The following is a 276,617-nucleotide window of genomic DNA, read 5'->3' as shown; positions in this document are numbered from 1 at the left end:
TCTCAGTGTACTTGTGATTTCTCTCTGTCAAATAAATAAATAAAATCTTTAAAAAAAAAAAAAATCTTCCCAAACTGAAACTCTCGTCCTGATGAAACAATGCCTTGTTCTCTCCTCCTTCTGGTCCCCGGTAAGCCCCATACTACTTTCTGTCTCTATTATCTAGATTACTGTAGGCATGTCATAAATGGAATCAGACACTATTTGCTCTTTTCTAATTGGCTTATCTCACTTTATGTAACATCCTCAAGGTCCATCCATGTGGTACCATGGGTCAGAATTTCCTTCCCTTTTAAGACTATAGAATTCTCCATAACAGAAATATGCTACCTCAGTTTATCCATTCATCCCCTGATGGACACACAGGGCACTTCCACCTTTTGTCTATTGAGAATAATGCCACTATGAACATGGGTATTCAAGCCACCATTTTGTTAGTTTGTGGCCAAACTTCTTGTAGTTTTTTTCTTTTAAGGTTTTATCTATTTCTTTACAGAGAGCAAGCACAAACACGGGAAAAGGCAGAGGAGAGGGAGAGAAAGGGAATCCCAAGCAGAGTCTCCACTGCACATAGGGCCAACATGGAGCTCTATCCCATGACCCCGAGATCATGACCTGAGCCAAAGTCAAGAGTTGGATACTTCGGGGCACCTGGGTGGCTCAGTGGGTTAAGTCGCTGCCTTCGGCTCAGGTCATGATCTCAGGGTTCTGGGATCGAGTCCCACATCAGCCTCTCTGCTCAGCAGGGGGCCTGCTTCCCTTCCTCTCTCTCTGCCTGCCTCTCTGCCTATTTGTGATTTCTCTCTGTCAAATAAATAAATAAAATCTTAAAAAAAAAAAAAAAACGAATTGGATACTTCACCCACTGGGCCAGCCAGGCGCTCCTCCAAACTTCAAACTGATTAAGAAACTATGGTACCCATCAAAAGAGAAATGGACAAACAAATGGGGCACATCCATAAAATGGAACCCCAGCTGAGTACTGATGGTGTCACCACATGGATGAATTGGGAAAACACTACACTAGGTGAAAGAAACCAGTCACAAAAAGGTCACATATCAAATGATTTCAGTTATTTGAAATATCCCAAATAGGTCATCCACAGAGACAGAAAGTAGACGATGGGTTGGCGGGGACTGGAGGGACGGGGCACAGGGAGAAAACTGCTTAATGAGCACAGGGTTTCTTGTCAAAAATGTTCTGGAGCTAGTTAGAGGTGATAGTCACACAACCCTGTACTAAATGCCACTGAATCAGTCACTTTATTTTTCATTAACTACCTTTCATTCCAGTATAGTGAACATGCAGCCCTCTATTAGTTCCAGGTGTACAGCACAGTGATTCAACAGTTCTGTACATCACTCGCTGCTGCCCACGGTAAGTGTCCTCTTAATCCCCTTCAGCTGTTTCTCCCATCCTCCCAGCCACATTTTGCTGCTGCTGTATTGTACTAAGATCGCACGGTCCAGTGTGGCAGCCACTAGCACATGGGGCTGCCGAGCGCTCCACATGTGGTTCGTCCAAGCCACAGATATGGCGTCAGTGTAAAACACACACTGGAGTTTAATGGCGTAGTATGACCAACCGATGTAAAATATCTCATTAATCCATTCATACTCATTACATGCTCAAATGACAATATTGTGAATAAACTGAGTGGGTAGGAGAAGAATAAATGAAACAAGATGGGATTGGGAGGGAGACAAACCATAAGTGACTCTTAATCTCAAACTGAAAATTGAAGGTTGCTGGGGGGAGGGGGATTAGGAGAAGGGGGTGGTGTTATGGACATTGGGGAGGGTATGTGCTTTGGTGAGTGCTGTGAAGTGTGTAAACCTGGTGATTCACAGACCTGTATCCCTGGGGATAAAAATATATGTTTATAAAATATAAAAAAAAAGAAAAGAGAACAATAATAAAAATAAATAAATAGGGGTGCCTGGGTGGCTCAGATGGTTAAGCCTCTGCCTTTGGCTGAGGTCATAATCTCAGTGTCCTGGGATTGAGCCTCACATTGGGCTCTCCCCTAGGGCTTCTCCCTCTCTCTCTCTGCCTGCCTGTCTACTTGTGATCTCTCTGTCAAATAAATAAATAAAATCTTTTAAAATAAATAAATAAATAATAAATTTCATCCATTTCATTATACTGTTTTCAGTTGGTACAGGAAAATTTTAAATTACACATGAGGCTCAAATCCTATTTCTCCGGGCTGGGTCAGGTGAAGGTCTAAGCCAGTCTTGGGGTGGAGGGAAGGGAATGGTCAGAGCTTCTCTGACTTCCAGGAGTCCCTCCTGTCCATAGGGGGCAGGTCAGACTGAGCACAGAATTAAGTGGGGGTCACTGCAGAGGAACAAGGAGAAAAGAGCAGGTGGGTGAATGGAGGACAGGAGAGTACCCTGGCAAAGAACTGGAGTTCCCAGGACCAAGAGGATGCAGCAAGCCACACCTGCAGTGCTGGAGACCTGTGCTCTTCTCCCTTACAGTGTCCCAAAGGAGACACCCCTTGGATGGGGTGACACTTGAATCCTAGGGGTCATGACCAAGAATGAAACTTTCAAGGCCACCGGGAGGTCCTGATCTGATCCACAGCTCCACTGAACCACTGCACACAGCACTTCCCACAATGGACAACTGAGGACCACACCCCTGCTGACACCCACAGAAGCTCTAGGATTTGATGCCGTCTCATTGTGGGGCAGGCAGCCCAATGATGACAGACAGTGCCCATCCCACCAGTCATGGGAGTGGGGGCTCCAAATTTCATTTCATTTAGGAAAATGAAGAAATGTGAGTTTTCTGTACCCTAACACTGTGAAGCAAATTCATGCCTGTGTCACACATAACCTGTGGCCAAAGCAGTGGGACAGCCCAAGTCCTCAAACATTCAGAGCTTCTAAAGCACAAGGTTTGTGGGCTTTTCTGCATCTGGCTGCCTCCAGGTCTTCACTCCATAGCCTCCACCTTGAAGCACCAGGACCCAGAGGCTTCTCAGATGCATACATCTTCTTGAGAACATACTCAGAATTTATAGGGGCCAGAAGCCAAGAGAACTAATGATGTAAAAGCCACCAACTCCAAAGCTCTGAACTGGAAAGGATCTATAGGGATAATAGTCCAACTGCCTGTTCTAGTGGGAAGAAAGTACAACCGAGGTGGGAAGTGGGCAGGGAGGACTTGGTCAAGGTCATACACTGGAGGTCAGGTCTCTAACTAGAAGGCACCCCTTTTCCCTCTCCTGGACATCTCAGATGTCACGGCAGCTGGCTCCTCAACATTGTCAACCTCACATCTTTCCCTTTCCAAATAAACCAGACACTTTGCAACATGCCAGGTGGAGTCTTTCGAGCTGGATAACATGCAGATATTAAATTGGAGACATTCCAACTCCACAGTGAGGAAATTGCCTTTACCAGAATTGTGCGCAGATATGCATGCATTGTATTGAGCGAAGATAGTAAGGCATACGGCTTCTATATCCGAGACTCGGGTCAGTGGCTTAAATAAGAACCTTGATGCCTCATGAAACAATCTGCAACAAGCAAGTAAGGGCCAGTAAAGAAGCTCCAGAGTGTGTGTGGCCCAGGGTCCTCCTGTCATGTTGCTGTTCGTCCACACATGGGGTTTGCCCTTGATGGTGTGGTCCAAGATGGCTCACTCCCCTGCCTGCATTCCAGCCCATGTCAGTGAGGACCCAGGGGGCATGGGGAGAGCACATCCTGCCCTTCAGAGGCATGCCCTAGAGGTTCTTCACAGCATTTCTGCTCACATCCTATTGATCAGAAGTTACTCACTTGGCCAAACCAAGCTGCAAGGGAGACTACAAAGCAAATCTTGATTCTGAGAAGCCACATAACTAGCAAAAAGTCTATACCATACAAGAGTAGAATAATGGATATGGGGGATAACTAGCAGTACGGTTTTCATATTCATGGACACAGCTGCTTGTGTGTCCACACTCACCCATAAACCTGCAAGCTCAAACAGAAACACAGACATACATATCAATGCAGGCACACAGTACCTATGCTCTAAATCACACATTCCACTCCTGTGCACACGGGCTTATTCATTCATAGTGGGAAGAAAGTACAGCTTAGGTGGGAAGTCGGCAAGGAGGACTTGGTCAAGGTCATACACTGGAGATCAGGTCTCTAACTAGAAGGCACCCCTTTTCCCTCTCCTGGACATCTCAGATGTCACGGCAGCTGGCTCCTCAACATTGTCAACTTCACATCTTTCCTTTTCCAAATAAACCAGACACTTTGCAACATGCCAGGCAGAGTCTTTCGAGCTGGATAATATGCAGACATCAAATTGGAGACATTCCAACTCTGCAGAGAAGAAATTGCCTTTACCAGAATTATGTGCATATGTGTGATACATGTAGATACCAAGCCCACATAGCAGTGTGGCTGTGTCACTAAGATACATATACACACGCATATCCACATGGAGAGATGGAGGCCACAAAACCTGTCATTCTGTCATTCTATTCTGCCATGTCTGGGGATCACATCTCAGTCTTCCTATGTCCCCACTCATTGGAGAGGCCCCTTGTTCTGTGTTTACAGCACACTCTTTTCTGTATTCAGAAAGACACATAGAACAAGATCAGGGGTTGTACAATGCAACAAAGTTAACAACATAGAACAAGATCAGGGGTTGTACAATGCAACAAAGTTAACAAAATGAGATATCATGCAAGGGCCTATGAAGGGGACCACAGCATACTCCACATCCATAAGCACTGAGGGCGCTGACATCGCACGCCATCTCTCAGCAGTCTGCCTGCTGCACACTGGGGCTGCACAGCCCTCTAGGATGACATCTAAGGTGATAGAGCCAGGATTAAGAAGACCTCTAAGCCGAGTGGTATGGGAAAGGTGGAAATTTGGAAGCCAGTCTGAGATACGGTCAATTACCCAGGCAGGTCACTAAACATTGCCTGACACACAGGTACTCGGTGTATACTTGCTGGATGGATGGAGAAATGGATGAAGAGATGCAGGGGCAGATACCATAGAAAATTCTGTCCCCTGTCCGCACTGTCACTCCTGGAACCGAACCCCTGGCACAGCAGTTGGCAAAGTATAATAAAGCCAGTTAGATGGCTGACTGGATAGAGTAAATAATTCTGAATCTTCCCCTTCCTTTTCAAAAGTGAGTGTTTCCTCCAAGCAACATTTGGGGTTAAGTAAAGTAAGGCCTGGGGAGGGAGAGGAACTGGCATTTATTGGTATTTATTCCACGCTGAAAGTGTGTGTGTGCCATCACACTGACCTGTACCCCTGGGGATAAAAATATATGTTTAAAAAAAAATTTTAAAAAAAAGAGGTCAGCACTTTCTCTCCCTGTCAACAGCCAAGTAACATTGAACGGACACGTGACAATCAGCCACTCAGAGCAGCAGGACTTGGGTGAATTGAATCTCAGCAGCATCAAGAGAAGATGGACTGGGGCGCCTGGGTGGCTCAGTGGGTTAAGCCGCTGCCTTCGGCTCAGGTCATGATCTCAGGGTCCTGGGATTGAGTCCCACATCGGGCTCTCTGCTTGGCGGGGAGCCTGCTTCCCTTCCTCTCTCTCTGCCTGCCTCTCGGTCTACTTGTGATCTATCTCTGTCAAATAAATAAATAAATCTTTAAAAAAAAAAAAAAAAAAAGAGGGTGCCTGGGTGGCTCAGTGGGTTAAGCCGCTGCCTTCGGCTCAGGTCATGATCTCAGGGTCCTGGGATCGAGTCCCGCATCGGGCTCTCTGCTCGGCAGGGAGTCTGCTTCCTCCTCTCTCTCTCTCTGCCTGCCTCTCTGCCTACTTGTGATCTCTCTCTGTCAAATAAATAAATAAAAATCTTTAAAAAAAAAAAAAAAAAAAAAAAAAAAAGAGAGAGAAGATGGACTGACGCGTCCATCTTAGAGGAACAGATGGCCTGGCCTCATCCTGCTTCAGCCTCACTCAGGGACACTTCTGTGACTTTGTGCTACACCCACTGGTACTATTCTTGACTAGCCCCATACAGGGGTCCTGGTCCTTTGCAAGTGGGGCTAGGAGCCTCCACACTAATACTTCTATCAAGAGGTTTTTTTCACTTGTCACCAGATAGTTCCTAACATGGTTGAAGCTTAAAGGTCTTCCTTTATTTGCAAGTTATTTTAATCATATGATGCTTGAGGGGAGATACCAGTTGTATGTTGAAATGTAAGAGGGTGCTTGCCTTTCAGAATTATGTAATGTTCAGGATTGCTCTTTTTTAAAGATTTTTACTTTTATTATTTATTTGAGAGAGAGAGAGAGGAAGAGAGACAGAGAGAGAAAGCATGAGAGGGGGGAGGTTCAGAGGGAGAAGCAGACTTCCCGCTGAGCAGGGAGCCCAGTGAGGGACTGCAGCCAGGGACTCCAGGATCATGACCTGAGCTGGAAGCAGTCTTTCAACCAACTGAGCCACCCAGGCACCACGAAGATTCCTCTTTTTCTAAGCCCGGCCAGCCCCCCTCTGGTAAGGATAGCCCCCATTAATTAAGGTTAGGTACACTCTGATGACCAGTACTCCAGGGCAGCCAGAAACACTGGGATGCCCACCAATTCCTTCCATTACTACATAGTGTTCTCTCTCACTGAGGCCCACTGACAGAAAGTCTGATCTTCACTGACTGGACACAGAGAAATCACAAGCTTCCTAGGGGACTCAAAGAGTTAGAATGATCAGTCTGAAAATCAAAAAATTATAGCTCTTATTGACAGGGATCTTCTTCCTCACTGGGTTTAGGGAAGTTGGGATATCATTAAAAGTCACATGTATTTAATCTACGCCTTACACATCTGCAGTCACTTCACAAACCCATTTGCTTGGTAAAAGAGAACCTGCTTCCAACTCCTCTGTGGGTACTAGAAAGGTTGTCCTTAATCAAAATGATGGACTGACATGACCTTTTAAAGGTCAACTCACTTGGATATTACTTGAATACTTATTTTTTTAAATAAAACCTTATCCCTCTAATCTAAAATTATTTCACAGCTTTAAGTAATTAGAAGTCTGTATCACTTGCCAGAAAAAGAAGGCCAAAAAATACAAATGAGATAACACCCTTAAACTCTAAAGAGATGGTGTTGTTTGCTCAAGGCACTGAAACTGAAATCTACTACCTCATTATAAAAAAAAATTAAAAATTATTTAGTGTTAGACATTAAAAAGATTATCCACCATGACCAGGTGGGATTCATTCCTGGGCTACAAGGATGGTTCAACATTCACAACTCAATCAATGTGTTAGAACAAATTAATAAGAGAAGAGAGAAGAACCACATGCTCCTCTCAATTGATGCAGAAAAAGCATTTAACAAAATGCAGCATCCATTCCTGATTAAAACACTTCAAAGTATAGGGATAGAGGAAACATTCCTGAACTTCATAAAATCTATCTTTGAAAGACCTACAGAAAATATCATCCTCAATGAGAAAAATCTTGAAGCCTTCCCATTGAGATCAGGAACATGACAAGGATGCCCACTCTCACCACTCTTGTTCAACATAGTATTAGAAGTCCTAGCAACAGCAATCAGACAACAAAGAGAAATAAAAGGTATCCAAATTGGCAATGAAGAAGTCAAACTTTCTCTCTTCGCAGATGACATGATTCTTTATATGGAAAACCCAAAAGACTCCACCCCCAAACTACTAGAACTCATACAGCAATTCAACAACGTGGCAGGATACCAAGTCAATGTACAGAAATCAGTGGCTTTCTTATACACTAACAATGAAAATACAGAAAGGGAAATTAGAGAATCGATTCCATTTACTATAGCACCAAGAACCATAAGATACCTGGGAATAAACCTAACCAAAGAGGTAAAAGAACTGTACTTGAGGAACTACAGAACACTCATGAAAGAAATTGAAGAAGACACAAAAAGATGGAAGACCATTCCATGATCTTGGATCGGAGGAATAAACATTGTTAAAATGGCTATACTGCCTAGAGCGATCTGTACTTTTAATGCCATTCTGATCAAAATTCCACTGGTATTTTTCAAAGAGCTGGAGCAAATAATCCAAAAATTTGTATGGAACCAGAAGAGACCCCAAATCGGTACGGAAATGCTGAAAAACAAAAATAAAACTGGGGGCATCATGTTACCTGATTTCAAGCTTTACTACAAAGCTGTGATCACCAAGACAGCATGGTACTGGCATAAAAACAGACACATAGACCAGTGGAACAGAGTAGACAGCCCAGATATGGACCCTCAACTCTATGGTCAATTAATCTTCGACAAAACAGGAAAAAATATACAGTGGAAAAAAGGCTCTTCAGTAAGTGGTGCTGGGAAAACTGGAAAGCTATATGTAGAAGAATGAAACTCAACCATTCTCTTACACCGTACACAAAGATAAATTCAAAAGATAAAAGACCTCAAAGTGAGACAGGAATCCATCAGAATCCTAGAGGAGAACATAGGCAGTAATCTCTTCAATATCAGCCACAGCAACTTCTTTCAAGATATGTCTCCAAAGGCAAAGGAAACAAAAGCGAAAATAAAGTTTTGGGACTTCATCAAAATCAAAAGCTTCTGCACAGCAAAGGAAACAGTCAAGAAAACAAAGAGGCAACCCATGGAATGGGGGAAGATATTTGCAAATGACAGTACAGGCAAAAGGTTGATATCCAGGATCTATAAAGAACTTCTCAAACTCAACACACACAAAACAGACAATCATATTAAAAAATGGGCAGAAGATATAAACAGACATTTCTCCAATGAAGACATACAAATGTCTATCAGACACATGAAAAAATGTTCATTGTCACTAGCCATCAGGGAGATTCAAATTAAAACCAAATTGAGATACCACCTTACACCACTTACAATGGCCAAAATTAGCAAGACAGGAAACAACATGTGTTGGAGAGGATGTGGAGAAAGGGGAACCATCTTACACTGTTGGTGGGAATGCTAGTTGGTGCAGCCACTTTGGAGAACAGTGTGGTGATTCCTCAAGAAATTAAAAATAGAGCTTCCCTATGACCCTGCCATTGCACTACTGGGTATTTACCCCAAAGATACAGATGTAGTGAAAAGAAGGGCCATCTGTACCCCAATGTTTATAGCAGCAATGGCCACGGTCACCAAACTGTGGAAAGAACCAAGATGCCCTTTAACAGACGAATGGATATGGAAGATGTGGTCCATATACACTATGGAGTATTATGCCTCCATCAGAAAGGATGAATACCCAAATGTTATAGCAACATGGATGTGACTGGAAGAGATTATGCTGAGTGAAATAAGTCAAGCAGAGAGAGTCAATTATCATATGGTTTCACTTATTTGTGGAGATAAATAGCATGGAGGACATGGGGAGTTAGAGAGGAGATGGGAGTTGAGGGAAATTGGAAGGGGAGGTGAACCATGAGAGACTATGAACTCTGAAAAACAATCTTAAGGTTGTTTTTTTTTTTTTAAGATTTTTTATTTATTTATTTGACAGACAGAGATCGTAAGTAGGCAGAGAGGCAGGCAGAGAGAGAGAAGGAAGCAGGCTCCCTGCTGAGCAGAGAGCCCGATGCGGGGCTCGATCCCAGGACCCTGGGATCATGACCCGAGCCAAAGGCAGCGGCTTAACCACTGAGCCATCCAGGCGCCCCAATCTTAAGGTTTTGAAGGGGCAGGGGTGGGAGGTTGGGGGAACCAGGTGGTGGGTATTAGAGAGGGCACAGATTGCATGGAACACTGGGTGTGGTGCAAAAACAATGAATACTGTTACACTGAAAAGAAATTTAAAAAAAAAAGAGGAAAAAAATCACTTAGTGTTAGAGAAGTGTTAAAAATGCAGTAGCACAGACCTAGATGCCGTTGATGCTATCAAATCATCAGAAGAACTGGAAAAGAATTTTGTGTGAGAAATAAAATCCTGCCCATGGAACAGGGGGACTTGGTGTTCTTTAAATCCTACTACAATGCACCCCCTAAAATTATCTCAAATACCATGGATGGACATGCCCCACCTTCTAGGAATTTTTTTTATGCCAATGAAAACAAAATATTCAAGCAGAACTAGCTATAAGTCTCTATGTCCAACGCAACCTTAGAGATGGTCATAGCAATACAAAATCTACTGGTTACCTCAACAGGATAAAAGCCATCTTTGAGAAAGTGATGATTAACATAATACTCAGTGATAAAAGTCAAAATGCTTTTTCCCTAAGATCAGAAACAGGTCAAAGATCCCCACTTTTACCACCTCTACTCAACACAGGATTGGAAATTCTAGCCAGACCTATTAGGCAGGAAAAAGAAATAAATGGCATCCAGATTGGAAAGGAAGAAGAAAAAATAATTCCTGCTTGCATGTGAAATAATCTTTTACGTAGAATGCCCTAAAGATGCTAACACACACACAAACACACACACACAAAAATTAACATATTAGGCTTAATAAATTTGGCCAAGTTGTAGGATACAAAATCAACACACAGAAATCACTTTCATTCCTTTGCACTAGAAGTGAACAACCTGAAGAAGAAATTCAGAGACAATTCCACTTACAATAAAATCCAAAATAAAAAAGTATTTAGGAATAAACTTAACCAAGGACGTGAAAGACTTGTACACGGTATTTGAAAAGAGATAGCAGGGCGACTGGGTGGCCCAGTGGGTTAAAGCTTCTGCATTCATCTCAGGTCATGATTTCAGGGTCCTGGGATCGAGCCCCATATTGGGCTCTCTGCTCAGCAGGGAGCCTGCTTCTCCCTCTCTCTCTCTCTGCCTCCCTCTCTGCCTACGGTGATCTCTGTCAAATAAATAAATAAAATCTTTAAAAATAAATAAATAAAAAATAAGAGATAGCATGCCCCGAAGAGGGTCACTTGACTAAACCCCAGCATCAGCAAACCAAGATTGAACACCTAACCTAACCACCATTTCAACCCCCCAGGAATGCAAACTTGAACCAGTCACCATGGAATTAGAAGGTCAGCACTAATGAGATGATTCACCCATTTGACTCCTGTTCTCCTTAAGAAGGTGACCTCCTCGGAGACAAGTCATTCTTTGGTAATCATTTCGTTTTTCCACCCCGTTTCCACCTTTAAAAACCTTCCCTTTCCCACAGCTCAGCCGAGCTCCTTTCTACTTGCTAGAGGGGATGCTGCCTGACTCCGGAATTGTTAAATAAAGCCACTTTGATGTTTAAATGGACTCCGGTGAATTTTTGTCTCAAGGATTTGATGGCATCTCTGGGACCACAGGAGACTTCCAAGAGCTTCAGGGACAAGAAACACAGGTGAGGTACCCCACAGACCCTTTGAGCTCATGGACTTCATCACTTCCAAAGGCTGTGGGTAGGCTCATGCTTGATTCTGAGCTCCACTCTCATTGGGTCAAGCTCAGAACATTCGTCCAGCTTTGGGGATTCATTCTGTTTGGCAGAGGAAAGCTCTCCTGTTGACTCCTTGATGGTATTCAAAGATCCAATTTAGTGGCACTTAATTGTTACCTTAAATTAACAGCTGCCTGAGCCTAGAGAGCTTACCATCAGGGCCAGAGTAGAGGAAGAGGTGACAGTGGGCTTCCAGTGGGACTCAGTGGTCTCAAACGTGACCAGCTTGGGGAAAAGCACCCATCCCCCAGAATTCGCAGGTGGAAGGAAAAACTCCCCAAACCCATTATCTCAGTGGCTTGTCTGCACGGCTTTCCACAATCTGTCCTTCTCTGAGGGAGGTTGTTTGAATTCTTTCCCAACTCTTCCCAGAGGGTTTTAGAAATCAAGAGGTTTTGAAATAACTGAGCCTCGCCTTCAACATCCACTCACTACGTATTTATTCAATATCTAAGGCAGCCAATATCTAAGTGAGAGAGAGAGAGAGATGTCAGAGTATCACCCAGAGAAGGCTGTTGCGCTTAGGAGGGCTATGGTCAGACATCCCCAATAACTACGTGTACACTAAGTAGGCACTACCGGGGCATCTGTATGACTCAGTCAGTTAAGTGTCTGCCTTCGGCTCAGGTCATGATCCCAGGGTCCTGGGATTGAGCCCTGCAGGGGCTCCCTGCTCAGGGGGAGCCTGCTTCTCCCTCTGCCTCGGACCCTACCACCCTGCACGTGTTCTCTCACTCTCTCTCAAACAAATAAGTATTATAAGATGTACAAACTGCTTAGGAGGGCGTCTTAGTCCATTTGAGCTGTTATAACAAAATACCACAGACTTGGTGACTTAGAAACAACAGAAATCTACTTCTCACAGTTCGGAAGACCAGATGTCCAAGATCAGGGGGCCGGTATGGTTGAGTGAGGGCCATCTTCTAAGGCACAGAATTCTCCTTATAGTCTCACAGGGTCGAAGGGGCTAGGTAGATCTCTGGGCTCTCTTTTCTAAGGGCACTAATCCCATTCATAAAGGCTCCACCCTCATGATCTTTTTTATTTTTAATTGTATTTATTTGACAGAGGGATCACTAGTAGATAGAGAGGCAGGCAGAGAGAGGGTAAAGCAGGCTCTTTGATGAGCAGAGAGCCCAATGTAGGGCTCGATCCCAGGTCCCTGAGATCACAACCTGAGCAGAAGGCAGATCTTAACCCACTGAGCCACGCAGGCACCCTCCACCCTCATGACCTTTTGCTGGAGTGTTCCTGGAAGACACAGGAAGCCTAATGGAGATAAACTGATGATCTGGAGGTGACCACAAGCCCTGCCTTCATGGCTCGGCTGTCTGGATGGTACCATCATGGGTGGAGGCTAAGCAAGTAGAATCTGGGGAGACAAGATTCAGCCTAGTGATGTCTCAAGATCTTGCTTAGACTTGGTGATTCTGAGAAAAGGATTTAGACAGTCCCCCTTCACTGTGGCTCCTCACACTCCTCACCACTCAGCCTGGCCACCCAAACTGCCACCCCAGCCTAGACCATAGGCTCTGGAGGAGCTGGGAAGGGGCAGGACAGAGCAGTGCTCAGGAGACTGGCTCTGGACTTGGACCACTGGTTTTGCAAAGCTGCTCTCCTGCTCGCTAGCTGTGTGACTGTGTGCACTACTGCGCTGCTCTTGGCCTCATGCTCTGGGGGGATGATCATAGTGGCTCCTGCTGTCATGCTTGGGAAATCGAGGGACTTAATCCAAGTACAGTGTGTAAAACTGTCCTTATGGTACTAAGTACTCAGTGAAAGACCAGACAGACATATGTACTCCCTTGGTTGTGGCAGCATCGTTCCTAAGAGCCAAGGTATGGAAACCAACCAAGTGTCCCTCAATGGATGCATGAATAAAGATGTAGTAGATAGCTACAATGGACTATGATCCTGCCAGGGAAATCCCGCCACTTACAACAAGGACAGATCTTGAGGACATTGTGCTAAGATAAGTCAGACAGAGAAAGACAAATAACATGCAGTACCCCTTTTTTTTTTAAAGACTATTTAATTATTTAGAGACAGAGACAGAGAGAGAAAGAGAGAGAGCTAGCGCACATGTGCAAGTCGGGGAAGGGCACAGGGAGAGGGAGACAGCGCCTCAAGTAGATTCCATGCTGAGCTTGGAGCCCAATGCAGGGGTTGATCTCATAACCCTGATATCATGGCCAAAGCCAAAATCAAAAGTTAGACCTTAACCAACTGAGCCACCCAGATGCCCCTGAAGGGTATCCCTCTATGTGGCATCTAAAAACAAACAAACAAACAAACCAAACTTGTAAAAACAGAGTAAAGTGGTAGTTACCAGGGCTGGGGGTGGAGAAATGGGAGAGGTGTTGTCAAAGGCACATAGTGTAGCTGAAGGATAAATAAGTCCCAGAGACCTAATACACAGTATGGTGATTATGGACACCAACGATATCAGAAACATTAAACTTGCTGAGAGACTAGATCTTAAATGTTCCCAACACTAGAAGAAATAAGAATTATGTACCATGATAGAGGTGTTAGCTAACAGTACAATGACACCCGAACCCTAACCCATAATACTAATCCGGAAATGGAACGCGAACCCAAACCCTAACCTCAAATCCTAAACCTGAACCCTAATCCAAACCCTAATCCTAACCATAATCCTAAACCTAACCCTAACACCTAACCCTGACCCGGACCCTGACCCTAACCCTACCCTAACCTTAACTCTGACCCTAACACTGACCCGGATCCTGTCCCTGACCCTAAACCTAACCCTGACCCTGACCCTAACCCTGACCCTGAGCCAAGTGTGTGCACCACCCTCCTGGGAGAGCGGGTATGGAACGTACAGAGAGGTCCTACCCCTGATGGCATCCCTAGAAGGAGAAGCCAGAACACCTCCAATGTGCAGACGGGGAGACTGGGGAGGCCCTGAGAGCCACTGGGTGTGTCCGGGCTCACAGTCCTGGGCAGGAGCAGGAGCCCGGTCTGAACCCAGCTCTGTGCCCTCCCAGCAGAGACAACAGCTGCACCCAGGCCTCCCAGGAGCTGTAGGGAGGCTGTGTGGGGGTCACTGTATGGACAGGGCATGGGGTAAAGGGTGAGCCTTGAGCAGCTGGGGGAGGACACCCTCAGGGAGCTCTGTGGGAAGAGGAAGTCAGTTAAGGAGCCCCCAGGCAGTGGTGACCTCACTTCCCTGACGACAGAGCCCAACAGAATTGGAACCCACATATCCAGGCACCCACATTCCCAGAAAACCCCCCTGCCCAGCTCATTTCTGTGCAGATCCTGAAGGAAGCAACATGTTCTTGTGCTGCCTACCGAAGTGCAGAGGATGCAGGCAGAGGAGAGCCCGCCCGCCAAACATGTCCCCTCACTGGGCAGGTCCTGTCAGGCTTCCCTGACGCCTCCAGCCCTTTGGCAAAAAGAATCAAAAGGTGACACCAGGAGGCTCAGAGTCAGACAGCCCCACACCTTCTGATCGACCTGTGTAGGCCTAGGTCTCCTCCGTGTGTGTGTGTGTGTGTGTGTGTGTGTGTGTGTGTGTGTGTAAAGAGAGCTCATTGGGGGTGGAGCACCCCAAGCAGGAGCAGGCTGATGAGGGGTCAGATGCCTGGTGGGCAGGTCATGTTCACACCCCAGGTTAACGCTGGTTAGGTGGGGCGGGGTGTGGGGGCTGCACCCTTCTGCCCAGGGTTTATCCTGAGACCCTGCAGGGACGGGTCACTGACCCAGGTGCGGGGCTGTGCACGCACAGGTCTGCGTGGGATCTGGGAGAAGCCGGGGCACTGGGCAGGAGGATGGAGGGTATGGCCAGGCAGGGCTCTGAGGCCTCTTGCACACTCCCCATCTCTGCCTTGGCAGGCCACGGATGAACTAGGAAGGAGGCAGGAAGACACGCACTCCTCCCTGACCCCGGAGTCCCCGGTCCTGGGAAGGCCTCCGGTACCTCCCAGACCACTGCCCACGGTACTCCATTGGACTGCGGTCCTGGATGCGGAGCCCACAGAGGCCAAGTCCGAGGGTGAGAAGTCTGGGATGGGGAGCCTGTGGCTGTGTGGGGATGGGTCAGTGCTGGGCCCCACAGGGAGAAGCCCCCGCAGGCTGATGTGGGGCCAGGAGCCACGACCTGGCTCAGAGCACCCAGGGGGTGGACTGCAGTCGGGGAGACATCCTGGTGACGGTTCCTTCGTGGCTGCGGCTTATCTGGGAGGCCCTGGGCTGTGCCCTGTCTCTGCAAAGCCACAGGGAGAGGCAGGCCCACGGGTGACCTTCTCTCCTCTCACAGCTACTCCAGTGGAGGAGCTAGACCCACTCCCAACTTCAGCAACTCCGGAGGGGGAGATGGTGTCTGGAATCACTTCAGGAGGAGACCGGGAGCCGACAGGTGCCCTGGTGCCTGCCCACGGAAATGCTGATGCTGTCCAGGGAGAGCTGGCTCCTGCTCCTGCCCCTCCCCCTTCCCCTGCCCCTGCCAGAGCGACTCCCACTTCCCCTGCCCCTGTCTGTGCTCCTGTTCTGGCCCCTGACCCAGATCCTCCCTTGGTCTCAGCCCTTCCCCGACCCCTCACTGTGCCCTGCTCCTGCCCCAGACCCAGCTCCTGCCCTTGACCCTGCACCAGCCATCACCCCTGCACTTGCCCCAGCTCCTGCTCCTTCCTCTGCCCCTGCGTCTGCCCCTGTCCTTTCTCCTTTCACTGCCAAAGCCACTGCCCCTGCACCTGCCCCAGACCCAGGTCCTGCCCCTGTTCTTGCCCCTGCCCCTGCCCCTGTCAGGACGGCCTCCACTTTCCCTGCCTGCGCCCCTGTTCCTGCCCCAGACCCAACCCCTGCCCCTGCTTCTTCCCCTTCAACTGCCACCAACTGCCCTGCCAAGACCACTATCCCTTCCCCTGCCCCTGCCAAGGCCCCTGTTCCCACCCCAGACCCAGTCCCTATCAGTTGCTCCTGCTCCTTTCCCTGCCCTTGCCTGTGCTCCTATTCCTGCCTCTGACCCAGCTCCTGCTCTGGAGCCTGCACTGGCCACTACTGTTGACCCTGTCCCCACCCCTAGCCCAACCCCTGCCCCTAAACCTGCTCCTGCGGGGCTCCAAGACCCGCATCCAGAGCCCACAGCTCTGCGGGGAGATCTCCCCATAAAAATACTGTCAGTTCCATCCCCTGACCCCGACATCCCCCCAGAATGTTTCATCCCCTCCCCTTGTGTTTTCCTCTCCTGTATGGAGTCACCATTCTAGTCGCCGTCCATCTCCTGTATGCTGTGTATTATTTATTTTAAATAAAAGTTCTTTTCCCTTGAACACTTCATGAGCATGAAGTGCATTCCCAACGCTGTGCCACCACACCACAGAACATCGTTGCAGGATATCTCCTTCCCCAAAGGAGACCCTGAGCCCAAGCCCTCCTGCCCATTGCTCCCCCAGCCTGGCCCCTCGCAACCCCTAAGCTGCTTTCTCTTTCTGTTCCTGCACGTGTTCTGGAGGTTTCTGGAAGTGGAATCCCTCAATAGGTGCCTTTGTGTCTGCACCTATTTTCAAAGGGCACTTGTTTTGGGTTTTGTTTTGTTTTGTTTTTGTTTCCTCTCTCTGACATAGAATTTCCCTTATTGGATGTTGAGACACCCAATGGATTACAGAGGAGATGTCATCCTAGGGACCCCTTTAGGAATTCTGGGCACAATCTCGGGGCTAAGGCCCCTGTTCCTACTGGGACACCACAGTCAGTCCCCAGACAGGACACGGCTGTTTCCTCCTGTGGCCCACACAGAAACCAGAGAAATGCAGAAACCTGGAAGACACACCGCAGGGGGCAAAAGCATCGCTCACAACCCTAGGCCAGAGAAAGGTTTCCCATGGGTCTGCTACTATCCATGCTCCAAGTCACTGGGTCCCACAGGGACAGAGACTAAACACGTGCAAGTTTAAGGGGGAGGAGAGGCACACAGGGAGTATGTGTCAGGAGATGCAGGAGCTCCCGGGGAAGGACTCAGGCAAAGGAAACACTGGGAGGCAGTGCTGGTCACACTCAGACTGGCAGGTGTCTGGTCTGGGGACCAGCAGCCCTGGGGAGAATGTGAGGAAGCAGAGGTCCAATGCACGTCCCCTGGAGAGAAGGGGGACAGGCACCCCTGTCTGGGACAACAGTGACCGGCACCCATCCCAGGCCACAGGTGCAGGGCTCAGCACCTAGCAGGTGCACCTAGCAGGGCTCAGCCTGGGACTCACCCCCGGAGACTCTGGCTCGATTGGTCACAGATGTATTTTCAGTGGTATTTGGCACAGCAGTGGGGGAGACAGCAGGGAATGGAACAGTGTTCATGCCCAAGGAGATGGACAGGATTTTCATCCCAGTCCTCATGACACAATGTCCTGAGGCTACTTTCTCAGTGCTGTCTGGGGCACAGGATTGCGGCAGCCCCTCCTGAGATCCCACCCCTGCCACCCTGCTCCTGGGGACATTCCTAATAGTTTAAGGAGAAGGTGGAGAGGCTCCAAGATGACAGAGGGCCAAGGGAGAAGAGAAATCCTGCCCTTCCGTGCCTTTCATCTATCTGTGTCACCCAACCCCGGAAGCACACAAATGGCTCAGCTGATCTTTACTGGGCCAAGTGTAGATGCAGGTCACTATACTGAAAGGCAAAAAAATCCGTGCTTTCTTCTGCTTTATGCAATAGATGCCAGTGGTCCGCTCCTGGCAATGCTTTCTCTCTACTTTCTCCTCCTTCATCTATAAGATGGAGAAAGGGTCTTACTAGTCAGAGAAGGCTGGTTGATATTCCAGCCTCATTGGAGAGAGACACAGACATTCCCTATTCCTTTTCTTTCCTCCAATGTGGCCAGCTCCCAGGCAGAAGTCCGAGCCAGCATCCAAGCCCTGTCCCAGCTTTGCCCGCACCCAGTGCAGAAGACCACTCCACCCTTCCCGTCCAGGCCCTACTCCGTGACCCACATCCTGCCCTCCCAACGGTCCTTTCACTCTTATTCACAGCACATAGAAACACTTTGTTCAGACCTCCTGTGGGAAAGCAGAGATGAGTGAGTCCATCTAGTTACTCAGAAAACATTACACCCGAGGGCTGACGGGAGGACAGAATGAGACTAATGACATAAGATGTGGAGACACTCAGTAAGTGGTGCCCGTTTCCCCTGCACAGGACTTAGCACAAGTGTCATCTTGGGAAACATTGATCCCATTATGTGCTTCACGTCTGTCACCCCTGCCAGATTTTGAGCCCAATGACAGTAGGAACCATCTCGGTCTGTGTGTCATTGTTCCCGAGTCCACACCAGCGTAGTGCTCAAGAAACTGCAGAGCTTGAACAAGTGACTAAAATGAGGACACAAGGTCCTACGTCCAGGAACTGTGGCAGCAGCAGAAGAGACCAGACGCAGGGGAGGGTATTGTGTGCCGCTGAAGGCCATGAAAACAAGTGCCCCTGACACACAGCTACCAAGAGAGTCTGTGGTACCATATCCTATTCTTCCTGTCGGTTCCTGCAGTTGTTTCACGATTCCATTAAAACAGGTGGGGAAACAGTCTAGAGGACACTCAAGGAGCCACAGTGAAAAAGAGGTAGAGATGGATTTTGACCTCAGGTCTGTGGCTTTTAACCCTCAGCTACCTCCAGTATACCAACAACATCCTTGTTACTCTGAGTGTGAACCAGCAGCATCTGTCATCACCTGAAAATTGTAAAATGTGGCTTCCTAGGACCCACTTAGATCCACTGAGTCAGAGCTGCATTGCCACACAGCCTCTGGGGGACTATGGGTACTCTGACATTTGAGAAGCAGCGGTCTGCGTAGCTCTTCCTCCCGTGAAGGAGGCTTGCTTCCGGCAGAGGCAGTGTGGCAGCCTGTCTCTCAAGCTGTGCCCGGCCACCCCTCCCCTCTCCCTGTGTATATGACACTCCTCACAAGGATGTTGTTGGCAGCTGTGTGTCAGGGGCACTTTACTTCTTCCCCTTCTCACCTTTAGTTTCTTCACCTAAAATTAAAGTGGGAATGGGAATGACAGTATCTACCACAGAGGGTGGTGATGAATCTTCGTGAAAATGTGGGATTCACATACGGTGAATATGTGAGAAGATATGGGATATATCCTTGCTCCCCTCTTTGCCTTTCCGCCCTTTAAACCCCATCAAACATATCCCAGCAGGTCAGCATTTGTTATGATTTGAGGGGCAGACAGGCTGGAAGGAAGGAAGGGCTGACTTTTAGAGGTAAGAGAAGTTGGAAGCTAATCCATAGTCTATGTCTAACCATGACCTACTCCATGGAAGAGGGAGAATTTGCTGCTTCTTCTACCCCTAGTGGTCTGAAACCAAAGATCATAAGCAGGAACCATATTTGTCCTGGATGCCTGGAAAGAGCTCAGCTCCCTCTTTTGTGGGATCAGTGGCTGCTGTGATTAGTGATCCCTGCTGGGAAATTCAGCTGTGCCATTATCAGTGAGAAGGGTCACCCAGTCCCAGAAAGCTCCCGAGTAAGTTCCACATGGGCTATGCCCCCATGGGGACCCTTGAACTGTTCCTGGAATCGGAGGCTCCGGACCACTGAGGACAGTTCAAGTCTTTTTGGTCATGTATTCAGATTCCCTTGTAGTCACTGCCATCTGTATCGAAAACAAAATGGCTCTCACGACTTATATCAGGATGGGAACCAAACTATCCTACCTGGGAATAAGGCCACAAATGACAAGGCAAGAAACAATACTTGATGTTCATTTTGCACTTCACGCTATGTTCTGAGATAACGTGTACACATGCACTATCTCATCTTTACAGCAACTCTAGGAAGAAGACAGCATAATAACGCCCATTGTCTATATAAGGGAACCAAGGACACAGGAATGAGGTGATCTACTCAAGGTCGTACAGTGACGTGGCAGAGTGTGCACTTGAACAAAAAATGCTGCACTGTTTTTTGAAGGCTGGAGGCAGGTAGCATCTCACAGACAAAAATAAGGTTTCTCTCCTGGTTCGGTGACTAAGATATTGGTCCCTTGTTCCAACACACACATAGACCCCTTGGGAAGAGAGAGCAGCCATAATACAGCAGGACTTGAGGAAGCTAACTCCTGAGTTCTAGTGACCAAGGCCGAACTGGGAGAACCTATCGCTCTGATTCCATCTGTTCTGAATACACTGCTCTGTGCATTTGGGACCTGGCACCGTATACCTGGGTGACCAGTGGTTCCAGGCTGGATGCTCCAGGCATCTGAGTTTGGGCACTGTTCTATGTCATTTTCCCTCCCATGCAGGCCTCTTCTTCGCCAGGGGGCTGTGCCTTTCTTAAGGACCCAGATCCTATCACATCCTGCTTCAAACCCTCTGCACTGCCTTCCCTGATCCCTCAGAGAAGATCCTCCTCCTCTGGAGTCACTCCATCTCTACTGGCTCCTCCTCCAACCTCTCCTCTGGAATGCTCTGAAAACACAAATTAAACGAGGTCACTCCAACTTCAAAATCCCTCAGGAACCCATTGTCTTTCAGCCCAGGGCATCCAAAGTCCTTCCTAAACTCATCCTGCGACCTTCCTTCATCCACACCAGGCTCTCCAGCCACGCCCGGTTACCTGCAGCTTCACAGCAGGTTCTCACTTCCCTGCTTTTACTCATGCTCTTCACTACACCTGCCATGTCTTTTCCTCAACTTATTCACCTCACAATATGGCCTTCAGCAAATCACCTCACCTCTCTGAAACAGAAATGGGTAGAAATGGGTTGTTCTGGGAGCTAGTAAAAAAGACTAAGAAAATGGAAAGAGATGAAACATTTCTTGACATGTGTCAGGCGTTTTATATGTATCATTCCATCTAATTGTCACCAACAACCCTACTGGATAGCCTGAATTACTTTCTGTCACAGGGTTATTAGGTACTGAGTGTCACAAGGTAGAAGGTGGTGGAGTCCAGGTAGCCAGGACCCAAGAGCTCAAACACAGAAACCCTCCCCCACCAGACCAGGCCCCTGGGAGCTACCAAGAATGTGTAATTAATGTGCTGGCCCAGAAGGGGTCACCCAAGCATGAGATCCCTGAGCTGATGAGTAAATGGCATCATGGCAACCATAGGGCCTGGAAGGGGCCAAAAATTTGACCACCCTCTACATAAAGCATCTCCTGCTTCATGCTCTTTATACCAGAAGAACGTCCCTATGATAATATTAACCACAATATTGAGTAATAATAAAAAACACCACGTCTAGAATGCTTCACATGTACCATCTTCTCCTTGAATTTATGTATGTATACTTTTTTTTTTCATTTAATCCTTAAAACAGACCACTTTACAGATGAGGAAACTGAGGGATAGAGAGATTAAATACCATGCTTAAGGACGCACAGGAGCATGGGCTAGACTTAGGGTTATAGTCTGAGGCTATTTGACTCAAAGCCTGTTCTCAGAAAACAGGCTGAACAATCTTCCACCTTATATGCCACCTTCATCAATGAAGTTGGAATGGCCTGTGTCCATCAGTATAGGACCCACCAAGAGAGGCTGGAAGGCTGTCTCTCAGGGGACCCCACTGGATTCATTCATTCATTCCTTGTGCCTCACAAACCCAAGGCCTGAGGACCCTACAGTCAGGGGTGTTCAAAGAGACTGAGGCTTGCCGGCAAAACTTATGAAAGAGGGTACATGCAACAGAATGAACTCTCAATAAGTGTGCCACTTACAATGATTATTTGAAATGCCAAGAAGACCAGAGTGCTTCTGCTGTCATGAATAGCGCATTTGTTCCTTGTCTGGAGCCAAATAACAATCATGTGCCTCTTAAATAGACATTTGTGGAACATCTGCACAGCAGTGAGCAAAAGCAGGTATAGCACAAAGGTGGTTAGGTGAGCACATCATCATCTAAACTATGAGGAGCTTCTCTGGGTTGTAGGTGACAGAGACCACTTGCATTTACTTAAGTAGAAAGTAGAGTTTCTTATATAAAGCAATATGGTATGGGGCTATCTCATAATATCCCTAGACAAGAATTAAACTGTGGCCTCAGCTACCCAAGGGAATTCTACCAAACATTTAAAGAAGAACTAATTCCTATTCTCCTGAAACTGTTTCAAAAAATAGAAATGGAAGGAAAACTTCCAAAGTCATTATATGAGGCCAGCATTACCTTGATCCCCAAACCAGACAAGGATCCCATCAAAAAAGAGAATTGCAGACCAATATCCTTGATGAACACAGATGCGAAAGTTCTCACCAAAATATTAGCCAATAGGATCCAACAGTACATTAAAAGGATTATTCACCATGACCAAGTGGGATATATTCCAGGTCTGCAACGTTGATTCAACATCTGCAAGTCAATCAATGTGATACAATATGTTAATAAAAGAAAGAATAGGAGGAGTCAAGATGGCGGAGAAGTAGCAGGCTGAGACTACTTCAGCTAGCAGGAGATCAGCTAGATAGCTTATCTAAAGATTGAAAACACCTAAAAATCCATTGGCAGATCGAAGACAAGAAGAACAGCAATTCTGGAAACAGAAAAACAACCACTTTCTGAAAGGTTGGACCGGTGGAGAAGTGAATCCAAAGCGACGGGAAGATAGACCCCGGGGGGAGGGGCCGACTCCCGGCAAGCGGCGGAGCAACTGCGCACAAAATCAGGACTTTTAAAAGTCTGTCCCGCTGAGGGACATCTCTCCAGAGGCTAAACCGGGGCGAAGCCCACGCGGGATCAGCGTGGCCTCAGGTCCCGCAGAGTCACAGAAGGATCGGGGGTGTCTGAGTGTCGCAGAGCTTGCGGGTATTTGAACGGGAAAGCCGGCTACAGAGACAGAGCCGACAGTGAGCTCGCAGCTCGGGGTGACCTTGAACCGGTCGCAGGCTCGGTGAGCTCGGAGCCGGCTGGAGGTCAGGCAGACGGGAGTAACTGGGTGCTGTTCTCTGAGGGCGCACTGAGGAGTGGGGCCCCGGGCTCTCGGCTCCTCCAGCCAGAGACCAGGAGGCCGCCATATGTATTCCCGTCCTCCGGAACTCTACGGAAAGCGCTCAGGGAACAAAAGCCCCTGAAAGCAAACCCGAGCGGATTACTCAGCCCGGCCCCTGGTAAGGGCTGTGCAATTCCGCCTGGGGCAAAGACACTTGAGAATCACTAAACCAGGCCCCTCCCCCAGAAGATCAACAAGACATCCAGCCAAGACCAAGTTCACCTACCAAGGAGTGCGGTTTCAATACCAAGGAGAGCAGCAGAATTCCAGAGGAGGAGAAAGCAAACCACGGAAATCATGGCTTTTTCCCTGTGATTTTTTTTAGTCTTGCATTAATTTAATTTTTTTATTTTTCATTTTTTGTTTTTTTTCTCGCCTTCTGGTAAATTTTTTTTTAACTTTTACCTTTTTCATTAACGTTTTTTAACTAGTTTATCCAATATATATATTTTTTTTCTTTTTTATATTTTTCTAATTTGTTTTCTTTTTTTTTTCTTTTTTCCTTTTTGAACCTCTTTTTATCCCCTTTCTCCCCCATCACGATTTGGGATCTCTTCTAATTTGGTTAAAGCATATTTTCCTGGGGTTGTTGCCACCCTTTTAGTATTTTACTTGCTCCTTCATATACTCTTATCTGGACAAAATGACAAGACGGAAGAATTCAACACAAAAAAAAGAACAAGAGGCAGTACCGAAGGCTAGGGACCTAATCAATACAGGCATTGATAATACGTCAGATCTAGAGTTCAGAATGACAATTCTCAAGGTTCTAGCCGGGCTCGAAAAAGGCATGGAAGATATTAGAGAAACCCTCTCGAGAGATATAAAAGCCCTTTCTGGAGAAATAAAAGAACTAAAATCTAACCAAGTTGAAATCAAAAAAGCTATTAATGAGGTGCAATCAAAAATGTAGGCTCTCACTGCTAGGATAAATGAGGCAGAAGAAAGAATGAGTGATATAGAATACCAAATGACAGAGAATAAAGAAGCTGAGCAAAAGAGGGACAAACAGCTACTGGACCACGAGGGGAGAATTCGAGAGATAAGTGACACCATAAGACGAAACAACATTAGAATAATTGGGATTCCAGAAGAAGAATAAAGAGAGAGGGGAGCAGAAGGTATACTGGAGAGAATTATTGGGGAGAATTTCCCCAATATGGCAAAGGGAACAAGCATCAAAATTCAGGAGGTTCAGAGAACGCCCCTCAAAATCAATAAGAATAGGCCCACACCCCGTCACCTAATAGTAAAATTTACAAGTCTCAGTGACAAAGAGAAAATCCTGAAAGCAGCCCGGGAAAAGAAGTCTGTAACATACAATGGTAAAATTATTAGATTGGCAGCTGACTTATCCACAGAGACCTGGCAGGCCAGAAATAGCTGGCATGATATTTTCAGAGCACTAAACGAGAAAAACATGCAGCCAAGAATACTATATCCAGCTAGGCTATCATTGAAAATAGAAGGAGAGATTAAAAGCTTCCAGGACAAACAGAACTGAAAGAATTTGCAAACACCAAACCAGCTCTACAGGAAATTTTGAAAGGGGTCCTCTAAGCAAAGAGAGAGCCTACAAGTGGTAGATCAGAAAGGAACAGAGACCATATACAGTAACAGTCACCTTACAGGCAATACAATGGCACTAAATTCATATCTCTCAATAGTTACCCTGAATGTGAATGGGCTAAATGCCCCTGTCAAAAGACACAGGGTATCAGAATGGATAAAAAAACAAAACCCATCTGTATGTTGCCTCCAGGAAACTCATTTTAAGCCTGAAGACACCTCCAGATTTAAAGTGAGGGGGTGGAAAAGAATTTACCATGCTAATGGACATCAGAAGAAAGCAGGAGTGGCAATCCTTATATTAGATCAATTAGATTTTAAGCCAAAGATGATAATAAGAGATGAGGAAGGACACTATATCATACTCAAAGGGTCTGTCCAACAAGAAGATCTAACAATTTTAAATATCTATGCCCCCAACGTGGGAGCAGCCAACTATATAAACCAATTAATAACAAAATCAAAGAAACACATAAACAATAATACAATAATAGTAGGGGACTTTAACACTCCCCTCACTGAAATGGACATATCATCCAAGCAAAAGATCAGCAAGGAAATAAAGGCCTTAAACGACACACTGGACCAGATGGACATCACAGATATATTCAGAACATTTCATCCCAAAGCAACAGAATACACATTCTTCTCTAGTGCACATGGAACATTCTCCAGAATAGATCACATCCTCGGTCCTAAATCAGGACTCAACCGGTATCAAAAGATTGGGATCATTCCCTGCATATTTTCAGACCACAATGCTCTAAAGCTAGAACTCAACCACAAAAGGAAGTTTGGAAAGAACCCAAATACATGGAGACTAAACAAAGAAATTAAAGAAGAACTGAAAAAAATCATGGAAACAAATGATAATGAAAATACAACGGTTCAAAATCTGTGGGACACAACAAAGGCAGTCCTGAGAGGAAAATATATAGCGGTACAAGCCGTTCTCAAGAAACAAGAAAGGTCTCAGGTACACAACCTAACCCTACACCTAAAGGAGCTGGAGAAAGAACAAGAAAGAAACCCAAAGCCCAGCAGGAGAAGAGAAATCATAAATATCAGAGCAGAAATCAATGAAATAGAAACCAAAAAAACAATAGAACAAATCAATGAAACTAGGAGCTGGTTCTTTGAAAGAATTAATAAAATTGATAAACCCCTGGCCCGACTTATCAAAAAGAAAAGAGAAAGGACCCAAATAGATAAAATCATGAATGAAAGAGGAGAGATCACAACTAACACCAAAGAAATACAAACTATTATAAGAACATACTATGAGCAACTCTACGCCAACAAATTTGACAATCTGGAAGAAATGGATGCATTCCTAGAAACATATAAACTACCACAACTGAACCAGGAAGAAGTAGAAAGCCTGAACAGACCCATAACCAGTAAGGAGATTGAAACAGTCATTAAAAATCTCCAAACAAACAAAAGCCCAGGGCCAGACGGCTTCCCGGGGGAATTCTACCAAACATTTAAAGAAGAACTAATTCCTATTCTCCTGAAACTGTTCCAAAAAATAGAAATGGAAGGAAAACTTCCAAACTCATTTTATGAGGCCAGCATCATCTTGATCCCAAAACCAGACAAGGATCCCATCAAAAAAGAGAGCTATAGACCAATATCCTTGATGAACACAGATGCGAAAATACTCAACAAAATACTAGCCAATAGGATTCAACAGTACATTAAAAGGATTATTCACCACGACCAAGTGGTATTTATTCCAGGGCTGCAAGGTTGGTTCAACATCTGCAAATCAGTCAATGTGATACAATCAATAAAAGAAAGAACAAGAACCATATGATACTCTCAATAGATGCTAAAAAAGCATTTGACAAAGTACAGCATCCCTTCCTGATCAAAACTCTTCAAAGTGTAGGGATAGAGGGCACATACCTCAATATCATCAAAGCCATCTATGAAAAACCCACCGCAAATATCATTCTCAATGGAGAAAAACTGAAAGCTTTTCCGCTATGTCAGGAACATGGCAGGAATGTCCATTATCACCACTGCTATTCAACATAGTACTAGAGGTCCTAGCCTCAGCAATCAGACAACAAAAGGAAATTAAAGGCATCCAAATCGGCAAAGAAGAAGTCAAATTATCACTCTTCGCAGATGATATGATACTATATGTGGAAAACCCAAAAGAATCCACTCCAAAACTGCTAGAACTTGTACAGGAATTCAGTAAAGTGTCAGGATATAAAATTAATGCACAGAAATCAGTTGCATTTCTCTACACCAACAGCAAGACAGAAGAAAGAGAAATTGAGGAGTCCATCCCATTTACAATTTCACCCAAAACCATAAGATACTTAGGAATAAACCTAACCAAAGAGGCACAGAATCTATACTCAGAAAACTATAAAGTACTCATGAAATAAATTGAGGAAGACACAAAGAAATGGAAAAATATTCCATGCTCCTGGATTGGAAGAATAAATATTGTGAAAATGTCTATGCTACCTAAAGCAATCTACACATTTAATGCAATTCCTATCAAAGTACCATCCATCTTTTTCAAAGAAATGGAACAAATAATTCTAAAATTTATATGGAACCAGAAAAGACCTCGAATAGCCAAAGGGATATTGAAAAAGAAAGCCAACATTGGTGGCATCACAATCCCGGACTTCAAGCTCTACTACAAAGCTGTCATCATCAAGACAGCATGGTACTGGCACAAAAACAGACACATAGATCAATGGAACAGAATAGACAGCCCAGAAATAGACCCTCAACTCTACAGTCAACTAATCTTTGACAAAGCAGGAAAGACTGTCCAATGGAAAAAAGACAGCCTCTTCAACAAATGGTGTTGGGAAAATTGGACAGACACATGCAGAAAAATAAAACTGGACCATTTCCTTACACCAGACACAAAAACAGATTCAAAATGGATGAAGGACCTTAATGTGAGAAAGGAATCTATCAAAATCCTTGAGGAAAACGCAGACAGCAACCTCTTCAACCTCAGCCGCAGCAACTTCTTCCTAGGAACATCGCCAAAGGTAAGGGAAGCAAGGGCAAAAATGAACTATTGGGATTTCATCAAGATCAAAAGCTTTTGCACAGCCAAGGAAACAATCAACAAAACCAAAAGAAAATTGACAGAATGGAGGAAGATATTTGCAAATGACATATCAGATAAAGGGCTAGTATACAAAATCTATAAAGAGCTTAGCAAACTCAACTCCCAAAGCATAAATAATCCAATCAAGAAACAGGCAGAGAACATGAACAGACATTTCTGCAAAGAAGACATCCAGATGGCCAACAGATACATGAAAAAGTGCTCCACATCACTTGGCATCAGGGAAATACAAATCAAAAGCATGAGATACCACCTCACATCAGTCAGAATGGCTAAAATTAACAAGTCAGGAAATCACAGATGCTGGTGAGGATGGAGAGAAAGGGGAACCCTCCTACACTGTTGGTGGGAATGCAAGCTGGTGCAGCCACTCTGGAAAACACCATGGAGGTTCCTCAAAAAGTTGAAAATAGAGCTACCCTATGACCCAGCAATTGCACTACCAGGTATTTACCCTAAGGATACAAATGCAGTGATCGGAAGGGGCATGTGCACCTGATTGTTTATAGCAGCAATATCCACAACAGCCAAACTATGGAAAGAACCTAGATGTCCATCAACAGATGAATGGATAAAGAAGATGTGGTGTATATATATATACAATAAAATACTATGCAGCCATAAAAAGAAATGAAATCTTGCCATTTGTGACAATGTGGATGGAACTAAAGGGTATTATGCTTAGCAAAATAAGTTAATCAGAGAAAGACAACTCTCATATTATCTTCCTGATATGAGGAAGTAGAGATGCAATGTGGGGGTTTTGGGGGGTAGGGAAGGAATAAATGAAACAAGATGGGATTGGGAGGGAGACAAACTGTAAGAGACTCTTAGTCTCACAAAACAAACAGGGTGGCTGGAGGAGGGGGGTAGGGAGAAGGTGGTGGGGTTATGGACATTGGGGAGGGTATGTGTTATGGTGAGTGCTGTGAAGTGTGTAAACCTGGCGATCACAGACCTGTACCCCTGGGGCTAATAATACATTATATGTTAAAAAATAAATAAATAAATAAACTGTGGTCTCAAGAGGGATAGAGGTTAAGAACAAGAAAAACAGAAGCCATGAGATTCTCTTTCTCTCAAATATTTTATATATATATACATATATATATGCATGTATATATATATACATGCTATATACACTCTGTAAATTTTAGCTGTTAGATATATAAATGACATGTATATTTTTATATATCTATTTCTTCTAATTCCTCTCTCTCCTCTCACAGTCTGTCAAATCAGATATTCCCTATACATCGACTTCACCCTTTTCTTGTGTAAGTCAGAATTCTTGCTTCACAGAAACTGATCATGACTGAATTAAACAGAAAAAGAACTTATTGAAGGGCTATTAGAAAGCCCAAAGAACAAGACAAAAAATGAACAAAAAAAGCAACAGGCATAAAGAGAAGCTAGACAGACACCACCAACATCCCACTGCAGACTGAGCCCGGGAAGGACGCCACTGCTGCCGCTCCTGCAAACCCACCGTCTCAGCTTGTCCAGCCTCCCCACCTGCTGGCACCAGGAACCACGTGAACACAGACTCTACATTGCCCGTCGCAAGCTTGTGAGCTTTTGTTATGAAAATTTACAATAGTATATAATATATACACATACTACACACACACACACACACACACACAAACGATATAAACATACAGATAGATACATATACACACACACCCAAGTAGAGAGAATGGTATAAGGAACTCCCATCACTAACTTAAATAATTCTCAACTCATGGCCCATCGCCACAACCCCCATAACATTTTGAAGCAAATATCTTCATCCTATCATTTGACCCACAGCTACTTCAACACTTGTCTCCAGAACACGGTTTCACAACCTTGGCATTCCCTACATCTTGGGTCCCATCATTCTTTGCTGAGGGCACTGTCCTGAGCATAGTATGATGCTTAGCATCACCCCTGGTCTCCATACACGACATGAGGGTAGCCTCTTCCTCACTCCTGCTTCTGACCACCGGATATGTCCTAGACGTTGCCAAACATCTCCTAGGGAGCAAAACTGCCCTTGCTGGACACACACATAGATATACCCACAAAACTATCATCACTCTTTAAACATTTCAAAATAATTTCTCAATGTCATGACATGTCAGGTTAGAGTTCAAATTTATCTGATTATCTCATTAATATTTTGACTCTATGCATTTGTTAAATCCTGAGTGAGAATAAGACCCATACCTTGTGATTGGTTAACAGGTCTCTCAAGCCTCTTTTAATTACAGGCCTCACTTTCTCCCTTCTCTTTCTTTAGCCCCTGCAATTTATTTTCCTAAGACATCAGGTCCTGTAAGGGTGCCTGGGTGGCTCAGTTTGGCTAAGCGTCTGACTCTTGATATCAGCTCAGGTCCTGATCTCAGTCAGGGTCCTGGGATCCAGCCTCTTGTTGGGCTCCCTGCTCATCGGGGAACCTGCTTCTCCCTCTCCCTCTGTTGTTCCCCCTGCTTATGCTCTCTGGCTTGCTGTCTGTTAAATACACAAAATTTATACACAAAAGAAAAAACAATCCATAACTTTCTGACAAGAGCTAAGAGTGTAACACATTACATCAAACATGCAGATCACGATATCCCAGAACCTGAAGGACAGAGCCCTGCTAAGTGTCATCAAACATTAATTCACGGGGTCTCGCAATCTCACTGCATGTTTTTTTAGATGACGGAAAGCCCCGTGCCAAAAAAGCTTTGATTAAATGCGTCCAGATGGCAAACATGCTTGGTCCTTGTACCCTGGGGCCTATCGCAGACAGCTCTGACTCAGTGAGTCTAGAGTAGGACACAAGGATCTGTTTTTTATTTAAAAAAGCCCCATAGGCTGGGTGCCAGGGTGGCTCAGTGAGGCAAACACCTGCCTTTAGCTCAGCTCATGATCCTGGAGTACCTAGAATGAGCCCCGCATCAGGCTCCCCTCTCAGCAGAGACTCGGTTTCTCCCTCTAGTCCTCTCCCCAGCTCCTGTTCTGTTTCTCACTCTGTCCCTCGAACAAACAAATGAATATCTTAAAAAAAAAAGTCCCAAGCTTTGCTGGTTTGCACTTTGGGTTGAGTACAACTATTAAGTCTCTGCAATTCCAAACCCAAACTTCTCCTACAATGTTTAGGCTGCCCACACAGGAAGGCATTGGAAACTGAGAGAAAAGAAAAGAGAAATTATAAAAACTATCCCATAGAGTCAAGAAAAGCCAAGCTCTAGTTATACTATTTCTCTGTCCTTATTCTGTGTCTGAATTACTCTACAGTCATTTACATTAAATGAGCAAGTTTGCACAAACTTTTACCAACAAATATTAAATAAATCAATTTATCAGATTTTACATACACCTAACTAGGATACGGTATTGAAAAGCATTTTATTTCCCTCTCATCATTTCAATGGCACTTCAGATTCTCTTGGCAAATAACTGTCAATATGAGAAAAATTGTTTCTAATTCAACAGTGTGACACATGTGGTCAACAGCACCTGAAAGCTGGAGAAGAAATGAAGTTCAGTGGAATCATTTAAGTTCACAAATGTCACCACAGACTGCCTCCAGGTCTTCAAAACTTATGTATGTATGTATTTCTTTATATATATATATATATATATATATATATATATATTTTTTTTTTTTTTTTAGATTTTATTTATTTATCTGACAGAGAGAGATCACAAGTAGGTGGAGAGGCAGACAGAGAGAGAAGGGGAAGTAGGCTCCTGCAGAGTACCCGATGCAGGCCTCAGTATCAGGACCCTGGGATCATGACCTGAGCCAAAGGCAGAGGCTTTAACCCACTGAGCCAACCAGGTGTCCCTATTTATTTCTTGAGACAACCACCACTGAAACCTACTACATGTCAGACATGGCTCTAAGTGTTTTATTAATGTTAAATATCATTTCATTTTTACAATCATCTATGAAGTGGGATTATTATCATCCCCATTTCGCACATCAGGAAACTGAGACATACAATGGTTTAGTAACACGGCTCATAAGAAGCGGAGCTAGGATCAGCCTGGGTCTGGACCCCATGTTATAAATCACTATGATTAGTCTCCAAGAACCTACAAAAAGTCCAAGTCTTCACCCCAAACCTTGGTTTTTCCCACCCTATAGTCCCCACATGCCCCGAGTTTCAAGAACATTCTCTCAATTCCTCTAATAGTTCACAGTCCTTCCCTGCTCTAACTGAACACCCTCCCACATCCGCCTTTATTTCTCAGCCTTCTGGTCTCAGCTTAAACGTTACTCAGTAAATTACAAACTCTAATGCACCCTTTATTTCTCAGCACTCAATGCAAAACAGTAACGAATTTCACAGGTCATTTCCTTCCTGTCCTTTCCAACCAGGGGGTGAGTCCCTCACACATCCTGTCAGTCCTATTTATCATGTGTTCCCAATCACCGAACATCCATGAACCATCCAAAAGGAAGGTCATTCCCCCTACACATACATACACATACACACACACACATCCCAGATTGGCCTAGTCTCAGGTGCACAATGGGGATCCTAACAACCCCTAGTGGAATGTAACTACTGAAGAGAACTTCTCCCCCAACAACACTACACTGACTCCCTTCACATCGGTCTTCTAGCAGGAATTGAGCCCCAAAAGGTGAAACCCCACCTGCCTGCTTCAGGCCGCATTCCCACTCCTGCTATCCCCAGGCCCGGCGCACAGCACAGGTGAGATAATCAGCCGCTCCATAAACGAAGCCCCGCTCCGGGCTCTTCACAGCTGTGAAACGAGGGGCGCACGAGCCCACAACTACCTTTTGGCAAACCAGCGTATTCCTGAGACACAGGCCCGCCTCCCAGCGAGGCCCCAGCCCCCCCCCCCCCCGGGGACACGGGGCCCTGACACCATGCCCTACAGGTACCTCTGCGCAGAGAAGCATCTTCCCAAGGGCTGCTCACTCCCTCGTCCTCTGTGTCGACCTTGACGAGGAAGTACAGAAGGTGAAAGAGGACGTCTTCAGACAGTGGCCATGGGCCTGGAGGTTCTGAGGTGCTGCGCCCACTGGGGCAAGGTAGCGGGATCCTGAGACACCAGGCAAGAAGCAAGCCTCACAGAAGGCTGCAAAATGCGAGTTGGTTCCCCTGCGCTCAGCTGAGGCGTCTCAGTGACGCACCCACGTCAGCTATCCTAACAACCGTCCCGCTCATTGGTGCCTCTGCCCACCCGCTGATTGGACAATTTCCCCCGCTCCCTCGGCCTTCAGAAAGCATCATTGGCTAGCTCTTTGGGCCCCGCCCACACAACCCTGGGCACACACTTTCTCTCCTTTCCTATTCCCACCTGGTAGAACCTTGGTTAAACCTTCTTCCTTCTCAGCTGCTGCTGTTTTCTGAGATTGGCCTGAGTTCATCACAAGCTACAGATGGCTGTAGTCAGCACAAAGCCCAGCTTTTTCCCATGGAATTGCTTTAGCACCCTTTTCAAAATGCAGTTGGGCATATTTGTGGGCAATATTTCTGGGTTCGTTGTTCTGTCCCATGTGTCTGTCCTGCAAATACCACGCAGTCTTCCTTATTATAACTACTAATAAGTTTTGAAACTCTGTAGACTGTGTCCCCCCATTAGTATTATTTTCAAAATTGTTTTTGAAACTGCTCTAATTCCCTTGTCTTTCTACATACACTTTAGAATATTTTTCTCATCTCTACAAAAACAAACAAAGCTGACAGGATTTTAATAGGAATGGCATTAAATCTCTCTGTCAATCTGGGAAGAAATGACATCTTTACGATGCTTAGTCTTCCAAATCACAAACATGATGTATCTCTCCATTTATTTATATCTTTGATTTCCTTTATCAGTGCTAAATAGCTTTCAGCATGCGGATCCTGGACATGCACTGTTAGATTTATACCAAAGTAGTTTCTTTGTACCAGTAATTGGGAATGTATGTTTGATTGTGGTCCACATATTCATTGCTACGTATATCAGTACAACTTACCTTTACGTGTTTATTCTGTATACTGTTTCACTGTGAAATTCCATTACTGGTTCTCAGAAGAATTACTTTGTCATACCCTCTTGTGGCATAAAGCCTAAAATTAAGATTCCATAGTAAGGGCTGTCCTGACACCTGGAAAATCAAGGAGGGACTCAAATGGCATCATGCATGTTCTCCTCTCCCTCTTCCCTCACAGGGGAGGTCTCTTAACCAAACACTCTTCTCATCACAGGGACTAGATATAATGCCTATTGGTTTTGGGGGACCAGCATTCAGTTCCCTAGAAGCCCACTGAATTCTTCAAGCCAGCCACTCACACCCTCCCATGGGAACCAGGACTTGCCACACCCTGTTGTTTCAACCAAGTCTTGCCTTCCAAGGCCCTGCTGGTTCTCTCTGTTCCCAAGTGCAATCTCTGTGCAGCCCTTCACAGTGTGTGGTATCTTCCTCCCCTTAAGTGTGAGTATATGTGACTATTAAACTCTTGTCAATCACATGTTTCAGGTGTCAGGGGATTCCCACAAGTCGAACAGGAATCTCTCTCGCATCAGAGACCTGAGGAGAAGGTGATTAAAACAAGTGGCATCACAAACAGGGTGTCCCCATGTTAAATGAGGACACAGGATCAGCTTGATCTGCTCCTTTGCTAACTAACTGGCTTCAGAGGTGACAATCACGATCTGAGAGGGAACTGGCCATCGCTGGCCAGCTTGTGTTTTGGCCCATGTTCTGTTATCTCACATGGAGGTTGCCATCCATTTCCAAACTAATGTCCCATCCTTGCCAAAAGGTGAGAATGAATGAGAATTGTCTGTATCTAGGAGGGAGGTGTCACCTATGTGACCTGCATGTGTCCTGTATTGGTCTCCAAGGCTCCTCCCTGAAGTCGGCAACCACAGGACATGCCGACTGGTGTGCTTGAGTTCCAGGTACTGGGTGTTGGGCCAGTGCTTGGGGCTGACTTGCAGATCCTAAGGGGGGAAAGTGCACCCCAAGCACAGTCTTGGGGGTGACCTTCTGTGTTGTGGGTGGAAAGGAGGGGGGCCCCAACCCCAGGGAAATGTAAGAATGGCTCCCTGGCTGCCCCCTCAGTCACTGTGGTTCAGGCAATGGGAGTGGCCTTGCTGGGCTCCTAAGCTGCTGCTACTCTCTCTGTTACCATGTGTCTTCCTGAGCCCTCAGGGCTTTGAGGTGCGCATCCATGACAGCGCAGGGCCCATGAGCTGATGAAAAACAGAAAAGTGGAGGCTGGGGGTGTTTGGTGTTCCACTTCTCTCCCATTTCTAAACCCCTCCCCAGCACACTTGCCTTTCTCATGTTGTTGCTCCTCAGCTCGTCAATAGACTCATCTTGTGAGGCAGGGGCTTGAGGCTCTGACTCTGGCCATGGACGAAATGATTTTGCTGTCTGTGGACTCCAACACTGGGGGGATGGACTGGCATTCCCACAGGAAGAGGACAGCCATCTGTGGGCTGAACAACCCAGCTCCCTTTACCCATAAACACCCAGAACGTGTGCACCATGTGTGATTAGATGGGGACAGAAACAAAAACTCATGACTTTATGTGGCTAGACATGAAAATCTATCCTGAGGGAATCTGTAGAGTGGGAAAGGGGGGCAGGGGAAACAGTCCCCCCTGAGAGAAGGTAGGGCTGTAGCAGAAGATGGTTTTGCTTCATCCAAGACTAGGCTGTGGGTCCTGTGCTCTTCCACTGACCACTCCATTGCCTAAACCTGTTTGGCACAAGATCCTGATCCTCAGGGTTATGGCACAAGATCCTGATCCTCAGGGTTATGATCCATACGGGGGAGCCCTGTGGCACAGTGAGGGGATCAGTTCCCACCTTGACTTCCACCAGGAGACTGGAAACCATAAACCATCACCACGTTAGAAGCTCCAAGGCTGATGATGCTGATTTGAGTCTCTCTGGAAGAAAAATCCGAGGAAGAGGAACAGGGTAAAAAGACACTCACCCACCCCACACCTATATCCAGGAAGACACAAACCCAAGCGAAGGAGTGGAAGAGAGAAATCTGAATACAGGAGGCTGAAACCTCCCCACCCCAACTGACTAATTCAACATAGGTTCAAAATTTGACCCAATTGTAAATCCAATATTTACAAGGGCACCTGGGTGGCTCACATGGTTAGTCGTCTGATTTCAGCTTGGGTCTTGATCCCGGGATCTTGGGATAGAGCCCCATGTCAAGCTCCCTGCTGGGCAAGGAGTCGGTCTGCTTCTCCCTCTACCTCTCCCTGCTGCTCCCCCTGGGTTCTGCTCTGTCACACTTGCTTGCTCGCTCTCTCGCTCTCTCTCGCAAATGAATACATAAAATCTCTCTAAAAAAAAAAAAAAGGAAATCCAAAATTTACTGAAATAATTTAATGGGCAAAATTCAAAGGAGGCCGATTCCTTTTTTTGCCTCTACAACATAGGCTCTGAATGAACTTTAATGTTGCTAAGATGCACTGGTTGGCTAACCTTCATGAACTTAATAAGAGGGCTCAAATTCTGGTTATGGCAAGTACAGTAACCATATTTTCTACCTTCTGTATTTAATGCTTTGACATCTCAGGCCTTGCTGACTTTGGAGGGACTTTCCCTGGCAGGCTTACTTAATCCCTAGAGATGGTCAACAGCTTGCCTGCCAGCAAAGCTTTCACATGTAAAGCAACCAATTCAGAGCCTTTATACCCAATCACCTCTTGTAAGAAATTCTTACACTCTGGGCCACTATCCCCTGCCCTGATCACCCCAGGGGCAGGGACAGACTACTCCAGACACCACTGTGTCCCGGAACCCACTGAAATGACACAAAGTAGGCAGTCTTAAAGCTGCTTACCCAGACTCACCTGTCCCTTCCCATAGAAACCACAATAAAGGGTCTTGCCCACATTGTCTGTCCCTTTACTCTCTCTTTCCCCTGACTGACCCTGGTGCTTCCCTGGGTGGCCCTCCATGGCTCTCAGGACCTCCTTTCTTGGGATCTGTTAGTCTAAAAATGCTTCTTCCGTTATGAGAGTTACTTGTTTATCTGCCTGTCTTACCATATTTGATTAAAATAAACCCCAGTCCCCTTAAAACATCTGAGACACCTGGAGGACTCAATGGGTTAAACTTTTGGCCCAAGTCATGATCTTAGGGTCATAGGATCGGGTCCCATATCGGGCTTTGTGCTCAGGGTGGAGTCCGCTTGGGATTCTCTTTCCCTCTGCTTTTCCCTCCACCCCCCACCACCAACCCCTGCCCCTGCTCCTTTGCTTGCTCTCTCTCTTGCTCTCTCTTTAAAATAAAGAAATAAAGTCATTTAAAAAACCATGAGGGGGACGCCTGGGTGGCTCAGTTGGTTAAGCAGCTGCCTTCGGCTCAGGTCATGATCCCAGCGTCCTGGGATCGAGTCCCACATCGGGCTCCTTGCTCAGCAGGGAGCCTGCTTCTCCCTCTGCCTCTGCCTGCCGTTCTGTCTGCCTGTGCTTGCTCTCTCCCTCTCTCTCTCTGATAAATAAATAAAATATTAAAAAAAAAAAAAAAAAACCATGAGGGAGGGGCGCCTGGGTGGCTCAGTTGGTTGGACGACTGCCTTCAGCTCAGGTCATGATCCTGGAGTCCCGGGATCGAGTCCCACATCGGGCTCCCAGCTCCATGGGGAGTCCGCTTCTCCCTCTGACCTCCTCGCTCATGTTCTCTCTCACTGTCTCTCTCTCAAATAAATAAATAAAATCTTAAAAAAAAAAAAAAAAAAAACATGAGGGAGCCCAACAAATTTAAAGATGGTGAATATTTTGCTATTATAGATTTGCAGATTTGGACAATATGTTCTATTAAGTGCCTATTTCAAATCCTCTCAGTCACACGTGCCTCGACCTTGAAGGAGACACGATTTACCTAGTTATGCACAGGGCACCCAAACCGCTCTGCTATCACAGGCTTTCTCCAGGAACATAGGTGGGACATCACATTTAGGACATCCTACTGTGAGGCTATTTGTTTGACAAACTTGTTAAGAATCTACAAATGCGGGGGTTCCTGGATGGCTCTGTCAGTTAAGTGTCTGCCTTGGGCTCAAGTCCTGATCTCAGGGTGCTGCCAACAAACCTTGCATCAGGCTCCCTGAAAAGTGGGAAGCCTGCTTCTCCCTCTCCCTCTGCCCCTACCAGCCCCTTGTATTCTCTCTCTCTCTCATGTTCTATCAAGTCCTAAATAAAATCCTTAAAAAGAAAACAGGACATAGAAGTCCAACATCTTTCAGTACTTTTTGGGTTCTGGAGGCAACATATTCCTTGTTTATAAATTTTACAGAAGCCTATTTCAGCTGTTACTTGTCAATCAGCCCACGCTGAGGGGGGAGGGTCTCCCCTCAACAAAAGGCTCTAGGATCTGTGCAAGTAAAAATTACCTGTTGGGGTTGACTGGGTGGCTTGGTTGCTGAAGTGTCTGCCTTTGTCTCAGGTCCTGATCTCGGGATCCTGAGATCGAGCCTGGCAAGAGGATCCCTGTTCAGTGGGGAGCCTGCTTCTCCCTCTCCCTTTCACCCCCTCTTCCAGCCAGAGCTCTCCCTTAACTACATAAACAAAATCTTTTTTCAAAAAAATCACCTGTTAAGTGCCCAGGTGAAAAGGCTTTAACAGCCTCCTCTCCCTCTTCCTGAAGTCACTGGACCACCCATGCTATCTGTCAGTTGTCCATGGGCTCCCAATGCAAGAAACGGCCCCCCTTGGCCCTGGATTATAGACCATGAAAGCAGCAATTGCAGGCCATGCACTGGGCTCTCCTGGAAATAGAGTCTCTCACAGACTCTGAGCCTTCATATCCAGCTGTCTATTATTCTCTGCATCATAGGTCCCCCACAAGCTTAATATAGTTACCAAGGCCTTCTTGCTACAGGCTGAAGCCAAAGTCTGCATATCCTACCTGCAGGTGGAGGTGGCGGCTTCTGTCCACAGTGCATTGCCAGATTCCATGGTGCTAGTTGGAGGACGTCAGCTCTTCCTCCTACCCCTTGGCCACCCAGGGATTCTCTTGGGATCAACTGCGTGAACATCAGTGGAAGTTATTACATTTTGCTTTTGATGACCACGTCTCCCTCCTGGTCAGAGAACAACTTCACGTCCTTGAGAAGCACCTGTCCTACGCCTTAAGAGTCTCAGGTTAGGGCGCCTTGGTGGCTCAGTGGGTTAAAGCCTCTGCCTTCAGCTCATGTCATGATCCCAAGGTTCTGGGATCGAGCCCCGCATCAGGCTCTCTGCTCAGCAGGGAGCCTGCTTCCCCCCTCCCTCTCTGCCTGCCTCTTGGCCTACTTGTGATCTTTGTCTGTCAAATAAATAAAATATTTTTTAAAAAAAAAGACTCTCAGGTTGAAATTGATGTCCAAATATCAGAGTCCACTGTGATGGAAAGCCTGAGATTAAGATTCAATAGGAAGTGTTGTCTTGGCATCCGGTAACTTTGGAGGGCCTCAAATGGCCTCACTCCCATGTTCCCTTCCCACTCTTCTCCCACAGCTCAGATCCCCTGGCCAACAAGCCCTCCTTAGAACAGGGACCAGGCACAGTTTCTCCCCAAGTAAGCTCCAGTTCCCAGCAAGCCAATCATTCCCTCCTACAGGAAGTAGGGCTCACATTCACTCTCCTGTTACTACATAGTCTGTACCCACAGCCTTTGTCCATTACTGTGGAGCTCAGCTGTGCAGCATCTGGACATCCCATAACTTTAGGGTGGGAATCACTCCCTTCACCAATTGGTGAAGAAGAGAAGAATGAAATCTTTCTCACTTGTACCTTTGTCAAGGCACAATGATGAGGCTCATGGGCTTGAAGTTATTTGGATAATAATTTATTTGGGGCTTGCAAGAATTCACCTGGAGCTAAAGGGCGGCCTTTATGTGAGCGATGAAGAGGAAGAAAGGCCGCGAAGGCAAGGGCTTGGATTGTCTCTTAAAGGTCAAACTCCAGGCAGTGGGGGAACCCTCCAATAATTGCAGCAGGAAAGGAACATCACATTTTCATCTCGGTTTACCCTGACAGCTGTGTGCAGAATGGATTCAAGGGAGGCCAAGAGAGGAACCTCTCTTGGCAAGATTGGTAGGGAGTCTACTGCACAAGTCTACTGCACAAGTCTACTCACAAGTCTGAGACAGGAGTGGGTGAATCAGAGCACTGACAATAGGAAGGCAGGGAAGGAATTACTGTATTTGGCAGGCAGAAGAGACAGCAGAATGGAAAACTAATGGAATAAGGTCCTCAAGTAAATCTAAGTGGATCCTTTCAGAGATACAATGGAACAATTTGCCTCAAAGGGCAAATGAAGATTTGAAGGGGCTTTTGAAGAAATGAACAAGGGAGTTGACCGTAGACATTCCAGGTAGAAACCACTTAAAGGCTAACCAAGAGGAGCTATTTATATAATTTAGAGTAGACCATAAGCTGCTGGGTTTTCATTTAAAGAATAAGATGGAATTCATTCCCATTTCAAATGGTCTCTAAGGCAGAGTGATTTGGGGAAAAAAAAAAAAAAAGGCAAGTCAGAGTATACTATACTCCTCAGTAGGCAAATATACATACATAAGGCCCGAGAGAAGTCATGTACCCATGGACTGCTTTTCTAGACAACAGAATAAGAAATGAGTTTTTTAAAAATAGGAAATAAAAAATAAACTAAGAGAAATGAGACTTACCTGAGAAAAGCAAACTTGCATTTTTTTTAACATATTCATCTTGTACTTTCATGCTATTCACCTTTTTCCAATATAAGGAGTGTGTGCTCGTATATCTGATAAATTTGGAACACTAAAGCAAGTTGATGTGTTCCCTACCTAAGGTATACATAGACACCTGACCCTTGTAAAAAAAAAACAAAAAACAAAAAAACCTTAAAGCGTTACAAACATTACTGGAAGAATCCTTTGATCACAGCCTTCAATCCCACCAATGTCTACTCTCACAAAAAATTCACGATATTGTGGCATCTGGGTGGCTCAGTCAGCTAAGTGTCTGGCTTTGGATCAGGTCACGATCCAGGGTTCTGGAATCAGGCCACAGGTCAGGATCCCTGCTCAGTGGGAAGCCTGCTTCTCTCTCTCCCTCTGTTGCTCCCCTGGCTCGTGTGCCCTCAATTTCTGTGAAATAAATAAATAAAATCTTAATTTAAAAAAAAAAAAAGAAGAAGTCACCATTGTTTTCATTTTGGCGAATAATTCTGCAGTCATTAAAAGACCCATTTTTGGTGAGTCATAAAATAACATATTTTTTTAAGATTTCATTCGTTTATTTGACAGAGAGATCACAAGTAGGCAGAGAGGCTGGCAGAGAGAGAGGGAGGAAGCAGGCTCCCCGCTGAGCAGAGAATCCAAAGCAGGGCTCAATCCCAGGACCCTGAGATCATGACCTGAGCTGAAGGCAGAGGCTTAATCCAGAGCCAGCCAGGTGCCCCAAAAGAATATGTTTATTAAGCTGAAAGCAAAACTGCAAGTATTATATGTTTTGAAAAAGGAGGGGAACCTGGGTGGCTCAGTGGTTAAAGCCTCTGCTGTTGCCTCAGGTCATGATCCCAGGATCCTGGGATCGAATCCCTTATCAGGCTCTCTGCTCAACAGGAGCCTGCTTCCCCCCCCCCTCTCTGCCTGCTTGTGATCTGTCTGTGAAATAAATAAATAAAATCTTTAAAAAAAAAAAAAAAAGAAAAAAAAGACATTAGGTGATAAGGTAGACACACAGAATGACTTGGGATCTTCAAAGCGTGGCCTCGTCTCTGGCTTGACAATCGTCTATTTCTTTGAGAGGTCTTTGGCCACCATTCAAACCTTCTTGGCAGGTGACAGTATATAGGGTGTGTACCCGGGTAAAGCGTCAGTGACAGTAATTAGAAGAAGGTGCTCTGAAACATCCATTTCCAGCCCAGGTGGGTTAATAAGAGACACAGCTGTGGTGCGGGGCTTGACATCTTTTTTTGTGTGTGGATCCCAGGGTAGCTTTCAGTCATGGTGGGCCTTGCTTCTTAGGCAGTTTTCCCCTTCCTCCTCTATCTGGGGGCATCATGTCATGAGCAGAGGGTTTGGGTGGTGGAAAAGCTGAATGAGATTCATCTTCTAGAAACTGGATGAAAAGTCCTGAAAAAGAATGATTGGCCGCAGCGTGGTCATTTAGCTTCGCAGGTTTGTTGGGGGCGCTTTAGGATCCAGGTCCCCCAGTCACCCCGCTGGGAACACCCATGGGCTCTCGGCTGCGCAGCTGCCGCAGCTGGTCTTCTTAGATCCCCAGCATGCTTGCCATCAAGCTCAACGCTTCCTGCCGTTCCGCATCAGCTGCCTGGAAAGATCCCACGAAGGGGGAGGTCCTTAGGAGGGTTTTGTCCACCATTCCTTCGGATTGACTGACTAAGGTCATCAGTTTCTTCTGTGTGTCCTCCAGGATTTCCTGCTGGACCTCATTCTGTTTCTTGAACTCTTGGAGTTAGTCCTCCTTCACCTCCAAGTCGGCATTGGTTTGATGCAAACGTCCCTGTAAGGACTTCAGGTTTCCTTCTAGGGCGTCTGCCTTTTCCATCCATTCGGCCAGTTCCAGCTTCAGGCTCGCTAGGGTCTGATCACAGTGCCTTCCATCTTCCTGGGAGGCGGCAAGCCAGAGCGCAGTTTCCTCCTTCTGCTGGGTGACCATGTGCAACTGCTCCCCCAGTGACTCTACGTGCAGACTGGCTCTGTGGCTGGCCTTTTCCATGGCAGGGGAAGACAAAACGAGTTTTCCCTTCAAGACCATCACTTCCTCCCTTGGCTGAGCCACTTGGTCTTCTGAGGCCAAAGCTTCCCAGCGACGAGAATCTTGGGCTTCTGCAGCGAGGTGCTGCCCTCTCTCCAGCTCCTGGGTGAGGCACAATTCTCTCTCACATAACTGGTGAACCTCCTTCTGGAGGGCGCACATTTCTATTTCTTTCTGTTTCAGTGCCAACATGACGTCATCTCTCTCCTGTTGACACACAACTGTCTTTTCCTGTATTGACCTAACGTCATCGAAAAGTGGGTTCAATTCCCTGGTCTAGCCCTGTTCTTTCTCTTCCAACAGTTACTCCAACAGGAGTGCTGTCTCTTTCATCCCAGCATGCTGGGATTTCTCCTCTCTCTGCATTATTGAAAGCAGCCGATTTGTCTCTTGCGATTCCTGATTTTCCATTTCCTTTTCTCTAGATGTTTCCACGATCTTTGCATTTTCCTCTTTTCAGCTGACACACACCCATTTCGAAATCTGCTATCCTCTCCTTCAGATTGGTGACTGCCTGCGTCAGCAGCTCATTCTCACACAGTTGGCCACTGAAGAAAACAGCTCCTCACTTTTCGCTTGGGTTCAGAGCCCCTGAGCCTGAAGGAAGTTTTGTAGAACAGGCTTTCTCCATCAGATGCTTCATGTGGGAATCGGATTCGCTGTGTTCCTGTGGTTCTCCTTCCCCTGGGGCAGCCCCTGAAGCAATGCATCTCTGCTGATTTTCCTGGAGGGTTAAAATCATTGGATCTTTTCCTTGCCCTGTTTTCTTAGCCTTTCTACCTCCTCTTGGAGCACTTCAGAAGACTCACTCACTAGGTCAGATTTCACGGCCTTCAGAGAGTCGCTGGAGGGCTGGAGGAAAATCACATCAAGGTTCCCTAAAAGGAGGTCCTTGGCATTGCAAAGCTCCCTGATGCAGAGCTGAAGTTGTGCCAGTTCCTTCTCTAGCTGTTGTAAGTTTATTTCATGTCCTTGGTAAGTTTGGACCTGGTCAAGAGAGGTCGTCTGGAGTTTCAAAACCTCTCGCTGTTGGTGAAAGCCCATGCCTGGAGTTGTCGCAGATCTCTCTGAAGCTGGGGTGACTCACACTTCATATTTTGGACCATGGTCAGCACCTGCTCTTTCCACTCTTCCATGATCTTCATTCCCTGTGTTAATGTGTCCTGTTCCTGTAGAAGCTGTTGGAACTGATGGATACGAACTCCTTGAATCTCATGACAAGTGCTGGGTGTTTGCAGGATTGTCAATAAAGTCTGACATTTCTGGCTTAACACAACCATTTCTAGTTCTTTTTCTCGAATAATGTGACACAAATTCTGAATCATTTCTCTAAACACCTCCTGGCTGCTGCTTTCAATACTAGTGGACAGTTTTTGATTTTCCACTTGCATCCTCTGGAGTCTGCTTCTTTGGCAGCAAGTCGATCAGTCATTTAGATTCAGATAGCTATTCTTCGTCTTCTCATTTAGGATGACCAACACCTGTTCACTTTTCAAAGCACACTCTTGAAATTGCTGCTGAAGTTGTTCCACGTGCCCTTTCTGGCTGTGAGAAGCCACAGAGATTCTGCTGGAAAGACCCTCAATCTCCACATCCTTTTGCTGGATAATCCGAGTGAGTTTCCCGATCTCTTTGGAGAGCCGATCCATCTGCTGGGTCAGTCGGATGTTCTGTTCAGTGAGAAGCTTCATCTCCAGTTCCTGTTCTTTGATTCCTTGGACTAATCTTTGAATTTCAGCTTTAAATGGATCACGATCTTCACTTCCGTTCTCTCTGGGGAGAGGCTGGCTTGCTCGCACCTCCTCATCCTCACAGGGTTCTCTCGGAATTTGCATACTTTTGTCGGGCAACTGGGCTTTCATCTCTTGTAGCGTGACTTGCAAATTCCAAATCGCCTTGTCTTCGCTGCAAGGAGCTGAGCGTGTTCAGTGTTCCTCTCCTCCTGCCAGTGTTGAAGACGGTCCACTATCTTCTTCTGCTCCTGTAAGGACTGAAGCAGTGCTCTCTTCCCCTGCTGCTGGTTGTGAATGATCTTCTGTTGTTCTTTTATTTCCTCCTCCAGATCATCTTTTAACTCATTGAGCTGAAAGACCTCACAGTCTAGTTCTACACTCTCGTCTAGGATTTTAGGGTCAACCACAGGGACAGCAGGACTCTGTTGTGTTAGGCGCTCCAGGTCTTCATCCATATGAGAATGTTCGTCTGTCACGGATGGGAGATGCATGTCTTTGTCCTCCAAAGATGGCTGTAAAATGTCATTGCTTCTAAGGTTCCAGGCGACTTAAACAAACTCCTCCTGAAGCTCTGGCCTTTCTCTAAGCTCTTTAATGTACACATCTTGCTCTCTGGCGCATTATGTCAATTGCTTCTGCTCCTCCAAAGCAAAAGACAGCAGTTCCTTCATTTCTTGATGGTCGGCGTCCATCTGCTCGATGGACGTATTTCCAGGTCTTTCTCTTGACCGAGTTGAATGAAATGCACATGCTCTACCAGTGACCACTCTTTGAGCCTTCGCTCAGACTAGTTTGTCTCTTCCAACAGCTTCTTTTCAGCTAGACACAATTTCGCCACTAACTGCCCTTTCTCTATTTTTAAAGCCCTCACAGCAATGTTGTTTTCCAGAGAATCGTTGTTGCGCAGAATAGATTTCTCCAGCTGATGTCTTAGATCTTGGAGCTCCCAGACCAACTTTTGCTTTTCTGTTCAGAGATCAGAAGCAATGTTGTTCAAACTGTCATTCAGCCGCTGCATTTGTCTAAGTTGTTGCTTCAACCTTCTCAGCTCAGTTTCCCTTTCCTGAAGTAAGTCATCTTTCACATTCCCGGCAGTCTTGGTTTTGCAGGTCTTCCGTCCATCGTTGATAGTCTATTAGTTGTTTGCGGTGCTGGTCAGTGAGGTCTGCTAGCTTCTGCTGCTGGACGTTTTGCAACACCGCCCCTTCCAGCTCATGTTCGTCCATCTCCTGCATCTGCCACTGCTCTAGGTCCCTGATGTGGCTCTTCAGTTCCACACTGCTTCTGAGTTGATGGTATTTGGTCCCTGGGTGGAACACTGGCACATCTTCTTCCAATGAGTCACTTCAGCCTCCAGTGTTTTGATCTCACAGAGGAGTCTATTGATCTGTGTCTGGGCTGAGATGACATCAGCCAAATCCATGGTGTCCCCAGGGAAAGTCCCTTTCCCCAGCACGTGTCTGTTAATATGGGAGATGTCTCTGGTCAAAGAGGTCTCATTGCTGTCCATGGCCCCTAGGGAATGGCCGAGGCCAGAGCCCAGGCCCACAGCCCAGGAAAACATCTGACGGTCATACAACTGCTCTGGTCCATGGTGCGAAAGCGTCCAGCCCAGTCTGACTACCCCGCCAAGTGTCCCAGAACCCCTGCCTGCCAGAGGCTAAGAATCAAAAGCCAACAGGCATTTCCAGGCAACACTTGCATGCCCCTCCCCCCACACCTCCATGGCTCACGCCCCTGTTCTCCAGAGTGCCAATGCTGGTCAGGTAGCTCCAAACAGCCAAGGCCCTCTGCCCACTGATCCAGGTCCCCGCTGCTCATCCCCAGGACTTCTACGTCAGGCTGGACCCATTGCCCTCCTTCACACGCTTTGTGGCTGTCCTGGGAGGGCCCCTCATGCATGCTCCAGCCTGACTGCCCCCAGGTGCCTGCCCCCAGAAAATGTACCTGGCCCTCAACTTCCCTCTAAGTGGGATCACAGTACACAAAATCCTGTGGCATGCGCTTTCCACGCTCTAGTATCTTTTTCATTGAGGTGAAATATAAGCAGTCACACGCATTCATCCAGCTAGGAGAGAGGCTCCTAGGTGCATTCACAGATGTCTATACCCGCACAGAGAATGGCCCTCACCAAGACTTTGGGTATTTCCAGCCTCCAGAGGCTCCAGCGTGCCCTATCCCTCCTTGCCCCATCAGTCCTGTGAAGACACCTGGGCCCACACCTTGGTTTGGCATTTCACTGGCCACTGCCTGGCCTCCCATGGCTGTGCGCCTAGACCAGGCTGGCGGTTGTGCAGGATGGTGGCGGTGCCTGGTCCTCAGGTCCTCCGCTCTGCAGAGGTGCCCAGGTGTGGGTTGGCAGAGGCCCAAGTCCACCCTGCAGTCCCGCCCTGGCGCTAGTCCACCAGTTATTATTAGGAACTGTCCCCCCAGCTGCCCTGCGGGAGCCCTGCCAGCCGCCTCCACCAGCAATTCTACCCCATGAAGCATGCGGCCAACCAGAGCCTGGACAGGTGAATGTGTCCGTTCGAGCCCACTGCGATTGCGCAGCTGGGGCGGGAACAGGAGGGCTGGCTGCTCTCCTGGTGGCATTCTCCCAGCCCCTGCCACCAACAGGCATGAGGCACAGGGGGCCCCGGTCCGGGACTGCACCTCTCCACAGATTGGAGCCCAGCTCGGGGCCGCCACCAGAGTCCCAGAGGAGCCACTTAGTGGGTCAGCCTCCTGAGATGCCCTCTGGGCAGGTCCCCGCTGCCCTATGTCCTGGCCCTGCCCAGCATAGCCTTGGGGGTACTGCACCTGAGCCTTCCCCTGCCCTTCCCCCAGGGTTTGCCCTGGGCAAAAACTCCAGTCACAGATGTGCTGGAGGCCTGGTGGTCGCTGGGCTCTGGGGGCGGTGTTCTCTGCCTTTCAGGGAGCGGCCCGCCTCTGCAGACCCTCTGCCTCCACGTGCCTGAGGGCAGGAAATAATTAAGGGGTGATCAGAGCCCATCGAAACTGCCTCTGGAATTTCTGGCATCCATGGAGGGACTGTAGAGGTGCTGCTGCCTCCAAACCGGGGCCCCTGTGGACTGAAGGGCCCAAGTTCTTGACATGGAGAAACTGGCAACTGGGAGGAAAGAATGATGGAGACGCCTTAGCTGACTTTTTAAAGAGCTTTTTTAAAAAGCCTTTCTCCTTTGGGTTGGAAGCAGATCCTTCTCCAGGTTTCTTTTGTTCTGCTTTAATGTCTGACAAGAAACATTATCCATTATGAAATGACAGCAGAGACTGGGGTTTGTAGACTGGCTGTTGGAAAGAAAACAACTGATGGTTTTGAGAGCTCCTGGAGGTGATGGTCATGTGCCCAGTTATCTGGGGCACAGCTTTCAAGGTCTTTTAGGGCTGTTGGCTGTACTGGGCCTACTGACTGTTTATTCTGAATGAGATAGCAAAGTGTGAGTTTTCCGCAGCTTTTGCTCCCCCTGCCCCAACACTTGGGTCAAAGGGGGAGTGTGGTTTGGCCAAAGCATGTGTGACAGTTCTTTTGGTGTGTGTGTACCAAAATGCTTTTTCTTCCCCTCCCGTTTTCTAACTTTTTTGCTTTTGAGGGTTGGGGGGGGTCCCTCCCCCAGAACTTTTTGCTTAGTGGCTTTGTTTTGTTTTTTAATTTGGTTGCTACCCCACACTATGATCTTAGTGTGCACTGATTCTGTTTCCAGAGTTGAAGCCTGTCCCCTAAAGCCTACCGGTGCCTACTTTTCCATCATTTGTGGGAAATGATAGAAGTAATGCCAAGTGGCAGGTAGACAGGGGAGCAGTGATAGAGTTTTGGAATGTAAGTAACATTTGGCAGGGTGAGGTCCAGAGCCGATGACGAGAAAGAATTCTTGAGACCTCTTTGGTGCAAAATAGTGGTTTTATTAAAGCACAGGGACAGGATCCGTGGGCAGAAATAGCTGCATCAGGGTTGTGGGGGCAACTGATACACACTTGGAAGTTGGGGGAGGTGAGGAAAGGGAAGGGAAGGGTTTCAAAAGCACTTTCCTATGCTAAAGAGGACCTACATGATACTGGAGACCTTGCCATGGCCAAGTGAGGTGGTTTTACCTTCCAGCAAGGAATGAACATGAAGATGGTTGGAAGTTTCCTGGACGAAGGTCACACAGGTCCCACTGAGGCGTGGGGACGGGTGAGTGCAGGGTGTCAGCTTCTGCCTTGACCTCAACTACCCTTCTGCTCCCTCATCAGGTGTGGGGGCTAATGTTTCAATGAAGAATATGTAAATGAATTCTAAGATAATTCCTTGGGAGTCTTAGTAACATGTCTTGTGAAATCAATATTCGGTGAGGGTCAAGACAGATTTGTCACATTGTCGTTCTGGCCTATTTATACACCATATCAGGAAATGGGTGTTTGCTCTTTTGGCACAAAATTCTGAGGCTTTTATTCATTTTCTTTATTTGACAGAGCGAGAACACAAGCTCTGGGAGAGGAGGATGCAGGCTTCCCACCGAGCAGGCAGCTTGACCTCGGGCCCCTCTCCCAGGACCCTAGGATCATGATCTGAGCTGGAGGCAGACGCTGAACCAACTGAGCCTCCCAGGCACACCCGTTCTGAGCCCTTTCAAGCTCCCAAGATGGTCAGGCTCTCCTTGGCCCAACCTCCTCTGCAACAGCTTCTCTCTTCACACTTCCATTTCAGCCATAGATGCCCTGCTTTTAGATTCCAGAGCAGGCCAAGGATTCCTACCTGTTCACTCCTCCCTGGAATATTCCGGACCTCCTTTCACCACACCAGCCCTGTAGCTGCCACCTACTCATTTTTCTGCTCTCCAGGCAAAGGTCTCTTCTTCTAAAAGCCCTTCACTGATGCTACTGATGCTCCAACAAAGACTAGAGGACCCATCCTGGGAAATTTCATAACTCCACACAGCACCCGGTTTTCTAGTGGCCTATTTACTTGCTCTTGTTCTCCAGTAAATGGAAGGCCTCGAGAGAGCTCTTGTCATCTTTCTCCAGTGCCTGCTGTGGAGCCTTGGGTAGAAACTCCATAAAGATTGTCAAATCAAGGGTAAATCTAGTTCTTACCATACCGCCCTGACGAGGTGAGCCCAAGTATGAGAAAATGAAAACTGGATAGAGTCAATGGGGACTCTGCACTGACCTTTGTCTGTGTTTCTTTATTGCTCGATGCCAGCAGAGGCTGAGGCGACTACCGAGCGATGGAGGGTGTGGCGATTATGCTCCCAACATCCAAACTCTTTTCCTGGGGAGGCTCCTGAGGGATATTCTGTAATCCCGCCACTCCAAGCTGATGTGGTCATCCATCTCCCTCACCCGATGCTGTTCTGTCCCTGACGGTGTTCTTCAGTTTCCAGACTTCAGCTGAGTCTGAGCTCTTCAGTCCCTGCGATGAAGACTGGGACAAGTTCTTCCACTGTGTCACTTCCGCCTTCAGTGTTAGGATCGTGTTTGGAGGGTCTGTTGATTTTTGCTGTACCCAGATGACATCATCAGCAAAGTCCAGCACATCTCTGGAGAAACTGAAGGTGTGGCCCATGAAGGAAGTCCCACTGCCATCCACCCCCCACCGCCGCCCCCAGGGAATGGCCTAGGCCAGATCCCTGGCCACCAACCCAGGAGAACACTGTGGGTCATAAAACTGACCTGGTCTGCTATGGAAAAGCATTCTGCACGGTCGGAATACCCCGCCAAGTATCCCAGGACTCCTGACCGAGGGAGGTCTAGAATCAAAAGTAATAGGCAGTTGTAGGCAACGCTCACCTGGGGCCCAGCTGCTGCAGGCCAGGTGGCTAGGAAAGGCTGAGACTGGGGCCCTTCAGCAGACCGGCTCTGGCCACTGGTCCTGGTCCCAGCAGCTCATCCCCACGACTTCCCACACCCCAGCTGGGGCTCTTCCCCTTCTCCCCCTGCCTTGGTGGCTATCCCAGATGGGCCCTGAGTGCGTGCTCCCATGGGCCTGCCCACAGAAAACACACCTGGCCCTCAATGTCCCCCGAAGTGGTATCACACTACACCACTGCCTGTGCTTTCCACACAACAGTATTTTTCCTCACTGAGGTGAAATGTGATGTGGAAACAAAGGCTGAAGAGCAATTATGAAATGTCCTTACTACCTGCAGCCCACTGACAACTGCTTGAAACAGGCAAGGGGCATTCCTCTAGGGACTCAACTGCCTCTGTGTTGACAGCCTGTGAAGGGCAAAAGGCAATCCTAGCCCAAATCCCCCTCCCAGGATCCTGGAAGCCCACTTTAACATATAAAACTTACTTTGGAAATTTCCTTTTTCTCTAGCCCCCAAGATACATGTTGGCAATCATCTTTCAAGCATAAGGCCCACTGACCTAGGCCTGAAGGGTCTCATGACTAAGACTTTACTAGACTGTAATAAATGACTTTTTGCCAACAACAGCTAGCCCCTCATGGTTCTGGAAACCTTCCTACCAGAATTCCTTGGAGACGTACACTATCCTCAAACCCCTCAAACTTAAAAGTATAGAATAGGTCACTCCTCATGACTCCATGGCAGCATTTTTGCCTACAGGACTTGTCTGCGATTTTTAATAAAATCACCTTTTTGCGGCACCAGAGACAGCTCAAGAATTCTTCCTTGGTTGTGAGCTCTGGACACTATGATGGCAAAATCAGAAACTCTAAGGTGCAGGACCAGAAAATGTGCCTAAAGAAGATACAAACCCACAGTTCAAAAGCAAGCAAACAAACACGAAGAAAAAAAATCTGCCCAAAAAGTCTCATGAGGGACTTTGATCAAAAAATAAAGAACCAAGATGCCCTTCAACGGACAAATGGATAAGGAAGATGTGGTCCATATACACTAGGGAGTATTATGCCTCCATCAGAAAGGATGAATACCCAACTTTTGTAGCAACATGGACGGGACTGGAAGAGATTATGCTGACTGAAATCAGTCAAGCAGAGAGAGTCAATTATCATATGGTTTCACTTATTTGTGGAGCATAACAAATAGCATGGAGGACATGGGGAGTTAGAGAGGAGAAGGGAGTTGGGGGAAATTGGAAGGGGCGGTGAACCATGAGAGACTATGGACTCTAAAAAACAATCTGAGGGATTTGAATTGGCGGGTGGGTGGGAGGTTGGGGTACCAGGTGGTGGGTATTATAGAGGGCACGGATTGCATGGAGCACTGGGTGTGGTGAAAAAATAATGAATACTGTTATGCCGAAAAAAAAAAATTTACATATATATATATATATATATGTGTGTGTGTGTGTATATATATATATTTATCTTTATGTTCTAAAGGATTCCCAGCAATTGAAAAGAAAATGAAACTGCAACATTTCCAATGGACCTTTACAAAGAAATCCAGCAGGCCAGTAAAAGGAAGGAAGGATACTCCATCTCATTAGCACAAAGTTCTTTAAAACATGTTAAATTAGAAGGTTTGGCAGTTTGGCAGAATTTTTTAAATGAAAACAGCCAGTGTTAGGGTGTACAGAAAGGGAACCCTCATCTCCTCTCGTGAAAATACAAATCGGTAAAGAGGGTCTCAGGTTTGGCAGTACCTATTGGAATTCACAAGGAACAATTCCTTGAGCCAGCAGTTCCTGCACATACGAACGTGTACCTCTGCTTTCTACAACACTGCTTAAGAGAACACCATAAAACACGCAGCTATCTAAAGGACCATGGGTACTGAATACATTAAGTAAAATGGAATTTCCATGCCAAGGAGAACTAGAAAGCCATCAGAAATGAGGAGGCAGACCTAGATATGATGACACAAAGATAATCACAGGTCGCTAGGTTGCAGAAAGAGCGAGCTAGCTACAGAGCAGGACGTATAAATGATTCACTTTATTAAAAGGACACCTGAATTTACTGATTTTGAGAAATATAGATTCACTCATTCAATAGATATATACTGAACTACAACCTATGTATTCATTCATTGTGTATATATAGTCTCTCATCAAAAATTTATGGAAACCTGTACATGCCAGGTATTGGATTATCCTTCTATGTGTGTTTTCTAATGTGTGATATTTATGCGTCTCTAGGTGTGCTGTTCATCCACAGGAGAAAACACTGAATGCTGCTTTTCTTCATGGGGGGGCAGATTATGGAGCGTGTTTACTTTCTACTTCATACATTCCTGCACTGATGGATCAAAGTTAATGCAAAGTGGTAGCTCTTTTATAATCAGTAACCATCCTGATCCAAGTATTCACCCAATATGCAAAGAACTGTGACAGCCACAGTGTGGAGAAAACAGCTAGGCCAGGAAATGGCAAAGCCTGCAGAGGATCTACTTACAGTTCATAGGAGGGAAACAAAGGATGGGGGAGATGTTCTTTTCTGGGGGAGTTTCTTCACTAGGAGCACGAGTATGGCACTGTGGTTGCATAGAGGCCTGTCTGGTTGTCTGATGTTTCCTGTGTCATCTGTGTCCACCAACCACAAAGGACATCCTCTCTGGGCATGTCTCTTGACAGCAATTATTAAGAAGTCCCTTGAACTACTCCATCAGACACAGACTGAAAACAATGGAATATTCTGGAAGAGGTTCCCCTGGGTTCAGAAAGCTTAGAGGTGAGCAGAGTGTTGCTGACAACACTCATAATTAAAACGTGAGGGTGAAAACCCAAGCAGATGGGCCGAGGAGGTGACATAATCAGCAGCGCAGGTCAGGTACAGGCAGTGGGGAGCAGTGGGGATGGGACTGAGGGTCTGATGCTGCCGGAATGGATGTTCCCAAGGAAAGCTGGGAACAGAGATTTTCAGGAAAATCTACTTTTGCATCTTTTGGAAATCAATGAAACACATTTTGTAAAGATTTAAGAATGAGGACCTATGCACAGGTGTTTTAAATTCCTTCACAGTAAATGCGATGCAGTGTAAACATATCACAGAAGTATATGCCATGTGACATCATGGGCGCACATATGCAGGCTCAGACTCACACACACACACACACACACACCCTTTTCAAAGGAGAAAGGGAAAGAAAGCAAAGAGAGTTCCATAGCCCATACTGTAACACGTAGGTGCAGGGTAAGTGGGTCCTCTGAATGTAATTCTATGATGGGTTGTGATAAAAAGGCTTGACTCTGTGGGAAGATAGGAAAGACAGAAATGAGGCAAGGAGCTCAGTTTCAGCAAAACTGTAAATACCCTCCCCAGAAACAGCAAACACATCCTGCTCCTGTCAAAGCAAGGGCCGCTCACTGAACAAGGCTCCGTGACATCCGGCCCTCGGCATACGCAGTCACACTTTGACGGATCAGGGCTCAGGGGGAGGTCACTAAGCAGGACACTCAAAATCGGATGTCCACTCTCAATCTCATCATGAAATACTGAAGACTCAGAAATTGCTCAAGAAGGGTCAGCAAGAATTTGCCTTATGTTCCAGTGTTTTCCAAGTCGTCTCTAGTTTCCTGCCTCTTCTCCAACAAAATGTATAACCCAGTGCTTACTGCTCACAGTTATCTGGAAAACCGACTCCTACACAGACCTGAAGTCACTAACATTTATGTGAGGAGTCCTCTCCTCCAGGATATGCAAAAAATCAGACCTGAGACACCCGAATCCTCTATCACAACAACCACACACAAAGGCCAATGCCTTTTCCAGCCTAGAAGCCACCTCTGGGCTTAAGCGAGAGCCCACTTACTCTTATTTCACTCGGGGTTCTACCAAGCTAGATCCTCCTCTGCCAATACAGTCTCAGATGCCAGGCGGCAACTAAAAGGCGTATTTACTGTAACAGAATCTTCTATTTGGAAATGGTGAAAACCGGTTTTTATAGGATATAGTAGAATAGCCTCATACTAGAAAATTCTTTACAGATGTTGAGAATTAGACATCTTTGAAGGAAACGCTGGAAAGTTTTATGTTAACTAAGAATTTTTTAAAATTCAGTGTGGCGCCTGGGTGGCTCATTGGGTTAGGCTTCTGCCTTCAACTCGGGTCCTGATCTCGGGGTCCTGGGATTGGGCTCCACATCTGGCTCTCTGCTCAGCGGGAAGCCTGCTTCCCGCCCCCCTACCCCGCCTGCCTCTCTGCCTACTTGTGATCTCTCTCCTGTCAAATAAATAAATAAAATCTTTTTTTAAAAATATAAGACTTGGCATTTTATTTAAATGACTCATTTATAAAGAGAGAAGAGAGCACAGGTTAGAACCACTAGGAAACACTGACCTTAGCTTGAGGCCATGGTTTAAATTTTTGTTTTTTTTTTTTTTTTTTATTTATCAGAGAGAGAGGGGGGGGGAGATAGCGAGCACAGGAAGACAGAATGGCAGGCAGAGGCAGAGGGAGAAGCAGGCTCCCCGCTGAGCTAGGAGCCCGATGTGGGACTCGATCCCAGGATACTGGGATCATGACCTGAGCCAAAGGCAGCTGCTTAACCAACTGAGCCACCCAGGCATCCCGAGGCCATGGTTTAAATCTCAGCTCCACCCCTTCTCCCACAGGTGCCCTGATGGAAATCCCCTTCACTGCTTTGAGCCTGGGTTTCCCCACTGGAATTCATGAGTCTACTCTGAGCACTGAATGAGATGATCCAAGTGAAGCATTTCACATGGTGCTACAACAGCTCCCAGCAGAGATTCACAAACTCGTCCTCGACAACTCTGCAAATTTCTTAAAACCTGACCTCAAGGTGGCACCCGGAATATCTCACATGCAGTAAATGCCCAAGTTTAGCCTCCTTGTCATTCACTCGAACAATATTTACTACGCGTCCCTTCTGGGCCGGGCACCTCTCTATCCCCTGGAGATAAGGAAGGAGACAAAACACACAGAACAATTCAGATGATCAAAGTCCTGTAGGTCATTTCTTTTCAAGGTTCAGACAAACGATGCTCACGGACGGAACTGTCAGGACGGAGGGCGTACTGCATTTGGAAGACTGTTCCACAGGCTGGATTGAGGATGCCAGGGCCAGCAAGAAAGTGGGGAGGGGGTCCAAGAGAAGAGCCCCCTAAAGTGAGGTCCCCAGCATGCAGACCGGCCCCCTACTAACCGCTGCCTCTGAATCTACCGAGCTCTGTTGTCTGGCCCAAGCCACACTTACTTGATGCTGTGTAGCTTTCTCGTGACTATGACCGGAAAGTCAACCTCAAAATATTTTCTTGGGAGAAGATCTTCATCCTGAGGAAAAATACGCAGTAAGTTTCCTAATTCTATATCCCCTCATACACTGACCCTCTTCATGCACCGAGTACTAAGCCTCAAACAGCAACAGAGTATTTCAGGGCCCAAATCAGGAACGATATGGTGAAAAATGCATGTTTCAGGTGACTTCAGTCTCCGTGTGGAGAACGGACGGAGGATGAAAGTTAGGAGGTGCTCACAGCCGTCCAGGAAGAAGGTCCAGGGAGGAAGTCATGGGGAGCCGGAACTGGGGGAGCCGCCACTGGCATGGAGACAGGGAGGCACTGAGAGGCCCTGGGGAAGTAGGACCTAACGGACTTTGCAAAAAAGCAGACGGAGACAGATCAGGGAGGTTCAGGAAACCAATGTGGGGGTGAGGCCAGCAAGTGGGGGATCAAACAGGATACAACAGCAAATATCACAAAGCACCCGCCACGGTGAGGGCAAGCACTGTTTGTGCTACATTTACTTTTTCCTGTGAGAGGAGAGTGTGGTGGGGGAAAGGGCAGGCACTCTGGAGCCGGGGAATGGGGTTCAGATCCCAGGTCAGCCACTTGTCTGCTAGAGGTGCTGGGAAGTCACTCAACTCCCTGGGCCAAGCTTTCCCCATCCACACAGTAGAGAAAGGGACAGCACCTCACAGGGCTGTGAGGAGTCCTGTAGAAATAAATACTCCAGCAGCACTCACAGCAGGACCTGCCAGAGTAAGGGTGGGCCTTTATGATATATTGATACGTGCACACAGATGTGGGGTTGGCCTGGGCCATATATTTATTTCTACTGTGGGTCGCAGTAAGGAAAGTGTGAAAGCCACACACACAAATAGAAACACACAAACACAAACACTGAGTCAAAGAAACGCATCTACACAGAGACACAGAGCCCCACGCACAAACATATGTAGACCCACAGACACAAAGACACAGAGATACATATGCAAAGATACACAGAAACACACACGGAGGTACACACACCCACACAGAGACACAGACACACACACTCACAGCCCAGCTCCATCTGTGTTGCAGTCTGGTCACCCCCTGGCCATCCTAGCACGTTCTCTCCATGTCTGTCATGTCCACTCAGCACTGATGACTATTCTTGAACGCATCCTCTCCTCAACCCCCAGCTGCAGAGACACCCCTTTCTGGCCTCTTCCAACCACACCCTGTGTATCACCTGCAGCAGCTCCTCACGACCCTATGGCCTAGCAAGAAACAAGGTGCTCCGCACCTGCTGACTTGTTCGGCAGCACCCCCCCATGTATTCTCTGAACACCCGTGTCCACCCGTACTTCTATTCCAGAAATACAGAGCCAGTTTGCTCAAGGGGAAAAGACGAAAGCAAAGCCAGGTGCTGGCGTCCAGAGTCTGGTCACGGTGTCGCTACTGCAGCCTGGGAGGACACCCCCGTTTCTGACGTGAGCCGCTGCACAGCAAGAGCACCGTAAATGCAGACAGTTACCCGCGACGGGAAGCAGAGACTGGGAGGTCGCCCACCCCGGGATCAGCATGATGGGGACAGAAATCACGAGGAAACGTTTCCTTATAGGAGGGGATCCCAAAGGGCAAGTGTAAGAACTGTAAGTCCAGCTACTGCCCACCCATGTGGAAAATCTCAGGGGGTCTGGTTTGCGGGAGAGGCAGGGAGACAGGAGGGCAGAGAACAAGACCACTTCCTGGCGTATCAGAAGACACAGGCCGGGCCATCCCCACCGTTCACACTCACAGCTGCCACGCATGCCTGGTTTGGTGCAGAATGCAGTGATGGTTGAGCCACCTGAGGCAACTGGGAGGAAATGTTTGGAGCAGATGAGGACGTAACTTCTGCTAGGATACCCCATAACACCCTTCCAGAATGTTACTCCCACGATAGGAAAGGTTAAGGAGAGTCTAAAATTCCAAGACAATGAGAACGATTGCAAGCAAATTAAAGACAGCATACACTACTATACCTTGTGTTGGACTTCTTACCTTATTATAAGGAGCTTTCCCTTGGGATGTCTGGGTGGGCTCAGTCAAGTGAGTGGCAAACTCTTGATTTCGGTTCAGGTCATGATCTCAGGGTTGTGGGATCCAGTCATGAGTTGGGTTCAGTGCTCAGTGGGGAGTCTGCTTCCGGATTCTCTGAATCCTTTTGCTTCTGCCCCTCCTCGCTCATTCCGCCTCCCTCTCTCTCAAATAAATGAATACATCTTAAAAAAAAAAAAAAAAAAAAAAGAGTTTCCCAGGCATCAGATACCTGACCCTCAGAAGAATTCTGAATAAGGGGTCACTGTGGAGGGAAAGCTATCCAGAGGCACACCTGGAGCCTCTAAGGAACAGACATCTTCTTTCTGGGCTTTGGCAAAGGAGCAAAGCAGCTGCAGCATGTGACACTTCCACTTTTGATTCTGGGATTCCTAAGCCTGTCTGATACCATTCATCAGGAGCTGGCATGTCACAGGAGGTGTGGAGGACACCCAGGACGGGGCCTTGCTCCAGGACAGCAGCCAGGGACAGCTGTGAGGAAGGACAGCCTTCGGATTCAAAGAGGATCCCACAGGGCTGACCGCAGCACAGGCTGCCCAAGGTGACACCCTTCCCCTGCATCCTTGATCCTAGGGTTGTGTGGAAATAGAATTTAGGAGATACAGAGAAGCCAAAGTCCCTTAAATGGGTTCACTACCCCATGACTCTTTATCTGTGATGGTACTGGCTCTCCTGGGCCCTACTTTTGCCCACTGCCAGAGGCAGGAGCCTTCAACTGTTCCCACAGTCTTGGGCCTGAGATCATACAGAATGATCTCCCACCGTGGTGGAAGTAGAAAGCCTGTGACCCGCTGCTAAGCCTCTGCTGGTACAGCCCAGGGACCATACAGGGTGGAAGGTGCATGAGACCATGAGACTGGCAGACAAAATTTTCTCCACACTGTCTAGAAGCACAGATCTCTCAATTCGGGGATTAGCAAACTTGCTGCAAATGACCAGAAAGTATTTTAGCCTTTGCAGGCCAGACAGCAACTCCTCAAACTATTCAACTCTGCCGTCATGCTGGTAAAGCAGCCATAGAGAAGACTTACATAAATGGGAATGGCTGTGTTGCAATAAAACTTTATTTACAAAGACCGGTGGGTAGGTGAAATTTGGCCCTTTCAGCCTGGGCTCCAAAGTCCAAACAGGCATTCTTTTTTTTTTTCAAGGCTACTAGAGTTTTTAAAAAACCCTTTGGTATTTGCCTTCCTTACTACTGGCAGATTACCTTTTTTCTTGGAAGGGGTACCTAAGTCTCAGTGTACCTGGACCAGAAATTAAAATGTCAGGGGGCACCTGGGTGGCACGGTGGGTTAAAGCCTCTGCCTTGTCTCAGGTCATGATCCCAGGGTTCTGGGATCGAGCCCCGAGTCAGGCTCTCTGCTCAGCAGGGAGCCTGCTTCCTCCTCTCCCTGCCTGCCTCTCTGCCTACTTCTGATCTCTGTCAAATAAATAAATAAAACTTTTTAAAAAAGAAGTTAAAATGTCAGATTTATTCCTTGTCGACTCAACTATATGACATGAAGGAGAAACCAAACCTCGGGACCAAGTTGAAAGGGTGTGGGGCTGAGAGGAGGCATTCCTCCAGTGGCTTCTGCTCACATGCACACGTTCTGCACCTGCATTCTGCTCCAGCTCCTTCCACCACACCATGGTCACTGAGGTTGAGATGCACCACCGACTGATAGACAACAAAGACCCCCCTGAGCAAGCACAAGGCTCTGAACAGAGAACAGGGAAGCAACCTGAACTTGCGGGACCTACAGTCTATTCACTCCTGGTTCTGCCACTAACCGGACCCATCTCGTTTCCTGTGAGTGAGCGTAGTTATACCTGTGCTTGTTCGTTAACAGAGCAGGTGAGGGATCAAATTAGGGAATAGCTATGAAAGGCCTCTGTGTCATATCATTATCACCCAGACTTGCACATCTCTAAACTATACTGAAGACAATGTCATGATGACAATAAAATCTTTGCGATTGTCAATACAACAGGCACAGGGGCTCTGGGGCTCACAATCCCACTGGCAGGGTCTTTCACACATGCAGAGGACACGTCTACAAGGGTTTTTGTCAAAAGCCCTGTTTGTAACAGCAAAGGAGGAGAAGCCAAGCACCCATCCTTCACCAGGGCACCAGTGACATCAAGTACGTGGCTGACGGTGGCAGCAGATGCAAGCAGCTGGGGACAGGGGCATGAGAAGGCAGTCACTGTATTCCTTCTGAATATATTTTTAACATGTTGAACTAGACAGGCACCTTCACAAATGAAACAATTCGGGAAAGAAGAGGGCGAATGTTCATTTACCTTTAATCTCCAGAAGGTGGTCTCCATTGTAGTCCCAAGATTTAGAATTTGACAATGACATTCTGTTTCCTGTATAAATGCCTTTATCAGCTGACTGATGACATGGACTTGACCAAAATATCCTGAGAGAGAGACACAGAGACAAGCTATCCCTCAGTGAGGTCGGAAAGCATCCCTGCAGAGTCCGCCCCAGCAGAAGAGCAAATGAGGATTCTGCTACTTTTCATTCGGGTCAGTGATTTATCTGTGGACTTATGGAAGAAATCAACTTTCATATTCCCTACCTTCTTTTTTTGTATTCTTAAATTTAAAGCTGCTAAAACCACAGTAAGTACAATCTATTTAATGATTTAATGGTGGAATTAAAGATCATAGAAATAAAATGTCCCTTGCAGCACCTGGATGGCTCAGTCAGTTAAGAGTCTGCCTTTGGGGCGCCTGGGTGGCTCAGTGGGTTAAGCCGCTGCCTTCGGCTCAGGTCATGATCTCAGGGTCCTGGGATCGAGTCCCGCATCGGGCTCTCTGCTCAGCAGGGAGCCTGCTTCCCTCTCTCTCTCTGCCTGCCTCTCTGCCTACTTGTGATCTCTGTCTGTCAAATAAACAAATAAAACCTTTAAAAAAAAAAAAAAAAAAAAAAGAGTCTGCCTTTGGCTCAGGTCAGGATCTCAGGTCCTGGGATCAAGGCCCACATTGGGCTCCCTGCTCCAATGTGGGCCTCTGGCCCTTCCAGTCATGCTCTCCCTCTCAATAAATAAATAAATAAATAAAATCTTTAAAAATTAAAATAAAATATCCCATGATTGTACGTAGGAAAGACAAGTGTTTTACATCAAAACATCAGATCTAATGTTCCTCTTTGAAATATGCTTTTTCGAGGCCAGGTACAAACTACATAGGACTCAGCTAAACCTCAAAATGCGAGATCATGACAAAATAATATTTTGCAGTCAGACTATTTGTAGACCGTTTGTAGATAAATGGCCAAGCAAAATGAAATAAAAAAAAATAAAGCCGTATTTCTTACCATAGTCCCTTCATCTTCATCCTGCGTAGGTAAAAGCCTCTATGCTTATAAAATGACCTCACAGACCGTCTGTGGGAGAGAAAGGCATGAGCAAACATTGCCCCCAAAATTGACTTATTCAGCTCCAGGGTGGGGAGCTTGTGTAAAGAAGATGGGAAATAAAAGAGTGGAAAAGGAAGATAAAATCCATGTTCTAAAGTCCTGTTGCTTAAAGCATAACTATCTTAAGAATGAAATTTGAGTAGCATTTAGACACTTACTGCAATGTGATATAAGAGTTCTAGGTCTATTGATTCTCCTAATACATAATTTGAGATTGTACTTTACAGTTTATCTTGCATTTTATGTTTCTAGGAAATCATTTTTATTTTATGTTATAGAATATCGTCCACAACAGACTGGATATTGAAACAAAAACTTTAAAGATGCTCACCACACCCTATTTGGGAAGCCCTTTCTTTGTGTGCTGCAGCCAGGACATGCCAGCCCAGGCAGAGGAAGAAGGCAGGCAGGCCGCTGACATGCTGCCTGGGGCACCCAGCTCCCCAGGGCTCCAAGGTGGGTCCCTGCCTCTGGTTAGGAAAGCTGCCTCAGGCGCCCAGGAGGGAGGCTTCAGTCCTCTTAGGTAGGCCTGGCCCCATCTTCCTAAAGCCTGGGTTCACCCTCAGCTCAAGGTAAGATCCATGTCCTTATAGTCAGGGACCACCACTTTAAACGTTCTTTGCATTTCTTACAGAATCTACCCACAAGCTCCATCTTTAGGGCCAGGATTCTCTGCATGCTCAAGGACTGGGATCATTTGGCTAATTTCTCAATCTGATTGAGATTGAGATGAATCAATTGCAATCTCAAATCCTGTCTCAAATCTTTTCACTGCCTTGATAGAAAGGACTTGCAGAGACTAATAGTGCTACTATCACTTTAATAAGGCCAAAAAGGTGATTCCTTACTTAGACAGTTCACAGTAAAAGATAGCACAAATGGCTCTTAAACATATAAAATGATCCTTAACTTCAGCCCCAAAATAAGAGGAATAAAATAAAACAAATTTACTGTAAGATACCATTTTCCAGATTAACCACAATGAAAAGGTTCCTGTGCTGGTGAGGATGTTGGGAAATGAGCACTTTCATACGCCACTGGAGAGAGTGAACACTCTCTTTTGAAGAAGGAATCCCTAAAACCTCGGGCCTCTGGTCTGATGAGGGGACATTGGGAGGGAGGGAGTCACTTGTCTCTATTAATTCTGGGGGCTTTCCTCTCCTTAGACGGTCTTACAAAATGCTGAATGGAAGGGTCAAGCCAGTAGCCAAGGCTTACTGCAGACCTAAAAGGGAAGAAAGGAGGCAGGCAAGGCGAGGTCAGTAGGTTCTGACCCAGTTCTCAGGAACCAGGTCAAAGAGGACCATCAGCTACCTCCAACAGCCAACAGAGGCAGATTCATGCTCCATTACAAATCTCAGCAGACTCAGCCATCCGTCTTGGTGCTCACATACATGGCCCCTCATCACCAGCCTCCCTTCCCCGGCGACCATTTCTTCTCTCTCTTTGCTCATGTGCCTAACTCCCTTTCCAGGGCCCTACAGAGCACAGCACCTCACCTCATACCTCACCTAGAAGACCTCCCACCATTTATTCCCTCAGCAAACTCACTGGCAAGAGCCAGTCAGACAACTCTGCTTGACCACAAGTTCTGTGTTTGTAGGAAGGGAGATCCGAGATTGTTTCCTAAAACTCACAAAAGACTACCTAAGCCTTTCCCCCAGCTCTGTATTAGGTACCAGTCCTTCCACATCCCTCAGGCAGGTCATAATGGGAAAACTAGGAACCGATAAACACAACAGCTACAACAATAGTGCAGTAGCCTGAACTCTGGTCTTCACAACCTAGAAAATGCTATGGTAGCCTAAGCTCTCCCCGGTCTATATTACAAGGAACCAAAGTTTTAGTTTTCTAAACCAGGAGCTGAAGCCCAGATTACCAGTGAAGGTCTTCTGCCAATCATAAGGAACCAGCCTTAAGGAAACAAGAAGTAACAGAAAAAGCCTGGATCCCTAAGGCCATGTGAAGCCATTTTGGCCCTTGCCCTTCAATGGCTATCTTGGGAATTAATAAACATCTTTACCATTTAAACCAAACGGGGTAGCGCAGCCAGCTCTTGGTTTCAACTCAGGTCACGATCTCTGGGTTCTGGCATTCAGTCCGGCATCAGACTTCATCTTCAATGGGGAGTCTGCTTCAGGATTCTCTCTCCCTCTGCCCTTCCCCCCTCATTCTCTCTCGCTCAAATAAATCTTTAAAAAAAAAGTAATAAATCAATCAAATGGAATTGGTCTTCTGTTATTTTACCATGAAACATCCTAAGTGCTAACCTGAGTACGTTACCTCATTCCCATTTGCCTGATCAGTAAATTGAAAAGGGTAGGGCACACGCGACTGTGTGTGTGTCTGTGTGTGTGTCTGTGTGTGTGTGTGTGTGTGTGTTTTCACCCAGCTAGGTTCTAAGTTCTCAGATATCCATCTCAGACAGATAACATATGTTCTCTTCATATCCACTGACAAGGCTTACTGCTGTCCTGACTATGGTCTGTGCTAATCCTGTACCTGTCCCCACCAGTCTCCCACAGATGGCCATGTGCCCACCTCAGCAGACACCCGTAAGGAAGCAAATACCTTTGGCTACTCAAGGCAGCAACTCAGCACAGAAACACACTAAGTACGCACTAAGGGACACAATTACCCACAAGCCCAGACTGTCAAGGAAAACTGACCCACAGACTTTTACAAGGGTGAACACACTCCATTGTCTAAAACAGTGCTTTTCAAACAATGAATTGTGACCCATACACGTTCACAAAACCAATGTAATAGTCTGCAAATCCCTGGCTCAGAAAATGCAGATGGTAAGAGTTAAACAGAAAATATCAGCATCCATTACATACTATAAGAGTTAAAGACTGTTTTGTGAAGCTGTTGTTGAAGTCTGTGTTTGGGGTGTAAATGCCCTGAGAAGTTTGTTCTCCAAACCAACAAAACCAAACAGACTCTTCAACACAGAATGGTGACTGCCAGAGGGTAGTGGGGGAGGGGGGGTAGCGAAACTGGTGATGGGGATTAAGAGGCACACACTTCCACTTATATAAATAACTCACAAAAATGAAAAGTACCTCAGGAATATCATCAATAATATCATAATAATGTACTGTGACAGTGAATACACATAATCGTGGTGAGTGCTGAATAAAGTACAGACTTGTCAAATAAGCAATGCTGCACACCTCAGATTGATATAACATTGTATAGATCAAACTGTATTTCAATAATTAAAAGAGAGAAAATTGTGTTCTCACTGTTGGTGATTTGATGGGCACTGTCCTCAAAGGCATCATCTAGTGCCCTCTAGTGGTTAGAGCCACATCTGCAGTTGAGAAAGAACCACAGACCAGAGAGGAGACTAGTCCTCAAGCATGGCTGGCTGTCTGGTTGGAAGGGGCCTTCCCAATGACCTGGTCAACCCTGACATCCAGGGCAAGAACCCTTCAACAACACCAAGCCACCGCCTGAGCACGCCCTACAAAGAAAGCACTCGCTCCACCGCTGAGCAGCTCTACCTACTAAAAAGCTGACCAAGCTGCCTTCCTCTAGGAGCTCCTCCCTGGACTTCCTACTGCCCTCTCCTGGATGACACAGAGCAGCTTCTGTATTCGCCCTCAGCTTGACACTATTGATCCAGACAAATAATACTTCTTGAGTGTCTGCAAAGTTCAGGCATTGGTAGACAGAGACAGAGACAAAGTAAGAGCTTATGCCAGATGAAGGACAATAGCAGGGGATGAAGGACCTGCATCAGACAAGGTCAAAGGGAAGGCCTCTCTGAAAAGGGGAGGGCTGCGTGGACTCCCACAGAATTGGAGAAAGCTGTGCAGAAGGCACTAAGGATGGAATGAGCAGCTGATAGAAATGCTCTGGGCAGGAAGTGCCTTGGAATGTTCCAGTAGCTGCAGGTAGGCAGGGAGGCTGAAGAACAGCAGAGAAACAGGAGAAACTTCAGACTTCTGGGGTCTCTGTAAGTGTGTGTGTGTGTGTGTGTGTTAATTTTTCTGTTTTAAAATTTTTCTACACTACCCATATGCCATATTTCACTCTAAGACACCATCAAATATAAGACTGAAAAAAGAAAGAAGAAACGGGGCGCCTGGGTGGCTCAGTGGGTTAAAGCCTCTGCTTTCGGCTCAGGTCATGATCCCAGGGTCCTGGGATCGAGCCCCACATTGGGCTCTCTGCTCAGCGGGGAGCCTGCTTCCACTTCTCTCTCTGCCTGCCTCTCTGCCTACTTGTGATCTCTGTCTGTCAAATAAATAAATAAAATATTTTAAAAAAAAAAAAAAAAAAAAAGAAAGAAGAAACACTGTCAGTTAGTCAGTGTTCTTCCTATTGCTTAGAATTTTATTTTGATTTTGAGTTTGTGCTGATGAAAACGCCCTTCAGATGTATTTGAACAGAATGAAAGGGAAAGGGTGAGTGACAGAAATTGGTTAAGTCTTTTATATTTAGGGTCATGATCCTTCCCAAATTTATGTGTGTATGTAAAGAATGAGGTAGGGGTCAAAGTCTGTTTTGTTTCCACTTCAGTATCCAATTCATCCAGTATTATTCACTACAAAGACTCCCCTGGGTCACCTGGCTTGTTCACCTGTTGGGCATGGTCCTCAGCTTAGGTCATGATCCCTGGGTGCTGAAATAGAGCCCCACATTGGGCATCCTGCTCAGCAGGGAGTCTGCTTCTCCCTTTCCCCTTCCTCCCTGCTCATGATCTCTCTCTCTCTCTCTCTTTTCTAATAAATAAATTAATTAATAAATAACTTAATCAATCTTTAAAAAAATAAAATTGAATGACTTCCTTTTCCCCACTGAACTGACACTCTGGGCAAAAATCAATCAACAGTACCTGTTGTGATTGGTCTATTTTTAGACTCTATTCTGTTTCATTGATCTATCTTCACACCAAAGGGTTTGATTACTGTCGTTTCACTGTTAAGTCTTGAAATTGAGCAGGAATAAGTAGTGTGGGTTCTTCAACTGCATTCTTTTGAAAACTTGTTTGACTATTCTAGACCCTTGGCATTGCCATATACATGTGGCATCAATTTGTTCATTTTTTCTACAAAAGAGGAAAAAGATGGCTAGGAGTTTGATTGGGATTGCATTGTTTGCATGAATCAAATCATGGAAAACAGAAATCTCAATGATGTCATATCTTCCAATGCATAAATAAAGCCTATCTCCCACTGATTTCACTCTTCTTGAATTCCTCTCAACAATGTTTTGCTTTCTGTAGGCGTTTCATGTCTATCATGAGACTTACTTCCAGCCAGTTTGCCTTTTTGTTGCTGTTGTTGTTTTTTAAACAGGCTCCACACCTACCATGGAGCCCAATATAGAGTCCAAAGCAGGGCCTGAACTCACAACCCTGAGTTCAAGACCTGAGCTGAGATCAAAAGTCAGATGAGTCATCAACCGAGCCACCCAGCCACCTAACCAGTTTATGTCTTAGATGCTACTGTAAAATATTTTAAATTTTTATTCTCCTATCCATGTACATTTATCATGCATCTGTCTGACAAAGAATTCCTATCCAGAATACATAATAACTCCAAAAAGTCAAAACCAAAAACAACACTGACAACAACAATGGGCAAAAGATGAACAGACAGAGCCCAAAGATGTAGGAATGCCCACTAAACACATGAAAAGGTGCCTAACTCAGATCATTTGTCACCAGGGAAATGCAATGTGAAAGCATAATGAGATGCTATTTCACCCTCACTGACAACACAGAATGTTAACGAGGATGCTGAGCAACTGAGTGTCAGTATATTGCTGGTGGGAAGTGTAAACTGATCAACCACTTTGGAAACTAGGCTAGTACTTCAATATGTCCCCACCCTGTGACTAAGCAATCCCACTAAGCAAGTTCAGGAGAAATTTAAGACTTCTGTAAGAAAGTTTATTGTAGCCTATTCACAATGACCAAAAACTTGGATACAACAAAATGTCTAACCATCAGATGAACAGATGAACAAATCGTGGTTTAAACACACTACATAGAAAGGAGGAAACTACTTTACACTGATGAAGATTCTTTCCTTGACCAAACTCTAGCCAGACTGCTCTGAGCCCTCTTCTCAAACCTGGCTTATCATATACCAACTCCAATAAACATTAACATAGTTTCTAACAGCTCCAGGTCCCAACCCTGCAACACAGGTCCCCCTTAGTGCCTGCCTGAGGAAACTCAAGGCATCTACTGAAAAGTCAGGCCCTTGTCTCCCAGTTAGCAAATACAGGCGGTTTCATATGGACCAATACGTATTCTACTTTTTGTCATCTGTTCCTACCCTGACTTTACTCATCCCTGGCCTTACTTCTTCATTCTCTTTAAAATGCCCTCTGTACAAATCAAGGCAGAGTTTCATTCATGCAGGACTCTTTTCCTGATTCCAACAGTTATTACTGATTAAAATCTGTCCTCTCCACTTGAACCATCAGGGTTTGTTTACCTTTGGAAGTGCACACAACATGGATGAATCTCAAAGAACACGCTGAGTGAAAGAAGACAAAGGAATTGCATATGACAAAATTCCATTCACACGTTGTTCAAGCCCGGGAAAATATAATCTTCCGTAGATCCTGAAATCAGAAAATGACCAGCGGGGGTAAGGAGACTAAGTACAAAGAGATACGAGGGTAACTTCTGGAGCTTCAGATATATTTTATGTCTTGTGTTTGGGGCTGGGACACAGATACACAATTGATCCTTCAACAACACAGTGGTTGGGGTACCCATTCCCGTGTAGTAAAAAATCTGTATGTAAATTTCATCTCCCCCCAAATTTTACTACTACTTGCCTACTGTTGACCAGAAGCACTACTGGTAATAGAAACAGTTGATTAAAGGTATTTTGTATGCTATATGTATTATACATTTTATTCTTTCACTAAAGTATGCTACAGAAAATCATGAAGAAAAATACATTTGCATTACTGTGCTATATTTATAAAAAAAAATCCACATATAAGTGGACTCATGCAATTCAAACCCATGTTGTTCAAGAGCCAACTGTGTACATTTCTTAATGCTCATCAAACTGAACAATGAAGACTGAGCATTTTCTTTTATACATTATGTCTTCTCCCCTGCTCACCTATCTCCAGTATCTTTCTTCCCCACCCTTCTGTCTCTTTGGAATACCTGGGGAAATCCTTATTTTCTTTTTTTTTTTTTTTCTTTTAAGAAGGCTCCATGCCCAGCATGGAATGCAACATGGGGCTTGAACTCACAACCCTGAGATGGAGACCTAAGCTGAGATCAAGACTCACATGCTCAACCCGACTAAGTTACCCAGGCACCCCTACCTAGGGAAATTCTAAAGAAAAACAAAAACAAAAACCAATGAGAGATGCAGCTGACCCTCCAAGTTCCCCTTTCAACATACACCTATCCCTGTTCCTTAGTAAGAGGACCCCAATTTTGTTCAAGGTACCAATCTTCCCTGTGAGAAATTCTCCCCTCCCACACATTCCTGCAGCTAGGAGTAGGGCCACATGCCTAGTTTTGGCCAATGACATGTATGTTGAAGTCTACACAGTATGGCTTCCTGAAACGCTATTGCTCTCACAGACTTAGACATGTGCCTTTTGTCAGTGTCTCTTTCTTCTCTTCCTCCCTGGAGTCCAGCTGCTCAAATGAACTAAGAAAATGGTGCTATTCCCTGGCACAAACCTATTTTTACTCTGAGAAGCAAGCTATGGGACCTCTCAATCAATTCACAATTAAGCTACATCGCAAGTCAAAACGTGTAGGCATCAAAATGAAAACAGCAAGTCCAACTGGAAGTGAGGAAGGATATATGCATGGCTATGTTAAAGCATATGTAAGAATTTGGTATCTAAGTTATGTTTCAAATCCATGAGGGATATAGACTATTGCTAGATGGTGTAGGGACAAAAAGGGCTACTTTATATTATACAAAATAATAAGGTTAGATAAATGGTCTAAACAATAGAAGCCAAAACCATAAAAGTGCTAAAGTAAAATGTAGTACTGGCTGAAAAAGGTCCTTTAAAGCATTATCTCAAAGCGATGAAGTCAGACTGCCAAATCTGGTACCATAAAGATTCAGAATGAAATGTATCATGAAATGTATGGTACAAGCTAAACTCAAAGACAAGCAAGAGTTTGGGACAAAAAACTACAACAAGTACAGAAGCCAAAGACTACCACTCTACATATAAAAATTCTTACAAATCAATATAAAGGGGCACCTGCGTAGCTCTGCCTTTGGCTCAGGTCATGATCCCAGGGTCCTGGGATCCAGCCTTGTTTCAGGCTCCCTGCTCTGGAGGGGGGCTTCCTTCTCCCTCTCCCTCTGCCTGTCACTCTGCCTACTTGTGCGCTCGCTCTCGCTCTCTCTCTCTCTCTGCTGCTCCCCTTGCTTATGTTCACACACACTCTCTGTCAAATAAATAAACAAAAACTCAAGAAAAAAATCCAAAAATAAAAAAATTAATAACAAAAACATAAAAAATCAAAGAGACAACCCACCGGGAAAATGCTAAGGAGAAAAGGTTCATATAAAAAACTGACAGTGACAGTGACCAACTGAAAATTCTCAGTCTTCCTACTGATTATAAAAATATAAACTTAAGGGGCAACTGGGTGGCTCAATAGGTTGAGCATCTGACTCTTGATTTTGGCTCAGGTAATAGTCTCAGGGTTGTGGGATCTGGCCCCATTCAAGCTTTGTGCTCAGCGGGAAACGTGCTTCAGATTCTCTCTCTCCCTCTCCTTTTGCCCCTTTCCCATTCTCTCTCTCCCTCTTTCTCTCTCTCAAAATACAAAGAAATCTTTTTCTACTTCCCAGATCACAATTTAAGAGACTAAGATTATTCTGTGATAGCATCTCATTTACCATGGGTGAGAACAGAAATTGACGTAACCTCTTCTGAGGACCATTTTGCAGACACTTCTCCCCTGAAACCCATCTCATTGAAAAATTCAAACACACATGCAAAAATGTTTAACACAGCCCTAAACAGCCACCCAAATGACAAACAAAAGTGTTGTCACATGAAGTAAAACCACACTGTGGAATACCATCCGGCCAATTTAAAAAAAAAAAAAAAAGAGGCAATAAATTATATGCCCAATTTATTCAAATTAGATTACCGAGTGGAGAAAATGTATTCACTTTTGTCATTGAAAATGTTAATCCTCAAGGGGCACCTTGCTGGCTAGCTGGAAGAGCTGGTGATTCTGATCTGGGAGCTATGAATTCAGCCCCATGTTAGGTAGAGATTCCCTAATAACAAAATCTTAAAAAAAAAAAAAAAAAAAACTTTAAAAGTAATTAGTATTCTAGATCTGAGGCCAGTGCTTTCCATATATATTTTCCAAATTTAATTTCTTACCTTTTGGAAAAAATGGGGGGGTGGCAAAAATCCAGAAAAGCCATGATTTATTCGACTTTCTTGATGGGCAAGTTTGGCAGCTAATTTATCCTCACCAGAATATTCTCATTCTAAAGTGACACGTCTTCTCTGGGGAGGGAAAACAGCATCCCCTCACCTTCAGAATATCTCAGGTCAAAATTTCAACCCTGCTCTCTGGGCTGAGCTGTGTAGATGTCAACACTGTGCTGGGAAGGAAGGCGTAGGTCTCCGGAAAATGCTGCCTCTGCCAAGACGTGATCCTGTGACCCACTTGCACAACAGTGACATTTTTCAATGCAGGTGACAGCAAATTAATTTTTTCACAACGGAATTTCAGTCTTAACAGCCTTTGGCCTGGTTTCTAAAACACACAGACTACTCAAAACCAATGAAATGGACATGGTAGTCTTGAGACCTTGTCAGGAAATAGAACCTTGAGCGTCTACATTCAGTTCCTTGTCTGGCTGGCTGAGAAATACTTGCTAGGAGTCTACATGGCATGGGACACTGAGACATATGTGGTCCCTCTCAGCACCATTATTCTCACAGTGGAGGGGGGAGGACAAACATTAAACGAGACTCTGCATTGAGACAGGACTGACTGCCCCGAAGGACATGCACAGAGAACAGATAGTGGGCTGGACCTTGTCTGTAAGCGTCAGGGGCCTCCAGAGGGAGCCGCATCTGACATGAGCTGGCAGAGTCAGAGGCTGGGCATCTTCTTGACTCATGGCCTCACCCACATCCAATCTGTCAGCATATCCCAACAGCTCTTCCTTCAACATGTACCCAGACTCTGGGCGATTAACAGCACTTCCCCTCCTACCACCCTGATCCAAGCTGACAGTATCTCTTGTCTTGGAATATTCTAGGAGCCTCCAAACTGATCTGACTGATTTCACCTTCGCTGTTCTCAACAGAAAACTGAAGTGATCCCATTAAAATCCAACTCAGGTCACTTCATTCTTCACTTCAAAATCCGCCCCCACCCACCCCTGCCTGGCCTCCAGTGGCTCCTACCCTAGGTCCCTAAGACCCCATCTGCTATTATCCCCCCTCTCCCCGACTCTGGCCTTGTTATTCCTGGAACAAGTCAGCCCAACTCTCTCCACAGAGACCTTCCTACTCCCCCTTCACTCTGCCAGGGACACTGTGCCCACAGACATGCACAGGGCTCACTCCCTCACCTCCTACAAGGCTTTCCCACCTTTGTCCTCAGGGGGCCTTACCTGGCCATCCCAGCTTAGATGACAGCCGCTTCCAACCTTCCTACAGCATCCAGCACCCCCTGACATGCCAGATTTCTTGACTCTGTTTTCTGGCTGCTTCTCACTGGAAGAAAGGCTCACTAACTGTTCCACCCCAATCTGTTTGGGTCACGTCTGGAACCATGTGAGAACTGTGCCTCTGGCAATTGAGTAACCATTCAATAGAGATTGTGGAGTCACGGCATTCACCTGAGGGGAGATGAGAGCTCTTGAGTGAGGGGGGATTGAGGAGAAAGTGTCTTGGGCAGAGGGAGCGGCCGAGCTGCCCTAAGACCAGTGGGCACAGAGCACATTGGAAGGACTGACCAGATCCCGTAGTGCAGCAAAGGTGATTGGGAAGCAGGACTGGAGAAGGAAGATGGACCAGGTGTGCAGACACTGAAGGAACATTTGGGTCCATCTCCAACAGCTACAGGAAGCCAGGAAACTGGGGCACCTGGGTGGCTCAGTTGTTAAGCTCTGCCTTCAGCCCAGGGTCCTGGGATCGAGCCCCCAATTGGGCTCCCCACTCAGCAAGAAGCCTGCTTCTTCCTCTCCCACTTTCCCAGGTTGTGTTCCCTCTCTCGCTGTGTCTCTCTCTGTCAAATAAATAAATAAAATCTTAAGAAAAAAAAGAAGCAGCAGCAGCCAGGAAACAAGAAACTAGGCAGTGATATGAATGCGTGGGGCTTCCACAAATCTCTGGATTCCAGGGGAGACAGTTCTTGGGGGAGGTTGATGCACCTGGAAGCTCACCAATCACACTAGCACTGTGGATCACACCACAAATGACCATAGCTCGGAATGAGAGGGCAGAAGCAGTGGTGGAGAAAAGGAGGTAGATTCCAGAAAAAATCAGCCGACAAAATCACACGTCTGGGTGAATGATCGCAGAAGGGGGAAAGGAAGTCAAAGCAGAGTTCAAAAATGACTCTTCCCTTTTGCACGTGGGAGCTGAAGGGCACACTGGTCCCAGTCATGGAGTTCAGAGGGTGGGGGTGGCAAGGAGGAAAAAACAGGCAGGGGATCTCAAAGCACTTTTGGAAGGACTGGATTTGAGATAATCCAAATGCAGGTTTCCAGTTGGCAGCAGGAGACCAAGGGCACCATGGGAGGATCATGAAAAGCAAAGGGAGTCCCACCACACAGTGCAGATTCTACCTTGTGGCTGGTCGGGTATCAAAAGGTTTCCAGTAACATAGTAACAGGAGAAGATGTGGGATTCCAAAAAGATCACCTTGGCGAGATCAGGGGAACTTGGGTGGGAGAAGGAGCTGCATGAGAAGCAGGCAGAACAAGGAGGAAGTGTTGCAACAGACCAGATAGGAGAAGGGGCCTGAGCCAGGGGTGTGGCTACAGGGAAAGAAAAGGGAACAGACTTGCCCTTTTTCACCAAAGCAGCTCTCACGCAGCTCCTGGAGATGGTCAAAAACCCAGAGTACATCACCTCCCTGACTTGAAACCCCTGGGTCCTCCCCTGCATTTCACTCTCTGAAAGCCTCTCCAGGATGCCCTCTTGCTACCCGCCCCCCGACACGTCAGGTGCCGCTGACACAGCTCTGGGCTTCAGTGTTCAGGCTAGTTTCCCCTGTCTGGCACACACCTATTTGTCTTGTGAAGACTTCCCTCCTCCACTGGGAAAGAAGGAAGAGCAGTGCTGACATCAAGAAGGCGGCCTGGCACCATGAGCAAGGCTGCACAGCAGACACAGAGAGGCCATGTGTTTCCCCTGTTGGACATATGCGACCTCAAAGAATTGCAGCACGAGGTGACCTGGCCACGGTGACGAAGGGAGACAAAACAGGCCCACTTCCTCTCTTGTCCAAACAGACAAAACCAGGTTGTCATGCCCATCACAAAATACCAATCATCCTCTCTCCCAGCTCATAGGAGCGAGTGCCTTCCTTCTGAATTGACACTGTTCGTCTCACTATTCACACCTCCTTCTAGAGAAGACCGATGGACCTACCCAGTCCCAGAACTGTCCCAAAGCACCCAGCCCAGAGCACACTCCTTCTTCCTTGATTGCTACCCAAAACATCCACCCAAAGCCCAAATCCTGTATGTTCTAACACCCTCTTTCTTACTGATCAGCCCCACAATTCCCATGATGTGGGTTCTCCCCCACGATGAGTAACAGAACCCACTGTGTTTAAGGAAAGGTGTGCTCCCAGTGGCCTCTGGGGGGATGCTGACCACTGTCACAAGAGGAAAGGACGGTTCCCTTTCTTGGAGGGATGTCCATGGAGTTCCAATCTGAAGGTTCCCATCTTCTCTGTGAAGCAGTACGCATCCCATGGCCCATGTTATGCAGAGAATGAAGGAGGGTAGCGTCAATCACAGGGTTGAGGAGAGTGGGAAAAGTCTGCTGGAAGGATTCTGGAGAGTGGGAAAGGGAGCTGCCCAGGGAGCCACAGAATGGGGGAGCTCCATGAGGGCACAGGGGAGGCTGGTTCGCAAGAACTCGCAGTTGTTCCAAGCTGCCCTGCTGTGTGATTCCCACCACGAGGATTCAAGGCGAACATGGATGCTTTGCTTCACCCATGGCTTAGGGTTTACTCAGATGAAAGGCAAGGGTGGTAGAAGCATTACCAGGACAACTGCTGAATCATGGGCTGGGAAATCCAAGCTCAGGTGAGAGATGAGAGCCTCGAGGGAGCATCTAAAAGACAGAGAAATCCAAGGAGGTCCTCGCGAAGAGCACGCAGATGGCAGAGCAGAAATGACAGAAGGAACATACTGGAAAGAGATTGGGGTTGAAAGGTGCCGCACTGCTCACGTGCAAGGTGGTGCAGCACCAGGGTGGAAATCCAAGGCACCACGGTGATAGTGGTGGCAGAGATGATCATGGCAAAGTAGGCATTTGAGAAAATGAATGCCTGTTGGAGGCTGGGCCCTCCATGCACACACTGAGGCCACCCCAGCTAATGGCAAGAATCAAGACAGAGGAGGCTGTGGGCCTGGAACCCAAGTCTTCAATGAATTAGGTGAATAACTACGAGGAAGGGAGAAAACAGTAATGATGAGGAGGTCAGGATGCTCTCCCTGGGGACCACAGATCTCAAAGAAATGGCATGGGGGCAAAGAAGTGAGAAGATACCATCTTGAACCCCCCAATCCTGAATAATGTGGGGTATGAGAACACAGGCAGCACCTTAGGAAGTTTCAGGAACAAATGTCCCCCCAAGAAGGACCAGGGTCCAAAGACAGGGAGGAAATGGCTAATGGACTCCTAATTTCCCAGGATACAGGGAAGGGTTGGGGGTGGGGGTCACAGGAAATAAAAGAGGGAACTGCCTTAAGGGAACAGCAGAATGGAAAGATAAGGGAGAGAGGAACTGGGAGTCACGAGAGTTGGTGATCACGGTAAGTGCTTGAAAGAGTCCTATTGAACCAAATGGAATTATTAGAATATAATAACATATAAGCCCGATGTGTCCAATAGAAGAGTTCTAACTGTAGGATGGTAGGAGTGAGAGCACCAGTCCATGATGAAGGTCAGGACACTGATGATGGTGACATGGTGCTGACACTCACTACTAGTCTTGAACACCAGCTGTGCGCCCGGCACTGAGGGGAACACTCCGTATCTAGTCCTCCCAGCAGTCTTCTCTGGAAATTCCTTGCATGGCTAGCCCCAGGAGGGCTCTGTATTGAAGGCAGGAATACATCAAAGTGGTGGCATCCTAGGACTCTTGGGAGGCTAACTGGCTTTCTTAACATGGCTGTAACCTGGGGAGGCAGGAACCAGCCTGATCCACAGTGAGGACATAGTCAGTAACTACATCCAAATAATATTCAGAAGGAGGGAAATCAAGGGTTGCGTTGAGTGCCTGACTCTTCATTTAGGCTCAGGTCATGACGTGAGGATCATGACATCTATCGCCACATCAGGCTCTACACTCACTGTGCATTCCTGCTTGAGATTCTTTCTCCCTCCCTTTCCCTACTCCTCTCCCCACCCACCGTGCGCACCCCTGCCACAGGGGCGTGCACTCCTTCTCTAAAATAAATGAATAAATCATATGTACAAAGAAAAAAAGAATGGAGAGAAATCAAAAAGTAGTAATAATAACTTGTGAAAGGCATCACTCTGGGCCAGATCCTGTGCTGACTGCCTTGGATCTATTTCTCATTTAGTCCTTACATCCCACAGGCGGGTTACCATTCTTAGCCCCACTCCAAAGAGAGGACTGGGGCAGAAAGGGATTTGTCCATGATTCTTGCAAGGAATCCCTGTGTTATTAATAACATGACTCTCTGACAAGTTTTAAGGATTTAACGCACCACAGTGAAGATGCAGATCACGAAATCATGGAACTTGAAGGACAGAGGCCTGCAAAATGGCTTCAAACATTAACTTGTGGATTTTCCCAATCTTCTTGCATGTTGTTCCAATGAAGGAAAGGCCAGCGCAAAAAAAAAGCTGTCATGAAACAGATCCACATGGCAAACATACCTGGTCTCTACAGCCTGGGACCTATCCCAGAAGATTCTGACTCAGTGAGTCTAGAGGAGGATCTAAGAATCCTCCTCGTTTTTCTTTAAAAAGCCCCAGAGGCTCTGCTGATGTGCCCTTTGGCCTGGGTACGACTGCCTTAGAGTCTCTGCAATTCCAAACCCAAACTTCCCCTACAATGTGTAGTGGTTGGCAGACACGGGGGGCATTGGAAACTGAGGCAGAGAGAAACAGAGAAATTATAATAGCTTTCCCATAGAGAGACAAGAAAAGGTAAGCTGTAGTTATGCTACTTCTCTCTCCTTTTGTTGTATCTGAGTTACTCTACAGTTTACTTTTTTTTTAAGTAAGCAAGTTTACACAAACTGTTACCAACAAATATTAAATAAATCCATATTAACTTTTCAATAAACATAATCATAATATGCTATTGAAAAGTATTTTCTTTCTCTCTGATCATTTCAATGGTACATCAGATTCCCTTAGCCAACAGCAGTTGATACAAGAAAAATTATTTCTGATTCAACAGTGCTACACATGGGGTCAACAGCCCCTACAAACTGGAGAAGAAATGAAGTTGGGTCGAAGCCATTTAAGTTCACAAATGTCACTGCAGACTGTCTCCAAATCTTCAAAACTTATGTATTTATTTATTTATTGCATCAACCACCACTAACACCTATTGCATGTCATACATGGCTCTAAGTCTTTTATTAACATTAAATATCATTTCATCTTTACAATCATCTATGAAGTAGGATTATTATCATCCCCATTTCTCACATCAGGAAACTGAGATAAAGAGTGCTTCAGTAACACAGCTCTTAAGTGGCAGAGCTAGGAGCAGCTTGGCTCTGGACTCCATGGTTTCAGTCATTATGCTTAGTCTCCAAGAACCTACAGAAAGTGCAAGTCTTAACCCCAAACCTTGGTTTTCCCCACCCTACAGTCCCCACGTGGCCCCAGCCTCAAGGACATTCAATTCCTTTAACACTCCCGTCCTGTTCTAATGGAACGGCCCTCCCACGTCTACCATTTGTCTTAGCCTTCCGATCTCTGCTGAGACATTATTGCCTAAATTACAAACTCAAACACACCCTGTATTTCTCAGCACTCAAGGGAAAACTCTAATTACGTATTTCACGGCTAATTATTTGCTTCCTGTCTCGCCCAAACAGGTGGTGAGCACCTCAGATACCGGTCAGACTATTTAACATGTGCTCCCAATCTCCATCAACCACCCACCCAAAAGGAAGGGCCCACCACAAAGTACAGTCTCAACAATTTCTGCTGAACGAACTACACTCCGGCCTCGTGCTTGCCAATATGTCACAAACATCTGTGCGCATCACGCTGCCCCCACTACACCCCTGAGAATGTAGACTCCGGTGGCCTCCACGCAAAAGCTCTGGAAAGGACTGGCTCTGCCCACCAATATTATGCGGTCCTGGGCCCGCACTCCCTCCAAACCACACTCCCCCCCCCCCACCCCGCCGCCTTGATTAGCCGGATCTCAGGTGCACAGTGGGGATCCTGACAACCCCCAGTGGAATGTAACCTATTTAAGAGGGAGAACCCGGGGGCGCCTGGGTGGCTCAGTGAGTTAGGACGCTGCCTTCGGCTCAGGTCATGATCTCAGGGTCCTGGGATCGAGCCCCGCATCGGGCTCTCTGCTCAGCAGGGAGCCTGCTTCCTCCTCTCTCTCTCTGCCTGCCTCTCTGCCTGCTTGTGATCTCTCTCTGTCAAATAAATAAATAAAATCTTTAAAAAAAAAAAAAAAAAAAAAAGGGAGGGAGAACCCGAACTTCTCCCCCAACAACTCCACACTTACTCCCTTCACGCCACCGGTCTTCCGGCAAGACTTTAGTCCCAACAAGGCCGACACCCCGTCTGCCTGCTACAGGAGCATCCCCAGCCCCGCCATCCCCAGACCCGGCGCACCGCACAGGTGAGATAATTAGCCGCTCCATAAACGAAGCCCCGCTCCGGGCTCTTCACAGCTGTGAAAGGAAGGGCGCACGAGGTGACCGCGAAAGACCCTATTCCTGAGACACAGCCCCGCCTCCCACCAAGGCCCCAGCCCCCACCCCACCCCACCCCACCCCCAGGGTCGCTGAGCCCTGAGCCCCGGCCCGCAGGTACCTCTGAGCATAGAAGCATTTTCACGAGCGCCCGCGCACTCCCTCCTCCTCTGTGTCTGTCCAGGACGAAGAACAGGAGTTGAATGACGGCGTCCTCAGGTCACTGGCCTTGGGCGCGGGTGTTCCCGGATGAAGTGCCTCACGGAGAGAGGGAAGCGGGGCGCCGAAGGGAACCGCCAGCCTCCCAGAGGCCGGTGAGAGGGGCTGGTTCCACCCACTCAGGGATGCCGCTCCTGTCAGGGCCGCGAGCGAACAACCTTCCCGCCCATTGGCGCGTCTGCCCAGTCGCTGATTGGACAACTTCTGCCCTCGGGCTGCAGAGGGGCTCATTGGATAGCTCGTACATCCACCAAATGCAGACACCGGCCCGGGAGTAAGCAATCCTTTTTGGGAATTGTAGTCCTGGGGGCGCGGGGAGCACCCGGGTGTCCTTTCCTTGTTCAGAACCTATTATAACTGTCATTCAACGGGCAGATCTAAAGCATTGGGGCAGAGAAATGGAACCTACAAGCCCACTTCTTTATTTGTCTAGAATTTTTTTTTAATAAATGCAGGACAAAATACATGTATAGAACATCTTAACTGTGCATAATCATGAAACCCGTGAACGCACCAACTTCAGAAATAATTGAGGTGCCCCGGGAACCCTTCTCCTCCAGGGTTCTACCCTCCCCCTCCCTAAAGGTCACGAATATGGTGATTCTTGTTTCTCCTCCCACCATTCCGTTCTTTTTCTCTGCAGTATTTGATTATATATGTGTGTTTCTCTAAACATGCGTTCTGCTTGGTTTGAAAGTCATAAAAATGTTCTGTTCCCTTCTTTCACTCCATAGTATGGTTCTGAAACTCAGCCACTGGGGCTTGTAACTGGCAGCCCTAGTTCGCTTTCACGTTCCTACAGTTCGGCATTGTACCGGTTTTCCACACATTCCTTCCTCCACCTCTGAAAGGGATTCTGGGCGCAAAGTCCTTCCTTAAGGACGACTCCTGGCGCACAGTCTGCGCTCCATTAACATTCGTTCAGTGGTTAAAACTGAGCCCGGACTACCCGTAACACTAACACTTGTTTCTTCCCGCTGGATTTTCTGCGCTTCGCGCCGACGCTGGGGATCCTGGCACCTCTTCGCCTCTGTGAATGAGTCTAAAATGCTCTAAGCCGCCAGAAGAAAGCCGGCTTTCCCCTGGCGCACCGATGACTACCATTCCCAGAAAGCATTTCGGTGCCCTTTAGGCGTCTATTTCCATTCCCCGCCCCCTCGGTAAGCTTCCGGGTTGTGTGGGTGGCAACGAAAGAATTATCCAATGACCCCAGAGCAGGGCCAAGGAGGCCAATAAACCCGGGCCAATAAGCGTCTAGATTACCGTGAGCAGGAAGGTGTCTGGGGGATTGGACGTCAGAGGCGTCATCGAGCTGCGCCAGCGGAGAGCGGTGGAAGCCGGTCCATCTCTCCTGTCTTTTCGGCGTTTGCCTGGTTCCCTCCGAGTCTTGGACGCCTTCCGTGTCCCCGGTGGGCACAGCATCCCAGAACCTCCACGCGCATGGCCACTAGCCTGAGGTCGCCCTCTTTCACCTCCTTTTCTTCCTCCCTGACAGACACAGACCACGAGGATGTGCGCAGCCCTTGTGAAGATGCTTCTATGCGCAGAAGTAAGAGGGGGGGGGGCCTTCCTTTTTTTTCCGATTTGTTTGTTCCTGGATATACTTGTCGGGGGGAGATGTGTCTTTTCACCGTGCTCGTCTTTCTCCGTTTTTTTTTTTTTTTTTTTTCAGCTGGGACGGTCATTTTGTTCATGGCTGGATTGGGAGCCTCAAGCCCCTGGATGGCCGCATGAGTCTTTCTGACGAGATGGGGAGCAGCATCACTAAGAGAAAAGCAAGTGTGCTGTTGAGGGTTTCCCACGGGGAGAGAAGTAGGACACCAAACGCCCCCTCCCTCCACTTTTCGGTTTTGCATCAGCTCATGGGCCCTGCGCCGCCATGGATGTGTACCTCAGAGCCCTGAGGGCTCAGGAAGACACATGGTAACAGGGAGAGGAGCGGCAGCTCAGGAGCCCTGCAAGGCCACTCCCATTGCCTGAACCACAGTGACTGAGGGGGCAGCCAGGGAGCCATTCTTACATTTCCCTGGGGTCGCAGCCCCCCTCCTTTCCACCCACAACACAGAGGGCCGCCCCCAGGGCTGTGCTTGGGGTGTGCTTTCCCCCATAGGATCTGTTGGTCAGCATCAAGCACTGGCCCAACACCCAGTACCTGGAACTCAAGCACACCAGTCAGCATGTCCTGTGGTTGCCAACCTCAGGGGGGAGCCTTGGAGACCAATACAGGCCACATGCAGGTTACATAGGTGACACCTCCCTCCTAGATACAGTCAATTCACTTTTTTCTCAGGATGGGACATTAGTTTGGAAATGGATGGCAACCTCCATGTGACATAACAGAACGCGAGCCAACCCATAAGCTGGCCAGCGATTGCCAGTTCCTTCCCATATCATGATTGTCACCACTGGGGTCATGACCTGAGTTGGAGGCAGACACTTAACTAACTGAGCCACCAAGGAGTCCCTATAATCCCTCCTATTTTAAGCCCACAGTGCCCATTTCCCTTTGGGTCTGTTGAAGAAACCTAACCCCCCTTCCCCCACTTCTCCCTCAGCCATAGGTACCATCTTTGAACAACTCTTTAGACAAGGCTTAATGTCTTCCATACTCCCAAGTGCCCTGTTGCCTTTTCTGTTTTTCCATATTCAGCTATATCTCGGGTTTAGGTGAATTCAGGGAACAATGATTGCTGGATAGGAAATTCAGTCAACTGGCTTTCAGGGAGTTGCTTGTTGTTTAGTTGGTGTTTGGTGCACTGGCTTGTCTGGGTATTGGCCTGATTGTGTATGTCTTAGCTCATCAACTCTTGGTCTTTGTCCTTTGGAAGGAAGGAGAGAAGAAAAGAAAGGAAAAAGAACAAAAAGAAAAGAAGGAAAAAAGGAAGAAAAGAAGTAGGGAGAAAGGAAGGACCATCATCCCTGAGGTAAAACTAATTAACTAACCTAGCTGAACTCCAACGTAAAAAGGCATCATACGGACGTAGACCATTCCTGACACATCAAAAATCTCGGCTCTTTTGCTCAGGAGAACAATTTCTCCCAGTTCATTCTTCCTTTCTCCTTTGCCATATCCAACTGCCAGACCAAAATGTGCTTTGAAAGTGCTGAGTCTCTGAGAAAAACTGGTGGTGGACGTATGTTCTTAGAGTTTCTCCTTCACCACAAGCCAAGAAACCCAAGCATCTGCAAAAGACTTCACAAAGAATTGGAATGGGAAGGACTCAGTGATGATGATGATGATGGTGGTGGTGGTAGTCTTGATACCATATTATAATAAACAACCTCTTTTTAAGATTTTCTATTTATTTGGCAGAGAGATCACAAGTAGGCATAGAAGCAGGCAGAGAGAGGGGGAAGCAGGCTCCCCACCAAGCAGATAGCCCATTGCGGGGCTCTTCCCTGGACCCTGAGATCATGACCTCAGCTGAAGGCAGAGGTTTTAACCCACTGAGCCACCCAGCAGCCCCTAAACAACTCTTTATAGATCTCCAGTTATGAACCAGTCTGTATGCTCAGCCCTCTGGGTCCAGAATTGTGTAATAAAAATACAGTTTATTTATTTTTACTGAGGTATATTTGACATAGAACATTGTGTCAGTTTAAGGTGACTTGATACTTTTGTGTTGCAATACAGTTGTCATTGTACTGTTAGCTAACACCTCTATCATGTAACATAATTCTTATTTCTTCTAGTGTTGGGAGCAATTAAGATCTAGTTTCTTGGGGTGCCTGGGTGGCTCAGTGGGTTAAAGCCTCTGCCTTTGACTCAGGTCATGATCTCAGGGTCCTGGGATCAAGTCCCGCATCAGGCTCTCTGCTCAGCACGGAGCCTGCTTCCCTCTCTCTCTCTCTGCCTGCCTCTCTGCCTACTTGTAATCTCTGTCTGTCAAATAAATAAATAAAATCTTTTTAAAAAAAATCTAGTTTCTCAGGAAGTTTAATGTTTCTGATATCATTGTTGTCTATAATCACCATACTGTGTATTAGATCTCCAGGACTTACTGAACCTTCAGTTACACTATGTGCCTTCGACAATACCTCTCCCATTTCCCTGCCCCCAGCCCTTGGTAACCACCACTTCATTCTGTTTTTACAAATTTGGGGTTCTTTTAGATGCCACATAGAAGGATATGGTTTAGAAGCACCTAGGTGGCTCAGTCAATTAAGCTTCTACCTTTTGATTTCAGCTCAGGTCATGATCTCAGGGTCATGAGATCAAGCCCCGTATTCGCCTCCAAGCTCAAGCTGGAATCCGCTGGAGATTCTCTCTCTCTCTCTCCCTCATTCTTTCTCTCTCTCTCCCCTTCCCCGACTTGCACATGTGCTCTTTCTCTTTCTGTCTCTAAGTAAATAAATAAAATCTTTTTTTTTTTTTTTTTTTTTAAGAAAAAAGGTACGTTATTTGTCTTTCTCTGGCTTATCTTAGCATGATGTCTTCAAGATCTGTATTTGTTGTTGTAAGTGGCAGAATTTCCCTGGCTGAATCCTAGTCCATTGTAGCTATCTACTACATCTTTATTCACGCACCCATTGATGGACACTTAGCTGGTTTCCATACCTTGGCTCTTGTGAACAATACTGCCACAACCATGGGAGTATGTGTCTGTCTGGTCTTTCACTGAGTACTTAGTACCACAAGGACAGTTTTACACACTGTACTTGGATTAAGTCACTCGATTTCCCAAGCATGACAGCAGGAGCCACTATGATCATCCCCCCAGAGCATGAGGCCAAGAGCAGCGCAGTAGTGCACACAGTCACACAGCTAGCACTGAGTAGGAGAGCAGCTTTGCAAAACCAGTGGTCCAAGTCCAGAGCCAGTCTCCTGAGCACCGCTCTGTCCTGCCCCTTCCCAGCTCCTCCAGAGCCTTTGGTCTAGGCTGGGGTGGCAGTTTGGCTGGCCAGGCTGAGTGGTGAGGAGTGTGAGGAGCCACAGTGAAGGGGAACTGTCTAAATCCTTTTCTCAGAATCACCAAGTCTAAGCAAGATCTTGAGACGTCACTAGACCGAATCGCATCTCCCCAGATTCCACTTCCTTATTCTCCACCCAGGATGGTTCCAGCCAGACAGCCGAGCCATGAAGGCAGGGCTTGTGGTGTCTGCCGGACAATCAGTTTGTCTCCATTAGGCTTCATGTGTCTTCCTGGAAAACTCCAGCAAAAGGTCATGAGAGTGGAGGGCGCCTGGATGGCTCAGTGGGTTAAGCCTCTGCCTTCGGTTCAGGTCATGCTCTCAGGGTCCTGGGATCGGCCCCCACACTGGGCTCTCTGCTCATTAGGGAGCCTGCTTTCCCCTCTCTCTCTGCCTGCCTCTCTGCCTACCTGTGATCTCTGTCTGTAAAATAAATAAATAAAATTTTTAAAAAGAGAAAGGTCATGAGGGTGGAGCCCTTATGAATGGGAGTAGTGCTCTTAGAAAAGAGAACCCAGAGAACTACCTAGCCCCTTCGACCCTGTGGCAATACAAGGAGAAGTCTGTGCCTCCGAAGATGGCCCTCACTCAACCATACCAGCGCCCTGATGTTGGACATCCAGTCTCCAGAACTGTGAGAAGTAGATTTCTGTTTCTAAGTCACCAAGTCTGTGGTATTTTGTTATAAGAACTCAAATGGACTAAGACACCCTCCTAAGCAGTTTGTACATCTTATTTATAGTACTGAGGTAACAACTAATTATTATTATTGTTATTTTAAAAGATTTTATTTGAGAGAGAGAGTGAGAGAGCACAAGCAGGGGGAGGGTCAGAGGTTACCCCACCTCCACCTCAGCAGGGAGCACCTGCAGGGCTTAATCCCAGGACCCTGGGATCATGACCTGAGCCGAAGGCAGACACTTAACCGACTGAGTCACACAGGTGCCCTGGTAGTGCCTACTTAGTGTACATGTAGTTACTGGGGATGTCTGACATCCCAGCTAGACCATAGCCCTCCTAAGCGCAGCAGCCTTCTCTGGGTGACGCACTGCCATCTCTCTCTCTCTCATGCCCAGTGCCTGCCAGAGAGTAGATATTGAATAAATACGTAGTGAGTGGATGTTGAAGGCGAGGCTCAGTTATTTCAAAACCTCTTGATTTCCAAAACCCTCTGGGAAGAGTTGGGAAAGAATTCAAACAACCTCCCTCAGAGAAGGACCGATTGTGGAAAGCCATGTAGACAAGCCACTGAGATCACGGGTTTTGGGAGTTTTGCTTTCCACCTGCGAATTCTGGGGGATGGGTGCTTCTCCCTAAGCTGGTCACGTTTGAGACCACAGTCCCACTGGAAGCCCACTGTCACCTCTTCCTCCACTCGCCCTGATGGCAAGCTCTCTAGGCTCAGGCAGCCGTTAATTTAAGGTAACAATTAAGTGCCACTAAATTGCTCTTTCAGTACCATCAAGGAGTCAACAGGAGAGCTTTCCTCTGCCAAACAATGAATCCCCAAAGCTGGACGAATGTTCCGAGCTTGACCCAATGAGAGTGGAGCTCAGAATCAAGCATGAGCCTACCCACAGCCTTTGGAAGTGATGAAGTCCATGAGCTCAAAGGGTCTGTGGGGTACCTCACCTGTGTTTCTTGTCCCTGAAGCTCTTGGAAGTCTCCTGTGGTCCCAGAGATGCCATCAAATCCTTGAGACAAAAATTCACCTGAGTCCATTTAAACATCAAAGAGGCTTTACTCAGCAATTCAGGAGTCAGGCAGCATCCCCTCTAGCAAGTAGAAAGGAGCTCGGCTGAGCTGTGGGGAAGGGGAGGTTGTTAAAGGTGGAAAGGGAGTGGAAAAAGGAAATGATTACCAAAGAATGACTTGTCTCCGAGGAGGTCACCTTCTTAAGCAGAACGGAAGGAGTCAAATGGGTGAATCATCTCATTCGTGCTGACCTCCTAATTCCATGGTGACTGGTTCAAGTTTGCATTCCTGGGGGGCTGAAATGGTGTTTAGGTTAGGTGTTTAATCTTGGTTTGCTGATGCTGGGGTTTAGTACAAGTGACCCCCTCTGGGGCATGCTGTCTCTTTTTAAACACAGTGTACAAGTCTTTCACCTTCTTGGTTAAGTTTATTCCTAAACATTTTATTCTTCTTGATGTTATTGTAAGTGGAATTGTTTCTGTATTTCCTCTTCAGATTGTTCATTGCTCGTGCAAGGAAATGAAAGGGATTTCTGTGTGTTGATTTTATATCCTGCAACTTGGCCAAATTTATTAAGTCTAATATGTTAGTTTTGTGTGTGTGTGTGTTGGAATCTTTAGGGCATTCTACATAAAAGATTATGTCACATACAAGCAGGAATGATTTTTCTTCTTCCTTTCCAATTTGAATTCTTTTTTCTGCCTAATTGCTCTGGCTAGAATTTCCAATCCTGTGTTGAGTAGAAGTGGTAAAACTGGGCATCTTTGTCTTGTTTCGATCTTAGGGGAAAAGCATTTTGTCTTTCATCATTCAGTATCATGTTAATCAATCCTTTTTCAGAGATATATAGTGTTGAGGTGACCAATGGATTTTGTATTGCTATGACCATCTCTAAGATGAGGTTGGATATAGAGACTTAGAGCCATTGCTGTTTAAAGATTTTGTTTTTATTGGCATAAAAATATTCCTAGAAGGTGGGACATGTCCATTATTCCTCTGTGAGATGATTTTAGAAGGTACATTCTAAGAGCATTTAAAGAACACCAAGTCCCACTCTTCCATGGGTAGGATTTTATTTCTCACACAAAATCCTTTTCCAGTTCCTGTGAAGATAGCATCAAGGGTGTCTCAGTCGGTGGCTACTGCATTTTTAACGGTTATCTAATACTAAGTGATTTTCAAATTTTTTTATGATGAGCAAGCAAATTTCAGTTTCAATGCCTTTAGCAAATGACAGTATCTATTAAGAGTTTAACGATGTTATGTTATTTGTATTTTTTTGCCTTCTTTTTCTGATAAGTGGTATAGATTTCCAATTATTTAGAGCTGTGAAATAATTACAGATTAGAGGGATAAGGTTTTAATTTAAAAATAAACGTATTCACGTAATACCCAAGAGTTGACCCTTAAAAGGTCATGTCTAATGCATCAGTTTGATTAAGGACTACCTTTCTGGTACCCACAGAGGAGCTGGAAGCAGGTTCTCTTCTTACCAAGCAAATGGGCTTTGCATAGGGACTGCAGATCTGTAAGGTGTGGATTAAATATACATGAACTATAATGATCTCCAGCTTCCCTAAACCCACTGGGGAAGAAGATCCCTCGTCAAAAGGGGGCAGTAAAGAGCTATAATTTTTTTTCTTCAGACTGACCATTCTAACACACCCAGTCCCCAGTGAAGCTTGTGACTTATCTGTGTCCAGTCAGTGAAGATCAGACTTTCTATCAGTGGGCCTCAGTGTGAGAGAACACTGTGTAGTAGCGGAAAGAACTGAGTGGGCATCCCATTGTTTCTGGATGCCCTGGAGTACTGGCCATCAGAGTGTACCTAACTTTAATTAATGGAGGCTACGGTTCCTAGGGTGGGCCTAGCTGGGCTTAGTAACTAAGAGCAATCCTTGCGGCGCCTGGGTGGCTCAGTTGGTTAAGAGACTGCTTTCAGCTCAGGTCAGGATCCTGGAGTCTATGGCTACAGTCCCTCATCAGGCTCCCTGCTTAGCAGGAAGTCTGCTTCTCCCTCTGACTCTCCCCATTCTCATGCTTTCTCAATCTGTCTATCTTCCCCTCTCTCTCTCAAATAAATAATAAAAGTAAAAATCTTTTTAAAAAAGAGCAATCCTGAACATTACATAATTCTGAGAGGCAAGCACCCTCTTACATTCCAACATACCACTGGTGTCTCCCCAAATAACTTGCAAAGCCAGTTTTATATTTAAGGAAGACCTTTAAGCTTCAGTCATGTTACGAACTATCTGGTGACAAGTGAAAAAAAACCTCTTTTTTTTTTTTTTTTAAAGATTTTATTTATTTATCAGAGAGAGAGAGAGAGGGAGAAAGCAAGCACAGGCAGACAGAATGGCAGGCAGAGGCAGAGGGAGAAGCAGGCTCCCTGCCGAGCAAGGAGCCCGATGTGGGACTCAATCCCAGGACGCTGGGATCATGACCTGAGCCGAAGGCAGCTGCCCAACCAACTGAGCCACCCAGGCGTCCCGAAAAAAACCTCTTGATAGAAAGAAGTATTAGTGTGGAGGCTCCTAGCCCCACCCCCAAAGGGACTATCCAGGACCCCTGTATGGAGCTAGTCAGGAATAGTACCAATGGGTGTAGCACAAAGTCACAGAAGTGTCCCTGAGTGAGGCTGAAGCAGGATGAGGCCAGGCCATCTGTTCCTCTAAGATGGATGCATCAGTCCATCTTCTCTTGATGCTGCTGAGATTCGATTCACCCAAGTCCTGCCACTCCAAGTGGCTGATCGTCACGTGTCCTTTCAATATTACTTGGCTGTTGACAGGGAGAGAAAGTGCTGCTTGTGTGGAGTTAGAGGGACCAAACCCATATGATGAGAATTTTGCTCTGAAACCCTATTTAATGAACTTTTCGGCTGTAAACATTAATCTTGAGAACTTGAGTCGTGAATGTGCAACTGAAGACAGATCCCTTGTTAGTAAAATCTGGGATTCCATCGGCAAAGCTGAGGTTGATCTGGGGACTGCAGGGTCAGTGTTGAGGTGACCCCTGGCTTATGGCGGGCCTCTAGAGGGGGCTGGTGGGACTGAGATGTCCCCATGGTGAAGCTCTTGGAAGGAGCAGCTGGATCCCAGGCTCAGAAACTGAGCCACCCAGGTGCCCCTTGAATCCACATTCTTCAACACATGGCATATACAGCATGAGAAGGAGTGTAAGAGAGGAATTGCAAGGGTGCCAGGGGCTCCTGGAAGAGAGGCACTTTGTGTTGTAATGGAGGTGATGTTGCTGTGTTTGGAGAAGAGGAAGCCAAATGTCGTGAGTAAAGGATACAGTATCTTACAGAATGAGAAAAGTCCCAAACAGGATATGTAGCTCCCAGGTTCTCACGAAGGCACCCAGCTACCAGTGATACTGCTTGAGTGGAGATTGGATCCCCTCAGGTCCTCAAGGAAACTTCCTTAGGTCCTCATCATGGACATCCTGTTCCCTCTTCATATTTTGGGAGAAGCTGACCCTTTGGCTGCCTGCCCACCCAGAATGGCTCCCTGGTGACACCTAGCACATTCTTCTATGTTGACAGAGGGGTGACGTGAACCAAAGGGCAGTTTTCCAGGACCGTCATTGCCCAAAAGGGCCAAGCCTCATGCCTGCATGAAGATTCTTCTTGTAGCCCCTAATCCAGTCTTCCTGCCTGCCAGAGAGGCTTGGAGGGGATTCTGGAAAAGGTGAGCAGGAATTTCTAAGTGCCAGCAGTTGTGAGGAAGGGAGGAGAGAGTGGGGACATGTGGGGGAAGCGCATGTCATTGTGCAGGAACGTGGAGGGATGCTAGAAGCAAGAGGCAAGTCTGCAGGGACGGAGCATCAGAGACCACAGTGAGCTTGCAGGTTTATAGGTGACTGTGGACACACGAGCAGCTGTGTCCGTGAATATGAAAACCATACTGCTAGTTGTCCCCCATATCCATTATTCTACTCTTGTATGGTATAGACTTTTTGCTAGTTATGTAGCTTCTCAGAATCAAGATTTGCTTTGTAGTCTCCCTTGCAGCTTAGTTTGGCCAAGTGAGTAACTTCTGATCAATAGGATGTGAGCAGAAATGCTGTGAAGAACCTCTAGGGCATGCCTCTGAAGGGCAGGATGTGCTCTCCCCATGCCCCCTGGGTCCTCACTGGCATGGGCTAGAATGCAAGCAGGGGGGTGAGCCATCTTGCACCACACCATCAAGGGCAAACCCCATGTGTGGATGAACAGCAACATGGCGGGATGATCCCGGACCACACACACTCTGGAGCCTCTTTACTGGCCCTTACCTGCTTGTTCCAGATTGTTTCATGAGACATCAAGGAGGTTCTTATTTAAGCCGCTGTCCTGAGTCTCAGTAACAGAAGCCGTATGCAGTTCTGTCTTCGCTCCATACAATGCATGTATACCCACGTGTAATTCCGGTACAGGCAATTTCTTCCCTGTAGAGATGGAATGTCTCCAGTTCAATATCTACATGTTTTCCAGCTCAAAAGACTCTGCCTGGCATGTTGCAGAGTGTCTGGTTTGTTTGGAAAGGGAAAGATGTGAGATTGACAGTGTTGAGGAGCTAGCTGTCGGGCCATGTGACATGTCCAGGAGAGAAAAAAGGGGTGCCTTCTAGTTAGAGACCTGACCTCCAGTGTATGACCTTGACCAAGTCCTCCCTGCCCACTTCCCACCGAGGCTGTACTTTCTTCCCACTAGAACGAAATAGTTGGACTATTATCCCTATAGATCCTTTTGACTTCAGAGGTTTGGAGTTGGTGGCTTTCACATTATTAGTTCTCTTCGCTTCTGGCCCCTGGAAATTCTTAGTATGTTTTCAAGAAGATGTATGCATCTGGGAAGCCTCTGAATCCTGGTGCTTTGAGGTGGAGGCTATGGGAGTGAAGACCTGGAGGCAGCCAGATGCATAAAAGCACATGGACCTTCTGCTTCCGATACTCTGAATGTTTGAAGACTTGCAAACTTAGTCACAGATTATGTGTGACACAGGCATGAATTTGCTTCACAATGTTAGGGTCCAGAAAACTTCAAATTTCTTCATTTTCCTAAGTGAAATGAAATCTGGCTCTGAGCCCCGCTCCCATGACTGGTGGGATGGGCACTGTCTGTCATCATTGGGCTGCCTACCCCACAATGAGACGTTATCAAATCTTCTAGCTCCTGTGGATGCCAGCAGGGGTGTGGTTCTCAGCTGTCCTTGTGGGAAGTGCTGTGTGCAGTGGCTCAGTGGAGCTGTGGATCAGATAAGGACCTCCTTGTGGCCTTGAAAGTCTCATTCTTGGTCATCACACCTGGGATTCAAGTTTCACCCCACGCAAGGGGTGCCTCCTTTGGGACACTGCAAGGGAGAAGAGCACAGGTCTCCAGCACTTCAGGTCTGGCTTACTGCATCCTCTTGGTCCTGGGAACTCCAGTTCTCAGCAAGCGTGATGTTCTCCTGTCCTCCATTCACCCACCTGCTCTTCTCTCCTTGTTCCTCTGCAATGACCCCCACTTAATTCTGTGCTCAGTCTGACCTGCCCACTATGGACAAGAAGGACTCCTGGAATTCAGAGAAGCTCTGACCATTCCCCTGCCTCCATCCAATGACCTGCTTAGACCTTCAACTGACCCTGCCCTGGAGAAATATGATTTGAGCCTCATGTGTAATTTAAAATTTCCCTGTACCGCCCAAACACAGTGTAATAAAATGGATGAAATTTACTTTTTGAAGTATTTATTTATTTATTATTGTTTTCCTTAACTGAGTTTATTCACAATATTGGCATTTGAACACGTAATCAGTATGAATGTATTAATGAGATATTTTGCATCGGTTGGTCATACTATGCCATTGAACTCCAGTGTGTATTTGACACTGACGCCATATCTGTGGCTTGGACGAAGCACATGTGGAGCGCTCGGCAGCCCCATGTGCTAGTGGCTGCCACACTGGACCGTGCGATCTTAGTACAATACAGCAGCAGCAAAATGTGGCTGGGAGGATGGGAGAAACAGCTGAAGGGGATTAAGAGGACACTTACCGTGGGCAGCAGCGAGTGATGTACAGAACTGTTGAATCACTGTGCTGTACACCTGGAAGTAATAGAGGGCTGCATGTTCACTACACTGGAATGAAAAGTAATTAATGAAAAAATAAAGTGACTAATTCAGTGGCATTTAGTACATTCACAGGGTTGTGTGACCATCACCTCTAACTGGCTCCAGAACATTTTGACAAGAAACCCTGTGCTCATTAAGCAGTTTTCTCCCCATGGCCCTTCTCTCCAGTTCCTAGCAACCCATCATCTACTTTCTGTTTCTGTGGATTGCCTATTTGGGATATTTCAAATAACTGAAATCATTTGGTATGTGACCTTTTGTGACTGGTTTCTTTCACCTAGTGTAGTGTTTTCCCAATTCATCGTGTTGACACCTGTCAGTACTTCATTCCTCGAGTGGGGTTCCATTGTATGGATGTGCCCCATTTATTTGTCCATTTCTCCTTTGATGGATATCCTGATGCTGCTCTGGTCTAAACGAGGGCCTCTTCCATACAGAAAAGATGCAGGGAGCTTTGCTAGGGAGCATCCATAATTGTGTAAAACATAGAACACCACATTCTCAGAATCCCACCTAACTGCTTCGGTCTTTCCTAATTTTGATTTGTCTGCATTGCCTTTTCTGAAGACTCGGCTCAAGTATTCTTTCCCTTAGGGAGCTCTGTCTGATTTATTTCCAGGCTACGTTATGTTCTGTGTCTTCCAGAGGCTTTTTATAGTGAGAATTTGTTGAAAGTTTGGATTCTCAGGATCTTTGATCTCCCTGTGTTTGGAGAATTCGTTCATTCATTCGTTTGTTTGACAGTGTTTACTGAGAGCCTGCTGTGTTCCACGCACCGTTCTTGGCACTGGGGACACAGCAGTGAATAAAGCAGATGCACGTCCTTCCTTCTGGAGCTCACATTTTGTAGGGAGAGATAAACAAGCATATAAATAAGTACACATATAGTGTATGAAATGGTTGTAAGAGCCATTGGGGGGAAAATATAGCATGGGAGGGTGAGGACAAATGCTAGGGGAAGGAAGCATTAGAGTTTTAAATAGAGTGGTCTCACTGAGAAGGTGACTTTTGAGCAAAACCAGGAAAGAGGGCTTCCCCTTACTGTAAGAGTTTTGGTGGTGGGAGACAAAGTGGGTCTCCAACTGTAGAAACTCACCAGGTGAGATGCTCAGTTTCCCAGCATGCCTTACAGCTAGACTGAGGGTGAGGGATCTAGAATAACTGAATCTTTGGACCCCAGGAAACAAACTGAGGGTTTGGAATCGGAGTTGGGTAGGGAGATGGGGTCATGGGGTGATGGGTACTAAGGGGGGCATGTGTTGTGATGAGCAGTGGGTGTTTTACTCAACTAATGAATCATTGAACACTACATGAAAAGATAATGATGTACTATATGGCTAACAGAACTTAATTAAAAAAAACAAAAAGCTGAAAAAAAATAGAATAAGTGAATCCAAAGACTTTTCTTTGGGATCTGGCAAGGTAAAGAGTGAGAGAAGCTATCCTGTCATAGCTGCTGGCTCTAGGGCCATGGGAGAAGAGGAGTCCATTGCAGCTTACAGTGTCAGTGCTGGGGTAGTGCTGTTTAACTGAGATGGCCAGTGGTCCCTGAGCAGGGCTGCAGAGTGTTCACCATGGTCGTTTTGAGATTGGGGTACTAGCTGCACTGAGCCTCTTTCTGCCTGTTTTCTGAGCCTTGTTCTTTGGGCTCTCTGGTGCTTCTGTGAGCTCCCGGGGATATGTCCAGCAAATTTCTTTCCTGCTTAAATAAGCCAAAATTGGTTTCTGTTACTTGCAGCCAGTAGCTCTGACTGGCACATCCCTATTCCATCCTGCACTTGCCACCTCTAGTGCTTCTCTCAACACACTGTAATGCCTTGTTTATGTGTGTGTCTCCTGTTTACCGCAGGCTGTTGAGAGGAGAGAACACATACTTTTAATTCATCCTTATGCATCCGGTGTCTAGCCTGGTGGTTGACACACGGTAGGAGGTCAATATGCTATTGTTGATTCTGTGAATGAATAAGAAAAAGAAAGAATAAATGGAACTTCTTGAGTCCATGCTTTTCTTCACAGCATCCTTCCTTTCAAATAAAATCAGAAGCCAGGGGCACCTGGGTGGCTCAGTGGGTTAAGCCACTACCTTCAGCTCAGGTCATGATCTCAGGGTCCTGGGATCGAGTCCCGCATCGGGCTCTCTGCTAGGCAGGGGGCCTGCTTCCCTTCCTCTCTCTCTGCCTGTCTCTCTGCCTGCTTGTGATCTCTCTCTGTCAAATAAAGAAATAAAATCTTTAAAAAAAAAATCAGAAGCCATATGCAACCATGCCAAGGCACCTGTGTCACTCAGTCTAGAGTCCATCTCTTGCAGTGAAACATGTAGATCAAAGGTGAATGCTTTTCCATTGCTGTCTAAAGCTGCTTTCCACCAGGATGCCACTGCAGAATTCATTGTTTTGAGGAAGAGATAAACATGAAAAAATTAGTCCTCAATTTCAGTTCAAAAAAGGGAAACTGAAGATCTCTTGCACATAGAATGGAACAGCACATCTAGACCCTGACGAGGAACTGATGATCTTGGGTATATCACTAACATTGGCCCCAGTTTCTTCTTCTGAAAAATGGGGAGATGAAGTTAGATCAAGTGTCCCAGTAGGTATGGTCTTGGCATTCTGGGCTGGATAACTCTTGTTGTGGAAGCTTTTCTGTGCATCGCAGAATGCCTAGAAGCATCCCTGGCCTCGACTCAGTAGACGCCAATAGTATTTCCCTCACTGTGACCAAAGGTATCCCTAGACATTGCCAGATATGCCTTGGACATAAAATCACCCTGGTTGGGAACCACTGAATTAGATGATATTAAATGATAAACAGTTAACAAGTTTCCAGGCTGGAGCGAGAGTTGGGGCTCTGCTATCTCCTGGCCCTAGCCCTGTGTGTGGCATTGTGGCTAGCATTCAGTACAAGCTGAATGAGGGAGATGAGCAGTTCCTTCCAGCTAGAGCAGTTCTTTGGCAGGAGGAGAATGATGTAGGTGGTGAAGATCCTTATCATCCATATGACTTCCCCTATTTGGGTATTGTTTTACATTCCTGGATAGAAATGAACTAAAAATACAGTCCAGCCCTATGAAGAAATAGAGGTCTGTCTGGCAGTTTAGCAATAAATAGTGACTATAATTAATTCTGACAGTGATCTCCTGAAAGTTAACTCTGAATTTTATGAATATGAAAAAAAGTTTAGTTGAAAAGAATGTGTCCAGATATGCAAGGGAGAGCCCATGCCCCCAGGGACATACAGCTGGCCCTGCACCAAAACTCCCACAGCACCGGGAACAATGGGCTGACCACACAACTGTCTCTTAGAACCCGGGCTTGGGCTTCTGGCAGTTCTGATCAAGCCGGCTTTCACGGGGTGCTGTTCCACTCTGATAATCTCCAGATGTGTCAGAGTGACACTCCAAACGTCAACCTCTCTGCTGTGAATGACCTGTTGTTAAAGCGTTTAACAATTAAGTTAACTAGAGGCTTGTTCATTCATTAACAGTCCACTCCATGCAGAGCAGCTAGGTCTGTGCAGTTACAAACACTCTCCACAGGGACCCTCACATCATACCAATGGGCTTTCCAAGGAGGACTTCTTGCAACAGGACACACCTTTTCACACCTTGCATGGGTTTGGGCTTAAACAGAGAGTTCACAAGAGTTTCCTCCATGCATAGACTCGTCCCACAAATCTCAGACTTTCTGGTCTTTGGACTCATTTACAAGAACCCCGAAGAGCTCCCCTTTATGTGGGTTCTAGCTAGAGCAACTTACAGAATTAGACATTTAAATGAGGAAGCAACTTAAAACATGCATTAATTATTTAAAAGTAACAATAGCAAATCCATTGCATGTTAAATAAATAATGGGTTTGTTTTGTTTTGTTTTGTTTTATTTTGGTAATGAAAAGCCACCCTCTTCCTGAAAGATTTAGTGAGAAGGGTGACATTGTTCCACAAATTTGCAAAGCTCTGGAATGTCTGGCTTAATAGGAGACAGCTGGATTCTCACATCCGCTCCAGCATTCAGTCCATGGTGACATCTTCTGGAAAACTCCACCAGAGTTCAGGAAATAATGAGAAAAAAAAGAAAGGTGACATCTTAGTAGTGTAAAGAACATTATAGGAGTACCTGGGTGGTTCAGTTGGTTAAGGGTCGGACTCTTGGTTTCAGCTCAGGTTGTGATCTCAGGGTCCTGGAATCGGCTCTATACTCAGGGAAGTCGGCTTCCTCTCTCCCTCTGCTCCCCCCAACCCCCCACTGCTCATGCACTCTCTCCCTCAGATACATAAATAAATCTTTAAGAACATTATAGGTATTATCTCATTCAGCCTTCCCAATAAAATATCTCAGTAATATGAAGAGGCCCTCCTCTTTCCAAGTAGAGAATGTGGGCACCTTCTTTATACCAGAACACAGACCAAGAGTCCCCCCAACTCGGAGAGTCCCCCCCTCTCCCCCCACTGTCGTGAAACCACTGGCAGATGGAAGGCCACCCAGGTGTTTGAGAACTATGACCTGGAGAACAACAAAACAAAACAAAAAAAAGAAAGAGATAGAGAGAGGAGGAAAAAATGTACAATTTTTCCTTGTTGGATCCTCATAAAGAAAAAGGTTTGAGATTCTCAGTGACAACTAAATGCGAAGCAGGCTGCTAACCCTCAGGGTTTAACTCCAGGGTGAGGTGGGGAGGGAAAGCAGCCCCAACCCTTCTGAGTGAGTCCAAAAGTCACCTCATTAACATAACAAAAGTCACCTTGGGGCGCCTGGGTGGCTCAGTGGGTTAAGGCCTCTGCCTTCGGCTCAGGTCATGATCCCAGGGTCCTGGGATCGAGCCCCACATCGGGCTCTCTGCTCAGCAGGGAGCCTGCTTCCTCCTCTCTCTCTGCCTGCCTCTCTGCCTACTTGTGATCTTTCTCTGTCAAAAAAATAAATAAAATCTTTAAAAAAAAAAAAAAAAACAAAAGTCACCTTACTTTCTCTTATCTGCCCCCAAAATTCTGAGGGCTTTTGGAAGTTCCGTGGCAGAAATGAAGACAAATGAAGATGAAGACCACATACATATCTTTAATGGAGATCACATTTATTATAAATCACAACATCAGTATCACACAGGGTTACAAAGGACAATCTTTTAACTTTTTTTGTTTAATATCAAATTACTTGCCGAAGTTTATACATCAAGAGGCTTCACATAAAACCCAGATTTACTTTGGGATTTCTCTGAAAAAATGGGGCACTTTGGCGATATTGGGACTGCATTCTCCAGTGGAGACAGTAGGCTGGGACTAGCTCCTGGGAGGTAATACTTGGGCGAGGACCACAGCGTCTACCACCGGGGAAGCATGGACTGCCTTTGCACAACTCCTTGTTGGTACATTCTCTCCTGTTTTTATGCTTTTTTTTTTTTTTTAAGATTTTATTCATTTGAGAGGGAGAGAGCACATGTGCAAGCAGGATCTGGGGGGATGGGGAACAGAGGGAGAAGCAGACTCTCCACTGAGCAGGAGCCCGATGGCAGACTCAATTCCAGGACCCTGAGATCGTGATCTGAGCTGAGGGCAGACATTTAACTGACTGAGCCACCCAGGTGCCCCTCTCTCTCTTTTTTTTTTTTTTTTAAGTTTATTTTTTATTTTTTATAGATTTTATTTATTTATTTGACAGACAGATCACAAGTAGGCAGAGAGGCAGGCAGAGAGAGAGGAGGAAGCAGGCTCCCTGCTGAGCAGAGAGCCTGATGTGGGACTCAATCCCAGGACCCTGGGATCATGACCTGAGCCGAAGGCAGAGGCTTTAACCCACTGAGCCACCCAGACACCCCTTGTTTTTTGTTTTTTTTTTTTAGGTATAATTCACATGCAGTCAAATGTACAGATCCTCTCCCCAAGTTAAACTGTCATATTTATTATGGTATTTCTATAACCCTTTGTCATTTAACTGTATGAAACTGTGCTACTGTTTTAATTTGTTTCTTATCTTTGTGTGTCTGAACAGTTGTAGTAGATGCCCATAAAATTCCCACCTAAGCAAAAATACAGAAATTGCCATTGTTCCAGGAGGTGCCCCCTTCCCAGTCGTTTCCTGACTCACTCCCACCCTCCAGCTTCTATCAGCATTTATTCATCCTTTCTGTACTTTTTTTTTCTTTTTTTTTAAGATTTTATATATTTGTCAGAGAGCATGTATAAGCAGGGGGAGAAGCAGAGGCAAAGGGAGAAGCAGGCTCCCTGCAGAGCAGGGCTCCTCCACCCCGCAATGTGGGACTCAGTCTCAGGACCCCAGGATCATGACCTGAGCTGAAGGCAGATGCTTAACCCACTGAGCCACCCACCCACGCACCCCATTTTTCCAGTTCTTGAACCTCATAGAAATGGAATCAAAAGAGGACTTCAACAACCTCCATTCTGACCTCAGACTTTCTAATTCATTAAGTTCTTGGGCGCCTGGGTGGCTCAGTCATTTTAAGCAGCTGCCTTTGGCTTGGGTCATGATCTCAGGGTCCTGGAATCAAGCCCCACATTGGGTTCTCTGCTCCGTAGGAAGTCTGCTTTTCCCCCTGCCTGCCGCTCCCCCTGCTTCTGCTCTCTCTGTCAAAAGAATAAAATCTTCCAGCTTATCTCTTAACTCAGGCAAACCCATCTTGGGTCCAACCTGAAAAAACCCCCTCCAGCAGTAAGGACTTCCCTGAGTCAGCAAGACCCCGCAGGTGTTTGACCCTAAGACCCTGATGACCTGACCTTCACTGCCCACCTTTGTCTCACATTTCCTTCTATAAACCTGGAAGTATTGTCAGCACTTTGGAGGAAGTTCCTCTGCCTTTGGATTCTGTCAGTGGCTAGCGGCCGAACCCGATGTGTTCAATGTAGGTGGGGGAGCCACACCCCTGCGCCCCAACTCCAGAATCATAAGGTATGTGTATTCTTCAGGTCTGTCTCAGCTTCTGAGGTCCGTCCAGGGCAGTGCCTGTCAGTAGCTTGTCCCTCCGGAACCCCAGCCCAGTCTCCCTCATCCCTTCGACCCATGGATGAACCCTGGGCCTCTCATGAGCAAGATCACTGTGTAGATTTGTGGACAAGTGGGAACATCTCTTTTCATTTCTCCAGATAAACACCTGAGAGGGGAATTGCTGAGCCATAGAGTAACGTGTGTTCACCTGGGAGGTAAGAAACTTTCAAAAAGTCCTCCCAACTGGGGCGCCTGGGTGGCTCAGTGGTTAAGCCGCTGCCTTCGGCTCGGGTCATGATCTCAGGGTCCTGGGATCGAGTCCCGCATCGGGCTCTCTGCTCGGCAGGGAGCCTGCTTCCTCCTCTCTCTCTCTGCCTGCCTCTCTACCTACTTGTGATTTCTCTCTGTCAAATAAATAAAATCTTTAAAAAAAAAAAAAAAAAAGTCCTCCCAACTGGTCGTACCATTGTCCTTTCCTGGTCTTCACAGCTCCGAGAGAGGGTAGAAAACCAGCGAAACGGTCAGAGAGGATGAGCCAGTGTGGCCCACACAGATGAACAGCATGTCACTATACAAAATTATGGACTTACTTTTTTAGAACAACCAGATGGCCTCGGCCCATCGGGCCTGAGTTCTCCACATTAGAGCTGGGTCATGACTCTCCATGTTGGCTGGGACACAAGCTCTCCAGTGGGTCACAGCCCAGCTCACTCACATGCCTCCTCCATAAGAACTGGAAACCTGAAACATGCCTGTGGCCCCCAACGCATGCTCAAGTGGTCAGGGCTGGGCCCCAGGCTAGGGGAGGAATGCGCCTTCCGCAGTACCCACCGCCTTCCTGGTATTGTGGCCTGTGAGCCCAGATCACAGGTACAGGCCATCTGTTCCCTGGTCTTCTGTCTGTCCCCCTCTTCCAATCCTAGCTGTCCCCTCTGTAAGCCTGTTCCTCCAAGACATACCTCTTCTCCTCTACTCCTGTAAGACTCTGGGTTCAGGTGCAAATGCTGCTGTTGGCTGGGTGACCCCGGGCGAGTTACTGGCCTCTTTTTTTAAAAAAAAATGTTTTATTTGAGAGAGACAAAGGTGCCTTTGCTTGTGAACGGGGTGGGAAGGGGCAAAGGCAGAGAGAAAGAATCTCAAGCCGATTCCACACTGAGCACAGAGCCTGACCCAGGCAGGGATCGATCTCACGACCCTGAGCTCATGACCTGAGCTGAAATTAAGAGTCAGACGCTTAACTGACGAAGCCACCCAGGCGCCCCATTACTGGCCCGCTGTTTCAGGATTTCTTTTCCTTCGGTGCCTGGGATTCTTGGTCACCCCTCTTTGAAGAGTGAAGCGGTAGACCAAAGAGTGGTGGGCAATAAAGCAAAGGTTATTGGGCCATAGCACGAAGCTCCTGAAGTGGGAGCAGGCCCCAGAGGGTTGCCATTGGAGCTCCTCAGTCTAGGGGTTTTTAGGAGGTTGTGGGCGGGCCGTTTAATGTGATTCACCTGCCACGCACCTGTCACCCAATCACCAATTTATGTCCACGTGCTTATCTACTTATCTGGTAGTTCCCCCGGGAAAGGGTGGAGGACTCCCTCTGGGGCGGTGTTTCCTAGCCTCAGGACTAAGAGGGCAGCCACCACCCTGGCCAGACCTGCCCTAAGGCATGACAGCCTCCTGTCCTCAGATCAAGCTCTTTGTTTAAATATCCCACCGGCTGTCTGTCGAGGTAATACCCCTAGGTCTTGGGTTAGGATGCCCCAGGCCATTCCCTTTCTAGAAAGCCTAGAAGAGGATGGGGGCCTTTTTCCATTTAAGGGTGGTTTCCTCCTAGGACGGGGACCCTATCTCCTTCCTACCTATCTTCCAACTCGCCCCCGTTACTACCTTGACTTCTCCTTCCTCATCAGTCAAAGGGAGATAGACACCTGTCAAAGGTTCATTGCAAAGATCAAGTGAGCAAAGATCGGAAAGCAAGCCCTTGGAGGGAGGAAGCCTGGTACGCAGTCAGCCTCACTCGTCTTTCTGAATCACACTGCGCACGGTGGTGGTGGGGGGGTGCTCCCAGGGCCCGGCTGGGGCTCCTGACAGAGACAGGTCGGCTGGAGGTGGGGTCTGTGGCAACAGAGGGGGGGCACGACTCTGCTCTAGCCAGTGGCTGTCTTGTGACTATGTGGACCTGGTGTGGCCAGATCTTAAGAATGTCTTATGAATGTGGGAAATCAGAGCCTTGTTGCAAATCTCCTGGTTTGTAAATGTTAGTACCCATTTTTAATTTTTTTATTTTTTGAATGCCCCTGTGAAAGCCTTCTGCTGTCTTACATTGCCTCTCCTGGTGTCTTGGGGCCCTGGCCGTGGCTTGATCACTCCTGACAGCTCTCCAGGGCTCCAGATGCCTGTCTTTTCTTTTCCCTGCCTTCGTCTGGAGTGCACCCGCGAAAAGGGGCTGAACAAAGTGTGGGCACTGTCCCTGTGGCTGCGGTGGTGGGGCTGTGGCTGCAAGGGCCCTCCTGGGATTTTTCCACTGTCCCCTGCCTCCCCGGCCAGCCTCTCTCCTCCCCCTTTCCCCTGCCCGTCCCAAGCCCGCCTGTCCCCAGCATGGAGGCGGGCCAGTGGGGGAGTGAAGCGGGACAGTGCAGGGCTCCTGTGGCTCCCCTACCCCTCCCTGCAATGGACCCCCCTCCAGGTGAGGGCCCGGATGAAGACTGCAGGGGCGGAGCTCCAAGCATGCCATCCTCCCCACACAGGCCTGCTCCGAGTTCAAGTTCAAGGGTTCAGGGCTGGGCCCAGCCTCTCCTTTGCTTGGGAAGATCATTCTCTTCCTCTGATTCCCCACTGCAGTGAGGCTGGAATTTGGAGTTTGACCCGCAAGGAGGCTCTCAGCTGTAGGCGGTGCAGGAGAGGGTGGCCACTGTCCTCTCAAGCTCTGGCTGCGAGGGGAGAGGAGCCCAGGTGTCCCCCATTCTTGCAGCCACCCTTGCCTCAGGAGCCACGGACGGGCCCCCAGGCAGGTAAGCCTGGCCTCTGGAGGAAGGTAAGATTCCCTGCCTGCACCAGGCCCAACCTGACAGGCATTCCCCAAACTGGGAAGGTTGGTGTGGGAACAGGAGCCTGCCGTGGCCTAGAGGACTCTCGCTGGGAGAGGCACAGCTCCTCTCCTTGGAGAAGGCTCATCCCATACCAGGCGAGTGGGGTGCTTTGGCGGGTGAGTGGGGTGGGGACGACCGGTGGCACCAGGCACAGGTCCCTGTTATTCCGCATCCCAAGTTTAGACACTCAGCTCAGGGAGTCTCAGATTCTTATCTGTTAAAGGAGATTATAAACTGCAGCCCAGCCCAGCCCAGCCTAGCCCAGCATATCCCAGCCCAGCCCAGCCCAGCCCAGCCTACAGGCATGGTGTCTCCCAAGGCCCCAAAGAGAAGTGCAGGTGGAAATATCTCTTTAAACAACAGGAGGCTGGAGCAATACGGTGCAAATTTGAGTTTCACTGAAATGTGCTGGGCATTTGCAGAGGGCTTCTCTTCCTGGGCCTGGCTTCGCCGGACAGTTACCCCTGAGGACACAGCCACCTGAACTCACAGACCAATGGAGAGCCATTAAGAACCATACCTGAGTTTGCACAAATCATGAGTGGCAAAGCTGAGACCCAACCCTCCCAGCCACGAGCTGATGCACAAGGTCTGGTTTTTCTGACAGTGTTTGGCTGGACGATTCTGGGGACACACAGGAGCGAGGTGCCCTCCCCAGGTCCTGGGGATAGCACTTTGACGAATAGGGGCCACAACATGCGGGGGTATATAGTAAAAGCTCTGAAAGCCAGCTTCGGGGACACCAAGTGAGTAAGACTTACACAGTCCCTGCCTTCAGAGAGCCTCTGGTGTCGCAGGCAGGGGCAGCAATGACCTGTACAAATGAGATATGGCGTTTGATTGACAGTGAGGAAATGTCCTGTTTGCTGTGACAGCAGATCGCTTAAGCACCCAATTTAGACTGAGGCTAGGGAAAGCTCTTCTGGGAATGGACAGCAGGATGAAATCTGAGGGACGTGGAGGAGCCGGTCAAGCCGAGGCCACAAGGAAGAGCGTTCCTGGCAGGGGGAACAGAATAGCAAAGACCCTGAGGCCAGAAGTCACAGCTAAGGAAGAGGGCCAGTGTGCAGGGAGGGTGGGCCACAGAAGAGCTGGTCAGTGGCTGCGCTCATCTGTTGATGACTGTGTCTGGTTTATGGTCCAAGATCCCTCTGGCCGCGCTGTGAGGGGCAGATTGGAAGGAGGGGAGGTGGAAAGTCCTTGCTTGCACTAGTATAGATGAAAGCTTTGGAAGGAAAAGTGAGGGAAAATGCATGGGTTCAGCCATGCGGGGGGAGTAGAAGGAATGAATTAGGGACTATTAGATTCTGGGAGTTGAGAAAGAGACACTGTAAGTGCTTTCATGCTGTGTTGGCGTGCTGTGGCCGCTGCTGTCCTCAGGCACATGACAGGTGCTCACGGGCCACTGACGGATGAGTCAATGAGTGAATGCATGACTTTAGGCTCTCAAGTGACCCATGTGAGCGTCAGGGTAGGCGATGTGGCCCTGTGTGAGCATGGTCTCTGAGTCGGACGCGTTTCATTGGAAAGGCCGTGTTGTCATTTGGATGCTCTGTTCTCTAGGAAATCACGAGACAAGATCATCACTGAAGGGTGTCACCCCTGGAATTTTCCCTGCCAAAGGACCACGTGCCAAGCGGTGGTTTTGAGCTCAGGGGTTAAGCCTGGGCTGGACCTGGGTTCAGTCATTTACCAGCACTGTGACCTTGGGCCCCGGGGCCTCGGCTTGCTTTTTCCTCACCTGTTCAATGGGGTTAATCCAAGAGCTGACCTCTTGGGGTGCTGTGCATTTAAAATGAGATTCACACACACACACATAGGTGGTCAGGATCTGCTGGACCACAAAGTCCAGGCCTGTGTGTGTGTGTGTGTGTGTGTAACAGGGACAGAGACAGACCCAAGTATTCTAGGCCTAATCATGTTATATAATGAACTTGCCTAATGCTCTTATCAAACCTGTGACAGGTCTGATTACTGTCTCCATTTTTTTTTTAAGTAGGGGCTTTTAAATTTTTTTTAAGAGTTTTGTTAATTTGTCAGAGAGAGAGGGAGAGAGAGGACACAAGCAGGGGAAGGGCAGAGGCAGAGGGAGAAGCAGACTCCCACCGAGCAAGGAGCCCAAAGGGGACTCGATCTCGGGACCCTGAGATCATGACCTGAGCTGAAGGCAGATACTTAACCAAACGAGGCACCTACGCCCCAAGTAGGGGCTTTCTTTAACTCGGGGCTTGAACTCACCCCTCTGAGATGAAGACCTGAGCTGAGGCCAAGAGTCAGACGCTTAACTGACCGAGCCACCCAGGTGCTACTCTGTCCGCATTTTATAGATGGGGAAACTGAGCCTCGGAGAGCTTCTTGGCCCAGTATCACGGAGCTAGTAAGAGGTAGAGCTCGGATTTGAACCAGGCAATGCAATTCTTACATCTTTACATTTTCTCAGAGCACATCTCTTTTCCAGGGAGTTTTTGTCTATGATTAAAACTTGTAGGGGGACACCTGGGTAGCTCAGTCAGTTAAGCCGCTGCCTTCGGCTCAGGTCATGATCCCAGGGTCCTGGGATCAAGCCCCGCATCGGGCTCCTTGCTTGGCAGGGAGCCTCCTTCTCTCTCTGCCTCTGCCTGCCACTCTGCCTGCTTGTGCGCTCGCTCTTGCTCTCTGTGACAAGTAAGTAAGTAAATAAATAAATAAGATCTTTAAAAAAAAAAAAATCTTATAGTGAGCTGTCATCTCTGGTCCCTGCAGTGCCTCTCCCCTACTGTCTCTTGCTCATTCTCTGTCCCCACTGATGTGTTTGACATTCTTGGGCAAATAATGCCTACGTCCTGACAAAATACTTCCCAGATTATCTAGTGTCTTGGAATGTATTTAATATATGTAGATTTTTTTGTGCTGTAAAATTTGTTCTGTTTCTTTTCTTTTGTGATGAAATGTTTCAAGACCCACAAAAGTTAAAGAATCATGTTGGAACCCACCCCCTGTCTGTGGACGCACGCACAACCTACAGAACCAAATGGCCCGCAACCCTACCTGCGACCACCTCTCGCAGTCTTGTCCTCCCACTGGGGTGTGGAAAATTTCCACATCTGCTATGGCAAATTATGTAAGGGCTACAACGCAAAGGGTGAGCAGCCGTCCCTGGGTGCTGGGCTTCCTTTGTTCTCTGGCCTATCGGTGACTGTGAGGCCAGGGTGTTCTCGCGAACAAAGCCAATGTCACAACGCCGGCTTTGTCCAAAGCCGCACTCCCCTTAACCCAGCCCCCCCCCCCACAGAGGGTCCCTCACAGGAGGTGAAGCTGGAGCCCACCCAGCTTGGCCATCCTGGCCATCCTGGAGCAGTGCGAAGGTCTCTGGTGCACAGCGCTGCAAGGGGCTGGCAGAGGAACCCACCAGGATGGGCACCGTGGCTGCCTGGCTCACAGCTCCGTCCTCTCTGTCTAGCACAGAGCCTGGCACCCGACTGGTGCCTCATAAATGCGTGGAAAAAAACAGAAGGATGAAAGGAAGAAGGGAAAGAGGAGAACAGATGAAAGGAAGGAAGGGGATAAAGATAGAGCAGCCAGTATTGGGTAATGCTAGCTCCTGCATTTGAGGGCCTGGGTTCAAATCCCACCTCTGCCATTTCCTGTGCCCTAGACGCAAGGGGGATAGGACCCAAACTTCCACGTCTTCATGCTTCCCTTTCGCACCTGTACCGTGTCTGCCTGGCGGGGCTGACCAGATGCCGTAAGAGAGCAGCTGTGAAGCGGGTCCCATGCCCCACACTTGCACAGTGCTTACGGGTTTGCCAAGAAGGTGCATTAATTAGCCTGTGAGCCTGTGGCCGAGGCGGCAGCACTGGGGTTCCCAGCTTCTCTGGTCCCTGCTCCTGTTCCTGCCGTGCAGAAGGGCCAGGCCCTCCCGGCCCCTGGCAAGGCCCCCACCTCCCTGGGACTCAGGAAGAGCCTGGAGTCAGTGCCAGCCTGCCCAGGGCTGAGATGAATAAGTTGTTTATCCGCTCCCACCGCCCTCGGTGCCTGGCGGGCAGAGGCCTGCAAGGGGCAGCTGGGGGAGGGCCTGGTCCCACGATCATCCCAGTGCCCGCCCCTCCTGCCTCCCTTTCAAACCTGGTGGTTCTAGAACAATCTACTCCACCACCCAGTTCAGCAATCAGTCTCTACCTTGAACTGCTTGCCAAGCTCCTACCCGTCACCTTCCCCAAAGCCCCTAGATTTGGAAGCTGGAGGTTGAAGTGTTTAAAAACACAGGCTGTGAAACTATACAGTTGTGGGTTCAAGTCCTGACTTTGGACATGATGCTAAACCTCCCAGAGCCACAAGCTCCTCGCCTCACCTGTGATGTACAGTCACACTACCTGAGAGGGATTTTACCCCTGAGATAACCTAACAGATCATCTAGCCCCCTTCTTCCCAAGCCTCCAGAATGTGCCTCTCCCTCCTTAATTATTACTATTTTTAAAGATTTTATTTCAGAGAGTGTGAGTGGGAAAGAGGCTGAAGGCGAGAGAGAGAGAGAGAGAGAGAGAGAGAGAGAGAATTTCAAGCAGACTGTGCATGGAGTACTGAGCCTTTCGCAGGGCTTGATCTCTTGACCCCAGAATCATGACCTGAGCCAAAACCAAGAGTCAGACACTCAACCGACTGAGCCACCCAGGCTCCCCTTTCCTTTATGGGCTTCTGTTCCCACCCTAGACATCGCAGCCTCCTTCCCACTTCCTTGCACAAAGGCTTTGCAGGGGTCCAGTTTAGTTGGGTTCATCCAGAGCATGTTATTATCGCATTTCACAAATGACAATGGTCATAAAATCTAGACTGAGGGGTGAGGGGAATCCTGGCTTCTGCTGCTTCCTTCCTCCTACACTAGGGCACAGGAGGTGTCTGAGCTGGGCGAGCCCAGTCGGGGCTGTCTTCCCTCTCTCCTTTCCTCTTCCTCTCTATCGGTGCAGTGGATCCCTGGTTGCTTGGGTCCTTCCTTCCTGGGAGAGGGCCACCGCTTCCAAGGTCTGAGCAGCCCTGAGAAGGCTTCCAACACAACAAAGCAAGGGGCAGCCCCTGGGAGAAGTCTAGAGCAAGCCTTAGCATCAGAAGGGAAAGTAGGATCCTGCTCCCCTCCCCCTGAGGCATCTCTAAGTGAACTTCCAGCTGCCTCATTAGGGCATAGCAGCGAGGTGGTTCAAACTGCCGGCGATGCGCAGAATAGCCTTCCGCCCCGGCTGATCCGGATAGCTTATCCGGCCCAAAGCGTCAATAGTTTTGAAGCTGAGGGAATTTACTCTAGAAACAAGGACCATCCTGCACAGGTAATCAGGCTGTTCTGTCTGTGGGCAGCTCTGATCAGAAGCGTGAAAGCACTCCCCCGTCCTTATTACCCTGTCAACTAATCACCAGACCCTATTGATTTTAACCTCAAATTACTTCTCGGACCCTCTCTCGCCCCTCTCTCTACTTCATCTCAAGTCTGAGTCATTACACAGTGACCTTCCTCCCTCGCCTCTTGCTTCTGCACAAGCCTCCCCTACCCCTATCTGAGCACATGACTCCCTGGTCCCTTATCCTAGAGCGCAGGAGTACAGCAGACACATTGCTGCCTGTCGGGAGATGCAGTGAACACGTATGGGAGCACTTTGGGTTGTGACCATGATTTGGGGGTACCACGGAGGCCAGAGATGCTAGACTCCCTGAAATATATGGAGCTGCCCCATGCAACATGAACTTTCAGAATAGTCTACCAGTCCTTCATGTGGGTGAACAGCATGCTTATAACTGAGACTAGAACCTACCTCCAGTATACATGAAAAACAGTATGTTGGCTTTTTTAAACAAAATTTTTAAAGCAAAGAATGTGCCTGCTTTTATTTTCACAACATTGTCTCAAATATTTTTTAGAGTGCTTGGTCTTTAAAAGATGGCATATCGTGGTAATTTCTTGAACTTTTTTTTTTTTTTAGATTTATTTATTTGAGAGCGCACTATGAGGGGAGGGACAGAGGGAAAAGCAGACTCCCTGCTGACCAGGGAGCCTAATGCGGAGCTCGATCCCAGCCCCCTGGGATCATGACCTGAGCCGAAGGCAGGTGTTTAACCCACTGAGCCACCCAGGCACCCAGGACTTTTTAAAACATTTAAAATCGTAGGGGCACCTGGCTGGCTCAGTCAGTAGAGCATCTGACTCTTGATCTCAGGGTCGTGAGTTCAAGCCCCCCATTGGACCTGGAGCCTCCTTAAAAAATAATGGAATCACAAAGTATGCTTACAAATTTAAGCATTTTGGTGTATATACATTCGAACAACACACTTGAACGATATGGGTTTGAACTGCATGGGTCCACTTAACACTTGGATTTTTTTTTTTTTCTTGATAAATACAGTGCAGTATTAGAAATCTATTTTCTCCTATTTTTTTTAATATTTTATTTTTTCTCTATCTTTATTGTAAGAGTACAGTATGTAGTACATATACAAAATATGCATCGATCAACCATTATTGGTAAGGCTCCTGGTCAGCAGTAGGCTGTTTGTACTGAAATTTGGGGGGCTCAAAAGCTACCTGTGGATTTTTGGTTGCACTGGGGGTCAGCGCCCCTCCCCCCCATGTTGTTCAACTGAGTTTCTGTGCTGCTGTTCCTTCGCAGATTTACTTTTTATTCTGAGCTTGGGGAGTAAAGTGGCTTCTGACTTTCTTATTTCTCTTAAAATCAAAACTTATTCAGCATTTAGGTGCAAATGTCTGACGGCCTCTTAGGGTCTGCCCACGGATGTTGCGTGTTGACGCATTCATCATTTTATCATTAATTGCTTTCCTTTTATTTCTCTTGGAGTTAGAGCATTGACTTTTAAAAATTTATTTATTTATTTACTTACTTACTTAAATTTTTAAAAGATTTTATTTATTTATTTAATTGGCAGAGAGAGAGAGAGAGAGAGAGGGAACACAGGTAGAGGGAGTGTGGGACAAACAAACCTGGGCTGAAGCCCCGCAACCCAGGACCCTGGGATCTCAACCTGAGCTGAAGGCAGAGGCTTAATGACTGAGCCACCCAGGGGTCCCTACTTATTTATTTAATTTTGGGGGAAGATTTTATTTATTTATTTGAGAGAAAGAGATTGAGAGAATGAGTGGGAGGAGGGGCAGAGGGAGAAGCAGAACCTCTGCTGAGCAGGGAGCCCAATGCAGGGCTCAAACCCAGCCCATGACCTGAGCGAAAATCAGGGGTCGGACGCCTAACCGACAAGAGCCACCAGGCACCCCAGAATCTGGTGGTTTCTTAACTGTGGCATGCTCGTTCACACCTCAGTGTGTAGATGCTATTGTCTTTGCCTGGAATGTCCCCAGGCCCTGCTTACACATCCAGAAACACTGACTCATTCTTCAAAACCCAGTTTATATGCTCCTGTTTGGATCTCTCCATTGACAATGAGGTGGTCCTTATTGTCACCCACTGCATCTTGTAGAAAATCCTATTAATCGTCATAATAATAATGGCCAGAATTTATGGGGCACGAGTGTGTAAGCGGTGCACCTAGCCCTTCGTAGGCATGAGCTCACCACAGTACACACTCTCACTGCCCATTTAGAGAACTTGTCCCGTTTCTCAGGACTTCTCTGTGGTGGGGCCAGCTCTGTGGCTTCTAAGCTCAAATCCTGAACACATCTGCCACTAAGCACCTCCCCTATATGGAACACCATTGTGCTGTTATCTCATGAGTGAGTTTCCCCATTACTGGGCTGCCCATCGGAAAGGTCAGGGACTGAGTCTTTTCATTCCCAAACCCCCAGAATGGAGTCACACATTAACACAGGAATAAGTCAATGCCCAAATCACTCATGGTCAAAAAATCACTCTTTGAAATTTTATTAGTTGCCAGTTACCAGCAGTGTAGCAACTTGAAACAACACAGGGTTATTGTTGGGGCCGATTCCTCGTTAAAACCTGTTAAACCCCTAGGACCTGCCTGGGCCTACTTAGCCATAGTGAATCCATGTTGCCTAGGTAGCCATTTGTTGTTTAAGAAATGCCTCAGCAGTTACTGATACCGGTTCCAAGCAACCGTTGCTAAAACACATACCTAAAACAATGCCATTTTGTTTAATAAATGCCTCAACAGTTATTGATATCAGTTCCAGGTAACTGTTACTAAAACACACACCTAAAACAAGGCCAGACAGGTGGAAACATCCAATCAGCCAAAGCCACATATGTAGATGTCTGCTGTTGTGCCCTATAAAACTAGCCTGTAAGACCAAGAGGTGGTCACTCTCTTCGGAGGTGGCCCTGGCCAGTCAGTTTGACTTCTAATGCTTGGCATAGAATAAGGCTTTGCATAACTTTCACTTTGTCTCAGTCTCGTTCCTTTGGAAACGAGAAAAAAAGGACCCAACAGTTATTATCTTAGGGTTCTGCAAGTTGAAGTTCTAAGTGGGTCTCACTGGGCTGACATCAAGGTGACAGCTGGGCTGAATTCTTTTTCGATACTCTAAGGGTGGAATGCATTAATTTGTGTTTCCAGCTTCTCGAAGCCACCTGAGTTCCCTGGTTTGTGGTCCCTATTTTTCCATCTTCAAAGCCAGCAACATTTGGCCAAATCCTTCTCACGCTGTCATCTCCGGTTCTCTCTTCTGATTTCCCTTCACTTTTAAGGACTCTTGTGGTTGCTTTGGGCTCGATCAGATAATCCAGGAAAAATCTGCAAATTCAGCTGTCCTCTGGCCATGTAACTTAACATATTCACAGGGTCTGGGGATTAGAATGACACATCCTTGAAGGGGACATTTATCTGCCCACCACAGAAATCCCTTAAATTGCACACAAGTGCAGGATACTGGGTAACAGCTTAGGATAGTTGTTTGAAGTATGGATTCTGGAGCAAGATCATTTGCCTTCAAATCCCAGCTCTGCCACTGGAGCTGTCTTACCTTAAGCAGGTAACTTAAGTTCCCTGTGCCTCAGGTTTACCATCTGTAAAATGGGGACCATGACAGTAGTGCTCACTAATATTAAACACTTAGAATGATGCCCAGCGTGCAGGAGATGCTACATATATCACTATGTGCACTTTCATGGGCCATCCAACAGTCAAAGGAATAAGGTCATAGTGTCTAGCTGACCCTCAGACAAAGTTGTCAGCTTGACCTACACCCAGCGGAGGTTCCTCAGAAATGGGGAGTAACTCAGGTGTCTTGCTTTACTCACACTCCTGGAGAGGGAAACCATCTGTGCTACTCACACTGTTTATTCTTTTTAATATTTTGCCAATTGGCTGAATGGCTAAACTATCAGCGGGTGATTTGAAGTGACTTCACTGAATTTGCTGAATGAATGAGTGAGCAGATGGACAGACAGATGGGTAGGTGGCTCTGCCTTCTTGCGGGGCGTGTCCCCACACACATCCCTCCATGGTTGTCCTCTTGTCTGGGTGTTCCGAAGAGGCAGCTGTGGAGCGGGTGAGAAAAGCACTCTGGTTCTGGCATCTGACAGGCATTTGCACTTCCCACAGGATTGAGCATTTGCTCAGAACCATGGAGAGCAGCTCCAGCAGCCCTCAGCCCACCCAGTCCGATCCCCTGGAGGCTTTTCCCCAGAGGAACCTGGAGCCAGGTGACATCGCAGTGCTTGTTCTGTACTTCCTCTTTGTCCTGGCTGTGGGACTATGGGTAAGCCAGACCCAGGGAGGCAGGGGAAGAAATTCGCCCAAGGTCATCAAGTAATCTGAACTTTATGCTTGTAAAAATGGACTTGAGTGTGGATCATATGTCAGGTGCTGTCTTAGGCACTTCCATTTGTGTTACCCCATGTACTTGCACAGATGTCTACAAAGAAGACATTACTACTGTACCCATTTTATAGGTAAGGAAACTGAGGCTCAAAAATCTAAGTTCCTTATATTTTAGTAAGTTAGCAGAGCTGCAGTTAGAATCCATATTTCCTTCACTTTGAAGGCCATGTTCTTTCTTTCTCTTTTAAGTGAGGGTTTTGTTTCGTTTTGTTTTAAAGACAATTAAGCCTCATGGTTCAAAATTAAAAGCAACTTGAAATGACATACAGTGAAAAGTCTCACTACTGCCTTTCCCTCCACAGGTAACTACTGTTTTTTTTTTTTTTTTAAAGATTTTATTTATTTATTTGACAGAGAAAGAGATCACAAGCAGGCAGAGAGGCAGGCAGAGAGAGAGAGGAGGAAGCAGGCTCCCTGCTGAGCAGAGAGCCCGATGCAGGGATCAATCCCAGGACCCTGGGATCATGACCTGAGCCGAAGGCAGAGTCTTTAATCCACTGAGCCACCCAGGCGCCCCTGGTAACTACTTTTATTAACTTGTTTGCACATTAGTTTGAGTTTCCTTCTGGAAATCCAAGCAAATATTATCGTTATATTTACCTCTTTCTTAAATAGGAAGTAACTTATTATACACATTGTTTTTTTTTTTTTACCTTGCTATTTTTCACCTGTCATGGTCCCTTGGATGTCTTTTCATATCAGCACATAGATGCTTCCTCACCTTCTGAAAAGTTGTACAGGATTCCATAAGATACTTGTACTGTATCATTTGGATAGAGGGCCATTTGGACTGCTTCCTGTCTCTTACTGTTACAAATTATGTTGCAGTCAGCAAATCTTGTGCACTCATTATTTTGGATGTGTGCAACTAAATTGTGGGTTAAATTCCTACAACAGATAAGTTTATCGGACCGAAGGATATATGAGTCTGTAATCATTCAGACCTGTGTCTGAATTCCCAGCCCTCCTGCTATCTAGAAATATGGCACAAGATAGGTAACTTTGAGCCTCTGATAGGTAAGTTCTGAGCCTCAGTGTCTTCTTCTGTTAGATTGGTCTAATGACACCAACTTCATAGGAGATGGTAGGAATTACCATGACATGATGCTCTACAATATTTAGCATAGTGTCTGCAGGCTGAGCTACTGTGTCCCTACGAACACTCGTAAATGGTACCCATCATGAGCTCTCCTAGATAAACCAAGGGTTGAGAACTCAAACACATAGTTGAGCCATAAGTATGCAGAGCAGGGAGTGGCAGGGGTTGCATCGGGGCCTGAAGAATTTACATCTCTTCTAAAGCATTCAAATTAAAATCTTCTTAAACCATGGGTTTAAAAAACCCCAAACTATCTTTGATGTCCAAATCTGGCCTGCTGGACTCGCAGCAGGTAATCCATGGCTCAGGCGCTCTGGGATGCCTCTGATTATTTCCCACCTTCTTCTCTGTTTCAGTCCACAGTGAAGACCAAGAGAGACACGGTGAAAGGCTACTTCCTAGCTGGAGGGGACATGGTGTGGTGGCCAGTAAGTGATCTTTGGTTCAATTAAAGTCATTTCTCAAAGATTCTTCGAGGGCTGATGTTCCGTTAGGCTTTGGTCTCGCAGGACTCTGGTTGTACGTTTTGTGGAAGTCATGGTCTAGAGAAGGCTTAGCTCCGGTGCAAATGTATTTGAACAGAAAGAATTCATCAGCTCACCCAAGGGAGAAATCTAATTAGGCTGGTTTCAGGGATGGCTGAGGGCAGGGGTTCAGGTGATGTCACTAGGACCTGGTTTCCTTCCCCGTGCCCAGCCCTTTTTTCCTTCTTTTCTTCCTTCCATCTATCTGTCCATATCAACCTCTTTTCTTCTGGACAGGCATTATTCCCGAACAGGGTCGACTTCATGGCAATAAGATGGCAGACACTGCTCCAGACTTACATCTTCTCAAGCTCAGTCCAGTGTGGGAAGAGCACCTGCCTCCATGGCAGCATCCCTGGAAGATACCTCTTCTCTGGTTGGGTCCCATGCCCACCTCTGTGTCAGTCACTGTGACCAGGGTAGTTTGATCTGCTAATTGGCTTAAGCCTGGGTCACACAGTCAATGCCTGAGCTGGGTGGGGGAGCCTGGAACCTCCCCCTCCGAAGCCTATGTGATGAGAAATGAGAAGGGGCTAGAGGCCATTACTGAGACAAGGTAGAATAGATGTTGAGGACACAAATGACAAACACAGTGGTCGAATTAGTATTTTCTTTTTTTTCCTCAACTTTTAAAAAAATATTTTATTTATTTATTTATTTGATGGACAGAGATCACAAGTAGGCAGAGAAGCAGGCAGAGAGAGAGGAGGAAGCAGGCTCTCTGCTGAGCAGAGAGCCCGGTGCGGGGCTCAATCCCAGGACCCTGAAGGCAGAGGCTTTAACCCACTGGGTTAGCCACCCAGGCGCTCCAGTACTTTCTTTTCAAGCAGACTTAGGGGTATTGCCAAACACATATACAAACATGTGTACATGCACATATACACATACGTGCACACACGTGCACTCGTATGCACACTTCATGGGCCCTGGGTAGGTGGTCCGGGATAATAGTTTGCTTATAATCGCCTAAAATAAGGATGAAATCTTTGAACTAAGAAGAGGGAGGACATCTCCCATTTGCAGTGAAGCCATTCACTGCAAATCCACCCAATATTCATTACAAAACATTTTCTCCCTGGGGCACCCAGGGTGACTCAATTGCTTAAGTGTCCAGCTCAGTTTCAGCTCAGGTTGTGATCTCAGGGTTGAGAGATCAGGCCACATGTCGGGCTCCTCACTGGGCATGGAGCTTGCTTGGGATTTTCTCTCTCTCCCCTCCGTCCTTCCCTTTCTCTCTCTCTTTCTCAGTGAGCTGGTCTTCACCCTCAAGGAGCTCTTATAATCTAGTGTTCCCCGAATTATGAGTAACAGTTGCCCAAAGATTTCTCAGTTGCCTGCTGACACAGCATTAAATATCACCAAATGACATAGTGTGCATATACTCCCTTTCCTATTCTCTGTCAATCCTCTTGACTTTATAAAAGAAAAAGTCACAGTTTGGTACTAAGGTATCTTCAGCTTTCTGTCTCTGGCTTATCTCTATGTTTAAGCAAGAGAATGCAGGCCTCAGTGAGAGAAACTAGCAAGGATTTAGTAACAGAGATGGTGTCCCAGTTCTATTTCCAGAAGAGAAAATGTAATTGGCCCGGCTCGGGCCAGGTGCTCAAGTCTGTCTGGTCCAGTCCATTGAGACCAGGGATTGGGGTCATCGAGTATAGGCTTGGCCACTTACTGTTCTACCAGAAAGAGGACTATCTACTTTGCTGAGTTAGAAGCAGAACTGGAATAGAACACAGGCTTTCTGATTCTCATCATGAAGCACCTTCCACAAGACCCTGTCATCCTTTCCGCAGGGATACTGCATACAGTTGTTCATGTCATGCACTGCACAACCCTCTGACACACAATTCATATTTTAGCCATCACAAATATGCATGTCTATTGTGCCAGTATCTGATAGATGGAAGTAAAAGAGTCTTGAGGAAGAAGACTCTTTTTCTAATTTGAAGAAAGAAAAAGGTGCCACATAGGCTAGGGATGGCCCTGCCTTCTCCACTTCTTCTATCTTGGTCCCTCTGGAGCATGAGAAAAACCAGGGCTGGGGAAAAGATACCATAGACCATCACTCTAAGATCTGACTTGTCCATCTGTCCACAGGTGGGCGCATCCTTGTTTGCTAGCAATGTGGGAAGTGGACATTTCGTTGGCCTGGCAGGGTCAGGCGCTGCTGTGGGCCTCTCGGTCACTGCTTATGAATTGAATGTAAGTATTTTATCAGCAGGCATACAGCTCACCCTTTGCCTACCAGAGAGTCCTGGGGGACAATGTGAATTCCCTGTACTTTCATTTATTTATTTTTGTTAAAGATTTTATTTATTTATTTTAGAGAGAGAGCATGAGAGAGGGAGCACGAGCATGGGGAGGGGCAGAAGGAGAGAATCCCAAGTAGTCTCCGTTGCTGAGGGTGGAGCCCAAGGTGGGCCCCGATTCCTGGACCCCCTGAGATCATGACCTAAGCTGAAACCAAGAGTCGGAGGCTCAACCAACCAAGCCACCCAGGCGCCCCTACCCTGTTCTTTTTAAAACTACAGTTGTACTTCATGAGAAAACAAGCAAGCACCAAAGGCAGACCTGGTCAGCAAAAAATCAGCTGGGTCTGCAAGCTTTGGGCTTGTCTGGGTTTGCTTGATCCTGGCCCAGAAGACTGGGACCCCAAAAAACCAATGTGTGGGAGAAGAAGGCTTAGAACCTCTCTCTTGTGGATGTAGAAAATAGAAGGTCTCAGGGGACCCGAGGGTATATCTGTGTATTAGATCCAGTTGGCATCACAAAAATATAGTGTGTGGTTCCGTGGTTCTCAACCTTCCTGCCACCCCACAGAGACTCTAGAGACACGACACATTATCCTGGGTAGCAGGGTCCATGCATGGTGTGATTTTCACTGAGGGGGCGGGCATGCACTCTTAGTAGGGAGTTTCATCTTCACAGTAATTAACACATTTTATTTATTTATTTATTTATTTTAAGATTTATTTATTTATTTGACAGAGAGATCACAAGTAGACAGAGAGGCAGGCAGAGAGAGAGAGAAGCAGGCTCCCTGCTGAGCAGAGAGCCCGATATGGGACTCAATCCCAGGACCCCGAGATCATGACCTGAGCTGAAGGCAGCAGCTTAACCCACTGAACCACCCAGGCGTCCAACACATTTTTTTTTAAACAAGCTTTATTTATTTATTTGTTTGTTTGTTTATTTTTACATTGTCTCCACGCCCAGGGTAGGGCTTGAACTCACCACCCTGAGATCAAGAGTGACTCGCTCCACCCACTGAGCCAGCCAGGTACCCCCTCAGTGACTAACATTTTTACAGTACTCGTTTTGTGCTGCCGACTTAGTACCCTACGCACAGTACCCTATGATAGGGTTCACGTAGCAAGCCCATCCTGGATCAACGAGGGAGGGCCACCCCTGGGAGGTGGGGGAATGACACGAGGTTTCGGGGGACACTGAATGAGGAGTCACAGGAAAAGCTGCTATTTCCGTGCTCCCTCCTTCCTCCCCTTCTCCCATTTCAACACGGAAATACGATGGCCCAGGGAGGATGAGCTACTGAACCCGAGACGGAGCCAGGCCAGGTGACCGCCAAGTGCAGAGGGAAATCCAAACCAGCACCTCGATGTGCCTGACTCTGTTTTCTCGGGCAGGGCCTGTTCTCTGTGTTGATGTTGGCCTGGATCTTCCTGCCCATCTACATCGCTGGTCAGGTGAGTTGGGGTGCTCTGGGATGGGAAGACCCTTTGGGAGGGTCACCCTTGGGTTCCCTCCCTCCCCCCTGAGGACATCCATTAGCCAGTCCCTGGAAACTCCCCACATGGTGAGGGTCGCTGCCCAGGTGAGAGCGGGGAGCCCTGTCCTTAGCAGCTCCTACCTGCTGCCCCATGAGGGAGATGCACACAGGCTTTTCAGAGGCTGGAAGCAACAGGGGCTCAAAAACACTTTTTTTTTCTCAATGCCAAGACACAGACACAAGACTCACAGTGTCTTAAAACTTAATCCATAACAGGTTACTGCTTTTCTTCCTTTGCATAGAAAACTATACAAACAGAGTTATTTCTGGTGGATGTGAAACGTCAACATTTTTGTTCCCAAACGACGGTGCTTTAAGACTTTTTGAAAAAGTAGTTTAAAAAATTGTTTCTGATCCAACAGCTTTGCGTCAGTCCTCCTGCCTCGACTTCCTTCTGTTTTAGGGATCCTACCACACAGGCAAGATCATACTGTCCCATCATGGTTTTAATGATGCAAGAACTGATTTTCACTTTTTATTGAGGCAGTTAAAGAAATACACAAGTAGGGAGACTTGCTGAATGATAAAAGGAATCATTTGAAAAATTACGTTGTACCAAATGTAGTGTGATCCAGTGTAAAGGGCAAGGGTACATGGATGAATAACCTTGGAGATAATACGGAGTCTGAGTAAGATAAGCAGGGCCTTAGTGGGTGGCTGGCAGGGGGCTCCCACCTCCACCTAGGACTTGCTCCCATGTGGGCAAAATATCTGGGGTATACCAACACTGGGCTGGGACCGAGGGTCTCTGGGCCAAAGCAGCAATAATTATGTATTAACACCTCCTCTGGAAAGGGGTAAAGATCGGTCGAGATGCAGGTTATTTCCCAGGTAGGGCAGCCAGACATTCTCGGCCACTTTCTCTGGCAAGGAAAGGTAATGTCATCTGCTGAGAGTGAGGAAGGAATTCGGGGGGCTGGAGGTTGAGAGGAGGCAGGGAGACTTGAAATGGTAGCTGTGGTTGCTTCTAATAGGAAAATGTGGGAGTTGGGACTCCTGGGTGGCTCAATCCGTTAAACTGACTAACTCCCTCGTTCGCTCTGTCAAATAAAAGTCATTTTAAGACATAAAAACAGTGAGTAATTGGTAATACAATTGGGATGGGAGTGATAGATATCCCCCTGCACAGAACCTCAATTCCTCCACACCCCATCCCTCTGCCCCCAATTTCTCCTCCTTTTTTTTTTTTTTTTAAAGATTTTATTTATTGGAGAGAGAGAGAGTGAGCACAAGCAGGGGGAGAGGGAGAAGCAGATTCCCCCCTGAGCAGGGAGCCTGACTTGGGACTCGATCCCAGGACCCTGGGATCCTGACCTGAGCCAAAGGCAGACACTTAACTAGTGAGCCACCCTCCTAACCCCATTTTCTTCTCCCCTCCTAAGTCTATGATTAAGAAGACCATCAGTGCTGCTGAGTTGGGCGAGGAAGGGGGGAGGGGAGAGGGAAGGGGCAGTGCCGGGAGGCCATGTGCCCCAAATCAGGTGGGTGGTGACAGCTCAACTCTGGCCGCCAGGTCACCACGATGCCAGAATACCTAAGGAAACGTTTTGGCGGCAACAGGATCCCCATCATCCTGGCTGTGCTTTACCTGTTCATCTACATCTTCACCAAGATCTCGGTAAGGTGGGGACCCAGCCTGGCCGCGTCCCTAGAGCATGGTGAGAAAATGGAATACAGCCATTGGTAGTGTGTCCTGCCCATGCATGTCCTCTCCTTGGGCGGGCTTCAGGGCGCTTGGAGAATGAGAGGGGAATGGGAGAGGAAGTTGGGAGAAAAGTTGGAGGGAGGGACACCTCTTTCTACTCCTGCCAGAGCTCTGGCAACATATCAGGATGGTGAAGGTTGAAGAACAGGGCTCTGAGAGCCCTGCCAAACCTCGGTGGGGAGCTGTTCTCTTCCTCCCGGGATCAGGCAGTCATCAGGTATTCATCAGGTGTGTGGAGGCCCATGGAGACTGCCCCACCCTGGCCTTTGGCTGGACGGGCAGATTTCAAGAAAGGCCAAGAGCAGACCTGACTCATGCTGATGCTGTCTCCGCTTACAGCTGGGACTGGGGAGAGCCTACCCCAGGTGCGGAGAGTGGGAGTGGGTGCAGTGCAGAGGAATTCCATTCAATCCAGACAACAATAATTGATTCTGTGCCAGCTGCAGGCTTGAAAGATAGACGTTAGATGACAACATTCGTTCAGAACTCCCCTCTCAGCCTGGTGGGAAGCTACAGACGTAGGAAGCCTTCACAAGGGAAGTTACGACCAAGGATGATTACCAGCTAGGGAAAGGGGGCCTGGCATTCTGGATGGATAGACAGGGCTTGTTAAGGGAAGCAGGGAACGTGAAGAGAATGAGGGAAATGAGGTCAAGGGGCAAGGAGACCATGAAGCCTGAAATGCAATTTTAATGTTTTTATGTAGATACAAGTTTGGGGTTCATGGGGGCAGAGCCACTGAAGAATATTAATGGGCAGGAGAAGGATGACATGATCATGGCAATATTTGATAAGGTTGCAGTGTCGAGGATGGAGAGTGGAACCAAGAGTAGAAGCAAGAAGACCACTGAGGAGGTTGTTGTATTAGCCTGGTGAATGGGTGTCAAATGTAATGGCCCACATGGCTCCAGTTTGAGACCCCCAATCTGGGAAGAGGTGGCTGAAGCAGTAGAGAACTCTTCTGTATTTGCCAGAATCCAGGCTTAGGGGAGCCTGTGCTGAAAATGTCCCTCCATTCATTCATCCATCAATTTCATGTCTCCCCAGGTGGACATGTATGCAGGCGCCATCTTTATTCAGCAGTCTCTGCACCTCGATCTCTACCTGGCTATAGTCGGGCTGCTCGCCATTACAGCTCTGTACACTGTTGCAGGTGTGTCTGAGTAAGGGGTGATGCTTGAGAGCCTGTGGCCTGTCCCCCGTCTTTTCCTGGCTCATCTTCTGATGTTCCCATGTGTTAAAACCATTCATTCATTACACCTCACTCCACGACCCCAGATGAGATGATTTCTCTTGGCCGTTGTCCAAAGGAAGAGGGTTCCCTTTTAGAAAGAGGATTTAAAAACACACCAAAACTGCATCAAACTATTTCCTATTTATTTATTGAAAAACTATTTATTGAGAACTGTCAGAGCTGAGCATGTTTCTCCACATACACTCTGGAAAGCTAGTTGGGAAGCGACCCTAATTCTGGAGGCTGAGGTTTGGTGGTCTCCTCTTTCCCCATCAGAGCAGCATCATAGGAGAGAGACCAGCCTCTAGTAGGCCCCAGACAAGTATTTGGTTTGGAATATTTGCCTTCTTATCTTCACATTCTGCTCCAGCTTCATCCCGCTCTGCCCCCTCTTGGTGTAATATAATTCATTCTACAAATATACCTATATATTACCTAGCATGTGCAAGACATTGTGCTAGGAAATGGGGCACAGCAGTAAGCAAAACAGACAAATTCTTTACCCAAAAGGACCTTATATTCTAATGGGGATGGGGAGACAGACAACAGAGCATGACAACCAAGAAATAATATCAGGACATATTATTACAATCTGGTAAGTGTGCTGAAGGGAGTTTAAGCAGGATGAGATGGGGAGTGGTAGGATAAGGAGGTTTGTTGTTGTTGTTTTCCCACAAAGAATGTTCAGGGAAGGCCTTTCTAAGGCCTTCTTGAACCACATTTAAATGGTATGAAGGAAGCTCTCAAGAGAAGCTCAGGGGAAGAGAAGTCCAGGCAGAGGGATGGTCACATGTAAAGACTCTTAGGATGAGAACATGCTTGCTTGGGGAACAAAGGGATGGTCAGTGTGGCTGAGGCTGAGTGAGGAAATGGTTGTTCAAGTGCATCCTGCTCGGCTCTGGGGGGCCATGCCCACAAACCAGAGAGGGATGTACCCCCGACCCTGTGTGGCACAGCATCCCTAATGATGTGCAAAAGGCCAGCCATTGGCACATCGCAGGAAAAAAAATGCACCTGGGTTTTATTCTAAGTGCCGTGCATCTCCACTGGCAGCTCTAAGTGGAAAGCAACCAAATCGAACGTATGCAGAGGCCCCTGAAGGATCTCAGGGGGTTCCACGCTCATGGAGGCCATGTGCCGGGACACCCAGGAAAGAGAAAGGCTAGCGGCCATAGTCGGTTTATCTTGGCATTTCCTTGTTTGGGGAGTCTGTGTCCCCATTACGCTGATCTCTCTCAAGACAAGGGACATGCTGGTTTGTTTGCCTCTCTGTCCCTTCCACAAAGAGCTTGGCAGGGTTCTCACGAGAGATTTGGGGAAGGATTGAAGAAGACACTGCACCCAGGGCCTGGCACGTGGTAACTGCTCAGTAATCATCAGTATAGGAACGATGCCAGATTCTAGTGGCAGAATCTCAGGCTGGATTATTGCCTCAGAGGGTCAGGGCCAGAATGGAGGCCAGATCTCTCTCCATGTTTGTGACGGGGACCCTGTTCCTGCTGGCAAGGAGAGAGGAATCAGAGTGGAACACCACAGCTCCGTGCACACTTTTTGCACACTGGCACTGCCCACGAATAAACGTGCTCACATGAGAGAAGCATCTCTTTCCCCTTTGGGAAGAAGGAAGCGGGAAGTATGGTACAGGGAAGAGACTGGGAAGATCACCCTGTCCAGATGCTGATGGACCTGCTGCCATTATATGGTCATGATCAGCTGGTCTCACCTGGCTCAGAAGGGGAGGTCGATGACATCTGGAATAGCTGGCTGGGGCAAGGTGGCCTCCCTCATGCGGTTGGTGGTTGGCGTGGGCTCTCAGCTGGGCTTCCCCTGTGTGAGGCATCACCCTCAGGTAGGCAAGGGTGGGCTTCTCCGGCATGGAGGTCTCAGGGCAACAAGAGAACAAGAGCAGAGGCTTCCGGGGTCTTGAGGCCTAGGCTCTGAGCTGCACAATATCACTCCCGCCCTAATCTGCAGATCAAAGCAACCCATTTGGCCAAGACTCTCATTAAGAGGTAGAGAAATCAGCTTCACCTCAACATGGAAGGAACAGCAAAGCCACACTGCCAAATGGGCAGGTGCTCAGGAAGGAGACACTGTGGCCATCTTTGCACACCACACTAAGAAGTCTCCTCAGGCAGGTCTTGAAATTGCAGGTTCTGTTGCTCCCCAGGGTAACTCCTCTCTACCACCATACCTGACGCTCACCTCGTGCTTATCCCCACCCCTACCCTCAGGTGGCCTGGCCGCTGTGATCTACACAGATGCCCTGCAGACTCTGATCATGCTCATAGGAGCACTCATCCTGATGGGCTACAGTAAGTGGGGCCCCAGGGTCACTTGGGTGGATGACAACCACACTCTTGGTGACATCTGCTTTCATCACTGTGATCAGCAAGCCCAGGGTCAAAAGCATAACACAGGGCATTCCTGTCATGGGGAACTTCCTTCAGGCATATTATTTTAGCTGGAAGAGAACTTGGCTTATGGAAACTTACTGTTTTTGTTTTTTTTTTTTAAGATTTATTTATTTTAGGGAGAGGGGGAGGAGAGGGCATAAGAAGAACGAATCTCGGGGCACCTGGGTGGCTCAGTGGGTTGAGGCCTCTGCCTTCAGCTCAGGTCATGATCCCAGGGTCCTGGGATCGAGCCCCACATCGGGCTCTCTGCTCAGCAGGGAACCTGCTTGCCTTCCTCTCTCTGCCTGCCTTTCTGCCTACTTGTGATCTCTGTCTTTCAAATAAATAAATAAAATCTTAAAAAAAAAAAAAAAAGAAGAAGAAAGACTCTCCAGCAGACATTCCCCCCCACACTGAGCAAGGAGCCCCACGTGGAGCTCCATCCCACAACCCCAAGATCATGACCTGAGCTAAAATCAAGAGTCAGCTTCTTAACCAGATGAACTACCCAGGTGCCTCAACATTTACTGTTTTTAAGTAAAAATGAATAGTTCTTCCAATGTTGATATGGAAAAGTGACTAATAAATAAGAGAGGTTGGGGTACCTGGGTGGCTCAGTGGGTTAAGCCTCGACCTTCAGCTCAGGTCAGGATCTCAGGGTCCTGGGATTGAGCCCTGCACCGGGCTTTCTGCTCAGCAGGGAGCCTGCTTCCCCCCCCTTCTCTCTCTGCCTGCCTCTGCCTACTTGTGATCTCTATCAAATAAATAAACAAAATATTTTTTAAAAAATAATAAATAAATAAATAAGAGGGGCAGAGGCACAGCTGTTCCTTACAGAAGAATTCCAGTGAATAAGTACAGACAGAGGGAGAGCTAGAAAATCACCATGAGGACATCACAGTGATCTGCAGGCAAGATCAAATGATAAATTCTCAAGTTGGCAGGTGAAAGTTCATGAAGACACAGGATCTTTGTATGGCCTCAATTATCATGCCCAAACTATTAATTGAAAAGGGAAAAGTAGCCACTCTCCACGGGAGCAACCTAGCTCACACCACTGTAGCTAAATGATCACCAGGAATGAGCCATTGATACCGTATAACTCCTGATATGGGGAGGAGGGTACAATGTATCCTCTGTGCCATGTTTGTCGACAAGACATAACCTCAGCTTCATCAGAAGAACCATCAGAAGTCCAGACTGAGAGACATTTTATATCGCCTAACCAGTTCCTCATAAGTACTAAAGGCATGTAAAATACAGACAGACTAAGGAATTGTCTAGGAACAGGGGTAGAAGGATATAAACAAGAGTACCTTAAAAGGTTGTCTTTCTGCACAGTTTCCATTTTATTTCTGTTCTTTTCATCTTTACAAATAAGACTTTGGAGTAATCATGGAATAATTGTTTCACAACATGAACAGAAAAGGCTTATTACTAACTTTACCAAGAAGTGTTTCAGAACCTTAGAAGAAGAAACGCTTCACTGGTGTCCTGTGTGTAAAGAGGACATACAGATGAGTAACAGATAGGTGAAATGCTGCTGTCCTAAATACCAAAGCTTTGAGCCTTCCAGGGCCACACGAGCTACTTAAAACAGGTTTTCAGAGGCAAGAGAGAACCAAAGTAGATCTGCCCAGGGTCTATTATTCTTAGCCAAACCTCTAGATCTTTCTCCATAAAAGGATGGGTTCCAGATGCAGAAGTTCCATTACTTAATTCTTATGGTCAGGCAGGAAAGAGTTTGCAGACCGGCCCCCAGTAATCCTCACCAATCTGCTGTATCTATTAGATGTTTGTTATCTAATTGACCAATTATGTGTGCATTTATTTCTGTGCCCTCAGTTCTGTCCCAGTCATCTATGTGTCTTTTTATGCCAACACCATCTGTTTTGATTTCTACAGCTTCATAATATAGTTTGAAATCAGGAAGTGTGAGGCCTTCCACTTTGTTTTTCTTCCTCAATGTGGTTCTGGCTATTTGGGGCTTTTGTGGTTCCAGACGAATTTTAGAATGATTTTTTTTCTGTTTCTGTAAAAAATGTCATCGGAATTTAATAGGGATTGCACTGAATCTATAGATTGAGGGGCATCTGGCTGGCTCAGTCCCTGGAGGATGTGATTCTTGATCTCAGGGGGATGAGTGCAAGCCTTACTTGGAGCATGGCACTTACTTGAAAAAAAATCCATAGATCATATTGAGTAGTGTGGATATTTTAACAATATTCTTCCAACCTATGAACACAGAATATCTGCCCATTTATTTGTGCTTTCTTCATTTTTTTCATCCATGTTTTATAGTTTTCATTCCTAAGTATTTTAGCCTTTTTGATGCAATCATAAGTATGATTGTTTATTTAAATGTCTCCTTCCAATCATATGTTCGTGTATAGAAATGTAACTGATTTTTGTATATTGATTTTATACCTGCAACTTTACTGAATTCGTTTATTGCTTCTAACAATTTTTGGTGGAGTCTTCAAGGTTTCCTCTGTATAATTCCTGTGTTCCACAAACAGAGACAATTAAGCCCTTGGATATTTTTCAGGTATATTTCTGTTATCGATTTTTAATTAATTCCACTACAGTCATAGAATATATTTTATATGATATTGTTTCTTGTTAATTTGTTGAGGTTTGTTTTGTGGCCCCGAGACTTTGCCTGACTTGATGAACATTCCATATGTCCTTGAAAAGAGTATGCTGCTGTTGGCTATACTGTGTTATCAGTACCAATTAGGTCAAGAGGGTTGACAATGTTCAATACTCTATCTTTATTACTTTTTTCATCTATTTTCTCTATCGATGATTACAAAAGGGGTACTGACATTTCCAATGATAGTTGTCAATTTGTCCACTAGTCTTTGCATCATTTACTTTGAAGCTCTACTGTTAGGTGAATACGTATTTAGGAGTGTTATACATTCTTAGTGATTCAATTTCTTTATCATTATGTGATGTCCCTCTTTATCCCTGGTTGTATTCTTTATTCCAGAGTCTCCTTTGCCTGGTATTAATTTAGCCTCTCCAGCTTTTTCTTTTTCTTTTCTTTCTTTCTTTTTTTTTTTTTCTGATCCAAATCCCCAAACTTACTTACTTACTTTCTTTTTTTTTGTTTAATTTTCTTACCTTTTCAGTGTTCCAAGATTCATTGTTTGTGCACCACACCCAGTGCTCCATGCAATCTGTGCCCTCCTTAATACCCACCACCAGGCTCACCCATCCTCCCACTCCCCTCCTTCCAAAACCCTCAGTTTGTTTCTCAGAGTCCATAGTCTCTCCTGCTTCTTCTCCCACTCTGATTTACCCCAATTCACTTTTCCTTTCCTTCTCCTAATGTCTGCCATGTTATTCCTAATGCTCCATAAGGAAGTGAAACCATATGAAAACTGACTTTCTCTGCTTGACTTATTTCTCTCGGCATAATCTCCTCCAGTCCCATCCATGTTGATACAAAAGTTGGGTGTTCATCCTTTCTGAGGGAGGCATAATACTCCATTGTATATATGGACCATATCTTCTTTATTCATTCATCTGTTGAAGGGCATCTTGGCTCTTTCCAGTTTGGCGACTGTAGCCATTGCTGCTATGAAAATTGTGGTGCAAATGGCCCTTCTTTTTACTACATCTGTATCGTTGGAGTAAATACACAGTAGTGCAATTGCAGGGTCACAGGGTAGCTCTATTTTTAATTTTTGAGGAATCTCCACACTGTTTTCCAAAGTGGCTGCACCAACTTGCATTCCCACCAACAGTGTAAGAGGGTTCCTCTTTCTCCACATCCTCTCTAACACTAGTTGTTTCCTGTCCTGTTAATTTTGTCCATTCTAACTGATGTAAGGTGGTATTTCAATGAGGTTTTGATTTGAATCTCTCTGATGGCTAATGATGATGAACATTTTTTTAAAAGATTTTATTTATTTATTTGACAGACAGAGGTTACAAGTAGACAGAGAGGCAGTCAGAGAGAGGAGGAAGCAGGCTCCCTGCTGAGCAGAGAGCCTGATGTGGGGCTCGATCCCAGGACCCTGGGATCATGACCCGAGCCAAAGGCAGAGGCTTTAACCCACCGAGCCACCCAGGTGCCCCGATGATGAACATTTTTTCATGTGTCTGTTAGCTATTTGCATGTTTTCTTTGGAGAAATGTATGTTCATGTCTTCTGCACATTTTTTGATGTGATTATCTGTTTTTTCGGTGTTGAGTTAAGGGGTTCTTTATAGGTCTTGGATATCAGCCCTTTGTCTGTAGTGTCATTTGGGAATATCTTCTCCCATTCCGTGGGTTGCATCTTTTTTTGTTGACTGTTTCCTTTGCTGTGCAGAATCTTTTGATCTGGATGAAATCCCAAAAGTTCATTTTCACTTTTGTTTCCTTTGCCTTTGGAGACATGTCTTGAAAGAAGTTGCTGGGTCCAATGTCAAGAGGTTACTGCCTATGTTCTCCTCTAGGATTTTGATAGATTCCTGCCTCATTTTGAGGTCTTTCATCCATTTCGAGTTTATCTTTGTGTATGGTGTGAGAGAATGGTCTAGTTTCATTCTTCTGTACATAGCTATCCAATTTTCCCAGCACCATTTATTGAAGAGACTGTCTTTTTTTCTTGATTATCAGTGTTTGAATAGTATATATTTCTTTTTTTTTTTTTAAAGATTTTGTTTATTTATTTGAGAGAGAGAGAGAGAGCACAAGTGGGGAGGCAGGAATGAGGGGTGCTTGAATGGCTCAGTTGTTACAGGTCTGCTTTGGGCTCAGGCTGTGATCCTAGGGTCCTGGGATGGAGTATGATGCTCCCTGCTCAGTGGGGAGCCTGCTCCTCCCTCTCCTGCCTGCCACTCTCTCTGCTTGTGTTCTCTTTCACTATCTCTGTATGTGTGTGTCAAATAAATAAGCAAAAATCTTTTTTTAAAAATTGTTATTACAAGGGAGCCTGGCTGGCTCGGACGGTGTAGTGTGTGATACTTGATCTCAACCTTGTGAGTTTGAGCCCCATGTTGGGCACAGAGATTACTTAAAAATAAGTAACTAGTTACTAGACCTACTGCTAGGTCTTACTGTTTAAAGGAGCAAATAACTACTAAGCCACAGTTTTAGTGTTTTGATGACTGCCTTAATATGTATGGCTTCCTTTATAATCCTGTATATTTTGTATTATGCATTGGTTATTAATATTCTTAGAAGCAATACATAGTCACTACCAGAGGCATCAAAAGAAGGTGACTAACTTTCCTTGTCTGCTCTGCTCTAATTAGGATGTCACCCATCCAGCCATCCCCTTACCCTTGCTGTGGCTTGCTCTGAGTTTCTGGCAAATTTGGGCTTCCTCTGCATTTTAGGTTTTGCTGCAGTGGGCGGGATGGAAGGCCTGAAGGAGAAGTACTTCTTAGCCGTGGCTAGCAACCGGAGTGAAAATAACAGCTGCGGACTGCCTCGAGAAGATGCCTTCCATATTTTCCGAGACCCTCTGACATCTGATCTCCCGTGGCCGGGGATCCTACTTGGAATGTCCATCCCGTCCCTCTGGTACTGGTGCACGGATCAGGTACAGGGCATCTGATGAGGGAGCACCCTCCAGGATGCTTCTTTCTTTGTGGGGCTAGAGGCTGGGCTGGTTTCCTCCATCTCTTCTCTTGTTTGTATTCCCCTTCCCTCTCCCCCCACCCCCCCCAAGCTCAACTACTCCTTCCTTTCTATTATTCTACATTATTTTACTTCTTGAACTTGTTCATGTAGTGGCAAATCCAGGGCTACTAATATTTGCAAAGGGGAACTGTTTTTTGTTTGTTTTTAAAGATTTACTTATTTATTTAGAAAGGGAGAGAGAGAGAGAGAGAGAGAGCACGCAGGGGGTGTGATGCAGAGGGAGACATTCACAAGCAGACTCTGTGCTCAGCGCAGAGCCTGACGTGAGGCTTGATCTCAACATCCTGAGATCATGACCTGAGCTGAAAAGCAAGAGTTTGATGCTTAACTGACTGAGCCACCCAGGCGCCCCTGCAAAGGGGAATTCTTAATACATCTTGCTAATGTCTGGAAAGATCCAGTAAGCAAGACATGATACATTTTAAATGGAGATTAAAATTGGTATCCAATATCATTTACTCAACAGATACTCACTAGGTATCCTCTTTGTACCAGACACTTGGAAATCACGAGTAAACAAACCAGACAGGGCTCTTGTCTCCCTCGGAGCTCACCTTCTTCTAGTGGAGGGTAGACAGACAGTAAGAAAATTATATGGAATAATGAAAGGTAATAAATGTCATTTTCTTAAAAGCAGGGTAGGGAAAGAGGGGTTGAGAAGGTGGGAATGCAGCTTAAAATAGGGTGGCAGGGTCCTGGGCTGGCTCATTCAGTGGAGCATGCAACTCTTGATCTTGGGATTGTGAGTTCAAGCCCCACCTTGGGTAAAGAGATTACATAAATAAAATATATAAAGCATTTTGAAAAATAAATAAAATAGGGTGGCAAGGGGAGATGGGACTGAGGAGTGACCCTTGGAAAAACAGGCCTCAAAAAAGAAAAGGGCTCGCTCTGATAGTTGGGGAACATTTGCAATGGAGGCAATAGCCAACATGTATAATAAGCCCTTTTGTGTTAAAGGGGGGAAGGCTAGAAGCAATATTTGCATTTCTTATATCTGCGTGAAGCAGCTCCAGGTGGATGCAGGTAAAACAAAGAGTGGATACTCGTGGGCAGGGAGATAGGTGTCAATTTTTTTTAAGGTTATATTTATTTATTTGACAGAGATCACAAGTAGGCAGAGAGGCAGGCAGAGAGAGAAGGGGAAGCAGGCTCCCCGCCGAGCAGAGAGCCCGCTGCGGGGCTCCATCCCAGGATCCTGGAATCATGACCTGAGCCGAAGGCAGAGGCTTAACCCACTGAGACACCCATGCGCCCCGATAGGTATCATTTTGTAGCATACCTGTTTATACTTGGTCAGGTTTCAAATCCAGCAAATATATCATCCGTTGAAATGTGAGAGGCTGAAAAGATAAGTTAACAACGGACAATCATGGTAACACTTAAACATTTACTGCTGGTGTAATGTGGCCAGTCCCTGGTCTAACCATTCTACATGAATTAATTCTTTTTCATACCATCTCTCTTGAACTGTGGTTCCATTACTTGGGCCAGGGAGTTGTCCTACAGGGGGACTCCTTCCTCCCCAGGCACCTGGGTTTTCAAGGGGCGCAGATATCTTCAAACTTCCTCACCTGCCTCTTAAATTAATGCTTGTATTCTCCACATCATGGGAACTAAAAGCCAGAATTCTTTTTGGTCACAGTTTTGGATCTCCAGTAGAAAGGGCTTTATATTCCAAAGCTGTAAATGCTTTCCTCTCTGCTCCAGAGGGGTGGGCTAGGATTGAAGCCTGCATGCCTCTTTGAGCACCTTACTAAAGCAACAAGACGTCTTCTGTAGACCCTAATATCTTCACATTCTACGACCACATTCCAAAGTGTTCTAGAAAGGCTCAGTAGGTAAATGGAGTTCTGAGAAATAACATGTAACAGTTAAACCAACTTCTATAAATTTTTTTTAAATATTTACTTGTGTATTTGAGAGGGAGAGAGAGAACAAGCATGGGGTGGGGAGGGGCAGAGAGAGAGGGAGAGAGAGAAACTCCAGCAGACTCCACACTGAGCAGGGAGCCCAATACAGGGCTCAATCTCACAACCCTGAGATCACGACCTCAGCCAAAACCAAGAGTTAGAGGCTCAACCAACTGTGCCACTCTCAGGTGCCCCATTAAACCAACCTCTAAACAAGGATGCCTAACTTCTCAGTTCCATGCTCCCCACCTTTCCTCACATAAGCCAATCTCACATTTTAGTGAGTCTTTCACTTATGGCATCCAAACAAAAGTAATTGTGCCTGTCAGGGTACACTTGGTTGCAAGTGATAGACAAAAAAAATCAATCAATCAATCAATCAAACAAACTATCTCAGGGGAAGGGTGGAGGATGTATTAGCTCAGGGAATACAAACAGCAGGAAGTTGAATGAGCCTTCAGAAACTGCTGGAACATACTCTGGTTTCCCTCTCCATCAGCCGTCTTTACACCTGTAACTTCATTGTTTCACTGCAGACTAACAGGAAAGATGCTGGCATCTTCCCAAGGCCCAATCCAAAAATCCTGTTGAAGGGTCTAGTATAAGTCAGGTGCCTACCCCTGGATCAGGCAGCTGTGCCCAAGATGATAATGTAGCTGTGTGGACAGGGTGTGGGTTTCAAAGAAGGAGCAAGACTCTAGGAAAACTAGTGTCCACTGTCAAAAAAAAAAAAAAAAATGGGAAGAGTCCCAGATTTGTCCTGCTTGTCAAAGCTTGTCACAGGGCCTCTGTACCTTACCCAGATGCTTCAACACTCAAAGCCTAAGAAAATAGAGAAAGTTCTGGGCTCATGTAGATTCAATCTGAAGACTGGAGGAGGATTTGGGGGGATCTACTTAGAAAACACTCTGGAACAAGTTATTCCTTTTGAGTAGATAATGTTTTTTTAATTTGATACATATTTTAAAGTCTAATTTGAGAGAGAGAAAGAGAGAGCATGAGTGGGGGGAGGGGCAGAGAGGGAGAAGCAGACTCCCCACTGAGCAGGGAGCCTTGATGTGGGGCTTGATCATGAATTGAGCTGAAGGCAGATGCTCAAATGACTGAGCCATCCAGGCATCCCAAGATAACTTCAATTTTAAGGGATTTTTCCCAGTAGAGTGGTGGAGGTGCAGCCAGTGTTCTAAGCCCCTCTCATAGTTGGCAATTCTAATGGAGATTGTTGGTGTTAAGGTGCTTATTTCCTTTGCCTCTTCTAGGAAGAAGTTCCATGGAAAGTTGTAATTGACCCACCTTGGATTCATACTTTTCCTCAACTGGTCATGGTAGCCAGAGAAGCAGAGAAACTCTATGTAGAAATCAAATCGGCCAAGTCCAACTCCAGGATAAAGACGTAGGGAGGGGATGGAACAGGGTTCTTAGCTTCCTCAACTGGAGCACAGGGATTGGGAATAGGAAAGTTTCCTCAAAGAGAAGCTAGACAAACCAAGATTCTAAGTCCATGATGCCTACCAACAAGCTTTGCACACTTAGCCACTTCATCCTCCAACCACCCCACTGTTTTCCAGGTGATCGTTCAGCGGTCTCTGGCTGCCAAGAACCTATCCCATGCCAAAGGAGGCTCTCTGATGGCTGCCTACCTGAAGGTGCTGCCTCTTTTCATGATGGTGTTCCCTGGAATGGTCAGTCGTGTTCTCTTCCCAGGTGAGAAGACAGTGGGGAGAAGAGATTGTCTGTCTTTGAGTCACAGACTCTGTGAAGTATTCTAAACATATGACTGCCATCAGAGATTGGGACTGGAGTCCCGCATTGCGATTTGGCTGAGGTATCTCCATCCAGATATCTGACTCTACACTGTTTCCCAAAGGGGTTCAACAGGAATGTCTAGTAGATGTCCCAGGCCAGTAGAGGGGAGACCCATCTGGGGCCTTGCCTGAAATGTATTTTTTTTTAAAGATTTTATTTATTTATTTGACAGACAGAGATTACAAGTAGGCAGAGAGGCAGTCAGAAAGAGGAGGAGGCAGGCTCCCTGCTGAGCAGAGAGCCCGATGTGGGGCTCAATCTCAGGACCCTGGGATCATGACCTGAGCCGAAGGCAGAGGCTTTAACCCACTGAGCCACCCAGGCACCCCCTGAAATGTATTTTTGAAGCCACAAACTACAGGCTAAGATCTTGTAGTTCCAGATGTCAGTTTCCCGAAGACTAATATGAAAGTTCCTCTTACACTTTTTGGTACTTCATTTCAGCTCAGTTGTCTGGTTATTTTGGCCCACTGGAACCCCTTTGGGGGTACTTAACAAAAACCAGGGATGTCAAAGCCTCTAGAATATTTACCTTGGAATTTTTAGTGCAGTAAAGTGATGAGATTTGCTCTGTGTGGGTAAACAGGACTGGGGGAAGGGTATTATTGGGAGTCACTGTGATGTCAGGAACTGCTGATCTGTAGGGAAGAAAGCTCCTCTTTTTCTGAATCAGTGAGCTTTCCTCCCATATCCACCAAGGCTGTTATTTATTTCTTTTTAGATTTTATTTATTTATTTGACAGAGAGAGAGAGAACACAAGTAGGCAGAGCAGCAGGGAGAGGGAGAAGCAGGCCTCCCGCTGAGCAGGGAGCCCAATGCGGGGCTTGATCCCTGGACCCTGGGATCATGACCTGAGCTGAAGGCAGCCGCTTAATTGACTGAGCCACCCAGGTGCCCACCACCAAGGCTGTTATTAATTCAAAGGGGAATGTAAGGTCGAGTGATCTCTCCCCTGCACTTTATCCTACACGATGTCATGCTGAGGTAAAGAAAGGACAGGATGGCCCAGAAGTTTTGTCAAAATAATTTAGGACAATAAGCCTAGGAGAAAAGAATTGGGGGAGGAAAACGGGGGTTGCTCTGCTCGTGCTAGACTCTGTGCTTCCCCCTTCTCCAGCCCAGAGGGCATGAAGAACCCAGAGTCACTGGTCCTGGTTCCAGGAAAGGTCCCCAAGACTTGAGAAAAGCCAGGTCAGAGTGAGAACTGGGATTTGGGATTTGTGGTGACTTAATGGAAAATACACAGCTTTGGGTGAGGCTTGATATATGAACAAAGAACTGGCTTTAAACAACATACCTTCATCATGACAAGAGTCTTACAGTGTGGTATTTCTGAATATGGACTCTGGTTTGAATGTTGCAGCCAGAATTCTGGCTCTGTCACTTCCTAGCCGTGTGACCTTGGAAAGCCACTTGCCTCTGTTCCCTCCCTCATAAAATGGGAATAATCCTTCATAAGGCTTAAAGCAGTTCTTGGCATGAGGTAAGCACTATAGAAGTGTTTATTCTTATTTTATGTATTATTTCATTTATTCCTCAAAACAACCTTATAAGGTAGGTTGTGTTAGGGCTCTTTTCATTTACAGATGAGGAAACTGAACTTCATCCACTCATTTATTCTTCCATGCATCCATCGAAGAAACTGAGAGCCAGTGAACTACGAGGCCTTAATCTGGGAGACCTGGGGATCCTTGATACCAACAGTATCCTGCTGTTGTGGGTCTCACATTCTAGTGGAGAGGAGACACACAAAGAGAAGAAATAAGTAAATGTGACATCCATTGATTGTGAGCCAACAGTTGATCCATATGGGGGATTTCTTTTTTTCTTTTGGTGGGGAGGGGCAGAGGGAAAGAGAACGAGTCTTAAGCAGGCTCCATGCCCAGCAGAGAGCCTGGTGTGGGGCTAGATCTCGTGAGCTTGAGTTCATGACCCGAGCTGAAATAAGGAGTCAGACGCTTAGCTGACTGAGTCCCCCAGGCGCCCTGGGTAGTTTCAAAGTACATTTCAGAGTGGATACAACAAGATTAATGATGGGTAGGATGTTGGGGATAAAGAGGAGCAATCTAGACCCCTCCTAGGTTAAGTGACTTGCCGAAAGTTAACCTGGCTAGTTACTCGGTGGGCTGGGATTGGAACCCAGCTGCATCTGCCTCCAAAGCCCAGCTCTTAATCATGCTATTGTCTGCCTTAGCAAATTACACCTTAAGCTTTGGGTCAGTGTCTGGAAGATCAATCACAACACCTTGACAATTATACTTTGTTTTTAAGATTTAATTAATTTATTTATTAGATAGAAAGAGCGCACCAGCAAAGGGAGGTGCAGAGGGAGAAGGAGAAGCAGATTCCCCACTGAGCAGGGAGCCCGACATGGGGCTCGATCCCAGGACCCCAGGATCATGACCAAAGCTGAAGGCAGATGTTTAAACTACTGAGCCACCTAGGTGTCCCCTTGATCATCATTCTTAATAGCCCATCAATCAGCAATCATGATTAAGTGAAACAATGCCATGTTCTATGTCTCTAAGGACTTTTGAATGTAACAGATGAGTCTGGTACTCATGAAGAAGCAACATAAGATATAAATCAAAACACTCTAGCATATAGTACTAACAATAAGTGAAAGGAATTTGAGAGTGAAGTAGGTTGGAGAAGGTGAGGTCGGCATGGTATGTTTGAAGACCTGGACAAGTCCTTCTTGTAGTTCCCCAGTCCTGCAGCAGCGATGTCACCTTAGAACTTGTTAGAAATGCGAACTTTCAGGCCCTGTCCGAGACCTACTGAATCAGAATCTCCTGAGGTTTGGGCCCAGCGGTCTGTTTTTGACAAGCTCCCCAGAAGACTGAGAAGCCCTTGCCTGAAGTGCCAGCCTCCAGGCCAATGCATTCTACCTTCCTATCTCCATGTCTCCCCCTGTGTCTGCTCTTCCAGCTACCCCCTGAATCTTCAGTTGGGTCCAGAAGCCACCCAAAAGGATGCTCTAATCCTGAGATGTAATGAGCCTGAAGAACACCTTCTTCCACTTATCCATCTGAGAAATGGCACACACTTTGAAAGAAACCATAGTGGAAATTAAGAGAGAAGCAAAACCACCCTCAAACAATAAAATGCAAGTCTAGAAGTGTACCCATTTACAAACCCAATCGTCCCCATCTGAGCTCTGGAATACACTCAGGGTATGAGACCTCATCATGATATTTACTCGCTATTTGATTTGGGGAAGCGTTTTCACCTCTCTGGGCCTCAATTTACTTGTCCTTAAAATAGGTGTAATAACATCTCTTCCCCCTGGAGTTGTGAAGAATACAACAATGTTGTTTGGATGGGACCTTGCCAGAAGCATCCTTTATGCCAACTATCAGAGGGACTGATATGAGAACCCACACCATATATGAAATGGTTGATTAATTAACCCAAGACAGATGGGTGGTTGTTACCCAATGGTGGGTTAATGACCGATAAGGCTGTTGGTTTCAGTTGTAAGCTTAACTGAGCCAACTAATTATCCTTAGGATGAATATATTCTTTTTATTTTCTTTAAGTAAGCTCCATGCCCAGCATGGCGTGCAGTGTGGGGCTTGAACTCACAACTTTGAGATCAAGACCTGAGCTGACATCAAGAATAGGATGCTTAACGGACTGAGCCACCCAGGCACCCTGAATGAATATATTCTTTAAGCTGAACAGACAAGAACAACTGCCACAAACATGCTTTGTAAACTGTGTCTGTCACATTTCATGGTTGGAGGGTGCATGTCTGGAAGGTTAACCAACCTAAGCTTAACAACCAAAGGTTAAACTATGTAGTTAATTAAATATCCCAGGGAGAGTCTTGCTTTTTCTCAGTGTACCTTGAAGAGGAGAGCTTTTGGGGGTGCCTGGGTGGCTCAACTGGTCAGGCAACTGACTCTTGGTTTCAGGTCATGGTCTCAGGGTCCTGGGATTGACCTCTGTCTCTAAAGTAAATATATCTTAAAAAAAAAAAAAAGAAAAGAAAAAAAGAGGAGCCTTTGGACAAAAAAAGGTAAAGCCCATATAATCTGAATGTAAATAAGACCTTTGCCTGACTGGGAGGCTTCTTACAACATTCTAAGCACGGGGATGAAACTTTTCCCTTATCTTCTTTTAAGGCTTCTTGGAAGAGCCATAAAAAGCCAGGAACTTTGACCTGTCAAAAGCATTTTTCTCAAGATTGTTTCTACTCAGGACTTCTCTTCAAATACCAGTTTTGGTCTGTAGTCTTAATTTTGTCTGAGGTTTGAACCAGAGCTTTGGGGGCATCTACCTCTGTTCTGTAGCAACTATATTATTAATTGTGGCCACAGAACCCATTGGTGGATATTAGTGAGGTGAGGGGTGCCAGCCTTTGGGAAGACATAACAATGCCTGGAGAAATTTTATGATGACCGGTTTGCCGGTGGACTTCCCAAGTGGATGAAGGGGCCCAGGGCTGTATCCATTGCTTAGGTCTTCCATTACATTAAAAAGAAAATGAAGATAGAACAATATTGCATTTTAAAATTGTGGTGTCCTTTAAGTGTTTACATTTATTAAATTAGCAGGTAAAAATATAGAGACTAAGTATACAAGCTCATGTGGAGATACGATCAAACATCTACATTTGAGGTCTCAGTTAAATGGTCATTGTGACATTGATATTGCACTGGAACCAGGCAGGAAGTTAAGCATGAGCAGTGGAGGGGTTCACATTCACTTGTGAGCTGAAGTTCAAGATGGGTGGACAGACAGCCCATCACCCTTCAAAATGAGGAGCAAGGACTGAAGACTTTGGATTGAGCAGATGGGGCCCCGGTGGGATTTATGGGAGTTATTTCTCAGTCCACCTGGTGGAGGAGACTTGAGAGATAATCATTGACCCAGCTGGGGTGAGTGGTATTGGGTAGGCATTGGGTTGTTGGTGAGGAGCGCTGGTTAGCTCAGATATCAGGAGCTGAAGAAATCAGAAGGTGACGAGAAAGGTATTGTTCAGACACAGGTGCCAAACCTTTGAGACCATACAGAGTTCTGAAGGTCCCAGTGGCCAGGATGAAGCCTTGGGTGGGGTGCCTGTCAGACTCATTACAGAAAAGCAGCTACTCTCTTGGTGTTCTCTGAAAAATTGGATTGGAAGTCAGGAGACCTGGGTTTCGACTTTGCCTCTGACATGACCTTGCTGGATATTTATACTCAGGTCCCTGATCTTGGTTCTTCGTCTGTGCAACAGTGAAAGTAATCTCTTCCCTCATTCAGGAGCACAGTGATAGCTAGCCTCTGTCCCTCAGAAATCTGTTGAGCATCTGCTCTGTCACACACTCTGGACTCCAAGCAAGAGGCCTAGGCCTGTATGCTTGGGATGTTTTCATCGTTATACGAGGAGATGAAGAACTCCAGGTGCCAGAAAGGCTGAGTGGATTTACGCCAGAACAGCAGAATTCTGTTCAGGAGAGCAAAGACCCGATACAGAAACACAGGAAGAGGAAGACAGGGACATCCAACTGGCATAGCTGGGTTGTTAGGAGCCTAAAAGGAGAACAGCTCTGGAGGAGCTAGGGGAGAGAGGGATTTGGAAAATAATCATCCCATGTGGGGGAAATGGCATTCTCCAGTGCACTGGAGGAACTGTAGGCAAGATGTGAATGGCATGTGTCCCTTTGTGGGGATCAGGGGATGCTTCCTGATGAGGGACATTGTAGAGAATGGCCACGAGGTGTCTCAGCTTTATTAGGGTGACAGTCATAACAGCTGAAATGTATTCAGTGCTTCCTACGTAGCGGCTTCTGGGCCAAGCACGTTACATACGTCATCTCAGCCAACCCCCAGGATAATCGTACCAAGTAGGCATACGTTGTTGTCCCATTTTACAGATAGGGCAAGGCTAAGTAAGAAGGTAATGGTTTGTGAAGTCTGGGATCTTTTTTTATTTCACCGAGCTGTACGCATATAGATAGTCATCCTGTCTCCTGGCGTGGGCCTGCGTCAGGCCATGTTGTGGCTTGGCCTGGGCTCAGAGGGTCTGTCTGCTCACTCTGCACCTTGTTTCTTCCGCAGATCAAGTGGCTTGTGCAGATCCAGAGACCTGCCTGAAGGTCTGTAGCAACCCCTCCGGCTGCTCTGACATCGCATATCCCAAACTTGTGCTGGAACTCCTGCCCACAGGTAATGGCCACTCGCCCCTGGATGGAGTCCCCTGGAGTGCCCAGAAAGGAAGACCTTGACTGGGCCCTGATCTGAGGGAAGGGCAGGATGGGAAGGCAGCAGGAGCAAATGCGCTCTGGGCTGAGGGACTGAGCCCCAGAGCCAGAGGCCTCCGATAAAACCCAGGTCCTGATTATGGTCCCCCTCCAGCCCCCGGTCCCTCCTTATAGCTCGCTCCCACCCCAAGTTCTGCCTCCTCCCAGTGGCACCTACTGGGAGATCGGTTGGCACCATGGGCCTGGGGTAACGGGGTCCTGAGTGGAGGCAGGGGCAGTTAGCAGGAAAAGCCTGAGCCCATAGACCTCCCTTTTGCCCCCAGGGCTCCGTGGGCTCATGATGGCTGTGATGGTGGCGGCGCTCATGTCCTCCCTCACCTCCATCTTTAATAGTGCCAGCACCATCTTCACCATGGACCTCTGGAAGCACATCCGGCCTCGGGCATCAGAGAAAGAGCTCATGATTGTAGGCAGGTAAGGTTGCACTGAGTGGGACTGGGGAAGGAGAGTGAACAGTTTAGAAACCCAGGAAGGAGAAAGCTGAGCCAACTCAGAGGCAAACACTGACCAGCCACTCATGCTGGAGGCTCAGCCTCCTCTGAGGGCAAAGGTGAGGTTCATTAGGACTCTATGTACGAATAAGCCACTCGTTCAAGAGATGTTCACTGAGCACCTACTATGTGCCGGGTGGCTAGACCCAAAGCAAAGATTCAGTTTTCTGCTTTCAGAAAGCTAAAGATAATTAAAGAGAGAGGTTAATTAAATGGAAACTACAACCCCAGTGAGTGCCATGAGGAGAAGCCAGGAGATGTAGAGATTCAAAGGAGTCCCCAGCCTGGAGTGGGTGGGGCCTGAGAGATGAATAGAAGTTAGTTAGCCAGGTAAAAGGGAGGAAGAAGTTCTAGGGACTGGGCAGGGTAGTGGTGTGGGGAAGGTTTTCCTACCAAGGCTTCTGTAAGGTCCTGAAATCTAATGGGAGGAACAAAAGGGACCAAAATGGATGGTATGCGAATCTTATGTAAAATACATGCTAATAAGCATCTTGGGGCCCCCAAGGACTGTCTCAGCTTTGAGTTAGGGAAAGAGTTCTTAGGTCTGACAGCATGAACATAACTTATAAAGGAAAAGAAACAAATACATTAGACTTCATCAAAAGCTAAAACTTTTTCACTTCAAAATTGGGGCGTCTGGGTGGCTCAGTGGGTGGATTAAGGCCTCTGCCTTTGGCTCAGGTCATGATCCCAGGGTCCTGGGATCGAGCCCCGCATCGGGCTCTCTGCTCGGTGGGGAGCCTGCTTCCTCCTCTCTCTCTGCCTGCCTCTCTGGCTAAAGATAATTAAAGAATAAAAATAAATTTAAAAAAAAAAAAGACACCATTAAGGAAATGAGAAGACAAGCCGTTTCTCCTTATCTGTAGATAAGGAGAAACTATTTGCAAGCCACGTAGCTGACAAAGACTCGTGATCTAAAATGATCTACAAAATGAAATTGTAATCCTAGAAAACTATAAGGAGATACCATGACATGCCCACTAGAATGGCTATAATCAGAAAGACAGACAAGGAGATAGAGAAGTTGGAACCTTCCTAACTCTGCCAGCGGGAATGTAAAATGGTTCAACCATTCAAAACAGTTTGGCACCTTTTAAAAAAATTAAACATACAGCTTATCATATGACTGAGCAGTTGCACTCCCAGAAATGAAAACATATGTCTACATAAAGATTGCATTCCCAGAAATACATAAAAACTCAAACACAAATATTCACAGTAGCTTTTGTTTATAAGAGGACAAAAGTAGAGACAACACAAGTATCCACTGACCACTGCAGGATAAACAGTGGTGTGTCATGGTAGATCCATTCAATGGAGTGTTTTTCAACAATAAGAATGAATGACATGGACACCTGGGTGGCTCAGTTGGTTGGACGACTGCCTTTGGCTCAGGTCATGATCCCGGAGTCCTGGGATCAAGTCCCGCATCGGGCTCCCAGCTCCATGGGGAGTCTGCTTCTCCCTCTGACCTACTCCTCGCTCATGCTCTCTCTCACTGTCGATCTCTCTCTCTAATAAATAAATAAAAAATCTTAATTTAAAAAAAAAAAGAATGAATGACATACCGTGATTACGTATGATGTGTGGATGAACCCCAAAAGCACGCCACATGGAGGAAACTGGCTGCCAAAGACCACATGTTGTTGAATCCTGTTTCTATGAAATGTCCAGAAAAGGCAAACCCATAGAAACAGGAATAGATAAAGAATAAATTGTTGCTTGGAGTTATGGGATTCTACTCTTAGAATAGGTGAATCTCGTGGTATGTAAATTCTACCTCAATAAAACAGTAAAGAGAGAGAGAGAGCAGGAAGTATTTCCGGGAGCAATATGCTAACGAGGGGCTCTCTCCACCTGGCACTAGGGTGTTTGTGTTGCTGCTGGTGCTGGTCTCCATCCTCTGGATCCCCGTAGTCCAAGCCAGCCAGGGAGGCCAGCTCTTCATTTACATCCAGTCCATTAGCTCCTACCTGCAGCCGCCTGTGGCCGTGGTCTTCATCATGGGATGTTTTTGGAAACGGACCAATGAAAAGGTAGCTCTGGATAAGCACCGCCCATGAGGATGTCTTAATGACATGGGTGGTGTTCCAGAGGATGAGTTCTGGGGATGGAGGTGTGGGAAGGGGGCCAGCTGGCCTTTGAAGAGCAACCACGGGGGTTCTGTTTGGATGCACTGTGTCATGAAACAGGGAAGCTAAATTTATAAGGAATGAGTATATTACACATCAATAATTAGTTATGTGTGAAAGATAAACAGATAAGGAGCTCCAATCCTTTTTAAATTACTGACCCCTACATCAACAATCCCTAGAAAGGCAAACTCTTGGAAATGGCTTTTTGAGGTCTGCAGAGGCCCAGGTTGGCTGCCCTGTAACCCTGGATGTCTCTAAGATGGCCTTGCTCTGATTTGCAGGGGGCCTTCTCAGGTCTGATCTTGGGCCTTCTCCTAGGCTTGATTCGGCTGGTCCTGGACTTCATTTACCCGCAACCTCGGTGTGACCAGCCAGATGACCGCCCCACTGTGGTGAAGGATGTCCACTACCTCTATTTCTCCATGGTTCTGTCTGCAGTGACTCTGATCACCGTGTCCAGTGTGAGCTGGTTCACAGAGTCGCCCTCCAAGGAGATGGTATGTTTGGGTTTGATACTGTATAACCATGGAGACCCTTGGCTGCAAGCGACAGAAAACTGACCCAAACTGGCCTCAATGAAGAGGGTTTGATTGTTCAAGAAGCTGGAATATCCAGGATTGGGCTTTAAGGGACAGCTTGAGTTGGGATGGAGGACCAAATCCATCCTTCATTTCTGCCTCAATTTTCAGGTGCCATCTGGGACTGGCAGTTTCCAGGGATTTTATCTTTTCTTATACTCATTAAGCAAAAGCAGAAACACATTTGTCCCAGCATTTCCGGCAGGGTTCCCGATTCCCATTGATGCAGTTAGCTCGACACATGTTTACCCATGAACCAGTTCAGTCTCCATGGCTAGAGAAATGCACAATGAAGGCATGGGGGGGTCCTCCAAAAGCCCCAGGCTAGGGTTAAGCTCTGGGAGGCCAGAATGAAGGAGGGTGAGATCCCAACAGAATTAGCGCTGCTGAAGAAAGCAAGCCAGGGAAATGTCCATTTTGTGGGGGGAAATGTCCACTGACTGTGCAGAGCGCAGGGAGCTGGAGCTTGGAGGTACAGTGTCATGGTGGGCATTCTCACACGGGAGGCCCAACATGGGGTGGAGCAGGGAACCCTAATCTGATCCATCTTTGCTCCTTAGATAAGCCGCCTGACCTGGTTTACTCGTCATGACCCCATGGTCCAGAAGGAACAGGTGCCACCAGCAACTCCCCGGCCCCTTACTGTCTCTCAGAATGGGACCCCAGAGGCCAGCATCACAAACATCCAGTTGGAGATTGTTCAAGAAAACATATCCAAACCCCACAGCTGTGAGTTGCCTCTCCTCGGTTACAGTGGAAACCCAAGAAGCATGAGGTGTTTAAGGAGAGATACTTCTACCAAATCACAAGCCAGAAGAGGGGTGTACTTGTTAGCATCCCCTGACTCCCCATGTCTGTTCTAACTTTCAACAGAAGCTCAGTGGAGAATAGTAACAGCAAGTGGGTGTTGAGTGCCTTGATACAACACAGCTCCCTTAGTCCCCATGAGATCCTGCCAGGCAGGCTGGAATGCTATTGGCTTTCTCTAAATTGCTGGTTTCAAACTGGCAGCCTGTAGACATACTGTGGTGTAGTCCACCTACCATTTCAATAAAAGGTGAGCCGACATTGAAAACTTGGGAGATTTCACATAAAATGCCAGATTTCCATCTCCTTTTGAAACATGGGAAGGTGTAACAACTCTGGGCCCCCATGTCTGCATGACTAACGTTGTCCAGAGCTTGGAAAGCCGGCCCCTCAGACTGGGTTGTACCCTTCAGTGAGCCAAGGTCCCCACCCATCCCTATTGCGCCATGACCCTGCAGCCGTGGGCTGTCATTTACCATCACATGTGGCCTTTTACATCTGTCAATATACATGTACAGACAAACATTCTGCGGCTATGAATCCATGTCAACCTAATGATGGAAGTCCAAGGATAGATCCAGAAGGCCATGTGTTACAAGAAAAATGAGAGAATCTTTTCTGGTTCATATTTTGACAAGTTTAATAAGCAAAGTGTTTTGTCCTGACCACGTGACTAGCCCTAAAGGCCATGGAGCTTGCAGCCCCAGCTCTAAATGGGGAAATAGTTTTCCACAAGAGTGCCCTTCCCTGCCTTGGGCCTCCTGGCAGACGGTGTGATAGAGAGGAGGGAATCAGACAGATGTGGCTTCTAAACCCACCTCTGCTACCGCTTACCAGCTGTGCGGCTTCACCCAACTTAGTCAAATGAGGCTCCGTCTTTTCATCTGAAAATGATGAAAGGTACTCATGAAGATTAAGGTCCTCATGAATACTTCCCAGAAAAGGTATGGGAAATATTTCTCACTGGGCACAGAACACAGCTGGTCGGCCCCTCTGTTCCCTTCTGACCTTCATTTGGGTTTTTTTAGGTGACACGACCCCAAAGCAGTCCAAAGTGATGCGAGCCATCTTGTGGCTCTGTGGAATGGAGAGCCTGGGCCAGGAACCCCCAAGCACCGTGGAACCGGTCATAGCTTCCTTGGAAGAAAATCCCCTTGTAAAAACCCTTCTGGACATCAACCTCATCGTCTGTGTAAGCTGCGCCATTTTTCTCTGGGGCTACTTTGCTTAATGGGGGGGTGAACCCAGGGGTCCAGTCTGTTGTCTGAGCCCTGTTTTTGTAATGAAAGGGAATAAATAATAAAGCTTTGTTTGTTTACTGTGAGGCTTCAAAGGAGTTCATTTTCAACGTGACATTTAGTGCTTTTCTTAAAAGGGAATGGGGGTCAGAAGGTGGGGGAGAAAAGTGTCAAAGCTACCTCTTCTCTTCTGTTCAATCTTCTTGTCTATTGTGCAACACCAAGGGGGAATTCAGAGGGATAAACAAGCGAAGAGACCCACTAGACCTCCCAGCCTGGCAGCAGACCCCTCGCCAGGGCCGAGCGCACTAGCGTTTGAACTTGCCCGGCTCACCTTCCGAGTACAGGGAATGGGACCCACAGGCCACCACTCGCCTTCCACTCCTGCTGACTTTGGGCGAAGGAGTGGCTTTATCCCAGGACTGGAATCACAGGCCAAGGCGCAGGGCTACCCCAAAGATGGCATCAGGGCTGGCTCTGTGAGCCTGCCCTTGACCTTAGCCGTGCACATGGCAGACACAGCCTGGGCAGACCCCAGCAGAGCCCAGAATGGAGAAAGGTGGACGGCTGGGGCTGCAGGGAACAGGGCTGGCCGCTCTTCAGGTCCAAAGCCCCACAGCCCCTCGGCCAGTAGAGATTTGCTGTGGAAATGCCCATCCCTCTGGCCACTTGTTTGAGGGGAAGCAGCCTTGTGGGAATTAAGCGGAAAAATAGTCAATGCCAGCACTTGGGAAGTACACACAGTTTTCTCCGATTTTCTTAAAGCATAAGATTCTAGGGCACCCCCTCTGGTCTACTTCCCAGATATCATAACGAGAAGCAAGTGTCACAGTGAGGAAAGCTCTAGGGGACCAGACACTCAGCAGCAGCTTCCTGGACATCAGCACCCTCCTGATGACCAGGGATGGCCACTTAGAGTTCACATTATAAAACCTCTCCTTTCTGATGGTATTTGTGCCAGAATGGGACAGTGAGGTGGTGACTGTCCCAGCAGGGGTAATCACCTCTCTGTGGGACCTTGGAGATGCTTCCATCATGATGCGGTTACGGCTCTGAACACAAGCTGACCTCCATGCCCCACTCTGGGCCTTGCCCATTCAAGAAGATGGGCAGTAGCCTTGGTTTGGTATTTACCTTTGACACGCAGACAAAAATCAAATGATCACCGTTTTTCTTTAGATTGGAGCTCTTGGGGTTGGGAGATTTTAATAAATGAAGGAGAATGAAAATTGAAACTTCTCTTCAAATAGAGAAGGTCTGTGTTGTGTTTTGGAACCATCAATAACAAAACATGTGTGCCACTCTGGGGAGAATGTCCAGCACGGACCTTCCTGGTCCCCGGGCACCCACACCATCTCCTTGGCAAGCATGGCATCTTGCTCTCCTCCTGAGCACTAGAGCTGTAGAGGGAGCAGGTCCAAGGTGCCACAGAGTTGCCTGGGCAGTGGCCTCCCTGGAGAGGGGGCTCAAGGCCAATGAGCAACCGATACCAACACCCTTGGTCTTTATAGGGAGCCCGATCTGCAGTCTGGGGCAGGTGGATGGCGTCTGAGGAGGAAGAGAGGAAGAGTCGGCCTTCAGCAAAAATAAATTTAAGATACAGGGGGAAGTGGGTTTATAGGTATATATATATTTTCACTGACATTATTAAGTGCAAGAAGCACTTTGGGGGCCCAGGGATCTTTGAGGTCTCAGCCAAATTCTGTTTGGTGAGGTGACAACAGGTGCGCGTGCGCGTGCATACACACACACACACACACACACACATACGCCACAGTTTTGCTTCCAAGAATTATAAAGTTTTCATATAAACCACAGAATATATTTAATTCAAATTAAACATGAAACTAGAATAATGTTCGGGTCCTTATCAAGTAGCAATTACATTGTTTAAAAAAAAAAAAAAAGAACAGTACATTTCCTTCTACATTCTGGCGATCCAACAAGGCACAAGTCACATCCAGCTTGCTGAGGTGACAGATCCAGCAGTCACCATCAATGCTCATGGTTTGGAGGGGGTCGGGGAGGGACGACCATACTTCATACAAAACGATTCTGCAGCAATGGTGAAGGAGAAGAACCTCCCTCCTAATATATAAGAATGAAAGTCCAAGTAGCAGGAAGTAGGCGATTTGCATAATGCAAATGTATTTTATTAAATAGATTGTTCACGCACTACTTCTTCTTCATTCCAAATTGCCTTTTGTGCCACCTGCCTCAACAGCAGTGACAAAGCTTCCTAGGCGCGTCTCGGCAGTAATACTCCTTTCATTCTAGGTACTTCTTTTTTCTTTTTTTCTCTTTCTTTTTAAAATTTTTTTTAAAAAAATTTTTGGCATGATTTCTTTCCCGTGTAAAGAAAACCAACTTCTTCAAAGACACAGATCATTCAGCTTAAAGTGTCAGCCTCCACCTTCTCCTGAGGCTGTGGGAAGGCAAAGGCCTGCATGCCAGACCTTCTTCCCTTCACTGAAAGCTCTTCACTGTTTGGGCTGCGGAGAGAACCATGCACCTGCCCTGTTCCGGGCTCCACAGTGGAAGGGGGCGGGGCAGGGGGCGGTGCTTTCTTCACAGGGCGGTGCTTTCTGTATCGTTGTCTATATCCAACAGAATGCGTCCGGGCAGGTCTTTGCTGGCTGAGTCTGAATGCATGTCAGGATAGGTGCTGCGAAGCGGCTCTGAAACTCTAGAACTGGTGTCTGGACAAAAACAGGAGACATGCTGTCAGCGTATGGTAATGCTCACGAGGCCGCTCGCCGGCGCTCTAGAAGAGAAGCTGGACAGTCCGAGTCAGCCCATGCACACACACTTTCGCTCACGACAGGCACCGTCAGCCCCTGGAAGTTGAGTCAAGCCTCTCAGACCCCAGAGCAGCTGAGTGGCACAGCCCTATCTCCTGGTTCTGGTGGCCCTTCCCAGGAGCCCTCAGACAGGGCGCTCGTTCTGCCCGATGAGAGGAAACCTCATTCTTTGCACCAACACGCTAGCTAAAACCTCTTCACAAATCAGGGCTGTGTGCACCTCACTGGACAGAGCCCCCCTCCTCTCGGGCCGGGAGTCCGTCCTCCTGTAATTCATGCTATGCCAACCTCAGCGCCAGTGACATTTTGGGCTGGGTCAGTCGGGGCTGAGGGGCTGTCCTGTGCCCTGGCCGTCCTGCCCTTCATGCATGAGATGTCAGTGGCAGCCAGCCCTCTCACCCTCACTGTGACAAACGTTGTCTCCAGACATGGCCAGATGTCAACCCCTGGGTGACCATCACTGAGGTAGATCACCAGCCTCTCACAAATACCGATTTTCTCTTCTCCTTCTAATACTTAGAAGTTTCTTTTCATGTCTTATGTTGGAGGGAATTCCTCTAGCGAGAGGGCAACCGGAAACCTCAAGCCGTCAGTCCCTCACTCCTCAAAACCCACAAGAGACATCTTCACTTGTCATGGATGGCCTCTTCGTGAGGCCAGAGAAGCTCGGATGCATTCATTCATGAATAAGTACTTACTGAGTGTCTACCTGAGACAGCACAACAGTGAACAAGCCAGACCCAGCTTTAATGAAGTCGGGGGGTTCAGTGGGGGAGATGGCCCCCCGATCAAGACAGAATTTGTTTCTCCAGTAGGTGTGTGTTTGAGCAAACTGTGAGGGCCTGGTGAGAGGCCCAGTTTTAGGACAGGTGCAGGAGAGAAGGGAGAGGTTCAGATTTGCTGTAGTTTCACGTTGCTGGGCTAGAGCATGCTGGGAGTCTCCCCAATATGTTTAAGAATTACTCATAATTTCTCTTTCACTTGTTCCTTCTCCATGCAGGCTGGGGGCACACGCATGTGCATTCAGTGGGGGGAGGGGGCTCACTGCTTTGAGACTGTTTCCTGCTCATGCACAACCCTACAGTTCTGAGCTGCAAGATCTATCTACTACCTTTTCTCACAAGGGCTCCTGGGTTGGCGGCCCCAGCTCTTCCGGTTTCATGTGCACCACAACTCAAGAGAAATTTCTAGAATGGTGGAGGTGCCAAGGTGTGAGAGGGTTCAAGGGCTAAATGCACTTGACAATTCCAGTCTTACGATAATGGTAAAACCAACTGAACTGTGCTGAGTTGCAGTGTCCAGTGGTGCAGTCAAGGGAAGGGTGGGCTGTGTGCACGGAGCAGGGATCCCAATGTCTTAGACTTGACCTCAGCAGAAAGGAAGTCACGAAGAGCAGGGACTGTGTCTGTCTAGCTCAGGGCATCCCCAGCGCCTAGAACTGTAGCTGCTTAATAGCTGAATCTCAATAAATGTTGTGGCCGGCCAGTTGGACGGGTGAATGACAAAGAGCCCTCCAGCTCAACCATCTTTCCAATCCTCCCTTCCTACAGCCTCAGGCAGAGTAGTCATGTCTCCAAGACAAGACTGGTATAAGAAATCCATTGCAAATTCAATCCCCAACCCAACAAGACAGATGGTGCAACCAGTGAGTGTCTCTTTTTAGCCCAAAGAGTTTATCAGAGACTATGCAACTGCCATGCCTGGTGGGGGACGCGTGATGCAAAGGTTCTATACATGCTGATTAGATTTCTACTTGTTAATATGTGGATTTCCATGCAAACCAACACCAAACAGCCACAGACCCTTTTCAGAGGACAGATCTTTTTCCTTCCTTCCTTTCCATCGCATATAATTTCTGGATTTGTACTTTCCTGAAATTCTCTTTATGATGAATATACAAAAATTCTACAGCGGGGGAAGAATGTGTGGTGGGAACATAAGGCCTCCTGCCTGCTTCCCTGGTTTGCCTGAGGTTGGCAGATACATTATTTCCCAGCCTTACCCCCCTGCCCCTTACATGAACCATTTTTATTTTTTTAAAGGCAGCTGAGTTTATTTTTATTTATGATTTTATTATAATTTTAAAGTTTTGGGGCACCTGGGTGGCTCAGTGGCTTAAGTCTCTGCCTTCAGCTCAGGTCATGATCTCAGGGTCCTGGGATCGAGCCCCGCATCTTGCTCTCTGCTCAGCAGGGAGCCTGCTTCCCTCTCTCTTTCTCTGCCAGCCTCTCTGCCTACTTATGGTCGTTCTCTCTCTGTCAAATAAATAAGATCTTAAAAAAATAAAGTTTTAAGTAGGTTCCATGCCCTGAACTCATGACCCTGAGATCAAGAGTTACCAGCTCTACCCACCGAGAGAGCCAGGCTGGCTAAACCATGTTTAAAAAGAAGACAGCAAATCTGTTCACACACAGGAAGTAGGAAGAATCAGCGTGTGTGCAGAGCTAGCTTTTAGAAGGAGGCTACTCTTCATCACGATGGTGGCACCACTGAGCAGCTACCACACACCAGACATGGTCCCAGGGGCTACACACACAGCATCGCGTCAGCTCACTGGCCCTCTGTGAAATGACCCCAAAGCAGCACTAGTATAACCAGTGTAGAGGTAAGAAAGGGAGACCCTGAGAGACTCAGCTCCTCACACAGGATCAGAGCCAGATGGGCTGGACCCTGGAAGCCTGGGTTTTCATTGGTGTAGTGCTCTCCCTCCGCCCCACAGGACTTAGTGCGTCCGCGGGTGAGGGTCCTGACAGAGCAGACAGCTTCTGAGGATATAACGCAGGAGTCTGGACACTCTGGTTCATTGTAGCAAAAAGTGGGGGAAAGGTTATTTTACAAAGATTCTAATATTTACCTTGACATGATTCTGATGTTTAGTTATTAAAAATAAACTGCAAGTTTATTTCTTCTGCTTCAGAAGCCACTGAAATGTCCAACTCTGAGCAAAAATCTGTCTGCTTAACGTTAGACATTCATTGGAAAAGATGGGTTGTTAAAACTCCATCAGAACATGGGAAGGAGCATAGAATGTAAGGTGAAATTAAAAAATGCAAGATCAAAATCTATATATGAAAAATAGTTAGAATCATACACTCCCTGGACTTCTAGGGGGGAAAAAAAACTAGAGTAGAGAAACAAATAGAATACAAACACTGCCTTCTTATTTCTAGTTTCCAAATCTCCTTCAATATCCATGGTTAGTTGCTTTTTTTTTAATGCATGTCTTTCAGGATATAAAAAGAGGTCAGTTTTAAAAAAGAACACCGTGAGAACTAGTGGTGTGTTGAGTTTGTTTAAGGACGATCCCGAGAGCAATACGGCGTACCGTTGTGCAGAGGATAGGGGCCTCGTGGATATTCTCAGACTCATGGAATATCACAAAATATTAAGAAATGTCTTTTGCTCCAGAGCATTGTCTTTTTAACCCACAAAAGAACTGGGAAAACCAAGCAGTGCATCAGAATCTAAATTGGGGGCAGGGGTGCCTGGGTGGCTTAGTGGGTTAAAGCCTCTGCCTTCGGCTTGGGTCATGATCCCAGAGTCCTGGGATCGAGTCCCAAATTGGGCTCTCTGCTCGGCAGGGAGCCTGCTTCCTCCTCTCTCTCTGCCTGCCTCTCTACTTGTGATCTCTGTCGAATAAATAAATAAAAATTCTTTAAAAAAAAATCTAAATAGGGATGACTGAGCCCCAGCCCTAGAAGGCTGTGTCTGGACATATGAATTTTTAAAGCGTTGACATATGAATCTAATACATAACTCTGAGCATCTATTTGTTTTTTCCCAAGATAAAAATGATCATCAATGGCTACCGTTTACTTAAGACTCCGTGTAAATTAAGAACTGAAAGATGTTCTCTTATTTTATCTGATTTCACCCCTTCAGGAGAAATTCTCCCAAGTGTCCCCCTCTTACTCATCAGCCAGGTCGTTACACAGAGCTGCAATTCTAATTCAGGCACATCCGAGTCTACAAGGTCCTCTTTCTATTACATCTCAAGCCGGCCCGGTATAGACAAGAACAGGAGTGAGAGAAGTAACAGGGCCAGCCCTTGAGCACCTGACACATGCTGTGGACACGCTTTGTACTCAGGGTGATTGACAGCAAGCATGAACGAAGCCAGCCTCCATTAGTACATGCACTATTAGTAGGGATACAAGCAGGCAGGGGGAGCGTGCCCGGTTAGTAACAGGCATTAGTGCACAAACATGATCATCAAGTAGCACAAATGCTTTGGCCAATCAGGTGCCTTTTCCTTACCATTAATTATTCCAATTTCAGTTCTTACTGAACATGGCAGGTCATACATCTAAATTATTTAATAAAATGTTGAAATTAGAACACTCTTGGCTAGAATCTATTACTTTAAAAACAGCAAGATGTAAACTCTCTTACTTTCGCAGCTAAAAGCCTGGGTCGTGTTTTCTACAGTAATGACCAAGAAGAGGTTCCAGTGACATCAGAGTCCCACCGTTCTCCCCGGGCTGCAGCTGAGCTGGCCCAGGTTGGCGGCCAGAGGTGCCCGGCAGCAACAGTTGCCCCCAAGAGTTTATCTTAAGCCCCGGGCCTTAATTCTACTTTTTGGGGATTAATTGCTCTAAACAAATAACCTGTTTCTAGGAATCTGTTCGTGGTTTTCCATGTAAAAACATGATGTCGTCATAAAGAACCACCTTCCTTGGAAGTTATGTTAAAATACCCAATGGCCATAATACCCAAATACCCAAATACCCAAAATAACCATATCCAGGAATGGTTAATAATAGAGGATTCATGAGCCCTAAATGCTGGCCTTCTGTGTGTTCCCAGGGGCAGTCCAGGCCATTTTAAGCAACTGAAAGTTAATTCTGCAATACAGAGCTCACTGTGGTGACCTGGAATTTCTTGAGTGTAGGAGAGTTCATAACATAGATTGGTTTTTAAATACTTCATTAATATCTTAAGGAAAAGTAGTTTTCATATAAAATCTCCCTGACCTGATAATTATAAAGTACAGAGCCTTATGGGGTTGTACTGGGTCAGTAAGATGGCTTTCTGGAAGAAAGACACCTGAGCTGAGAATGGTATTAAACAAAAGACACGATTCTGGTTTGTAGTTTTCCATCAAAAAGAGGGAAAGATCTAGGTGGAGGGGAGAAGTTTGGGGTGTCCCAAGTACTGACATGTTGATTAGAGCTTAGTCACTTCACTCTTATATATGACTTCCACACCCTGTCAGGCAACCCCAGGCTTCTCTGGGTTATAGGGAGTGGTGAAGAGGACTCACCCCCGTGCCCTCCTCCATGTCCTAAAGGTCACACTCTAGTTTCCCTTTCTGATTTCTCCAGAAAGTCTTACTCAGACCAAAGCTGTGAATACTCTGCCGAAGTAGCCCACCATAGGTTTAAGGCTCAGCTCAGCGGATGAGAGCAACGGTACCCTTAAAGAGAGCCTTATGGTGTCCAAATGCGGACCCAAAGGCAGGATTTAGATGAGCCTCACAGTGCCCCTGGAAAAGCTCATATGGTTTAAGAAAGCAAAATGTAAGCATGCTGGAATGCAAAGGAATTTAGTGGGATCTTTGGAGGAATTTTTTTTTTTTTTTTTGGTCTTCAGAATTTCCAACATCAAATTAAGAAGCTCCATGCGGTTAACTTGCACTTAAGATACAATTAAAAAAATTAAAGCTCAAGACACAGGGAACACAATTTTCTGGGCTGACTGCACCCGAGTCCTCTTTGGTTGGAAGTGATGAGCCAATCAATGACAGGTAAATCCCTGAGAAGAGCAGGACCCTTTAGGAAAGGCTTACCAACAAGAAAGAAGACACTCCTCCTATCTTACGAGAGTTGCTTGAAATTGGGTTCTCAATCTACGGACATCTACCTCTTGAACTGCAAGCACAGCAGCTCAGCATAAGGAATTTGTCTAACACTACAGAACGGTGGCAGGGGCCTCAAGGAGCTGCTCCTGAGCACAGAGTCACAAGCACATTTGCAAAACACGGCTAAGCAGGAGCATTTGGAGCTGTGGAGCGAGCTGCTTGGGGGTGGTTACAGACCTTAGTCCTGGGAACCTTCCCCACCTGTGAGGGCATCTATTGGGAAACAAACAAACAAACACACCAATATGGCTTTGTTTTTCAAAAGTAGAAGCTGGAGTATCATCAGAAATTATTAACCATTTATAACAGTGCATTTATGCAGTATATTCCTGAAAAAGAAATAGGGTTATCAAAAGAAAGACTAATTGGTTAACCATCATTATTTGGGGTACCAGTCTGGGGGATACCACTGGCTCGTTTCAGCAGAGATGTGTAGTACAGCTGGTCAGCCAAGAGGTATATTTCAGCTTCTCTAAAACTAGCTCCACATAGGAAATTTAAAACTAAGCTGTTGTGATTCAAAGCTCCTAACTGCCATTTTAAAAAACACATTAACCCCCCCCCCCAATCTACCCCATCCTTAAATCAAATAGTGTATTAGAGCCCTAAGGGTGGAACTTTGAAAAGAAATCATAATTAACTAAAATGATCATGTTCTAGACTGCCCTTAAAAAAAAAAAATACAGGGTGCCTGGGTGGCTCAGTGGGTTAAGCCACTGCCTTCGGCTCAGGTCATGGTCTCAGGGTCCTGGGATCGAGTCCCGCATCAGGCTCTCTGCTCGGCAGGGAGCCTGCTTCCTCCTCTCTCTCTCTCTGCCTGCCTCTTTGCCTATTTGTGATCTCTCTCTGTCAAATGAATAAATAAAATCTTAAAAAAAAAAATACACCCCATTAGGTAGCCCACAGAAATGTATACAATCATCACTACCTGAAACAGGTTTCCATGGGAATTATGGAAAATTCTTGATCCTTCCCTCCCTCAACACTCAGGACTGGTGCTCTGATGTGCTCACACCCAAGACCTCCCTTCCTGGAGCATCCAAATGGGCACAGATCACGTTTTTTAAAGTTATGTCTGAAATGTTTCATTTACTATGAACATTTTTAGCTTTAGAAGGAAGGTAAGTATCTTAATGGGGAAATCGCTAAGAAATGAATTTCATGCTCACGTTGTATAATACCTTTCACTAATTAGGTCATTGTACTTGGAAAAAGGTAAATGTAGATAGGTCTTAAACACATATGATACTATAAGTCAGAGGCCAGCCAACTTCAAGGGCCAGGTATTAAATATTTTCAGGCTCTGTGAGCCAAATATTCTCTGAAAGGTCTATACCACCATTACATTAGCAAAAAAGCAGCCAAAGGCAGTTTGTTAACAAATTAGAGTGGCTCTGTCCCAATAAAACTTTATTTACAAAAATGGGCTATGGGCTGGATCTGGCCAGTGGGTACAGTTTGCTGCCCCCCACTGAAAAACAAGGCCTAAACGAAAGGAGAGTGTCTGGATGTAGTGTGGAAGGGGGAAAGGTCTGAGCTGATTTCTCACTTACCCGTGACTATTTTGGAGGCAGTGGGAGCAGCGTTGGTGAGGGTGCCATCCCCAGCCGAGTGGGCACCAGGAGGATGTGGGGGTGGAGGCATGCTGGGTCGGTTCCTTGGCTTTGGTACTGGTCTTGGTCTTGGTAAGGTTCCGGTGTGTGGCTGTGCCATCTCGGGATTACTCACCGCCTGGGTCTGAGAAGCTGGCAGGCTGGGGTTCTGTTTTCCTAAAGGTGGAGTACTGGGGGGCGTTGGAGTCTGGGGAGGGGTGTGAAGCGGCTGCTCAAGTCCAGGCTCACTGGGCAAAGCCACGGGAGCGGGCGGGCCCTGGCTACTCGGTTTGCTGTGCCCCAGCAGTGCGGCCTGCGTCGGGGGCTGCGGTGGTGGGTGATTGGGAGCTTGTATCGGGGACAGGCTGCTCGAGTACCTCCGGGGTGCAGAAGGCTGTGAGGTGGTGCAGGGCTGGCCGGGGGCCTGGCCCACATGCTGGGCGGGAGGAGAAGGGCTTCGCGTGGTTGGCTTTGGTGACAGGCTGGGTAGGTGCTGAGATGTTCCTGGAGAACTCTGGCCCCCGGGATGGCCAGGAGGTGGGTTTCCTGGTTTCGGGGGTGCAGGAGCAGGTTTTTTAACAGCTGCACAAAGGGGGAAAACATCTTTCAGTGAGTAAAGCCAGCACCGCCTTTATGAGGTGAATCTCACAACGGCTGATACCGGGCTCCCGGTGGAAGCATGCGAGCAGGAGGGCATTCACCTCTGTGGTCTGCCTCCTCCAAGGCTCCCGGGCCAGTCCAACCAGGTGAACAGCTGCTGACAAACGTGAATTGAGGACATCCTTCCAAATGCCAGACTGGCCCTCCCCGAAAGCTGTCAAGGCCACGAAAACACAAGGGAGGACAGAAACTGTCATAGCCCAGAGGAGACTCCGGAGAAGAGGCGGCCGCATGCACCGTGGCCTCCTGCATGGGAGCGGGCCCAGGACAGAACATGGCCCCTGGTGGAACAACTGGTGAAATCCGAACAAAATATGGAGTTTTGTCCATAGTAAAGCGGGAGGGCTGGTTTCTGGGGGGTGACAAATACACCTTGGGGACCTGGGTCATTAACAGTCGGAGAAGTGGGTGAGGGGCATTTGGGAACAACCAGCACTGCCTCTGCAACTTCTCTGGAAATCTAAAATTTGCTCAAACAAGAGGTTTACGGTTAAAAAAAAAAAAAAAGTACTCTATATACATACCGACCTTTAGATCTTTAAAGACCCATTGTTTATTTTTTTATTTTAAAAATTTTTAGTAATCTCTACACCCAGTGTGGGGCTTGAACTCACGACTCTGAGATCAAGAGTTGTACGCTCTGCTGATGGAACCAGCCAGGTACCCCGAGGTCTGTCATTTGAAAAGTTTAATATGAAGAGAATTAAGTGAAGGGAGCCACCTCCCTAGATGGACTCGATGCTCTAAGGCCACTGAGCTGCCCACTTGTCAGTGTCCTGCCCGCCCGAAGAATCGGGGAGAAGCAAGAGGAGCTAGAAGAGGGTGACCCCCAAGCACGACTGATCTGCCTGTATATGCACCATGGCCCCTTGCCTTAAGCCGGCTTCTAGAGGGCTTAATTTTTTTTTTTTTTTAATAACAGAAATTCTACCAATTCTGGAATCATTTGAATTAGCAGATATGCTCTGGATAGAAGTACAAGTAAGTCTGGAAGAGTTGTCTTAGCTAGATTTCTCTAAAGAGGGATGAAGCAAACCACTACCCTCTCCACACCAGCTGAGATCAGCGTCAGGAAGGGGGTGAGGAGGCCAGGGGGCAGAATTTGGTACTGAGGAGGGTGAAATCAAAAACACGGAGACCTGGTTTTGGGCTGGGAGAGATGGGCGGTAAGGGGAGACATTAGCATTTTTCAAATTGTACTGAGGTCCTACTAATCTTCCCGAAAAGCGATAGGGAAATTAAGGAGCATCACTTACCCCACATCACTAGTACCAAATTAGGCCCCTTACATAAACTGAAGTTCCATTTAAGCTTCGCTTAAGTCCCATTAGCTCCCTGCAGGACAGGCATTGTTATACCCATATCATGGTAGAGAAAACTGAGGTTCAGAGAAGTCAAATATTTGCAAAAGATCACACAGCCAGTAACTGGCAGAACAGAGGCTCACAACCATGTTCTATGGACTCCTTGGTCTCTTTTTCAGCTCCTTTCTCCTTCCTACACTGGCTGGCTCTCCACTTACAGGGCTCAGAATTCAAGAATGAAAAGGGTATAAAGTTGGTTCTGCTATGCTGGCCTAGAACTTTTGACCTTGAACCCTGGAAGACCTTTTCCCACAGAAATAACTATGCAGCTGACAAAGAAAGGACTCTTTGGAAGAGCAGCCATACTCTGGTTACCATAAGCAACTTAAAAAGAAAAATGTCTAGCTTTCTGTTCTGAGTGGTAGAACTGTAAATTCACACTGAATAAAAGACCATTCCTGGCATGAAAGGGTGCCAAGGCAATGAGGAGAGGCGGCAGGGGCGTCGGGTGCCAGGGCGAGAATGGTGGACCTTGTCCAAGACAAAGCAACAAGGTAAAAAATTAAATTTAAAAATTTCCGATCAAGGGGAACATGCCCTGAAAGAGAGTGATGTGACAGAAGAAGACTCGGTGAGTCACGGAGATGGGGCTGGGCTTTAGTCAGAGTGGGACGACAGGGAGGGCTCACAGGGCAGGTAATCTCTGAGCTGGGACCTGAATGCTAAGGAACCACGTGTGGACCAGAGTAGAGAGCCCAGAAATCAGGCCGTGTACATGCGGCCAGCTGATCTTGGACAGGGCACTGAGGACACACAATCGGGAAAGCATGGTTTCTTCAACAGGTGGTGTCGGGAAAAGTGGATATCCACAGGCAAAAGAATAAAAGTGGACCCTTATCTTACACCATAAATAAGAGTCGACTCAAAATGGATTAAAGACTTAAACATAAAAGGGGCACCCGGTGGCTCAGTTGGTTAAGCATATGCTTTTGGCTCAGGTCATGATCCTGGGGTCCTGGGACTGAGTCCGGCTTTGGGCTCCCGGCTCAGCGGGGAGCCTGCTTCTCCCTCTCCCTTTGCCTGTCACTGCCTCTGCTTGTGCTTTCTCTCTCTGACAAACTTAAAAAAAGAAAAAGGAAGAGGGGAATGAGGTCAGTGCATCCCAGGAACAGAGAGCAAGCAGACCAGCAGTGCTGAAGTTTGGGGAAAGAGGGGCGTGATAAGTGCAGGGCCCCAAAGCAGGTCCCACTACACACGGGGGAGGTCTGCACAGAAGCCACTGGAGGGAGAGTTTCAACAGAGAGAGGACACGATCTGCCGTGTTTTAGCACAACCTCCCTAACTGCTGAGCAGAGGACGGTAGGGATATGGGTGGGAACGATTCAGATCACACAGCACTCAGGACCCAGAAAGCCCTGACCTCAATCTAGAGGTTACAGTGGCTGACAGATCTGCAGAACCTGGCTAGATAGAGGCTGGGGTGGTTTCCAAGCAGAGGGCAGGGCTGGAATACCAGATTCCTGGAAAACTGGGAGCACTGTTGACAAGAAACAACTTTTTGTTTGTTAGGCTTTGTGGCTTAAACATATTCCTAAATGCCTGCCTTTCAGCTATTAGTTCACTTCCTTTTAATGATTTTGCTTTTAAATGACTGATTTTTCTGCTTGCCATTTTTTTTTTTTTTTTAAAGTAATCTTTACACCCAATGTGGGGCTTGAACTTAAGACTCCAAGATCAAGAGTCAGGTGTTCCTCCGACGAAGCCAGCCAGGTGGCCCTCTCCTTGCCATTTTGTAACAGACATGGAGATGCTCTCTTGGAAAGCCTTGCACCGTGAATCCCTGCGCTAAACCCAAGGAAGTCTGCACATCCCTCCGTAAGGGGAAGGAGTAAAGGTGGCTACTTACCTCGGCGCAGAGTGTGCGGGCTAGGGCCTGCGGAATTGTGCCCTGGGCTGACAGAGAGCTGATGGGAGCCAGCCGTGGTCTGGGTCTGGTTCTGGCCAGTGGCCATCTGATTGCTGTTTCTCGCTGGGGCAGGGGCAGGTGCGGGGTCCTTGGGTTTTGGTGGACTACGGAGAGCAGAAGTCAAGTTAGATGTCAGGTACTCCCTGCGAAAGTCAGTCAGCATGCTCTCAAAACACCAGATTCCACCAGAGTTTACACCTCCACAGGCACGGAGGGCATCAGGAATTTTCGATAATTTGCACTGGGTCTGCAAAGCCACTGTTTATTTGGGGCCACACAGAGCTAAATATTTTAGGAGATTCACTGCTTCCATTGTCTTCTAGCTATTTAGCTACTTGAATATCATGAGACACGCCAGTTGATAGAGGCCAACAAGGAGTTTCTAGTTTGCTTGTACTTAAATTGGGCAGTATTAAAAAAAACATGAAAGGGCTTCTGGACTTCCAAAGAATGAGATATGACACACACAGTGTACAAAACAAAGCAAAGCTGTGGCAAGATCCCAACAGTCTAAACTATAAAGTGCTTGGTTATTATCAATCGTTTGCACTCTAGGAAAGAGTAACCCTTGAGACTCAGCGATGGCTCCCAGCCCGGAGCTGGTTGGCAGCAGGGTGGACAGAGACCAGAACACGGGCCAATTCCTGGCTCAGAACTTCGTACACTAAGCTTTACAGCTGCATTTTGTCAGGGTCACCAAAGAGTGAACGCCAAAAATACCCACAGGGCACAAAAAACAAAAGTAAATTGAGGACTGACATTCCATTTGTCCTTCTGCAGGGCATTCTAGTTATTGTCTTAATGCATTTAGCCTTGATTAAGCAAACCAAAGGCTACAGGTAAATGAAAAATGTTTGAGCCTGCAAATACTTTTTTTTTTTTCCCTCAAACAAAAAAATTAGAGCTAAAACAAAGACGTGTGTGGAGCGACAGTTTCGACAAGACATCATGGAGCTCAGGATGTGCCTAGGAAGCCTGGGGAGGTAGAGGCCTTTGTGATTTTGAACCAAAACGTGAATTTCAGCTAATTCTGTGAGTAAAAAGGAGCTCAGGAATATATAGGGCAACCTGAATTCAGCTGTGAGGCTGGAACCTGATTCTCATCTCCTAAGCAGCTGGCGTCACACCCCACCAGGCACTCCCTCCCCATCCAGAGAAGCTGGATCCTTGTTTCATGCATGTATTTTACTTTATATGTGGTTATTTAGTGCTTTCTAGATGGCCACAGTAGAGAAAAGGACCAGAAAAATCGGAGCACATACTCCGTAGAGGGACTTCTCTTTTACAGAACTTCTAGTCCTGCACTATTTGGCATACCACCTAAAGTGGCCTCTGGTGGGGAAGTGAATTCAAGCAGATTAGATGAAATCTCAGGTTCAAAGGCACTCTTCCTTACAGCTGTACCTTGTACCCCATTCCAGGTGGCTAATCAAAAGATTAAGCAACAACAACAAAAAATGTTAAGCAACAAAAGGGCCTCTTAAGAAAGTCCATCATCGTATTTTCTACCTTGTATTTGCCAATCAATTTGCCTGTAAGACTGAAAGCTAGGGGTGGGGGAGGTCTCAGTCACCAACTGTGCCTGGTACGGCACCCAGCACACAGTTACTCAGTAAATCTGATTGGATGGGTGGATGCGTGGATGGATGGACGGACGGATGGATGGACTGATGGACGGATGGGTGGACCAAGGGGCAGACAGACAGATGGATGGATGGGTGGGTAGGTGGACGGATGGACAGACAGATAGATGGATCGGTGAGTGGGTGGACGGATGGACGGACAGATGGCTGGATGGGTGGGTGGACGGATGGACAGATGGATGGATGGATGGACGGACGGACGGATGAATAGGTGGATGAAGGGAAGGATGGACAGATGGATGGGTGCGTGGGTGAATGACTGAATACCAGCAACGCTCTAATCTAAGTAACTCATTACATTCAAGTGTTAATTACTTAGTGTACAAGATGACAAAAGCACATGGCAAATGAACACTGAGTAGACATCAAACAGGGAAAAGGGGTTTGTAATAGAGCTAGCCACCTGTTGGCTTCCAGCACCAAAGCAGGATGGTAAAGAATGCAAACAAGCGTTGCTTCTTTTGGAAAACAGGAACAAGAGCAAGCAATGTACAGTCTTTTTTCCCATCCTTTGCCAACCAGAAGAGGGAAGGCAGATCTGGTTCACTCCACGCCGAGCAGTTCTGTGGGCATGGAGGCTACGCCCGTAGGCCAGCACCTGCAAGAGGGCTGGGGCATTGAGCACCCACTGCCAGCAGAAGCTGGTCTTCTTACCTGTCGCCCGAGCTTGGCCCCTGCTCCAGTGTGCCCGCAGAGGAGGGGACCGTCCCACCCCCTGTGCTGCTTTCAGCCCTAGAGCTCTGGGGAGGGGGCTCTGGGCCTGCAGGAGCCAAGGTGCTGCCATCTGTGGGCGGGAGTGGTGGCTGGAAAGCTGGGGCTATGTGCTTTCTAGTTAGAGTGCCACCCCGCCGGTGGGCCTGGAAGTCCATAAGCTTCACACCAAAGCTACACAGAAAGAAGAAACAGTCAACACAGCATGCAAGCCGACTAGTGAGACAGAAGTCCATCACTCCACACGTGTTACAACCCGCACACGGCAAGAGCCACCCGACTTGCCCCGCATGCAGTGAGGCAGCAAGAACCAGACGAATGGTCATTGCTATTATCGAGGCAAGCAGCTTGCCTTGGTTTTAAACCTGAGCAAGCAACAGACCTGGTACTGATCAATGTCCTGTCTCAGTTCGGGTGTGAACAGCTGAAAGTCCGTGGACAGGCCTTGTATGGAGTGGGGGACATCACGTCCGCGTGCCCATTCGCCTACCACCCAGTGGCCTCCTCACTTCCATGTGTTTGGCGGACGGGGTGGCAGCCGAGGGCAGCATCAGGACATCACACCACACTGCCTCCCTGGCTGAGGTTTACGAGCCCTAGTGTGGGTACATGTGAAGAACAGATCTGAGAGGATTCCTGATCCCAGGGAAAAAAAAAAAATCACTGCTTTCGGGAAGGAGATGGTGGTTGGAAGACGGGGAGAAGGAAAATTCACTTTTCGCGTAAGTGAACTTATGTGATGGAGGAACTCTCAGGCTTTTCAGTTTGAAAAGTAAACATGTGTGGCTCCCTGAGCTCATGTGTGCTGGGTCAGCTGGCAGGAAGAACCTACCCCGGGAGATAACCGAGGATTGCATGTGCCAACCACGGCCACGATGCTGCATTTTGTGACTTCAAATACATGAAGGCTAAACTGTGCGGTGGCCAGTGTGTCATCAGGAAGCAGGACCTACTGTGTGACTGGGGCTTCAGAGAAGTAAAACTTTTGCACACAAGAAATGTGGGTTTCAGAGGGACAGATAGGAACGTAAAGTATTGGCCTTCGCCTGGACAAAACAACAACAAAGCAAAAGGAAAACAAAAAAATCAAAGCTCACTATAAGATCAGGCAATGAAAAAAACTATGAAATTTAGTTGTGAATCTGTTTACTGGTTTAGTTGTAAAACTGTGTCCGGTGATGTTATTCTGTGTGTGTGCATGAAGCACGTCACTCCGCAGGCCTAACTTAACCTTTCGGGTGAACACAGTGGCATTTCATCATACGGACTTAATGGTTGGCCTCTGCAGGCACAAAACATAAACAGCCTCATTAAGCATTGAAAATCCCACTACACTCGCCCGTGGAGCATAGAACAGAGACTGACGTCTCTCACTAATGCCCACGCAGCTGTCTTTTTTCCTCCATGGTTGGCAAATAGAGAAGTACCTCCAGCTGAACACCAAATTCAGCTCTGGCTTCCACGAAGGGCCAAGTTATACCCAAAATAGGTCTCTTTAAACACCACATCCGACAACTCACTGGTGCGAGGTGGATTATTCTCCTATCTGTCCACAACACTTAAATTTCCTCCCACTTACCCTCTCCTTTTCCCCCATCAAGTACACTTAAGTGACTTCGTAGCATGTGTATGATGCTTATCACAGAGCAGGTGAAGCTTGGACGCATATGCAACAGATGTGTACTGACGAGCTACGTGTCTGCCTTGGGGGGTCACGTTTAACGTTTGGAACGAACTAGAGCGGAATTCCTGAAATATCTGGACCTAACAGTCATGGGTGCACCGTGGGCCACTCTCATACTACAGGTCCATTGAGGCAGTACCAGATCCTGAGGGTTTAATAATTCTTCCATGTGACATCTGCTGCTGGAGGAAAGTGAACAGCTGTAAACACACCTCTCCTTCTTCACCAAGTCCCCTTCCATGACCGCCATGCTGGCAGGCCGCTTTCTCTCGAGGGTCCCTGAGTCAGAGTCATTTCCAGTGTGAGATGAGTGATTGGAATTTGGGGTGACGAGAGGCACAAATGCTTCCGATACATTAAATTCCACCTCTGCAAGGAGAAAAAGAAACAAACGTGCAGGTACACCTTAGAGACAAGGCAGGTTTGGTGCAGACCACTGAAATAAGGCAAGTATTGCACTGAAGTGAGTATCGCAATAAAGCGAGCGTGATGATAAAGCAAATATCATGATGAAATGGACAATCCACTAAAGTGAGTATCACAATAAAGCAAGTCAAATGGCTCTTCTGGTCCCCAGGGCACATCAAAGTTATGTGTGTACTGTGCTGCCATGTGTAAGAGCATTAGGTCTACAAACACAGGGCACAGACCTTAATTAAAAAATACTTTATTGCTAAGAAAGGCTAACCATCATCTGAACTTCCAGGGAGTTATAATCACTGACCGCAGATCGCTATAACCAATATAACGAGAATGGAAAAAGTTGGAAATACTGCAAGAATTGCCAAAATGGGACAGAGACATGAAATGAGCAAATGCTATTGGAAAAATGGCAGCAAAGGCGGGGCTGCCACCAACCTTCAACTTGTAAAATAAATGCAACATCTAGGAAGCGTGGTCAAGTGAAGCGCCATGAGACGAGGTTGGCCAGCACATAAGGTGTACGGCATATGGGCACACGAGGCTTAAAAATTACTCCCAGCTGTTTCACAAGTGCAACCCCCTGCCCCCTCATCTTCTCAACAGTTTGCCAAGCCAGGGGGAGGAAATAAATTGAGATAAGGACAGGGTATAATTCAGAATATAAGTTACACAATTCCTCTGCTTTCTTCTTTGTAAAAAGAAATTTTTTAAATAAAATTTTAAAAAATCATGGAATATGGAAGAAGACAATAAGCATGGATTACTTAAAAAAAGAAAGGTATTTACAGTTTGATATAAAATGCAAATAAAAGGCAACAGCAACTCCATACTGCCTATAGCAGTTTTTCTAAGATTTGTTTTCCCAAAGAAATCTTGGGCAAAATGCCAGTTTTCATCCACGTGTCATGTACTTGTTGAGAACCTCCATGAGTGAGGCGTGATTCTCAATGGTGAGGAGACCCGGGGAAAGGAGAAACGAGCTCGCCCTGGAGTCACGGGAGGTGACAGTGGGGCCACTCTGGGCAAAGTACGGGGCAGGAGGTCTGGACTCACAAAGCTTGCCCTAGCAGTGTCCCCGAAGGGGTTCATGGCACCTCTGAAGATCCCAGGACTACAACAAATATAGTTTGAAAACCTGTTCCCTATTGCCTGAAATCCTCTTTCTCTGACACAGTCAACTCCCACCTTCACAAAATGGCTCCAATCAACCTATCCAGCTTCATCTTCCACCTTTACAAAAACCCGGCTCTCCGGCCACCGGAGCAAAAAGCTGCCTTCCAAGTGGAAAACTGCATATCCGGTGTCACCCCTTCTCGAAAGCGGTTCTGGTTCTTTGTGCCCAACATCTGAGTTTGTATAACCATCCACCCTTCCTTCTAACAGGTGGGATAGTATATGCTTCTTCTCCAATGGCAGACAGCATATCTCACCGGCAGACATAGCGCCGGGGGTACCGAGTGCACACTGGCTGAGTGGACACCCCCGGGGTGAAGTGAAACAAAGAGAAATACAAAATAATGTGGACGCACGCAAGGGGGTTTAAAAATAAACGTGAGCCAGTCACGGAATTGCGAAGGGGTTACTGAAGCATTTTCTTCTTTAAAAATTTTTCTATACCATCATTGTATTGTTTGGGCAGTCCGTGAAGTCGAAAAGTTACGTTACCTTCAGGGAAGAACCAGTCGGCGTGCTGGATAATGGGCTCAATGACTGCAACCACGTGGACAGAGGTGGCCGCTGCCATTTCAGCCAGAGTTCTGCAAAGGACATTCACAGTTAGACCACTTTCCGCAGGCAGCCTCTAATTTCTGCAGGTTGTGTCAGAGCAATTTAATTATTTTGGGGTTTTTCTGAAGATTATTTATTTATTTGAGAGAGAGCGAGCGAGCACGTATGAGTGGGAGAACTAGAGGGAGGGAGAATCTCAACCAGATTCCTTGCCAAGCTGGAGCCCGACACGGGGTTTGATCCCAGGACCTGGAGATCGTGACCTGAGCGGAAACCAAGACTCCAACGCTTAACTGACTGCGCCACCCAGGTGCCCCCAATTTAGTTACTTTAAACAAGAAAATACACACAAATGCAAAAACTAGATCCATGGGGCTCTGGCCTCAGCGTGTGGCAGTGACACCCCAAGAGGAGAAATCGCCCTGACTCGGCTGTCACTCCTTAGTCTGCATGCGCTGGGTTAATGGTGTGTCCAAATGCTGATTTTATGTTGGTTTGGAACAGGGTTGCAACCAGGCATTTTCCCACTGGAACAGTATTACCCAAGGTAGTCATCTCATACGACCCAAGACACCACTGACAGCTTTGCCCACAATATAAGCGAGAGTGTGCACTGTTCCGGTGTGCACGTTACATCGGAGAACCTGAGCCCTGTGTTTACACAAACTACTAATTAAGGCTGTCACATCTGTGGCCTGGTCCCAAGATGCAGGTTTGGAAGTTGAGGGTGCAAATGCCAAGGTTCAAAAGGAAGAAAACAGGTAAGAGTTGTTATCCCTAGTGTCAAGGAGCTCACGTTCCAGTTCAGAGTCAGAATATCACAGAAGCCCAAAAGCTGCAAAGGCCTGACATTTAGGGAGAGCCCAACCATGGGGGTCACAGGAGCATGAGGAAGGTTCAGGATGCAGACTGTGGGTCCCGCCACTTCCCTGCTTTAAGCAAACTTTAAGCAAGTTCCTTGTCCTCACCTGTAAGAATGAAGACAGAAGCACCTACTTCAAAAAGGTTACTTGTGAGGATTAAAAGAGGTCATTATGATGCCCCCAGAGTAAATACCAATGTTGGTGATTTCCCAGGAGCTCTCTACCTGGGCTCCCAGACCCCTCTTTTCTATTCAATCTGCATTTCTCGATGCCAACAAAAAAGAACACGGACAGGGGGCAGGAGCAATGGAAGAGAGGGAAGCAGACTCCCCGCTGAGCAGGGAGTCTGATGTGGGACTTGATCCCAGGACCCCAGGATCATGACCTGAGCCAAAAGCAGACGCTTAACCTACTGAGCTGCCCAGGCGTCCGCAAATTATCTTTTTAAATGCAGTTTGATCAACTCATTCTTCTGCTTAGAAACCTTGATGCGCACCTGGGTGGCTCAGTTGGTTGAGCCTTCAGCTAGGTCGTGATCCTAAAGTCCTGGGATCGAGTCCCACATCGGGCTCCCTGCTCAGCGGGGAGTCTGCTTCTCCTCCTAACCACTCTTCTCTCATGTTCTCTCTCTCGTTCTCTCTTTCTCTCCCAAATAAATAAAATCTTTAAAAAAAAAGAAAGAAACCTTGATGCCTCCCTGACCATTTATGACCCAACATAAGTTCCAAAACCTCCACCAGATACATAAGGCCCTTCAGAACCTGGCTCAGGCTTCATATTCCTTGGGCACAGTCTCCTGGCCCCAGTGCTCGGGCCATACAAGACCATGTGACACCACCCCCACCACCAGGCCCTTTTCACACACACAATGCCTTTGCTCATTTGGGCCACACCTGCAGGAAGCTATTCGTTCATCCAAGCACAACCCAAGTGCCTTTTCCTCTGCAGGGCTCTCCCTGCACTTCTCACCCTGAGCTGTGCTCCTCTGATATGCACTGTGGCCGTCGTGCTTTATAAGGTCTATGGCAGCCCCGGTGCCACGGCCATTCAGCTGCCTGCCTGCCCAGCAGCAGGGCCCTCTGAGGACTGCACGCAGGACTGGCCTCTAGGACGGGGTCCAGCTCATGACAGTGTCCCGAGAATGTCCGCTATGTGGAGAGACCAGGCTCATAAGCGCAAGTCTGGAAGGGCACCTTACCCTGGAACAGGGTCTGTCCCCCTGCGGCACAAAGACAAGATTAAAATATTGTGATGTGGGGAGAGGTCACTTACCCTTCAGTTTTGGCCCATAATAAGTTAGGGCCTAACACAATTGCAATGTTGCTGGGAGTCATTTTATTGACGTCGCTGGTCTGAGCAAGCTTTGCAAGGAACTTGATTAAATACCTGGGGGAGAAAAGAGAAGAAAATATTTGCAGGAACAGCATCCTCCAGCCCCGGGTTGCTCTGGTGCTAAGTGCAGAGTGGAGTCGAATCAGAATCTGGCTCAGGTTCTGTATCTTACAAAGTCCTGTGCTCTCTCTTTCAGACGACAGACTCCGTTAGGGCTTGGAAGAGGAAAACAGCTCACAAGAAGACCTCCACGATTCAATCCCTACTTGCTGTGTATTTCCCACCCTTTCTTCTTTATGCCCTATCTATCAACCCCTCAGTAAGTTACAATCTGGTTAACAGGTGGCTTGATATGTTTTAATGTAGGCATGAAAAGATACAAGAAGAGGGACATTGCTTAGAGAAAGCTGTATTTGAAAATATGTGGTAATTATGAAAATCTCCAATTTATCGTATAGTTATAGTCTCTCCTATACAAGCACAGCACTATAAAATCAAAAAATTAAGAATAACCTCACTATCTATTAAAAGGGGGCTGATTAAATAAATTAAATATATCCATAGAGCTTAGGGTAGTGGTAGAACCCAGGACTGAAATTAAAGGTCAGATAACATGCCACAAATTTCACCGGCAGAATATGTGTCATTTTGGACCAAGTCCTCTTCTACCATTTTCTTTGGTTTTCAATACTGTGGGCTGCCTTTTATCCTTCTTCTCTTTACACTTCTTCAAAGTCATATTTTAGGTCAAAAGGAAAGTGGAGATGAAATTTTAGAAATGTATTCCACGGTAAATTTTCTTAGAAACAGTAATTCCACAATGCAATATGTAATTTCCAATTCTGCACATTTCATCTAATAGGATGATTTATACTCTATTAAAAATAAATTCTATAGCATATATAAAGGCTACTGCAGAAAATAGAATTGTTGATTAATTTTTGCCTTTTACATATTGGACTTTTTTTTTTTTTTTTTGGTAATTTATTTAAGTAAGCTCTACACCCAATGTACGGCTTGAGCTCACGACCCTGAAGTCCAAGAGTTGTGGGCTCTACTGACTGAGCTGGGTCCAAATCCAACACCCAGTCAGGCCAACTTTCCAGAACCTTCTCCTAGTAGCTGCAGTGGTAAGCTGACCAGGAGACTGCTGTTAATGCAGACCAGATGCGGATACGTCACACGGTGATATGTTTCACAATAACATACATCAAATCCCACTGCCAGCAACCCCCAGTTCCTCTCCGAAGCACTTGCTTGGTGTGCTTGGACCGAGTGACCTCTGCTGCAGATGGCACCTCTCTTCACTCCAGAGTCACTGTGGCTTGCTGGCTTAATTTGCAGGATACCAGTCATACATACCTAAAGTTAACAAAATTTTGTGGTGGCAACTTTTGACATGTTCTCCACAAATCCTGAAGCTTTTTGTCTTGATCCTGCACACTGAGAAAAAAAAAAAAAAAAAAAGCAACCCGTATTCATAACCCTTCATTAGGACACATCATTAGCAACCCCTGGGTTAATAACAGGCTACGTGAACAGCGATGCCCTCGATGACAGAGAAAAAGCACAGCTAGAAAATAGGACGGGTTTGGAAATGAATACATATGGAGTCAAATACTTCACTCTGAGCCATGGGTTAGCCTCGCCAAGACTCGGTCTCCTGATGTGCCTGCCTGCAGATAAGAATGTTGATTCTGCCCAGTGATGGGGAGGTTCTAGAGGTATAACCCGCAAAACCATCTGTGCCCACACCTGGCACACAAGAGACAAGACACCGATGAAAACTCTGTCCCAGAAGGTGCCTATCTCCACGAGCAGCTTCCTGGAGCCCAGATTTCTTGCTGGCCCAGCCACAGCAGGGCTGGCCGAGCTCCCAGGCACCCAAACCCCCGTGCCTCTTCCTGCCCTTAACTCCACCCAGAGGCTCCAGGCCCAGCAGCCCTATCTGTTGTGAAGCAGTCACAGGAGCTCTTCCACTCTATGGTTTCCACGTGCAAACTTCCATCGACACAAAAGAGGGCTGGAGAGGGTGTTAGCAGTCACCCACACAAGGTACCTTTGGACCTAAAATGTCCTCCACAACTGGACCAATCTGGACTGGCAGGTAGCGGGTAAACGTAATTATATGTTAGAGGCTAGTCGTTGTGTCACCGGGATGCTGACCTTTCTCACATACGGAGGATCCATACCCCCAGAAACAGATGCCTGCTTCGAAAAGTGTATTTTTTCATGGGAACCGTGTTGGGAGTCTTGGAACCGAGAGAAGACTCAGGCGCAGGAGGAGCAGAGCAGGCGACCCAGCAGAGGAGACCCCAGAATGCTCTCCTACTCGACATTGCTGTCGGGGCCCATTTATTCAGTCTCACAAAAATGGACATTTACAATAGGCTGGGCCACACACAGTGTCCAAGTATATGACCGTGACTGTGAACTTACTCTGATTTTTTTTTTTTTTTGAGATTTTATTTTATTTGTCAGAGAAAGAAAGTGAGAGAGAGAGAGCACAAGCAGAGGAAGCAGCACACAGAGGGAGAAGGCGGCTCCACGCCGAGCAGAGAGTCCGATGCGGGACTTGATCCCGAGACCTTGGGATCATGACCTGAGTGGAAGGGGCAGACGCCTAACTAACTGAGCCACCCAGGTGTCCCTGACTTTTTCTTTTTTAAAGATTTTATTTATTTACTTGTCAGAAAGAGAGCACAAGCAGGGGCGGGGGGAGCAGCAGGCAGAGGGAGGAGAAGCAGGCTCCCCACTGAGCTGGGAGCTCAATGCGGGGCTCAATCCCAGAACCCCAGGATCATGATCCGAGCCGAAGGCAGACATTTCACTGACTGAGCCACCCAGGTGTCCCTTACTCTGAGTTTAAAAACCTTAATAGGGGTGGAAGCACCTGCCACTGAAGACTAAATGATCAGCCCCAGCTGCCCGTCTGCTGGGAATGGGTGACATGGCTAAAGACAGGGGAAGGACAGGATGGGAAAGGAGATCTGTTCCTTCTCCCTTAGGGTGAGCAATTAGGCTCCTATGGGAGGAACTGAGTCAGAACCATGAGGCACAGGTTAACAAGGAAGCAGGCTGGCCGGCCAGAGAGAAGCCCCTGGGGCTTTTAGGACAAGGCTGCCAACAGCTTCTGGCACGAAAGCTGGGCATGGGGGAGGAGGAGCGAAGAACAGGGATATAGAGTCTTTGGGGCAGACAGGTCTGGGTCTGAATTCCCACTCTGCAAGTTACCCGCTGCTCCCTGGGCCCCGTGCCTCCCCCGCCTCGGTTTCTGCAAACCACATCTGTCTTTTACGTCGCTGATCATGGATGACAGGAGGTAATGGGTATTAAAATTAGTAGGTACTAAGCACACAGTAAGTGTTAACTAGTACTGTCAACACTGTTTTACTGCACAACTGAGCTTCCCCACGTCTTGCCAGGCACATTGCCGCTGGCCAGTATGACATCTGTCATACAGCCCATGATAGGGCTTCCCTCCCTCTAAAAGGGGTTTGAGACCAGCTGCTCTAGTAATACGGGTCCCACTACATGTCTTCATCCATATACATCATGCAAACTGAAGCCAGTGCTTAAGTGCTCACATTCCCACACTAATAATACTACTCCATATTTTCACCCAACACGTAAGAACTGAGGCACTTATTACTTAACACATGTGCTATTTTAATGTTATTTTATGACCCCGAGAGTAAGGTGATTCACAAAGGGGATATAATATTCTGTCATTTCCTTTAACTTTGAAAACTCTGTGTTCTTTAAACTTACCTTGCAACTTGTGTCCATTCTTCATACAGATTAAAAGTCATCAGAGGTTCAGGCAGTTCCCGTAAATAGGACTTTAAAGCACCTGAAATTGTTAACATCCAAGGGGTAAGCCTGGGAATCTCGGGATGGATTATTTTTGCAAATTGAAATATCTCAGTTACAACCTGCCGAGAATATCTGAAACAAGCCATGAATCAGCGGGAGTAGTTACAGAGCATGGGGTGTTCCTAAAACAAATCCTGGCCCTTGCAAAATAGATTTAAGGGGTCAGTAGAAAATAAAATTAGCTTCAAAGTAACCTAATGGACATCATTTCCCAGGCAGATCTAGACTATGAAGGAGAAAAAAGGGAAGGAAATATAAGCAGGACTTCAAATATTTGGGTTAGAAGCTACCTTCTCCACCTTTACTTAATAATCAGGAAAACAAAGAAACCCCCAAAACAGGAAAAGGGGTGTGTGTGTGTGTGTGTGTGTGTGTACCCTTATTCAGTTGTATTTGTCATTTCAGCTTGTCCAATTAAACCTATATAGGGAGACCATTTCAATTTTATCAGAATCTGAAAATGAACACTGGATTTTTAAATGGTGATGTGTCTGAGATGGGACCCACCCCCGTGAGGGCGACTCCTCACAGCTCACCTGCAACAGCATGAGGGTCAGAGTAGAACTCATCCAGGTGAGAAGTAGAACAGTCTAAAGCAGCTTTCAGTTTCTTTAACTTGGAGGCCCCAGCCCCAATTCGGAAAAGGCCCTAAAGACAACAAAAGGCCATGAGCGGCAAGTTCAAGTTGTGGGCTTTATGCTGAGCAGCAGCATACAGTTGATGAAGAGCATTCCACCCCAGCCCCGACTCCCAGACACCTCATCTGTGAGGGCGGGGATGCTGCCTGCCTTGCAGGGTGACCGGGAAGGACGATGGACCAAGCACAGGCAGGCAGAGGGGCAGACAGATAGGCAGAGAGCAATTCATTCCTGATTGGTGCGAGCTCTTGCCCTGGCCCATTGCTAAAATATCTGTGCCTATTAGAAATCTATTTAAATGCAATATTTTAGGGGCACCTGGGTGGCTCAGTCAGTCCTGGGATCAAGCCCTGAATCGGTCCCCCTGCTCAGCAGCCAGCATGTTTCTCCCTCTGACTGCTTGTACTTTCTCTCTCTGTGTATCAAATAAATAAATAAACAAAATCTTTTAAAAGAAAAGAAATGCAATATTTTAAACTTCCACAAGGTGGACTGCTACAGATTTTTTTAATTTAGGATTTTTTTTTTAATTGACATCTCATGAAAAGTTGCTAGACTAGGCTGCTTGTCACTTTCATTGCCCTAAAAGTTACTCAGAGAAAAACACATGAAGGTCAACCAAGAAAGGCAGGACTATGAAGACACTGGTCCAGGTGTTATAAGATGTGTGTTTTAAGTAAATTTAATCTAGGCAAGGTTTCTCAATCAGTAATACTGACATTCCAGGCTAGGTAATTCTTTGTTGTGGGGGGCTGTCCTGCACATTGTTAGACATTTTAGCAGCAGCCCAAGTCTCTACCCACTAGAGCCAGTGGCAAATCCACTTTTAAAACTGTGACCATCTGGGGTGCTTGGGTGGCTCAGTGGGTTAAAGCCTCTGCCTTCGGCTCAGGTCATGATCCCAGGGTCCTGGGATCGAGCCCCGCATTGGGCTCTCTGCTCAGCAGGGAGCCTGCTTACCCCTCCCCTCTCTCTCTGCCTACTTGTGATCTCTGTCTGTCAAATAAATAAATAAAATCTTTAGGGGGGAAAAAAAAACTGTGACCATCAAAACAGTCTCCAGACCTTGCCAAATACCTCCCAAAGAGGACAAAATTGGCCCCAGCTGAGCAGCTCAGATCTCAGGCTACTAGAGCTGAGTTCACATCAGTGGAGGAGGGGGCAGAAAGTGGAAGCAAACACAAGGGTGGCTTCTGGAATGTCCCTTAATCTGGGTGCTGATCACATGCATGAGTTCAGTCTGTGGAAATTTACCAAACTGTTTACTTATGCATACATTTTCTATGTACAAAATACTTTAATAAGGTTTTTATTTTTATTTTTTTTAAAGATTTTATTTATTTATTTGACAGAGAGAAATCACAAGTAGATGGAGAGGCAGGCAGAGAGAGAGAGAGAGAGAGGGAAGCAGGCTCCCTGCTGAGCAGAGAGCCCAATGCGGGACTCGATCCCAGGACCCTGAGATCATGACCCGAGCCGAAGGCAGCGGCTTAACCCACTGAGCCACCCAGGCGCCCTTTAATAAGGTTTTTAAAAGGAAAAAAAAAAAAAAAAAGACTTGGCATCTGATTTTGATTCCCCCCTATCATGAACTCACTCACCAGGAAAAGGAGTAACAAGACCTGCCCTGCTTGGTTCATGGGGTTCTGGGGGATAAGGATTCCATAAAATAAGAATATAAATACCCCCACCAAAATGCATGGTACTACCCAAATGTAATATTCTGCTTTAAGCAAACTAAAGCTCACGGAAGCTCTTGTCCATTTAGTGCACATGAAATTCAATGTCATGTGAGCCAATGTCTGCCTTGGCTCAGGTCATGATCTCAGGGTCCTGGGATCTGGTTCTCTGTTCAGTGGAAAGCCTGCTTCTCACTCTCCCTCTGTGCTCTCCTTCTCTCTTTTTTTTTTTCTCTCTCTCTCTCAAACAAATAAATAGAACCTTTTAAAACATTAAGGAGCACTAGGGTGCCTGGGTGGCTCAACTAGTTGAGCATATGCCTTCAGCTCAGGTTGTGATCTGAGAGCCCTGAGATCAAGTCCCGTATCTGGCTTCCACAGGGAGCCTGCTTCTCCCTCTGCCTCCCTCTCTATCTCTCTCTCATGAATACATAAATAAAATCTTGTAAAATTTTTTCTTAAAAAATGAAATTCAATGTCACAAATCACAACCAGAGTTGAAAATGAAACAAGTGGGGAAAAAGAAAGTCAGAGTGTACCACACATAGAAAAGGAAAATGTTCTGTGAAACTCGTTTCATTCATAATGTCTGTTCCAGGTAAAACATGCAGGGTCCCCGTTTAAATTGTGGGTCACGGCAACCGAAGCTGGAAAGCCGTCAGTCCATGCAGCGCAGGTAGCGGCAGGCAGGGCCGCCGAGCACCGCTCACCTCCTCCTTCATGCCCGTCTCCAGGAGCAGCATGACGCAAGCTTCGATGGGCAGAGCAATCTCACGGCCGCTCCGCTTCAGGTGTTCCTCCAAGGGCGTCCCAAAGGCTGGCTTTTCCGCCCACTTATCTAGAGCAGCAAACCATCCAGTCAGACACTCAGCGATCTCACGGCATCAGTGGGGAATTTTTTTTTTCTCCCCAAACCACCAAAGGGGAATTTTTTTTTTTTTTTTCTTAGCAGACTGGTAATTGAGGCTTGGGAAAAGGGGAAGCATCTGTTCTGTTTGCTTTGGTTATTTACCATGTACTAGAACAAGAACAGGTCCCCGGCTGGGGGGTTACTTTCAGAACAGAGCCCTGAACGCCCTCCAGGGGGAGCTGCTGAGCAGAAGGTACGAGGGGGCTCCTGCACGGGACGGGTGGGCTGCCTGGCGCTAACCCGAGGATTCGTCCGAGCAGACGGATTTCACTGGAAGGAAATTTACTCTCACCATGCAAAGCAGCACTGGCTTTCTATCTCGAGGACAAGAAACTGACTCCTTCAATGTGGAAGAGGAAATAACTTCTTAAGATTTTAAACACAAGCCAAACGTCATCACACGGGACCGGAAGACGGCCGATGTGAACTCATATTAAACGCGATGTGTCCCGGGCATGCAGGGCCTCCGAGTGCCCTCGCCCCAGCCAGGTCCCGAACATTCCGAGTAGGAAACCACGCGGTATCTGCAGCCCCAAAGCAGCTGAGGCTGAAGCCTGCGCCAGCAGTAAAGCGATCGTTTCTATTATTTGGGGGTCACATACTCTGCTTCATTCCACAAGAGGTGTGAGGCAGCTTAGCAGGAGTACGCACAGTAGAGCAGTGAAACAGAAACAAGAATTTTGTGAATGGACTTATTCCCTTCGAACGAGAGGCGTTTTGACGGGGTTTGGCCCACCGGTGGGTACGCACGGATCCCCCGCGGCCTGAGACGCACACAGACGCAGAAGAGGGGCAACCAGCCCGTGGAGACTACTTCGCTGAGCAACACTTAGTTCCTTCCAGAGACGGGAAGGGTTCGCGTCCTTCTCGGCACCGTTAATGGACAACTGTCATGCAGCCACTTTGCTGTTCGAACCTTGGGTTCAAAGCAGGCAGTAGGACGCTGATGTGCCCCTTACCCTCAGCTACGCGGAAGAGCGGGGACAGGCCCCATCACGTGATCCGCACACAGGGGAAGGAAGAGGAGGGAACCCCCATGTCCATGAACCCAAGAGCTTTTACAAGGTTAAAATTGATGGAAAGAGCAAGTGGGCTCCAGGTGGAAGAGGGGTGAGGCCAAGGGCGTGGGTGTCCTCCTCATCTCTGGTCCTGGCCCCAGCCCTGGTAGCAAGAGCATCTGGGGGTCTGGCCCTTCTCAAAGGACAGAACTCTGTGACATTCCTCTCAGAGGCCAGTCCTTTCCCTGCACACTTTGTCCCTTTTAACTAAACGATTCTCAACACAAGCAGAAAATGGCTATGAGGCCCCTCCCCTGGGGGGAACACCAGAGCCCCCAGGGCAGTTTTGCAAATGGCACCTGCCACCGCTGCCACCGCACGCCTGACCCCATTCTCCGAACACCTGCTGGAACTTTCTGGGAAACGCTCTACGGTGTGCCCCACCCCCAACCTTGGTGTGACACTGGCAGAGGGAGGACATGAGAATCAGTTACCTAGACAACTCTTGAGCCAAACTGCCCGAAGGGGCTGGCCTCTCCAACAGGGGACATCCCACATTCCCAGAGACTCCCCACCCTTCTAACTGGGAAGACAAGACGAGACACACATGTAAACATACAACAGTCATTAAAAAGACAAGACACGTTTGCTAAGTCATGGCCAGAAAACGGTACAGTACAGATCAGGGTCGCAGATGCGGGTGCCCACAGAGGCCAGTGAGACCCCCGAGGTGCTGAGTCAGGCTGGGGGCATAGGGTCCCCTTAGGGTCCCCAAAGGCAGCCCTGAACACCCCCTTAGTGCCCGATGACCCGTGTCACCAGACTTCCAGGACTTTCAAGAGAAGCCAGAAATTGGATTGTTATGTGAAGGTGCCTGGTGTTTAAATGATGGCAAAATTTTTTGAAAAATGAGATACAGCGGTTTGCGACTTCTGGTGCAGACCACAGACACTAGAACGACTTGGGAGACAAAGTGTTTGCTGTTGGCTTCAAGGCAGGGAGCTGGGGGCTCTGAATGAAACAGACCAGGAAGAAGGGCTGAGAAAAGACCAGAATCTTGAGTCTCAGAATTTACATTTGATTCCATAGCTCTTGCTCAAGGTGACAAGGGCCCAGAGAAGGGGGGATGGTGTGAGCAGAGCGGACGGCCCAGCAGAGGGCAGAAAAGACGGACCTCAGCTACAGGTTATGGAGAAGGAAGGACAAGATGGCTCCAAGGTCAAGCCTGCATGGTTTGAAGGGAGGTGGCACCCAGGAAACACAGAGGAGAAAAAGATAGCTGGTTTTGGGGGAAGAATCAGCTTGCTTTCTGGGATGCATTGGAGTTTTGGGGGACAGCTAGAGGACTCTCAGAGGGAACCAGCACTGAGATGGCTATGAGGGTGAAGACACGGGGGACGTGAGGGCTGTCATCAGGAGGGAACAATGGAAGACACAATCAGGTGCAATGAGGGGCACACGTTCCATCAAGGGAGAGACAGCCCAGGCCACAGCAGATGCCAGAATCCAACAATTAAGAGCCTGGTCCACTGGGAACTGCCGTATTTTTTACTCTTAATAGAAGAGTAACTGGGAGTAGAAGCAAGACTGCACAGTGTGAAGGGCTGGCTGGTGGAAACCAGACATTCAGAGAGCCTACCAGAAGAACAGAATAGGATGAGACTGAACAGGGCACGGTGTTGTGGACAGGCAGGTACCAAGTTGGGTTGGCTGACAGTGCGTGTGAGATTGGGGTGCACAGGGGTACAGTGCTGTGGGGTCAAGGTGGTTTTTTTCCTACTGTAAGGATGCTCTGAGTCTTTCTGAAAACAGAAGAAGAAAAAGAGGAAGATAGGAACTAAGACAATAGGGAGATGGAGGACAAGCAGAAGTGGAAGGGGTTGGATCCCAAGGCTTGGCAACCTTGGAGAGAAAGACGGATCATGTTTCCTTTGTTGGGTTTCTGCCCTGCACACCTGCTCCTTGTTCCACTCTCAGCCTCCCCCTGCCGTCTTCCTGTTCCCTGTCACTTCCTCACATACTTCTCTAGGGAAAACAGACTTGGGGGGAAAAATTGTTAAAAAAAAAAAAAAAAAAACTTGGGGAAAAAAATCGTTAAAAAAATAAAGTTTACAGGGTGCCTGGGTGGCTCAGTCAGTTAAGCATCTGCCTTCAGCTCAGGTTTTGATCTCAGGGTCCTGGGACTGAGCCCCGCATTGGGCTCCCTGCTCAGCGGAGAGTCAGCTTCTCCTTCTCCCTCTGCCCCCTCTCCCCTCTCATGCTCTCTCTCTCTCTTAAATAAATCAATAAAGTCTTGGGGGGGGGGGAGAGTCCTGCTCATGAAACCCAATCTTCTCTTTTTTAATGCTTGTTAGCTCCAAACCAGACTTTAATGCATTCAAAGGCTAAGACGATGATAGTTCCTATTCTGTCCTACACAGAGCCAGGCACAGGGTAGGTAATCCCACAGATACACGCTTTCGGCATTTGGAACTTGCCCTGCTAGAGCCCGCCCCTTCCAAGGCTGAATGTTTGCCAGCAGCTTCATTCATTTGCACTGCAACTCAACCTCATCATCCCTCAACAAGGAAAGCAAGGGCAGCTCATCCAAGATCACTTAGGAAAGCAAGGGCAGCTCATCCTAGGAAGAGTCAATCAGATGCATTTACTCAAGATGGCTGAAGGCCTGACTATGCAGGTGATCAAGATAGAATTTTCGAATTCTGTCATCCAAACCCTTTCAGGCACAAAGCCAGAAACTCTGGGGACCCTCCTCAAACTAGGAGAAGTGAGAGCCTTGAGGATGCCAGTGAGTGTGCACACCCCCAACAAAAACATCCCACCCATACACCTGCTGACTCGCATCCCAGATCACGGAGTCACCACACTCAGCACCTGGCTTGATCCTCTTCAGCTCAAGACCAAAGGTTCTGCAGGGGGAACCTAAGCTCCCAACATGTGGTCTATGCAAGCAAGATAGTACAAGATAGCCAAAGAAGACAGGGCACCTTCTGCCTCACCTGTGTCTAATGATCTCTGCCGGGAGACGCGCTGATGGCAAATCAGAGAATTAAGAGTCAAAAGCTTTAATGTGCAGGTAAAACTAAGCATCAGGAGAAAGCTCAGTCCACTCATGACTTGTGTGGGTGAAGTCGGCTGACAGCCTGAGTACAGTGGGCAGGATGTGAGTGCTAAGAACCAGAGCCTTGTGGGATCACAAGGAAGAGGGGGAAGGAGGGGTCATGGCCTGATGATTCAGTGACGCCGATGATGGGCCCCCAAGTACTGGCTTCTAAAATTCCTTCCAGAAGGTCCACAGTATCTTCCCCAGAATGTAGGCTCTTGGAATCACTGGGTCAGAATTGAACCCAAGGGACTGAATAACGGACTTGGAAGAGGGTAAGACCGGAAGACCCATGCAGGCAGCCATCCCCAAAGGGTCCAGCTTTCTCTTCAACTAAAGATGTCAGAACCGCTGCGAATGTCCCATTAGTAGGTTAATCTAGGTTTGGAAGAAATTAGAGAATGTGGCGAGGAAAGATGAAATTATGCTGGGAGATAGTACTCTCCTAGGCAGAGAGGCGTTACCCAGAGGAGAGGCATGCAAAGGAGTCAGGGGGGAGAAGAACAGAGGCGGAAGTGGCAGAGGCTTAGGAAAGGGGGCATCAGCCAGCACGCAGGTTACATTACCTTGATGGGCTCGCATTTCGGGAAGGGCCTTTTCTAAGACTGCTAATGCTTTTCTATGGTAATCTGCTTGGGCTTCTAATAACTGAGAACAGACCCACATTCAAAAACAAAAGTAACGTTAGCATCGGATGGACACACACACAATGGCTGAGCAAAACCAAAAATGAAATCTTTTGCAAAAAAAGCTAAAATGACTCAATTTTTACAATGCTTTCATATTTCGGCAAGGCGAGGTACTTACCGTAACAAAGAATTTGCCATACTCCCCTTCTTTGGCCATAAAGTTGTACATGTCTGCAGCAAGTTGATCCTGGTGAGTGGAAGGGAAGACAGGTCACTGAAGAAAATGGCATCTGGGAATTAGTATTCATGGACTCTTAGAGCAAAATGTCACAGAATAATCCATGGATTAAATGTCCATCAACTGGTGGGGCACCTGGATGGCTCAGCTGGTTAAACATTGGCCTTCAGGTCAGGTTATGGTCCTGGGTCCTGGGATCGAGCCCTGTGTAGGGCTCTCTGCTCAGTGGGGAATCTGCTTCTCCCTCTTCCTCTGCCCCTCCCCCCACTCATGCTCTCTCTCTCAAATAAATAAATAAAATCTTAAAAAAACAAATGTCCATCAACTGGGATGACAAAAAAATAAATAAATAAGGAAGTTTATTAGAGGAATGATAGGGGAGGATCTCCAAGATATATGACTAATAGTCCTTATCAAGAAGTGAAGTATAGAGCATTATGTTTGCTATGTTGCCATCTGCGTAAAAATAGGAGAGAAAGAAATGTTATATTTTTACTGCCACATGTGTATAAAATAAATATACAAATAAAAACTTGAAAAATGAATTAAGAAAAAAAGAAAAGGAAGAGGAAAGGCCTGGCATAAGTGGAGATCAATAGCGTATGGAAAGACTAGAGTATCTGCGTTTTACATGGGGCTCTGGGTCCAGGAAAGTAAAAACATTACCCTGGATTTTGTAAATGCAGATCTGCCTTCAAGAGGCTCTGAAGTTTGAGTTTACTGTATGTGTGGTCCAGGGATCCTCAAACTGAGAAAATTATTTAAGAATGGCCTCAAGTGGCACCTAGGTGGCTCAGTCGGTTAACTCTCTGATTTCAGCTCAGACCATGATCTCGGGGTCCCAGGATTGAGCCCTGCATTGGGCTCCCAGCTTGGCGGGTAGTCCGCTTTTCCCGCTCACCCTGCCCCTCCCCCTGCTCATTTTCTCTCCTTCTCTCAAATAAATAAATAAAAATCTTAAAAAAGAAAAGATCTCAAACTGGTAACACTCTCTAGGGAGAATCACTGCCAATACCTAAGGGTCCCACAAAGTCTTAAAATGAGCTCACAATACAAAATTGCAAAACACATGATACAAAATTGCAAAACACAGGAGGCAACAATCCACCATGAAGCAAAAGCCCACCATTCTCACAGAAGAAACAGAATTACCAAAGACTGTTATGTTAAGTATATATAAAATGATTAAACATTAAAAAAAGAAATAAGCACTGTCAAATAAATAAAATCTTTTTAAAAAAATAAAAGAAAGAAGCTGCAAAAACAATAATCCACCATCAAAGAAGGCTGACTTTGAAGAATTAGAACTGAAAAACACAGTAAATGAAAGTCAAAACTCGATGTGAATTAATTATAAGTAGATAAGACCTAGCTAAAGAGAAAATCAGTGAAAAAAAAGAACTTAAATCTCGGGAAATTACCCAGAAGTTAGCATAAAGAGTGACAAACTATTTTCACCATTTGAAATGAGAAGGTATGGCATTGAAGTTGAGAGAAGACACATCAGCCCATAACACATCAGTTCAGACTCCTGAGACGTCTGCCAAATCCATGTCCACTAAGTACCCAATAGCTGAGATCCAGGTTAGATCGGATCTGAGGAAAGCTATGTAATTACATTAGTGAAGTTACGACTTTCCTGAACAAGAATTAAGTCACTATGAGACTATTTTCTCAGCAGCATTTATCTGAATATCATCTTTTTAAATGCAAAGGCTATGTATGTTCAGTTTTAATTCCTATCCACTATATTACTTTAAACAAGTCATTTTATTGCAGTTAACTGACCTTTTTTTTTTTCTTTTTGGAAATTTTATTTATTTATTTATTTGATAGAGATCACAGGCAAGCAGAGAGGCAGGTGGGGAGAGGGGGAGCAGACTCCCTGCTGAGCAGAGAGCCCAATGTAGGGATCAATCCCAGGACTCTGAGATCATGACTTGAGCCGAAGGCAGAGGCTTAACCCACTGAGCCACCCAGGTGCCTCTGCAGTTAACTGATCTTAAAGTTCACTATCTTGAAGAATGAATTATAGTATGACCTAAACACACTAAAATATTATAGTCCTAACACTATCTGAAAGAAGACTCCATTTTCAGAAAATGATGAATAATAAAAAGGAAGAAAAACGCTGATCTTTTTTTTTTTTTTTTTTTTTTAAGATTTTATTTATTTATTTATTTGACAGAGAGAAATCACAAGTAGATGGAGAGGCAGGCAGAGAGAGAGAGGGAAGCAGGCTCCCTGCTGAGCAGAGAGCCCGATGCGGGACTCGATCCCAGGACCCTGAGATCATGACCTGAGCCGAAGGCAGCGGCTTAACCCACTGAGCCACCCAGGCGCCCGAAAAACGCTGATCTTAAGATTCACCAAAGCCTGTTTCTTTACCACCTCAAATAACATTTAGAATAAAGAGCTCTCTTCATAGATAGATGTAGTCACTTAACCATCTAATCTGGAATTTATTTTAGGAGATAAAAAATTATATTTCTCCCCATTACAAACCAATTGTCCTAGCAACATTTAAAAATAATCCTTTCCGGGACGCCTGGGTGGCTCAGTTGGTTAAGCAGCTGCCTTCGGCTCAGGTCATGATCCCAGCGTCCTGGGATAGAGTCCCACATCAGGTTCCTTGCTCCGCAGGGAGCCTGCTTCTCCCTCTGACTCTGCCTGCCACTCTGCCTGTGCTCGCTCTTGCTCTCTCTCTCTCTCTGACAAATAAATAAATAAAATCTTTAAAAAAACTAAAAACTAAAAACTAAAAAATAAATAATCCTTTCCTTCTCTGTGGATATATGATGTATGATGACCCCCTTTACTATATATTCAATTGTTTAAAATAATAGCACTGATTCTAAAAAACCTATGCTATTCCACAGATTATTTTTGTGGCTCTTGTGCTTTTTTTTTTTTCCTTGTTGTGCATTTTTTTTTAAAGATTTTATTTTGGGGGGTACCTGGGTGGCTCAGTCCATTGAGTGTTTGACTCTTGGATTCGACTTAGGTCATGATCTCAGGGTGGTGAGATAGAGTCCTATAAAGGGCTCTGTGCTCAGTGGGGAGTCTGTCTGAGATTCCTCTGTCCCTCCACCTCTGCTCCTCTCCTGGCTAGTGTTCTCGTGCTCTCTCTCTATATGTATAAACAAATAAGTAAATAAATAGGTAGATAAATAAATAAATAAAATCTTAAAAAACAAAGTTAAAAATGTATTTTTAAATAATCTCTACACTCAGTGTGGGGCTCAAATTCACAACCTCAAGACTGGGATCACACACTCCACTGACTGAACCAGCCAGGTACCCCTGTTGTGCACTGTTTTAATTGGTGTAACTTTATGTTTTGCTATGGTTTTCTCCCACCCATTTTTTTTTTTTTACCTATTCTTTATTTTAAATAAGCTCATATATTTTTGTTATTTTAAAAAATATCCTACTCAAATTTATTTTATTTTTTAAAAAAATTTTAAAGATTTTATTTAAAATAAAGAGAGAGAGGGAGAGAGAGCATAAGTGCAGTGGGGAGGGGCGGAGAGAGAAGCAGGATCTCTGCTGAGCAGGGAGCCTGATGCGGGGCTTAATCCCAAGACTCTGGGATCATGACCTAAGCCAGAGACAGATGCTTAATCAACTGAGCCACCCAGGCACCCCCGCTTCAATTTTTTTTGAAAAAGTCTTATTCTCATTATAAAGTAACACAGGGTCTTAGAAAATAAAGAAGAAACTAAAACCCACCTTTCCTATCATGCAGAGTATTCTGATAGGACTTGTGTGAAACACTAAATAATCTGCAGTATTTACCCTTTCCTCTGTCATTTGCAAGAACCAGGCTGATGCAACTATTATTTATCAGGGAAGTCTCGTACCTTGCACAGTTCTACTTTATTTCCAGCTTCATCCATCTCTTCCTTTAGGGTATCTATTTTTGACGGAAGCCCCTGGAAGTTGGTTCCTGAAGATTTGTGAGCCTGGTTCCACCTGCAAAACATGGGGCAACCAGCATCTGAAAAGCAGCTGCACATTCTCAACCTTGTAGAATCAGGGCCCTCAGGGAGACCGATTTTCTCCAAAACATACAGCATACATCGGATGCCAGCCTCTCTAGAGCTTATCCTCCAGGAATGGAAGCAAGCATGACAGGACTCTTGCAAAGCTATCTGCTCGGAGTATAATCTACCACATCTTGTCTCATACATGCCCCACTTCTGGAAATCACGTCACAAAAGCCCTTTCTGGTGGTGTCCAATCATGGCATCCTTGCAGTGAAACACGCTTGCACTTTCCTGCTTTGACCTGGAATGTTCCTATGCCACTGGGAGTCAGTCCTCCTCTTGGGCTCCTATGACTCTTCCTGCTACCATCCTCAGCTGTGATTATTGCCAGTATGTAAAACCCAGAACTTCAGTCAAGCAGCTAGCAATTCATAGGTAGCAAAACACTTGTAGAATAAAAGACAGTTCTTAGAATTAATATACTAAAGACCACATTTTCAACAAATCTGAACTGTAATGTGGCATATTTGCATTTACTTTACAGTAGGTGAGAAGCACTGAAAAAAGGAAGAATTACACCATAGCAAGAGTAGGCAAGTGCAGGGGGAACAGTAATCTAAAACAATCTCCGTGTGGCTTTCAAGTACGCTTTGACCTTCTGTTTGAGTCTGGATTATGTGTGCCATTCTGGAAAGTGCCAGCAATTTCAATGTAAACATGGATATTATAGAGATGAAAACCCATGCTAGCAATTCATCAAGCTTTCCAGCTCCTGCTCTGGGGCCCCCACCCAACCCCAACAGTATGCTCTGCCTTCTCTCCAGCTCCGGACGTGAGGCACTTCCCCACAGTGGAGCTTCGGCGAGCCTGCCAAGCTCAGCTTGGTGAGGCTGTATAGTGAGCGCACAGAACCTGGACTTTTGAGTCAGACATGCTCAATTCTGAAGCCTGGCTCTCCTGCCCCTAGCTGTGTGACCTTGGGCAATGACTTAACCTCTCTGTGCCTCAGTAAACTCATCTATAACACAAAGACAGCCAACACCGTCTGCCTTGCAGAACCATCATAAGGAATCAGGGAGAGAGCAAATACATATACATATGCATGCATATGTGTGTGCAGATTATATCTGTCATATAACAGATTGCTGCTTAGAAAACAAGCAGCAAGTAGTCATTAGCTAGGATCATTTTCCTCCAGGGAAGAGCCACAGGAAGAAGTAAAAAAATTCCACTATTTCTCTGATACCTGCTCTGATTGGTTAAGTGGACAATACCATGAATTCAGATCAAGAATCTGTGTTGAAATCCCCTCCAGGATTCGTGTACCATACGTGTGAAGCTTCTAGCAGATAAGCATCTATAATGTCACTCAACCAACTCTAGTGAGAGAGCATTCACAGCCTCATTTAATTAACCATTAGAACATGCTTCCTTATCTGGAGAAAAAAAAAAAAAAATCAACCTCAGGGTGGCCTCCACTCCCAGTCCTGGCCCAGATGTTTCTAATCACAGGTGTCCATGTGACAAGGAGACAAGACAGTGGACTTTAAGCCAGGGACCTAGCTCAGACGTTTATCTTCTCTGAGGCATGAAGCAAGTCATGTGGGTACTCTGTGCAGGTCCCTCCCTGACCGATAAAAGAAGTGTCCTTTCAAGAGGAGGGGTGTTACCTAACCCACTGACCCCTGTTCCCTCTCCTATCCTGAGGGGCCTTGGCACTTGTACCCAGCATGGAGTCTGACACAGTAAGCACCCAACTGAGATCTGTCGAAAACATGAATGAGCAGAAAGATGGGAACTGGTGGAAGAATCAAGTGAGCTGACAGACCATGCACAGAGCTCAGGGCCTCACACGTGGCAAGTGTCCAGCAAGTGGTGGCAATTATTTTTACCATGATCATTACCTTTTATGAGCTCGATGTTTCTTAAATCAGGACAAGTGATTTGTACATTGAATGGAGTGGTGTTTCTCCCCCTAACCCGTCCCTCAAAAAAGTAGATATTAAATCAGTGGTGCATTGAAACTCAGTGGCGTTTGAGAAACGAGGAAAGGTTGCCTCGTAGAATTGCTACCCATGTACTAAATCTGCAATAAAAAAACATGTCCCAGGTAGAAGCTCAGGAAATGATGGTTGTCTCTCCGTACATCTGCCAAAGAGAAATAATCGTATGCACTTCACAGGACTGCAATGTGAATGCGGTTACCAAATAAGTAAGTTACAGAGATGAAGAGCACAGCATAGGCAGTACAGCCGAGAAAATTGTAGTAACACTGTGCAGAGACAGATGGGGGCGACACTTACGGTGGTCAACACTGAGCAACATATAGAACTGTTGAATCAATGTTGTGCACCTAATACAATATTGTGTGCCAATTATTCTTCAATAACAACAACAACAACAAAAGAAAACAAAAACAGAGAGCTAACAAAGCCACTTTTTGTTTAAATAAAGTTTTATTGGGAGACAGCCACACTTTCATTTACTTATGATCCAGAGCTGTTCCCTACGCTATAACAGCGTAGGAACAATAACTGTGAGAGGGACCACGTGGGCTGCAAAGCTGAAAATACTTTACAGAAAGTTTAGCAACCTTTGTGATAAAGTCTGAGAAAGGACAGGGCCGGGGTGGCTCCCTCCATTATTTCCCACTCTTGTCCGAGAAGAAAGCCACATAAGTCACTGATACAAATGCCCTCGTGGATAAAGCTAGGCTGGAGTCCTGCCGCGAGGCTCTGCAGATCGCCATCAGGCATCGACCCACAAGTCAGCAGCCCTCTAGGATGGTTACTTAGTTCTATGGGAGTTCCTCCCTTTTGAGAGCAGCGTTTGATCATGAAAGTATCATAACTACACAGAGTCTGGACAAGGCAGGACCCTCAGAACTGCTAAGATCACAGATCTGTTTATTCTTACAGTTCCCTATCCAAGCAACGAACAGTTGTAAAACAGCCTGCCACTGGTCCCTCTCCCCCTAAAACATTTACTTACTCTTTTTTCCTTTTTTTTTCCCCCGTCTCTTTTTACTGCTGATTCACTAAGAACAGGACGTTCTAACATCATCCCCATTGCCATGCTTGGGAGAATAAGCCCTAAAAAGCAGGTGGAAGTGGGTATGATTTGGTCTACGGGTCGAGTGCATGAATCTGGAAACCTGCATCTTGTCCACCAACTGGCCTTTCTCTCATCTGTGTTGGGGACGAGATGGTTGCTGAGGGAGGGACAATAATCCTGCATTACTGGTTATTTTTACAGCTCTACCTTACCTGGCTCTGACCGAATCCCAGTCTAACACCAATTTAGCGAGCTGTTTCCTCTGTTTTTGGATGTTGGGAATCTCCACCTAGGAAGAACATACCACATATCGAATGGGATAAGCTTCGGGGTTTTAAACTTAACATTTGAAAGGGCGATACTTATTTACTTCTATTTTTCTTGTAGGCATAGGATTTTGTAACCTCAATTTATTCCCCTTACTTCCAAAAAGAAGCGTATATCAATGCCACTGGTTACTGTTAAAATCATAGACACAAGCAAACCATTCACCACGCAGCCCACGCTTGTCTCAGCTTTTCTGTGCCTCCCAGCAAAAGCACCCACCTCTGCTATGCTGCACAGAGGCTCCACAATCTCTCTCTCAACAAAGACTTCATGCTGTGTAAGTTCTAGAGCCAGCTGATTCTCGGCATCACCACACGTCTCCAGCATCTTCCTTTAAAAACACAAGACACCCCCACAAGCATCAGGCACCTCATTACTTTATTGGGCCAGTTCTGCTCTCTACATGATGGGAATGCATTAGGGGGCCACGCCTTAGAACCTCAAAAATGTTATGTTTTGGGCATTGCCTAAAATGTGAGTCTACAGATTTATGCTTTAGGATGAAAAAAGACTGTTAACACATGTATGTTATCAAATGTATCTTAAGCCTCTATGGAATTGATAACTATGTTGCATGGTTGACATTTCATCTGTTATCGTACAAAATATTAAATTTAGGTAGCCAAATAATCTGGTTTTTATTTTCATTTTTCTATTTTTTTTTAACATTTTATTTATTTATTTGAGAGAAAGAGCAGAAGACAGAGATCATGAGTGGGGGAGGGGCAGAAGGAGAAGCAGACTCCCAGCTGAGCAGGGAGCCTGATGTGAGGCTTGATCCCAGGACTCTGGGATCGTGACCTGGGCCGAAGGCAGATGCTTAACCGGCTGAGCCACCAAGGTGTCCCCTAGGAAGTGACTTAAGGACCAGAAGGGACTGGTCAGAGTCTGTAAACTAGAGTCAACAGCTGGAACAGGAAAGAGATCCGTTCTTTACACCCAAGGTCGGGGAAATAAATATGGACCCTATCGATCACTTTTGCTTGCAGCCCTTTCAATCTGTCTCCAGCCCTGCTCCTACTAAATGGAAGATTCTCTACCATCCCAGTGGCCCGGACCCCACTTTTTCCCCACAGACACTGCACTGTTCTCCTGGTGGATGAGCCACACCGTCATGCTCATAGTCCCCCTGTCACACAGATGGCTGCCCCCCCTCATCCCCGCTGACCCACGGGGCTCCGGGCTCTCTCCCTGAAAGCAGCCAACTCTTACCCCAGCAGAGACTCTTCCAGTTGAGTTGATGCTTCTTGCATGTTCTGCGCGAGAGCGGTCAGCGGGAGTTTTTTCTGGAAGGCAGAAGACAATGTGTTGGTTTCACTATTATTGACACCCGCTCTCGATGACCTGCTTCAGGTCACCCTTCAGTAATTTCTCCTCCAGGCAAACCGCACAGGTAAGAGACAGCCTGTCTGCATTCAGGTTCTGGTCTCGAAGGCAGAAGCTATGTGAGCTCTATGTCTGTGTCCTCATGCCTGGGTGATACAGAGGCGTGGTAACAACGCAGGTGTCCTAAGGCTGTCCGTCTATGGAGATGTTCAATGTTAAGTGCCCAGCACGCGGTAAGTACTCAGCATGAGCTGACTGCTAGTATTGTTGTGGTTGCTGTTAGCTGTCATTTTTAATGAATCAAGTGCATATTGTGTCCCAGATACTGGGAACAGAAGACACAGACTTTGCTCTCTGATGATCATAACAAATACGTAAAATAAAATGCTCAATTTCAAAAACTTTTGCTAAAATATTCATTATTTCTTTATTTATTTATTAATTTTGAGAGAGAGAGAGCGAGCAGGGAGGAGCAGAGGGAGAGGGAGAGTCTTAAGCAGACTCCATGCTGAGCCCGACACAGGGCTCATGACCTGAGCCAAAACCAAGAGTTGGTCATTTAGATAACATTGCCACCTAGGCGCCCTGAGAATATTCATTCTTTTTTTTTTTTTTTTTTTTTTTTAATTTGTCAGAGAGAGAGCGAGCGAGAGCGAGCACAGGCAGACAGAGCACAGTGGAAGGCAGAGTCAGAGGGAGAAGCAGGCTCCCTGCAGAGCAAGGAGGCCGATGTGGGACACGATCCCAGGACGCTGGGATCATGACCTGAGCCGAAGGCAGCTGCTTAACCAACTGAGCTACCCAGGCGTCCCGAGAATATTCATTCTTAAACTGGCTCTGAATTTGGCTGTAATCATGACGAAATAGCTTTCAGTTAAGTTTCTAAAAATATCTGGCTCAATATCTGAAAGAGGTTTTTTTAAGGTATTTAAGCCCAAAGCCTATTAGTAATTTATTGTTCAGCTGGAAATGACCATAAGGATCCCCTAATTAATGTTCCAATTGTCCAGCCAAGGGACCTGAAGCCCAGGGAAGTCAGGTGGACTGGCCAGGCACCTCGGTGAGGGGGCCACAGAGCCAGAACCCCATGCCCATGGCCTGAGCCCCGGGTCAGGGCCTTGCCACCACTGGCTAATGGCTCATCTCAGAATATGGGTCGAAGGGGCCTGGAAAGTACCAGGGGCTGGCAATAACACAATCTGCTAACAAAAAACACGCGTTCAGTGCTGCAGGGCTCCATGCGACTTTGCCTCCCCAGGATAAAGGGCCCTTATGGCAAAGACGCAGGGTCAGTCCTGCCATGGTACTGTTGAGCCTTGACCCGTCACATGTCACCTGCCTTCCCTGCTTTCAGAGGGCTCCATGCAATATACTTGCACCACATTTGCTTGCATTGTAGAGAATGTCTCTGGAGGGTGCTGGTCATTCCAGAGAGGGCAGCAGGGTGCCTGGGGAACAGGACTGGGACAGAACTCGCTTTATCTTCTTCTGTACATAGTGGGTTTTCACCATGGAAATATGGTGAGATATACTATATATAAATATTTATTTATTTTATATTATTTATTTCATTATATTTTATTTATTTATACTATTTATGCTAAATACTATTTATACTAAATATACTATAAATATACTATTCAAAACAGTATTTGAAATGCCAAGATAAACAACAACAACTGTATTTACCCATCTCTTGTCTTCTCAAGTTGTTTTCAAGTAAGTAGATAGCAGGCCTCACCTGCCCCACAAGGAGACATTCCCAGATTCTACACTTCCAGACCAGGAAGATAGGAGAAAACGGGCAGCGTGCCTTGAACATGGTGAGTGTAATTCAGACATGTTCATAATGCTGCCTGCCTTCTCCTTTCTTTTTAAGATTTATTCATTTTATTTGAGAGAGAGATTGAGCATGCAGGCAGGGGTGGGGAGGGACAGAAGGAGAAGGAGGGGGTAAGAGGATCTCAAGCAGACTCTGTGCTGAGCACGGAGCCCAACGTGGGGCCTGATCTCATGACCCCGAGACCATGACCTGAGCGAAAACCAAGAGCTGGACACACAGCACTACACCCAGGCACCCCAGTAATGCTGACTTTCTGAGGGAATTTAAATCTAGGATAAATGCAGTAATCAGGAGAAATATACTTTGTGCCACTCCGGAGCTCTGGACAAAGAAAAAAAAAAATCATAAAAAGAGGGAATCTACTTTGCAAGTATCAGAGAGCCTTGTGGTTTGCAGGCTCTGACCCCAAAGCTGCGACAATCCTGTTTCCTGATGTATACAAATAAGAACATTGTGCTTACTTAACCCTGGTCTCCTTGATGAAGATGCTATCGACCACAGCCACGCTCCTCCACGATCACAGCTGAGCACTGCTGAGGCATGGACAGCTTTTTGATCACCAGGGAGTCATTTAAAAAGTTCTAAAGTCATAATTCATAAAATGTGTGCCAGCTGCACAAAAAGCAGTCACTCCAGGTCTCACAGGATGCACAGCATGAGCTCTGCTGTGTCCAAGTCTTAGACTGAGAAGACCACCGCCTCCGAGTCTTGTCTCTTCACACACATGCGAGCCCCTGAGAGGCTCCTCCTGTGTATTCTAGGACCCTAGAGGCTGCTGCTGTTTCCTCCACATTGTACGACCTCTGTGGTTACCTATCTTCTATCGTTCCTATGGTGACTGCTCCTCCCACATGCACAGTGTAGACAGCCTCAGAGCTCTGTCTTTGGCTCTTCTGTCTGAGGCTGGAAAAGAAAGCCTCTGGCATTAGGTTTTAGAAATGAGGGTCGGGCACCTTTGTCATTGCTCTCCTTTATTGCGGGGCTACCACCTTCTCCAGGAAGCCTCACCTGGCTACCTCTCTCGTCCCGTGATGCCCCATTCTTGGTCCTCCCATGATACCCTGTGCACACTTTGTTACACATTTCATTTTATAATGATTGTGTCTCTCCCCACCGGGCTGTGAGCACCTTTAAGGTGGAAACTACCTCTTCTTCATTTTCTGTCTCTAGCACTTGTATACTGTAGGCATTTGATCAATACTTGTTTGTTTGTTTTTAGGGAATATATGGGACACCCAGGTTGAGTCTTCAAGCAGTCAGAGGGAATGACCAGACACAACAACATGAAGGACAAGGCACACACTACGAGTGGGAGGAAGCAGGAGACACCGGGACTGTCAGGGGACATGGGGTCAGAGTATGAAGGGTTTGTCATGCTGAAGAGCTTGGACTATTAATCCCACCAACGGGAAGCAGCCAGCGCCCCCTTGAAAGAGGCGCCATGGGCATTAGGACCCACTTCCGGTGTGGAATTATCCCCCCGGAATGCAGGGATGCAGAATGTTTGGCATCTTGGTCCCCTCCCTCCAAACACAGTAGCGTCCCCCAGTTCCTACAGCAACCCAAAGTGTCTCGACATTTTTCCAAATCTCCCCAGGAGTGTACTTGTGGTCCCTCTTGAGAACCATGAAGCTAAGATTTTTTTTTTTCTCCCCCAGGCAGGAAGATGACATTTCAGAACATTCTGGTGATCTGGCTGGAGATAGGCTGGAAAACAAGGGAACCAGAGGCAGGAACTGAAGCTGAGGGAATGACCTCACTGTCCAGGTGAGAGGTAATTAGGTTTTGCTTTAAGGCAAAGGTGGCAGAGATGGGAGTGGAGGTGAGGAATTCCCAATTCCCAAGATATTCCCAATCACAGGACTTGCTGATCCACCAGCTATGGGAGGGTGAGGATAGAAGGAAAGGGAACCTAAAGTAACCCTACAGTTTCTGGCTTGCATAATAGGGTGGGTGGAACTCGAGAGTCAACACAGAAGGAAGAACTGGTCACGCACGCTGAAACAGACATCTGGGGAAGAAAGTGTTTTTGCTTGGTTGAGATGGTTTAGAAGTCGCTGGCATAAACACACCAGCCAGAAGCCATGAGAACAGAGGAGGTGGCCCAAGGAATGTGGCTGGGGGAATACGGAGGAGGACAGAGCCTTAGGGTACCGTGTGAAAGGATCGGTAGAACAGAAGCCATGGCAAGAGGAGAGGAGCCGTGGGGACAGGACCAGGGGAGCTGGCTCTGGTTCTGTGGGACCGGACCTGCAGCAGGCATTCCTACGATCGATCGTGGGCGTGCGCAAAGTTCCACTCGCTGGTCTATACCTACTGCAGCCAAGCAAGTATTGCACAAGAGAGGAATAACCCTGTTGTCTCGATGTCCCATAGACGTCTTTAGGAAAAACCTAAGGGTGACACAGATCACCCGCATGCCAGTTCTTCCTTTTGAGACATCCGGTGACAGACAAAACACTGCGGCAAATCACAGCTTCCCAGGATGCCCCTGAAACTATCGTCTTAATGGTATATGGGCTTCCAAGGGTTAGTATATGCAGCTGAGCCTGGATCTCGTAAACCCAAGGACGGGACGGCCCCATGACCACTGCTGCTGGTGGCACAGGAGGAAATGGATGGACACATTCGACAGTTCTCCTGGAGTTCGGCCCTCTTCCTCTCTACGACAGCATCCTGACTTCTCTTAGGGATTCACCTGGGGCTCAATAAAGCCTCTGAGCTGGAAGTGGCTCTAGGGCTGGGCCCCAATTAGCTTAAGCCAACCAGCACGCCCCATCTCCTCTCCAACCTCACCCCTGCCCACAGTAACCACGGTGGAATGGGAATGTTCGGGAACGGGAAATAGGGCTCAATATGGACCGATGCAATGGGAGGTGGTTTCTACCTGCCAAGGACCTGGGAAAAGATTTCCCACTCCATTAAGAAAACTACTAAAGCACGCTTTCTAGTCCTGCCAGAAATGCACAGGGAAGCAAGTAGCTCATGGAAGCTGCTGGTGGCCAACCTGTGAGGAGGAGCCCATGTAGGGATAAAGCAGACACTGAAGAAGACAGAAGGGACAGAAGGAAAGAAAGGAGGGTCTGGTCAAACCACTGAAATGCTAGCCCAAGTTTTACCTCAAGTCCACCCCAGCTTTTGGACGCTTCAGTTAGTAAGCCAATAAATTGTGTCCATTTTCCAAGTCCATTTAAGACAGGCTTTCAGCTTTTTTGCCATCAAAGCATTCCTAACAGACATCTGTCTTATCAATGACAAATGGCTCACTAAGTCTTTAAAAGCACCTGGAGAAAATTCAGCGTGAGCAGGGCTTTTGGCTCAGCAATGTCTTTTTTTTTTTTTTTTTTTTTTAAGATTTTATTTATTTATTTGACAGACAGAGATCACAAGTAGGCAGAGAGGCAGGCAGAGAGAGAGGAGGAAGCAGGCTTCCTGCTGAGCAGAGAGCCTGATGCGGGGCTCAATCCCAGGACCTTGGGATCATGACCTGAGCCGAAGGCAGAGGCTTTAACCCACTGAGCCACCCAGGCGCCCCTGACTCAGCAACATCTTAAGCACAAAAGAATGTTCTGGTTAGGCAGGTGGCATGAGAGTAAATGGCAATACAAGGTATAAATCAGCAAGGCAACGCTGCTGCTCCTGCTTGAGGAAAACCAACAGGCCGCCGCGTGCAAAGCCTCACAGAGACATAAGGCCCACGGCCCCGAGTCACATCCGCTACTCACGTATCTCCTCTCAGCGTCGGTGCCATGCTGGCCCTGGAAACATGCCATCAGACGCTTGTGCGAATGGTGACACATTGACCGAACCGTGTCCAGGCGCCGCTCGATCTGACAAAACAGAGACAAATGAGCCATTTGAAGGGGATGAAGAACACACGCAGCCTCTTTTTCCGTGGCGCCGGCACGCAGGCAAGAAAAGCATCCCATGGTCTAAGTGTTCAGGTCTTGGGTAGACGTGGAAATGGTTCCCATTCACTTACACCAGCGGTTCTCACTACTGATATTTGGGGCCAAATAATTCCGGGTGTGGGAGGGGTTTCCATCTCTCAAGGGCTAAGGTCTGCACGCGGGGAGGGAGCGGAGTCTGGACCAAAACCATCAGAAAGAGTGGTGGCAGCCCAGTTATACACCACAGCGCCCACAAAGCCCGGGCTCCAGGCTGCGGGGATGCAGGTGCACACCTCAGGCCCAGCCCCACTGCCAAGCAGAAACAACCACAGGGACATTCAGAAGCGAACCCCCACAGATGGCGACCATGCCTTCTAGGCACAGGACATCAGGCTCAGGGACCAGAATCAAAGTTCTGCAATTTCCACGCAAGGTCAGTGTCTTCAAAATGGCTCCTTATGGGGTTTAGGATGGGTATTTGGCTTTGTTTTTGTTTTGTTTTGAATAAACCTCTAAAGCAGAAGGGACAGCCAACAGTAAGAAATACTGACTAAGGGGATCCACGCATCACGATTTAGCTTCCCAAAATATTATTGCTGGGATATGGCTGTTTATGGCAAAGAGAGCTGCTTTTCACGGGAAGGAATGCCAAAAATGTGTATTCTGATGACTCATTAAGACCAAGTGCAGGCCCTTAGGGATGCTTTCTATTTTAAAGAAAAATCAACAAATTCAAAACAGAATGCATTTTTACCCTACAATGTTTTACCCAGTGATATGGTTCTGTGTTTCTTCCTTGAAGGTCCTCACTGCCCCAGCAGCTTTTCTTCAGAGCCAAGGCCCAACCACCAGGACCCTGATCTGGCAGGCATATAAGGAGCAGATGCCACATCACCTCCCCCTGATCTTATAATGACCAGATTTTAAAACACTGGAAAAATAATACACACTCTTTATTTGCCTAGAAAATAGGCAAAATCAAAACCAAAACCAAACAAGAGCACTCCATCATTTTGCTTTGATTCTGACTGCCACGAGAAAACTGTCAAGCTCACAGGGACGGGGGCCTCAGTGTCTTTTGTTCACTGACTTCTCCTGAGTGCCCGGAATGCTACCTGGTTCGCAAATATAAGGTGTTCATTTAATTTCTGTTGAAAGGACAAGTATGTGTCACGTCCCTGGGCAAGGTAGTAGAAAAACAACAGTAAATAAGTTGAGGTTCTCACCCTCCCGGGATTCACAGCCTCCCAGGGAATTGCCACATGAGCAAAAGAGCAAAATGAACTTACGAGTGGAAAACAAGAGGCAAAATAGAGCCTCTTGAACTGATCTAAGAGGCAGGGGGACACAGAGCAAATTCAGGGAAGTTTCACCCCAGAAACAAACAAATCTCTGTGGCTTGGGATCTATCCCTCCTGCTTTCCTGTTTAACCCATTAACTCCTGCTAATAACCTTATGGGTTGGATATAGCCATTATCTTCATTTTAGAGAAGTGGAAACTGGGGCACAGGGAGGTTCAATAAATCTCTGAGGCCACAGAGCGCGTCAAGGGCAGACCTGGGTAGGAAGGTTCCACGCTTTTACCCATTTCTCTCTTTCTTTATAGTCAAAGAAGGGGGAAACCATCTGTAGCAATGATGGCAGATGTGGAGTAAGTATCCGTGTCATGAAATGAGGTGTTCCTAGAAACTGGCACACTCTTGGGTCCCCAGTGGATGTTCGGGCAAAGAGACAAGCGCAGGTGGTCGCCGCCTGCCTCCTATGGGAACTCTGCTATCCTTGAACTGCCTGAGAGGCCCTTTGGCTGCATCTGGGGGCTTCAAGGATTCAATGAGATTGTGTGTTTACTGATGCGGGATGTGGGAGACAGAACATAGACATGAAAACCCAGTCAAGTTAAAGGTTAACTAATACCAAACAACATTGCTGGAAGTCTGAAAATGAAGTTGAAATACATGTTACCATGTATTTAAGCCAGCGAGGAAATATTATTACGAACATGATTATCTAATAAATCTGGGTGGGGAAAAAAACATTCTAATCCTTAATAAAAACTTCTGTCCTTTAAAAAAAAAAGGGGGGGGGGGAATGGGTGCTCTTAAAATCTTGTACCTGTGGCTGGCTGTCATAATTGAGAAGGATGTTCTGACACGGGGTGGTACAAGCCACATTCTTCTAAACTATGCCAGCTCCTTCTCTCCCTAGGGAGAGAGGAAGAGTCACCTGGGAGCAGATCTTTGGTCTTCTGAGGTCAAGTGCACACACCTACTGTGGGTTATGGAAATGACACGAGCAAGGAGGCTTCAGAGAAACCTCAGTGCAGGAGGGGCTCTGTCCTTCCCAGTGTGCTCTGGGGTGGGCAGGGGAGAGACGGGGGCTGAGGTGAAGCGAAGGCATGTGTATAAAGGGTCCCAGGCCTTCTGGGAGAAACTCTGAGTGAGCCCCAGAGTTCAGGAAGCCTGTTGAGAGATGAAGTGCAGGGGCCCTGACTGAAGTCCCCACAGGGAACGCCCTCCCTATGGAGAGGAAAGGACACCCAGGTGGGTGGCAGAGCACCTCAGGGCCTCAGAGCAGTTCTGCCAGATCTGGTCACTGTCACTGAGACTCTAAGTCCCTCGGGACCCAGCTCAGCCCAGAACTGGGGAACAACAGCGTGAAAGGGAAGGAGAAGTGGAAACTCTAGGCTAGAGCCAGTCGGGCCCTCCGCCACAGCTGGTGGGGCCTGTCCCATCTAGGACACTATCCCAGCAGCAAACAACAGTCCCTCTGCCTGCCCAGGACCCGTGACCAGGCTGCAGTGCCAGTGAACTGGCCCATATACCCCAGCCCAACACCTGGCACTAGAAAGCAGGACTAGCCCCATCTGAACTTCAAAACATGACACCAAGGTTTCAGATCCCTTTTCTATCACCATGCAGCCCAACTGCTCTTTTTAAGGATCCAAAACACACTGATCCATTTTATTTTATTCTGTTTCGTCGGAGAATACACACGTACACACATACGTCCATCCATCCATCCACCTCCATTCTCACCTATGAGATTTGGTTTGGTTTGGTTTTCCTCTTTAAACAAAGCACCTGAAAAAGATTTTTTATTACCTGTAACAGATCTTCACTGAGGACCTCTGTTTTCTCGGCTCTGTAGGGGGGAAAAAATCAAAAGTTCAGAGTTAGAAATCCAGAAATGCAAAGCAACTCAGGAAATTCAGTAATAATCATCCTGGAGCTTAAAACCAAACAGGCAGGAATGAATGATAACATGGGGAGAAATTCCACCGATGTTTACATCAGAGGGAAGAAAACCAAAGTCCGCAGAGAATGGCAACCCCAAACAAGAGCCAAGGATCAAGACCAGTGGCTCCCCTACGTGGGCTGTACAGAATCCCGGGCAGGGGGTCCCAGGGGAGTGTGCTGACATAAAATGCCAGTTTCCAGGTCCCAATTCTATTCTAATTTAGCAGGTCCAGGACAAGATCCTGCTGCATTCTGAAGCAGCCCCTCCTGACCAGAATTCCATGGCCCCAGACCCACAGACCACCCTTTGGGAAAAGCCTGCTTAGAGAAGTTTAAACTTCATTTCTTAAAATTATCATTTCTGAGTTTCACGGCCTTACTGAAATAGGTTTGTCACAAATCCAGAAACAGGATTCAACAATACCGACTCAAGATGGTAACATCTGAGCATTCTCTCTTTCCAGTATCTCATTTCGCCTTTAAAAAGAAACCATATTTTCAGCTTTCCTCCACCTACACCTTTCAACTACCATTAACTACATTAACCCCATAGACCTTTCTGGAAAAGCCGACCGGTTGCCCCACAATCAGCACAGGGGCATTCATTCAAAGCTGCTCGAGCCTTGGTTGCCAGATTACAGTACTTTTATTTTTCAAGTTCTGTTTTTTTTTTTTTTTTTTTTTTTTTAATTTATGTATTTGACACAGAGGGAGAGAGGGCACAAGTAGGGGAGCAGCAGGCAGATGGAGACAGAGAAGCACGGTCCTCGCTGAGCAGGAAGCCCGATGCGGGGCTCAATCCCAGGACCCTGGGATCATGACCTAAGCTGAAGGTAGATGCTTAACAGACTGAGCCCCCCAAGTACCTCGATCGCAGTACTTTCTTAAGAAGACTTTCCTCTGCAGTCCAAAAGGACAGCGCCTTTGCTGTACATAAACCCAGAATGACAGCAATCGAGGTGCCCTGTTGGGATTTCTGGTTTAAACAGTGATTGAAGCCAAGTCGATGAACATCCCTACCTAACTCCCGTTGAAATGAACAAGGAAACTTTTAAAGGGAAAAGAAAAAATCTGTTCAGCCCTGAATGTGGGGTTCGATCTCAGAGTTGGGCAAAGGGGAAGAACATCAATGAACCAGAATTCTGAAGCCTTTTAATAAGATTTACTGCAGAACAGAAGGCTGCATGACCTTCCCCGTGAACGAATCTAATGCAAGAGAAGGAAAAGCCGTTTGGCCAGAAAGTGGATGGAACCCCCTGAGACTGACCTCAAAACACTGCTAAAGCTTAGTTCAGTACAAGTCAGCTGCTTGAGGTATGGTGGTGCACACCTCCAGCCCACGCTTGGACGATGGCAGATCAAGTAAAAGCTGGCACTGCTACAAAGGATTCCAAGACCAGTTGTCGCTGCAGTGCCCTAGTTAACACAGAGATGCCAACAGCAGTGGCTCCCATACTAGTTCCTGCAGGAAACCAGAACTCTGGGCTCCCAGGTTACCTGAACCTGGGATACCAGAACTCAGATACCTCCCAGGTCCACAGGAGCAGAGCCTGGAGATGAGGTCAAAGCCCCCGCTTTCAGAGGAGGCCAACTTTCAACTCTATGAACAAGTTCTGCAAGCAGCGGGCCAAATTATGCCATCCCAGACCTTGCTTGGCATGCATGGTGCCAGGCATTGCGGAAGCGCCAAACGTAAGTAAGCATGCCAGTTAGGGAAGTGGGGCAGGGCCCCAGCTGACTGGGAGCTCAAGCAACCAGCCTCAAAAAGAACCCTGATGGCCAGCCTCGCAGGGACATACCTGGCATGAGACCACCATAGCTTCACCATGACTCCTGTTCTCCAATAGCCTTGTCCCTCCTCTAGCAAAATAGCAGCACTAGATTGTATAACTTTGGTCTCATCTTCTCTGGCCAGGACCCCGTATGCCTGGGATAGAACTGTGAAACCTCCTCTTTCTGTAAGTGTAAGTATACACAGACCAAGGTCCCCAAGGCCTATTGAAACATTCAGAGTTCAAAAGAAGAGATTCAGTAAGTCCTTTGATGAGATAAAATTATTTTAAAAAATGTAACAGAAGAAGAGGAAAACTTAATTTTAAAGTCCCAATGTGGACCATTAGCAGGTATGAGAAAGTTACTAATAGCTGAGAACCAACTGTATGCATCTTTTCCCAGCAACTTGTTTAGTGACCTCACACTGGTAATTTGAAATGAAAAATCAAACACAATACAAACAAATGCAAACAATACAAATCAGGGCTTTTGTTGGGGGGGGGGGGGTTGTCAAACACCTATGAGCACAGCACTGTAACAGCCACAAAGAAAATACAGCAAACATAAAAATGAACCAAATATTAACTTCAAGAAAAAACAAAAAGTCCATCAGAAAGAGTCATAGTACACTACTATGCTTAGCTGCAAATAATTGATTATATATGATAATGTAAATATCAAACAGTAGTGTATCCAAAAATTGTTAATATAACTGTATTGGAAGGATAAGGGAACAGAAGTGAGAAAAAAGTCACATAAGAGCACGAAACCCTCGTCGGCATGACAGTAAGCCAGTAAGTAATTACCAAAACTTCATAACTTGAAGGATAGCAGTTTACATATTTGTCTTTAAATGTATATATGAGTAAATGCCAGAATAAACAGAAATTTGAAAATAGTTTCCTCTGGGGCTGAGGACTCTCACCTGGGAGAATGAGATTAGTAGAGAGAAAACCCACTGTGGTAAGTCTTTTACCATTACTTAACTTTTTAAACTACCTGTATAGATAGTTTCAAATTTTAAAAAATAATATATTAGTTACATTTTTCAGGGACATGCTTGATAGGGTTTCAAGCAATACGTAAGTTCAAGTGATGCATAACTCTAACTTAAAACAATGGGTCCAATGGCTAATCTGCACAATAGTATAGAGTGTCCAGACTATAAAACAAATTTGTATATTTAATGTCCTTCTTTTCAAATTAACTACCAAGCCCTTTGCTTTAAATTCAGAGATACTTTACCAAAAAAGCTATTTGGAGGTGGAGCTACACATGGAACATATAATAGGAAAATGTTAACATCTTGCTTAAAAATAAATTTATCCTATGTTTCCTGCCCCTGTGGATACTCTATATTACATTGATAAAATTAGTTCTATTTTTTTTTAATTTAAAAAAAAATTTTAAGATTTTATTTATTTATTTGACAGAAAGAAAGAGAGCACAAGCGGGGAGAGCAGCAGGCAGAGGGAGAGGGAGAAGCAAGCCCCCGTGCTGAGCAGGAGCCCCATACGGAACTCAGTCCCAGGATCTTGGGATCAGGACCTGAGTCAAAGGCAGATGCTTAACCGACTGAGCTACCCAGGCACTGTGATAAAATTAATTTGAGAGAGAAATCCAATTTCTCTAAAGACGTGCTTATTTGAGAGAGAGAACACAGATGTATGCGCAGGGGGAGGGTAGAGGGAGAGGGAGAGAATCTCAAGCAGACTCCCCACTGAGCGTGGGGTTCAATCTCATGATCTGAGCCCAAATCAAGAGGATGCTTAACCGACTAAGCCGCCCAGGCAGCCCCCAAATGTATCTTGTTAACCAGATTTTTTAAATTCACTGAGATTATTAAAAATTACCTATTATCAGAAATGATTACTTTACTGAGCTTTATCAGCCTTGCTGACTTATCATGGACAAATAAAACTATACTTGTGTATATTATATATATATTTAAAGTATATAATGTGACAATTCAGCTTGCATATATATTGTGAAATGATAACCCTAATCAGGCTAATGAACATATCCATCACCTTCCACAGTTCCCTTTTTTGTAACAGTAATTGTGAGAATGCTTAAGATCTACTCTCTTAGCAATTTTTAAGTATATAATATAGTATTACTATAATCCCCAGAGCTTGTTCTTTTCATTTCATTTCATTTATTTATTTATTTGACAGAGAGAGAAAGAGAGATCACAAGCAGGCAGAAAGGTAGGTATAGGGGGAGGGGGAACAGGCTCCCCGCCAAGCAGAGAGCCCGATGTGGGGGGCTCAATCCCAGGACCCTGAGATCATGACCTCAGCCAAAGGCAGAGGCTTAACCCACTGAGCCCCCCAGATGTGTCCCGCCCCCCAGAGCTTATTCTTTTTGTAAGTGAAGGCTTGTGTCCCGTGACCAGCATCTTCCTATCCTTTTGCCCCTGGTGACTATCATTCTACGCTGTTTTATAGATGTGACCTTTTTTTTTTAGATTCTACATTAGTGAGATCATACAGGATTCGTCTTTCTCTGTCTGGCTTATTTTGGTTAACACAATATCCTTCAGGTTCATTCATGTTGTTGCAAATGGCAGAATTTCCTTCTTTCTCATGGCTGAATAATATTCCTCTGTGTGTGTGTGTGTGTGTGATATGTGTGTACATACCATAGACATAGACACATATATGTATGTATCGCACTCACACCCCCTACATCTTCTTTATCCATCCGTCAACCAACACTTAGGTTGTTTCCATACCTTAGTTGTTGTGAATAATGCTGCGGTGAATATAGGAGTGCAGGTATCTTTTGAGATGCTGACTTCATTTTCTTCAGATACATACTCAGCAAGTGGGTTTGCTGCATCATATGGAAGCTCTATTTTTAATTTTCTGTGGAACCTCTATACTGTTTTCCATGAGGACTGTGTTCTCATCAAAGTACACCTGGGTCCCAATTTCTCCATATTGTCACCAACATTTGCTATCTCTCGCCTCTTTTATAACAGCCATTCTTACAGGTAGGAGGTGATATCTCATTATGGTTTTGATTTGTGCTCCCCTGATTATTAGTGATGTTCAGCACCTATGCATGTACCTGTCAGCCACATGTATTTCTTTGGGAAAATGTCTAGTTAGGTCTTTTGCCCATTTTTAAACCAGGTCATTTGGTTTTGTTTTGTTTTTTTAACCACTGAGTTGTATGAATTCATTATGTACTTTGGGTATTAGCTCCATATCTATAATTTGCAAATATATTTTCCCATTCTGCAGGTTGCTTTTTCATTTTCATTGCATCCTTGCTGTGCAGAAGCTTTTTAGTTTATGTAGTCCCACTTATTTATTGTTGCTTTTTTTTTTAAGATTTTATTTATTTATTTGACAGACAGAGATCACAAGTAGGCAGAGAGGCAGGCAGAGAGAGAGGAAGGGAAGCAGGCTCCCTGCTGAGCAGAGAGCCCAATGCAGGGCTCAATCCCAGGACCCTGAGATCATGACCTGAGCTGAAGGCAGAGGCTTTAACGCACTGAGCCACCCAGGCACCCCTATTGTTGCTTTTGTTGACAGTGCCTTTGATGTTATATCCAAAAAATCAATGCCAAGGTAGATGTCAAGGAACTTTTTCCCTATATTTTCTTCTAGGAGATTTGTGGTTCCTAATATTACATGTCATTCTCTAAATCATTTTGAGTTAATTTTTTTAGAGTGGTACAAGGTAGGAGTCCAATTTGCCTTCTTTTCCCAACATTATTCATTAAAGAGATTGTCTTTTCCCCACTGGGCATTCTCCATGCCCTTGTCAACAATTAGATGACGATTTACATGTGGATTTATTTCTGGGCTCCCGAATCTTCCACTGATTTATGTTGTTGTTTTTTAATGCCAAGACCATACTATTTTGATTACTACAGCTTTGTAACAGGTAGACCCTTGGACAACACAGGAGTTTAGATGTGTTAACCCCTTTGCAGCCAAAAATCAGCATATAGATTTTAACTCCCAGAAAGCTTTACTACTAATAGCCCTACTGTTGACCAGAAGCCTCACTGATTAACATCTTTATATGCTACATGCCTTATTTACTGTATTCTTACAATAAATTAAGTTAGAGGGGAAAAATGTGATTAAACAAATTGTAAGGAAGAGAAAATACATTTACTTTACTGGACTGCAAAAATCCTGTATGTAAGCTATTCAAACCCATGTTGTTTGTTCAAGGGTCAAGTAGTTTGGAATCAGGAAGTCTGATGGCTCCAGCCTTGTTCTTTTTGCTCAGGATTGTTTTGGTTATTTGGGCCTATTGTGGTTGCATGTGGATTTTAGAAGTATTTTTCTCCTTCTGTGAAAAATGGCATTGGAATTTTTAAAAAGATTTTATTTATTTATTTGACAGAGAGACAGAGAGCACAAGTAGGCAGAGGGGCAGGCAGAGGGAGAGGGAGAAGCAAACTCACCACCGAGCAGGGAGCTCGATGTGGGACTCAATTCCAGGACCATGGGATCATGGCCTGAGCCAAAGGCAGCCGTTAACTGACTAAGCCACCCAGGCCCCCCAATGCCATTGGAATTTTGATAGAAACTGTACTGAATGTGTAGACAGCTTTGGATAGTATGGACATTTTAATAATACTAAATCTTCCAATCTATGAATACAGGATATCTGGGAAAGATGACTTTTAAGTGATAAATCATGATTCTGGAATGTAATATACAAACTGGAGTGGCTCCTTCACACAATAATACTCCCGCTGCCCTATGCTATCCCTACCTTCATTTTAGGGAGCCACCACTGCCCCTACTTCCCCCAATATGTGGTCCAAAGGACTTGATCTTCCTCATCACTGCAACTGGTACAAGTCTCAGTCCTTTGTATGTTGAATTGTTTTGAAGTGTTCATCTTTACCACAGACCTAGAATTTTTAACCCAAGGCAAGTCCAGCAAGTATTCAGAATACTGGCTACGGTGCCCATTTAAAGGATTTATAAGCCCCTTGGTTTTTACTGAGATATGATTTTTTTTTTTTTAAGGATTTTATTTATTTATTTACTTGAGAGCGAGCGAGAGTGAGAGAGCACGAGCAGGTGGAGCCACAGGCAGAGGAAGAAGCAGGCTCTCTGCTGAGCAGGGAGCCTGATGCAGGACTCCATCCCAAGGCCCTGGGGTCACGACCTGAGCTGAAGGCAGACGTTAATGGACCAAGACACCCAGGTGCCCCATCTGAGATGTGATTTTTTTTTTTTTAAGATTTTATTTATTAAAAAAAAAAAAAAGATTTTATTTATTTATTTATTTGAGAGAGAGACAGTGAGAGAGAACATGAGAGGCGAGAAGGTCAGAGGGAGAAGCAGACTCCCCATGGAGCTGGGAGCCCGATGCGGGACTGGATCCCTGGGCTCCAGGACTGTGACCTGAGCCGAAGACAGTTGCTCAACCAACTGAGCCACCCAGGCGCCCCATGAGATGTGATTTTTTTAAATCAGGTTTTAAAAATTCATTAATAAAGCAAAGAGGGGAGAAACATATTAAACTCATCAAGGCACCTTGAAGTGATCCAAAAATTTTAAAAATAATACTTGCTAGATCCGATTGTTTTAAATCAGACATTTTGCTAAACAGATACAAACTTTTTGTTAGATGGGTCTTTTTTCTGCTTTGTCAGAACCGTCTTTGTGTGCAGTGTTCTGTGCTTGAAAACACACTTGAATGTTTCCTGTCTGTAACTGGGAAAACAATACAAAGCAGGAAAGCATTTCCTGCTCGCCATTTTACTCAGGGATTTGTTTTTTCCTACGCACGCCACTGTGCAATTTCACAAGTCATTCAAACAAGGCTTACAGCAGGCAGCAGTTGTAATTTCTTGATTACTTTTTGGTAAAGCATAACCTTTTTCCTTATAACTCCCAAAGCCTTACAGCAGCAGGGCTCTGCAGACCTTTATGCGCCTCACCCCCTTCTCCCTTGACTGGTTGTAGTTCTGTCCCACCTTGCAGTTGAGGCTAACCAAAGTCTCACTCAGCCCCCTTCCCAGGCCACGAGAAAATGGAAATGCATCCAATCTAAAGTCATTCAGCTCACCAAAAAAGACAGAGATGCTTCAACTAGGACACAGGGCCAAAGGAGAATCTCCAGTTGGCCCAACAACTTCCAACCCTAATGGCAGACTGATTTCTGGAAAGGTTTCTGCCAAGGCTATGTTCAAATGCCTGACACCATGATTGTGAACCGCCGTCTTGTTTCCCAGGATACCACCTACCACACTCGGGCCACATTACACCTACATGAGGCATGTATTCCAAGTGCCACGGAAATCAGTGCTTGAGGCCACATCTCCAATGCATGCTGTGATCTTCCAAGCACTGCATATTACCAACCTCGCCCCTGCCAGCAGAGAGTTCCACAGGGGCAGAGACCAAGTCTATTGGAGCCATTGCTCCCCGGGCTCCAGCACCCTTCCTGCCACACAGTAGATGCTTCGTAAAAATACATGAAATCAATCAGTGGAAAAGTAAATGGCTGTCCCAACAATAGAGTAATGGCTTGAAAAAAGGATCTTTCTCAATTTCAAAAGAGGTAGCAAGAAAAAAAAATTCAATAGCAGTAGGCAGGAAAGCAGACGTATGCACAGAATTGCCTTCCACAATAAAATCCACAATGACTAAAATTCAAAGGTGATAGTGCCTTCCCAAGTTAATGTTTTTTTTTTAATGAAAAAAAATACAGAAAGTAAGCTATCCATATTACCAGGGGTCAGCAAACAATAGCCTACAGGTGCAATCTAGCTCACTGCCTATTTCTGTACGACCAGTAAGTTAAGAATAATTTCTACATTAAAATGGTTGGGGGAGGGGCGCCTGGGTGGCTCAGCCAGTTAAGCATCTGTTTTTGGCTCGTGATTCTGCTTCTCCCTCTGCCTCTGCTCCTTCCCCCTGATTGCGCTCTCTCTCTCTCATTCTGTCTCTCTAAAATAAATAAATCTTTAAAAAAAAAAAGGCTGGGGGGGGCACTCAAAAGAGGAATACATAATACAATGCACCAGAATTACTTGACATTCAAGTGTCCAATGTGCACAAATAAAGTTTTATTGGAACACAGTAAGGCTGACTGGTGGACATATTATCAATGGCTGCTTTCATGCTACAACAGCAGAGCTGAGTTGTTCTAACAGAGACCAGATGGCCTGTGGAGCTCAAAATATTTACTCTCTGGCTGTTTGCCAACCCGTGTGCCAACCCCAGGTCAACACCAGTGACTCTCACAGGGTGTGGTGCAAACCTCTCTAAGGAGGGTTTTGGGAATCGCTCTGAGGACTGGTATGTGAGGCCGGTCTGGAGGTGTATTTCGTCTTAGACATTCCACCTCATGTCAGAGAAGCTGCTGCCGGAATGAATGGGGGTGGTTGACTGTTAATATGGCCCAAATGTGAGACACAGCCCAGGGCTGGTGATGCTGGTGACAGGGTGGGACCAGAAATTATGTCTCTCCTCCACCCACTCACCTCCCCTCAGGCCACTGAAATATTGTAACTATTGCTTTCTTCCTGATTCCTACTCATAAACATATTTCAGGACAAGATCTCAATAAATACAACTGCCGGGGCCAGGTGTCAGCCAGCTTTTTCTGGAAAGGCCAAATAATAAATATTTCAGGCTTGCAGGCCAGACCATGGCTGCTGTTATCGCTGAGATCTGCGGTTATAACACAAAGGTCACCAGAGACAACATAGAATGAATGGACCTGGCGAGGTTCCAATAAACTTGACTTATGGCCACTGCCCTGTGAATTTGCAGAGGTGGTTTTTTTTTTTTTTTTTCCCTTCTAAGTAGGCTCCACGTCTAGCATGGAGCCCAGCACAGGGCTTGAACTCGTGATCCTGAGACCAAGACCTGAGCTGAGATCAAGAGGCAAATGCTTAACTGAAAGTCACCCAGGTGTCCCATGAATTCACATAATTTTCATAGGTCACAAAATATTCTTCTTTTGATTCCTTTTTTTAAACATTAAAAAAATGGAAAATCTCTTCTGAGCCAAGTGGGGCTGGATCTGGCCCACAGGCCACAGTCTGCTGACCCTTGATCTGTGTACAAGTAATGTGTGCTTTCCCATGAAGCTTCAAGCCTTTCTAATCACTTCCAAATTCTTCTTACTTTGAAGGGGATTTCTGTGCTTTCCCAATTCGCTCTTCCGAAAGCACAAGATGCTAGCTTTTCAAGACCTCACCAGGATTGTTCCTTTCAACCCCTGCAGGCATTCTGAGCCCCTGAGAGCAGTGGCTCTTCCCACTCAGTCCATCTCTACCCACCGACGGCTAACAGTTGGCCCAAGAGCCAACACTAACTTCAAACATCTGTGTCTTCCCGTTGCCCCAAGATCACAGTTCAGATGTTTTGGGTTGACAAATCCACACGAGAGATGATAAATCTGTGGGTTTTTCACTTAAATAATGACTTCGATTTATCAATTGAAAGGAAAGAAAGGCGGGGGGCATGGAGAGAAATTTTAAAGTGGTTTGAAATTCTGGTTACCTGCAAAGATCGAAGCGCATGTTTGCTAAGAGATAGAAACTGGGGTCAATCAGTCGAGGAATCTTAATACTGTCTTTGAGGCGACGGCATACATGGTCATTGTCTACAGTGAAATTCATATTTGCAGGGAAATTACAGGGGCCAGCCCCACAGCTAAGTGGTGTATTTCATCCTGCCGGGAACCAGATTTCGTGCAACGCCGTCTTCTCCTGGTACAAGTGTTTACAAAATCCACTTGAGCCTCTGTGCGGCGTCGGGACACACTCGTCTGGTTTCACAGCGAGCCAGGGGACGGCTGGGTGAGTTTTTCCTGTTCTATCTCATTAGATGAGCTGTCTTCTTAAATTTCTGGGCAGGGATCTGAAGGCTACTTAATTGGATTTTAAAAATAAAGGAACCCTCTGACACTTTATAAATGCAGCGATTTGTTAGATTTGTTACGCATTCCACAAAGGAGTTTAAAAAGTCTTACAAGAGGGTTTGTAGCCCTCTAAAGGGAAAGTATGGGAAAAGAAAAACAAACGAGTCCCATGCGTAACACTGAAAAGAAAAAGGATATTTATCAGCAGGAAAATGATCAAATAGAAAGTATTTTGGTAATAACATGGGTGAAATACACCTAATACATCTACACTCTATGCTCTGAATTATTTCCCCAAATGATGAAAGTCTGGCCACATAGTTACAGCTTTTCTGAGATAACATTTATTTTTTACTTGAAACAGCAGTAACAAAACCCTTATCAATCTAAACGGACTCTCCACAATATTATTTGAATTCTAATCCACGACTAAGATGAACTATTATATTTTTTTTAATCAACTGAATTGAGGTTGTTTTTTTTTTTTTTTCTTCCTACACATGTAAGCTTATACGGCAGCTTTTTGTTTGGTCACTTGGCCTTTTTCCTCCCCTTTCTGGCCCACGAAATGGAATCTCTTTGCTGTCCCAGCTGTAACCACGTGCTAAGTCTGAAAGCTCCACCAACAATTTCTGCTTATGGCAAACCGTGGGACGGAAGCTCCCTGCCACAGGCACACTCTGCAGACTGCCTTCAACAGTCTCCTGCCTCAAGCTGCTCAAGTCAGTTACAGCACTGGCTTGGACCTAGAGGCAGCTGAGTTTGAGATTTCAAAATGTATTCAAGCAGGCAGAAACACAAGCGATTTGCAAGGATCTCACTGTGGACAGTGCATGTGGAGCTAAACCCTGTGGGGTGGGGGAGATCCGGGAGGGGGTCCAGTTTACTGGCACCCCAATGCAAAGAGGCCAGGCCAGGTAGAGCTGGATGGCCACACACAAAAATTGGAAGCAGACGTGCCAGAGGCAAGGCCACACAAATTCGAGGGCTCGGCTCTGACTTAGTGCTTGGGCCACTGGCCGGGAGGCCCTCTGCATCTTAAGACAGGTTGTGCAAGCCCTCTTCCAAATGCTTCTTCCTGAGTCAGCACATTTGGACTTTCAAGAGCATGTTTCCATAAAAGCAGGTTATAAATGATCATTAAGTTCTCAGGCCAGGATCCATTTTGCTTATAGCTTATCTGAGGGACCCATTACACTTGCAACTTATCTAGAAGACCGCCCTAGTAGGCGCCTACTGATTTCTCTGAGCCACGGTGATCCAGGGAAGAGTAGTTAAAAAAAAAAAAAGTCTGCGATAATGGTGATTCTCAACCACGGCTATGCATTATACCCCAAGGCCTTTAAATATAATACAGATGATTCCATTTTTAAGAAAAGGCCAGAAAAAGCAAATCTAGGGGGGCCTGGGTGGCTCAGCTGGTTGAGCCTCTGCCTTCAGCTCAGATCATGATCTTGGGGTCCTGGGATCAAGCCCCTGTATCTGCTTCTCCCTCTCCTTCTGCTCTCTCTCTTCTCTCAAATAAGTAAATAAATATCTTTAAAAGAAAAAGAAAATCTATAGAGGCAGAAAGTAGATTAGGGCTAGCTAGAAGGGAAGGATGGGCTAGACAGGGACATGAGGAATCTTACTGGGGTGATTCAATGGTTGTCCAATCAGATGGTGGTAATAGTTACACAACGCTGTCAGTTCACTCAAAAAAAAAAATCACTGAACTGTAAACTTAAAATGGGTGAATTTTATGACATATAAATAAAGTTGTTTTAAAAATAATACCTGGGGGGCGCCTGGGGGGCTCAGTGGGTTAAAGCCTCTGCCTTTGGCTCAGGTCATGATCCCAGAGTCCTGGGATCGAGTCCCGCAACGGGCTCACTGCTCACCAGGGAGCCTGCTTCCTCCTCTCTCTCTGCCTGCCTCTCTGCCTACTTGTGATCTCTCTCTGTCAAAATGAAATCTTTAAATAATAATAATAATAATAATAATACCTAGACCCCAACCCAGAATGACTGAATAGAACCCCGTGGCAGAAGGGAGGGGAGGGGGGCACCTGGCATTTTGTTTTAAAGCTTCCCAAGCCATTCCAAAGTGTGGCAAGGGTTGAGAACCCCCATGTCAGAAGGGTCAGGGTACCAGGCCAGCAGGTAGTAGAGTAACCACCAGAACATGACAGAAAGAGGGTCCAGTAGTAAGTGGTTGGCAGTAGCAAAAGCAGTCAGAAGTGTCCCTCTGGCACTGGCCACAGACGAGCTCTTGCTATGTCAAGACTGCCTGGTACGTGGTCTGATGTACATGGCTCGTCATGGAGTTCACTCTACCTTCACAAGGAGGGTGAGCTGAGTGATAAGAAGCCGGCAGACAGCAGATTCTAAGTTGCACCATAGGCAAAGGAGGAGGCAGAATATGGTACGAGCTGAGTTAGGGCTCTAGGGTCAGGCAGACCTGGCAATGAATCCCAGTGCTTGGGCTCTACCACTGTGAGTGTCCGTGTCCTCCCCAGTAAGATGGGAATGATGGGAATAATAATACCACCACCCCAGGGACTGTTTTACAAACACCACAACCTCATTTCTCTCACTGCCATGGTCCCTGGCGCCCCATGAAGCACCTGGGGCATGAGTCGTTCTGAACATCATGACCTACCACCACCTCCTTCAGAGAGCTCCCAAGCTAGGTCATCTCTGGAAGAGACTTTTCTGCAGTGACCAGGCTGTTCTGGCTTCTCCCAGAAGTTACACAAAGACACAGAGTGGCATCGAACTTCCAGCGGGAGGAGGGCAGCCTGTTTCATCACAACAAAGGGTTGGTTGTGGTGACCCCGCGTGGGCTGGAGGCCACCAAAGAGAATCATGGGCACAGAATGCACAGAAACGTGCAGACTGGGTGTGTGGTGAGTTAGCAAAAAACCCTTCACCACAGGATCACTGTCAGCCCTCTGCACCTGCTGGTCCTGAGCCTGCAGAAGTCCCAGCTGCGTTCATGGAGGGCCAGAGAGCTCTCTGCACAGAAACCACCTTAGCGCAGCCTCACTATGGTCCACTCGGGTCCTCATTCACTCAGCCGGTATTTATGGACCCTCTCTAAATGTCAAGAACTGGGGAGGACTGAAGGAGGGACATGAGCCACAGTCCCCGCCCTCGGCGGCTAATAAGAAAGACAGCAATATAAACAACCAACTTCAGTCAATGTTTCTAGGAGCAGAGAGAAAGGGCAGGAAAGGCTTCACAGTGAAACAGCCTAAGCAGATCTCAGATAAGACAGAACACCCAAAGAGGACGGGCGACGGAATGGAGAGAGGGTCCTGCACCTGGGCCCAGAATCAGGCTGAAAAGAATCAGGAAGCAGGGGGCCATGGGGAGCCACTGACAGTTTCTCCCCAGTGGAGTGGCATCAGATTTGAGTTTTCAGAATGCAAATTCTGACAGCACAGTACAGGCTAAAGGTAGGAGAACATCTGGAGGACCTCTGCCGTGATTCAAGGAATGAATAAGAACAAAGGCACGAAGCCCTACCAGTCTGATGCTGGCCAGTGATATGCTGCTATTTTAACAGAAAAGGCATGGCTGAATCACTGACTGTAAACCATCAACTTGAAAAACACTTTAAAAAGTTCAAAAAAACCCCATAAAACATGGAGATCTTTCTGATCAAGAAATGAATCAAATATAGAAACTAGAATTCATGGGCCATAAGTGAGCTGATCACCAGATTTCCAATACTAGATTAAGTCTGCATTTGTACATTTTTTTCTTTTATGGAAGCCCTTTTGCAGATATGATTTCATCTTATTATGTCATATACGCTTATGGGGCAATTTTCACCTCTATTTCATGGGTGTGGAAACTGGGCAGACACTCATTAAATAAATTACACATGAACCAAAGTCTTTGGACCCTCAGAAAGAGAGCAATTTTAAGGTCACTGACCAAAGTTGACTCTCTTGATTTGTTTTCGTGCTAGACCCTAGTCCTAGGTCCCCAGCAAACTAACCATATGCTCTAAAAATACAACCCCTGACCTTCCTGTACCTCACTTTATTTATATTTGCACCAACCATCTCACACAACTTTTAAGAGACTATAATAGAACAGAATATTTGAGAGAAAAGAAACTATTTGAAACCTTCAAAACTGTGCTTTGCAAAAGCAGGGCTGTCTCTCTATAAACAACAAGAAACGTTACATATTTTTAAAAGGCATGCAATGCTGAGAATTTGGAGTAATTGTGGGTCCTCAAAGTTTCTACAAGGAATACACATCACAGAGGTAGCCCAGAAATTTCTATGATTAGCATGGTGTACAAAATGAAGGGGAAAAAAATGTTCACCTGGAAAAATGGGGTGAGGCTGCTTTTAATGGATGATGGATGGAGAACACCATAAATCTTCATTTGCCCTTTTTTAAAGGTCAAAGAAAAGAATGTTCCAACACCACAGTCTGATGGATGGAAGGACGCTGTTGATGACTCAGAACAGAATATCGATTTTTTTTTTTAAATGATGCCTTTTTCTCAAAAGGATATTCAGAATAATAAAATGTTCTCTGAGTGAAGCTATGTGGCCCGTCACTACATTCAGCCACAGGCGGGTGTCATGCATGCTTTGCCACTAACCTTTTCATCGGGTTAGTCACTGAACAAATATTTGTTGGGTTCCCTTCCGTGAGCCATCATGAGTAAGAGACACGGCCCCTATTCTGACAGGGCTCGATGACTGTCGAGGAAAATCAGCAATCAGACTCCAGTGCGATGAGTGCTATGCCTGGGGAAGCCCAGGGCCTCTGAGGGTAGAGCCTGTCATCACTATCACAGCTGATGTTTAGGGAGCTCATACCCTAGAAAGGTGCTTGGCACTGGTCCACATGCTTGGTAAGAATTAATCCCCTTGATGTTCACAAGAACCCCATGGGGTAAGTATTGTTGCCTCCATGTTATAGATGAAGGAACTGACTGAGGCAGAGAACAGTGAACAGACTTGCTCAAGCTTTCATAGGTAGGCTCTGAACCCAGGCAATTCTGCTCCCCAAGACCCTGTTCTTAACTTCTGGGTTCCAGGTGCTTTACATGTAGTAACTCATTGAATCCTCAAGATAACAGTGTGATCCATGCTATTACTGTGCCCTTTCTGGAGATGAGAAACCTGGGCTTTGAGAAGTCATTAAGGTGCCAGAGGTTTGAAAACATGGGAGGGCATCTGATGCAGACTTAAGATACCAGGAAAGTTTTTGAAACTGGTGATGGCTTTTGAGACCCAATAAGCGAGTTGGAGCTGTATGCTTGGATGTTGGGTAGCAGAAGGATATGTTAAAGCCGTGAGGACAGAGGTGAGAGGGAGAGCACAGGAAGGACACACACAAGGTGATACAGCTCTGGGAGAAGACTTGCCCCCACTCCCCGGACCCCTTAGGCTTGGGTGCATGGGGCCTGCTCAAGTCTGAGGGCCAAGTTGGAGAACTAAAAGGAAACTTCCAATACTGAGCCACCTAGATGCTCCAGAAGTTTCCAAATTTAACAAACAATGAACAATCCACTGATCTAAACTCAGAGAACCCCAAGGAGGATAAACACACATACAAAAAAAACACACCTAAAAAGATCAAGGCCAAACTGTGGAGAAAGAGAAAATCTTGAAAGTAGACAGGAAAAAAAAAAAAGGTACTTAACAGGCAGGGGAGCAATGTAAGAATGATGGCTGACACATCATCCAGAAACGCTATGACCAAACGACAATAGAATGACACTCTAAAGTCCTGAAAGAAAAAAAGTCAACCTATAATTGTACATCAAATGCAAATATTTCAAAGATGAAGGCAAAATAACAAGATCTCTGTGCCCAACATGGAGCACCAACTCCCGACCCGAGATCAAGGGTTACCTGTTCTTCCAACTGAGCTAGCGAGAAAACCCTGAAAGAAAGACATCTTTCAGAGACAACGGCTAAAGAGATTTCATCTCCTGAAGACCTCACCACAGCACTGTCATATTAAGGGGAAGGATAGAGAGGTGGAGAAGGAAAGAATTTAGGCATTTGACATCTGCTCTGGACCAGTCCAGGGTGAGGAAATTTCTTAGGGAAGGTGGCAAGAGCTCTTACTTCCCATGCTGATTAGTCATGGCTGTCTGCAGCCCTGGTCAAAGGAGAACTAGAAGGTTACACCCATGCTCCCTGGGAAAGAGAACCAGAGAGACTGACAATGATGACAGAAAGATGTACCAATCGTTCCAACTATAGACGTTCCCCCACCCCCAGGCTAAATACCATTCCTGATGTCACACCTTCCGTTTCACTGTGCAGCAGATTAGGCACAAGAAATGTTAGAGATTTTATCTACTTTCTAGTAAAGTATTAGGCTAGTTTAGCATACGGAGACTGCCAATTTTCAGCGTACAGCTTTTAACTTCTCAGGTCTCTGACGTCTTGGGAGATTAAGAAGCAGGTCTGGTTGCAAGGGGCTAGGCAATTTAGAGTTAACTCTTTCTCCACCCTGCACTTTCAACATTTTGGTCTAAATAATTCCTTCTTGGGCGGCTGCCCAGAGCACTGTAGAATGTTCACAGCACCCCTGGCTCCTGCATGCTCAGAAGCCAGTGTGGCAACATGCCTCCCTCTCCCCAGAGGTGACAACGAAAAACATATGGAGATATTGCCAAATTGAGGGGGTGGGGGGGGGGGGCAAACTATTTCCAGTTAAGAACCATGAAGATGATAATAATAATAATATTAATAATAATAAATTTTACGATTGCCAGAAAGGCAAAAAGATAGCAGTCTTTCTGTGTGAAAATCAACATAACTTGGTCACATTAATAGGATGGGAGATTTGCAGGAAGAGAAAGGATGTGCCTCTGATTCTATAATGATCTCGTAAATAACTCTTCTTTGGTTTATCAGTGCTATTCCGGATGATGTACCTTTGGGGGAGTCCTATATCCTGAAAAATGAAAGAACACTGAAACTTGCTTTACTTCCTTTCTAAAGGCTGTTTCTTTTTTTAGTTCCCTGGGACTTGTAAATAAATTAGTGACAGATTTTTTTTTTTTAAGATTTTATTTCTTTATTTGACAGAGAAAGCACAAGCAAAGAGAGGTGCAGAGGGAGAGGGAGAAGCAGGTTTCCTGCTGAGCAGGAAGCCCAGTGTGGGGCTCGATCCCAGGACCCTGGGATCATGACCTGAGCTGAAGGCAGATGCTTAATTGACTGAGCCAACCAGACACCCTGTGACAGATTTTTTAATTTCCAAGAACTCTGTGTCTTTTTTTCAGTAGCCTGCTTTTTTTTTTTTTTTTTTTCCTAATGGATGTAATAGCCTTTCTGAGGATTTTCTTACATCCTATTGTCCCGTCTTGGACAATGAATGAACAAATAAAACAGCACTTGCTATATTCAGCCACGGACCTACTTAACCAGTCATCTGGAACTTTTTCTGAATGGCTTTCAGTATCACATTTTTTTAATTCCCAAGAATTAAAAAAAAAAAATACCTTTCCTAGCATTTCCATGGATTTCAAAGATTTACCTATTTATTTGAGAGGGGGAAGGAGGCAGAGGGAGAGGGAGAGAGAAAACCTGAAGGAGACTCCTCCTGAGCTCGGAGCCCAATGCAGGGCTCAATCCCACGGCCCTGAGATCATGATCTAAGCTAAAACCAGGAGTTGGACACTTAACCGACTGAACCACCCATGACTCCCTCAATGGATTCTAATGAGAGAGAAGAAATACACACGTGTTCAGTCAAGGACCTTAAACTGTCCCCTCTAGTGTATTAAGTCATGAGAGAATTTTCCTATCATGGATAATTTCAGGAACTTACCAGTGGAGACAACAGGTCAACCTGCTGTGCTCTAACATGTTATTATGATAGTTGTGTTCCTAAGGGGTCATGAAAAATTCCAAATTATGAAGTCAATTCATACAGTGGCAGGACAGAGAATAGTCAGAATGGAGCATGTTACACTGACAGAGGAATTTCTACGGCGTCACGGGGCAAAGCATTTCCCCGTTTCTGGATACCACTTGATCATGGTGCTGGTCTCTTCTGATCACAAATGCTCCTATTAACAAGAACATCTTTATACAAGTATACCTTCTTTGCTACCCACAGCTCTAAAAGAACAGAGAAATACTCCCAGAAAGGTGAGTTCAGAAGGTGCTCACTCCTTTTGAGCAGGTACATTGGCTAAGACTGAGAGCCTAGAGCACATTTGCTGGGGGTCAAAGCCCTGTCCACCACCTAAAAGCTGTGCAACTATGAGCAGGTTACTTAATGTCTTTGTGCCCCCATTTCCTTGTCTCTAAAAACAGAAATACTAAGAACTGCCAACTTACAGAATTGAGTGGATTGAAGGGAGATAATATACACACAGTGCTAATGCCTTGAAAGCTCAAAACACGGTTGTTATGGTGATGACATAAGTGGTTAAGAGCAGAGACTCTGGAGACGGACTTCCTAGTTCTGTGACCTCAAAGAAGTTATCGAATGTCTCTGTGCCTCCGTTTTCTCACCTGTAAGAGGGGATAATACTGTACTGATTTGGTATTAAATGAGTTGATACATGACTAGCATTTGGAATAGCGCCTGGTACACAGCAAGCATCCAAATAAATGTAAGCTATCAGTATTACAATTATTTTTTTTGGAAGGATCTTTCTGGCAACAGTGTGGAAGAGCGTGGAAGGGGAGGGAAGACATACTGGGGGGCGGGGCAACTGAGGAGTGAGTATTAAGAGACCCGAGTGTAGGAGACCGAGTGAGAAAAGGGAGGTCCACCCTAGAGCAGGGAGTAAGGAGAGCAGGGGACAGAGAGCTGTTACAAAGACACAATAAGCAGGACTTCATGACGTGGCGAGGATGGGAAGGGAGAAGGAATCCCCTAGAATGATCGCCATGTTCCTATCTTGAGTGACTGGCTAGAGAGTGAGGTTTTTCAACCGGAGGGACAGTTTGGAAGGCTCTGAGGGTGCGGTCAACAAGGTCAGCTCCGGAAACGCTGGGTCTAAGGGGTCTGTTGAACATGCAGGTGGAGATGTCCGGTGTGATTTTTTGCTCTGTGGTTCTGAACCACAGAAGATGCATCTGCAGAGAAAATTCCGAGCGTGCTGCCAGCAGGAGTGGCCAACAATGCCTGGGGGGGGGGGGGGTCCGCTGGGAGTGCAGATTTGCATAAAATAGGAAGGCTGAGCACAGCAGCCTGATGAGGAACACAGTGGAAGGGCAGGTGGAGCAGGGAACAGCAAAGCAGCGCCCAGGGAGGGCAGGGAAGAAGCCGGGCGTGGGGTGCCCCCGAAGAAGGATGGGGGGCTGGCTAAAACTGCAAGGGTGGCAGAGGGGACAGGAATGCTCCCTGAGAGCCAGCGTGCAGGGCACTGAAGGCAGACAGAGCAGCAAAGCCCTGCATGGGAAGGAGAGAACTGGAAACAACAGCCTGAACATCACAAATGGCTAGGAAGAGCCTGGGGAGAGAGGGAAGCTAGAAATGCAGAGTGGACAGGGTAAGCTCCCCCGCCGACCCCCGCCCTGGGGACAGCGGCTCATGGGGGTTGTGGGGCAATCACCACTTAGACTGATTCCTTTGAGCCTGAGGGACCTGGCCAGGGTGACAGTAGCCAGTTTTCTCTGGAAACAGGGAGGCAGGTCATCCGAGGGGAGTGGCTGCGTCTGGAGTCGGGTGGAGCGGGTCTGAGAAAAGTCAAAGTCTGGCAAAAGCACTTAGGAAAACGGGATAGGAAACGGAGCCAAGGGCAGGGAGGCAGTCTTCCGAGCCCAGCTGAGCGTAGAGGCCAGAACATCTAGGCCGTCCTGCCCTGGGAAGTGGGATGAGCTTTCTGGACCACGCCCTGCATCCCAGGTCATCCCAAGAGATGACCTAGTAGGGCTGTCAGGCTGCAGGATGGCAGGAGAAAGGCTAGCTGGACGGAGTGCTGGCAGTGTGAGGTCAGAGCCCAAACTATGACTGACTGAGGTCAGAGAAGGAGGGGACTTAAGAAAGCACAGAGTGGGGCTGCCTGGGTGGCTCAGTGGGTTAAACCTCTGCCTTCAGCTCAGGTCATGGTCTCAGGGTCCTGGGATCGAGTCCCGCATCGGGCTCTCTGCTAGGCAGGGAGCCTGCTTCCTCCTCTCTCTCTCTACTTGTGATCTCTCTCTGTCAAATAAATAAAATCTTTAAAAAAAAAGAAAGAAAGAAAGAAAGAAAGCACAGAGGGAGACTCTTTGGGAAAGGGATCCAGAGGATAAGAGATTGGAGGACACTATGGACGATTCAGGTTCCAATCTCAGAAATGGTTCTTAAAATGCAATAGCAAATTTCCTTCTGGAAAAGAATGCCCGTTTATATTCCCACCTGAGTATGATTGGATAAACACAGCCCTTGTCGGCTCTCCCAAGACAGTAACATATCATTATTTTGAGCTTTGCCAATTTGGTAAGTGAGAAATGTTGTCTCAAAGCTTTGTGCTTCTTCAATTAGCTGTAATTTTGAAACCAGTCTCACACACTTACTGGTCATCTGTGAGCGTTCTGTTGACGGTATTTGCTCATTAAAGAGCACTTCTTTAAACTGATTGATAAGAGAGCTTTATACACGAAGGACATTAACCCTCCATTGTGGCTGCTCTCAGTTGTCTCCAACTAGTCATCTGTCATCATCTTAACTATGACATATGACAGACAAAAGTTTAATTATTGGGTGGCTGTGAATCTATTGGTTACCTTTTATTATTCATTCTCTGCACTCTTGTGCCAGAGCATGAAGAACTTTCCATCTTTTCCTCTATTTTATGGTTCGGTTTTTTACTTGAAACCCTTAATCCATCTGGAATTTACTTTGGTCCCCGGTGGTGAGGTGAAATATAACCTGCCTATTCTTTCCAGTACTAACCTGCTGTCTCCTGCTTCCTCACTGTCTTATGATGCCTCCCTACCTCGTGCCAACTTCTTAAACCTATCAGGGCTGGTCCCTGTACGGTATCAGGAGCCCTGTCTAACCAGCGTGGGAGCGCAGCGGGAGGCTCAGGCAGCCAAGGTCAGAGAGACAGCAGGTGGACAGCATAAACACATGTCCAGCTCACCTTTTACCATACTCCAGCTGCCCTAGAGTGGTTTTAGGTTTTCAAAGTCTTCATCTAAAAGCTTTGAAAACATTCTGGAATGAAGTCACTGCCAAAAGAAGCCGGTAATTCAGGGAAAGTACTTTAAGGTGATCGCCACATCTCATCATCCAGAATATACCCTTTCGGCTTTTCTGGGGGAGGCTCCCACACAGAGGTCAAGTGTGTGTTCTGGAGAACATGTGAGACGTATACCTGTCATAAAGCGGGAACTGCGGCTACACTATTCTCCAGGAACTAACAGGATTCTTTAATCCTAGGGTTCTTGGCCCTGAGCTTGAAGAGGTCGGTGAAGTCCGGGAAATTATATGCAAATCTATGTGTGTGAATGATTTTTTTTTTCAGGTAGAGAGCTGTTGAAACCTCCATTTAAATCAAAGTGTAGCAAGGTTTCTGTTCCTCAAGACTGCTCCAAGAGTCAAAGTCTGCAATTAAGTCCACCGCCCCATCACGTGCTAACCATTTCTTTAGAAGTTATATTAACCTATTTCCACATCTGCTCCATTTCAAATTTCTTTTTTTATATTTTTAGGATTCTGTAAATGTAGATTGCTTTTTCTATATATTTTTTTATTTAATTAATTTTCAGTGTAACAGGCTTCATTGTTTATGCACCACACCCAGTGCTCCATCCATTTCAAATTTCTCTTCCAGTTCCTTCCTCAGTCCAAGCGTACTGCGGTTGTTTTCTCTGTATGGATGGACTACCACAAGTTCAGTGTTCTGCCTTTAAGCCACACACCTGCCAATCTTATGACTAAGCTCAAACGTCACACATGCTAAAAGGTGTTGTGGCTCCAAGAAGACAGAGAAAAGGCTTGTAGATTTCCATCAGGAACCACTCAGATTAGGACATTTGCATTTAAACAGGGCTTTGCCAGTTCTTGTCACATTTTTGGAATGCCTAATAGAGGTGAAATCACATGACCTTTATACAATATTGCTGCAAACAATTACACAGCTACACATTATTTTGGAGTCTAACCCATTAAATGAGAAAACAAAAGAAAAATCATTGAAATAAATAGGGAAAGAAGAAATAAGAGCATGACGGATAATGTTATATTCAAATTCAAAGAAGTAACAAAATGATCAGCTGCAACTAGTCTAGTAAAGTAAATATATATACAAACATGAACTTCACTCATGTTTACCAACTAATTAGGCACTATTTCCAACAATAACAAAATACTTAGGAAGCACATAAAAGCTTTGTATGTAAAGAGTTATGCCATACTCATGCGGAAAAGACATCAACCTTCCCTAAGGTTTAGTTCACAGATATGCTAGGCCATAAATACCTAGAATGCATTTGCTTTTATATCCTCAGGACCTACACCATTGCAGGTACCCAACAAATATTATGTGCATGAATGAGCTCTAGACCAATCAAAATCATAAGTGAATTTTTCTAGGAGCTAGAAACGAAGGAATACCAAAATTCATTTCTATACAGAAGGAGGAGAGACTGAGTAAGAAAAAAGCTGAAGAAGACCAGCTTTGCCAGATTTGAAACACGTTACTCATTGGTAGTTATTATTAGCACAGTGTGGTGTCCACACACACAAACACACACACACCCAAAGCCCTAAGTCAGTGAATGAAAAGAAAGCCAACAAAAAGTCAAAGCCGGTGTGAGAATTACATGTTTAAAGAAAGAGAAGCATTAGAAATGAATGGAAGTGAGGAATCGCTGTGTGACTTATTTCAGCAGATAACATCCAGCCACAACCCAAATCACTTCAACCCTTCAGTTTCTCCCTTCCTCTCCCCAAACACCGTGGTGCTAAACATCTGCAAGTTAGTCAGCACGCCATAGTCCTACTCCTCCTTAGCCTGTTGGAACAGTTTCTTACACTTTACCCCCAACCATCCCCTTCTTCCACAGCCCCAAGTCACCTGCCACCAGAGTGGTCCTCCTAGAGCACCCACTTGACTTTCTCAAACTTGTGCATACACAGGCTCCCCAATTCTACTGCAGTGGTCCTCAACCATGATCCCCCAAAACTGGCACGGAAGCTTTTCTACCCATGGTCTTCCACAGATGAGAACAAAAGCCAGTCAACACCGCCGGTCTCTAAAATTTGGTGTCCACAATCATAGGTGCTCGTGTGTTTTAGTCCTGCCATCTTGGGGTTGTCTGGGGACCATCATGCATCCTAGCGGGTCCAAGAATGCAAAAGCAATAAGAGTACTGAAAAGGTTGTAAAAGCGGATGACCGAGTATGATGAAAACTAAAGAAATTAAAAGTGACTCTCTGAGAAATGATGCCACCACAGAGTTTCAATATACAACAAAATTGTCTCCTTTGGGGAAAGATGGCCATCAGTTTTTATTAGGCAAAGGAAGTAAGAGTATGCTGCTTTTAAAAACTTTGTAAAGAACCAACTTGCTCCATCTATTGGAGGGGGCTGCATGCAGAGACTTGTGAATTTCAACACCACAGTCACTCTGGGCTTTAGTACATATGGATCTACAAAAAAAGTTAGTTCCCTACCTAATTTGAAAATAAGAGCTGGACAGAGTTTTCCCACTGCTAGCAATCAGATATAGACAATTTATAGACAAAATATACTGAGTTAATGTATAGATTTTAAAAAAAAAATTAAGTTAAAGGAAAAAATGTCAGTGGATTAGGTTTCCTGAGAATTTTTCTTCCTTCTGGGAGTTCTTGATGACCCATCATCTCTACTTCCTATTATCAAGATTGCTCAAGTGTCACGTGTCAGAGAAATCTTCGCAGAAACCCAAGCCAGTGTCCATGCTCCATCTACCCTAGCACCCATCAGAGCTAGTGAAGTAGAAACACTTTGGTGTTATTTCCCCAAGGTACAGATGGGCATGGATTCAGCTGGCCAGTCCAGCCCACATATCTCAAAGTATCCAGTGACTATGTGAAATACAAGCTGGTAGACTTAGAAATGTTCACACTGACGGGTCACGGGTAGCTGATCATTGCTCAGAATTTCTGGGCAGTTCTGAGCATTGATTCATTAAAACTTTAATATTCACTTGAGGACCTATTTACTTAGTCTACCACTTATGATTTAAATTCTTTATTTAGGAGGCATAAATGTGGCTAGCTCGCTTGGAAATGATAGAAGACATGCTAATAAAACATTTAAGGAGGGATTAAGTGGACTACTAGAAGAGAGTATCTTTGATAAGGGAGACACCTAAAAGGAACTGTGGGAAAGGGCAGTCCAAGAAAAATATCTTCAGACTAATCAAAAGGAAGCAGCTTATGCAAATCATTAATAAGCTGTAATTAACAGGAAATAATAAGACATTAGAGACAAGTCTTACAGCCTGCAGAGCTTAAGATGAACTTAGCATTGTTTTCACATCACTGGCTACAAGTATGTTATACTTATTCAAAAGCAGTGTCTTTGGGGTGCTGGGTGACTCAGCAGGTTAAGCATCTGCCTTTGGCTCAGGTTCTGGGATCCTGGGCCACACTGGGCTCCTGCTCAGTGGGGAGTCTGCTTCTCCCTTTTTCTCTCCCTCTTCCTCCCCACTTGTGCCCTCTTTCTCTCTTACTCTTTCTCAAATAAATAATTATCTTTAAAATTTTTTTTTAAAAAGCAATGTGTTCTATAAATCACAAGATCAGGTTTTCAACAGAATCTGCCTTATCTTCTGAAACTTGTATCAAATATGTACATGGTCATGAATGGATTCCCTCAAGGTACAGTCCCTGCACTTATTATGCAATATACCCAAGGATAAGAATGTTAACTCGTTTATATTGCAATATATGAATAGATCAAGATATGGCGTTAATATTTCCTTACTAACACCCAAGAGCTGCTAGAATAGGTACAACCGGCTGTACTCGAATTATCTGCTTGTAGGTCTGTCTCCCGACTCAAGGTCCTAGGAATCAGTGATCTTTTTAACCAGCCTCTGACAGGTTCTCAATAGACGTCTGTTGAACCAAACTGGTAACAGAACAAAGACATCAACAACTGGACATTAATTCCATGGCAATTAAATGAACAAATGACACAGACAGAAACCTCCTACAGAAATACAAATACATTTCATTCATTTCAACCTTAGTGGAAAAAAATGTAAATAGGCTGTGATTTCTAGGGCAACACCAAATGCTACTAGCATAACGGTGAAATAGAACATTCATCACGGCTTGCACAATGATGTGCATTCCAGGGGCCATCCTTTGCTGCGCTAAAACTGAAGGACAGCCCTATCATGTAGAAAGCAATTTAGCAATACTGTGACCACATCAATATTAATCCCCTACCAATGTCATGATTCTGGACTCCAGAGAATTCATCAGAAGAAAATCATTTAGAGAGGAATGGCTATGATAAAATCGTGACTAGCCATGCCAAACCAGAGTGGAGGCCTAGATGTCCCACAGAAGGGATAAAATCCAGCTCAAGCTAGTTAAGCCAGCTGGAAGACAATTTCATGTCCAGGTTTAAAAAAAAAAAAAAAAAAAAAAAAGCTTGAACTAAGGCCATCAAGAGGCAGAGATTAACTCAAAGATATCCAGAGGCAGAACTGCCAGGACAGGGGAAGAGCCTGGATATAAAGAACACAGAGGAGAAAGAGGGGGACTCACAGATGCTACAGATGATGTAGCATTCGAAGTGCCAGGGCAGGGGTCTGCAAACACTTCCTGTAAACAGCATGGGCTCGGCAGGCTGTACGGTCACTCATTACTGCTCAGCTCTGCTGGGACAGTGCAGGCGTGGGTTTCAATAAACCTTTCCCCCACACACACACAAAACAGGCAGTGGTGGGGCGCCTGGGTGCCTCAGTCATTAAGCGTCTGACTACAGCTCAGGTCATGATCCCGGGGTCCTAGGATCAAGCCCAGCATCAGGCTTCCTGCTCCACGGGAGGCCTGTTTTCCCTCTCCCACTCCCCCGGCTTGTGTTCCCTCTCTCACTGTGTGTGTGTGTCTCTCTCTGTGTCAAATAAATAAATAAACCTTTAAAAAAAAAAAAAAAAAACCAGAGAGGCAGTGGGCAGGATTTGGCTTCCAGGCCAGAGTTTACTGACCCATAGACTAAGGAATACAAGGAAGGAAAGCCAATTTGAGGATGTAGTTCAAATGGAGAAGTTCAAGAGGAAGATCAATGGAGGCATGAACAGGTGCCAGGGCTAAAAACACAAAGCTGAAAAGCCATCAGCTGTAAGGTGGTAAGGTGCTGTAAGGTGCTGAATCACCCAGGGGAATGGTCAGAGAAGACAGAAGAATGGGGACATGTCTCTATCCAAATACAAGGACAGCTATGCAGTGGCCCTTCAGATCACTAGGGCCCTGGAAAGATAGGAACATCATAGACTAACCTCCCTTAACTCAAACTTTTTAAAAAGAGGCTCCTGGGCGCCTGGGTGGCTCAGTGGGTTAAGCCGCTGCCTTCGGCTCAGCTCAGGTCATGATCTCAGGGTCCTGGGATCGAGTCCCGCATCGGGCTCTCTGCTCAGCAGGGAGCCTGCTTCCCTCTCTTTCTCTCTCTCTCTGCTCCAGCCTCTCTACCTACCTGTGATCTCTCTCTCTGTCAAATAAATAAAAAAAAAAAAAAAAAAAAAAAAAAAAGAGGCTCCTATTTTAACATAAAGACAAAGCAGACAGGAGTGTAATAATACTTTAAATGGATTTATACCTGATTAATTACTGCGGCATCTACCTGTATTTGAGAAACAGAAATAGAATGATATATGCCAAACTTCTACAGTCTGACAAGAATGCATGGTGCAGGGGTGCCTGGGTGACTCAGAGCCTCTGTCTTCGGCTCAGGACATGACCCCAGGGTGCTGGGATTGAGCCCCACATCGGGCTCTCTGCTCAGCGGAGAGCCTGCTTCCCCTCCTCTCTCTCTGCCTGCCTCTCTGCCTACTTGTGATCTCTGTCAAATAAATAAATAAAATCTTTAAAAAAAAAAAAAAAAGAATGCATGGTGCACATACAAATTCTGGGACCCTACACCAGAATGTCAGGTCCCTCAGGTGGGGGGATGGGGTGGGAGGGTCTGCCGCAGACATACTGGGAACCACTAACACAGAGATCATTTCAGATGAGAATAACATGCTGCCTTCACAGGTAACCCGATGCCCCAGGGCCACATCTGTTTAGGATTCCTTTTTGTTTCAGCAAACAATGGGTTTTCACTAAACCTATAAATACTCTGTTTGATATTCCAGGATTTCACAGTATGTTCAGTGTATAACAAGGCCATGCAAGAGAAATTGCGAGGATGACAGATTTCTTTCCTCCTCTGCTCTATGCAGACTCTGGATGGGATCCACTCAGATTGAAGCAAACAGAGCATCATCATCTCTGTTTTCTCAGAAACCCTGTTCCAAGCTCCCTTAGAAAAGGCAGAGGAAATCAGTGTGTGGAATAGGTAAGGAATGTAGAAGGTTCCTGCTGACAAACGGAAGGATACGGTTTATGATGTTGAGTACAAAAAGGGCTGATTCTTTGTGGCACCGGAGGACTGCCCTGGGATGCCCAGGCAGAGATGCATTTTGAGTCACTGTGAGAATTTGTGTTGTCCCTAACACAGTGGGCTACCTCGTGAAGCAATGAGTCTTTTGCTCCTGGGAAAGGTCGTTAGATTTCTGTGATTAGGGAAGGGTGTGCAAGGAATCTAACACAGGAAAACAAGCCAGGAGGGAGTGGGGCAAATGGACAGTTGACCCCTGATACAGAGGGGACAGCAGCTACTTAGCCACGACTCCTTGTACAAGGGAACAACACTAGTCATTGCTAGGCCTTCATGATGGTAGAAGAACCGCTAATCCAGGTTTTCATGGGAAAACACCAAATCTTTAAATATGGGCTAATGACTGTAATAAACACTTACATACTTGAGAAATCAACCAAACAGAACACATCGATACCCCACAAGCAAACAGTGTAGATCTTTGGTTTTGGCCATTCATATATCGAGAATGTAAAAGGACTAGACAAGGGTTTCCCAACCTCAGCGTTCTTGACCTTTGGGACCAGATCGTTCTGTGTGGTGAGGCCATCCTGTGCATGTTAGGATGGTCAGCAGCATCCCTGGCCTCTCTCAGCAGATGCCAGGAGCAACCTCCCTCCACGAACCAAGTCCTGACCAACAACCATGTCTCCAGAGACTGCCACATGCCCCTCAGGGGACCATCCCTGGTAAGATGAGCAACATCCAACTCTGAGTTTCCCCCATTTTATGAAAGCACCGTGCATGACTCCAACACAGGCTTCCTCCAAGAAGAGTTGCCCACGTGAAGTCTGGACTTACAGCTGCTTTGGAATCCCAGACCTGGTTTCTGGTTCATGACAGCTCTATCAGTGACTAGCCTGATGACCTCTTTTGAGTCCTCCCTTCCTCATCATTCAATCAGGAATAAATAACATCACCTCTGGGACTTCCTATGGAGAAGGTGGTGAGATCATTTATGCAAAGCCTACAGCCCAGCAGCTCAGCCAGTACCAAAGGCACTGAATCCGCACCAACCCTTCCCTGGCGAATCAGGTGAAAAGGCAGCCAGGCCAGGGTCTGTCGTCAGAAACATGTGGGATCCAAAGTCAAAAGCCCCGGCCCCGAGTTCTGCCCTGAGAGCCAAGCCAGGTGCTTTGGGACAACACTTGGGAAGCAAACCCACTAGATAAGTTATCGATGAGTATGACTATAAGATCTTTGAAAGCTTTTGGAAAAGGAAAGAACAAGCTCTTCCAAAAATCCAGGAACTTAGAATGCAGTCATGTCAGGGTAAGGTACAGGAGAGAAAAGGAAAATTGGAACTTGTTGCGAGGAATCATTAACCTCCTGATCCTTTTACACATGCCATTGCCAACTAGTGACCCACACCCAGACCGAGTCTGACCAGGGACAGATTCTGTTGAGAATGTCATGGTGGTGGTTTAATTTGCATTCAGTACCACCTGATTTTCATGAAAATCCAGATTTCAATCCTTTCTCCAAAACCCCAAAGGTTGGGCCACACTGGGCTCATGTTTCCACATGCCCCTCTGGTGAGACAAACATCGGTGAGGTTCCCCCACACCGATGGGGTCCTCACCTATTCTAAGTCACTCTGCCACAGCCTGGAGTCTGTATCCTTGACTGCTCTAAAGGCTACTATCTAGGAAAGCATTCGGACCTGCAGGGAGTACTTCAGCCTTGGCACAAACCAACCCCAAAGAGAAACTCCCTTCCAGGGCCTCTCCTAGGTCATCAACTCTCCTAGGTCAGACTCAAAAGAGTTCAGATTCTTTTGCTCCTTGACACTTCTACCTCATAACTCAGGGTTCCCTGAGTTCCTCACGCTGGTGTATGCCTTCCTCCACTCAGACTCTCACCGGCCAAAAAGTACCACCTGCATCTGATGAATTATCTATCCAACCTGGAGATTGTCAAAATACATTTTTCTTTTTAGAGCAGGACTACAAAAGACACAATGTGATACTTACTGTATCCTGACCAGCACCTCTTCTCCCCTCCTTCTGGGAACAGCACCCAGTGCTCTCGGGGGGGCCAGTGCTGTCCCATTCCCAGACCCTGTGGTTTGGGTGGGGCTGACTCCATTCCCATTTCCAGGGCAAGGCATGGGGCCCAGCCAGACACATTCAGAGTCAATCCTGGACCTCTGGTCACAGTGAAAAGCATTCTCTGCCCTCTGGGACTTGAACTAAGGAGGAGGGAAAATTGGGTTGAGGCAGGGGTGTCTCCTGATGGACACAGCCTATCTAGAGAGCAAAAACCCTGGCTGCACCCACACTACTTTTGGACTCTCTGGGTCCCATAGGAGCCAATGAAATTCCCATCTTGGCTTAAGGCAATTCAAGTCGGGTTCTCTTACAAGCAAAAGAGTCCTAATCGATAGGAGAGAAAATGGAAAGAAGTGCTTACAGATGCGGGGAAAGGCTGCTCCACTTTTCTCCCAGTTTGTCCGTCTGGTTTTGGTCCCTCTCTCCATCCACTGAGAGTGGAGTGTTGCTGTCCCTCTTTAAACAGTTACCTAATGGTCTATAATTATTTCTTGTTTGTCCATCTCTTCCACAAAGCAACGGAGCCCCTTCAGGGCAGAAACCTGGTTGTGTTCACTTTCACTTCTTTAATACCTTGAGCAGCGGCACGCAGTGTGGGCTCAAGAAGTGCCCCTTAGTAAATCAACCATCCCAATTCTCTTTTTTGGGACAAACCTTTCCTGAGACCACAAAATCAGCCTGGCGTGTGTGCTACGCAAACCATCTTCTGAAACACCCTCCAGCTCCCATTGGAGACACACACATCAGGAGAACTGCCTGGTTCCGGCCGTTCCTGACTCTCCCCCATGAGGTCCCATGGAACCTCACTGTAGGGTTCCTCACGAGGTCCCCGTTCTTGGGTAGAGAACATGGCCTTGCAAGGCTCTATGAATGGATAACATACATGATGGGCATCCACACACATGACTTCACTCGTGGGTGCAGGAGACCTTTGCTTTCTAGCCTTCCTCTTGAGTTGAATGCACCCAGAGTCCTGTTTCTGGTGTCTACCAATAACATAGTAACACACAATCACAATTCTAGGCTCTCTTCTGCCTCTGTGTTTCCTCCTGAGACTTTTACAATAACTTGAGTGGAAGAAATATAAATACATCAAGGAAATGGACAGCAGTGAAGCTGAAGCTTCCCCAGAAAAACAGTTTGGATTTTGGGACCATAACTGCCACACCCTCCATAGCTCGGTAGTCGCCTCAGCCTCTACCGGCCTCCACTGGCATCGAGCAATAAAGATTTTCAAACAGTCAAAGGTCAGGGCCAGAATTACGATCCCAGCATGAATCACCATTGACTCTCTCCAGTTTTCATTTTCCCATACTTGGGCTCACACCGCCAGGGTGAACTGGTAAGAACTAGATTGACCCCTGATTTGACAATCTTTGTAGAGGTTCCGCCCAATGCTAGGCACCGTAGCAGAGGCTCGAAATGAAAGAGAAAGGCAGCAAGGGCTCTGCCAAGGCATTTCATTTCCTGGAGAACAAGAACAAGTAAAAAGGCCACTCCATTATAGAAAACCGGGCGCTGTGTGGAGTTATCAAAGTTCCCTGGGAGGAGGTCCTCCAGTCTCTGTGGGAGCAACAGCGAAGGCCTTTTAGAGGCAGAGACCTTTGCCTGGAGAGCTGAAGAAGGAGTAGGAGGCAGCTACACAGCTGGTATGGGGAAATGAGCTCCAGAGAATTCCAGGGAGAGGTGACTAGGTAGGAATCCTCAGCCTGCTCTGGAATCTAAAAGCAGGGCATCTATGGCCGAAATGGAAGTGTGAAAACAGAAGCTGCGGCAGAGGAAGCTAGGACTAAAGAGACCCTGACTGGTTTGGAAGCTTGAAAAGGCTCAGAAGGTTGCACAAAACAAGCAAACACCCCTTTCCTGATACAGTGTAAAAACAGGTCAGAATGACAATGTGACTAATCTGTCTTGACACCAAATATGAGTTTCACAAGGTATGTTACTAAAAATGCAAAGGGGAGAGTAAGAAAACTCAAAAGGGATTATCTTCTAATTCATTTACAGATTCTTGGTTGAAACACTGCCCCCACTCTGACCCTGTCTACCTCCCTCTCAGCATTATTTCTATCATTTCCTACAAATGACAGAAAAATAGGCACTGCTAGGCTTTAGGGAAGAGGCATGAATTCTGGAAACAGAATCAGTGCACACTAAGATCATAGGGTGGGGTAGCAACCAAATTAAACAATAAAACGAAGCCACTAAGCAAAAAGTTAGGCGGTGGGGAAGACGGGGAACTGAAACAGTACAAGGCAAATTTAGAAAACGGGAGGGGAAGTAAAAGTATTTTGGTACATACAACAAAAAAGAACTATCACATGTGCTTTGACCGAACCAAACTCTCCCTTTGACTCAACTGTTGGAAAAAAAAAAAAAAAAAAAGCAAAAGCCGTGGAAAACTCACACTTTCATATCTCATCCCAGAATAAACAGTCAGTAGATCCAGTATAGCCAACTGCCCTAAAAGACCTTGAAAGATGTGCCCCAGATAACTGGGCACATGACCATCACCTCTAGGAGCTCTCAAAACCACCAGGGGTTCCTGTTCCAACAGCCGGATGGTCTACAAACCCCGGTCTCTGCTGTCATTTCATTTTGGATAATGTTTCCTGTCCAGGCACGAACGCAGAAGGATCTGCTTCCAAACCCAGAGAGAGAAAGGCTTTTCAAAAAAGCTCTTAAAAAATAAAATAAAAGTCAGCTAAGGAGTCTCCACCATTCTTTCCTTCCAGTTGCCAATTTCTCCGTGTCAAGAACTTGGGCCCTTCGGTCCACAGAGGCCCCCGGTTTGGAGGCAGCAGCACCTCTACAGTCCCTCCTTGGACGCCAGAAACTCCCCAAGGCGGATCCGACGGGCTCTGATCGCCCCTTAATTATTTCCTGCCATTAGGCAGGAGGCGGAGGGTCTGAAGCGGCGGGGAGACCCGGAAAGCCTGAGAACACCGCCCCCAGAGCAGAGCGGCCGCCGGGCCTACCGCACATCCGTGAGGGGTTTTCGCAGGGCAAACCCCCGGGGGTGGGCAGGGGAAGGTTAGAGTCCAGTCGCCCCCAAAGGCGATGCTCGGTGGGGCCTGAACAATGGGCGGCGGGGACCTATGCTCCGGGGGCGTCTCGGAAGGCCGACCCAACCCGTGGCTTCCCGGGAGCTCGGGCGGCGGCTCCCAGCTAGGCTCCAGGCCGCAGCGGGGCGCAGCCCTGACCCGGAGCCCTTGTGCCTGGTGCGGGGTGCGGGGTGCGGCAGCCTACGGGAGCGCGCCGCCAGAGGAGCAGCCGGACCGCCCCCGCCCAGCCCCTTCGCGGGATCCGGCCTTCGGCCCCTTACGCAGCTCCCCACCCGACGCGCCCCCGGCCCCCACCGGGGCGCAATCCCCGCCGGCCCAAATCGGCGCACTCGCCTGCCCACGGTCTGGTTGGCCAGCTGCTTCATGCGGTTGAATTGCTTCTTCATGGTGGCGGCGGCGGCCGGCGGGGCTGGGGCCGGGCAGCTGGGGGGACGACCTGGCGCGGCTACATGGTTTCCCCGCCCGGGCAGCAGCGGCGGCGGCTCTCAGGCCCGCGCCCCGCCCTCGCCGCGTCACTTCCACCGGCGCCGCCCGCCGGGGCAGCGCAGGGCCGGCCAGTCACTAGCTCCAGGCGGAGGCCGCCTAGCGGAATCGGACCTCTGCCGCCAGAGACCTGGGCCACACTGTGCAGAGCGGAGGACCCGCGGATCAGGCAACTCCAACGTCCTCCGCAACCCCCTGCCTGGTCTAGGCGCACAGGACGGAGGCGTGGCGCATTCCTTCATCTGCCGGTGAACCACCAAGGCTAGGCAAGGGTCGAGCTGTCGGTGCAGGACTGACGGGCGCTCTGGAGCCTCTAGAGGCTGGAAATATCCAAAGTCTCCGTGAGGGCCGTCCTCTGAGCGACTGTAGACATCTGTGAAATGCACATAGGATCCTCTCTCCTAGCTGGATGGATGCCTGTGACTGTGTACGGTTCACCTCAATTAAAAAGATACTGCTGTGTGGAAAGCTCACGCTACAGGACTTTGTGTATTGTCATCCCACTTAGGAGGAAGTTGAGGGCCGGGTGCATTTTCTGGGGGCAGGCACCTGGGGACAGTCAGGCAGGAGCATGCTCTAGGGGCCCAACCAGGACAGCCACCGAAGCAGGGGAAGGAAGGCAAGGGGCCCAGGCCTGGCGTGGGAAGTCGTGGGGATGAGCGGCGGGGACTGGGACCAGTGGCCAAAGAGACATGGCCTTTCCTAGCTGCCTGACCAGCAGGCGCTGGGGTGAGGGAGGGGCACGCAGGCATTGTCTGGAAATGCCAGTTGGCTTTTGATTCTTAGCCTCGCACAGGCAGGGGTTCTGGGACACTTGGCGGGGTAGTTTGACTACGCTGGACACTTTCCCACCGGCGGACCAGGGCAGTTGTATGGCCATCAGATGTTCTGGGCTGGTGCCTAGGCTTTGGCCTCGGCCATTCCCTAGGGGCTGTGGACAGCAGCGAGACCTCTTTGACCAGTGACATCTCCGATATTAACAGATATAAACATGTACTGGGGAAAGGGACTTTCCCTGGGGACGCCATGGATTTGGCTGATGTCATCTCAGCCCAGACACAGATCAATAGACGCCTCCATGAGATCAAAACACTGGAGGCTGAAGTGACTCATTGGAAGAAGTTGTGCTCGTGTTTCACCCAGGGACCAAATACCATCAACTCAGAAACAGTGTGGAAATTGAAGAGCCATATCAGAGACCTAGAGCGGCAGCGGATGCAAGAGTTGGACGAACATCAGCTGGAAGTGGCAGTGTTACAAAACGTCCACCTGCAGAAACTAGCAGACCTCACTGACCAGCACCACAAACAACTAATGGACTATCAACGACAGGTGGAAGACCTGCAAAACCAAGACTCTGCTGGGAACGTGAACCGTGACCTTCTTCAGGAAAGGGAAATGGAGCTCAGAAGGTTGAAGCAACAACTTACACAAATGCAGCGGCTGAACGACAGTTTGAACAACATTGCTTCAGATCTCCGAGCAGGAAAGCAAAAGTTGGTCTGGGAGCTCCAAGATGTAAGACATCAGCTGGAGGAATCTGTTCTGCACAACGAGGATTCTCTGGAAAACAACATTTCTATGAGGGCTTTAAAAATAGAGAAAGGGCAGTTAGTGGCGAAATTGTGTCTAGCTGAAAAGAAGCTGTTGGAAGAGACAAACTAGTCTGAGCGAAGGCTCAAAGAGTGGTCACTGGTAGAGCATGTGCATTTCATTCAACTCGGTCAAGAGAAAGACCTGGAAATACGTCCATCGAGCAGATGGACGCCGACCATCAAGAAACGAAGGAACTGCTGTCCTTTGCTTTGGAGGAGCAGAAGCAATTGACATAATGGGTCAGAGAGCAAGATGTGTACATTGAAGAGCTTAGAGAAAGGCCAGAGCTTCAGGAGGAATTTGGTAAGTCAACCGAAACCTTAAGAAGCAGTGACATTTTACAGCCATCCGTGGAGGACAAAGACATGCGTCTCCTATCCATGACAGACGAATATCCGCATGTGGACGGAGACCTAGAGCGCCTAACACAACAGAGTCACACTGTCCCTCTGGTTGACCCTAAAATCCTAGAGGAGATTGTAGAACTAGAGTGTGAGGTCTTTCAGCTCAACAAGTTAAAAGGTGATCTCGAAGAGGAAATAAAAGAACAACAGAAGATCATTCACAACCAGCACCAGGAGAAGAGAGTACTGCTTCAGTCCTTACAGGAGCAGAAGGAGAAAGTGGACCGTCTTCAACACTGGCAGGAGGAGATGAATACTGAATGTGCTCAGCTCCTCGCAGCCAAAGACGAGATAATTCGGAATCTGCAAGTCATGCTAGAAGAGCTGAAAGCCCAGTTGCCCGACAAAAGCCCGCAAATTCCAAGAGAACCCTGTGAGGATGAGGAAGTGCGAGCAAGCCAGCCTCTTCCCAGAGAGAACAGAAGTGAAGAGCGTGATCCATCTAAAGTCGAAATTCAAAGGTTAGTCCAGGGAATCAAAGAACAGGACTCGGAGACGAAGCTTCTCACTGAAGAGAACGTCCAACTGACCGCGCAAGTGGATCGGCTCTCCAAAGAGGAGATCGGGAAACTCACTCGGATCATCCAGCAAAAGGATGTGGAGATTCAGGGTCTTTCCAGCAGCATCCCTGCGGCTTCTCACAGCCACAACGGGCGTGGAACAACTTCAGCGGCAATTGCAAGAGTGTGCTTTGAAAAGCGAACAGGTGTTGGTCGTCCTAAATGAGAAGATGAGAGAGAATAGCAATCTGAAAAGGGACTATCACGAAATGACTGATCGACTTACTGCCAAGGAAGCAGACCTCCAGAGGGTGCAAGAGGAAAACCAAAAACTGTCCACGAGAGTGGAAAGCAGCAGCCAGGAGGGGTGTAGAGAAAGGATTCGGGATTTGTCACACGTGATTCGAGAAAAAGACCTGGAAGTGGCTGCGTTGAGTCAGATATGCCAGACTTTATTGAGGATCCTGCAAACACCTGGCCCTGGTCATGAGGCTCGAGGAGTTCGAATCGATCAGTTCCAGCAGCTTCTCCAGGAACGGGACACGTTAACACAGGGAATGAAGATCATGGAAGAGTGGAAAGAGCAGGTGCTGACCACCGTCCAAAATCTGAAGCGTGAGTCCCCCCAGCTTCAGACACATCTGCGACAACTGCAGGCGTGGGCGTGCCCCAACAGCGAGAACGTTCTGAAACCGCAGACAGTCTCTCTTGACCAGATCCAAACTTACCAGGGACATGAAATAAACTTACAAGAGCTAGAGAAGGAACTGGCCCAACTTCAGCTTCGCATCGGGGAGCTTTGCCAAGGACCTCCTTTTAGGGAACCTTGATGTGATTTTCCTCCAGCCCTCCAGCGACTCCGCAGGTCCGCCGACTCCCTGAAGGCCATGAAGTCTGACCTAGTGAGTGAGTCTTCTTAGGTGCTCCAAGAGGAGGTAGAAGAGCTCAGAAAATCAGGGCGAGGAAAAGATACAATGATTCAAACCCTCCAGGAAGATCAGCAGAGATGGATTGCTTCAGGGGCTGCCACCGGGGAAAGAGAAGGCAAACCACAAGAACACAGCGATGCCGATTCCCACATGGAGCAGCAGAAGGAGAAATAGGCCATTCTACAAAACTCCCTTCAGGCTCAGGAGCTCCAAATCCAAGCAAAAAGTGAGGAGCTGGGGCGCCTGGGTGGCTCAATGGGTTAAGCCGCTGTTCTCGGCTCGGGTCATGATCTCAGGGTCCTGGGATCGAGTCCCGCATTGGGCTCTCTGCTCAGCAGGGAGCCTGCTTCCCTCTCTCTCTCTCTCTCTCTGCCTGCCTCTCCATCTACTTGTGATCTCTCTCTGTCAAATAAATAAATAAAATCTTAAAAAAAAAAAAAAGTGAGGAGCTGCTTTCTTCACAGGAGAAGCTCTGTGGCCAGCTGAGTGAGAACGAGCTGCTGAGTCAGGCAGTCACCAATCTGAAGGAGAGGATAGCAGATTTTGAAATGGACGTGTGTTGGCTGAAAGAGGAAAATGCAAAGATCATGGAAAGATCTAGAGAAAAGAAAATGGAAAATCAAACGTTGCAAGAGACAATCGGCTGCTTTCAGTGATGCGGAGAGAGGAGGCATCCCAGCATGCTGTGATGAGAGAGAAGGCCCTGGCCTTGGAGCAACTGTTGCAAGAGAAAGAAGAGGGCAAGACTGGAGAATTGAACCGGCTCATCGACACCATTTGGTCAATGCAGGAAAAGACAGTTGTGTGTCAACAGGAGAGAGATGACGTCGTGTTGGCACTGACACAGAAAGAAGTGGAATCCTGCGCCCTCCAGAAGGAGGTTCACCAGTTACATGAGAGAGAATTGTGCCTAACCCAGGAGCTGGAGAGAGGGTGGCACCTTGATGCAGAAGCCAAAGATTCTCGGCACCGGGAAGCTTTGGCCTCAGAAGACCAAGTGGCTCGGCTGAGAGAGGAAGTGATGGTCTTGCAGGGAAAACTCGTTTTGTCTTCTGCTGACATGGAAAAGGCCAGCCACAGAGCCAGGCTGCAGGTAGAGTCGCTGCGGGAGCAGCTGCACGTGGTCACCCAGCAGAAGGAGGAAACTGCTCTGGCTTGCTGACTCCCAGGAAGAGGGAAGGCACTATGATCGAAGACTAGTGAACCTGAAGCTGGAACTGGCCAAATGGATGGAAAAGGCAGACACTCTAGAAGGAAAACTGAAGTCCTTACAGAGATTATTGCATCAAACAAATGCCGACTTGGAGGTGAAGGAGGACCAACTCCAAGAGTTCAAGAAACAGAATGAGGTCCAGCAGGAAATCCTGGAGGACACACAGAAGAAACTGAGTCAGTCAGTCTGAAGGAATGGTGGACAAAATCCTCCTAAGGAGACTCTTCGTGGGATCTTTCCAGGCAGCTGATGCTGAACGGCAGGAAGCATTGAGGTTGATGGCAAGCACGCTGGGGATCCGAGAAGACCAGCTGTGACTGCACAGTCAAGAGCCCATGGGTGTTCGCAGCAGGGTGACTGGGGGGCCTGGATCCAAAAGCGCCCCATTATACCTTGGAAAGGATCCACTCACATTTCCTTAAGGACCTTATTCCACTGATTTTCCATTTTGCTGTATCTTCAGCCTGCCAAATATGGTAATTCCTTCCCTGACTTCCTGTTGTCAGTTTTCTGATTCACCCACTCCTGTCTCCAACTGGTGTAGTAGACTGCCTACTGATCTCGCTGGTTCCACTCTTGGCCTCCCTTGAATGCGTTCTGCTGTCAGGGTGAACTGAAATAACAATGTGATGTTCCTTCCCTGCTGCAAATATTGGAGGGTTCCCCCACTGCCTGGAGTTTGAGCTTTAAGAGACCATCCAAGCCCTTGCCTTCACGGCCTTCCTTCCTCTTCATCAGTCACATAAAGGCTGCCATTTAGCCCCAGGTGAATTCTTGAAAGCCCCCAATAGATTATTATCCAAATAACTTCAAGCCCATGAGCCTCATCATTGTGCCTTGACAAAGGTACAAGTGAGAAAGATTTCATTATTCTCTTCTTCACCAATTGGTGAAGGGAGTGATTCCCACCCGAAAGTTATGGGATGTCCAGATGCTGCACAGCTGAGCTCCACAGTAATTTATTACCAACCTATACTCATGGCCCAGGGAAGGAGGACACACACACCATGCAGGGCCACGGGGGATGTTGCACTCAGGAACAGAATGATCAAGGGCTGTGGGTGCAGGCTATGTAGTAACAGGAGAGTGAAGGTGAGCCCTACTTCCTGCAGGAGGGACTGACTGGCTTGCTGGATCATTCCACAGGCTGTCAGGGAACTGGAGCTTACTTGGGGAGAAACTGTGCCTTGTCTCTGTGCTAAGGAGGGCTTGTTGGCCAGAGGATCTGATCCATGGGAGCAGAGGGCAAAGGGAATAAGAAATGGGGCTATTTGCAGCCCTCTGACATTACCCAATGCCAAGACAATTCTATTAAATCTTAATCTCATCTTTCCATCACAGTAGACTCTGATATTTGGACATCAATTTCAACCTGGGACTGAGACTTTTAAGGCGTAGGACAGGTGCTTCTCAAGGAAGTGAAGTTGTCACATGACCAGGAGGGAAACGTGGTCATCAAAATCAAAATGTAATAACTCCCACTGATGTTCATGCAGTTGATCCCATGGAAATCCCTGGGTAGCCAACGGGTAGGAGGAAGAGCTGACGTCCTCCAGCACCATGGAATCTGGCAATGCACTGTGGACAGAAGCTGCCACCTCCACCTGCAGGTAGGATATGCAGACTTTGGCTTCAGCCTGTAGCAAGTAGGACTTGATGACTATATTAAGCTGGTGGGGGTGCCATGACCCAGAAAATAATGGACAGCTGGATAGGAAGGCTCAGAGTCTTGAGAGACTGTGTTTCCAAAAGAGCCCAGAGCTTGGCCAGCAATTGCTGCTTTCATGGTCTCTAACCAGGGCCAAGGAGGGCCGTTTCTTGCATTGGGAGCCCATGGACAATTGACAGATAGCATGGGTGGTCCAGGGACTCCAGAAAGTGGGAGAGGAGGCTGCTAAAGTCTTTTCACCTGGGCACTAACAGGTGATTTTTTTTTAAAAGCTTTTATTTATGTAGTTAAGAGAGAGCTCTGACTGGAAGAGGGGGTGAAAGGGAGAGAGAGAAGCAGGCTCCCCACCGAGCAGGGAACCCCCTGCCAGGCTCGATCTCAGGATCCTCAGATCAGGACCTGAGACAAAGGCAGACACTTCACCAACTGAACCACCCAGTCACCCCCAACAGTTAATTTTTGCTTGCACAGATCCTAGAGTTTTTTGTTGAGGGGAGTCTCGCCAAAGTGGACTCACTGAGAAGTAACAGCTAAAGAAGCAATATGTCTCCTCCAGAACCCAAAAAGTACTGAACAATGTTGGACTTCCATGTCCCTTTTTCCTTAAAAAAAAATTTTTTTTCAGGGATGCCTGCGTGGCTCAGTTGGTTGGGCGTCTGACTTTGGCTCCGGTCATGATCCCGGGATCATGATCCCAGATCCCAGAAGCTAGTCATGATCCCAGGATCATGGGATCCTTGAGTTCCGCTTCAGGCTCCTTGCTTGGCAGGGAGGCTGCTTCTCGCTCTGCCTGTTCTGCCTGCAACTCTCCCTGCTCCTACTCTCTCTGACAAATAAATAATTTAAAAATCTTTTTAAAAATTTTATTTAGTTACTTGAGAGAAATAATACACAAGGGGTTGGTAAGGGCAAAGGGAGAGGGAGGAGATTTCCTGCTGAACAGGCTTTTTCCCAGGACCCTGAAATCAGGACCTGAGCTGAAGGCAGACACTTAATGATCATAGCCACCCAGGGCCCTTGGAGTTGTATGTCCTTAATAAGTGTGTCAAACAAATCCCTCACAGTAGGATGTCATAAATATGATGTCACACCTGGAGAAATATGGGTGCAGTAATATCCTCCCCCAAAGGATGATTGCCTATGATAGCAGAGCGGTTTGGGTGCCCTGTGTGTAACAATGTAAATCGTGTCTCCTTCTAGGTCAAGACACATGTGACTGAGAGGATGTTGAAAGAGGAATCTATAATAATAAAATATTCACCATCGTTAAATCTGTTTGGGTGTTTTTTTTTTTAAGATTTTATTTATTTTAAAGAGAGACATAGAAAGACAGCAAGAACTAGTGGGGGCAGGGGTGGAGGGAGAGAGAATTCCAAGGGGATTCACCATGAGATCAGAACCGAACATGGGGCTCAAGTCCGTGACCCTGAGATTATAACCTGAGCCAAAATCTTATCCCACTGAGCACCCCCAGGTGTCTCAGATGTTTTAAGGGGACCGGAGTTGATTTTAATCAGGTATGGTAAGACAGGCAGATATACAAGTAACTCTCACAATGGAAGAAGCTGTTTAGATTCACAGATCCCAAGAAAAGAGGTCCTCATTGCCATGAAGGGCTGCCCAGGGAAGCAGTCAGGAGAAAGAGGGAGTGAAGAGACAATGTGGGCAAGACCCTTCCCATGGTTTCCATGGGAAGAGGAAGGTGAGTCTGAGTAAGCAGGTTTAAGATTGCCTTGTTCGTGTCATTTCAGTGGGTTCTGGGACACAGTGGTGTTGTCTGTCCCTGCCTCTGGAATGATCAGGGCAAGGAATAGTGGCCCAGAGTACAAGAGTGTCTTAGAGGAGGTGATTGGGGGTAAAGTCTCTGAATTGGCTGGTTTACCTGTGAAAGGTTTGCTGCCAGACAAGCTGTTGTTCATCTCTGGAAATCAGCCAGATCTGCCAGAGACAGTCCCTCCAATGTCATCAAGGCCTGAGATGTCAAATCACTAAATACATAAGCTGCAAAATATGGTCACTCTACCAGGTATAACCATAATTTGATCCCTTGTATTAAAGCTGTGAAGATTAGCCAACTGGTGCTACTTAGCAAACATTAAAGTTAATTCAGAACCGATGTTGTAGAGGCACAAAAGCCATTCGGCCTCCTTTTATCCTTTGCCATATACATTATTTTAATAAATTCTGGATTTCCATTGGGCCAAATTGTGAACCTATGTTGAATTAATCTGGGTTGGGGTAGGGTTTTTTCTCCTGTATCCAGTTTTCTTTCTTTCATTCCGCCTTTTTTTTTTTTTTTTTTGACTTGTTTCTTCCTGGATATACTTGTGGGGTGGAGGAGTATGTTTTTACCCTGATCATCTTTCTCTGCTTTATTATCATCATCATCATCATCATTATCATCATTATTTTTGTGCTGGGATGATCATTTTGTCCATGGCTGGGTTGGGAGCCTCAAGCGTCTGGATCACCAGATGAGTCCTATGACAAGCTGGAGAGTAACAACATTAAGAGAAAGCCAAGTGAGGGACACCTGGGTGGCTCAGTGGGTTAAAGCCTCTGCTTTTGGCTCGAGTCGTGATCCCAGGGTCCTGGGATCGAGCCCCACATTGGGCTCTCTGCTCATCAGGGAGCCTGCTTCCCTCTCTCTCTCTCTCTGCCTGCCTCTCTGCCTACTTGTGATCTCTGTCAAATAAATAAATAAAATCTTTTTTAAAAATGTAAAAAAAAAAAAAAGAAAGAAAGAAAGAGAGAGAGAGAGAGAGAAAGCCAAGTGTGCTGGTGAGAGGTTTGGCACTGGGACAGAAGTAGAACACCAAACGTCCCTCCCTTCACTTTCCTGTTTTTCATCAGCTCATGGGCCCTGGGCTGCCATGGATGTGCACCTCAAAACCCTGAGTGCTCAGGAAGACACATGGTAACAGAGAGAGGAACAGCAGCTCGGGAGACAGGCAAGGCCACTCCCATCGTCTGAACCACGGTGACTCAGGAGGCAGCCAGGGAGCCATTCTTACATTTCCCTGGGGTCAGGGCCTCCCTCCTTTCCACCCACAACACAGAGGGTCATCCCCCAGGACTGTGTTTGGGGTGCGCTTTCCCCCATAGGATCGGAACATCAGGGTCAAACACTGGCCCAACACCCAGTCCCTGGAACTGAAGCACACCAGTCAGCATGTCCTGTGGTTGCCAACCTCAGGGGGGAGCCTTGGAGACCAATACAGGCCACATGCAGGTCACATACGTGACACTTCCCTCCTAGATACAGTCAATTCTCATTCATTCTCACCTTATTGGCAAGGATGGGACATTAGTTTGGAAATGGATGGCGACCTCCATGTGAGATAACAGAACACGGGCCAACACACAAGCTGGCCGGCGATGGCCAGTTCCCTCCCAGATCGTGACTGTCACCTCTGAAGCCAGTTAGTTAGCGAAGGAGCAGGTCAAGCTGACCCTGTGTCCTCATTTAACGTGGGGATGCCCTGTTTGTGATGCCGCTTGTTTTAATCACCTTCTCCTCAGGTCCCTGATGAGAGAGAGATTCCTGCTCCAGACTTGTGGGGATCCCCTGACACCTGACACATGTGATTGACAACAGTTTACTAGTCACAAATACTCACACTTCAGGAGAGAGGATACCACACACCGTGCAGGACTGAACAGAGATTGCACTTGGGAACAGAGAGAACCAGCAGGGCCTTGGAAGGCTAGACTTGGTTGAAACAAGAGGGTGTGGCAAGTCCTGGTTCCCATGGGAGGGTGTGAGTGGCTGGCTTGAAGAATTCAGTGGGCTTCTAGGGAACTGAACGCTGCTCCCCAAAAACCAATAGGCAGTATATCTAGTCCCTGTGATGGAAGAGGGAGAGGAGAACATGCATGATGCCATTTGATGCCTTGATTTTCCAGGTGTCAAGACAGTCCGTAATATGGAATCTTCATTTCAGGCCTTATGCCACAAGAGGGTATGAGAATGTAATTCTTCTTAGAACTAATAATGGAATTTCGCAGTGAAACAGTATACAGGGTAAACACATAAAGGTAAGTTGTATTGCTATACGTAGCAATGAATATGTGGGCTCCACGATAAAATACACATTAACAATTACTCGTACAAAGAAACTACTTTGGGATAAATCTAACAGTGCATGTCCAGGAGTCACATGCTGAAAGCTATAAATAAATGGAAAGATACACCATGTTTGTGAATTGGAAGACTGTGTATAATAACGATCTTCATTCTCCCCAGATTGACAGAGATTTTTTTTTTTTTTTTGGTAAAGACAGAAATATTTTTAAATGTATGTGGAAAGACAGAAGAGGGCACCTCAGTGGCTCAGTGGGTTAAGCCTCCGCCTTCGGCTCAGGTCATGATCTCAGGGTCCTGGGATGGAGCCCCACATTGGGCTCTCTGCTCAGCGGGGAGCCTGCTTCCTCCTCTCTCTCTGCCTGCCTCTCTGTCTACTTGTGATCTCTGTGTGTCAAATAAATAAATAAAAATCTTTAAAAAAAGACAGAAGAATTAGAGTACTTTCAAAAACAGTTTTGAAAAAGAGTAATTAAGTGGGAACATTCATTCTACCCAGTTTCAAAACTTATTAGATAGTTATAATAGGGAAGACTGTGGTATTTGTAGGACAGAAACATAAATCAATAGAACAGAACAAAGAACCCAGAAATAGTTTCCATAAATATACCCAACTGAGTTTTTATAAAGGGTGCAAAAATAATTCTATGGGGGATAGCAGGCTTTCCACCTGACTATAGCCATTTAAAGCTTGTGATGAAATCACAGGCCCCAGACTCAGAAAACAGCAGCAGCAGAGAAGGAAGATGTTGGTTTGACTGAGGTCCTACCAGATGGTCATGGGAAAGGAGGGGTAGTTTGTGCCCAGCTCCCTATGCACTCTCCAAGCGCTGGATGACAGTTTCTTTCATTTTTCTGAGTCAAGGTGCTTCTGATCCATCATTTCCACAGGATCTGGGGATTTTCCCATTAGTTCCAACGCTGCAAACTGAGGTCACCTCTAATGAGCATTCAGTGGTCCAGACTCCATTAGCCTTCCCATTAGCATCATTGTCAGCCTATATGAGGAGATCACTAGATAAATAAAGATGTTTTCTAAGAAGTCCAGTACAAAATATATGTAAGGAACGTCTTAAATATGCATAATAATGAAACACAGGTGAACCACCAGAACTTGAGAAATGATTGAAGTGCAATGAATGAAGAAATGAATGAAGAATCCTCCAGGATTCTACCCATCCCCTCCCTCCAGGTCACAAATGTGGTGATTCTTGTTTCCCCTCCCCCATTCCTTTCTTCTTCTGTATAGTATTTTATCGTGTACGTGCATTTCTCTGAACATTCGTTTTCCTTGGTTTGAACTTTATAAAAATGATCTGTTCCCTTCTTCCCTCAATATGTTCCTTAACTTCAGCCATTGATGCTTGTAACTGGCAGTTGTAGTTCGCTTTCACGTTCACACGATTTTGCATTGAACCAGTTTTCCACACATTCCTTGTCCACATTTGAAAAGGATATGTGTGCAAAGCCCTTACTTAGCAGAACTCCTGGCCCACAGTCAGCGCTCCATGAACATTTGCTCAGTGATTGAGACTGAACCCCAACTAACTTGTTTCCTCTGGCTGGATTCTCTGTGCTTCGCCCTAAAACTGAGGATCTTGTAGCTCTTTCCCCCTATGAATGACAAAAATGATCTGAGCAGCAAGAAAAAACCAAGCGCACGTCCCTCGCACCGGTGACTACAACTCCCAGAAAGCATTACGGCGCTCCCTAGTGTCCCTCTCTGTTTACTCCACAGCCCGCTCACCCCCTCCACGAGAGCTTCCGGGTTGTGTGGGCGGGGCTACATTTTTTCTCTTCAATAAGTCCTTCCGCCAGCAGAGGGGAGGAGCAATTATCCAATGAGCGTCTGGGCAGAGGCACCAATGAGCGGGAGTGTTGTTATGAGAGTTGCGCCGGGTCCCTGAGGCGATTGGCTGAGCGCTGTGGAACCAGTCTTCTCAGCTGCCTCTCGGAGGCTGGCGGTTCCCCTCGGCTTCTGTGGAACCCCGCTTCCATGTCCCCAGTGGACACAGCATCCCGGAACCTCTACGCCCAAGGCCACTAGCTTGAGGACGCCCGCTTTCACCTCATGTTCTTCCGCCTCAACAGACACAAGATGGGGGAGTGCGCGGGCACTTGTGAAGATGCTTCTATGTGCTAGAGGTGCCTTTGCGGCGCGGGGCCAGGGCCTCGGTGGGAGGCGGGCCTGTGTCTCAGGGACTCCTTCGCCAAAAGGTAGCCGTCACCTCGTGCGCCCCTGGTTTCCAACCTGTGAAGAGCGGGGGTGGGGGGGGGGGTTCATTTCTGGAGCGGCTAATTATCTCACCTGTGCTGTGGGCCGGGCCTGGGGAGAGCGGGACTGTTGACAAGGGAGAAGTTCGGGTTCTCCCTTTTGAGTAGATGACATTCCCCTGGGGGTTGTCAGGGTCCCCATCGTGCACCTGACATCAGGCCAAACAAGGCGGGGGGTTCGGAGGGAGTGCGGGCCTGGGACCGCGTGATATTGGTGGACAGAACCAGTACTTTCCAGAGCCCTTGCGTGGAGGCCACCAGAGTCTCCATTCTGAGGGGTGTAGCGGGGGCAGCGTCGTCACCACAGATGTGTCACATATTGGCAAGCACGAGGCTGGAGTGTCGTTCGTCCAGCAGAAATTGTTGAGAGCGTACTTTGTGGCGGGCCCTTCATTCTCCGTGTGACATGGGCGATGGGATGGGTCCTGCTTCACAGAGATGGAAACCCTTCAGAATGGAACTCCACGAATGTCCCTCCGAGAAAGGGAACAGTTCTTCCCTCCCGCGACGGGTCAGCGTCCTCCCCAGAGGCCACTGGGCGCACACCTGTCCTTAAACACAGTGGGTTCATTACACCTCATGCGAGTTGTGAGGCGGATCCGTAAGATAGTTCTAGGTTAGCTAGCTCTATCGGTCTTTTCTAGAAGGAGGTGTGAGTAGCGTGAACAGTGTCATTCACAAGGAAGGCGCTCACTCGTATGAGCCGGGAAAGGGGATGATTGGTATTTTGTGGTGGGCACAACAACCTGGTTTTGTGTGTTTGGACAAGAGAGGAAGTGGGCCTGTTTTGTCTCCTTCCTCACTGTGGCCAGGTCACCTTCGTGCTGCTGTTCTGCGAGGTCGTTTGTGCCCAGCAGGGGAACCACATGCCTCTCTGTGCGCTACCAGCCGTGCAGCCTTGCTCATGGTGCCAGGCCACCTCCTCGGTGTCAGCACTGCTCTTCCTTCTTGCCCCGTGGAGGAGGGAAGTCTTCACAAGACAAACAGGTGTTTGCCAGACAGGGGAAACTAGCCTGGACACTGAAGCCCAGAGCTGTGTCAGCGGCACCTGATGTTGTGTCGGGGAGCGGGTAGCAAGAGAGCATTCTGGAGAGGCTGTCAGAGAGTGAAATACGGGAGCACTGGGGAGTACTGAGGGGTTTCAAGTCGGGGAGGTGACATGCTCTGGGTTTTCGACCATCCCCAGGAGCTGTGTGGGAGCCACACTGGTGACAGAGGGCAAGTCTCTTCCCTTTTCCTTCCCTGTGGCCACACCCCTGGCTCAGGTCCCTTCTCCTGCCTGCTCTGTTGCAACCCATCCTCCTCGTCCTACCTGCTTCTCGTCCAGCTCCTTCTCCCAACCACATGCTCCTGCTCTGGCCAGGGTGATTTTTTTTGGAATCCCACATCTTCTGTTACTGGAAACCTTTTGATTCATCATTGGCAACAAGGTGAGACTCTGCATTGCACGGCGTGACTCACTTTGCTTTTCGTGATCCTCTCACAGTACCATGGGTCTTCCGCTACTGACTGGAAATCTGCTTTTTGATGTCTCAGAGTTTTTGCAGGTCCATTCTTTCTAAAACTGTGCTCGAGATCCGCTTCCTGTATTTTCCCTCTTGCCACCCCAATCCCCCAACTCTGTGAATGGGGCTACTGTGTCCTTCCTCTCCCATGTGCAAAGGGGAGGAGTCATCTCAGAACTCTGCTTTTACTTTCTTTCCCTCTTATTCGATCATTCACCCAGACCTGTGATTTTATCTGCTAAATATTTCTGGAATTTACCTCCTTTTCTCCACCTTTGCTTCTGCCCTTTTTGTCCCAGTTAAGATCATTTGTGCTCAGAGCCATGGCTCTAGTGTGCTTAGTGAGCTTCCAGGCTCTTCTATCTCCCCCAGGTCCCTATCTCCCCGGATGCCAGAGCTTTCGGGAAGGCCCATTCAATCATATCACTACTAGTTTTCTGGCTTCTTTTTGTTATTGGAGATGGATGCAAACTTTCCTCCTGTGGGCTGCTCTGTCCCCCTTCTTCCATCTGTTTCCCACTCGCTTTCTCTGCCTGACAATATCTGGTCAGTCCTTCCAATGTGCCCTGTGCCTGCTGGCCTTGGGGCAGTTCGGCCACTCCCTCTGCCCGAGATGCTTTCTCCCCCACCCCCCTCGCCTCATGAGCTCTCATCTCCCCTCAGATGAATGGCAGTGACTCCACATTCTTTATTGAATACCGGCTCAGTTGCCAGAGGCTTGGTTCTCCTGCAGTTCCAGACATGACCCAAATAGACCGGGCTGCAGCGGTTAGCGAACCTTTCTTCCAGGGAGAAAAGCAGCCAGGAGACAGAGAGGCAAGGAATCTGGTGTGTCAGCTGGATGCTGTAGGAGGGTTGGAAGGGGCTGTCATCTGAGCTGGGATGGCCAGGGAAGGCCCCCTGAGGACAAAGGTGGGGAGGTAAGGGAGTGAGCCCTGTGCATGTCTGTGGGCACAGTGTCCCTGGCAGGGGGAAGGGGGAGTAGGAAGGCCTCCATGAAGAAAGCTGGGCCGACTTGTTCCAGGAATGACAAGGCCAGAGTGAGGGAGAAGGGGGTGTTAGAGACCTGGGGTGGGAGCCACTGACAGGGGGGATTTTGAAGTGAAGAATGAGGTGACCTGACTTGGGTTTTATTGGGATCACTTCAGCTTCTCTGTTGAGAACAGTGAGGGTGGAAGCAGGGAGATCACTAGGAGACTACTGGAATATTCCAAGAGAAGAGTTGCTGTCGGATTGGATCAGGGTGGTAGGGGTGGAAGTGCTGCTAATTGACCCGAGTCTGGTTACATGTTGAGGAGGAGCTGATGGGATGTACTGACAGATTGGATGTGGGTGAGGCCCATGAGTCAAGAAGGTGCCCAGCCTCTGGCTCTTCTGGTTCATGTCAGATGTGGCTCCCTCCGGAGGCCCCTGATACCTGCAGACAAGGTCCAGCCCACTATCTCTTCTCTGTGCATGTCCTTTGTGGCAGTCAGTCCCGTTGCAACACAGACATCTTGCTTAATGATTATCTACCCCGTGGGAATAATGGTGCCCGGAGGGACCATGTGTGTCTCAGTGCCTCATGCCCTGTAGGCACCAGTAAGTATTTCTCAGCCCCCAGAGTGACGAGGAACTGAGTGTAGATGCTCAAGGTTCTATTCCCTGATGAGGTCTCCAAATGGCCATGTTCTGTTTCACTGGTTTTTAGTGGTCTGTGTGTTTTAGAAAGCAGGCTAGGGGCTGTAAGACTGAATTCCATTTTGAGAATTCCAAAAGTTAATCTGATGCCAGCCACATCGAAAATCACCCTCCTTGATGTGCACGGGGGTCACAGGATCACCTCTTGGGAGAGGCAGCATTTTCTGGACAGCCTAGGCCTTTCCAGCACAGTGTTGGCATCTACACAGCTCAGCCCAGAAAGCAGGGTTGAGATTTTGATCTGAGATATTCTGAAGGTGGGGGCGGCTGTTTTCCCTCCCCAGAGAAGACATGTCACTTTAGAATGAGAATATTCTCGGGTTCTTGGGTGGCTTAGTGGGTTAAGCCTCTGTCTTCTGCTCAGGTCATGATCCCGGGGTCCTGCTGCTCAGCAGGGAGCCTGCTTCCCCCCGCTCTCTCTGCCTGCCTCTCTGCCTACTTGTGATCTCTCTCTCTGTCAAATATATAAAAATAAAATTAAAAAAAAAAAAAAGAATGAGAATGTTCTCATTCTATGGAGGATAAATTATTTGCCAAACTTGCCCATGAAGAAAGTCAAATAAATCATGGCTTTTCTGGGTTTTCGCTCCCGTCCCTCCATTTTTTTTCTCAAATGGAACAAATTAAATTTTAGAAAATACCTGTGAAAAGCAATGGTCTCAGATCTATAATACTAATTATTTTTCTTATACGGTTAATTTTTTTTAAGATTATATTTTTAAGGTATCTCTGTACCTAACTTAGGCTGGCTCTCCTAAGCCTCAGATCAAGAATCACATGCTCCAGCTGAGCAAGGAAGGTGCCCCTTCAGGATTAACTTTTTAAACAAAAAAAGTGGGTACATTTCCCCCACTCTATAATCTAATTAGAATAATCTCAGCATATAATTTTTTGCCTCATTTATTTTTTATTGTCTCAGTGGTATTCCTCAATGTGATTGTACTTTATGTGACAATATTTATGTTTGTCATTTCGGTGACTGTGTATTTATTATTAAGATAGGGCTGTGATGAACATTTTTGCATGTGTGTTTGAGTTTTCTAGTGAGATGGATCTCAGGAGGGAAGGTTCTATGGAAGCTCAAAACTTCTATGGAAGTTTCAAAAGAAACTCCACCTCGATTTGTACAGAGGGCATTTTAAAGAGAGAATGAAGAAGTAAGGCCAGGGATGAGTAAAGTCAGGGGAGGAACAGATGACAAAAAGTAGAATACGTATTGGTCCATATGAAACCGCCTGTATTTGCTAACTGGGAGACAAGAGCTCAACTTTTCTGTGTTGATTGAACAAATAGTAGATGCCTTGAGTTTTTCCTCAGGCAGGCACTAAGGGGGACTGGTGGTGTCGCAGGGTTGGGACCTGGAGCTGTTAGAAACTATGTTAATGTTTATTCGAGTTGGTATATGATAAGCCAGGTTTGAGAAGAGGGCTCTGAGCAGTCTGGCTAGAGTTTGGTCAAGGAAAGAATCTTTGTCAGTGTAGTCTCCTCCTTTCTATGTAGTGTGTTTAAACCTTGATTTGTTCATCTGTTCATCTGATGATTAGACATTTTGTTGTATCCAAGTTTTTGGTCATTGTGAATAGGCTACAATAAACTTTCTTACAGAAGTCTTAAATTTCTGTTGAAATTGTTAGTGGGATTGCTTAGTCACAGGGTGGGGATATATTGAAGTGCTAGCTTAGTTTCCAAAGTGGTTAATCAGTTTACACTTCCCACCAGCAATATAGTGACACTCCAGTTGCTCAGCATCCTTATAAACATTCTGTGTTGTCAGGGTGAAATAGCATCTCATTATGCTTTCACATTGCATTTCCCTGGTGATGAATGATCTGAGTTAGGCACCTTTTTGTGTATTTAGTGGGCATTCTTACATCTTTTGGGGACTGTCTGTTCATCTTTTACCCATTGTTTGTTGTCAATGTTGTTTTGGTTTTGACTTTATGGAGTTATTACGTATTCTGGATAGGAATTCTTTGTCAGACAGATGCATGATAAACGTACATGGATAGGAGAATGAAAATTTTAGAATATTTTACAGTAGCATCTAAGACATAAACTGGTTGGGGTGACTGGGTGGTTTAGTTGATGACTCATCTGACTTTTGATCTCAGCTCAGGCCTTGAACTCAGGATTGTGAGTTCATGCCCTGCTTTGGGCTCTATACTGGGCTCTATGCTGGGCATGGAGCCTACTTACAAAACAAAAACACAGGAAAGCAAACAGGCTAGGAATAAGTATCATGATAAACATGAAATACCTTGACAGAGAACACAAAACATTGTTGAGAGGAGTTCAAGAAGACTGAAATAAAGGGAGGGTATATTTTGTTTACGCATTAGAAGATATGACGTTGTCGAGATTTCTGTTTTCCATGATATGATTCATGCACACAATGCAATCTCAGGCAAAATCCTAGCCTTCTTTTTATTCTATTTTAGAGGAAATGACCAAGTTGATTCCAAAATGTACATGGAAGTGCCAAGGGCCTAGATAGCCAAAAAGTCTTTAAAATAATACAGTTGAAGAACCCACATTGCTTATTCCTGCTCAATTTTAAGACTAATTTTAAAGCCACAGTAATCAAAGTCTTTGTGATAAAGATAGATCAATGAAACAGAACAGAGGGTACAAAATAGACCAATCGCAACAAGTATTGTCAATTGATTTTGGCCCAGAGTGTCAAGTCCGTTCAATGGGGGAAAGGGAAGTCATTTTAATTTTTTTTAGATTTATTTATTTATTTGAGATAGAGTGAGAGATCATGACCAGGGAGGAGGGGAGAAGGAGAAGCAGACTCCCTGCTGAGCAGGATGCCGGATGTGGGACTTAATATCAGGACCCAGGGATGCTCCCAATGGAGTGAACCACCCACGTGCCCTAGGGGAATCTTTATAGTGAATAATTCTGGGTCAACTGGATATTGAAGGGGAAACAAAACGGACCTCGTCCCCTACCTCTTTCTACTTAGAGACATAAATTTGGGAAGGGTCATAAACCCAAATATAAAAGATTTAACCTACTCATGTCATTCATTTTTACCCTTTCATTCTGTTCAAATAAGTGTCAAAGGGATTTTTCATCAGCACAAATTAAATTAAAATTCTAAGCAATAGGAAAAACACTGACTAACTGGAAGTGTTTCTTCTTTCTTTTTTTTTAGTCTCATAATTGATGGTGTCTTAGAATGAAATATGACATATGGGTAGTGTAGGAAAGTTTTAAAACAGAGAGAAATTAAAACACAAACACACCCCCCAGAAATCTCTGACGTTTCTCCTATTTCTCTATTCTTCTTTAGCCTCCCTGCCTGCCTTCTACTGGAACATTCCAAGGCGCTTCTTGCTCAGAGCATTTCTATCTGCTTTTTGTCCTTCTTAGAGTAAGAATAGGTTTGTACCAGGGAACAGCACCAGAGTACCTTTTGCACAGCTTTCTCCAATTCAGTGGAACTCCACAGAGCCTTCCCCTTTTCAGAGAGGCCTGCCCTTTGATCTTGTCTGATGAAGGTCCTTTCATCTGCCATACTGTTGCCATTCATCTGGCATAAGCTCTTACTTCTCTTTGTCTCTTCCCGGGTTCCCCACTGTATCCCCAGTGCCTGGTACTTTGCAGACACTCTACAAGGTTTGTTTGTCTGGATCAATAGTGTTAGCTGAGGGTGAATACAGAAGCTGCTCCGTGTCATCCAGGAGAGGGCAGTAGGAAGTCCAGGGAGGAGCTCCCAGAGGAAGGCAGCTTGGTCAGCTTTTCAGCAGGTAGAGCTGCTCAGGGGTGGAGCACGTGCTTTCTTTGTAGGGCGTGCTCAGGCGGTGGCTTGGTGTTGTTGACAGGTTCTTGCTCTGGATGTCAGGGATGATCATGTCATTTGGAAGGTCCCTTCCAACCAGACAGTCCTGCTTGAGGACTAGTCTCCTCTCTGGTCTGTGGTTCTTTCTCAACTGCAGATCTGGCTTTTACCACTAGAGGGCACTACATGATGCCTTTGAGGACAGGGCTCCTCAAACCCCTGACAGTGAGAACAGTTTTCTTTAATTGAGATATCATTGATCTGCACAATATTATGTCAGTTTCAGGTGTGCAACATAGTGATTTTCCACATCTGTATATTTCTCAGTGCTCACCACCATTAAGTATAACCACTGTCTATCACAGTACAACATTAATATTATCTTGACATACTTTTCATCATTGTGAGTTATTTATATAAGTGGAAGTATGTACCTCTTAATCCTCTTCACCAATTTCTCCCCCTGCCTTTCCTTCTGGCAACCATCAGTTTGCTTTCTGTGTTGAAGAGTCTACTTGGTTTCGTTTGTTGAAGAACTGAGTTTTCATGGCACTTATACCCCGAACATGCAGTTCAACAACAGCTTCACAAAACAATCTTTAACTCTTACAGTTGTGATGCATACTGATATTTTCTGTTTTATTGTTGTCTGTATTTTCTAAGCCAGGGATTCTCAGACTATTACATTGATTTTATGACATGGGTGGGTCACAATTCATTGTTTGAAAAGCACTGTTTTAGACAACAGAGCCTGTTCACCCTTGTAAAACTCTGTGGGTCAGATTTCCTTGACTGTCTGGGTTGGTAGGTAATTGTGTCCCTTAGTGTGTACTCAACTATGTGTTGAGTTGCTGCCTTGAGTAGCTGAAGATATTTGCTTCCTGATGGGGTGTCTGCTGCTGTAGGACAGGCAAGGAGAGAGAAGGCCAAAAAAGGACAGAGAAAAAGTCTGCTTCCTGGCATATCAGAAGACACAGGCTCAGTCATTCCACTCTTCAAACTCAGCTGCCACACAGGTCTGACTGTGTGCAGAATGTGGCCATGGACGAGCGAGATGAGGGTACAGGGAAGAAATGTTTAGGGCTGATGAGGATGTAACAGCTGCTAGGAAACCCCACAACACCCTTCCAGAATGTTACCCCATGAAAAGAAAGGTTAAGGAGAGTCTAAAATTCCTAAAGATAATGAGAATAATTGAAAGCAAAGGAAGGACAGCCTAAACACTTATATCTTGCGTAGGACTGTATTATAGGGAGCTTTCCCTCAGGGCATCTGGGTGCTCAGTCGAGTGAGTGGCCAACTCTCGGTTTCAGTTCAGGTCACAATCTCAGGGTCGTGGGATCAAGTCATGTGTTGGGTTCAGTGCTTGGTAGGAAGTTTGCTTCTGAATTCACTGTCTCCTTTTGCCTCTGCCCTCCTCAACCATTCTCCCTCGCTTTCTCTCAAATGAATAAATATATATATATATATATATTTTTTAAGGGGTTTTGCCATGCATCAGATACTTGACCCTCAAAAGAATCTGAATAAGGGGTTACTGTGGAAGGAAAGCTATCCAGAGGCACACCTGGAGCCTCTAAGGAACAGACATCTTCTTTCTGGGCTTTGGCAAAGGAGCAAAACGGCTGTGGCATGTGACACTTACACTTTTGATTCTGGGATCCCTAAGCCTGTCTGACACTCTATTCCTCAGGAGCTGGCATGTCACAGGAGGTGTGGAGGACACCCAAGACTGGGCCTCGCTCCTGGACAGCAGCCAGGGACAGCCATGAGGAAGGACAGTCCTTGGATTGAAAGGGGATCCCACAGGGCCGACTGTGGCACAGGCTGCCCAAGGTGAGACCCATCCCCCGTGTCCTTGATCCTTGGGTTGTGTGGAAATAAAAATCAGACACAGAGAATCCAGGGTCCCTTAAAGGGGTTCACTACCCCCATGACTCTTTATCTGTGATGGTACTGGCTTTCCTGGGCCCTACTGCTGCCTGCTGCCTCAAGGCAGAGCTTTGAACTGTCCCCAAAGTCTTGGACCTGAGATCATACAGAACGAGCTCCCACCATGGTGCAAGCAGAAAGCCTGTGACCCATTCCTAAGCCTCTGCTGGTACAGACCGAGGACATCCAGGGTGGAAGGTGCATGAGACCATGAGACTGGCAGACAAAATTTTCTCCACACTGTCTGAAAGCACAGATCTCTCAATTCAGGGATTAGCAAACTTGCTGCAAATGGCCAGAAAGTATTTTAGCCTTTGCAGGGCAGATGGTATCTCCTCAAACTACTCAACTCCCCTGTCCTGCTGTTAAAGCAGCCATAGAGAAGACTTAAGTAAATGGGAGTGGCCGTGTTGCAATAAAACTTGATTTACAAAGACAGCTGGGTAGGCGAAATCTGGCCCTTTCAGCCTGGGCTCCAAAGTCCAACAGACATTCTTTTTTTTTTTTTTTTTTCAAGGAGACTAGAGTTTTTTAAAAACACACACACCACACACACACATGCACACACAGTTACATGTGCCCTACCCCTTTCAGCTTACTGATTAAGGAAATCGAAATGAGGTAATGTGCTCAGATATCACTTAAGGTCCTTCAGGCTGTAACAGAAGACCAACTCCATTTGATTTATTAGTTTTTTTAAAAGTTTGTTTATTTTAGTGAGAGAGATTAGTGGGGGAAAGGCAGAGGGAGAGAGAATCCTGAAGCAGACTCCCCACTGAGGATGAAGTCTGATGCTGGGCTGGGTGCCAGGACCCTGAGATCATGACCTGAGCCAAAACCAAGAATTGGCCACTAAACTGACAGAGCCACCAAGAGTCCCACCATTTGGTTTAAATGGTAAAGACATTTATTAATTCCCAAGATACACATTGAGGGGAAAGGTCAAAATGGCTTCATATGACCAGAGGCAAGTGACTATCTCCCATCCAACATCCCCTCATCATCCCAGAGGCCTGAGGTTTTAGGGATTCATTATTCCAAAGAGAGAGTTCCAGTGTCCACTCTCTCCAGTAGGAGAAAAATGAAAAATGAAAGTGCTCATTTCCCAACATTCTCACCAACACAGTGTATTAGGAACCTTTTCATTGTGGTTAATCTGATAACTAAAAAATGGTATCTTACAGTAATTTTATTTTATGTTATTCCTCTTTTGGGGGGCTGAAGTTAAGGATCATTGTTATATGACTAAGAGCCATTTATATTATCTTTTACTGTGAACTGTTCATGTAAAGAATTACTTTTTTGTCTTTTGTAAAGTGATAGTAACACTATTAGGCTTTGCAAGTCCTTTCTATCAAGTCCGTGAAAGGATTTGAGATGGGAGGGTGACTCAGTCTCAACCAGATTGAGAAATTGGCCAGATGACCCCAGTCCTTGGGCTTGTAGGGAATCCTGGTCCTAAGGATGGAGCCTATGGCTAGGTTCTGTAAGAAATGCAAAGAAAGTTTAAATTAAGGACATGAACCTTACTTTGAGCTGAAGGTGAACCCAGGCTTTAAGAAGATGGGGGCCAGGCTTGCCTAGAGGCCTGAAGCCTCCCTCCCAGGCTTCTGAGGTGGCTTTCCTAACCATTGCTGCAGAGGCAGGGACCCACCTTGGACCCCTGGGAGCTGGGTGCCCCAGGCAGCATGTCAGTGGCCTGCCTTCCTTCTTCCTCTGCTGGGCCAGTATCTCCAGATGCAGCACACTAAGAGACTACTTCCCAAATAGGGTGTGGTGAGCATCTTTAAAGTTTTTGTTTCAATATCGTCTGTTGTGGACGATATTCTGTAATATACAATAAAAGTGATTTCCTAGAAACATAAAATGCAAGATAACCTGTAAACTACAAGCTCAAATTATGTATTAGGAGAATCAATAGACATAGAACTCCTATATCACATTGCAGTATGTTTCTAAATGCTACTCAAAATCGTTCTTAAGATAGTTATGCTTTAAGCAGCAAGGCTGTAGAACACAGATTCTATCTTCCCTTCCCCCTCTTATTGCCTATCTCCCTGACTCAAGCTCTCCCCACCCTGGAGCTGAATAAGTCCATTTTGGGGGCAATGTTTGCTCATGCCTTCCTCTCCCATAGATGGTCTGTGACACCAACTTATAAACATAGAAGCTTTTACCCACATATGATGGAGATGATGGGAGCATGGCAAGAAATACAGCTTTATTTTATTTTGTTTTGTTTTGCCATTTATCTGCCCCATTTTCTGACCGCAAAATATTACTTCATCATGATCTCGCATTCAGAGTTTTAGTTGAGTCCTAAGTGTCTTGCACGTGGCCACAAAAAAGTGTATTTCGAAGAGGAACATTTAGATCTGATGTTTTGATGTAAAACACTTGTCTTTCCTTTGTAAAATAATGAGACATTTTATTTTAATTTTTAAACATTTTACGTATTTATTGGAGAGGTAGAGCATATGCGGGAGGGATAGACAGGTAGGGAAAAGCAGGCTCCCAGCTGAGCAGGGAACCCATCGGGGCCTAATCCAAGGATCTTGAGTACCTGACCTGAGCCAAAGGCAGATGCTTAACCAAATGAGCCACCCAAGTGCCCCAAGGGATATTTCATTTCTAAGATCTTTAATTCTACCGTTAAATCATTAAATAGGTTGTACTTACTTTGGTTCTAGCAGCTTTAAGTTAGAAACAAAAACAAAAAACAAAAAAAAAAAAAGGAAGAAAATGAAAGTCCTGATTTCTCCCATGAATTCCTCAGATAAATCACTGACCCCAAAGCAGAGCAGCAAAATCCTCCTTTGCTCTTCTCCTGGGGCCACCTCTGCAGGAATGATTTCTGACCTCACTGAGCGAGAGCTTGTCTCTGTGTCTTTCTCAGGATATTTTGCTCGAGTCCATGGCATCTCTCAGCTGATAAAAGCATTTCTACAGAAGAAAGAATGTTATTGTCAAATTCTAAATCTTGGGACTCAGATGGAGACCACCTTCTGGAGATTAAAGGTAAATGAACATTCGCCCTCTTCTTTCCTGAATTGTTTCATTTGTGAAGGTGCTTGTCTAGATCAAAATGTTAAACATTTATTCAGAGGGAATGTAGTGACTGCCAGTCTTGTGCCCATGTCCCAAGGTGCTGCTGCCATCAGCCACGTACTTGATGTCACCAGGGCCCTGGTGAAGGACGGGCACCTGGCTTCTCATCCTTTGCTGTTACAAACAGGACTTTTGATAAAAACCCTTGTAGACGTGTTCTCTGCACGTGTGAAAGATCCCCCCCCCAGTGGGATTGTGAGCCCCAGAGCCCCTGTGTCTGCCGTATTGACGATCACGAAGATTTGTCATCGTGACAGTGTCTTCAGTTTAGAGATGTGCAAGGCTGGTGATAATGATATGACACAGAGGCCTTTTGTAGCTATTCCCTGATTTGATCCCTCACGTGCTCTGTTAACGAGCAAGCACAGGTGTAACTACGCTCACTCACAGGAAATGAGATGGGTCTGGTTAGTGGCAGAACCAGGAGTGAATAGACTGCAGGTCCCACAAGTCCAGGTTGCTTCCCTGTTCTCTGTCCAGAGCCTTGTGCTTGCTCAGGGGGTTCTTTGTGGTCTGTCAGTCAGTGGTGCATCTGTACCTCAGTGACCATGGTGTGGTGGAAGGAGCTGGAGCAGAATGCGGGGCAGAACGTGTGCATGTGAGCAGAAGCCACTAGAGGAATGCCTCCTCTAGGCCCCACACCCTTTTGACTTGGTCCCAAGGTTTGGTTTCTCCTTCGTGTCATGTGGTTGTGTTGATAAGGAATAAATCTGACATTTTTATTTCTGGTCCAGGCACATTGAGACTAGGTAATCCTTCCAAGAAAAAGATAATCTGCCAGTAGTAAGGAAGGCATATAGCACAGGGTAGGCAAGATGTAGTGGAGGTGTTTTGGATTGGTCCAAAGGGTTTTTTAAAAACATCTAGTCTTCTTGGGGCGCCTGGGTGGCTCAGTGGGTTAAGCCGCTGCCTTCTGCTCAGGTCATGATCTCAGGGTCCTGGGATCGAGTCCCGCATAGGGCTCTCTGCTCAGCAGGGAGCCTGTTTCCCTCTATCTCTCTCTGCCTGCCTCTCAGTCTACTTGTGATTTCTCTCTGTCAAATAAATAAATAAAATCTTTTAAAAAAAAAAAAAAAAAAACCATCTAGTCTTCTTGAAAAAAAGAATGTTTGCTCTTCAGAGCCTAACCAAAAGGGCCAGATTTCGCCTACCCACCTGTCTTTGTAAATAAAGTTTTATTGCAACACAGCCACTCCCATTTACTTAAGTCTTCTCTGTGGCTGCTTTAATAGCACGACAGGGGAGTTGAGTAGTTTGAGGAGAGGCCATCTGCCCTGCAAAGGCTAAAATACTTTCTGGCCATTTGCAGCAAGTTTGCTAATCCCTGAATTGAGAGATCTGTGCTTCTAGACAGTGTGGAGAAAATTTTGTCTGCCAGTCTCATGGTCTCATGCACCTTCCACCTGGGATGGTCCCCCTGGCTGCACCAGCAGAGGCTTAGGAATGGGTCACAGGCTTTCTGCTTGCACCATGGTGGGAGCTCATTCTGTATGATCTCAGGCCCAAGACTTTGGGGACAGTTGAAAGCTCTGCCTTGAGGCAGCAGGCAGCAGTAGGGCCCAGGAAAGCCAGTACCATCACAGATAAAGAGTCATGGGGTAGTGATCCCTTTTAAGGGACCTTAGCTCTGTGTCTCCCGACTTTTATTTCCACACAACCCAATGATCAAGGACACAGGGGATGGGTCTCACCTTGGGCAGCTTGTGCCACAGTCGGCCCTGTGGGATCCCCTTTCAATCCAAGGGCTGTCCTTCCTCATAGCTGTCCCTGGCTGTCCAGGAGCGAGGCCCAGTCCTCGGTGTCCTCCATACCTCCTGTGACATGCCAGCTCCTGAGGAATAGAGTGTCAGACAGGCTTAGGGATCCCAGAATCAAAAGTGTAAGTGTCACGTGCAACAGCCGTTTTGCTCCTTTGCCAAAGCCCAGAAAGAAGATGTCTGTTCCTTAGAGGCTCCAGATATGCCTCTGGATAGCTTTCTCTCCACAGTGACCCCTCATTTACAGTTCTTCTGAGAGTCAAGTTTCTCATGCCTGAGAAGAACTTTTTTTTTTTAAGATCTATTTATTTCTTTCAGAGATAGGGAGGGAAAATGTTCGAGGAGGGGCAGAGGCAAAAGGAGACAGGTTATCCAGAAGGAGACTCCTCCGAGCACTGAAACTGACACATGACTCGATCCCACGACCCTGAGATCATGATCTGAACCGAAATCAAGAGTCAGCCGCTCACTCGACTGAGCCACCCAGTCGCCCCGAGGAAAAGCTCCTTATAATAAAGAAGTCTAGCACAAGGTATAGGAGTGTATGCTGTCCTTCATTTGCTTTCGATCATTCCAATTGTCTCTGGGAATTTTAGACTCTCCTTAACCTTTTCTATTGTGGGAGTAACATTCTGGAAGAGTATTGTGGGGTGTCCTAGCAGAGGTTGTATCCTCATCTTCCCTAAGCATATCCTCCCAGTAGCCTGGGCCAGCTCATCCATCGCTGCGTTCTGCACACAGCCAGGCATGCGTGGCAGCTGTGAGTGTGAATGGTGGGGATGGCTCAGCCTGCATCTTCTGATACGCCAGGAAGCAGTCTTGTTCTCTGTCCTCCTGTCTCCTCTCTCCCTCCCTCTCCTTCAAACCAGACCCCCTGAGATTTTCCACTAGGGAAGGCAGTAGCTGGACCTGTAGTTCTGATGCTCACCCTTCCTCCTACTAGGAAGTTCTTTCTCATGTTTTCTGCCCCCATCATGCTGACCCTGGGGTCGGCGACCCCGCAGTCTCCGCTTTCCATTGCGGGTGACTGTCTGCATACACGGTGCTCTTCTATGTGCCGTTGCTCCTGTTAGAAACGGGAGTGTCATCTCAGCCTGCAATAGCGACACTGTGACCAGATTCTGGACGCCAGCACCTGGCTTTTCTTTCGTCTTTTCCCATCGAATGAACTGGCTTTGTATTTCTGGAATACAAGTACAGGTGGACACGGGTGTTCAAAGAATACATGGTGTGTGTGGGGGGGATGCCGACCTGGTCAGCAGGTGTGGAGCACCTTGTTTCTTGCCAGGCCTTAGGGCCGTGAGGAGCTGTTGCAGGCGATACACAGTGTGATTGCAAGAGGCCAGAAAGGGGTGTCTGTGCAGATGGGGGTTGAGGAGAGGATGCATTCAAGAATAGTCATCAGGGCTGAGTGATTGGACACGGCAGACATGGAGAGAATGTGCTAGAATGGCCAGGGCATGACCAGGCTGGGGACGCAGATAGGGGAGTGGGGCCGTGAGTATTTGTGTCTGTGTGTGTGTGTGTGTGTGTGTGTGTGTGTCTTTGCATGTGTATCCCAGTGTCTTTGTCTCTCTGTATCTCTATGTGGGGTCTTTGTGTCTATGAGTGTCTCTGTGTGTGGGTCTCTGTGTAGATGTGTTCCTTTAACTTATTGTACATGTTTGTGTGTTTCTGTGCGCCTGTCTGGCTTTCACACCTTCTTTACTGCAGCTCTCAGTAGAAATAAATGTATAGCCCAGGCCAGGCCCCACATCTGTGTACACATGTCGGTACATCATAAAGGCCCACCCATGCTGCTTACTCTGGCAGGTCCTACTGTGAGTGTTGCTGGAGTATTTATTTCTATAGGACTCCTCACAGCCCTGTGAGTTGCTGTCATTGTCTCTACTGTGTAGATGTGGAAAGCTTGGCCCAGGGAGTTGAGTGACTTCCCAGCACCTTGTGGCAGACAAGTGGCTGACCTGGGATCTGAACCCCATTCCCCAGCTCCAGAGTGCCTGCCCTTTCCCCGACCACACTCTCCTCTCACAGGAAAAAGTAAATGTAGTATAAGACAGACAGTGTTTGCCCTCACCGTGGTAGGTGCTTTGTGATATTTGATGTTGTATCCGATTTGATTCCCCACATGCTGGCTCCACCCCCACATCGGTTTCCTGACCTTCCCTAATCTGTCTCCATCTGCTTTTTGGCAAAGTCTGTTAGGTCCTACTTCCCCAGGGCCTCTCAGTGCCTTCCTGTCTCCATCCCAGTGGCTGCTCCCCCAGTTCTAGCTCCCCATGACTTCCTCCCTGGACCTTCTTCCTGGACAGCTATGAGAACCCCCTAACTTTCATCCTCTGTCCGTTCTCCACACGGAGACTGAAGTCACCTGAAACATGCGTTTTTAACCATATCATTTCTGATTTGGACCCTGAATATTCCATTGCTGTTTGGGGCTTAGTACTCACTACATGAAGATGGTCAGTAAATGTATGAGGGAATATTGAATTAGAAAACTTACTGTGTATTTTTCCTTAAGATGAAGATCTTCTCTCAGGAAAGTATTTTTTTTAATATATTTTTTTAAATGTTTAAAAAGATTTTTATTTATTTATTTATTTGACAGACAGAGATCACAAGTAGGCAGAGAGGCAGGCAGAGATAGAGGAAGAGAAGCAGGCTCCCCGCTGAACAGAGAGCCTGATGTGGGGCTCGATCCCAGGACCGAAGGCAGAGGCTTTAACCCACTGAGCCACCCAGGCGCCCCCCAGGAAAGTATTTTGAGGTCCACTTTCCAGTGATGGTCATGAGAAAGCTGCACTGCATCAGGTAAGTGTGGCTTGGACCATACGACAGAGCCGGGTAGATTCAGAGGAAGCAGTCAGTAGGGGGCCGGTCTGCTTGCCAGGGATTTCATTTTAGGGGGCTCTTCCCTTGAACCCCCTCCCTGCTTTCTTGCTGGCCCCAGGATCCTCATTCCAACCTGTGGAGCAGTCTTCCAAATGCAGTATACCCTCCGTTGGGACTGTTTTGTCCATGGACGTCATTTCTCTGAACCTTGAAAAGAAATGACCTACAGTAGTTTAATCATCTGAATTGTTCTGTGTGTTTTGTCTGCTTTGTTATCTCCAGGGTATAGAAAGGTGCCCAGCCCAGAGGCAGTAAATACTGTTCGAGTGAATGAGAGGAGGCTAAACTTAGGCATTTAGTATATGTGAGATATTCCAGGTGCCACCCTGAGGCCAGGTTTTAGGAAGTTTGCAGAGTTGTCAAGGATGAGTTTGTGACTTTCTGCTGGGAGATTTTGTAGCACCATGTGAAATGCTTTACTTGGATCAACTCATTCTGTGTGCAGAGCAGACATTCATACTTGTGAATTCTGTTTGGGAAACCCAGGCTCAAAGCAGTGAAGTGACTTTCCATCATGGCACCTGTAGAGGAAGGGGTGGAGTTGAGATTGAACCCTGGCCCAAACTACTAGAACTCCTATAGCAGTTCAGTAATGTGTTAAGATACAAAATCAATGCACAGAAATCAGTTGCTTGCTTATATACTAGCAATGAAAATATAGAAAGGGAAATTAGAGAATCAGTTCCCTTTACTATAGCACCAACAACCATAAGATACCTTAGAATAAATCTAACCAAAGAGGTAAAGGATCTGTATACTCGAGGAACTACAGAACACTAATGAAAGAAATTAAAGACACAAAAAGATGGAAAAACCTTCCATGTTCATGGATCAGAAGAATAAACATTATTAAAATGTGTACTGCCCAGAGCAATCAAAATTCCACTGGCATTATTCTAAGTGCTGGGAGAAACAATCCCAAAATTTGTATGGAACCAGGAAAGACCCTGAGTTGCTAAGGAAATGTTGAAAAAGAAAAACAAAGCTGGGGGCATCACATTGCCTGAGTTCAAGTTTTACTACCAAGCTGTGATCTCCAAGACAGCATGGTACTGACACAGAAGCAGACACATAGACCAATGGAACAGAAGGGAGAATCCAGAAATGGACCCTCAACTCTATGGTCAACTAATCTTCGACAGAGCAGGAAAAAAATATCCAGTGGAAAAAAGATAGTCTCTTCAATAAATCGTGCTGGGAAAATTGTACAGCTACATATAGAAGAATGAAACTAGACAATTCTCTCACACCATACACAAAGGTAAACTTGAAATGGATGAAAGACCTCAACATGAGGCAGGAGTCTATCCAAATCCTAGAGAAGAACATAAGCAGTAACCTCTTCGACATCAACAATTTCTTTCAAGACATGTCTCCCAAAGCAAAGGAAACAAAAGCGAAAATGAACTTTTGGGAATTCATCAATATCAAAAGCTTCTACACAGCAAAGGAAACAGTCAACAAAACAAAGAGGCAATCCACAGAATGAGAGAAGATAGTCCCAAATGACGCTGCAGACAAAGGGCTGATATCCAAGATCTATAAAGAACTCCTCAAACCTAACATCCCCCAAAAACTGATAATTACATCAAAAAATGGTCAGAAGACATGAACAGACACTTCGCCAAAGAACACATACAAGTGGCTAACAGACGCATGAAAAAATCTTCATCGTCACTAGCCAAAACAGGGAAATCCAAACAAGACCACATTGAGATACCACCTTACACCAGGTAGAATGGCCAAAATCAACAGGACAGGAAATAAGACGTGTTGGAGAGTCTGCGGAGAAAGGGGAACCCTCTTACACTGTTGTTGGGAATGCAAGTTGGTTCATGCAACCACTTTGGAAAACAGTGTGGCAATTCCTCAGAAAATTAAAAATAGAGCTATATGACCCTGCAGTTGTACTACTGGGTATTTACCCCAAAGATACAAATATAGTGAATAGATGGCCCATCTGTACCCCAGTGTTCATAGCAGCAATGTCCACATTCGCCAAATTGTGGAAAGAGTCGAGATGCCTTTCAACAGATAAATGGATAAAGATGTGGTCTATATATACAGTGGAATATTACACAGCCATTGGGATAGAATACGGAGAGAGGCAAGATGGCAGAGGAGTAGCCAACTGTAATGACATCAGATCCCAGGACTTCAGCTAAATAGGTATCAAACCATTCCAAACACCTGAAAACTCAACAGGAAATAGAGGAGAAGAGCAGCAATTCCAGGGGCAGAAAATTGACCACTTTCTGAAAGGTAGGATGTGCAGAGAGGTGAATCCAAAGCAATGGGAAGATAGACCATGGAGGGGTAGGGGCCGGCTCTTGGCAAGCAGTGGAGCAGCAGAGCACAAAATCAGAACTTTTAGAAGTCTGCTGCACTGAGGGTCATCACTCCAGAGGTTAAGCGGGGCTGGAGCCCTCGTGGGGACAGTGTGGTCTCTGGTCTCACAGGATCACAGAATGTCCGGGAGTGTCTGAGTGTGGCAGAGCCCCCAGGTGTCACAGCAGGGAAGCCAACTACAGAGACAACTGTTGAGTGAGCTTTTAGATTGGGGTTACCTTAAACAGTGATTCAAGGCACAGTAAGACCACTGCTCTTCAAGCAGGGACCCCCACAAGTGGCAGATCTGGAGACTCACCTTCCTGCTCTGTAAGGAGCAGCATGGCTGGAACCTTCTGGGTTTGGAGACTCCAAACGGGCCATGTGCCAAAGATAGAAGTACTTGGTCACACACCAGGTGAGCTCAGAATGCAGCCGGAGGCCAGGGAAATGGGAGGGATTGACTGCTTATCTCTGAGGGTGCACTGAGAAGTGGGGCCCCAGGCTTTTGTCTCCTCTGGGCCAGAGATTGGGAGGCTGCCATTTTCATTCTTGTCCTCCAAATCTCTTCAGAAAGGGCTAAAGGAACAAAAGTTCCATGAGCAAATCCAAGCAGATTACGTAGCCCACCCCTGGCATGGGCGGGCGTAATTCCACCTCAGGCAGTGACAGTTGAGAATCACGGCAAGAGGCCCCTCCCCAAGAAGATCACCAAGAACATCAGCCAAGACCAAGCTTACTGGTCAAGAAGAACAGTGGAACTCCAGACTAGGGGAAAACAACGGGTAGAATTCATGGCTTTTTCCCCATGACCCTTAATCTTGCAATGTTATTTTTTTATTATTTTACTTTTTTCTTACTCTATTTTTTTTAACTTTTCCTCTTTCCTCTTTTAGCATTTTTTAACTAGTTTATCTTAACAATACCTTTCTAGAAAAAAAAGTTTTTTAAACCTTTATTGTTATAGTCACATTTTATCCCTTCGTTGTATTTAACCTTCTTTTTTGTATTTGTATTATTTTTCTATAAAATTTCAGGATGCAATTTCTTCTAATAGTTCAAAATATACCCTAATTTAGAACATAGCTTTGTTCTAATCTCCAGCCTGAGCACATTCCCTCCTCTTTTTCTTCTTTTCTTTTCCCAACCAACATATCTTATTAATTCTTTTTTTAGAATTTTTAAAAAATTTTCATCTTTACAGTCATATTCCATTACTTCATTGTGTTTACTCTTATTTTTGTACATATAAATCTTTCTTTCTTTAAAATTTTGGGAGGTAATTTCTTCTAAGAGACGAAAATACACCCAAAATCAAGTGGGTGGCTCTGTCCTAGTCACCAAATACATATATATATATATATATATATATATATATATATATATATATATATATATATATATTTTTTTTTTTTAATTTTTATTTCTCCCCCTTCCTTCTCCCCCACCCCCCAGTTTTGGATCTCTTCTGATTTAGTTAGCATACATTTTTCTGGGGTCTTCACCACCCTTTTAATATTCTATTCTCTTGTTCATATATTCTTATCGAGATAAAATGACAAGGTGGAAAAACTCACCACAAAAAAAAAAAAAAAAGAGGGAATACAGATGACTAGGGATATACGGACATTGGTTATATGTCAGAACTAGAGTTCAGAATGATGATTCTCAAGGTGCTAGCTGGGCTCAAAAGAAGGCATGGAAGATATTAGAGAACCCTTTCTGGGGAAATAAAATTCTTTTCTGGAGAAATAGAAGAACTAAAATCTGACCAAGTTGAAAACAATAAAAAATAAAAACTATTAATGAAGTGCAATAAAAAAAAAAATGGAGGCTCTTACTGCTAGGATAAATGAGGCAGAAGAGAGAATTAGTGATATAGAAGACCAAATGATGGAGAACAACAAGCTGAGCAAAAGAGAGACAACTACCATGAAGGGAGAATTCGAGAGATAAGTGATACCATAAGACAAAACAATATTAGAATAATTGGGATTCCAGAAGAAGAAGAGAGAGAGAGGCAGAAGGTATATTGGAGCAAATTATTGTAGAGAATTTCCCTAATATGGCAAAGGGAACAAGCATCAAAATCCAGGAGGCACAGACAATTTACCCCCTCAAAACCAATAAAAATAGGTCCACACCCCATCATTTAATAGTAAAAGTTATAAGTCTTAATGACAAAGAAAAAATCCTGAAAGCAGCTCAGGACAAGTCTAACATACAATGGTAGAAATACTAGATTGGCAGCAAACTTATCTACAGAGACCTGGCAGGCCAGAAAGAACTGGCATGATATTTCCAGAGCACTGATAAAAATATGCATCCAAGAATACTATATCCAGCTAGGCTATCACTGCAAATAGAAGGAGAGATAAAAAGCTTTCAGGACAAATGAAAACTAAAAGAATTTGCAAACACCAAACCCCCCTACAGGAAATATTGAAAGGGCTCCTCTAAGCATAGAGAGAGCCTAAAAGTAGTAGACCAGAAAGGAACAAATATACAGTAACACTCACAGGCAATACAGTGGCACAAAATTCACATCTTCAAATAGTTACCCTGAATGTAAATGGGCTAAATGCTCCAATCAAAAGACACAGGGTATCAGAATGGATTAAAAAAAAAACAAAACCATCAATATGCTGTCTATAAGTAACTCATTTTAGATCCAAAGACACCTCCTGATTTAAAGTGAGGGTGTGGAAAACAATTTACCATGCTAATGGACATCAAAGGAAAGCTGGGGTGGCAGTTCTTTTATCAGATAAATTAGATTTTAGGCCAAAGACTAGAATAAGAGATGAGGAAGGACACTATATTACACTGAAAGGGTCTGTCCAACAAGAAGATCTAATAATTTAAAGTATCTATGCCCCTAACATGGGAGCAGCCAACTATATAAACCAATTAATAACAAAATCAAAGAAACATATCGACAGTAATGCAATAATAGTAAGGAACTTTAACATCCCCTCACTGAAATGGACAGATCATCCAAGCAAAAGATCAACAAGGAAATAAAGGCCTTAAATGACACACTGGACCAGAGGGACATCACAGATATATTCAGACTATTCCATCCCAAAACAACAGAATACACATTCTTCTCTAGTGCATATGGAACATTCTCCTGAATAGATTACATCCTGGGTCACATATCAGGTCTCAGTTGGTACCAAAAGATTGGGATCATTCCCTGCATATTTTCAGACCACTGTGCTCTAAAAGTAGAACTCAATCACAAGAGGAAAGTTGGAAAGAACTCAAGTACATGGAGGCTAAAGAACATCTTACTAAAGAATGAATGGGTCAACCAGGAAATTAAAGAATTGAAAAAATTCATGGAAACATATGAAAATGAAAACACAAATGTTCAAAATCTTTGGCATGCAGAAAAGGTGGTCCTGAGAACAAAGTATGTAGTGATACAAGGCTTTATCAAGAAACAAGGATAGTCTCAAGTATACAACCTAACCCTACCTAAAGGAGCTGGGGAAAGAGCAGCAAAGAAAGCATAAACTCAGCAGGAGAAGAGAAATAATGATCAGAGCAGAAATCCAGTATGGCACTGGCACAAAAACAGATGCATAGATCAATGGAACAGAATAGAGAACCCAGAAATAGACCTTCAATTCTATGGTCACCTAATCTTTGACAAAGCAAGACAGAATGTCCAGTGGAAAAGAGACAGTCTCTTCAACAAACGGTGTTGGGAAAATTGGACAGTCACATGCAGAAAAATGAAACTGGACCATTTCTTCACACCACACACAAAAATAGACTCAAAATGGATGAAAGACCTCAATGTGAGACAGGAATCCACCAGAATCATTGAGGAGAACATAGGCAGGAACCTCTTCAACCACAGCTTCAGCAACTTCTTCCTAGAAAATTGCCAAAGGCAAGGGATGCAACAGCAAAAATGAACTATTGGGACTTCATCAAGATCAAAAGCTTTTGCACAGCAAAGGAAACGGTCAACAAAACCAAAAGAAAACTGACAAAATGGGAGTCTATATTCACAAATGACATATCAGATAAAGGGCTACTATCCAAAATCCACAAAGAATTTATAAACTCAACACCCAAAAACCCAAATAATCCAATCAGGGAATGGGCAGAGGACATGAACAGACATTTCCGCAAAGAAGACATCCAGATGGCCAACCGACACATGAACAGGTGCTCCATATCACTCCGCATCAGGGAAATACATATCAATGAGATACCACCTCACATCAGTCAGAATGGCTAAAATGTAACAAGTCAGGAGACAACAGATGTTGGAAAGGATGCGGAGAAAGAGGAACTCCCCTACACTGTTGGTGGGAATGCAAGCTGGTGCAACCACTCCAGAAAACAGCATGGAGGTTCCTCAAAAAGTTAAAAATAGAGCTGCCTTATGACCCAGCAATCCCACTACTGGATATTTACCCCAAAGATACAAATGTAGTGATCCAAAGGGGCACGTGCACCCCAATGTTTATAGCAGCAATGTCCACAATAGCTAAGCTATGGAAAGAGCCTAGATGTCCATCAATAGATGAATGGATAAATTAGATAGTATATATCTATAATGGAATACTATGTAGCCATCAAAAGAAATGAAATCTTGCCATTTGCAACAATGTGGATGGAAATAGAGGGTATTGTGCTGAGTAAAATAAGTAAATCAGGAAAGACAATTGTCATATGATCTCCATGTTATGAGGAATTTGAGAGGCAGAGTGGGGGACTTGGGGGTAGGGAAGGAAAACTGGAACAAGATGGGATTGGGAGGGAGACAAACCATAAGAGACCCTTAATCTCATGAAACAAACTGAGGGTTGCTACAGGAGGTGGGGTAGGGATAGGGTGGCCGGGTTATGGACATTGGGGTGGGTATGTGCTATTGTGAGTGCTAGGAAGTGTGTAAGCCTGACAATTCACAGACATGTCTCCTGGGGCAAATAATACATTATATGTTAATAAAAAAAATAATAAAAAAAAGAAAGGATGAATACCCAGCTTTTGTATCAACATGAATGGGACTAGAGGAGATTATATAGAGTGAAATAAGCAGAGAATATCAGTTATCATATGGTTTCACTTTCTCATGGAGCACAAGGTATAACACAGAGGACATTAGGACAAGGAAAGAAAAAATGACTTGGGGGAAATCGGAAGTAAAGATGAACCATGAGAAACTGTGGACTCTGAGAAACAAACTGAGGGTTTTAGAAGGGAGGGGGTGGGGAGATGGGCGAGCCTGGTGGTGGGTATTAAGGAGGGCATGTAATGCATGGAGCACTGGGTGTGGTGCATAAACAATGAATAATGGAACTGAAAAAAATAAAATTAAGATTTTAAAAAATTAAATAAATAAACCCTGACCTCAAGCCCATGGTCAGTGTTTCCTAGTGGTATTAACCCATATACTCCCTTACCTCTTTCTCAATGAGTGATTTAAATAGAATGCCAAGTCTTACGTTTCAAAAAATTTTAGTCAACCTAAAAGTTTCAACTTCTTTTTCAAAGATGACTAATTCTCAACATCTGGAAATAGTTTTCTAGTATGAGGCTATTCTACTATATCCTATAAAAACAGGGCTTTCACCTTTTCAAATAGAAGATTCTGTTACAGTAAATACACTTTTTAGTTGCCACCTGGCATCTGGGACTGTGTATCTGCAGAGGAGGATCTAGCTTGGTAGAACCCTGCATGAAATAAGAGTAAGTGGGCTCTCGCTTAAGCCCAGAGGTGGCTTCTAGGCTGGAAAAGGCATTGACCTTTGTGTGTGGTTGTTGTGATAGAGGATTTGGGTCTCTCACGTCTGGCTTTTTGCATATCCTGGAGGAGAGGACTCATCACATAAATGTTACTGACTTCAGGTCTGTGTAGGAGTTGGTTTTCCAGATAACTGTAAGCAGTAAGCACTTGGTTATACATTTTGTTGGAGAAGAGGCAGGAAACTAGAGACGACTTGGAAAACACTGGAACATCAGGCAAATTCTTGCTGACCTCTCTTGAGCGATTTCTGAGTGTTCCATATTTCCTGATGAGATTATGAGTAACACCCCATTCTGAGTGTCCTGCCTAGTGACCTCCTCTGAGCCCTGATCCACGGAAGTGTGACTGCATGTGCCAAGGGCCCAATGTCATGGAGCAGAAGACCCTGTGCAGTGATTGGCCCTTGCTTTGACAGGAGCAAGATATGTTCGCTGTATCTGGAAATGGTGTTTGCATTTTTGCTGAGACTGAGCTTCTCACCTTGTTTTGGTTTTTCCCATCTTCCCACAGAGTCAAGCTGTTTTTGTTTTTGTTTTTTAAGTTTTTATTTATTTATTTGACAGAGAGCTAGAAAGCACAAGTAAGCAGAGCAGCAGGCAGAGGGAGAGAGAGAAGCAGGCTCACTGCTTAGCAGAGAGCAAGCAGGCAGAGGGAGAGAGAGAAGCAGGCTCTCTGCTAAGCAGCGAGCCCAATTCTGGGCTCCATCCCAGGACCCTGGAATCATGAGCCGAGCTGAAGGCAGTCACTTAACCAACTGACCCAGCCAGGCACCCCATGAGCCAAGCTGTTCTTATCACAACCCATCCTAGATTTACATTCAGAGGACCCACTTCGAATTGGCAAGTACCCTTAACCTGCGTGTTACAGTATGGGCTATAGAACACTCTGTTTTTTCCCCCTTTTCCTTTGAAAAGTGTGTGTGTGTGTGTGTGTGTGTGTGTGTGTCTGAGTTTGAGCCTGCATATGTGCACCGATTATGTCACATGGCATGTACTTCTGTGATACGTTTACACTGCATCGCATTTACCGTGAAGGAATTTAAAACAGATGTGCATAGGTCCCTGTTCTCTAAGTTTTACAGAATGTATCTCAATGATTCTCAAAAGATGCAAAAAGATTTTTTCCTGAAAATCTCCATTTCTAGCTTTCCTTGGGACCATCCATTCTGGCAACATCAGACCCTCAGTCCTGCCCCCACTGTTCCCTGCTATTTGTACCTGACCTACTTTACTGATTATGTCACCTCCTTGGCCCCTCTGTTTTAATTTTGAGTGTTACCAGCAACACTCTGCTCACCTCTAAGCCTTCTGAACCAAGGGAAACCTCTTCCAGAATGTTCCATCATTTTCAGTCTGTGTCTGATGGAGTAGTTCAAGGGACTTCTTAATAATTGCTACCAGGTGACATGCCCAGAGAGGATGACCTTTGTGATTGGTGGACACAGATGACACAGGAAACATCAGACAACCAGACAGGTCTCTATGCAACCACAGTGCCATACTCATGCTCCTAGTGAAGAAACTCCCCCAGAAAAGAACATCTCCCCCATCCTTTGTTTCCCTCCTATGAATTGTAAGTAGATCCTCTGTAGGCTTTTCCATTTCCTGGCCTAGCTGTTTTCTCCACACTGTAGCTGTCCTAATTCTCTGCATATTGGGTGTCTACTTGGGTCAGGATGATGACTGGTAATGAAAGAGCTACCACTTTGCATTAACTTTGATCCATCAGTGCAGGAATGTATGAAGTAGAAAGTAAACACGCTCCATAATCTGTCCCCCCACCAAGAAAAGCAGTGTCCAGAGTGTTTTCTCCTGTGGATGAACAGCACACCTAGAGACGGATAAATATCACACATGAGAAAACACACACAGAAAGATAATCCAGTGTCTGGCACGTACAGGGTTCCATAAATTTTTGTTGAGAGACTATATATACACATTGAATGAATACATAAGTTGTATTCAGTATATATCTGTTGAGTGAATGAATCTGTATTTCTCAAAATCAGTAAATTCAGGTGTCCTTTTAATAAAGTGAATCATTTATACATCCTGCGCTGTAGCTAGCTCGCTCCTTCTGCATCCTAGCAACCCCTGACTATCTTTGTGTCATCATATCTAGGTCTGCCTCCTCATTTCTGATGGCTTTCTAGTTCTCCTTGGCATGGAAATTCCATGACCCTTAATGTATTCAGTACAGATGGTCCTTTAGATAGCTGTGTGTTTTATGGTGTTCTGTTAAGCAGTGTTGTAGAAAGCACAGGTACACATGCATGTTTGCAGGAATTGCTGGCTCAAGAAATTGTCCCTTGTGAATTCTAATAGCTACTGCCAAACTGTTCTTCAGGACCCTCTTTACTGATTTGTATTTTCATGAGAGTAGATGAGGGTTCCTTTTCCACACACCCTAACGCTAGCTGTTATCATTTAAAAAATTCTGCCAAACTGTCAAACCTATTAATTTAACAATTTTTAAAGAACTTTGTGCTAATGAGATAGAGTATCCTTCCTTCCTTGTACTGGCCTGCTAGATTTCTTTGTAAATGTCCATTGGAAATGTTGCAGTTTCATTTTCTTTTCAATTGCTGGGAATCCTTTAGAACATAAAGATATAGTCTTTGATCAAAGTCCCTCATCAGCCTTTTGGGGCAGATTTTTTTTCTTCATGTTTTCTTGCTTGCTTTTGAACTGTGTGTTTGTATCTTCTTTAGGCACATCTTCTGGTCCTGCACCTTAGAGTTTCTGATTTTGCCATCATAGTATCCGAAGCTCATGACCAAGAAAGAATTTTTCAGCTGTCTCTGGTGCTGCAAAAAGGTGATTTTATTAAAAACCAGGGACAGGACCTATAGGCAAAAAGAGCTGCCATGGGGTCGTGAGGAGTGGCCTATTCTATACTTTCAAGTTTGAGGGGGTTGGAGATAGTGTAAGTCCCCAAGGAATTCTGAAAGGAAGGTTTCCAGGACCATGAGAGGCTAGCTGTTGTTGGCAAAGGGTCATTGATTATGGTTCTAATAAAGCCTTAGTCATGAGACCCTTCAGGCCTAGATCAGTGGGCCATATGCTTGAGGGATGATTGTCAACATGTATCTTGGGGGCTAGAAATAAAGGAGATTTCCAAAGTTTTATATGTTAAAGTAGGCTTCCAGGATCCTGGGAGGGGGATTTGGGCTAGGATTGCCTTTGCCCTTCGCAGGCTGTCAACACAGAGGCAGTTGAGTCCCTAGAGGAATGCCCCTTGCCTGTTTCAAGGAGTTGTCAATGGGCTGCAGGAAATAAGGACGTTTCATAATTGCTCTTCAGCCTTTGTTTCCACATCACATTTCACTCAGTGAGGAAAAATACCATTGCGTGGAAAGCACAGGAAGCAGGAGTTCGTGTGGTGTGATACCACTTTGGGGGAATGTCGAGGGCCAGGTGTGTTTTCTGTGGGCAGGCACAAGGGCAGGCCCATGGGAGCACGTGCTCAGGGCCCATCTGGGATAGCCACCAAGGCAGGGGGAGAAGGGGAAGAGCCCCAGCTGGGGTATGGGAAGTTGTGGGGATGAGCTGCTAGGACCAGGACCAGTGGCCAGAGCCGGTCTGCTGAAGGGCCCCAGTCTCAGCCTTTCCTAGCCACCTGGCCTGCAGCAGCTGGGTCCCAGGTGAGCGTTGCCTACAACTGCCTATTGTCTTTTGATTCTAGGCCTCCCTCGGTCAGGAGTCCTGGGACACTTGGCAAGGTAATCTGACTGTGCTGGACACTTTCCACAGTAGACCAGGTTAGTTTTGTGACCTGCAGGGATGTTCTCCTGGGTTGGTGGCCGGGACTCTGGCCTAGGCCCTTCCCTGGGCGGAGTGGATGGCAGTGGAACTTCCTTCACGGGCCACACTTTCAGTTTCTCCAGAGATGTGCTGGACTTTGCTGATGTCATCTGGGTATAGCAAAAACCAACAGACCCTCCAAATGCGATCCTAACACTGAAGGCGGAAGTGACACAGTGGAAGAACTTGTCCCAGTCTTCATCGCAGGGACTGAGGAACTCAGACTCAGCCGCAGTCTGGAAACAGAAGAACACCGTCAGGGACAGAACAGCATCAAGTGAGGGAGATGGACGACCACATCAGCTTGGAGTGGCGGGATTACAGAATATCTCCCAGGAGCTTCCCCAGGAAAAGCGTTTGGATGTTCGGAGCATAACTGCCACACCCTTCATAGCTTGGTAGCCGCCTTGACCTCTGCTGGCATCGAGCAATAAAGAAACACAGTCAAAGGTCAGCGCAGAGTCCCCCTTGACTCTATCCAGTTTTCACTTTCCCATACTTGGGCTCACCCTGCCAGGCTGATCTTGTAAGAACTAGATTTACCCTTGAGTTGACAATGTTTATGGAGTTTCTACCCAAGGCACCACAGCAGGCGCTGGAGAAAGACGACAAGGGCTCTCTCAAGGCCTTTCGTTTACTGGAGAACAAGAACAAGTAAATAGGCCACTGCATCATAGAAAACCGGGTGATGTGTGAACTTATGAAAATCCCCCAGATTGGGGCCCTCCAGTCTCTGTTGGAGCATCAGTAGCATCATTGAAGGGCTTTTAGAAGCAGAGAACTTTGCCCGGAAAGCTGAAGAATGAGTAGGTGGCAGCTACAGGGCTGGTGTGGTGAAAGGAGCTCCGGAATATTCCAGGGAGGGGTGAACAGGTAGGAATCCTCAGCCTGCTCTGGAATCCCAAAACAGGGGATCTATGGCCGAAATGGAAGTGTGAAGAGAGAAGCTGTTGCAGAGGAAGCTGGAGCCAAGGAGAGCCTGACCGGCCTGGGAGCTTGAAAAGGCTCAGAATGGGGGCGCCTGGGTAGCTCAGTCGGTTCAGCATCTGCCTTTGGTTCAGGTCATGATCGCAGGGTCCTGGGAGAGGGCCCCAGGTCAAGCTGTCTGCTCCGTGGGAAGCCTGCTTCCTCCTCTCCCATTGCTTGTGTTCTCGCTCTGTCAAATAAATAAAATAAATAAAAGCCTCAGATGTTTGTGCCAAAAGAGCAAACACCCCTTTCCTTATAGGGTGTATAAACAGGCCAGAACGACAATGTGACAAATCTCTCTTGACCCTCACCGGATATTGGTTTCACAAGACATGTTACTAAGACTCCTAAGGAATTATCTTAGAATTCATTTACAAATTCTCCATTGAAACATTAGCCCCCACACCTGATGAGGGAGCAGAAGGCTAGTTGAGGTCAAGGCAGAAGCTGACACCCTGCACTCCCCCCTCCCATGCCTTGGTGGGACCTGTGTGACCTTCGTCCAGGAAACTTCCAACCATCTTCATGTTCATTCCTTGCTAGAAGGTAAAACCACCTCACTTGACCATGGCAAGGTCTCCAGTATCATGTAGGTCCTCTTTAGCATAGGAAAGTGCTTTTGAAACCCTTCCCTTCCCTTTCCTCACCTCCCCCACCTTCCAAGTGTGTATCAGTTGCCCCCACAACCCTGATGCAGCTATTTCTTCCCACAGACCCTGTCCCTGTGCTTTAATAAAACCACTGTTTTGCACCAAAGAGGTCTCAAGAATTCTTTCTCGTCATCGGCTCTAGACCTCACCCCACCAAACGTCACCTACGGTCCCAAACTCTATCACTGCTCCCCTGTCTAGCTGCCGCTTGGCATTACTTCTGTCATTTCCTGCAAATGACGGAAAAGTAGGCACCGCTAGGCTTTAGGGAATAGACTTCAACTCTGGAAACAGAATCAGTGCACACTAAGATCATAGGGTGGGGTAGCAACCAAATTAAAAAACAAAACAAAGCCACTAAGCAAAAAGTTCTGGGGGAGGGACCCCCAAACCCTCAAAAGCAAAAAAGTTAGAAAACAGGAGGGGAAGAAAAAGCATTTTGGTACACACACACCAAAAGAACTGTCACACATGCTTTGGCCAAACCACACTCCCCCTTTGACGCAGGTGTTGGGGCGGGGGAAGCAAAAGCTGCGGAAAACTCACACTTTGGTATCTCATTCAGAATATACAGTCAGTAGGCCCAGTACAGCCAACAGCCCTAGAAGACCTTGAAAGCGGTGCCCTGATAACTGGGCACATGACCATCATCTCCAGGAGCTCTCAAAACCACCAGTCATTCCTGTTCCAACAGCCAGATGGTCTACAAACCCTGGTCTCTGCTGTCATTTCATAATGGATAATGTTTCCTGTCAGGCATTAAATCAGAAACCAAAGAAACCTGGAGAAGGATCTGCTTCCAAACCCCGAAGGAGAAAGGCTTTTCAAAAAGCTCTTAAAAAATAAAATGAAAGTCAGCTAAGACATTTCACCATTCTTTCCTTCCAGTTGCCAGTTTCTCCATGTCAAGAACTTGGGCCCTTCGGTCCACAGGGGCCCCGGTTTGGAGGCAGCAGCACCTCTACAGTCCCTCCATGGATGCCAGAAATTCCAGAGGCAGTTTCGATGGGCTCTGATCACCCCTTAATTATTTCCTGCCCTCAGGCACGTGGAGGCAGAGGGTCTGCAGAGGCGGGGCGCCCCCTGAAAGGCAGAGAACACCGACCCCAGAGTCCAGCGACCACCAGGCCTCCAGCACATCCGTGACTGGAGTTTTCGTCCAGGGCAAACCCCCAGGGATGGCAGGGGTAAGCTCAGGCTCATTCCCACTGGGCGATGCTGGGCGGAGCTGGGATAGAGGTAGGCGGGGACCCGCGCAGGCAGCGTCTCCAAAAGCCTACCCACCAAGGGGCTCCTCCAGGACTCAGTGTGTGGCTTGCTGCAGTCCCGGCCTGTGACCCCCTGTGCCTGGTGCCTGGTGGAGCAGGGGACGGGAGCACGCCACGGGAGAGCAGCCACCCCCCCAGTTCCCAACCCCGCACCCAACCAGCGCAATCGCAGCCAGCCCCAAAGGGCGCATTCGCCTGCCCAGGGTCTGGTTGGCCGCCTGTTTCATGTGGTAGAATTGCTGACGGAGGCGGCTGGCAGGGCTCCTGCGGGGCAGCTGAGGGGACGGTTCCTAACCATAACCGTGGACTAGAGCCAGGCTGGGACCGTGGGGCGAACTTGGGCCTCTGCCGCCCCACACCTGGGCCACTCTGTGCAGAGCGGGGGACCCGCGGACCAGGACCTCCACTGTCCTGCGTATCCACCTCCCTGGTCTAGGCGCACAGCTGGGGGAGGCGACAACGGAGGCGAAGCGCAGGCAGCAGCCAGTGAACCGCCAAACAAAGGCCCCAGGCTGAGCTGTCTCCAGAGGACCCACAGGGCAAGGAGGGACAGGGTGCTCTGGAGCCTCTGGAGGCTGGAAATACCCAAAGTCTCCGTGAGGGTCGTTCTCTGTGTGGGTGTAGACATCTGTGAAAAGCACCTAGGAGCCTTCTCCTAGCTGGATGGATGCGTGTGACTGTGTACATTTTCCTTCAATGAAAAAGATCCTATTTCGTGGAAGGCACACCCCGCAGGACTTTGTGTACTGTGATCCCACTTAGGGGGAAGTCGAGGGCCAGGTGCATTTTCTTGGGGCAGGCACCTGGGGACAGTCAGGCGGAAGCATGCTCTAGGGGCCCAGCCAGGACAGCCACCAGAGCAGGGGAAGGAAGGCAAGGGGCCCAGGCCTGCGTGGGAAGTCGTGGGGATGAGTGGCTGGGACCCAGACCAGTGGCCAGAGGGCCTTGGCTGTTTGGAGCTACCTGACCAGCAGAGGCGTCTGGGAGCCCGCATGAGGTGGGGTTGGGCATTGCCTGGTAATGCCAGTGGGCTTTTGCTTTTTAGCCTCGCACAGGCAGGGGTTCTGTGACACTTGGTGGGGTAGTCTGACTGGACTGGACGCTTAACCACCGCGGACCAGGGCAGTTGTATGACTGTCAGATGTTCTCCTGGCCTGGTGGCCTGGGCTCTGGCCTAGGCCATTCCCTAGGGGCCGTGAACAGCAGCGAGACCTCTTTGACCAGAGACATCTCCCACATTAACAGACACATGCTTGGAAAAGGGACTTTCCCTGGGGACGCCATGGATTTGGCTGATGTCAGACAACTCCAGGCATGGGCTTTCACCAACAGCGAGAAGGTTTTAAAACTCCAGATGACCTCTCTTGACCAGATCCAAACTTACCAAGGACATGAAATAAACTTCCAACACCTAAAGAAGGAACTGGCACAACTTCAGCTCTGCATCGGGGACCTTTGCAATGCCAAGGACCTACTTTTAGGGAACCTTGACGTGATTTTTCCTCCAGCCCTCCAACAACTCCACAGAGTCTGCCAACTCCCTGAAGGCCATGAAATCTGACCCAGTGAGTGAGTCCTCTCAGGTGATCAGAGAGGAGGTAGAAGAGCTCAGAAAATCAGGGCAAGGAAAAGAGACAAGGATCCGAACCCTCCAGGAAGATCAGCAGAGATGGATTGCTTCAGGGGCTGCCACGGGGGAAGGAGAAGGCAAAGCACGGGAACACAGCGATGCCGATTCCCACATGGAGCAGCTGAAGGAGAAGGAGGCTACTCTAAAAAACTCCCTTCGGGCTCAGGAGCTCCGAATCCAAGCGAAAAGTGAGGAGCTGCTTTCCTTACAGGAGAAGCTCTGTGGCCAGCTGAGTGAGAACGAGCTGCTGAGGCAGGCGGTCACCAATCTGAAGGAGAGGATGGCAGATTTCGAAATGGACGTGTGTCGGCTGAAAGAGGAAAATGCAAAGATCGTGGAAACATCTAGAGAAAAGGAAATGGAAAATCAGGCGTTGCAAGAGACCAATTGGCTGCTGTCAGTGACGCAGAGAGAGGAGGCATCCCAGCATGCTGCGATGAGAGAGAAGGCCCTGGCTTTGGAGCAACTGCTGCGAGAGAAAGAGGAGGGCGAGACCGGGGAACTGAACCGGCTCGTCGCCGCCGTTCGGTCCATGCAGGAAAAGGCAGCTGCGTGTCAGCGGGAGAGAGATGACGTCGTGTTGGCACTGACACAGAAAGAAACGGAAACCTGCGCCCTCCAGAAGGAGGTTCAGCAGTTACGAGAGAGAGAATTGCGCCTCACCCAGGAGCTGGAGAGCGGGCGGCACCTCGCTGCAGAAGCCCAAGATTCTCGTCGCCGGGAAGCTTTGGCCTTGGAGGACCGAGTGGCTCAGCTAAGAGAGGAAGTGACGGTCTTGCAGGGAAAACTCGTTTGGTCTTCCGCTGCCATGCAAAAGGCCAGCCACGGAGCCAGGCTGCAGGTAGAGTCGCTGCGGGAGCAGCTGCACGTGGTCACCCAGCAGAAGGAGGAAACTGCGCTCCAGCTTGCTGCCTCCCAGGAAGAGGGAAGGCACTGTGATCAGACCCTAGCGAGCCTGAAGCTGGAACTGGCCGAATGGATGGAAAAGGCAGACGCCCTAGAAGGAAACCTGAAGTCCTTACAGGGACGTTTGCATCAAACCAGTGCCGACTTGGAGGAGAAGGAGGACCAACTCCAAGAGTTCAAGAAACAGAATGAGGTCCAGCAGGAAATCCTGGAGGACACACAGAGGAAACTGATGACCTTAGTCAGTCAGTCCGAAGGAATGGTGGACAAAACCCTCCTAATGAGACTCTTCGTGGGATCTTTCCAGGCAGCTGATGCGGAACGGCAGGAAGCGTTGAGGTTGATGGCAAGCACGCTGGGGATCCGAGAAGACCAGCTGTGGCAGCTGCACAGTCAAGTGCCCACGGGTGTACCCAGCGGGGTGACTGGGGGGCCTGGATCCAAAAGCGCCCCCAACACACCAGCAAAGCCAAATCACCAAGCTGTGGCCAATCATTCTTTTTCAGGACTTTTTATCCAGTTTCTAGAAGCGGAATCTCATTCAGCTTTTCCACCTCCCAAGCCCTCTGCTCATGACGTGAAGCCCCCAGATTCAGCAGGAAGAGGAAAACTGGCTAAGAAACAAGGCCCATCACGACTGAACGCTACTCCAGGATCCACACCCTGAAAAAAAAGATGTCAAGCCCTGCACCACAGCCGTGTCTCTTATTAACCACCTGGACCGGATATGGAAACATCGGAGCACCTTCTTCTAAATGCTGTCACTGATGCTTTACCCATGTACACATCCTATATACTGTCACCTGCCAAGAAGTTTGGAATGGTGGCCAAAGACCTCTCAAAGAAATGGACGATTGTCAAGCCAGAGACGAGACCACGGTTTGAAGATCCCAAGTCACTCTGTGTGTCTACCTTATCCCCAAGTGTCCTTTTTCTTTTCCTTTTTTGTTTTTTCTTAAGATTTAATAATTTATTTGACAGACAAATCACAAGTAGGCAGAGAGGCAGGCAGAGAGAGGGGGAAGCAGACTCCCTGGTGAGCAGAGAGCCTGATGTGGGTCTCCATCCCCAGGCCCTGGGATCATGATCTGAGCTGAAAGCAGAGGCTTTAACCCACTGAGCCACCCAGGTGCCTATCCTTTTTCAAAACGTAAAATATTTGCAGTTTTGCTTTCAGCTTACTTGGGGAGAAACTGTGCCTGGTCCCTGTGCTAAGGAGGGTTTGTTGGCCAGGAGATCTGATCTGTGGGAGAGGAGTGGGAAGGTAACGTGGGAGTGAGGCCATTTGAGGCCCTCCAAAGTTACCGGATGCCAAGACAACACTTCCTATTGAATCTTAATCTCGGGCTTTCCATCACAGTGGACTCTGATGTTTGGACATCAGTTTC

General features: G+C 46.6%; 2 protein-coding genes and 3 long non-coding RNA genes across 23 annotated transcripts; 3 read left to right on the top strand and 2 right to left on the bottom strand.

Moving 5' to 3' along the window:
* Nucleotides 1-48,339: 48,339 nt before the first annotated feature.
* On the bottom strand, nt 48,340-78,530 carry LOC131819943 (uncharacterized). Of its 9 annotated transcripts, none has more exons than XR_009349402.1 (10): nt 78,287-78,530; nt 71,668-71,895; nt 67,507-67,636; nt 60,947-61,015; nt 59,923-60,044; nt 57,577-57,797; nt 55,524-55,600; nt 51,038-51,143; nt 50,110-50,186; nt 48,340-49,985 (listed from the first exon to the last, which is right to left on the bottom strand). It is a non-coding gene; the product is annotated as an uncharacterized LOC131819943 (long non-coding RNA). The 9 variants fall into 9 exon arrangements; XR_009349407.1 differs by lacking the exon at nt 71,668-71,895 and adding an exon at nt 53,482-53,556 and having other exon boundaries at nt 78,287-78,529; XR_009349401.1 differs by lacking the exon at nt 71,668-71,895 and adding an exon at nt 78,086-78,144 and having other exon boundaries at nt 78,287-78,528.
* A 1,135-nt stretch (nt 78,531-79,665) lies between these two features.
* LOC131819945 (uncharacterized) lies at nt 79,666-82,763 on the top strand. 2 transcript variants are annotated; one of them, XR_009349413.1, is made up of 4 exons: nt 79,666-79,933; nt 80,057-80,163; nt 81,217-81,308; nt 82,572-82,763. It is a non-coding gene; the product is annotated as an uncharacterized LOC131819945 (long non-coding RNA). The 2 variants fall into 2 exon arrangements; XR_009349412.1 differs by lacking the exon at nt 82,572-82,763 and having other exon boundaries at nt 79,667-79,933; nt 81,217-82,303.
* Nucleotides 82,764-100,606: 17,843 nt separating this feature from the next.
* On the top strand, nt 100,607-142,556 carry SLC5A11 (solute carrier family 5 member 11). Of its 4 annotated transcripts, XM_059155366.1 has the most exons (17): nt 100,607-100,693; nt 100,849-101,041; nt 110,589-110,745; nt 112,323-112,394; nt 114,588-114,692; nt 116,135-116,194; nt 117,791-117,895; nt 119,030-119,135; nt 121,451-121,531; nt 126,949-127,154; nt 130,737-130,872; nt 137,024-137,131; nt 137,490-137,640; nt 139,585-139,753; nt 140,134-140,349; nt 140,991-141,159; nt 142,266-142,556. In XM_059155366.1, exons 3-17 carry the CDS (start codon nt 110,611-110,613, stop codon nt 142,466-142,468), a joined length of 2,022 nt encoding a protein of 673 aa, XP_059011349.1. In that variant the 5' UTR covers nt 100,607-100,693; nt 100,849-101,041; nt 110,589-110,610; the 3' UTR covers nt 142,469-142,556. The 4 variants fall into 4 exon arrangements, with proteins under 4 accessions (XP_059011349.1, XP_059011351.1, XP_059011350.1 ...); XM_059155367.1 differs by having other exon boundaries at nt 100,610-101,018; XM_059155365.1 differs by having other exon boundaries at nt 100,610-101,041.
* A 1,719-nt stretch (nt 142,557-144,275) lies between these two features.
* On the bottom strand, nt 144,276-228,592 carry ARHGAP17 (Rho GTPase activating protein 17). Of its 5 annotated transcripts, XR_009349399.1 has the most exons (22): nt 228,423-228,592; nt 194,645-194,684; nt 191,378-191,482; nt 185,696-185,769; nt 184,703-184,814; nt 184,369-184,445; nt 180,977-181,088; nt 177,054-177,122; nt 176,813-176,894; nt 171,946-172,073; nt 169,455-169,566; nt 168,814-168,895; nt 166,405-166,485; nt 164,983-165,096; nt 162,785-162,876; nt 160,909-161,065; nt 158,956-159,186; nt 156,599-156,762; nt 152,690-153,310; nt 151,314-151,349; nt 149,534-149,582; nt 145,037-145,174 (listed from the first exon to the last, which is right to left on the bottom strand). XR_009349399.1 is itself a non-coding variant. In XM_059155362.1 (21 exons), the coding sequence occupies exons 1-20, from the start codon at nt 228,473-228,475 to the stop codon at nt 151,315-151,317; spliced, it is 2,541 nt and encodes an 846-aa protein (XP_059011345.1). In that variant the 5' UTR covers nt 228,476-228,592; the 3' UTR covers nt 145,037-145,174; nt 151,314. The 5 variants fall into 5 exon arrangements, 4 of the variants coding, with proteins under 4 accessions (XP_059011344.1, XP_059011347.1, XP_059011345.1 ...); XM_059155362.1 differs by lacking the exon at nt 149,534-149,582; XM_059155363.1 differs by lacking the exon at nt 151,314-151,349 and having other exon boundaries at nt 228,423-228,591.
* A 12,274-nt stretch (nt 228,593-240,866) lies between these two features.
* On the top strand, nt 240,867-271,531 carry LOC131819944 (uncharacterized). 3 transcript variants are annotated; one of them, XR_009349411.1, is made up of 6 exons: nt 240,867-241,184; nt 249,907-250,049; nt 253,042-253,163; nt 267,404-267,575; nt 268,714-268,819; nt 269,688-271,531. It is a non-coding gene; the product is annotated as an uncharacterized LOC131819944 (long non-coding RNA). The 3 variants fall into 3 exon arrangements; XR_009349410.1 differs by lacking the exon at nt 267,404-267,575 and adding an exon at nt 257,619-257,821 and having other exon boundaries at nt 240,870-241,184; XR_009349409.1 differs by lacking the exon at nt 267,404-267,575 and having other exon boundaries at nt 240,878-241,184.
* The last annotated feature ends 5,086 nt before the right edge of the window (nt 271,532-276,617 follow it).

The sequence above is a fragment of the Mustela lutreola genome, chromosome 17, assembly GCF_030435805.1.
Source record: "Mustela lutreola isolate mMusLut2 chromosome 17, mMusLut2.pri, whole genome shotgun sequence".
Classification (NCBI taxonomy): Eukaryota; Metazoa; Chordata; class Mammalia; order Carnivora; family Mustelidae; genus Mustela; species Mustela lutreola.
The sequence above is the reverse complement of the archived record's forward strand: the minus strand, read 5'-3'. Positions and strand labels throughout refer to the sequence as shown.

Coding starts and splice junctions, on each gene's coding strand:
- ARHGAP17 (XM_059155361.1), bottom strand. CDS start 228,475: ATGAAGAAGCAATTCAACCGCATGAAGCAGCTGGCCAACCAGACCGTG. Junction 194,685..228,422: donor GCCAACCAGACCGTGGGCAG/GCGAGTGCGCCG, acceptor TCCCCCCTACAG/AGCCGAGAAAACAGAGGTCC. Junction 184,815..185,695: donor CTGGAAGAGTCTCTGCTGGG/GTAAGAGTTGGC, acceptor GTGTTTTTAAAG/GAAGATGCTGGAGACGTGTG.
- SLC5A11 (XM_059155366.1), top strand. CDS start 110,611: ATGGAGAGCAGCTCCAGCAGCCCTCAGCCCACCCAGTCCGATCCCCTG. Junction 112,395..114,587: donor GGGACATGGTGTGGTGGCCA/GTAAGTGATCTT, acceptor ATCTGTCCACAG/GTGGGCGCATCCTTGTTTGC. Junction 116,195..117,790: donor CCATCTACATCGCTGGTCAG/GTGAGTTGGGGT, acceptor TCTGGCCGCCAG/GTCACCACGATGCCAGAATA.